General features: G+C 42.1%; 3 protein-coding genes across 4 annotated transcripts; 1 reads left to right on the top strand and 2 right to left on the bottom strand.

The window, feature by feature from the left end:
• Positions 1 to 33168: 33168 nt before the first annotated feature.
• Positions 33169 to 34434, bottom strand: CEBPA (CCAAT enhancer binding protein alpha). The gene has a single exon (XM_080638828.1). It carries the CDS (start codon positions 34318 to 34320, stop codon positions 33343 to 33345), a length of 978 nt encoding a protein of 325 aa, XP_080494954.1. The 5' UTR covers positions 34321 to 34434; the 3' UTR covers positions 33169 to 33342.
• A 17348-nt stretch (positions 34435 to 51782) lies between these two features.
• On the top strand, positions 51783 to 57805 carry CEBPG (CCAAT enhancer binding protein gamma). Of its 2 annotated transcripts, XR_013958754.1 has the most exons (3): positions 51783 to 51912; positions 55563 to 56197; positions 57368 to 57805. XR_013958754.1 is itself a non-coding variant. In XM_080637765.1 (2 exons), the coding sequence occupies exon 2, from the start codon at positions 55672 to 55674 to the stop codon at positions 56122 to 56124; it is 453 nt and encodes a 150-aa protein (XP_080493891.1). In that variant the 5' UTR covers positions 51783 to 51912; positions 55563 to 55671; the 3' UTR covers positions 56125 to 57258. The 2 variants fall into 2 exon arrangements, 1 of the variants encoding a protein (XP_080493891.1); XM_080637765.1 differs by lacking the exon at positions 57368 to 57805 and having other exon boundaries at positions 55563 to 57258.
• A 3344-nt stretch (positions 57806 to 61149) lies between these two features.
• Positions 61150 to 232247, bottom strand: PEPD (peptidase D; the record flags this gene model as incomplete). Its single annotated transcript, XM_080638384.1, has 16 exons — positions 61150 to 61299; positions 69809 to 70000; positions 84267 to 84451; positions 102327 to 102475; positions 119756 to 119833; positions 133847 to 133915; positions 171301 to 171347; positions 172927 to 173002; positions 184312 to 184356; positions 191490 to 191551; positions 193125 to 193172; positions 195174 to 195237; positions 209144 to 209271; positions 210551 to 210734; positions 222298 to 222354; positions 232075 to 232247. 16 exons carry the CDS (start codon positions 232245 to 232247, stop codon positions 61150 to 61152), a joined length of 1707 nt encoding a protein of 568 aa, XP_080494510.1.
• Between the last annotated feature and the right edge of the window lie 56111 nt (positions 232248 to 288358).

Here is a 288358-nt window from a genome sequence, read left to right on the forward strand (position 1 = left end):
TTCCAGTGCCTCACCACCCTAACAGTAAAGAACTTCCTCCTTATATCCAATCTAAACTTCCCCTGTTTAAGATTTAACCCATTACCCCTTGTCCTATCACTACAGTCCCTGATGAATAGTCCCTCTCCAGCATCCTTGTAGGCCCCCTTCAGATACTGGAAGGCTGCTATGAGGTCTCCACACAGCCTTCTCTTCTCCAGGCTGAACAGCCCCAACTTTCTCAGCCTGTCTCCATACAGGAGGTGCTCCAATCTCCTTATCATGTGTCCAGCTAAAATTTTACATGGCAAAACCCCCATTAAGATCTAATACAACAGCTAGAATGGGACTCTCTCAATATGTCAGTGTGTTGACTTTTTAATTCAGAAAAGAGGATTTTTGAGAAAAATTTCTTAAAAATATTCTGAAAGGATGCAAATTTTGGTGCAGTTCATTTGTATTCACTGGATGGGCACCATGTAGAGCTTAGAAATAAGGTAAGTTAAAAACCTAGTCCTGGTTTCCTTCCAAATTATGAAAATACTCACTGAGCAATTGAACTGAGTAATTGTGATCTTTCTGCAAGTAGTACTCTGGAAAAGCCAACTAAAGGCGGTAAGCAAGGTTGCAATTAGTAGTTCTAATTATAAAGTGTATACATAAAACAATGAAGCATCATAAATAAAGGCCGAAATCAAATGATGCAATAGAAACAGTAGAACATCATATGAAGATGGACAAATGATCCTGCAGGAGAAATACTTCTAAATTATCCACCTTGTTCCAGTAATAGAAACAAAAAACAGGTAAAATAATAGCAGTGCTTTGTTTTATTGTGTGTAACTTTTACAGGAACCCTGCCTCAGTGCCACCTGATGCTCATGCTGTTGTCGACCAGCATCTGCCCAGTGTCAGTGTCACACTTAGGTAATGAGATGGTCTAAACCCAAACTGGTGTGGGAGCCTGTGGATCCAACAGTGGGCTCAGATCATCTTTGTTATCCATCTTTATCAGGGGACCGCTTCACAACTCACTTCTATGTCCATCACTGAAAGTAGCTACCAAATGTCACGGCTGGGTTTGGCTTTTTGAGCTCAGCCTGTATGCTTTCTAGGTAAGCCAGATTTGTGTCAAATGCTGGCTACAGAGCTTGAACAAAGCACTAATTTAAGTACAAGGCAGGGGACAGTGCTCAATAGTCTGTGGTATATTTAGGTATGTGCACACCCCAAGCTCCACCAAACTAAGACAATGCTTTATGTACTACTTACACAGGATTTGAAACTCCGACCTTACAGAGCAGCATCACTGCAGTTCTGCTCTGACTGATGCGTGTGCAGGTTTGCACCCTGTGCTCCTTACAGAGCTGCTCAAAATAAAGTCCGGGATGCAACCAACGAAGGTGAAGAGACATAATACCTCAGGGAAATGTTTTTATTTATTCTCCTTGGGTGCATATATGGCAATCACCCATGCAGCGTGTTCCAGGATGTTGAAAACCATTTCATTATGTTCTATAAATAAAGGACTGATGTGGTTCAATTGTATCAATTATGCAACTCTTCTAAGTGGTGTAGTCAAGGGTAAGTGCAGGCAAAGGGCACTCCCTTTGTACCCACTGCTACTCTGGGCACTTCTAGTATTTACCTGCTCTTTCTATACCACAGACAGATGAATCTGCCCACTTGTATTTACCGCTGTACCACTGACTCCTCTTTGGTCAAGAGCTTTTCTTATACCCAGATGACACAACGAAATAGAATATGGAAGTGAAGACACTGCTATATGTTAGTCTGTTGTGCAAGATATAAGTGTGGCTGTACAGTAATTTCGAGCAAAGCATGGGTTTTAAACAATGCTTAAACTGACACCATTATTATGCAATATAGTTAATTATGGCTAGAAGGGCATTTGAGGTTAGTTGGCGCTACCTTTGTCCATTTTATAATTATACCAAGAAAAGGATGACTAAGTTGTGCCTAAGCTAATTGTATCCATTTGGTTTTATCCCTCTTCTTCACCATTGTAAGTCATTTGCATTCTGAACTCTTAAGTTTTTTTTGAGGGGTTTGGCTGCATTTGTGCTGAATACAATGGAGCTCAGCGCTGACTGGGCAGCCTCAGGTAATATTGCAATAGTAACATTAACAATAGTAATAACAATTACAGCTGGTCAAAGTGATAAGTACAAAAAAGAAGTCACTATTTTACTGCTACAGTTACCTGCAAGAGATTTATCCTGATCTGCTCCTGCTTGCTGTGTTCTAGGATGTGTTCATGCAGCTGGAAGATAAAGCTTCACAGTGTGATGTTCCATCCTCTAGATGTGCTGTGAACACCTCCAGAGAGGTGCTGAGGACTAGCCACAGGCTGAAGCTGCACCAGCTCCTGCTGAAGTGCTGGTGGGTCTCAGTATTTGTGGGATGCACAACCCAGCTCAACTACCTAGCCTGATGCAGCTGAGTACCCCAAATAGCACCAGCAGTGGCACCTGAAAGGGCCAGGATAAAAAATAAACCAACCAAACCAACAAAAAGCACCATCAAACTCCCCATCAAAATCCCAAATACAATGGATTTACCTTGGAAAAGAATTTGGTAATGTGGTCTTGTTTGGCTATGACAAAAGGCTACAGCCTCCAGTTGATGGCTAGAAAGTGGATTGAACTTATGTAAAACAGAACTGCCTGCGAGGGATGGGTGCTGTAATTAACAGGCAGTTTTAGATATTATTGGCTAATGCCATTTAATAGAAATACTACCAACTACTGTTGTAAAAACTTGGTTTGTTAAAATGACTCAACATGGCTTCACTGGGAAGAGATACCTGTGTCTCTACCTATTCTACTCCATATCACTACCTACATCTTTAGAGTGGTTTAATACAACAATATAGGCCTTGAAATTAAAATGTGTTTCCCAAAACTAACCAGAGAGCCAACTGCCTCCTGAGCAGTCACGACATTGGTGATACAACCTAACCTGTTCATCGTCGAATGGCATTGCTGACCCGATCCACAGCAGCTTTTGCCACTGCTGGTAGTTAAGGAGTAGGAAGTTTAAAGGTTTCTGTAACAGGCAAATATGTTTATGTGAGTCTGAACATTTCTCTTGCAGATGTACAGTGTCACTCAGCGAATTAATCCACATTTTTGGTAAAAAACTCTCTGAACCATACAGAAGCACACAGTTAGCTTACAGCTAATGAGCTCCATGCTTTGGTCACAATGCTGCAATGGTGATCAAAAGGTTATTTCTCAAACCTTGTCCCCCAGAAGGTACTGGCTGAAGAGTTTCTGTTTGATTGCTAAAGAGTAGAAAGCAATAAATGACTATTGGCAAATCTTGGCTGAGGTGTGATGTGGATGTTGTACACCTCATCCTAATACCCACCTTCACTTCAGGGAAAGGAGAAACCAGACCTGCAGACATGCTGATCGCCACCTGGTTTGAGCATTCTCATTCACTTGTTTGGAAATGAACTCCAGAACCTCACTGCTTTCTATTTACTGCACCCAGAGCACGTAGTGCTTCCAAAGAGTCATTAATTGCACCCTTATTACAGTATTTTATGATGCTTTTAATGTACAGATTAAAATGAAAAGGCAGTCCTTGCAGGGATTGACCTTCCTGGTTCAAGAAGGGGAGGTGGATCCTCTCTCTGTTCAGCTGGAAGTAGCACAAAGGTGAGGCACTGCTTGTGTCTGGGATGGCTCACCAGCCACCCCAGTCACCTCAGCTTAGCTCCAGGGCCTGAGGTGACCTCAAGCACTCAGTGCCAGACACCTTAGAGAACTGGTGGGCAATACCTTCCAGACATGCCTGAAGTGAGAGAGACAGGGATGCTGACAGCACCAAAGGGACTTGGGAACCCCAGCCCAGTGGCTTTCCGCAGAGCTGACCACGACAAGCTCTTGGAGAACCCTGTGAAACCCAGCGCACTGTCTGACACAGTTTACAGCCTCTCCTAAGCTGAAATGCTGGTAAGCATGTACGTAACCTGCCCCACAAAGACAATTATTTCCCTACCCAGACCGGTATCCTTGTATCTGGAGAATTCTTGTTCACTGGCTAGAAACTGTGAAGGCACCTTCTCTTTTGAAATGTTACTGCATCCTCCCACACCTCTGTTGCCTTGGCTAAATCCAGTCAACCATCCCCTGGACCTACAACACCCACTCTGATCCCAACTCACTGATGAACATACATGAAACCAGGCCTTGCTAAATAGACCAGAGTGCCTGTGCCATTGCTGTTTCCATAAGGTCATTTGGATACTACATCCAATCCACAAATGAGAGCCCACTGGTTGGGTAAGGACTTTAGGGTTTAGCACTCACTCCCTGGAACAGATTGCCTGTCCCAGCACTCGGCCTCTGAGGTGCTCCAGAACCTCAGGACCAAGCCAAGTGGAGGCTACAGCTGGTCCTAATGAGGTGCTTGTGAACATCCCCCTGTGGGGATGGGCTCTGCACAACATAAACAGGGAGCTGGCCCCAGAAAGTCTCTCGTGAGCCTCTTTGCAGACTGTTATGGTTGGAGCTAAAGCCCCTCACTGTGCTCCTCCTGCATGCCCTCCCCAGGAAAGCCCTGCACACTGTGGACTGGGGTCCTACACCCTTGGCCTTGCTTCCGTTAAACATCTTCCACTTCATACCAACAACCTCCTGCAAACAGAAAGCTCGGTGTGGGACACTGGCGCAAGAGAGGTTTCAAAAGGTGAAGGGAGGAAAAGTTCCCTAGCACAGTACCATAATGGCTCAGCACTGATGCCATAAATAAAAGGAATTATGTTGGATGTTTTATTTTTCCTGTGTGATAAACAGTACAGTTAGTCTGACAAACTCGTTTGTCAATTTTATTAGCTTTCTGATATAAAAATAAATAACCTTAAACAAAGAAAGGGTGGAGACCTGCCAAGCCAGCCTGGTTCAATAAGCATTGCAATGACAAGGCAATAATTTAATCCTACAGCTGAGGGAATGAAATGATAAGCTTTTCAGGAGGGCAAAGCCCCTCCAGAAGGAGCTGTGTTTTACACAGGAAGATTTAGAACCTAAAAATTAAAAGTAGACTCTTCCAAAAGGAAACGAAAAACCAAAAATGCCATAAAATTTTTGTTACCAGAACTGCTTTTTAGTTTGACATGATGGGTGCATGCAAATAACTGCTGAGAAATAGGAGTGTGGCAGGGTAATAGCAAGTAGGAGCATTTCGTCATTAAAAAAACCCCTTTTACTAGGCTGAATATAAAGCAGACATCAAGAAATCATGCTTTTACTTTGCAATTAGCCTCATCAGTGAATTCTAAGCTTATCACTGAGATGCCACCATGGGAACTTCCAGTAGGGAGCAACTGATAATTACCACTGGGATGAGGTGAATCAACCACTTTTCGTCATGAAGCCAAGAGGAGACCCTCAGACCATCTGTCAGAGATGGGTGGGTGAGTAAGAGTGTTACTTTCTTGCTAGACTCCAATCAGGGCACCACACCTTGTGATAGTATCTCTATAATAAGCAAACAACTTTAAATGATCTTGTGTCACTGCAGAAGAGCGACCTAGCAAGTCAGGTTTCCTCAGTGCACAAGGGACTGCAGCGTGCAGGTACTCATCCTTCCCATGGAACCCTGGAAACCTCCTCAGCCTGTCATGAAGATGAATCGAAACTTTGAGACAGTGCCTTCATTACAGATGCATGTGGCTCCACAGCAGTGGAGTCATTACATGAATGTCCTATTTGCTTTTCTGTGCATTGCTGTTAGACATCTTTGAATGTGCTAGTGAGAACATTACAAATATAAGTCCATTATAGAAATAAAATCATGTTAGTATGGGTACAATAGAAGATAATAGGATTATGTATGGTTCTTCTAATTAGCAAGACATGCCCGATGCTGCATACCCAAGTGTTCTTACTGACTCATTATCCCCCACTGCTGCGCCTGCTTCTCTCCACAATCACAATTACATGGTTGGGTCCAGTCACAAGGATGTGTCCTCATGGCCAAGCCTCTCTGCCGTGAAGGCCGTGGTGACTCCCACAAGGCCCTGGGCAAGGCTGGCCCACAGGTGCGTTGACCACCACTTACAGGAATGCTGTTTTACGCAGAAATGGAGTGGTTCTCCTCAGCAGGGAGCAAGTGCCGCAGCAGAAGGGAGCCCCAAGCCACACAAGGGCATGCCAGCTCGGCAAGGCAGCACTTGTCCTGCTCTAGCTCCACAGTGACTTGGTGGCTTTCCAGCCGTTTTGTTTCTTACTTTCTGTGGTAGTACTTACCATTGTACTGCAGACCCTTCCGAACCAAAGTTACACCTAGTGAAACTCAACCGTCTCCTGTGAATTCAACCTCCTCTAGGCCATTGTGCAAATGTGTATTTTGGCAAGTGCCTGGCCCTTCCTGTTGGCTGAACTACACGTGCTCTCTAGAAACGACCATACCTGTCCCTAGTAGGTGGCCATTACCCCTTCTTCTTGGTGGCAAGGCTGGGAAGATAGTGATTCCCAAGAGAGGAGAAATAGGTGTGTCCTGGCTATATTGCTTCTGAGTTTGACCAGCTCAGCTACTCTGTACCAAAAATTTCCTTAATCAACACTGCAGGCTCATGCTAAAGGTCTCACAAACTCAACACATGTAATCAACAGGCTTCTTCTGAAAGGCAGTCGCCAAAGCATTAACAAAGATGAAGATATCTTATGTAAAATACATTTTTCTGGGCACAATACAGAGCAAGTCCACCCAGAAGCCATGTCCAGATACAAGAAGGCTCCTCGCAGCAGCCAGCATGGATCTACTTCAGACAAATTGTACCTGGTCATCATGCCTGCCATCTTCACTGGAATAACAGGCTGTCTGGACAAGGTAGGGGTAGTAGAAGTAGATGTCACTTACTTTGGTTTTAGCATGGCCTTTGACATTCTGTGCCATATACACCAAACTGTGATGGTATTGCCTGACTGAATGGGCTACAACCTGGCAGAAGAAAGCTCATAGCTGGGCCATGAAGCTCAGAAGATAATAATGGTCAACAACTAGACATTTTATAGACATGTCAAGTAACAAATGGCATTCCTCAAGTGACAACGCTAGGGCCAGTCTTCACCAGCAACCTGGGTGACAAAGCAGAATGGTTCCTCAGCAAGTCTGTGCATGAGATTGAACTGAGGCTGCAGGTCATTATGCTGGATGACAAGGCAGCCATTCAGGTGGTCCTCAGCAACCGGGAAGACAAGCCTGAAAGCAATATTCTGAAATTCAGCAAGAACAAATGTGAAGTCTACACCTGACATGGAATATACCTGTGTGACAGCACAGGCTGGGAACTGAGTGATCAGAAAGCAGCTTTGCTAAAAGAAGGAACTGGGGTCCTGGTGGGCAAAAACCTGATGACGGGTCAACAGCATGCCTTTGCAGCAATGACAGGTAATCACACTGGGGCTGTGTGGGCATGAACAGACCAGGCTCTCTGCAGAGGTGCACAGCACAAGAGCAATGACCACAAGTTGTGTCCAGAGAAATTCCACTGGACATCACAGAAGAAATTTTTTGAGATAAGAGCAGGTAAACTGGAACAGGAGCCCAGAGAGGTCTGTGAAATCCCCAGCCTTGGAGACTGCAAAAAGTTAATGGACAAAGCCCTGAGCAACCTAAGCTAATGCTGATGTTAGCCCTGCTTTGAGGATACTGGACTGTAGCCCTCCAGATGTCCCTTCCAAATGATATTGTTTCGTGGGTTGTTGTGTTGTTGGAGTTTTCTTCATAGCTGTTGAGGAGGGATACCTGGCTGGAGTTAATGATTCCTTGAAAAGAGTGGAAGCTGTTATTTCTGTAGCATCACCTGCCAATTATTTATTTATAGCATGAATGAATTCTGAGTATGCATCACAAGGCTAGATCATCAAGAGACTTCACAGGTTTTACGTTTAAGGACCAAAGAACTGAACTTACTCAGATCTTCAAATTAAGCAGAAAAAAAGGTCCTGCTGTTAACATACAGGAGTCGAACTGGTAAAAAACCTCCTCATTCAGGGTTAGCATGAGAAAGACTATTTCCCAGCTTTGTGCAGTTCTCACATTCTAGTGGTGGCAACTTCACATTTTGAGAGGCTTTCTGATGAGACCACTGTTTTCGTTTGAAATGTAAAAGCAACTCCTGAGATCGACCTCAAACCCCAACCCCTGCTTCAGTATCTGCCTTCCACTATAATCTCTGGTTCATATGGAAAACCATGGCCCATCTCTATTCCCAGATCTACCCTGGCATAGGGGTATGAAGCAGCCTGTGTGTACTCAGGTATGCAGGAAACAGCCTCCCAGATCTGACACAGTGCTGGGGGAGCACTCTACAGACCAGGACTGATGAAGAGTGTTTATGTGCACAGGGCAACCCTACAGCACAACCCTACAGTACATGTGCCCAAGTCCTGTCCAACACATTGTGCTGTGCAATATTTATGTGCAGCCATTTGTCCAGCAGCACAGGCTGCCAAAAGTTCAGAGAAACAGCTAACTGCCATGAAAGAAAAAGAAGCTGAATTTGAAAGCTGAGTCCCAGCAGGACTGCACTGCAGGTGTGGGGCACAGGTCCATGAGACCATGCCTCCAAAGAGCACTGGCTGCAATGGCAGCTGTGTCAGCACAGCAGGAGAAGCAAAGGACACATCACTCCCTGAGACAGGCTGGGCCATTATTACCTGCTCACCAGAGTCACAGGTCATGGCCCCAAATGCACCCCTACCACCCCCAAAGCCCCAGACAACCCAGCCCTTCTGCAAGCTTCTTGTTGTCAGAACAAAAGAGAACACTCAGAAAAGGCACCAGATCTGTCCCCTGTCTCTACATCAGTTACGTCCTGTGGTATCAACACAAAACCTGGGCCAAGAAGATGAAAATAAATAAATAAAAGTAAAAAACCAAACATATTTGAAAGTGTGTTCAGAAACAAACAAGGAAAACCTCTAATCCAAACAAATCATAGTTGGATCTTGGGTGAGACCGTGTTTATGAAGGTTTAGCCAAAAAGCTTCCTTGGAGATAATTCTCCAGTCTTAACATAACACTACCAAGTCTGGACAAGTGCAACCAGAAAACACCTCATTAAAATGCTGTTGTGGTATTTATTTATGGATAGTAATTTATATCACACCCACCACACACACCAATCTGGCATCTATAAAGGGCAAATTGGACTCTTTTCCCACAGCACTCCCTGCCCCAGCCCCACTCCCCAATGCCCCCTGCTTCCCTACCAACACAACTGCTTCACACTTAGGATGGCATGTGCTCAGCATGGCAGCCATGTTGCTTCAATAAGCCTCTCTTTGCCCACATTTATCCAGCCCTGCAGCACTCTCCAAACATGCATGTGGGGCATCAAAGATGCAACAGCCCTATCAAGAGCCAGACCCATATCTGTGGTGCTCTGCAGTTAAATGTTCTTAGGTACAACCATCAGCCACTGCAAAGCTCATCCCTGGAGTGGACAGGCAGTTGGAGTCTGCATTTGCTGTAAGATTCAGAAGCCTAAGTGGCTTTGGAACGCACCAAGGATAACAGCAAAGAAGCTCATGTGTAGGTCACAGACACCAGTGAAACAGCCAGAGTGATAAAACACCTTATAAGAAAGCATTGGGTGCTCCTTCAGTGGTGGAGAAAAGATTAAAAAAAAAAAAGAGAGAAAATAAAAAGAAAAACAGACTGGAAAAAAAAATATAAGAGAAGAGGTTAGATGAGGTAGCTGGCACTGCCGGGGGTGAAATCAGTTTACATTAGAGCAGGTTGCTCTCGATTTTGCTACAGCAGTTGTCACACTTGGTAAGAATAACAAGCTATTCATGCAGCAGCCACCACTGTGCAGATCAGCACATGCAGCCTGTGGAAACAAACCCAAGGAAATGCAGTTCCTGGGATGGGACTTCTTTTTCAAAAAAGCACATAAAATGGTTATGTAAATAAGTTTCCACTTCAGGAATCTGTGAGAACAATCGTTTCCCTGTAAAAGGCCTCTCTTAGTGGAGCACCTGATGTTCTACCCTAACTCTGCTGGCATCCCACTGCAGCTCCTAGGTCCTTCCCACTATCTGGCCCCTTCAATCTTCAACTTTTTTAATACTTTCAGGCTCATCACCTATGTAGAGTTCCAGCTTCATGCATGCCCAGAACTGCCCCAGCCCTGACAGGGCCAAGAAGCTCAGCCCAATTCACACCTAAGTCTGATCAGGATCAAGAAACTGGGTGTTGCTTTGCCTAAATCCCCTGAGGGCTTTGATCAGGGATTATATGCTACCTGGTGACTGTTTCATGTAAAATGCATAAACAGCCCTGGGAGCAGAGTCCAGAATCTCAAAATCCCATGTGAATTCCCAAACCAAAACGTAGGACAGCCATGTTCCCCCACACGCACTTGCTTTCTAGCCCAATGACTCAACAGCACATCGCTGTAGAGCAGCAGATCCTCAGCAAAGAGTAGGCTAGGAGTGTCCAGCTCCCTGCCTTGGGGTTTGGATGCTCTGCTAGAGATGGCAGATGAGAACAAACAGCCTGAGAACAGTGACCTTGCTTGTAACTTCTTGGCTGCTGGTAATCTATGTTTCAGATTAGACATCTTTGCTGTGACAGAAAGGCTGTCTGTACTCACCTTCCAGAGCAGCTGCTGGGCTGGGTTACTGCAGCAGTAGCATTTAAGACCAAAAATTTCCCTATTAGTCTCTCTGGCTACCATGCTCAATGATTTTAACTTTGTGTGGAAGTGTCAGGCTTGCCTCAGGCACACTGCAGGGATTGCTGGCTTTAAAGTCAGAAGCAGGGCACTAGAAATCAAGAAACACAGTGTTTAATACTGAGACATCAAAGTACTCTTCGGTATAACGTCAAAAGTTTGTAATTGCATTTGCAAATGCCACACCACCTAGTCGCTCAGGCTGGGCACTCAAGTCTCGGTGTGTAACATGAGGAGTCTCATGAATTAGCGTGTGTTAAGTGAGAATGTGTACTGCTGCTATAGCTACAGAGAACCAAAGTTTTTCCCTACCCAGCAGCATACCAACTCCCTCCCTGAGAATGCTCTCTCCCTAGCACACATTAGTGCATTTGTCTCACCCATGACCATCCGGTCTTTCTTTCTTTCTTCTTTGTTTCTTCTCAAAAAGAAGGAAAATCGTACTTACATCATTAAATAGCAAAATATTTTCTTGTACCTGTTTGCATTATTCATAGATATTAGAAAAATCTTTTCATGAGCAGAAGAATAATTTTACCATAAAAACCACACGAATCATAGAATAGAATAGTTATGGTTGGAAAGGACCTTAAGATCATCTAGTTGATGACATCTGTCTGAGAAAACATCCAACTGGACAAGCTTCCCTTTGGACCAAACTTGTGACAGCTTGGTCTGGCTGTTTTGCATTTTTACTAAACAAATTATATTTGCAATGGTACAAATTGATAATTCTGCCCTGGACCAAATGCACAAAATGCTTTGGAAAATATCATACTTTGCTCACAAATGCAAAACATAAATGTTTTCTAAGTTTCACTTGCAGCAGCAATATTTCTATTGTGTCGCACATGTGTAGGCATTGGTCAAATTCTAAGGGCCGAAGGGGGCAACAGACAAGGAACACTCCTAGCACTTGACCCCTAAAATAGCAAAGCCTTTGTGTGGTGATCTTAGGCTACTCCTGAAGCATAGCTAGACACCGTCTATGTCTAAATGTCTGCAGATATGGCAGTTTATGAGCAAGATCTTTCTTTATGGGAAGGCCTATGGGCTATACAAACTATACAGAAAGCAGGCAGCAGGTAAACAAGAGGGGCTCACCTCTACCAGAGGCCAAGGTGCAGCCAAATACGGTGTTTGGGAAAACAGAAGAACTTTCTCTGAGGCTGATGAGCATCAGGTGCATGAAGCTCCAAGCTGCAAGCTGAGGAAGCAAGTTACCATGCTATTTCCCATCAGTGAAGCTTGCTTGGTCCAGCAACAGCAGTGCAGAGCTCTGATTCACAGCACTGTTTGCAAGGCATTAGTATCCCACCCCGTGCAAGTCAATAATGGTTTCAAGGGAAAATTAACAGATGGTCATGGGGGAAAGCTCCAGGGGGGTTTTTCCCCCATCTCCTCTGTGATAATAGGCTACTTACGATTTCTGAAACCACCTGCATATTTTCCCAGGCATCTTGGCTCCCACTTAGAACAGATTATATGTCTCTACAGTGGTGTCTGCAGCACTGGGCTTGCTTTTCTGTAATTGTCTCTCATTTGGGTGCAAAAAACTATACAGTTCATGTCATGGTGCAACTGAGAGGTGACATGGTGGTGATGACTACTGCTTAGGCTTGGATTCAGGGAACACTCAACATCTTTCTACCTTACCCCACTGCTTCAGGAGAGCCACCTGACATCCCGGTACCCCAGTTTTCACGCAGCTGTAAGGGGAAGATGTAAATCCTCACTGATCTTTAGAGGAAGAGTGCAATGTATCAGTGCTGATGAAGACTCTTGCAACTCACTAGGTAGCTCAAACAACAGATGTTACCCAGAACAAAGCACAAGAGGAAACAGCATAACATCCAGGGACAGGAGCAGAAAGCTCCACCACCCTGGGTGTATACTACTGTATACCCAGCAGAAAGGTGGGGATGGGCAGGAAATGTGTATCTTATGAGTAACGAACACGTGCATTTTCATGTGGCATCACCATTCTGCAAAGGCTGCCAGCTAGTAATGCTTACTGCCATGAAGTGTGAGGTATGGAGTGGCCACATGCTCCTTCAGAGCAGCACGGAGGCATGGGATCTAGAACTTTATGCTACCACTTTCTTAACTTTAAGCTACAAGATACTTGTCCAGATCCCCAGCTCAAACAGACTTGATAAAAGTGAGCATCAATTCCACTGTACTCCCTGCTGCCCACACCAGGTATTCCAGAACGAACATCAGGCACACACCAGAGCAGTTCAGAGATCAATGTGAACCCTTCTGCTTGCCAATCACCCAGCTGCAGCCTGTCATGCAGGTACAGACACACAGGGCAGCACCAGCTATGCCTGCTCCTCCAGGACACTGTGTGTCCTCCACTCTGTAGAAAGCAATTTCTCACCTTCCCTGCTTGTGTGGCCCTGCCTTGGATGGAAGCAGGACCTGGTGCCCTCTAGAACTACAGAGCTCAAGAATACTCTTTGCTAAGGTTATAGCACTTGAAAGATACTCTGAGCTCACACTAAATGTGACGTGCTTTACTGGGAAAATCTTTCCTCACCAACCTCTTTCCCTCCCCCTCGGTTAACAGGCAGTTGAGACTGCCAGAGCAGGGGTTGTTGATTTCTTAAAGGATCACTGCCTTTCAAAACTTCATTTCAGGAAGCTAGGAACTGTAGTTTGCAATCTGCATGGGTTTTATTTCCAAAGGTGACCTCGTGCATAATGTGTGTGTGTGTGCGCCCCTGCTACCTTCCTTCAAGCAATAAGTATACATAAGGTGAAACACCTCCACAAACCAACTTTGCAGATGCATGCCAATGGTGCCATGCTGTCTGTGCTTTGGCCGTGCCTGCTCCAGCACTGCGTACATCACATTTCCTATTTTGAGGACTAGACGTGTGCCTCAGGCCAGTACAGTTGAAGGACATGAACACTAAGGGTTATGAATGAGAAGCTGTGGTTAGCTGGCAGCTGGCACAAGTATTGCTTTTTTGATAAGCACTTTAAGTGGCTCATTAACGGCAAAATCTTTCCTAGCAAATCCTACCCACAGCCAGCAGGTGAACCTCAATGGACAGACTCCAGCCCTTTTCCAGAGCACTGCTTGGCAGCTGAAGACAAGTGTTGCTAGAAAATTACTTAGTTTGTTTTCAAAAACGAAGACAGGGCAGGGGTCGCAATGCACATCTGCTCAGTCACTTGGAAGAAGGATGTTCTCCAGTACCCATGTTTGAATTTTAACTGTTGACTGTGAGCCAGATTTGGAGATGACGTAGGTGGTTTTGCGAGTTACATCAGTAACTTAGTGGGGTGACTGTAAGAGGGCCAGCTACAGCACAGCTGCTTACCTGGCAAAATTCCACAGGGAAGATGCACAGGTCTGAGCTTAAAGGAGAATTTCCCAGGAGATAAATAATGTCCTATCTGATATTTCAACCTTGGCAACCTATGGTGTCCCAAGACAAACACTGGCAGAAATATGGAATGGGGTTTTTTTTGTTGTTGCTGTTCCTCTGATACCAATCCTCTCCACAGGTTTGGAAATGCTGAAAATAATCTATGAGAATGTGAGTAATTTTTGAATTGGCATTTTAGTCCAGAACGGTACTGGAAATAATGGTGATGAAAGGAAAAACTAAGCCAGGCTGATCTGCTACAGTAAAGCAGTGTTGTGCTTTAGATTACTTATTAACAAACAGCAAATGGGCCCCTGCCTTGACCTTTTTTCATTTGAGCAAATATACTCTTCCTGCCCCTTGTAAACAGCAGTTACTGGTAACTGAGTCACGTAACCCCTCACATCACTAGAGTTAAGTTTTTTTCATCTGTGGCAAGGATTTTAGTCAAATTGAATTTTGCCAGGCTCACTAAGGTTATTAGCAGTATTATTAGTCTTAATAATACCAACGGTAATAATACTACTTTGGATCACCATAAACCTGAAAACATCTAAGTACTTCACAAATATTAATTAACAAAACTCAATAGGAGGTCTGAGAAACCATCAGAAATTGTCAGCCTCACTTCAGAGCTGAAGAGCTGAAAACAGAGCCAGAGCTGAAAACAGAGCCACAGCAAGCAGAAGTGGCTGTTTGCCTGATGAGTTTAAATTAATGGCTGTTCCTCTGGTGTCATGAAATGCCAGGAGCCCAGTGCCTCTGGCAACAATGCCAGGTTAAAAGCAGCAGCCCACAGCACATATCTGGAGCAGGTCAGTAGTAGGTTTGGAAACTGGAGTCAAAAGAATAGGTTATTCCACTGAAAGATGGGCTTTCAATAGCTATGCTGCTTAGAATGGGACTATTGGATGTGCCCCATATGTCCTGTGCCTTGGGATCCAGGATCAATGGCTCCTTGGGCACTCTGGAAAACCCCACTGTTGCTGATCTTCAATGAAGCTGAAGAACAAGAATATGCCTAAAGCCTGCATATGTCCCAACAAACTATGGATACCCACTCCTTCGTCAGCCTTTATATTAAACCTTTATGAGTGGAGGAGGCAGACTCTGGAGGAGGCAAACACAAGGAACTCTCTGTAATAGCTGATGACTACTTTTCCTACCTATTTATTTCCCTGATTTCTCTTTACTAGTATTAAAGCTCCAGCAATGGCCAGAACATGACAACGGCACCAAGGAGTTCGCAGTATTCATCTTGGTTGTAAGTTAATTTATCCTGCAGGTATCACCTAAATCCATCAGGCATTCAGTAAACAAGGTAAAAGTTTCATCTAAGTTCTCAGCCAGTGATGTCTAAGAGTCTTTGCAGCAACGGATAATTACTTATATTAATTGCAGACTCCTCTAAGGTCCATTATGCCACAGTGTAAAAATGATTGAACATATTAAATTGCAGGACTGACTTTAATTTTTTTTTGTTTGATTTGTTCAAAATACTTACCGTTTGTAGGCATAGGAAGGACACAGAGAAAGTCAATCTGGATGTGTGGATTGCAGTCAAGATGATGCAGTGCCAAGAGCAACAGCCTCATAATTGAGAGATTCAGGTGCAGTTTCTCACTCTGACACAGGCAGCTCATGTGATCTTCAGCATGTCATGAAACCTGTCTGTCTGTCCCCATCTGTAAAATAAGGATAACAGTAGTAAGCTCACATTAAAGCCTGAAAGATGTCAAAACAGGAAGAAAAAGTGAATCTGTCTACACTGACTTTTCATCCATCAGTGTCTTCTAAGAGCTACAGAAAGCACTGTGACCAGACGGAATCCATTTCCCTGTCTATGATACACTCATTGACTGGTCTTTGCTTGGTGGGAAACTTTTCACTGTGACTGTGCTCTGTGCCTAATGATGACATTCTCTCAGAATGTCTTCTCTTCTCTGGAAAGGTGGATGAAAACCAGATGCTCTAAATTCACAGCCAGATTCACCCAATTTACTCCACTTAACTCCATCAAGTTCGTCACAAAGTTTGATTAGACATTCTCCAATTTTGCTATGAATTTGAAGCACCTAATTTGTTAACAACAAATCCTAATGTCTCACATGCTCCTTTACGTCTCCTGTGATACACACTATAATTGCTCTTTACAAAAAGGACAAAAGCCCTATTGCTGAACTTTTGTGAGGTATTGCTTTTGTGGGCATGGTAGAGTTCATTTTCCTCTGCTTTCCTTTGTCTCGGCAGCACAAGCAGCAGCTACTACTCTGCAGAAACACATTAGTGTCGTACAAGTTTTCAGTCATGTGATGCCTACTAAGTTTAATGGGAGTCCCATAGCTGCCATCCCACACAGTGCTTTGAAGATTCGGGCTCTGTGTTTTATCCCAGATAAACAGTCTATAAAAGTCTCACAAACAATTCAGGCACAGTCGCTGACTCGGCCAGCTTTCACCACTGAAATGTTATCCTACAGCAGAACCAGCCCCAGGCTTACATTTGGGCAGGAATAGAAGTGATGCCGCGTCTCTTTGGGAGCCCTCTTAGCCAGCAGACCCTAGAATATATACAACACAAGCGAAACAAGGCAGGGGTCTTCTGCATGGCCCTCTGGTGTTGCACTCTCCAGGCGTAACATTTGGCCAACATCAAAGAGGGAAGGAAGAATAAGAAACCCCCACATCAGCTCGGTGGGAGTTTTGGGGGTTTCTGTGGAGTAGGGCACATTCTGTCCAGGCACACACCCTTGGCCTGCATTTGTTCAGAGCACCACGGAATTATACAGTGCTTTCTGAAGAGCTTTAGTGACTGTGATACAAAAAAACTAAAAACCAAACAAACATCAAGGGCAGGGTGAAGGGAAGGCTGCAGGAGGTCTGCTGAGAGCCTGAGAGTACAGCTGTCCATAGGAGAACTTCCCATTCACAGGCTGGGGACAGCTGTGTGTAACCTCTGCATGGCTTGGGCACAGCCACCTTGAATCTGTGCAGATCCCCTGTCTCACCCAGCTATAAGCTCTGTGCTCTACAGATACAGCAGCCTCTGCTGCTGGTCCTACTTCACTCACACAGCAGGGAGAGACAGACAATCTTACAAGCAGGGAACAGGACCACAGTGTGCGATTACAGCGAGGAATTCAGTATCCTGATGGGTTGCTGAGGTCCCAGACTCATAGGCACATGGATCCAATGCAGGTATCAAACAGCAGGATCATGTTACCACAGCTTGCTGCATCCCTTTTCCTCAGCACCATGCACCCATCAGCTGCCAAGAGCAGCTGCCTGGTGGGGCAAGCCCGCTCCATGCAACCCAAATGTATAGGAGCTGTTCCGCACCTGCAGTGGTGCAATGGTGCAACAGCTCATGTCCTTGCCTAACCCTTCTTTCCTTACCTTTATCTCAGATACCAGGCTTGTCAGTAGCTGTCTCCTTTATTGAAGAGCACACCCAGGTGTGCTGTCAGGTGAACAGGGACACAGGGAGCTATGTCTCACCATCACCCTGTTCCCTGGCTCTTGCACAGCTGCAGCAGAGTGCAAGATGACCACCTGCGGGATTAACTCGGTGCCCAGTACCTCAGCCCTCTCCTTCTTTGTGCCTTCTCTGTGGAGGTCCGCCCCAGCAGTGCAGAGGGAATAGAAAGAATCTGGAAAGCTCTGTGGCTCTTTGCTGTTTTCATGTCTCTTTACACATATTACTCTCTGAATGGACAGAGGTCTGCAGAACTGATGATTCATGAACATCTTTGCCATCTGTGGCCTCTTCAAATGAGAGTTCACCCTGACCCAAGGATGATTTAGTTGTCTTGGCTGTTTGTCTCAAACTGATTCTGTCTCCAGACCCTTAGACTTCGAGGGATTTGGGAAAAAAAAAAAAATAAATTATTGAATCTCTTGTGAAGCTGTTAACTCTGAGCTGTGAAGCATTCAAGTCTGACAGAGAAGGGAGACATGTAAAGAGTTAGTGCTGAGGGAGGATGTCATACACAGCCATCTTCTTCAAACCTACAAGTATCAGAATATTTGCAAAATCACCATTTGGAGACCACTGAAGAAAAAGCAAGAACCTCTGACCCCTGGGCTGTGTCTGAGCATGGACTGAAACCAGAGTTTCCAAATACTGCACACATCCATCCCAGACAGCCTACAGCCACCTCCTGTCCCATCTCCAGGAAAGCTTAATTTCCTCCTTCCTCACCCAGAATTCATCACCACTTGTTTTTTGTAGATGTTATCAACTTTACCTCTACTGTCTTTCCCTCCTTTCTTTTCTCACCATGCTCTAACAATCTGTTGCTGCAGATCTACTTTCCCATGAATGGTCATAACCCCACCAAGCAGGGCAAAGCTGTGGTCAGTAAGATCTCCTGCCAGGGCATGTTATATGACACTATAGTGGCCAAGCAGCTGCCCCCACTCTCCCCCCCGCAGCTACATCTTCCTACTTGTGAAACCATCCCCTCAGAACCAGAAGAACTCGCTCCAGGGTAAGATGCCTGAATAGGGATAGCTGGAATTGCCCCTAAAACTTATGAAAGCTGACACCAGAATCTGAAGAGGTGCTGCTGTGCTGCACCTCCCACTAACGTCACCAGCATGGAAGGTGCTTTGCATACCTCAATATTAGCCCCAGTGTTATCACAGGACAAATCATAACCATCATAATAAAATTTTGCAATAACCTCAGTTTAATTAATAGTAAAAAGAAAAAAGTCTCACCACGCCAGATGGCGAACTCTTAGCTTCTCACATGGCGGATGGCAAATTACCATCTCCACAGAACGTCACAGAGCACATACAAGAAACTCTGGAAATGTTTATTAAAGCAGCAGTAAATATCCTGGCTGATCCACCAGGATCCATCCACATAAAGGAGATAAATGGAGAGTTGAGTTTTAAGGAGTTACCGCCAATAAAGGACTTAAGAGAATAATAATACTGCACTCTAACTGAACTCAGACACTGAAATCCAGAGTCACAGAGATCACTGTCCCTCAGCCACCTGCACCCTGTGGTCTGTCCTTGGTTTTACATCAGTTTTCTGCTTTTGTGGCTGCTCAGAACAGCATCTCCAAGGAGATGCACTTCACACTGTCCTTCACAGGCATCCAGAGACAAGGTGCCTTCTGTCTGAACACCCTAAGGCGTGGGGTCTTGCAGCTCTGACAACATCAAATGCAGCGTGAGGCTCCTCACACCATGAAGCTCTGATCACTTCACTCTAAAACAGAAGCTGCCCATCAACAGCAGGACACGGAAAGCAAATTAGTGGAGGGTATAGTTTCTCTCTGAAGAGCTTCACCTGGAATAGCTGATGGTCGGCAGTTGGACAGTCTTGTGGGAAGTGAGAGAGGAGCACTCTCAGATTGAGGAACGCATTGAACCCAGGTCTCCCACTTCCTCAGTGAATGCTCTAAAATAAAAGACAGTGACTTAGAAGGCAGACACCAGAAGGAAGGAGCCAGAAGGAAGGAGCACTAGTCTCTTACTTCCAAGGTATTGCTGGCACTGTTCTTGGGGAGAAGCATGCCATCAGAGCCCTTAAAGGACTCAAGCATGAAGCCCTAAGTGCAGTTTCTGTACTCTAATGGGATGACATGGATGTGAGAGCAAGATGATTTCAGAAACACCTGTATTTTCACTCTGTCCTTTAGACATCAAACATGCTCTCTGTTTGGCAGAGAGATGTCTCAAATGTCTGGGTTAGGTCTGAATGTAGCCCTCATGAATAGGGAGAATGAGGGGAAACAAAGGGCAGTGCCACTGTACAGCATTGCTGCTCTGGTCCCTGGGAACACCCACACATCTGGGCTACAATCTCTCCAGCCTGTCCCAGCAGCCTAGCTTAGTGCCTCCTTCCTGTCCACAGGCTAGGAAAAGCCTTGGCACAACAGCACAGCTTTTGCTTCTAGGGTCTGACTCTTGAGGCTATAGACAGAGGCATCTCTTTTTGGGATAGCTGTGCCCTCAGTTGAACCTCACACACCCCAAACCACAGTCAGTCAGCTAGGGGACTGAGGTGCCTGGGGGTCTTTCACTTCATCTGCACTCTTTGGATGAAAGGATATGGTTCACTGAAGTTTTATAGGTCTTTCATAGACAAGCAAATGGACATGTTCTATGGGGATTTGTTTCAACTCTCCTGTGTTTTTATCTTCTGATGGGACAGGACACTTTGCTTTCCCCCCTTTTGTAGAAAATAGGAGAAAAGATGACTTGACACTTCATGGCTTTATGGGTTATCTTGCAATAGTAGTAACAACAACAAAACAAACCAAGAAAAGTGCACAAGTTTCAAGCGTTGGCTGGTAATTCCACATACAGTCTTGTTAGGCCTGTCATAAGAAAAGGCAACATGACACAATTTTTGCAAGCTGTTTCTCTTGGCAGATGGCATTTCCATTTTCAGTGTAACTCAAAAGGCTGAAGTGACTGACACCACTCTTAACTTTAGTTAAACCCTACCATAGCTGCTGCAGCCACTTCAGAGTTCTGCTTTCATGTTGGTGCTAGCACAGGGAGTTTCAGAAGAATTTTGGATTGGCTTGGATACAAGTCTAGCAGTGTGCTACAAATAGAAATAGCAGAAGAAGGTAGCAGAGTAAAAATATTTAGTGTTAGATCACGGGTAGAGAAGTAGCACAGACAGGAAGTCAAAGAAAGGGATAGGCATGCTGTTGCCCTCTGCCACTTGCTACAATTCTGAATGCACCCCATTTCCAAACCCCTGACAAAATTCCCACTTGCATTAACCTTGTCTCCCTCCCTCCCACCAACACTTGTAGCCATTTGGATAAAAAGGCAGCCACACCAGGAAGGAAAACAGCTTCTTTTAAATCTGTCCTTCAAAGCTGCCCCGTGCATTGCATAATAGTTCACATGGTCACCACATCATAAAGTTTCATCTCACAACAGGTACAGTGTGACTGAATCCTGCACTTGAACCTTTCTGACCTTTGGGGACACATGTTTGTAGGCTGGGCTCAAACCATTCATATGGTGGCCCATACCTGAAAATCTGGGTGCTTGCAGCCAGCCTTTAGTGATGCACCTAATGGCCCGGCTTGTTTTCCAAGGTGCAGACCATGTCCAGTTTCTAGTCCTGTGGGATTTGTCAGTCACATTAAGGAATATGAATATGAATTTAGGAGCCTAACTTTTGGCACTTGGGGTGGAAAATTTTAGCCAATAAGACTGCACAATCCTATTACCATGACAGCTCGGGAATGTGAGAACTCAGCAGTTTGGAATAAGGCGCCACATTAAAAATAGATTAAACTGAAAACAGCCCTTATGGCCTACGGCACCCAGGACAAGTGTCTGCCAGCTGAAATGCCTCGTAGGTAACTGTTTGCTAGTGAATCAGGTGCTGGCTGAAGGTGCCCACAGTTGCCTCCAGACACAGACAGATTTTTTTTCCAGAGACACTGTATTATTTTTTTTAGCACTGTATGAAACTCGGCAGCTCCAGCCCTAGGGGGATCCATGCAAACCTCCTGCTTGCTCTGGTTCCCATGGCACTCATATCCACTAGTTTCACTTTGAATTTCAGCCTCACAGATCTCCAAACTCAGCCTAGAGTGATAAACCGTGCCAAGCCTGAGCAATAGCTATGGAGGAGGACTGTTCCCCTTTCTTTTAACACTACTGTGTAAAACAATGGAGGAACCAACTTGCCCTACTGTGACACAGGAAAATATGATCTGCATCCAGTGCAAGGTGTTGGGAGGACTTACTTCCTGGTCCGTTTGCAGCCTGAGGGCAAAACAAAGGGTGAGCTTGTTTCCCTAGCTGGCGTCTTCCTGCTAGCCAGGGACAAAAGTCACTTATCCCTTTGGTTCTCTTAGATCTGTCCAGCAATGACCACAGAGATTTGCTGACCTGCTGGTGGGCACTTCTGACAGTTGATGGGGTTGCATTTCAGTGGTTCTGCATTTTCTTCTCCGACAGCTCTCAGAGGACAGCAATGCTTTTATGCTTAACATATGCTGTCATTTTGTATTATATCTTTTCTTTGGAAGTAACTTTATAAATGACCAAAACAAAACATAATCCCAAACCCCAAAATCCAAACACCAAAGAAAGCTGAGGGATGCTGCAGACATCACAAATGGATTACTGCTCCTTCAGCTGCTGACACAGAGTCAAAAGAAGCCATAGCCCCCCCTGCTTTGTAAGAGTGATCTGCCATAGGGTGGTGGTTACTGGTCACTAACATTACTTCCCTGGATTTCTGCTCTTTTTCTTCTCCAGTCCCATGATGTGGTGAGGCCCTTGATAGAGGCTTTTGCTGCTGTATCAGCATTTGTGGCATTAGAAAAAATTGTGACAATAGAGCAAAACTTTGGATTCCACAACCGGGTTGCTTAAAGACATAAATGACGAAGAACAACCCCAGTGCATAACTGTCCTCTTCCTCCTCAATCAGTCCTCCTATGCCTGATTCATGCAGCAGTCACAGAGTGACAGCAAGTGTTAGTCTTGCATAAAGAACTGACAAATTACTTGCTCAAAGCAGACTGAATGCATTCACACGTAATGGCTCAATGTGCTGGAATAATATTACAAGCACGTTCTGTCCAATTTCATCTTCAGCTGAGTATAGTAACTCATTGAATATTGCAATACACTTGTCAGATTCAGAAACCTTTTTATTTTATTAGGTTTAATTCTCTGAATAACTCTATTTTCCCCACAGGATTGTTTGGGAATGCGATACACTAACAGAATCAAGAAAAAAAAATAGTATATACCACGTATGTGAACGACTAATTCTGCCCTGTGATAAAAACAATGCCAAGACTTTGGAGGATTTCAGAGTAATTCTACTTCTGTTGATACAGATTGTCTGAAGACATCATTGACTAGATTCTAGTGGAATAACTAAAACCAGGTAAATTATAGATAGGGATATACCTCTCCCAAGCCCTGGGTTTTTCAAAGACATCTGCTCTGCATACACAGTCGATATATTTTGAGATGCAGAAGGCACCTTTTTTCATACATGACTTTTAACATTTACACTAGGTTTATGATCCTGCAGTACCTCTGTGGCACAAGGCCATGAGTGCAAACGTGGGTGGAAAAGCTGTCAGCATAGCGGAAAAAATATTCTGCTGAAACTCAAAACTTGCAGAAACAGCTGAGTCACTCTTTTGCAGTTAAGGTAGTCTGGGCTTGTTACCCTCTTCTGTGCCTCTGGATGGTGCCTGGCACACACCCCTATCCTCTGACTGCCAGTGACTTCAGCACACCTCTAAGTAAGAACTGCCTGGGAAGTATCCGGCTGACTTTCTTCACACAGGTGCGTTCTGTCATCCGTGCACAGGAACTGAATGGATGCTGACTGTCCTGGACACTCAAAGCCCCTGGGTACATCCAGCAATGCAGGTAGATTTGCACTGGCCAAATCGTGCACATCAGCTCTACTCTGGTGTGCAAGACAACACTCATCAATACTGCCAACTTGGAATCACAGAATCATAGAATAGTTAGAGTTGGAAAGGACCTTAAGATCAGCTAGTTCCAACCCAGGGACACATCACACTAGACCATGCCACCCAAAGCTCTCTCTCACCAGGCCTTGAACACTGCTAGGGATGGAAAATTTGCCACATCTTTGGACAACCTGTTCTAATTTGGTCACAGCTCTCAAGGCAAACCTCCTGAGGACTAATGTTTTTTTCAGACTTTCATGACGTGAATGCTTTTTAATAAAACATCTCAGCTCAAGTGAGCTAAGCTAAAGGAAACTAAAAACTGAAAAAACATCTTGTCGTTTATTGTTTTCTTTTTCCTTCCCCCCCCTTTTCTTTTTTCTTTTCTTTTTAAGTCTCCTGATTCTCCAGTCAGCATTACTATTTTGGCTGGGAAGAGGGAGCTGCCTAGGAGCCATTTATTAGCACATAAAATTACTAAAATTGCAAAGGTCCAGAAGTCATAACTACCAACAGATTATAGACTCTACTGGTGCAGTCACATGTGAAATCTATAAAGCTCATTTTAAAAGGAACTCTAGTATAGCCTATATATTTTGATCCCCAGAAAATATAATCTGGCTTGAAAATCTTGATCCTGTGACCTGCATTTTAACCAGAATGCAAGATTTTCCTGAAAACCTGTATTTGTATTTGTGTATCCAAATCAAAAAAGTCTGCATAAACAACCACTTAATTTGCATGTACAACAATATGCCAGATTTTCAGCATGTAAGAATAATTTTCATAAGAACTGCAGCAACAATATATATTAATTAGCTACATCATACATACACAACAAAACAAATACTGTCACTGGGATTCGCCTACTTGTGAGGCAAGTTTGCCACTGTAAAATGGCAATATCAGAAGGTAACTTTTGCATTTTAAGCCCCTTAACAACAAGCAAACTCTGACAAATCTTCCATAAAAGCTTATTTCCCAGTTTCGTATTACATGCTAATGTGACAGTCGCTTGCTTGCACCCCTGTATTTCCTCCTCCAGTGGGAAGATATATTCCATAATGTACATCATAAAGCGTGCCCAAGATGTACACATCCCCCAAGATTGACTTGTTCCCTTACCCTACTCTCCCATCACATTGAAATTATGGGTGGGACACTTGTGATGGAAGAAATGCAGGGAAGAATTCCCCTATGTTTCAGAATTTTCCTGAAACTTTTCTTGTTGTTCTCATATTTCACAAACCAAAGCAGTTCTTCAGCAAGAGCACTTCGCTTTTCATGGGAAATTACTCTGACTGTGGCAAAATACACTTTTCTAAATAAATAGTTTGTGTTATATAGCATGAAGGCTAAAAAAAATAAAGTAGCCTCAGCTACTTTCACTTTACCTGGTTACTTTACTCAGGCCTACATCCTGCCTGCCATCACCGTGCATACACACATATCCAAGCTTTGGCTGGATACCATCTCAAGTGCTAGGCCCTCTAAGAGTCAGACAACTTGTTCTCTCTTGGGCACTCTTTTCCTGGATTCCTCTCCTTGAACATTTGCTCTCGATCCAGTTACATTTGATGCAAATTTTGCTACTGACAGAATCAAACTGTGAATATCCTCACTTCTACGTCCTAACTGCAGACTTTTTTATTCTCCCTTCTCTAACTTTCCCTCAGTATCACAGTTTCTTCCAAATACATTCCTTCTACTCTCCAACAGCCTTGTTTATGCTTCTGCTCACTGATGGCTGCCCATAGCTGGCCTGTAACGACCTGTACTGTAGCACCATGCGGACAAAGGGAAGCCTGCTTTCTTCACATGTTTTACATGCACCACAGCACTGGAAATGGCATTGCCAGACTCATGGTGGAGTCTTGCTGTGCTCGTTTACTCAGTCCTGTTTCTTCAGTTAGCAAAGTGCCTGAACAGTGAGCAAGCTGAGCTTGGACACCAACTAAGCTTCTATCACCACTGACTGCATGATCTGCACAAGGAAGAGCAGCCACATCAATACATCAACTTTATCTCTACTAGCAGCATACCCAAGAAAGAGCACAACTAGGTGTCCTTCCAGTCAACCAGTCCCTCTGACTCAATCAGTAATGCTCGGTGAAACCAATGAAAAGACACCTATACCCTGTGCTGGGCATGGAGCAGCCATCTTGACGGAAGTACGTAAGCCTTCAAAAAACATTGCTCAGCTATAAGCACAAAATACAGGTACCAAACTATGTACTGTTCAGCTGAGCACTAAAATGTTTTCATTACTTGAAATCTCCTCTACTGAAAGGGGAAGCACAAATTTCACTTGATCAAATGAATAAATTAGAATTCTCCCCCTCTCTTGCACAGATAATCTAGGTCACTGTAATGCTGAGGAATATATCCAGCTACTGAACAACAAACACCAGTCAAGTTGAGAAACATCTGTCACTGTTTAAAATTCTAAGGAAATATTCCATGTTCAGGTTAGCAAATTAAAGTTACAGTTATACTACTGATAGTTAAAAAACCAGATTTCCTACACTACTTGGTAATCAAATTATGAAGTAAATTACATGAACTAAATGAAAAATATGAATTACATTCTTCACGTATTACCTAATGATATATATAGCGTTATGGGTCTTATGAAATTTCCACTTGGAATTTGCCTTAGCAAAGGCCGCCCTTTAAATTGGTTTTATCAACTCAGAATTCTTGATGTATATTTGCAAATGTTATTGCTCACAATACAAACATAAAGCAGCATACCTAGAGCTTTATTTATTTACATTACTGACATTTTCACTTGATGCTTTCATGTGGTAATCATATACTGACTTTTTCAAATAAATGTTGCCAATAGAGTTATTATATACATTCCTTACTTAGCAAGCCGAATAATAAAGTGCTATTCTTAAAACTGCAGTCTAGGGAATTGAATCTTAGTTTTATTGCAGTCAATAGCAGCCCCCCTAGCCTCCAGAAACAACTGTAATAAGCTAATTCTGCAACCAATAATAAGATAGGTCAAGAAATTTTTGGTATGAAAGCTCTGGCAATCCCATTCTTTTGGTATTTAACATGAGTTCCAGTAAACACAGGAGGGTTGCTGACTGGAATGAAGCAAGCAGCACTGGCACATAGCCTTCCAAATTTTATATTATTTTATGAGAAGTCTAAATGCTAATTTGCACAATTATGAATCAACAACAGACACTCATTTCAGCCTGACTCTGTCGTCAGGGTTTTAACTGAACTGGCATGTCAATAAAAATGTGAAAATAACTTAAAAAGTTAGATAATATACATTCCCAATCCACCAAACTGAACTTGGTTCCACCAAAGCAAATTAAATCCCAATGTATAAATGACAACACTATGAAAGTAAAGCGTATATGTTACAGAGATGACTATAAGCTTGTATATATTATCTAGAATACGTGATACTTACTGACCAACAGCAGGTCTGGCGTTCAGCCCTGATCTCACAGTTGCTGGTTTGGGTGTACTTAACGGTATTTGTTCACAGCATCTCCTCTCCCAGAGGGACTTCAACACAAATCACATGGTGGATCCAATACATATCAGCAGCCCTAGATTTATTTGGTTCTTGAGGCAAGTCTACAGCCAGATGCATTAGAAGCTGTGGAGAGAATACCCAGAGTGAGACAACTGAGGTACAAAAGTTCCCTAGTATTCAAGAAAGTTCTCAAACATTCTGAAGCATTACTCAGCCATGACTTTGCTGACTCCAATGGGATCTTGCCATACAAAGTCATGCAAATGCCTGCAGTGGGGTTAATTCCTAAATGTGGCTCTTTATTTTAAATGTAAAGAATTAGCAATCATAAAACCCTGCTCAGAAAAGGTGCTGTGCTAACCCCTCTCTACAGTCACATGCTACTGACTCTCAGTGAAGCTGCACTCAGAAAAGCGCTCATTGCTGCCTGATACCAAGCATCCTCACTTTTCGAAGGAGAAGTTCTCAATATAACAAAGGAAGGAGTAATGCCTAAAACTAGGGGAGGTCTTGATTTTGTCAACTAGGAACCTTTGCTGAAATACAAGCTGCCCTGAGCTGCACAGTAAATACAGTCAGTGCAGGCCAGAGCCAGCTTCCACTGCATGGGCCCAATCCTGTTCCCACTAAAGTCAGTGGCAGAACTCCAAGCTGTTTAATGGGAACTGCAACAAGCTTTCTATCTACTTAATATAAATGAAGATACGTATCTCCTCTTTGACATATTTTGGGCTCAAAGCCATTGGCTGACACTTGTTTGGTTCTCTGCACATATGTGACTCATGGGATAATATAATGCCTGATTCCCATTCTGCCAGACCTGTCTTTCTCCGTGGTTAACTATTAATTTCAGAGGCAAGATGCATACTGCAGTAAAATAGGATGGTGTTAAACTAAGAAAATTGCACTTTAATATTCAGAGTAAATGAATTGGATCCCCTTTTGTGAAGATTCCCTTCCAATTAAAGAGCTATACCCACAGAGTCCTTAAGACATCAGCCCATTGCTCCTCCATAGAGATGAAGTTTGTGCAAGTCTCTAGCAAAGTACTTGGCAGGCAAGGTAATGTAAACACGCTGGCTTTACCCTGCCAGGATGGCTTGAGGAGAAACATGATAATGGAAATGACATAAAACAGTCTGTGTTCCAAACAGTTGATTGTTTCAGACTGCCTACACAGAACTGGGTAACTCTGGATATACAAGTGTTAAATAAAGTATAAGCATACACTGATTTTCCAGCAAAGCTGTATTCAGGATAAGAGCAAACTTTCTCTATTTGAATGCATAGCCTAAATTTGAGATACTAAGTAGTACCATTAAAACAAGCAAACAAAATCAAACAAAACAAAAACCAAAACTAATAATATAATATGGGCTGAAAGGAATGATCTGAGCAGACTAATTCTTCTGAAGTTTCTTGTGGTATGCTTATTATTACTAAGTGCTGTCTCGGCTTTAAAATGCAGTTACCTCAGAGGTAATGCAACATTTTCAGATCAGTTTCATATCACCCTTTCAATCACATATCACATTTTCAATCAGCTTCATATCACACTGAAACACAGATATTTCCATGCAAGGTGTGTGTTTGTATGTGATTTCACTTGTAGAAACACAGATTTCATTACAGGGAAACAAAGAGACGCCCAGAATCAGAGATGTCAATGTATAAAACATTATTTTTTACTTAATCTGTTATACCAAGAGAGGGCAGTGAGCCTGCCTTTACCCAGTTAGACATCTGCCATTCTTTTTACCATTGACTTGGGTCTGACCCAATTCAACCAAAAAATTCCAACCAGTAAGCACAAAGCACTATGAAGCATCTGCTTTCACCTAAGAAGAAAAATATCTTCCACTGCCCCCTTTCAGTGTAGAAATTCATGTGAAGCACTCTGAGACCTGTGCTGATCCTCCAAACCCTTGCAGCAGGTGGATGAGGCACAAAAGCTCCTTAGAGGCAAACAGCCTGTTGCAGTGGACAAAGAAAATTAAATCACAGAGAAATCTTGACATTCCTCCACCACCCCCAACCTGTTGCAGGACTGTGTCGTGAGCAATCCCTCAACTCTGTACACAGTGCTGGCAGACAACTACTCCCTTCCTCCCCAACATGTGATTACTCGCTTGGCCTCTCAGTCACTGCCCACCCGCATGTCTCACCCCTCTGTGTCCCCAACCTCACGTCTGGGGCTGGTGAGGGGTGGAGAAGGAAGGACTGCAGAGGCACACTTGTGCGGCAGGGCGGGCAGTGGCTGGCAGCATCGCAGCACTGCTGCGTGTAAAAGGAACAGGCTCGGTGGGAAACTCAAAAAGCCACCCCGCAGTCGTGCAGACAAATGCTGCTGAGTGTACACACACCCACAGCACCCCGCCCAGCACTGGAGCTGCTCAAGCTTTTGCCTAAGCCAGAACAGCTTAGGTGCAGGCTGTGTGCGGGTGGATAGATGAGTGGCAATGCCACATGCAAGGCCAGTCCCTGCCCACAGTGCTGCCGCACTTACCTGCTGCATCCATGGCATGCTGCAGCAGTGTACACTGCCTGCCATCCACTTCTGCAGCAGAGTGAACTGGCAGCTGTTTTCACATGAACATGCTGGACAAGATGATTGATTCCCAGAGGTCCCTTCCAGCTCCATCTGTCCTCCAGTATTTGGAGTAGACAGTGCATAAAACTCCTTTCCATTTAATGCATGTCTGAAACAGGCACAGCATGGGGTCACACATGAGACTGGAGCACTGCAGTGCTGCTCACACTGACCCTGGTGTTAAAGCAAACATCCCTGAACATGCTGCAGTGAGAACTGGGCAGCGGGACTTGTTGAATAGCCATGTGCTTGGGTTAGGCTTCAGGTTGAGAGGAAGAGACCGTGCAAATGTGCAGCTGTGGAAGGGTGTGAGGGGGCTGCCAAAGCAAAACGCAGGCTGCAAAGAGCACAAAGGGGCTGCAAAGAGCACAAAGAGGCTGCAAAGAGCACTGTGCTCTGAGAAATGTTCTGTCTAGGCCCTGGCTGTGGGCCTTGCTGAAGGCTCAGCCTACAGTTAGGGTTAGGATTAGGGAATGCTGCTCATTTTGGCACTGTGTTTAAGGCAAGTGTTTCTAAACACTCTTCTGCTATCAATAATTTACCCTTTGTAGTATTCCTGGGTATGCTGTGTTTATACAACTATTGAAACACCTATGTGGCAGACAGGTGATCCTAATTTTGAATCACAGAATAGTCGATTCTTCTGCCACCAAAGACCTATTTAATCCACAGTTCATTTAAATTAATGGAAAAATCTGCTTTGTCCAAGGCCATAAATGATTTGCTGAAACCACACACACACGGTGAGTCATAGTTCAGAACATAACTCAAAACGACCAGGACTGTATTCCCATGCTCTAACCACTAGATTACAGTCCCTCCCACATATACCCTGCAATAATCTTTGCTCAAATGATAACAGCATTTCCCCACTTTACACATTGGACAGCATTACTCATTAAGGCACATCATACCCGAAGGGAGTAGAGCTCTGCAGGGCCGGGGGAGGAAGGAAGCACAAGTAAAAGTCATTATTTTTGCCCAATACCACTGGAACTTAACTATTCCTATGGAAAATTGCCAGAAATTTACACCTAAATGAAAAATAAAGACTTTCATCCTGCCCCGAACGTATCTTTTGACACCTCGACCAGCGAGTGCTCGCAGACCATCATGATGGACTGTGGAGGGGCAGCCTTACCTTTCCTGCACTTGGCAGACCGGCATGAACCCCGCGTCCAGAGGAGGCAGAGCCCCTCCGCACCCTCAGAGCCACCCTATCGATGTAGTGGCGGTGCGGCTGCCAGCACTGCGCAAGCCCGGCTGCGCCTGGGGCGCTTCGGGAGCCCCTGTGAGGACACGGCCCCATGGCCGGGCATCACCGGGCGGGCTGCGGTGGGGTCAGGCCTGTCCCTTCGGGGTGCTCCACAGGCCATGGCGGCTGCGGGGCTGGGGAGCTCAGCTCTCCCGGGAACAAGGAGAGCACAGCCGCGGCTGGAGCTGAGGGGATCCGAGCGGCTTCTCTTCACACACCTGTGGTGCAGCCGCGGTCCAGGTGCCCACCCGCCCCACAGGTAGCGCCCAGGCCCGCAGCCCGCGGAGCGGAGGCCGAGGGGTGACCGCGGTGTCCCCGTCACCTCAGGGATCCTCGCCCGCCGCCGGGCCCGCGCAGGACGGGGCCGGAACCCGCAGAGCCCCCGGGCCCCGTAGAGCCCCGGGCGGTGCCTCAGGACCCGACCCGGCAGCGGCGAAACTCCTCAGGGGAGGGGAGGGGAGCGCCCGGGCCGCGTCTCGCCGGGAAGGGCCGGGCAGCGGCAGCGCTGCCGAGCGAGTGGAGCGGGGTCTCCCCGCGCCGTGCCCCGCGGCACTGCGTGACCCTCGCGGCCAAGACCCGGGCCCCCTGGAGCGTGTCCCCTCCGCCGCAGGCTGGAGAAGCCTCCGGCCCAGCGCGGGGCGGTATGAGGACGAGAGGAGGTGGCTCTGTGCTGCCGTGCATCTGACACCGCAATCACCGGGGAAGCTGCCGCTCCGTTAGAGGCAACCGTGTGTTTATTGCTCTGAGAGGGAAGAGAGTGAGATGCGCTCCAAAAAGGTCACCGGTGCTGGGCAGGCAGAAGGGGGTCTGGAGGAAGAGAAGGGCATTACGCTCCTGCTGCAGAGGAAGAACTGGAAACACACTGAGAGGCAGGTGGTTATGGTAGAATATATGCTGTTTATTTATGAACGTAACCAGGACTTCTGACACACTTTATATGCAGCTTCCCCCCCCCCCAAATTAAAAAAACAACAGAACACCAATGTGTGTGCATATACATACATGTATACATACCCATACACACACCACACACACCCCCCCAGCACTGCGCTTCTGCTGTCACACTTAGGAACAGCTTCACATCCCCATCGTGGTCTCTTCTCCCATCACAACTACTTCAACTGGGCAAACTTCTGTGCAGCGATGACAGGAAGAATCACTCTGCATTGCTGCCAGCGCTCCCTCGAAGAGGGCCTGTTGGTTTGTTTGTCTTTCTCTCACACTGGGAGAAACTCCAGAGTCCAAAGGTGCTGCAGCACCAGCGACAAGCCTCCTGGCCCCATTGTAGCCTCACGGCCTGCATCCCCCTAGGCACCCTGCCTTGGGGCCAGGAGGCAGCCGCCAGCCCAGGAAGGCGACACACACTCACACTCACCCTCCCACACAAATAATAAAATAACATTGCAGCACAAGGGCATAGTCTCTGTCACCAGATAAGAAAGTCGTGTGATGGCAAAGATCTAAGTAATGCAATAAAAATAAAGTGTAGCTAGTATACACGGAAAGGCTTTCACATTACATGAGGCACAGCTTGGACAGACAGAGACTCAGAAAGGAGCTAAATGTCATGGAATAAAGCAAAATACACTTAAAAGTCCATAGTAAATACCCGCATCGATAGGTATTTATTCATTTGTGCTTCGCCACGTCGTGACATACAGTACAAGACACTCCTGCTCTTCCTTTTGATGGCGGGAGCCCAGCACATTCCCTGCAGGCTGCTGCTGCATCAGTCCCAGGCCATCCATCGGTCTGCAGTGGTGGTGGCCCCTGTTCCGCTCCCAGACAAGGCAGGGGACAGGGCTCAGTTGAGGCAGCCCAGCCAGGCTGGAGCAGTCCTGGCAGCGCTCCTGCAGCTGCCCCACACCTCAGTGCTCTGAATGGGCATCCAGCGCTGAAGGTCTCTCAGCCCTCTGCTCGCTGGCCTCCCTGCAGCCACCCCTTCCTGCTGCACTGCAGGCTAGCTCAGGGCACTCCACAAGCATCCCCAGGTGCCCTGTTCCTCAAGCCTGCATGTCCCTCACCCTTTTAACTCGCACGCCGCCAGGCCGGGGGGAACAGAAAGCCCCAAAGCTCCTGCAGCTAGCTTTTAAGGCACATCTGGATTCCTATGCGTGCTTTATTACTATTATTATGATTTACCCTGTGTAGACACGTGGGCTTTTTAATTCCTTCCTTCCCCTCCTCATTCTCCTTAGAAAACCCACCATGTTTTCAGCTTATTCATGTGTCATCCTTAAGGCACAAACCTTTTAATACTACAGCTGCCTGGCTTCTCGTTTTAGTTGTTAATTGTTAAAAAAAAAAAAAAAAAAAAAAAAAACAACAAAACAAAACCCAAACACCAAACAAAACAAACCCAAAACAAAACAAAAAGAAAATCAGCCCTCCCCTCCCCACCCCGAAATAATCTGAGATCGCTGCGCTCTGCTATGTATAGTAATAGGTGAGTGAGGGCAGCGAGGGTCCCGGCGCTAGGCGCAGCTGCCCATGGCCTTCACCAGCGAGCTCTCGGGCAGCTGCCTGAAGATGCCCCGCAGAGTCTCCAGCTCCCGGGTGAGCTGCTCCACCCGCTTGCGCAGCCGTTCGTTGTCGGTGGTGAGCTCCAGCACCTTCTGCTGCGTCTCCACGTTGCGCTGCTTGGCCTTGTCGCGGCTCTTACGCACCGCGATGTTATTGCGCTCCCGGCGCACCCGGTACTCGTTGCTGTTCTTGTCCACTGTCTTTTTCGATTTGCTCCGGTGGTCCGCGGGCATAATCTTGAGGGCGCCGGCGGCGGGCAGGCCACCAGGGGGGTGCGGGTGGTGCGGATGGTGCGGACTCGGCACGGGCGTGGGGGGCGGCGTGGGGTGCCCGGGCTGGAGGTGCATGGTGGTCTGAGCGCAGTGAGCGATCTGGTACTGCAGGTGGGACGGGTGCTGCTGCGGAGCGTGGTGGGGGTACAGGGCCGACAGGGCCGCCGACTTGACCTCCTCCTCCTCGCGGGGCTCCTGCTTAATCACCAGCGGCCGCAAGCCGGGCGCGGCGATGCGCTCGTACAGAGGGTCGAGCTTGCCGTCCATGTAGCCGGCCACGCAGCCGAAGAGCGGCTGCTGGTGGTGCTGCTGCTGGTGCCCCGGCGCCGAGGCGGCGGCGCCGGCCCCATGCATGCTGTGGAAGTCGAAATCCCCGGCCAGGATGGCCTTGGCTTTCTCCTGCTGCTTGCTGTGCTGGAAGAGGTCGGCCAGGAACTCGTCGTTGAAGGCGGCGGGGTCGATGTAGGCGCTGATGTCGATGGAGTTCTCGTTCTCGCAGATGTCGCTCAGCTCCGCGCCGCCCGCAGCAGGTGCCGCCGCCGAGGGAGCCTCTCTGTAGCTGTAGGCGCTGCCGGGAAGGGGAGTCTGGAGCTGGTGGTGCTGGCCGCTGCTCATCGGGGGCCGGGAATCGACCTCGTAGAAGTTGGCTTGCTCCATGAAGCACCTACAGTCTGCTGGGCATGGTGAAGGGCTCCTGCAATCCAGGTTTCGGACGGGGCGGCGACAACGGCGGCGGTTCTACCAATTCCGCGGCACTCGGGCGGCGAAAGGCACCGCGCTGAGCGGCGCGTTCGTGCGGGGAACGGCACCACTCTCGCCCAGCTCGGCACTGCTCGGTACGGAGAGCCTGGAGCCCGTTTCACGCCCCAGCTCGCCAGAGCACTGCTCGCTTGCCTGCCCGCCTGCCCTGTTGCTAGTGGGTTGCCGCGGTCCTGCGTGCGGTATATATACACGCCCGCAGCAGGACAAGGGATCGCCCTCTAGTGTCCTGCTGTGAACCTCCCGCTGGGAACCTTTGACCATCACGCTGCCGGGTCTTAGCGCCGCGGCCGGGCAGAGCCGCCCTCTAAGGAGAGCGGAGAGAGCCGCCCGCAACCGCGCTCCCCCCCGTCCGCCCCCCCCTTCCCCGCCGCCCCGAGCTTGGCGGACGCTGCGCGCTGGGCTCCGCCCGCCGTGGAGGCTCTGCGCTGATAAGAGGCCCCGGGAAACGTTGCGGGGACTTTGCGCCCTCCCTGCCCGGGTCCGCTCGGCGGGGCAGAGGGGCCGAAGGCGGCGGGTACATTTCCACCGCCCGCCCCAGCGGCTCCCCCGCCGCGCCGCGGAGGAAGTCTCGAAGTTCACCATCACCCGCGCGGTCTTGCAAATATTTGGCCAGGCGGGAATTCTCTCCCCGCCGTGCTCCTCTGCGGGACCCCAGGCACCGCTCACCGGCGGCAGGCACCGCCGGCCCGGCTTCACCGGCGGGACCCGCGGGGCTCGCCCGGTGACGACCCCGGGCAGCGCTAGGACTCGTCCACGGATGGCGCCCAGCGGGACGGGGCGGAGGCCTCGGGGGAAAGCGGGGGCTCCCCAACGCCGCTCCGGCCGGGGGGAACGTTCTCTCTGCGCCTGCTGTCGGCCCGTCGAGCCCGCAGGAGCTGCTATCCCCTGCCACCTGCGGGCCAGCGGCCCCGGTGCCTCCGGCAGCCCCGCGTCTCTGGCCGCACGCAGGAGGGGTCGGGTGAAGGCGCGGAGCTCCCGTTCCTCCCGCCGCACGAGCCCCGCAGGTAACCGTAACTACAGACGTCCCCAAAGGCACAGGCAGCGGTCTCGCGTGGTGCGCGGCGCCCACAGACCCCCGCCCGCGTTTACCCGAGATAAAGCTGGCCCAGCCGCTCCCGCTCCCTCGGCGCGGCAGCAGCCCCCACCTAGACGCCGTTCGCCTTCCCGGGCTCCTTTTCCTGGTTGCTTCGGAGGAGGCGATCGGTTCACTCCTCTCCGGGGGCAGCCTCGGTGTAAAGCCGCGGCCTTGCTCGGAGCCCCCGTGTCAGCTTCAGCTCGGAGGGGTGAGGATGCACCTGATGTCCCCCAGCTGCGGTCCCTCGCAGTGTGCAGAGCAGATGTAGCTGTCCCCCCTTCGCACATCCCCTCCCCGGGCATTCAGCTCTGCTACTCCAGAAGGTCCCTTTGAAAAAGGCATAGAAAAAGGACAAGTCGAGGCCGTTGGAGCAGGTGCAGGTGTTAAATTGCTACAGGAAGATTTGCAGAGAAAGTGACTCAAACATAGTAATGGCTGGAGAAAAAGATAATGAAAATTGCTGCAATTCTCATTTATAGATGTTGTAGTAAAACAGAAACTTGGAACAGTAAATTCCTTGCTCAGAAAGGGTTTGACAGATTCCTTGCAATTAAAAATAATTGACAAACTCTAAAACAGGAAACAAAATTACAACATACCAGGAGCCCACGTTTTTGTATCACACAATGCACACAGGAACCTGTTTCATGAGCAAAAGCGAGACCAGGGGGGTCAGTTGGCTTTTGCATTCTCAGTGTTCTCTCACGAGAATCGATTCTGTGATTACAGCAGGAAAACACTAATTGACAGGGTATTTTTGTACATTAATTGACAGGTACTGATAGAATATACTTTTCAGCATTTGATACCAACAGAAAAATAAAAATCAATCCTAAATTCTTTCTATACACAGTCAGTATCTACAAAAAGATATGTGTTGGCTTCACTGCAGCAACAGTGCTGCACAAGGTACTTCAGCCATCCCAGGAGCTGCAGCACTGTCTGGGCAACCCAAACACTAGGAAGAAGAACTCTGAACAAAGTCATGATATGGAGGAAAAAGCCTCAAGTCTGTGACAGGAGCAAGTTTGAGGTGTTTCAGAGTGGATAGTAAAGTGTCACTGACTACACCTGACTGTCCAAATTCTGCTTGTTCTACTCAAGTGAACCCAGAAAAGGGACAAACCCAGAGCTGGACTTTTCGCCTACTGGGAGGAATATCACCTGGAGTAGCACCTGGTAAGCAGTTTATACTGGGAGCTTCCAAAAGGCCTTACCCACCTCTCAAGTCAGCAGAAACAGAAACAGGCTGCGGACATTTAAAATAAAAGGTCAGTGCTCCATGAAACAGCAGAAGCGTATAACTAAGTTTGTCATTTAATAACGATACCTACGCCTCTGTAGTCTTAAAACGCTCTCCCATTTTACAATCATTCTGAAATTAAGGCCTAACCACATATTAAAAGAAATTCAAAGTAAATCAAAAAGTTTAGGATCAGATTCCATTCCTAATTACTGTAATTAAAGAACAAGTCCCCACAATTTAAGGACTAGTTTGCTTGGTATCTTTTTCTTTTTACATAGACCCCTTTAATCTAAGTTAAGAACTTTTAAATAATCTCTTTTTACATGAAAACATAAATTCCTGTTCAAATTGTATAAAATGGGCTCCCAGACTTAGACAAATAAGACAACTCCTCATGTTTTTATTGTCCCTCCTTCTTTAAAGGCAAGTAAAACATTTAGAACCTGATCATATCCCGGACAAGCACAAATGCGTATTTCACATTCACTAACTGGCTCCAAATATTTCAACTCTTATATCAAGAGAAAACTTCTGTTCTCATTGCTTCAGTTCCTTGTGTCAGGGAGTTAATATAACTAAAAGAGGAAGGATGTGTGTTGCATACTATGGATCCCTGAAGCAGCAATGTCAACTCTTGAGGGTGCTATTCTTCCATCTCAAAGCAGATCTCGCTGCCTGGATGCTAGGGGAGGACAAAAGAAGTGCTCCACCATTCAAAACAGCACCAGAAGTCATTTATACAAAGTCGGCAGCCGTGGTTTCTGCTAGTAGGGAAGGAAACTGAACAGAAAAACATAATAATGGAGGAATGCGAATATCCATCTGCTTTATGTAAGTGAATTTTGTGACTGCTGAGAGTTTTTAATTGCACCAAAGTCTCTTCATTTCAGCTGAACTTGGCTCCTGTGCTGTTCTCAGGCCTCTGACTCCCCTGGGCTGCAAAACAAGTTACCTGGCTACAGGATCCAGGCTGGTTTTATAGGCTGCGTGGGCAGTACAGTGCTCTGCTTTCTGATCCAACAGCTCGGAAGTATGTGCAGAACATGGCATGTGGCAGCCCCGTTAAGAATCACAGTGCTATTACACATTTATTTTACTACCTTGTTAAATGAGAATATTTCATTGCTACTGACAAAACTCCAGAATTCCCCATCCGCACGCAAAACTTCTCAGGGCGAGTGCCAGCATGGCGCAGCCTCTCCTCTCTCCCACCTGCAGAACGGGTGGGAGGAAAGGAGGCAGGGCAGGGATGGGCGCTGTGGAGCTGGAAGGATAGTGCTGCTGGCCTGGGAGTGATAAGGGGATGCTATCTTCAGCTGGGCGTAGTGCTGTGCCGCCAGTGCACCTGAGGAGTAGGCAGGGATGGAGCAGCTGTAGTTTCCTATGTGCATAAAGAGCTGGCAATCTACCATCTTCCTTGTTGTGGTGTAATGAAACACAAACTTCTCCCCTCTCCTCTGTTTTCTGCCCCAGGGAGGGGAAACGTGATACTGCACATAAAAGCTGCCACACATTACAGTTTTCAAAGGAAAAAGCTTTACGTGCAAACCTTGGAGGCCAGCAGATCAGTATGCAGCATGGCGTGGCAAGCCAGCCAAGACCTTCCCTTCAGCTGGGAAAGGCAGCTCTCAACTGATTACCATTTTTGATGTGCAGTTTGGTCCAACAACAGATGATTTAATTACTTATCTTTACAGCTTTTTCCTTTGGAGAACCACTGTTACATCTCCAATGTGAACTAACTCAGATCCATGATATTTTCCTCTTCCTTCTTAACATCATTCTTCTCGTCTTCAGGATCTCTATGACCATGTTCTCAAACCCTGCTGTCCTTGTGTTCTATTGGCTCCTCTCCTGAGAGCTCAGTCCTTTGCCATTACCAAACTAGCTGACTGGGACAGCTTGCTTACTGCCCACTTCCATTCAAATGGTGCTCATAACCCAATCTATTTCCACCTGTAATCATATGCAATCAGTCTGTGAAGTTGTAGGTGGTTTATCTGTTCACAGTTTTTGCATTGTTTATGAGCCATTACATACATAGTTCCTATATTATAGTTAGCACCATATTTCACTGACCATGTTCATGGTGCCCAGAATTTTCTAAATGCTTTTCAGATACAGGATTAAGTTCTTTTCCAAAGAACATACAGTTGAAATACCACAAAACCCCCAAAAGAATGTGATAGTATTGCACCTATATCACCTCTCACTGTACAGTTTTTTTCTCCAGTATTAAGCCATCATCTTTGCCTCAAGACTTCCCCAAATAATGTTTACAGTCCTCCTACTGGTATGCAACAGTTATCCCTTTGCTCACTATTTGGCCTATCCTTGAATCATCCATTCACTCTCTAGTATTTTACTTCAGACTGAACAATAACCTCCCTTCTTTTACACCTATATTTCCTTTCCAATATTCTGTCTACCTTACAAACTTCAGTGGTTTCTCTCATCATGAATAGCTCACGATCTTTAATTCATTCATGGTTACATCTCCCTGGGAGGTGGAACAATGTTGTTATTCTCTATTTCACAGCAAGAGGGTAACAGATGGAATGACTTGCCAAGGCCACATAAGAAATAGGCAGCAAAGCTGAGAATTTAATCTCTCCTATGTCTTGACCTAATATCACAACCAATGAGCATGCAAAAGTTTGATACTGCTTCCCTACAAGTGGAACACTTAATTTTTCATACACTTCCTTGTTATTTTTCTTAAATGAAAAGTTAAATTAATTTTTATCTTGAAATAAATTTATTTTTGAAATGAACTGACACAAAATTGTCATTATTTTGTTTTTTATTTCTGCCATTGTATCTTTGAGGGAATATATAGGAAATACAACTTATTTTTTAATAGGCCCTAGCCCTAGTCTATTGAATTGAAGACTCGCATTGACCTGAGTAGGAACTGATGCAGACCCTCAGCTGGCATACAAATTATGCAGCAGAATAGCAATAGGGTAGCTATCATACTCCAGACTCAGTTCCCAACTCTGTTTTTACGGTCAGTGTTCTCAAAATGCTCTCTGAAGACTTTAACTCTTAGAATGTGGCTGGCTACTTTTCACGGGATCATCCAAGATGTAATAAAAAAAAAAGAAATTAAATCTCCTTGTAAATCCAGGAAACTGGAACAAAGCTGGCACCTGTGTTTGCACACAGGTGACACCAACTGCAGGCCTTTAATTTAGATGCTGTCAAAGTGCCTACATGAGCTATGCAGGGAACTTAGGCTCAATCCCAATGTCCTAAACTGCATTTAAGCCTAGATACTAACTAAAGGAGCAGCTATGACTGAACACATATACTGGTAACTGTTCCAGAGCACACCTATGTGAACACTGCAGTGGAACACTGAATCACACAAGAGTACCCTTGTTTGTCTATTATACAGGTGTTCTGATTTTGCGTTAATCCTTTGAAAATAATCATGTAGTCATCCTGAAAGATTATTCACACCTGTTCTTTCAATGAAAAAGGTAGTTTATTGGGATAAGCATAAATTTGGTGGTGTTTAAGAAGACCACGTATAGTCAATCCCAAATCATCCATTTTCAGTAGTTACATTTATAAAGATGGGCTCATACATTTTGAGATGGCTACTTAAGTAATGGGGAGCCTTGTCACTGACTTAAAAGTTACTCTTTGCTGACCTCACAAGAGTTTCAAAAAGAACATGGTACTGCATGGCTCAGGCTTCATCACTCTAAGTAGTTCTTGTTTGCACTGTGGACATTATTCTGGGAGCATCTGCAAAAATAAAGTGAAAAGATTTATATTATGGAAATACCAAATATGTTAGGCACTTCCCTGAGGTACAGAAAAAGACCCTTTGCTACACAAAGAATTTACTATCAGAACAAGCTATGAAAAGTGAGAGTGATGGGAATGGAAAGGAAGAGGAAGACCAGCTTATAAAAGAGTTGTGCCATTTCTTAATTATGTATTTTAGTACATGGCACATCCTGTCACAAAATTTAGTCCATGGCATGGACTGAGTTCTATGTTCTCATACTCTCTAACTTTACTTTCCCTTATGAGAGATTGTTACAAGGATCAAAATTAACTAAGTGTAAAAATGTGGTAAAAAGGTTAGATTCTGTAGTATGGATACGAAAGCCTCATACTCTCATTCCACAAATGAACACATTGCTGAATCCATGGCAGACTTCACTGGGATGAGAAGTGCACGAGGTCCCTCAAAGAGCTCAAGGATCTGGTGGGCTTTTTACACTTCTCTTACATTGAAGCTATTGTGTGATTCACAAGACAGACAATGGAATAGCCTCACTACCCAGTGGTTCATAGTTTTTGATTCCCAGCCTGCAAATATTCGATGCTCAAAGCATCTATGGAATTAAGGACTAAGACCTGGAAATATGAAGATAATATACCTTTGGTGCAACCCTTCTTTTATTAATGTCATAAACCATTCGACTTCAGTAGCAGAAAGGTTTGGGGCCACACTTGAGTCATGTTGTAAAATGTCAGGTTTTATAAGTATTGACTCTATACTAATAGAAAGCACTTTTACTGCTCAGTGTGGATGCCGTCTTGTGTCTGAAAATCTGACCTCCCTGCTGAGCTAAACTCAGCTTTCTCTAATTATTCCACTGCCAGCCCAGGGATTACTGGTGTGAGTAATCTAAGCAGGAGTTGGCCTACTAAATGAAAAATGTCAAAGGCGGCAAGAGGGAAGGGAGTCACAAGGAAGCTCTGCAAAGTTCTTAGAGTCACTCAGTGACATCACCAATGAATCCAAACCGTGATCAAAGCAATCACCAGCATCGGGAAACAAGAGGCACACAGAGGAAGGAAGCAAGTCAGAGGCAACCTCATCTTGAAATGGTCGCAGTTTCGTTATCAATTTCAAGCTAACAGTGATACTTCTGGCACCAGAATTTCTCTGACTCCCCTAAGAATAACCACTGCACAAAGATGAAACTTAAGAGGCAGTTTACCCTTACAAGTTGGTGTACAGTGCTCAAGTCACCGTCTGCAGCATGTTGACCCTGGCACAGAGTGGTTTCACCTCAAAGACTGATCATGCAGCAGGCTGATGGGGCAGCACCAGCTTTCCTGCACCCACTGGCAGGTGATGTGAGATACAGCCCTCCATTCTCTGCAGAAATCCCGAAGGCCACTTGAAAACATGCAGAGAAAAGGACCTGGCACACAGGTATTCTGCCTTCTAAGCCTCTGTAGAAAGAGAAGTTGCACACAGACATTCAGCATGCTAATCGTGATCATACAAGTAAGAAGACACTACTTAAATGTAAAATAAAACATAAAAATAAAGAGACATAAAAATGGGACATTACAGCACTGCAGGAGTCCCACAAGACTTTCATAGTTATTTAAACTGGAATATTATGCTCTAGGTAAAACAAGTCTTAATCTTAAGCGCAGTAAGAGTTGATCACAAACTAGGCGAGTTTAATAATCAATAGGTTTTTCCTGAAAGGATCACAATCCCATAAAAAAATCTAGAAACTAAGGCTGCAAGGTTACAAGGACATTTCAAAGTTTTAGAGGAAAACAGCACTGGCTACCTACAAACCATTCCTTCTGCTTAGTTTTTAAAGGCAGTTGACAGCTGAGCTACAGAGTGCTTTAAATAAAAATAATAGGATTCTTATGAATAAAAGCAGAAGACTTCTTTTAATGGAAGCCATCATCTTCTTCATTCATTTTATGGAAGCATAAAAATATTTCATTTGTAATAGTATTTCAGAAAGTAAAAAGCCAGTGAATGCTAGGCTGTTTGCAAGATGTTTTGGTACCTAAACCCTCATAAAGCAATGCTGAAAAGGCACGGCCCTTCAGTTAAGAGGTGGCAACAACATCATGTGACTTACATGGCCATACAGTTAATACTGGAGTTAAGTATAAACAAAGCTAATCATTTAGCAAGAGCCCAGGGCTCAGAGGTTTCCAATTCCTGCAAAGTACTTGTATTTCTAAGTAAAAAATGAACCAGTTAGGAATTGGGCTCCCACACTGCAAAAATGTCTATTTTCTTTTCCTTTTGCTGCTATAATTAAAGATAGGAAATGGGAATAAGTTTTTGAAGTCTCATTTATTCACTTTGAAGCATTCTTTCAGGCCTAAACAATCAAACTAGATGCTAAATGTATGCAAATTATATGTAATATTAATATGAGCATAAATCCCACATTCCTTAACAAACCCCAACATTCTGTTAATAGGGAATAGGAACAGTACAAACTGCTCACATTTATGACATAAATGTGGTAAGTGTATCATGAAATTTAACATGACAAAGTAAAATCTAATTTTTTTAAAAAGAAATTCCTGTATTCTTTACAAGCTGGCAAAAATTCTGGAGTTTTGATTATATGAGTTGCACTGTTCCAAAAAGAATTCATGTGACATGCTATAGTGTGGGGTACTACAGTTCTGGGGTTCATTTTAGTAAAATACATTATTTTAAAAGGAAGATAATGATCTATATCCTGCATGCCACAGAACCCATAGCATGGGGAGGATGAATCTGTGCTGGTTGTCTGCAGTCTGGCACTCAGCTGCCAAAAGAGAAAGACAGAAAAGTGTAACCCAGCACAGAACCCTGTTGCTCCGTATCAGAGAAGTAATTGCTGACAGTAACAGCAGCCAACACAGTTAGGTCAGACAGCCAACACAGGTCTGGAAAAACAGTACAGCTGATAGTAGGTCACTATCTTCCATTTAAAAAGGGGCTATTTCATACCAGCATGAATGTTCAGGGGCCTTATAGAAAGGCTTAGTAGATGTAGTATTTCTACAACTAAGTGCAGAGCTTATGGATCCTTTACACTTAAGTCATCAAGAAATAATTTGCATCAATGGTAGGCGTTTAGACCACATGGAAATTACTTTTCTGCTTTATTAATAAACTGAAATAAACATCACTTACCCAGCTCAGGATATCACTGATAAAGCTTGCGGCTCCCATTTCCTTCTCTGTTATGGAAGTGCAAGACACTGTGAGTGTCCAAACTATAGTTGTCCCTTGTACATAGCTGTGCAAGCTCCGCAGCCGATTCCATTGGATGTGCAACAGTTGGTGCTTGTATGTTATGGAACATAATCAAACCCTAAATATCTGTGTCCCTATTATGATAAAAAGCTAAATGTTCAAACTGTGGGAAATGCTGCAGGTAGAACTCAGATCTTCTGACACATCAACTGCAAACTCTGCTTTCAGGAAGCCAGACTGCCTCAGTGCCAATGACCATTTGTGTGAGTGGACTCCGAGCTATTCAGTCAAATCTCCCTTGCAGCACTGAAATACTTTTGAGTCCTTGGATCTACATATTTTGGCCAGGGCTAAAAAAAGTCCATCTGGTGGTAGAGTATAAGAACATGTGACATGTATCAACTTTTAAGGCCACTAAAAACCCAGAAGTCTATTTAAAAACACTCAGAAAGAAAGTTAAAGCATACGCACTCTTTAGTTTCCCCATAGCTCAGCTACGAGTGCTGCTATAGCATCAAGGATCTGAGAGCTGTCTGTGAACTCTCACCAAACCTATGGCCACAGGTAGTGTGCCTTTGCAGGATGAAAGCCAACAACACACAGACTGCTTCAGAATAATGTTGCAGAATGAATAAATGCCCCTACATTAACACAGTGGTCATACAAATGAAATATTTTGTTATAAACTCCTTTGTGTTTAAGGCATTTGTGCCCAAGGTTTTCCAGCACATGCATTACACCCCTCAGTTTTGTCCCACCTGCTCAGTCCCTGAATGTCAAAGGGCTCTACACAAGAGGAGAAAGAGAACCTAAGGTGAAAGTACACACAAACAATGTACCTCGAAGAAATTCATTTCCTGGTAAGCAAAGTCCTTTTCTCCAACTGCCAAACTGCATTTCCACTGGGACTGTGGGTGACTTCAAAGCAATGCCTGCACTCCCTGGAGGAGGGCCTCAAAAACCTGGACAAAGAACTGTGACTTTCACCACATCCACTGTGCTTTGAAGGCTCCTACGATTGTGTACACCTTGGTAAAGTCCTGTTTGGAATGTGTATGTTCAGCAAACACTGGGTATGCAGAGAAAGAGTCTTCTGGGAAGCCACCATGTCTCAGTCTCTGCCAGGTGGCTGCTGCACTATGTTGATTGCTAGTGCACATACAGCACTGGGAGTCTATGAGAGCACGTTCAATGTCTTTTGAAGTGTTCTGTGTTCCCGTTGCCTTTTCCTTTGCATGTTACTCTTTTTTTGTCCCATATTTTGGCAGACAGGCTGTTCCCCTCTACGTTACCAACATCCACTTTATTGTAACATTGCTGGATTCTCTCCTCAGGCAAAATTCCTGATAATTCCAGTTGGTGTCTTAATTGTGCAAGAACTTCTGACCAAGTAAGTCATGCCTGATGCAGGAAACCCCCTCACGATGGTTAAACAACTCAGAACGAGAAGTTTCCTCTGTATAGACATCTGCTGAGTTGTTTTTTAAGGCCAGTGAGGTGCAGAAACATGACCTCAAAGAATATGCTAGCAATGGAGGAAGCGTAACACTTCTGACTATCAGAGGGAAGCTGATCTAGTTACTGCTGAGAGGAAAGAAAATCAGATGAGCTCTTCTCCAGTGACACTGTTGTCTGAGGCATGCTATGAAAGTGGCTTTTTCTACAGATTTGGCTGTAGTGTTTATATTCAATAGAAACCTAACACTAGATTGTGTCCGGTAAGTTCAGCATGACAGAAATATTCAGGTGCCTGCAAGTGTAATAGCTTATTTCTTCTGTGAGTCTGTAGTATATTGGAAGGTATGCAGAGCCAAAGAGCAGAGAGCTGTGCCCCACTGCATCTTTGGAATTTGCTTCCATTTCAGGAGGCAGAGAAAGTAACAACAGTTAACTCACCAAATGCCGACGATCAGCTTTTTGGAAGGAGGGTGGCTCTGTTGAGGTAAGTACTTCTTTTGTTTTGGGGACAAGAGAGAGATTCTACTTGCCTTATGAAAGTATCACTGTCACTGACTACCGAGCACAAAATTCCTCCAGATGCCAGCAGCAGGAGGTCAATGACAGACACGCTGTAATTGTCAATACACCTTCTCAAATTGTCCTCCCATTTATTTTGTGCCATCCAGGCATAAATAACTCGTTTTCATTCTGTGAATAGAAATGAGGCAGAGGAAATAATCAGGTGGACTATGCCCTGCCAGGTGACAAGCTCTCCGTTTCTTTTTTCTTTTCAAGTAGCTGTTCACTGAGCTTTTTATGGTATTTCACAGGCCATTTGGTTGCAGGGAATAATCAAGCCATGGATAAGGAAGAAATTTGTGTTCTCATTCTCCCACCACTATGAAACTGAAGAAGAAACAGGGCTATGCCTCTCTAATTTCACTGCTTTTCTGGAAGGGTATTTATTTTAGGCTTCTGTTCTGAAGAAGCAGTTTAAACTCCGGATAAAATTCATGCCTGAAACTATTTACTCTTCTTGATATCATATGAGTAAGGTACAGTTCTTCACTAGAGTATACCCCGTGACAAATAATGCCCTAGTAATTATGGGTGGGGATTTTCATGTGGTGACTGATGATGCCTTGGAAACGAGCCATGGCACTGTGCATTCAGAAGCTAAGCTATCTAAATCCTTGCAGACCTCATTTATGCTTTTGGGAATATAGGACAGGTGTGGCAGTTACTAAACCTGGATACTTGAGAATTCACCTCTTATTCCCAGGTGTGGGCCATTAATTCTCGCTCAGACTTGTTCAGTTCTAACAAGTCTCTTTTGAACCAGATTTTATATGTGCACATACACACACATGATACATACCACTTTCCTTTCAGTCCATTTATCTACTTTGGTTTTACTCATCTGTAGCTGTGCAGCCTCACCTTACCTAACATTTCACACACACGTGGCAGCAAACCCCAGTATTGATCAGTGGCAGCCTACAAAACCCTGTCACACTCTGTAGATACCAGAAGACCCGCAGTTTGCATTGTTTAGTACCATTACTGAAGAAGTCCAAGTAAAACTCAAGCCAAGTCCCATTGAAATTCACAGCAATGGCTATACCAGTTTTCACTGGATCACCAGACGTCAGAGCAAAGCCTGAGAACACTCAAATACAAACATAGGTTGATAAAACTCCTGTAAAATTCTGTAAAAAACCTGCAAAGGAACGTGGCACTCCTTCATTTTGTTAGATGCTCTTCCAGAACTCTGAACACTTTGGGGCAAAGTGACACACCTACAGCCTCCTCCCAGACCAGGCATTCTTCAAGGACACGCATGATACTTTCAAACTCAAATACTTACAAGAAAGCTTCTAATTCCATATTCTGATATTTCTGTAGAGGGTCACATATAGTAACCCCAGCTGCTCTGCTCACTTTGAAAGGACTTGTGCCTGCTGAACACTAATGTATATCCAGCCATCACTATTTACTTAAAATACTTTAGTCATCTTCTAAGCAGGTCTCTGGAATACATGAAGTGAGAGGATGATACATGTTAAATCTTGAAAAAGTACACATTGTTGTGACAGTAATTTTGTGTGCAGAGAATTGTCACAAGACAACCAAGGATTACTCAGGGTAATGAGATGACCTTTTACCTTCAGATCCTTCAGAGGCTACTGCTGTAGTGGTACACTTTTCAGAGTAAAGTACCATCTCTGAAATAAAACAGCAGCATTGAAGAACGTAAGCTGGTTTGGCGTGAAGCACAAATACCTGACAGCATGAGGGATATGCATAAGCTGGGTAAGGGTTTCACAAAAAAAGAGAATTTATCATTAACAAGTATTTTGTAGCTATGAAAGAGAAGCCTCTGATACGTGACGGTTGAGGAATCCAGCCTACTAACCAGAATAACGCATGAAAAGTATGACTTGCAAAAATTGGCACATCTTTTCTTATCCAGCTGGCTAGTTCCAAAAGTGCTAGCTAAAAGTTCCTGATTAAAAACTTGAGCTTCCTGACAATGGCATGAAACGAAAGTAAGGAAATGAAGGGATTAAATCTCAGGAAAAAACCCCTAATGCAGATTCTATTTATATGAAAACATGATGTACCAATCCCCCACTTAAAACTGCAGAGGAGATTCAATCCCCTACTTAAAACTGTAGCTGGAGAGAAGTGTGGCATGGAACACCTAGAAAGATATAGCTTGGGTTTCTAGCAAAAGTGATCACTGATACATTAGTTTTCTCAGACACTGTAAGGTTCTTGTGTAGCCTGATCCATTTTGCTATCACCCAATAATCCGGCAAAGATGTGTGGGAGGGAACTGCTGTCTTTTTTTGTGTCCTCCTCCATTCCCTTTATTCTGCTCATGTAATTGAGTTAATCTCTTTCCAGAAACCAGTATAAGTAACTAGATATCTGGATAACTCTAACTGATAGCTAAAAATAAGGTAAGTAGCTCTAGAAGATACAGAATGAGAAACTGGAAATACTTAGTTGTGAGACTTAATAGCTGCATAGAGAGAAAGAACAAAGACATTGGATTTTTCCTGTAAATGAACTCCAGGCAGTGCTACAATAAAATGGATGTTTGCTATTAGAGCAGAATGGCTTCTTTCTTTACTTTGGATTTTCTAGAACAAAAGCAGCGTAACTTTCCAGGGCTATAGTGAGTCAGTGCTAGAATTAGAAGTACGATCCTGAAATAGTAGTCACCACTAAGCAATGTTTCCTCTCCTTTCTCTTCACCTATTCAAAAAGGCTACCTCTGACAAATCACCTATTAATAGACAAGTTTCTATCATTTAAATTATTAAATTGGATTGACGAAAACCTCAGAAATTTTGTTCTTAACAAGTGCAAGCTTTTTCAAACAGGTAGACAGAGGTATTCATAATGCTGCTTCTTTCTGAATATTTTTTTTTTTTAAATATAGCCAGATTCCTGATAAATCAGCAGTCCTGCTTTCTGAAGCTCTTATAACCTCAGCTCTGCAAAATTCAGATTTCTAACAATAGGATTTCGGTCTTGGTGCAGGTCAGTCCTGAATGCAAAAAGTAATTCTTGCAATACCAAATGAAAGGGCTACTTAAAAAATGGAGGTTTGCAGAAATAAGATTAGGGAAAACCTCTGTTACAGACTTTGTACTTCTGGGATATTCCTGAATGAATGTCACCTCTTTGGTAATCATAAGGAATGCAATCATATCCAGTGAGTTTTTTCTATCCAGTTTTGAACAAATCTGGGTTGAAAGAAGAGTGGTAGCAGTTACCAAGAAAAGCATTTATTTTGTTATAATTCAGTGCATTTGCTCTCAAATACATTACATATTACAGCCTGGAATGGTGCATTTTTACCTAAGGGGCCTATTTATTTCCACTTGTAAAATACATATACAAATACATTTATTTTCTTCTCTGCTAAATCACTGGAAAGGAAATGACCAACTTCTAATCTAGAAGAATTCAAAGGCACGGATGGAGACCAGAAGGAAAAACTACACAGTGGCATCGTAAGTGAAAAGTAAACTTCTAAGAGGAATGCGCAAGTCTGAAGTAAAAAAATCCAGTGAAGGGGTATCCATGAGGGAAATAGAGGCAAATAGCTGAATACTCAGAGAAAAAGTATTTTTTTTTTAAAGTGTAGGTTGTAGTCCAGGGTGTATGGTTTTTATTCTAGGACAAATAAATAATTGCCTATGAAGACAGAACTAAGACGCATGAAGAATGAAATCATACTCAACAGAGGGGATTCAAACAGCAACAAAATAGTTCTCACATTAAGTGGAAGGCTGCAGAGAACTTTTTAGTTCTAGTTTAGTTTTAGTAAGTGTTAAGGGAACCTATTGAGTGTGAAATAAACAGAGGCATTTACCCTACAGGCTCCTTTCCCCTTTACACCTTCTGCCTCCAATTCCCACAGTTTCCACGTCTTCAATAGCATTTGTGCCTCTAACAGTGATTCGCTATAGGTTACTTGAAGATGCTGAATACCCATGCAAGCTTTTTCAAGGGCTAAATTCTTTAAAGAATCATGAGACTGGATTATGCACATAAAAATATGATACATTATTATCTACAGTCGTACAGGTAGACTGCTGCTCTAGCAATACATCCAGAATCACAGCAAAAAGGACTCCAAACCAGCCTGTGACACCTGGCTCCAGAGCTCCCGCACAGCTCAGTAACTCCCGAACAAGCAGGTAAAGGATGTGTTTCAGTGCCACCTCTTGAGCAGTTTCCATATATTTATGTGACTACTTCTTAGATGGCTTCCATCATATCCTGTTTTTACTGTAATGCTGTGGGGAAAAAAATAAATCCTGCAAACACTAAAGCACACTGTGTGATAGTTTTCCTGTAACAGGACACAATGCCAACCAAGCGCAGAAGTGCCTTACCTGCACGGAATTATGTGTGAGCATTAACATTTAGAATAATCAGACTCTGAGAATAAGTTGGTCTACATTTTATTTTCTTCAGCCTTCTTTGATGAGGATTAATGAATGAATGGTCATAAAGTGCTCTGAAATCCTAGGAAAGCACTCTAAGAGCACACACTTACTTAACTATTGTGAGCAAAGGATAATGGTTAATGCTTACCTGGAATTTTGCTCTACCTATAGATGGATGAGTCATTGTCACAGAAAATGTAACAGTTTCAACTGAGAAACAGAAAAACAGTAGAGATTCTAAAGCAAATACTTGATGACTGACAAGGAAAAGTATCTTCATGGTAAGCTGAGTAAAACTCTTTGGCCACGCTAATCCTCAGAATACTTCTGCAAATGTGGTTTGTTTTCCACAAGGCTTTACAGAAACAACCACCATCCCCTCCGCCCAACATCATCCACGCATAAAAATGGCAAATACAAGCAACTGTATCTGCATCACTGAGCTCTGTGTTTACAAATCTTGAGTTTTCCCACTTCTTCTGTGGACATGAAGTATTTCCCAGGCAGGTCTATATGCTAAACTGGTGTAAGGCACAGACTGCAACTTTGTCTCTGCTTTTAAACAAAACCTGCTTTTTTTCCCCTCCACACTACTGTTTTCACTGTCCGCACACCTGAACTTGTTCAAAACTTACCTTATAAACTGGTGATTTTTGGAGCTGCAGATGCACACACCTGTGTACTGAAAGTGCCTGTTTCCCATTTGAAGAGCTATAACCTCATCCTGCACACACAGAGCTTGAGATATTTATATATATATATGTACTCACTGTGATTTTTTAGGCACAATTAAAGTGTTGTAAGCCAAAGTGTCAAAAAACAATAGGGGTCAAAACCCAATTCTTCCCTATAAAAAGGGAAGTATTTTACAATAACAAACATATACCAGTGAATTGGTGCATAATTTAATGACATTTAGCTCCGTGACCTAGATGTTCCCTAGGGTTTAGCCTTTTTTTTTAATGTTTGAAAAAGCAAATTGACTAATAGTTTATAAAATTTAGGAATTTGCCACAATTTCTGCAGTGAACAGTTACAAGTCTCATTTGGAGTCTTTAGAATGCCTTCCACCGTATCTCACATCCTCCCGCAGAGGCAAACCACACGGCAGCTACGCTGAGATGGAAATACACAGCCCGGTGCTAATTAACAGCACAGGCCCAATTAACAGGTGCCAATCAGTACAGAAACGCAACTCTGTTCTAGCCAATTCCGTGCCAGCTGCCGCCACGCAACACTCAGCTGGGGCCTGGCCTGGGGCAATCGCACGTAGGACGAGTAGCCAGTGCTGCCCTCGAGGGTGAGGTATCGGAAAACACGGGCTCCAGGCGGAGGGCAGCGGGGAGCCGTGCGGCCCGTCGGGAGGTACCACCAGCCTCCTCTGCCAAACCCCCCTCGACACGTCCTCCAGCGCTCTCCCTATGTCAGAGGAGGGAAGATGGCGCCCACAGCGCCGCGGACGCCCGTGGCCGTGCAGCACCCTCCCCTCCACCCAACTGCGACGGGATGCGGCTCCCGACGGGGCGGGCCGGGGGGGAAGCCCTCTCCGTGACGGGATGCCTGTGGCCTGATTGGCCGCGCCGGCTGCCAATCGGTGCGGCTATTGCATCACCTCGGCGGCCGGCGCGGTGGCCATTGGCGAGGGGGCGGGCGGAGCGGGAGGTGTCGCAATCGCCGCTCGCCCGCACGCCACACGTTAAGGAAAGAGGCTCGGGCCCGGCCCCGGCCCGGCCCCTCCCGCCGCCGCCGCCGCCTGCTCGTGCCGCCATAGGTAAGCGCGGCCGTGCGGGGGGCGGCGGGCCGGGGCGCTGCGGTTGCGGGGGCCTGGGGGCCGCGGCGGGCCGGGCTGGCCCTCGGCCGCCTCCCTCCCTCCTCCCGCCGGGTCGCAGCGGGCGCCGCGCAGGGGTGCGCATGATGCAATCGGCGAGCGGCCCCGGCTCCCCTCCCCTTCCCTTTCCTCCCCCGGTGAAGTCACGGCTTGGCAGCGCCGGGCACCCCCGCGCCCCTCGCGGCGGGGGAGGAGGAGCAGGAGCAGCGCGGCCGGGGACGGGCGGCCCCCGGGGAGGGCGGCGGCGCCGCCGCCACAGGCTCGCGGGAGCGGGGAGGAGCGGGCCCGGTGCCCGCGGTGGGGCCGGCCCGGGGGAGTGGGGCCGGGCCGGCGCGCCCCCAGGTGCGTTTGACAGCGGGGCCGCGCCATCGTCGCGGCTGTTACCGACTGTGCCCGGCCTGGGGAAAGGTCAGCGAGCGGCCGCCGGTGCCGGCAGAACGCCGCGCTGTAAGGACTGGGACGTTGTAAGGGCTCTCAGTGGAGTTCTGGATGTCTTGACAAATCTTTGTGGTTCCCAACAGATTTTTACAGGTCGAGGCACAACTTTCAAAGCCGATCTAGCACAACGCCTGGTGTCGGTTTTAGTTCTGACGTGTGGTGGGAAAGAGCAGGCATTAAAGCAACGCGGTACTGCCCTCAGCAATAGTGGTTATAATGCCTCTTCAGAAAGTATACAAATCTGTAATTTGAAAACTTTTGGATTTAAGACATTAGTTCATCTTTAGGAATAGCTGCCTTCATTACAACTCAGGATCACATCAATGCCTCCTTGCCTCCTTGTACCTGGGATTGTTTGTGGTTCTGTCATCGATGCTGCCAACCTGCAATTAAAATACATAGTTCAGATGTTCTGAGCGCATTTTTTTAAGGATGTTGGAGTGTATTTTTCTTTTAAGTTGTATGGAAAACACTCTGAGAAAGATACGGGAAGGCGGCTTTGTCAGTTATGGCAGCAGATAGTAGCTTTTAACTACCCAGTCTCAAAGTTGTGTAGCCTTCAGTGCAAGAGTTACCATCAACTCTTACTAACTTGCCCATGAGAGTGGGCAGAAAACCACACAGGAGTGGGTCCATCCAGTATTGAGCCAGTACGGCTGGAGCTTTGTGCTGTTCTTTGTACAGGGTCATCTAGATTTAAAGTCAGAAAGTCAGATCCTGCTGAAGTGGGAGACAAAGGAGGCCATCTATTGCTGTGCAGATTGGGACTGATTTTGCATTAGACAAGTCACCTAAGTGACTGTGCAATAAATAAATCTGACTAAAGATCAGAATCAGCACAGTCACATCTCAAAAAAGAAGCTTTGTGTGTTTTTTTTTCCTTTTTCTGCCAAGTAAAAAAAAAAAAAACCTGATTTAATTAACAAATTAAACCACATCTTTTGTTTTTAGCCAAAACAAACAGAAGTTTTCTTTTCTTTTCTTTTTTTTTTTTTTTTTTTTTGTGTGTGTGTGTGTGTGTGTGAAAGCAAAATAAAGGCCTTGATTTGCTTGGGAGATTCTGTGGTCCCTGAGGAGTGCTGTCAGACAGTAAGAAACACTTACCTGCCTGAGAAGACACCTCTGAGTTACCAGCTATTATGTATGCTGCAGTGGGTGGCCAGTTGGTGTCCTGGGTGGCCAGTTGGTGGCCCAAGGAGAAAATAAGGCAGTTCTAACTGGCCACTGGAAAACACTACCATGTGCTGGGTGGAACCAGCCTGGGGCTGTTGCTGAGCTTTAGCTGATGAGCAGCTTTATGGGAACAAGATGCTGTGAAACTCAGTGGCTTTCCAAGCAGCTGCCTCCTGCTGTGCTGGGGCTGTCATCCATTTACAGGAAACCAACCTGTGTGCGGGAGAGGAGCAGAGCAGCTGTGCTTGTGTGACAGTGTCTGAGAAATGAACTCTTAAGACCCATCTGCCTCCCTGCCCTCATGACACCTGTGTCCTTTACCCAACCCTTCGTGAGAGCTCCCTCCATATGTCTTATACCTGCTGTCTTTAAACCTCCTTGCAGTATTCCTTGAAGCACCTGCTGCTATCTAGGACATCTTTCCTTCTTGTCATTCTATTGAAGAACTGACAGTTCATAATAAGGATCCAGCCTCCAAATAACCAGAGGAAAAACAGTTCCAAGCCTCAGCTGTTACCACTCCTGGGTTATCTGTGATACAGTGCAGTTAGTGCTGCTTGCTTTGCATAAATGTTAGTTGGAACAGGACAGGTATCCAGGTGTCATCTCTCCCAGGTAAGAGTTCTGATCATCAAGCTAGATAAGAGTGTGTCTCACTTATTAAATGGTTACTTGATACAATATGGATCAGTTCCAGTGAGAAAGAATCAAGGGACATGGGTTCTAGCAGGGCTCGAATGCTTGCTTGAGAGATGTGACATTGGTTCATCTTCTCTGCTCGTACCTGTGTACTGGCCAACTGAAATACTCCATTAAAATTTGATTTAATGGAACAAATAATTTCCCCTTTGAATTACAGGGGAATATGATAGAGATCTGAAGGGAATGTTAAAGCAATATTATAGGTTTCAATAGTGTAGAGAGAAATAGCACATGGAACCTGGTGATGCGAAGAAACTTGTTGCACATGGGGTAAGGTGCCTTTGGGGGCAGGATCCTCCCCTTCCCCTGTAGTATCTCATGAAGCACGTGAAACAGATCATGAAAATGGTATGAGTTCCTTAGCTGGGCTGTCCAGATGAAGTGAGCAAGCCATGTAATCTGTTGAAATGGAGAGGACAGGAGAGCACACTGTCACTTTCAGAATCAGATGCTAAAAAGCAGTTGAAAAATTCAGCTGTCATAGGCAGTCTAACAGAGCTATCTATGTACTCTTTGAGGACTACAGAAATCCTGTATTTAAACCTGAGATAAAGCCAGTATATGCTTCAAGAAGAACATACACTTGCATTTTGACTAACACATGCACAGCTATTACAACTGGCTATTACTGCCAGTCTGGTATTTGTGCAGTGACATCTTGTTAGCTGTATATTCATTGTAATTGTGGAACCAAATTCAATCAGAATCTGAGACTTAATGTAGTTTTCTAAAGTTGCTTTTGAAAAACTTTGCTTTTCTCTTACTCCAGAGAAAAGAGACCAGGGAAGAATCTGTCTGTGCATACACCCAGAGGGATGGTCTGAAGAGGACAAGGATCAAGTAGTCCTGTTGGTCAAGAGTCAGGCTGTTAATAGGTTTAAACTGCAGAAGGAAAACTGCAGTCTGAAAATTAAGAAAAATTATATAACTGGAGGAAAAGTTAGACAGTGGAACCTGTTGCCAAGACGGAGGTTGTGAAACTGGAGATATTCAAGGCTAGGCTAGACACCCATCCATCAGGGATGGCTTTGGAATAACTGAGTAAAGCCAGTGAACAATACAAACAGCTTGACTAGATGACCCAGTAACAGTCCCTTCCAATCCAAATACATTCGAGAGGTTTCTGAAATGCAGTTGGCAGCTTGTCCACTTCCAGCACAGTTGTGATGTGTTATTGCCAGATGTACCATCAGTCCCTTATGCTAAGCCAGTGATGTATAAGGTTGTAGCTGAAGCCAGCACCTTTAATAGCTTTTTTTTGTTGTTGTTGTTCCTACTAGGTTCACCTTGCCTGTAATCCATGTGAAGACCTGTTGGAAACACCTTCTAGAAACATAATCATTTTCAGTCTCCTAATAATTCTGTTGTGTCCAAGAACAGCCCGTCCAAATGAGCAAGACATCCCAACAGAACACCACTACAGATGCAAATGGAGTAAGCGTGATTCACACCCAAGCACACACCAGTGGTTTGCAGCAGGTTCCCCAGCTGGTGTCTGTTAGTCCTGGTGGTGGAGGCAAAGCTGTGCCTCCGAGCAAACAGGGAAAGAAAAATTCTTTTGTGGATAGGAACAGTGATGAGTATCGTAAGCGCAGAGAGCGAAACAACATGGCAGTGAAAAAGAGCCGGTTAAAAAGCAAGCAGAAAGCACAAGACACGCTGCAGAGGGTCAACCAGCTCAAAGAAGAAAATGAACGTTTAGAGGCAAAAATAAAGCTCCTGACCAAGGAGCTGAGTGTACTGAAAGACTTGTTCCTTGAGCACGCACACAGCCTTGCAGACAATGTGCAACCTGTTGGCACTGAAACCACCACAACAAATCCAGAAAACGATGGACAGTAGACAATGTTGCAGCATTATGAGTCCTATAAAGCACCACTTGGTCTTTCCTGCCCTCTTACAGTTAATGGAAAGGGTGTGTAAGTAATAGTGAGCTGGGATGATGATGTTTTCTAGAAAAATAGCAATATATTATGATGATATATACAGGCAGTTGGCTTCCAAATGGCAAGTGGGTCTGAAGTATCATGTATAAGAGGTAAAGCAGCAGAGTAACAAAGCCTAATTCTAAGCCTGCGTTCACATTGCTCACACACTGTCTGAGGCCTTATGAGAACAAGATTCTGGTTTTCACAAAATGTCAAAATGCTACCAGAAAACTCTGCTCTGCAAAATTGCATTCTTGCTGGGGTGCAGGTATTGGGAAGAACAAAATGTGTGGCTTGGCTAAGGAATGAAAGGGGTAAGACAGCATCTGTTCAGCCAGAATGTATGGATCACTGCTTGTTGACATTCATCTCCACTTTCATAGCTGCTCAGATTTACAACCAAAATCTTGTATTTGCAGTGGTTTTAAAACTAAACGGCCCTAGTTTGAAGAACTGATTCAGTGGAATTCCTATAGCCATCATACAGTTGTGTGAAGGAGTATCTTCAGTCTTGTTTTATTTTCATAAAAGTTTTTCTATAGCAACTTTTTTAATGCTAGTGCTAAGTCTTTGCCATGATCCATAATGCAGTGGTATGTTCTATATTGAAGATTTGAAGAATACAAGTAAAGGAGGAACTTTGACGTAACCTTAATTTATTTTCATTTTAAAGTATTTCATTGATGGTATAGTTGTGTTACATTTAACCTGTGTGTCTGCCTAGGGGATTATTACACTGTCTTAATTTCCCTCCTACACTACCTTTTTCTAGAGATTATTTTGTAGGATGCTTGTTTGCCTTGTATCTGTACTTAGGAAGAGAACTTGGATATTATCTCCATAAAGATGCTGTTAGAAAATGAAACCTTGACAGTTTTATTTTGAATTTAAACTTTTAATATATGTGGAAAACTTTTATGGATTGTTTGGTAGTCTTTTTACAAAGATATTTTTGTTTGTTTGTTTTTTTGTTGTTTCTAGCTGCAGCTTAAGTAGGTAGGGTTGAAATACCAGAAGCTAATAAAACCCTTTTGCTTCAGGTGCTGGCCTCATTTTTCCTGTCCCTTTTGTATTTTCCTCAAATGCGGAAGTGCCTACCTCAGGCAGCTATCATTGAGAAATCAGTGCAACAGTCTCCATTTCTGTCTTCCACACAGGTTTTTACTGAATGGAAAGAATCAAAACCTTACTACACTTTTGGCTGAATTCCTGATTTAAGAACAGTGACAACACCACACAAAAAAAACAAAACCAAGAGAAATTTAAGACTGAAAATGTACTACAATTAAAAGAGGGAGGAACAGAACACCAAAAACTACAAGGAAAAAGATGACGTGAAAGCACCTTATTTGTTAACTGTCTACCTACTCTGATGCAAAGGGCAGGAGCTTGTCAGTTGTCAGCTCTGTGAATTGGGATTACGTGGCCTTGTTGACTGGCTGGTGTTGGATCTTCCCGTAAAAACCACAACAGGGACTCCAAATGATTTCTTAAATATCTTTGAGTAGGAGTAATAATCTTTCTGATGCTCTGGAGGGTGTCTTCTCCACCTGTTACTCCTGACAGCTCTGATTCCACTTCCTTCTTGTCTAAAATAAAACCACTGAGTTAGTTATGAAAAGTCATTTGTTTGCACAGTGGCATTTCTGGCTTGGCAGTCTCCATGCTTGCTTTGATTGCCTAGGGAAGCATGTAGGCTGTGTGCCGCATATCACTTTAATATGTGAAGTCATGAACCCAAGATTATAACAAATTATTATATTAAATCTATCCTCAGTGAGAGTTTGGTTGGAAGGAAAATGTCACTCTATTATTCTAAGATCCCTCCTGCCAAAAAGGGGAGATTTAGATTAGCTATTAGGAAGAAATTCTTTGCTATGAAGGTGGTAAAACACTGGCACAGGTTGCCCAGAGAAGCTGTGTCTGCCCCTTCCCTGGCAGTGTTCAAGGCCACGTTGGACAGGGCTTGGAGTAACCTGGTCTAGTGGAAGGTGTCCCTGACTGTGACAGGGGGTTGAAACTAGATGAGCTGTAAGGTCCTTTCCAACCCAAACCAGTCTACGAGACCAGTCTGTCTCAGACCTCTGAGAGGCAAAGGCAGAGGTGAGGCTTTCCAGTTGTGCCCCAGGGTGGAGCAGCCCAGGCTGTGTGACAGCAAAATGCCACTGCAAAGCACAGAACACCCACGGCAGGTACCTTGGATGACTCTCCTTCCTAAAAACAAGAAAATTTCATCTACACAAGAAATTTCAGCATAGGCCTATAAAAGTTCAGGTTTTCCTTTCTGACACATTTTTCTTAACAGCTACAGTCTGTGATACTGTGATACAATGCTTGTCACTAGAAGAAGGAGCACCATACGTTTTATCAGGCAACATTCCCATTTTTTCACTACTCTAGACTCCACAAGCACTAGGAGGCTCTACCACTTTAATTATACCCTGCAGATAAATCCCAAGTGCATCCAACCCCAGGGATGAACAGATGGGTTCAGGAGCACTCAGCCCTTTCTAAACACAGCAACTTGCTAAACATAACACACTGTTATTCTGGTGCCACTTTATCTGAGTCTGTTTGCACCAAGGGGAAAAGCATTTGGGAGGACATAGCTAACAAACAGCCTAAAACACCCTAATGTAGTCAAAAAGAAAGTTTGCCATAACCTATATTTACCCCCTCACTAATACGTTTAAAGTGTATTAAATACCACTTTGCCATTATTAAAAGGTTTAATTCCCTGCATCACACACACAATTCAGAAAAAAGTTCTAATTCACTTTTTTCTTAAGTGGATAAAAATTATCATAATTACAGAACAGACTTCTGGAAGGAAGGATGAAATTCATATTCATCAAGTTCATGGGCCTGATAATGAAGGAAAATGTCAGACAGTGCACCATCCCAGCCTGAAATGCACCCATGTCTCGGGCAAGCAAACAACAGAGCAGCTGGTTGCGTGAGCAAGTGCTCTCCCCTAGAACTCATGGCAGGGTTTGTTCGCTGGTACATGTCGAAGCAGAACCAGTTCTGCCTCCTGCAGCATGCCAGATTGCTGGACCTGTTCTGCAGCGGCAGAGGCCAATATTTGCCAAGATTAATCACAGGCAGGGAAAGGCCTATTAACTAGACTGGGGTTACAGCTTAGTTGAAACAATTCCAAAACTCCTTTTTTTTTCTTTTAAATCTCTGAGGTGTTACTTGGAAATTGAACCCAAGCAACAGCAGGTTTCAGAGTGCCCAAAGCAGTGAGTGATCCCACGGGTGTGTTTAGAGCAGGAAAACACTTGGACACGGAGGGAAGAGGGCTGAGGTCATGAGCACTGTCTTGCACTGGAAAAACCTCCCCAGTTTTAGGGGCAGACAACTCTGAAGCAGTGCTAGTGTAGTTTCTTTGTTCTTGAATCTGCAAAGCTATCAAAGCAAAGCCTGATGTCCTCTGCACAAGTACTACATTTCAGAGGCATGACACTTGATCACAGAAGGAAGCATTAGTGCAGTTGCAGTACAAGCTACAAATCCCACACCCTCCCCTTCTTGCCCCTTCCCCTTCACAATCAAGACATCCTGCACTTACCTTTTATAAACCAGTGCCCAGCAACCTTTAAAAAAATGTAAATGGGCTCATTGGTAATAAAATGACAAGATGTGAGCAAGAGAACTGCTACACCAAGGTAATCAAGTCAACCTTCACAATGGGAAAACTCTCACCTGGCAAGTGTTATGACCCAGAAAGCCCCCGACGTCCTGCTGTGATTTCAGTCCCCCCTTGCATGGCAGAGGAAGGTTCTGAAGCAGCTTTGCACTCAAACTGGGCAACAGAGCTTGAAGACTGAACAGCAGTTTGATGTGTTCATAAAGTGACCAAGATTATTTTTATGTAGTTACAGCAACTAGTGCTATTTTATGATGCAAGAAATATACTTATTCTCCTGCAGGCTGATGAACACCTACAGTAAAGAAAAGTCTCTTTGGGTAATTTAAACCTTGCATGAATGGAAAATCAAGTTATGATCTTTATTACTATGTTTGTGGTGTATCCAAATAAAGCTGACATGATTTCATTGTGAGCCGGCTGACACTGGATAGTTAAAAATACTCTATCATTCTGCACAGCATATGCTGCTGAATGACCCTGAGCCCTGCAGCAAAGATTCTCCCTTCTTGTTATTTCTAAGGCTTGTCAATACCACAGCAATCAACATTTTTGAGGAACAAATAGATGGACAAATCTACTAAGCATTGGGCTGTGTGTTAAGGATCAGTACGCCCACTACCCAGAGCAGATATATCTGGCTAACGACGGGTCAAAGTTTCCAGAGAACAAAGTGGTAGAAAGGTCAGATAAAGAAGCAGGAACTGGAGCAGAAGAGCATAATGATCACGAAGTTGTGAGCATAGATGATGCCAAGGGTAATTTTAATAAAAATTTGATTCTGTGTACTCCATTGACACTGAAACAAGATCTGTAAGAAAAATGTGTCATATTCACCAAGAACAGCTGCTTTTTCTTCTATGATTTTCACAGTACTTGTGATGAAGTTCAAAAAAGGACTTAGATTGTTACAACTGCTGACAGCATTCAGATAATTAAAGAGTCCCAATCACCAAAATTCAGATTTAATTGCAAGATATGTCTGAGCTGAGATCTGACAGAAATATAAGTCCCACTGTTAATGCAGTAGGTTAATGCACTGTTAATGCAGCGTTATTCAGGTGGTACTTGGCAATGTAAACTGCTGATGGGATGCAGCAGTATTTGAGTTACTTGGATATCAAGTGCTGAAGCCTTCTACCTTAATTTTGAATGAATGGATCATTCCAGCTAACAGCCTGCCTACCTCTCTTGCTATTAAGAATTTGGTGTGTTTTACTGTATATGCTGTAGCATTAAATCAGAATGATGAGTGATTAGCTTAGACAGTAAGTATCATCTTGAAGTTTACTGCTTTTGGCTGGAGAGGCACTCAAATGACTTGGCACTGCTTTGGCCTTCTGCCATGAAAGCCTCTATTTCTTCAACAGTACGTGGGACACAGGTTAGCAGCTCCATTCCAGTGGCTGTCACTGCAATGTCGTCCTCGATCCGGACCTGTTACAGAGAACACGCAGTTACCAAGGTGTTCCAGCTGGGGATGAGAAGCAGATCAGGCACCAGTGAGAGCCCAAGGGAAGTTTCAGGCTGTGGACGCAACAGCAGGCAGAGCAATACTGGAATTGTCCATCACCACCAGCACCCCTGGCACGGAGTATCCAATCCCCCCTGGGCATCGACTCCTGCCATCCTCCTGGATCACACAAGCTCCACGGTGACCCCCAGCAGAGCAGCCACACCAGAGATGATGGCCCTGCAGGTGACTCAGGTGATGCCTCTGCTATGTTGGGTGCACCAGGAACAGGCTGAGTGAGATGCTGCACCAGTGAGCTCATGGTGCCTAATTACATAGGGCCAGTAATTCCCCCCTGACATTGGGAGCAGCAAAAGGAACATTCTCCCGTAAATTTGCCTCCAACCTTGCTAGTGCATGGCTTGCAAGGGACAGGCTCAACAGCAGCACCTCCTGATGCCAAAGTGCTGGTTCTCGAAGCAGTCCTGCTGCTGAGCTGCAGTTACCTGCTCTTTGCACTTTAACATCACATTCTCTTTTCTCTAAACACAATAAACTTTCAAAGGAGGAACTGCAACATGAAATATCTTGCAGTTGATATTCAAAACATTGAATTCTGAGCTGACATAAAAGTCCTAAGCGTGTCAGACATTCCTTTTAAAATACAATCAGTACATTTGAAATCATGCAAGGAAAAAGCAGGTCCTCTCAGCTTTCCAGCTCTTGTTCTGTTAAATGAAAAGTATGCTCCATTTCTGTTTGGAGCATAATCTCTTCTTACCAGTAAATATGCCTACGCAGTCATTTCCCATTATCTTATCAGAAAAATGTTAGTAAGTCACTAGGCTGCAATAAAAGCAATTTTAGTAAGGTGTAAATCCAAGAGAACACAAACTCTGGGTACTCCCACCTTACAGTTGTTTTAATTGTTTCTGACCTCTTGACATTTTCGACTAAAAATAAAGCTGGTTAACATTTGTACTTCTGATTGCAAAATAATCCATTTGTTCAAACAAAATGAGTCATCCAGTCCTTATTAATCTGTTTAATGATGTCTTTGCCAGATTGTTTCTTTTACTTGGTATCAAGTTAAGGGTATTATAAAGCAGAATTAAATAAACAAACTCCACTGAGTTTGCACATTTGATTTGGACAGCTGTAAATTTGAAAGCTGCAAGGCTCTTTACACTTGGTGTGCCTGAAAGGCTGGTGCCTTGCTGCAGAAGAGGAAATCAGCAACACATTGAATGATTCTATGCACTTGAGCAAATTTTACCAGGGTGGATTTTTTGAGTCATTGCTTCAAATTTGGCCAGCTGAGCAAAAAATAACCGAAGGATTCAGCAAGATGGTCACATTGCATCTAAAAGTGAACCATGCCCTCTGCCTCACAACAGCCCCAGCATCTGGCCTGCCAGGTCTTGAGCCTAGGCACAGCCTGCCAAAAAACAGATGGTACCAGGTGAGCCCTGCAAAAGTGCCAGAATCCAGGGGACAGATCTGGTAACATGGTAAAAGCCAAAGCATCATGTTGGGAAGCATACCAATGTAAATGGAGCTGCGCACAGCATTGATGTTAGTGCAAACGTAAGTCTGAAAGCAGAGGGGAGGCCAGCCAAACCTAGAGCTGACTGCCTAAGGAGAGAGCCTCTTCCAAAGAACTGGCTTCACAAACCTTCACCTGCTTGAGCTCTACCTCTTCAGTGTATTTGCTACAGAATAATATCACCCACAGTTCATCTGCTTACCCAGTAAGATTAGCAAAAGAAGAAAAAAAATGTTGGTGTTTTCCAGTTCAGTGTTTCATGCCTTCACCGATACCTCAGCACTCTTTGAAAAGACTTGAAAGCATAGCAGATGAAAGCCAGACTAAAGGGGAGGAGGAAAAACAAGTGGGATGAGGTGTCTGTCACTGCTGCATGCGATTCAAACCACAAGAGAAAATTAGTAGGGAAAAGAAGGTGAAAAATGGAGCTAGAATGATGAAAGAAGCCAGAGGAATGAAGATACAGTTGAGGCGAGACAGGACTGACACATAAAGGATAAAGAGACATGGGGCTGGCTGAAGAGTCCACGAAGGGAGATCCTGGTGGGGGTGAGAAGCGAGACACCCTAATGAGGAGAGTGCAGGGGTACTTGAGCCACCTAAGCCAGGGAACTGAGAATTATCAAATGGGAGATGATGGGGAAACCCATCAGTCTGGAGTGTCACACACAGCAACCCACTGTTTAGGAGAAATACTTTAACTAGGTTTTATAATCATAGAGTCATAGAATTATAGAATGGTTAGGGTTGGAAAGGACCTTAGAATCACCTAGTTCCAACCCCCCTGCCATGGGCAGGGATGCTTCACCCTAGACTATGCTGCCCAAGGCTCTGTCCAGCCTGGCCTTGAACACTGACAGGGATGGAGCATTTATCACTTCCTTAGGCACGCTGTTCCAGTGCCTCACCACCCTCACAGTAAAGAACTTCTTCCTTATATCTAATCTAAACTTCTCCTGCTTAAGTTTAAACCCATTTCCCCTTGTCCTATCGCTACAGTCCGTAATGAAGAGTCCCTCTCTGGTATCCTTGTAGGTCCACTGCAGGTCTCCCAGGAGGTCTCCATGCAGTTTTCTCCAAATCAGTGTACAGATGTGGATTGCTGTGAAAAGCGGGAGAGCCAGCACTGTTGCATCAGCCTGCTCACCATCAGCAACTCCAAATGGTCTCGAGGACACAGCCCCACTGCTCCCTTGGGGCCTCACTCATCATCATTCCTAGGAAAGCTCCAGCTCCTTCTCCATGATCTAACCATTTCTCTGCCTGGATGAATTTCACTTGAAATAGGTGCTTGCTGTTACGGAGAAGACACACTCACCATGCTCAGTGGTATTTTTCCTGTGCCTAAAATCAAAACAAGTGCAAGAGGAACATGGGTTCTCAAGAGGAAGGAAATTTTTGCATTTGCTCTTTTCCTTCACACCCTCCATATTTAGCTCTGAGCTTAAACTCAGCAGCAGCAAGAAGCAGCTTCAAGAGGACCTGCAAAACCTTCCCTACAGGAGAGCCCGGCATTTGGTCTTGTCTTCTGTCCAAATGGACAAAAGATGCTGGATCTGCCTGGCAAGGCTCACTGGATTGGGACTGCTTTTCCCAGTGAAGGACAGTGGTTATGAAACTTGCTCTCAGAGCTGTCCCCGTTTGCAGGCTCTTTATTCAATAGTGCTGCTTGTTTCAGGGCTACAGAGCAATTTGGAATTGGACATGGCTTAAACGAACAGAAAACCAAGGTGGGAGGCTTGCTGAACCAGCAGCTTTCAGGGTGCTCTGCAAATACCCCAAGGGAGGCTTTGCATTTTCGGTGTGAAATGGCATGCTTCAAAAAGCACTCCTGCAAAGGTGAAGTGGCCAGGACTGACAGGACTGTCTCTAAAATGCCTTTTCTTATCAAGGGTAATGGCATGATCTGTCTAGATAGACCTGACTGCACAACTGCCTAACTCCAGGCACAAACCATCATGTGGCTCAACATGATGGACCCAATTCTGTCCTAAAGCAGGGCTGTGTGGACATAGCCAAGCACAGCACAGGAGTTAAAACGCCAGGGCTGTTGTCAGCTATATATACAGCCTCGCACTTTGTCCTGACTTACTAATACAGTCATGCTCTCCAGAGCCTCCTGTGTTATCTTCCAAGAGAAGGGGGTTGTAGCACTCATTCATTTCTTCTGGATGATGATTTATATATAAAAAGCTTTTGAGAATCAAGAAACAATTTTGGCCAATTAAACAGTCCAGATTTGCAGATGACAGATCCCAGATGTGATTAAAAAAAGACCACTGGTGGCATGTCTCCTTTTTTATGAATCTATTGAGCATTTGTTTGATTATGGCTGTGGAAAGCAGAAATACTATTGCTGCAAGATCTCAGACCACGAGAATCGCCTGGGAAAGGATGATAGGACATGGGCCACACATGGTACCCCACGAAGTAAATTAGTACACATGCTCCTTTCATCTGAAGGATCCACATGTCTGTTTTTAAAGCTGGTACCCTACAGAGGCAGATGCATGGAACCAAGAGGGCTTATTTTGTCTCAGCCACTAAACAATAATTTTTATAAGAGCAAACTTTGCATAAACAGAACTTGACTTCTGTATTTCAGGGGAACAGTTAGCTAACAGAGCTGCCTTTATGTCACACACCGGGTATCTGCAGGTACCTTGCAGGGTTGGAGAAGGTACTGCTACCATGTTACACAAAGCGGCAACACCAAGATGTTTTCTATAGAGTCTAATAGGCTCTGTGCTACACAGTGACACTTTCTCATCCAGTGCTGCCAGTTTTCCTCCTCTTACTCGCAAACAAGTCCACATATCATGCACATTTTATTTTAAAGGTCCACATATAAACATTACTAGGGTGAGGCCATGCATTTTATTAGATCAACTGATACGTCTGCAAAAAGAAGCTTCAGGCACACAATCCCTTCATCCAGGCTCAAAAAGAAGCAATAAACTACAAGCTAAATACAGGTTAGAAACAACTGCTCTTACTTTAACCTAATTATGTTAACTAGAAAACTTAAGAGAAAAGGGTTAAAGAAGGTTTATAAACAACTAGTCGCTGGTTTTGGGTTGCCTGCAACTATCACTACTCTTCCAAGGACTTTAAAGAAAGATACATATTTTATTATGACAACTGCTTTTCTATGAAAATTTCTCCAAAAAATGCTGTGTAGCATTATTACTGCTGCGTAATATGAAATTTTTAAAAAGATGAGCATAATGTTTATTGTGTAGTAAACTATTTAATTCCACAACACACATGCACAATAAACCCAGAAGCAGAGCTCAGACTTCCGAAAAATGAAAATCAGGACAGACACAACTGCAAGCCTCTCTTGTGAACCGAAGGTAGAAGCAATTAAATACCCTGCTTTTTATTTGGTTTAACATTTGTTCCTGAGTAAATGAAGTACTATTGTTTTGAAAAATATCATAATATTAGCAGATCTTCAAGGTCCTGTGCTTTGCAAATCTATTTAACTTCTAAAGGAGAAAAATCTGCAAATTAAAGAAAGTAATGTATTTTAACATTTAGCTGTCTTTCAGCATTTTCTCTAAGTTACATAGAGTTTTCACATGTTAAGTTTAGTGCCAGTTCTAACAAATCCTAGGGAAAAATAAAGCCTAAACAGAGACTGAATATTTAAGGCCAAAAAGAGATTGAATGGTTTTACTGGGTCTTTGAGAAAACATCCCATGAATCAGTAATCAGCTTATGAAGAATGGAAACGTCAAACCCTAAAGGGCAACATTTGGAGTTGGTCTTTCCCCTTCCCTGAGGAATCGGCTGCTTTTCCTGGGTAGTATGTGCAACTGTCTACACATACCTCTATTTGCACATCTATGTTTATTTATGAGAGCAGCACGGGCAGAGTCCAGGCAGAGCAGAGATGCTCCGAGACAGGCGCTGCGCCAGCATCCGATGGCAGCCCTTGCCCCACAGAATTTGTGACCTCAGTAAACTGGACCTTAGTTTTGCAGCTAGAGAGCTGAAGCACATGTGACTGTGGCTTCCAAAAATTGGCCAAGGAAGCTTGTGCAGGACTGAACTCAATGGCTGTCAAGCAAAGAGCTTAGGGCTTCAGACAGGGCAGCCCGTGCTCTCAGAAGCAGATTCCCTAGCAAAATGTTTTCCCTCCCTCCTAAGGGAGGGTATTTGGCTCTTGTTTGCTAAAAGCCCAAATCACAAGGTCCCTCAGCAGCAGTTACAGGGATCTGTGTCACAGGGATAATGGAAGGACAGGCTGCTGATGGACATGTTCTGAGCATGCACAGGAGGCCAGCACACACCTCACATGCCAGCAGCAATACGGGACAGGTGAAAGAAAACCTTGCCTTGTCTCTCATGTTTTCTTGCTCTTGCAGTTTTTACAATCTCTTTATGGTTAACAGCAGGCAGCATGTCTTATAACAAATGGCCACAGTCTTGCCTTTTTTGGCACAGCAAAAGACCTTCTCAATGCAGAGACTTGTCATAGTCAAGAAAATTATCCAAAGCTCCAAAAAGACATGAATTTGAGGTGAATTCATTAAAATCCACAAATCCCCTGTGTGGACAGTCTTGCTAAGAATTACAGTGGTATTACTCTGGTTAATGTAAGTTCATTTTTGAAGTGAATTAAACTAAACCAAATTAAGAACATTTTAATTAGTGCTGAGCTCTGCTGAGGGAAATGGACTACTTATTTCCTTTCTCAGAACGCATTTTTCTTTTAAACTTCAAGGAAGACTGGACTGGCTGTAGTGAGCTCTTTAACTACAACTAACACCAAGAGTAACCCCTGTAGTATTTGTATTTGTCAGTGAAAATACTGAGCTTCACATGATCTTTTTTGATCATGTAGAAAGTTTCCTGACATGCTTTTGAGAAAATACTTATTCTGCATAAACTAGAATGAACCAGCATGTAGATAACTGAGCATGCTACACAGCATGAATTGCACCTTTTATTTATGCAGAATCAAGTCAGAATTGTAAAGATGGAAAAAATAATTTTGATTGCATTATAATTCAGCTTCCATGTAGAATCCAGAAATATTCAGATGTATTTCAGTCTCAGATTTTATTTCCATTCTTTTGCTGCACAAAAAAAAAGTGACACCATCTGGCTCAGGGTATGTGTTTATTATTATTTTTTTCTCTCTAAATAAAATGTATTGTTCACAGGGGGATCAGAGATTTAGAATTTTGCTCAATCGTTTCTGGGCAGCTCCCCCTTTTAGCAAAGTTTGTTGGCTAGCTCTCCTTAGAAGTCATCATTACAGGAAGTTAAGCAAAAAAAAAAAACAGGGAAGAAAGTTAGATTTGCTTGAAATCTCTGGAACAAAAGTGCAATTATTACCAAGGTAGAGATCCTATGCTGTCACTCCTGTTTCACGCAAACACATGTGCATGTATGAAGCTCCAGAGCTGAAGTGGGCAATCATGGCAAGTCATGGAAAAATGTGGGCTTTGCTGAGCATTTCCAGAGAAAGCTCACCAGGAACGAATTCAACTGCTCAAAAACTCCCACAGAGTGTTCTCAAGGAAAGCAAAGATAACCTGTTCTTGTTGTGGTGTCAAGCTACACAAGTACATCACAGTGCTCCTTTAAAGTATGATTCAAGTTTGCGGTGCCATATATGACATGCTTACAGTCAGAAAATGCAGTTAGCTGACTTTCATGCACCAGTCTTTCTGCTGGCTGATTGGCAAGTCTTGATAAAGAAACAACACAGAGACAGATAACGTCCCAAACCTCAGCAGTGAATTACCTACCAGGGAGGGTAAAGTCCCATGTCTCTCGATAAGGCTGTGCACACATCGGATGGGGAGCCTCCACAGATGGCTGCCCAGGAGCCCAGCTGGCTTACACCACTGATGATGGCACACACAACTTTTCTGTCGGACTTGGTGATTCAAAGCCAGCTCAGACCAAAAGCATTACAGTAATTACCCTCTCATGGCTGGTGTACAGTTATAAATTAGTCAATGGCAGCAGCAGACAATTACTAATGAATGATTTTTCATACCAGAGAATCACTGCCGTTGCCAGTGATTGTTAGCTTTGTTGAAACTTGGCAGAAAAGCCATGAGGAGGACAGGGCACTGCAGCTGTCTGCTCTATCTTCTCTGTTCATGAATATGGAAGCCCGGAGAACAATGCAGTACCCTTCAAATGCTTGCCCCACTAAAACAAAAACCCACTGGAAGCCACTGCAACTGCTAAACTCTCTGCGAGGGCAGTGGCTTTGAACGGGACATGTGCCCTGAAGAGCATGGAGAAACAAGGCCCCTTTACTTGCACGGCAACTGCCGGTGTGGGAATGATCACCTACATCACAGCTACCTCCCAGGGCAGTCAACCCTCACGCTGCTAACCGAGCCTGCAACGCCACACACCTGGAGCATGGGTGCTCAATGAAGACCACCAACCATTCCTTTGAAAAACAGGGTAGGCTTTACATGCATCAGGTTCTGGCATTAACCCAGTAAGAGCAATTACTGCTGTTTTTCTGTACTGCCTCCTTGACTTAAACAGCACCAGGGTGTTCTGCCCTCAGAGGGAGCACTGGACTGCACTGCTGCTAAGGAAGCTAACTCTGGACCTCAGATCTCAGTCTTGTATTTCATAACATGTACATATTTCACACATTTGACAAAACACCCACCTGGCAAATCAGTGTATAGTGCTGACAGAGGGTATTTCGATCAATGGAAAAAATATGGGTCTATTCCGTGTTTTTTATTAATTGGGTATCACAACTACAAATACGCATTTAAAAATAACACCCCCCTCCCATAGTTTGTCTGCAGGGTCAAATGGCCCAAGGTGCTTCTTCAGGAACAGCCCTATGTAAAATACATTACAACCTCCAAAAGATTTCTTCTCAAGTACATAGTAAGGGTGAACAAACAGAAAACCAATTGCAGAAAAACATCCAGTTAACAATTACTCACCCCACCAAATCCTCTAAAACGCTGCAGGACATCGTTGTTGATGAAACAGGACTGCGCAGGATCACAGAGGGCTTGGTCTAAGAGGTGGTCTATGAAGTAGATGCCTGGCTCGATGGTCAGCACCATGCCCTGCTCCAGGCTGCGGGCGGTGCGCAGGCTCCTGAGCCCTGGCAGGTCAATGCGCTCCACTCCCTGCGGAACAAACAGTGGTTCCAACAGACAGAAGGGCAATCTGTGGCTGACCTCCTATGCTGACTGCTCCATCAGACTCCCAAAATACAAAAAATAATAGGGAAGTAGAGGACTGAAACTGTGCTATGTAATTACCTCTCATCGGTCCCTCACTCAGCGTTCACACAGAGCAATGACCAGCTTTCAGTTCAACACCTAAACTCTTTTCTGCACCACAGAAATCCTGGCTTTGGGTATGCTTGGTACTGTTACTCTCTGCCTTGGGAGAAGTACTTCACCATGGAAAAAAATAATTACTTGCACTATTTCTTTCTATACCCTACCCTATATACGCACAATACTCTAAGCAACATGCAAATCTTGAAATTCAGCCCCCTCCACATCATGGCTGAAATAGCTGAACTATGCAGCAGAGAACAGTTTCTCCAAGGATATGCAAATACTTATTCTCACTGAATGTTATTAAAATCACACATTTATGATCTTGATTCAGGAGCAATGAGTCTGCACATGACCTCATAAAAGTAGCCCATTTAAAACTAAACTTTTGTCATATTCAGACTTTCAGGCAACATGGTGCTGACTGATATTATTAAAAACTAAGTCAAAACAAGTCCTGACTAGCAAAACATGCTCTTCTTCCCAAAAGCTGGTAAAGTAAAATGATATATGAGGACGTGCTTAGTCAAGGAATTAAGAACACTGCAAAGACTAGTTCAGGATACTAATTTTCTTCCCCCAAATGTGCCAAGTATTGCAACATCGGAATAAATATATCTCAATCCCATTAGCTTTTTGAAAATTCTTTGCAACTGTAGCAAAATTTCATCAATAAAATATCATGATGACCAGTTGCTGTGGTTTAAGCCAGTCGGCAAGTCAGCCACACAGTTTCTACTTGCACGACCACCCCCCGCCCCGCCCCGGAAGGGATGAAGAGGAGAATTGAAAGAATGTAACTGCCATGGGTTGAGATAAGAACAGTCCAGTAACTAAGGTATAACACAAATCACTACTGCTGCCACCAATAATAATAATGATAAGGGAAATAACAAGGGAAGAGAATATGATACCACCCGCCAAAAAACAAGCCTGACCGAGCAGAGACTGCCCTTCCGGGTAACTCCCAGTTACATCCCCGGGCATGACGTGCTGTGGTATGGAACACCTCTTTGGCTAGTTTGGGTCAGGTGTCCTGTCCCTGCTTCCTCCCAGCTTTCCCTCCTCCCTGGCAGAGCATGAGACTCACAAAGTCCTTGGTCAGGGTAAACATTCTGACCAGCAACTGAAAACATCGGTTTTATCAGTACTGTCCCCCGGCCGAAAGTCAAAAACACAGCACTGCACCAGCTACTAAGAAGGAGAAAAAGTGACTGCTACTGCTGAACCCAGGATACTAAAAAAAAAACCAGCTCACAGGCTCACTAGCTTGCAAATATGCACACACGCTTTGCTCATGACAACTTTTCCACTTCAGCTAGTAAGTCAGAGGTTAACAAGTCTGCAAGACCAAGGCATTATTCATCTGGTCTCCATGTAGCTTTCCCAAATCTTGCTTCTGGCCAAAGTCATGGTAATTCTCCTTGCTGGTTGAAGCTTTCAGCATCACTTGCAGCATATCTGGTATCATGAGAATGAAACATCCCCTTCTTCAAGACAAGGCGCACTGCCCAGCGCTACCCTGTGTGCTGGGGCAGCATGTTCTGACACAGCTGTGCACCCAGGTTCCTGCCACAGCAATGCAGGGGGCAGAGGGAGGCAGAAGCATACCCTACAGCTAGCCACATTTTCATCTTACTGGATCATTCCCTCTTCAAAGCAGATACAGGCCCACAGAACTGTCTGCTCCTGAGCTCCACTTTCAGTTCAGAGAAAGCCTATTTCACAGAAATCCTGCTTGCAACACTCAACAGTGTTAGTTTTTTTCTCACTGGTCACCCTAGCAATACTGGGGTTGCTTTTCTTTCTTCCTTTGCAGAGGTTATTCTGTTCCAATGCACAGCATCTTAGAGTAGCCAAAATTTTTGGAGCTAACCAGCCAGGACATCAGCAGGTAGTTTTGCCCATTTTTCAGAGATGCAGAGCATTTGTATTTCTCAGTGCCCTCACAACCCTGCAAGTGTATCCTGTCCATTTTCACTGTGTATTCGATACAGTTTATTTCATATGTTTAATTTTGCAGAGCATTATACAAGCACTAAAATAAAGCACAATTTTGTTTCACTAAGGCTAGGAAATAAAGAGTGCTCTGATATTAAGCAAGGCACTTTGTATTTATATTCTTATCAAAACCCAAAGAGAATCAATATCTTTCTAAACTTGAAACAATAACTGCACTGAAATTGAGCCATTTTTCTTTCTGCTGCTGCCCCATGGGGTTTGGCATCTCACACATTCATTGTAATGTGTAAAGGAAATAAGGGCATCCAATCTTGTGGCTTAATCTCTCCATGAGCTGTAAACAATTAGATTAGTGTCTGGACCTTTTGGTGTCCTGCCAACTATCTATCGGCTGCTTTACAACAAACAACCCATATTTGGCTTTTAAGTACACTTCTCTTCAATTCTACTTCTAAATGCCTTTTCTGAGGCACTCAATCCAAGACAGATGCTAGAAAGATGAATGCACAGTGAGGAAAACAATGGCAAACATCCTCTGAAGGCAGCCCTGGCATGGCATCTGCATTTTTTTGCTTTTTCTTGAATAAAATGATGTTTAACATCAGGTGTCACCATTGAGCCCCAGTGCCCACTTTATTTACTTCTGTACAGCCATTAAAGCAATAATAGGCATTTTGTCTGGATAGCTTAGATACTGATTCTGCTTTTAGTACTTCCTCCAAAGAAGTTAACAGAAGTTCACAGCTTTGGACCAAGACCTGGAGATTCATGTTTGGGAACCTCCTACAGTAGTGCAGGCTCCCCGGGATGTCAGCATTCAGGGAGGGTCCCTGAGTCACCTGAATTCTACTGCTCACCCAAAGTAAAACTCCTAACTTCTCTAGAAGAAATTTACAAACTGTTTGATATTCCCCCTGCTTTATCTCAACTTTAGGTTCTGTTGGCTCCCGGTTTTATCTCCAGCTATTTGGATTTTGCAGGCACTGAAGTCACTGTGTAACTGGAAGCAGCGACATCTCTTCCACAAAAGCGTCTCTAACAGGCCTTCGGTGAAAAGGTAATACTGCTTAGCTTTTCAAAGACAGTAAGCAGGATACTCATGGGTGGGCTTGCAGTGAGGAAGACCTACAGTCCCTTTTAACAGAGGCTAGCAAGATGTTCACCGAGAGATGTGTGAAATGGATGGAGAGACAGGTTCTGGGCATTGCATGTACATGGCCATGCATACCCTGAGTGGAGGACAGCCCCAGTCCAACTTACTGCAAGGCTGCAAGACAAAATAAGCTGGGACAGGGAATGAGCAGAACAGGAAAGTGAGAAGGTGACCAAGCTAGGGAGATGAAAAAACGCCTTCTTTTGAGAGCAGCACTGGATTAAAACGAACATCAGACAATGGCTTCAGTACCTCAAGTGACATGTGATCTCTGGGCACTCATGACCATCTCAGTACGCAGATGGTCAGGCACTCATGACCATCTCAGTACGCAGATGGTCAGGCACTCATGACCATCTCAGTACGCAGATGGTCAGGCACTCATGATCATCTACCACGGCCATCAGGTCCATGAGCTGACAGTTCTCAGCTCTTAGTCCACTTTGATTGTTTAGGAAAACTAGGGCAAACTTCAGGATTTTATATGACTGAAGCACCACAACCCCCAAACAGAAGATGACAGGTCTGAAACAAAGGCACTGCCATTTGCTGTCAAGTCAAACCCGGCAAAAGCCTGATGAGGAAACCTTGCACTTTCATTCATCAGTATGAATCTTCTGCTATTAATAAATTTTCTTCTTTATAAGGAGGAAACTTTCCCACATATTGCACTTAAACAATGAAAGCCTTGTTTTCAACAAAACCCATGATATTGCTCTGTAGTCAGATGAAATCAAGAGTAAAAAGGTGAATGCTGGTGCAGCATCTGTGTGGATATCTATTTCTATTACTGTTATATCCTGAAGGCTGGGCCACAGAGCAGGACCCTGTTGCACTCAGTGCTATTCAACTCTACAGCATAAGCCAGTCATTTGCCTCAAAAAAGTGTAGAGAATAATCTAGAAAATATTAACTCCTAGGCATCTGAAAAGAGATTCCCAGTGATATTCTCAAAAAACTACTTTTCGAAGAACTATTTTCCTGTATATTGCAACAATAGACTCTATTTGAAATTGTTTTCTAAGACTGATTTTATTCAGAGGTTCTGCTCACATTTTAAAATGGAGACACTCCCCCGACAGTAAGCACAGATGCATGACACTGTCATTTGTGACTATACTCCTGCCAAGAACATCAGATTCCAATTAATGGTTCATGTAAGGTAACAAAAAACAGCATGTCTAGGCAATAAGGACTGTCAAGGGAACAAGAGAATTATTATGTAAACTGATTTCATTACTATGTAAGCAAAATAAAAGTTCAAATTAAGTGTGCAGTAATACAAAATATAGATCTATTTTTGGAATAAGCAGGGAATTAGGAAGTATGCAAATCTGACTAATCCACAGAAAAGTGGCTGTAGAAGACCAGAAGTTGCAATATCCCCAGAATACCTCAGTATAAGGACGAATTACTGTCTGCTCCTAAGCAGCTCAATGGTTAATGGGGTATATGTTGCTTTTTTCATGGAAGAACTGCAACATGTATCATGCTGGATCTTGTCCCACAGATGCTGGCTACCAGGCAAAGTTAGAAGCAGTAGCTCCAGGCCCACCCAGGTGAGCCTGATCTTGAGTTTGCCTTTGGATCAGGACAGAAGAAGACCACAGGTGATGTCCCTGTATTAGCTGGTTATCACCCACAGGGTCATTACACTAGCTAGGGATGCACAAGCACAGAGGTGCAAGGACACCCTCCTCTTGAAACCAGGGCTGCAGCATTCAGTTGGCATCACCCAGAAGCTTCCTGCAGCCAGCAATGGCAGCAAGACATGGCCACAGCAGAGAACACCAAAGCTACTCTTAACTGCAATACTGAACCACAGTAAAAGACTCATATAGACACAAACTAATTTCTGGTACTTTTTTTTTTCCACCTAAATCATCACAGAACTTTTCTGAGCCCGACAAACAAACTGTCCCAGTTAGACCACATCCTATACAGCAGTCCTAACCATTTTACCAAGCTAAGTGCAATCAAGTATTTAAATAGTCAGAATACTAACATTATATTTAGATTATATGAACTGAACACCAAAGTGAAGTCTCAGCTCTTTCACTCTTCCCTATTCTCCCACTGTGTATACTCAATTTCTAATTAGCTCATTTATTGTAAAAAGGACGGAGCCCTATGCAGCTAATAAAGTAAGTCTTGAATTCCATTTCATTTGTCTCCTGGTCCCTTCTCTATAAGCCCTTGCTTCTCCTTCTGACTGTTACTAATGAAGATTAGTTTATTCAATCTATCCCACTTTTTCCCAGCTGCCTGAGCTTCCTATAGTCACCTGAAAGAACTGCTGTCAGTCCTGCCTTTAAAATCAGCAGCAGGTTACAGGAGAACACGCCCCAAGCATCACATACCACTTGTGGCATTTGCAAGTCAAAGCTTCCACTTCTGCAAGAGAATCTAATTACTAGCTGGAGGTTTTGGGACACAGCTCAAAGTTAATATTGGTGGAATGGAGGGCACATGATGCTTAACTGGCTATTCTATTTGAAAAAAATTTCTCTTTTCCTTCGTATTAGCTATGGTATCAGGTTTAAGCTACCTTGTAAGTTTTCTGTTATTACAGGGGATGAGGAAAACCCACCTGCCACTTACTCGAGGCACTGCTGCCTGCTGAATCAGATAGAACTGAATTTCAGTGCATTGCTACAGTGTGGTTTTGAGCATAACTTCCCATGTAATTTTTGCTTCCTGATCCTCAAACGTCACCAAGCTCCACTGCTATCATAATGGAAATAATAGAACATACGGATTCTGTATTTTTTTCTTAAAACCTAAGCATGAGAAAAAAAAAAAGAGATAGCAAATAGTAAAACTGACCCAGTTGACAACTACACATAAACCTGGAAGATGATGAGACTAGATTTCAATAGAGGATTCGTAAGAAATTAGATAAAGAATTACGAACACCACCAGCAACATTATTTTAAAATTAGACCAATGCCAAAGCGCCATCTAAAATCTACTGGACAGGTTTTCTAGTGACACGCAGAAAGTGTACATAGCTAATGGTCTTAAAAGAAAATTCTCTTTTTTGATCTTTAGATACTAGTACTAGTAGAAATTGGGTTGCAAAACCCCTAAAGTATACCTATTATACCTTTCTAGACCTCATTTTACATGTAATTGAAAGCAGAACTATACTCTCTTGGTTTTTCTTTCCTACTGTGCCTAGAATGATCTGTTCAAAAACGCAAGAGCTCTGTTAGTCTCTCTCAAAATTTCAGAAAGACCTGGACAATAAATATTCAGATAAAAACTCTCTTAGCACACAGTCTTTTGCAACAAGCTTCAACAAGTAAAAGAATCATAAGCAAGTGTCTCCCTAACTAAAAATTAGCCAGAACTAATGAAACCCAAACTAAGCAACAAAAAAACCTAAGTCCACAACATTTGCTTTCTCAGAGTAAGAGGGAAACCTTGTGGTATGACAGGGCATGGTCTGCACCATGGCACTGCACTGACAAAGCACCTGAGCCTTCCCTCCTCTTCTGCCTCTGCTCAAGTCCTAAGTTTCCATAAACACCCAAAATCTAGCACCTATCCTTACAGGGAAAAGCTGCCAGAAACTGATTGCAACTTTGCTGAGCACACTTAAGATTCCAAAGCAGGGTAAGAATATCTATTAGCCTAACTCTGGGAAGGGTTTAAATCCCACAGAAGAATCTTACGCTGCAGGAAACTATCCTGGGTGATGTTTGACTCAACAGATAACAACAAGCAATATGGATTTCAGTGCTCCTCTGCATGGAAATGCTGTAGAATTTAAGGCCTTCAACAACTTTTTTCTTGCCTGCACTCTGCCTGTTCAGTAGCCCACACAACAGGGCTCTGCTATGCAAGAATTCAAAGAATCAAAAAGAAAGTGATTCAAGAGCACCCCACGAAGCAGAAGCAACAGCTTTTTTTCTCTTAATCTTTTCTCAAGGTGTACAGTGGCCTACAAGAACAAAACCTAGAGCTAAAACTGGTGAAAGACCCATTTACTCTTTGCTCATAGAAACACCTACCATACAGGTCGCTTCATGTTTGCAAGTTCTGGGTACGCTGAGCTAGAGCAAGGCTTTGCAAGGTTATGACCACGTGAAGCAATTTGCATCACTGGGGCTCTATGTAACAGCTCTAGGCTTCTTGGTAAATTCACCTCATCCTCTGCTTCTTTAAGGAAAAAACATTAATGCATCATTTGCAATGCTAACCACAAAAAAATGAAATCTTCTGCTTCAGCATAAAGTAGGATACATAAGGAAAATAACTTTTGCCAGAACAAGAAAGGGAACAAGATTATTCCTGTATTCTGTAGTAAGTTTGGTGACCTAAATCCCCAGACAGTCATCTGGGATCTGGAAGCAAGCTTTCTGTTAAAGCCAGATACAGCTTGTATACCTCTCTGAGCAGCAGAGATATTCACCAAACGTGCACAGTAATGGAGGGACTTGATAACTCCAGGATCAAAACAAACCTCTAACCTTAATTTGTTGATGCAGAATGGTGATGGAAGAATCAGCTTTTCACAAGAATAGAAAAATAAATTAAAACTTTAAGATAAATTGTACAATTCCAAAAGACAAAACAAAATGAAACTCTTAATTCATAAGATGTATAAATCACAGTACTTATTAACCTAACTTAAATTAACTGGCTTATTATTATAGAAAGTCATCAAATGTACTTAGTGTTCTTTAGAGCCTTACAGTCAATTAATATAACATGAAATTGAATCAACTCAAGCATCTAGAGACATAGAACCTAGATTTAAATGAAAACTTCAGCCCCATCTACCTCAGGGTTTGAAAACTCAGGATCACCTGCCACATTTTGCTCATTGCAACAGGCACAAACCTCATTTATATCCCATATCGAATTTACCCAGAAACAAATGAAAGAGTGTGGGAAAACTATTGCCATGATTAAATTTTAGAGCTGAAGCTAAGCCCAGTGGAGTTTTCACCCTTTGAAGCTAGCTCTGTCTGACTAAGGGCCAGATTTTCTGAAGTGATTAATACCACTGGGGCTGCATTTTCAGAACTGCTCAAGTTGTAGTTAGACCCTCAAAAGAAGCAGACTGGTTTTCAAAGACGTGTTTGACACTCAGTTTCCCCACGAGAAATACCATGGTACACTGCAGGGGACCCAGTTCCCCAAGGAGCTCTTCACTGCTGAGTACTTCTGAAAATTAAGACGTTTACTTATGTGCTTCAATGGGAAGCACTGGTGGTTGCAGTCTTTGAACCATCTTGTCTTAAAATGAGGGTGCTAAGATGGATTTATTGTTGGCCAAACCCAGTTATTCTTTATCATGGCAAAAAAAGGAAGAGAAATGTTATATCTTCTAACAGAGTTTTCTATCCCAGAGTTTCCTTTGCAGAAAATCCACAAGCTTTTTACAATGTTTGTCAAAGAGGAAGAAAGTGCTTGTTCAGTGTTGCATGTGAAAGCAGCTTACTGGAAAAGATGAAAACTTACTCTTGCCAATTTTGAAAAAAGAAATCTTTGGCTACTAATGAATAACTAAGCTAAGCTAACAATGTCTGGAAATAGTTTTTTTGGAACACAAAAACTTTGTGATGGATAAAAACTAGGAAATTAAATCTTATTGTATTATTCCAAATGTAACTGTTTACACTTGAGGGAAAATAATGGAATAATATCCACTTGGAAAGTTTTTATTTATAAAAAATCCTTTGTAATACTCTCAGAAATTCCCTCAGCCAAAAGCAATTAAGTTGCTTCTTAACCAGCTAGAAAAATAGAGCATGATACTACAGGCATAGACACAGTGTACAATAAACACAAAAATGGCTTTATGAAATTCCTTGTGAAAATCTTGTTAGCTGCTAAACATTTAAAATGCATCAAAACCCCCTCCACAGCATACTAGAAGTCTTCAAAATGCCTTTTTTCATAAAACAACAAGGCATAGATAAAAAGCCTTCTCCCATTGAAGAGATATGTATCGCACTCACACCAGAGGTACCCAGTTGATCATGTTTAGATTTACCTGGGGAAATCACATTCCCTAAAGCCTTACACTGTCATCATGGCCTCGCAGCCCTACAGCTCCCTCCTGTCACGGGCATGGATTGTGCCTCCCATTGCAGCTTCAAGCCTAGAGAAGCCTAATGAAGTTCACTCCCTCAATAGGCTTTTGATGTGGGTTTTCCACCATCAGGTGCTCTGGCACTCAGGTACCTCACCTTAGTCAAATGACCCAATATAAAGAGCCTCATGCTTTGTGTCAAACAGAAGTCATGGGTCTAATGGAGGTGGAATTAACGCTGCAGAGAGAGTTTAAAGGGATTCCTCTTCTGCAGAACACTATTCTTCTGTAGATATATTATTTTTCAAGCTAATCTGATTCTATACATCCATCTACGTGCAGATTTATATGCAAATACAGGACTTAATCTATTTGTGAGCTCACACACAGGCTTCCCCCATATCTAGGAAATCTGTTATTTAGGATTGGATTTTGAAAGTAAATCAGCTATGCAAACATTCTCAATGTAAGAATGCAGTTGCATGTCTACACAAACAAATAATTTTAATACTTGCAGGTGTAAAATTCTCTATATACATAGAGCTCTGGTACTTTTACACACGTTAAGCATGAAACTGAAGAGTAGAACTCATTTGACAATACAATCCCTACATCCCTACAGGAATATATATCCCTATATTTATAACAGGCTGCTTTTTCAAAACTGTAGATAGCTTGGTCTTTCAGAAAAATTACCCTTAAATTATATAATATACCAGAAAATTAACAGCTATAAATTTGCTCATATGTTAATAAAAAATAGTGTCAAAACCAGATTCTGTAGCCCTTATGCCCCACTACTGAAATCTCCTCAGAGACGGAAGGTATATAGGGTCCATTGCTCTACACTCCCCCAAAATCGGTTCCAAAATTTCCCTGGAAATTAAAGAACTTGCTCTAACCTTCAAAGCACACAATATCTAAGTAAACCCCAAGCACTGTACCTTTCACTCTTAATAATTCTTCTCACTTGTCCCTAAAATTTAGTTGTCTCTTTACTCTACCAAGTCTTGAATGCGTGCTTCAGTTTATACAAAATCACAGAATAATTAGGGATCGTAAGGACCTTAAGATCATCTAGTTCCAAGCCCCCTGCCATGGGCAGGGACACCCCACACTAAACCATGCCACCCAAGGCTCTCTCCAGCCTGGCCTTGAACACTGCCAGGGACAGAGCATTCACAACCTCCCTTGGCAACCCATTCCAGTCCCTCACCACCTTCACGGTGAAGAGCTACTTCCTTATATCCAACCTAAACTTCTCCTGTTTAAGTTTTAACCCATTACCCCTTGTCCTGTCATTACAGTTCCTAATGAATAGTCCATCCCCAGCATTGTTATAGGCCCCCTCGAGATACTGGAAGGCTGCTATGAGGTCTCCACGCAGCCTTCTCTTCTCCAGGCTGAACAGCCCCAACTTTCTCAGCCTGCTTTCATACGGGACGTGCTCCAGTCCCCTGATCATCCTCGTGGCCCTCCTCTGGACTTGTTCCAACAGTTCCATGTCCTTTTGATGTTGAGGGCACCAGAACTGCACACAATACTCCAAGTGAGGTCTCACGAGAGCAGAGTAGAGGGGCAGGATCACCTGCTTCAACGTCCTGGTCACGCTCCTCTTGATGCAGCCCAGGATACGGCTGGTTTCTGGGCTGCGAGCACACACTGCTGGCTCATGTTAAGTTTCTTATCAACCAACACCCCCAAGTCCTTCTCTGCAGGGCTGCTCTGAATCTCTTCTCTGCCCAACCTGTAGCTGTGCCTGGGATTGCTTCAACCCAGGTGTAGAACCTTGCACTTGGCATGGTTAAACTTCATAAGGTTGGCATCAGCCCACCTCACAAGTGTGTCAAGGTCCCTCTGGATGGCATCCCTTCCCTCCGGCGTATCAACCGAACCACACAGCTTGGTGTCATCGGCAAACTCGCTGAGGGCGCACTCAATCCCACTGTCCATGTCACCGATAAAGATGTTGAACAAGACCGATCCCACCACTGATCCCTGAGGGACACCACTCATTACCAGTCTCCAGCCGGACATCGAGCCATTGACCACAACTCTTTGCGTGCAGCCATCCAGCCAGTTCTTTATCGACAGAGTGGTCCACCCATCAAATTGATGTCTCTCCAATTTAGAGACAAGGATGTTGTGTGGGACAGTGTTGAATGCTTTGCACAAGTCCAGGTAGATGACATCAACTGCTCTACCCCGTCTATCAGTTCCATAACCCCATCATAGAAGGCCACCAAATTGGTCAGGCAGGATTTGCTGCACACAAAGAGTTGTGGTCAATGGCTCGATGTCCAGCTGGAGATGAGTAACGAGTGGTGTCCCTCAGGGATCCATGTTGGGACCGGTCTTGTTCAACATCTTTGTCGGTGACATGGACAGTGGGATTGAGTGTGCCCTCAGCAAGTTTGCCGATGACACCAAGCTGTGTGGTTCAGTTGATACGCCGGAGGGAAGGGATGGCATCCAGAGGGACCTCGACACGCTTGTGAAGTGGGCTGATGCCAAGCTTATGAAGTTTAACCATGCTAAGTGCAAGGTCTTACACCTGGGTCAGAGCAATCTCAGGCACAGCTACAGGTTGGGCAGAAAACAGATTCAGAGCAGCCCTGCAGAGAAGGACTTGGGGGTGTTGGTCCATGAGAAAATGAACATGAGCCGGCTTCAGTGTGCGCTCGCAGCCCAGAAAGCCAACTGTATCCTGGGCTGCGTCAAGAGGAGCGTGACCAGCAGGTCAAAGGAGGTGATCCTGCCCCTCTGCTCTCATGAAACCTCACTTGGAGTATTGTGTGCAGTTCTGGTGTCCTCAACATAAAAAGGACATGGAACTGTTGGAACAAGTCCAGAGGAGGCCACGAGGATGATCAGGGGACTGGAGCACGTCCCGTATGAAGGCAGGCTGAGAAAGTTGGGGCTGTTCAGCCTGGAGAAGAGAAGGCTGCGTGGAGACCTCATAGCAGCCTTCCAGTATCTGAAGGGGGCCTACAAGGATGCTGGGGATGGACTCTTCATCAGGGACTGTAGTGATAGGACAAGGGGTAATGGGTTAAAACTTAAACAGGGGAAGTTTAGATTGGATATGAGGAGGAAGAAATTCTTTACTGTTAGGGTGGTGAGGCACTGGAATGGGTTGTCCAGGGAGGTTGTGAGTGCTCCATCCTTGACGGTGTTCAAGGCCAGGTTGGATGAGGCCTTGGGTGGCATGGTTTAGTGTGGGGTGTCCCTGCAGGCAGGGAGGTTTGAACTAGATGATCTGAAGGTCCTTTCCAACCCTAACTCTTCTATGATTCTATGATTTCCACTTAGTGAAGCCATGCTGGCTGTCACCAAGCACCTCATTGTTTTTCATGTGCCTTAGCATGCCTTCCAGGAGAATCTGCTCCAAGACTTTGCCAGGCACAGAGGTGAGACTGACTGGTCTGTAATTCCCCAGGTCATCCATTTTCCCCTTCTTGAAAATGGGGGTTGTATTTCCCTTTTTCCAGTCATTGGGAACTTCACCTGACTGCCATGATTTTTCAAATATGATGGCCAGTGGCTTAGCAACTTCATTCATCAGCTTCAAATTCAGAAAGGTTATTCACAACAATCTAAGTGAAGGCATGCAACACATTAGGGTCCTGGATTTTTAGGTCTATGAACTCTGCAAGTAATCACATTCCTTGTGCTTTGCTAAATATCTCCATTTGTACACAAAGAGAATGCACTTGGGAGAGACAGAGGGGCAAACATCCACCCTTCCTGTATTAGCTAGTTAAGAAACTTTAAAATCAGAAAAAGGCTGCTTTTGATTTTTGTTTCATTTTTACTACGTGTAAGTTTATTAGCTGATGCTAATACATGCCATCACAGTACTGGTCACAGTAAGTACACTGTGAACACAAGTACTCACAAATACTGTGTACTGTTTGTTCCCTGCCTGCAAAATGAATTCAGCTGCAGCAGCAGTTATGTGGCCTGTTCAATATGAACAAGCTCTAAAACATGCTTAAACCACACCTAAAAAGTTCTTAGCTTCTTTTTCAGGTTCTTGTAAAGAACATCTTACATAAGAGAGAAGGCAAGTGATAAATTTTCCTACTGTATTACTAAAAAGCCTTAAACAGCGACCCTCAAGTAACCAAAACATAACACACATAAAATCCTTCTGAAACCTTTCAGAAGCTGCTGTAAGCTTCCTTTCTTTATTCAAACCTTAAGTTCAGTTCCCCTTAGAGATTTTTTTCAGCACCATTGCAAACATCTTCCCATTCAGAGGTTACAGAATTTTACCCATTCTGCTCTCAGAAGACAGCCATGAGCCATCGTGTTAGTTCAAGGAAAAAGGTAATCATTCTGCGTTTCCTGCAGAAACTCAGAATGCAAGAGCTTATATACTTTCACATTTGCAAAGACTGGAAGACTTGCTGGTTTCTCTTTCTATTCTCATTCCAGGACAACACATCTACGCTGGTGCTCATGTTGACACTGGAAATCAGATTTCAAGGAATATGAGCAAGCTTGTTTCCATATGACACAGCCAGTGAACTTTACTAGCCCAGGTGCAGCAGTGAGCTCCCACAGCTGCCTCACATCTGGAATGGAGCAAATGAGTCTTCCCACTATAGGTCTTAGGTGGACTTAGATGCTCTCTGTGATACCATAGGTTTTGCTTAAGTGATATATGTTACACAAGCTAAGCAGGAATTGAACAGGTTAAGAATGCCAGAAGAACAGCATCAGTTGCCTTCTCCAAGTAAGAGCTTTTGTTTTAATGAACTAACAGATTCTCTTGAAGAAAACTGCATGAAATACCATGTCCAGAAAAAGACACACTTATATGCATATTTGCTCTACTTCTGAGAGGCTGCAACAGGCTAATCATACATAAACTAACAAAAACACTGTTAGAATTGAGAGTGGTTAATCTGTAAGGCAGTTGAAAATGGACTAACACTAACCTCTGGGTAGCCTCCAACATCATGCACATCAATTCCAAGTAGATGTCCAAGTCCGTGTGGCATAAATATTGCACCCAGATGAACCTTCACCATGTCATCTACGTTGCCTTTCAGAATGCCAATTTTAGTCAACTCCTCCAGATGGACTCTGTCAGCCAGACGGTGCATATCAGGCCAGGCGACCCCTTAGAGAGCAGAAACAAGCAGCTGAGTTAACTATTGCTGAAAGTTTTTAAAGACGACTTCCCCAAAGCAGATGTAACACATGTACACTTTGCTTATATAAAAAACAAAGGTGGAAAGAGCAACTATATTAGCACAAAAATACTTTAAACAAGACAAAATCATCTTACCATGCATGCGAAGCACAGAAAACTACAAATGAGAGAACCAGCAGAAACTTGTAAGCCAGATACACATGAAAAAATATTAAGACACTGTATCTAATCATGCCTATGCAGATCCAAATGCATCAGTGAGTTTTCTAAAAGAATGTAAACTGGAAAATGTAGTTATTTAAAATGCAGAGCATAAAATATTACTATCCTATTATTTTCAATAATGATCATATCTATTTAGAACATTTGAGATGGACAGTACTTTTCTATGTACATAGAAGATTTAAAACCTACATCTTTTGGCAAAGACACTTTCCAGAAACTGATGATTCCCTTGTGTTAATGGGCTGTGCAAAACACAAGTCCTCTAATATATGTACTAGAACAGCATTACAAAATACTGTTGGTTGATTAGAGACAGAGTGCCAGGATACATTAGATTTCTGTTATTTTGGTATAGGATACAATTTTGTTTGACAAACTGCTTGGGGGAGGAGAGAGGAAGAAAGCAGCTCTTTTGTTAGTAACACAGTACTGTCTTAATTAGTTCACTATGGCTTTGAGTCATCATCAACAGAGCGATTGCAGAGTCAAGACAACTAGGGCTAAGGTACAGTAGAAGAATATTTTCCTTGTTCAATTTTGGCATGATTAAACAAATAAAAAATGAGCAACTTTTAAGGCCAAAACCCCATCAAGTTCCATTTGCTTTAATCCTGTTAAAGATGCAGCTCTAGGGTCTTGTGAACATGAATGTCATTTCATAATTACATTAGCACTTTCTGCTGAAAGTACTGAGGCTTCAAAGATTGGAAGAAAATCATCCTGTGGGAGTGCTTAAATAAAATTCAGTTGTCTTATATGGCTCTGATACAGAGATCAGAACCAAAGTGAAGAGCAAGGGACTGCTCCCTCTTGTCCACCATCCACAGAGAAATCAATGCACCTTGACAATCAGCTCAGCATGTAAGTTAGTTAATATACAGCCTCCTTTTCCCCATCAAATTACTCAGAGATCAAACTTTTCAGCCTGTTGCATGCATGCAGCTGAAGAAGCACCTTCCTGGCCCAAGCAAGAGCACAAGACAGAGGTGTCTAGCACCATATGCTGGACAAACTCTCAGTTGTGGTTTCCTCAGAAAAGCCAACAGTGCCCATGTGAGTGATGCTCATCCACAAAATCCAGTCTTCCTGCTCAAAATGTGCAATTCTTGCATTTTCCCTCCTTTAAAATGAATTCAGTCTTCCTTCAGTAAGAAATAATACCACTATAACAAGTTGCTCTTTGACAACCATGTTCAACATATTTATATTTTAAAGGAATTTATCTTTTTATCTTTTTGAACACTGATTGCATTGCAATTTTGACTTCTCTAGATTCATCTACGCTTTAAAGCTATTTCACAATAATCTGCAATCCATTGCATGGAAACCTGAAATCACTACAATCTATCACATCAATATTGCATATATCAAACTGGGAGTATTACTGAATCACAGCTTCTTTCCTGTTTACTTTGTGGTTGTGGGAATACAGAATTTCTGTGTGTAACTCCCAGTTCAGCTTCTGTATTTTGCAGTCAACATTAACTACTCTAAAAGCCTTCAATATTCTTTCTGGGGACACTAGATGTTCTTTTGAAATCTCTCCCATTATTTCCTTACTGAGTATTACCACAAGTCTTCTATTGTCATTGCCATGACTGAAAAGCCATATGTAATTTCTGACCCTGGTCAACTATTCGAAGCCTCATCCTCTCTTGATGTAAATGAAGGTCAGAACTCTGCTGCTAGAAGACAAAACCACAACCATATCCTGGATGCTCTGAATCAGCTTAAGATGAGGTCCCTGAGAGAGCTGAAGATGAGGTGCCTGTAGTCTGCAGCACAGCTCCCTTCTACAGCTGTGCTGGTACTATTTGTCTCAGTCCAAATCCACTGACTCCACTTTCAGAAACAGGGTGACCTTTATCAAACTAAGAGGTACAACTAACAAGAGATACAAGGATTAAACTGATCAGATATAAAAACACTAAAAAACATATAACCATTTGTCTGCAGAAGTTTAACAGAGCAAATGAATGACACTACTGCCCTAACTGAAAAGATTGCTGAGGCTGTAAATCCTAAGTATTTCTGGGCACTGAGCAAATCGATTAGAGACCCTTCTTCCATCACCTCTACTTTTTTATTTTTCTCTCATTGAGAAAAAGCATGACTGTTTCTCCGCTCCTCCTCCTGCCTGGAGTTCTGCGTTCTCCATCTGGTTTGGTTTTTGTTCGTCTATTTCATTAGACACTGAGGACAACACAAGCCTCCACTGCGAAACAAATAATGAGGCTGGATGGAAAAAAAACCCCAAACCTGAAGCTTTGAACTCTGTCTTAGAACAAGGGCAGTGCTTCAGCCAGAGCCCATCAAAATGATTTGGACCACCCTCTTACCATCTAGCCAGTGCCATCAGTTTTCCTAGAGATGGGAAGTACTTCAGCTCCTGCTCTTTCATGCATGCTGCAGAAGCTGCAGATAGCACTGGGACAGGTCTACATGGAGGGAAATTAAGCTACTGCTGGAGCAGTAAATAGTACAAATCTTGGTTTACAAGTAAATATGTGTTCAATTAATCTTAATTAAAAAATGCTTATAGATTGCATTTTCTATTCTATGGTCTGGCTTCACGTTTTACACTACTACAAACACAATGTGGTGGTATTTTCAACTATTAGCCACTCCCCTCCAAACCACCTAATCTACAAGCATTGCACAATACAGTAGTACCTACACAGACTATTACTAGTGTGCTAAGACAAAATCAAAGGATATTTTTAAGCTGACTAGAGACAGTGAACTAAGTGAAGTGATCTTACTAGTCTTCGCTTAATGGCAATATCCTTGCCTTGTTTGATATGAGCTGATTCCCACCATGCTAGGAATAAACTTCAATAATAAGGTACAAGCAGGTTTCCCCCCTTTTTTTTTCTAAACAGGGAATTTGACAAAGAAAGAAGACATAAAAGCCAATCTTCAAACATTTCCTAGTACCCTTATAATCTTAAAAACATTAACATGAAGAGAAAGAACTACTTTGCAGGGCAACTAATAGGGCAATTACTTAAAAGTGCAGAATACAATCTACTGAAGAAAGGAAGCATCATAATTCAAGAAAGATCTCCTAGTCCATGTTATATCTAAAGCATATTGATATGTTGTATAGATTTAATATGCATTAAACAGAAATACACAACTCTTCAAATTTATTTTAAACCTAAAATTGTGTTAGTTTTATCTGGCTATTGGAATCTTTATAATACAATGGCCTGTGCAAACCCAGCTCTCTGGGACTGGCTGGCACGGCAACTACCATTTAAGTTAACCAGTAAGTAACTTGAGGAGCAAAAGGCCTCGAATTCTGCTAATCTAATTTTCCTATGCACATACTGAATTCCAATAATTGCAGAAAGCAGCGAAGGGAGGACAAATTAAATATCACAGTTAACTTGTCTAGGAAAGCCATGACCAGAATATTTTGGTACTTTCACATGGTATGCAACTTAACAGTCTGGATGTGCCAGAAGGATTTACAGTGGGGGCATGCGAATCCCTGTGTTAAAACACAGAGATACCTATATTCTGTTTGGATGTGTGCGTGTACATCTCTCTGTGGACAGCTTTAGCATGTTAAAACAAAGAAAACAGTAATAAAGAAGCCTCTGTGCAGGCAGACAGGGAACAATCTGCCCAAGAGGACAGCATTTGCAGATGTGAAAAAAAAACACTAATTAAACAATGCTGAATGAACAACATTTCGTATAAAGACTCCTTAATTCACGGGTGTTACTTGATGTTCAGGCACTTCAGTTTTCTGGATTAACGGTGGTCCAGTGGAGAGCTCTGTCCCTCACCACAAGCTGAGGCAGCAGAAGTCAAACACCATATTAGCATTCTTGTTGCAAGAAAAAGCAGTTAAAAACCAACTAAAAAACCACAACAAAACAATTTCCACAAGTGGCTCTAACATCAGTTTTGTGAGTTACTGCAACGGCTGACTGTTTTGCAACACCAGCTTGCACTAATCTCCCATCACCAATCACTCACTAGGATGTTTTACTCCTGCATTATTCAGAACTACTATTTTTAAGCTTTGATGAAGTTTATCATAGTTGCAGACATGCTTTTTGTGTAAAAAGGTTAGTTCCATTATTATCTTTAAGCCAATTTATAAACCAATTATAGTCTACTGACAGATGAGGTTTAGAAAGCTAGACTGGAGGGTCCTTGGACTTTGACAGCTTGTACCAAAATGAGCCTGCACTCAGGAAAATCTGCTGATGATGTGTCTGCTCCATTCTTAATTCTTTGCCAAATGAGATACTGGGTAATAAGGTCACTGAACCAGCGACTGGCTCCTCAGGAAAGCTCAGTTACTAAGGCTCATTAGGCTGCAATTTGTTACCTGCCATGAAGCATGTGCTTGGGTGAGAGGCTGGGACAAAAAAGCACCTTTTATAGCAACCAAAGCATTTGAAATCCCTTGAGGTACAGAGTGAATGAACTACACAGCAATGACCAGACAGTGGATATGTCCAATAATGAAATGTGAGATCACAAATTAAACAACATATAACTATGGAAGTTACTAGTTTTCAGATACCCTGCAAACAGTGTAGCAGAGCTTTACAGATGTATGAGGTACTGTATCTAAAAATGGCAAACTTAATACACTAAGTTTACTAAAAGGTTTTTCTAAATTTACTCCCATCAACCTAAATGTTATCTGATATTCTTAGATACTGTGACAGAAAAGAAAAAGATAAAGTGAATATTCTTTTACTTCCTTGAAAATACTCCCTAATTATCTGTTTGCTAAACCATCAAATTTCAGATCAAACACCATGGTTTAGGGACTCAGAAACATTATATGCCCATCTTTGCAATAATCTGTGACCTTTTGGATCCCACTTTTGATAGGGAAGATTTTTGTTCCAAAAAGAGAAAAAGAAATGCTTCTAGTGAAATCAGAAATCAAAAGCATCCCTACCTTTTAATGAATATACCGTAATTTTTTAAACAGTAGAATTAAGAAGATGAGTTATTATAACACATCACACTATAAACTGTTCCTCAGTTGCTGTTAACTCACTAGTGTTTTCATTCCAGTGATTATTTTCTGATGTTTTATTAGAAGCTATTTGAGAACATAAAGTAGAAACAGAATACAAAAGTAATTTAGAATTACTGCGTGTATTTAGCCACTTTGGTAGGAAAGTGCTCTGAAAAGGCCTAACAGGATTTTTTTTGGCTGCTATTTAGGGTACTTTGTGGTTGCAATGTGACAATGATTAAACCACAAATGATTTAGCAGGGTTTTTTTGTTGCTGTAGGGTGGGATTTTTCTGCCAGTACAGATGTCACAATCTTACTAAAAAAATTGAGTATGGCAAGGTTGTAGTAACTTCTCCCCAAACTGTGCTAAGGTTAAGTTACATTTAATTTCTGAGTGTCCACAGACAAGGGCAAAAGGCCCATTTGTCCCCTGGCAGTGCCACTGAAAAGCAGACATAACATGCAATCCTTGTCCGGCCAGCAACCCACTGGAACAGATTAAAATCTGCCAACACACAGAGACCATATCAGACATAAAACAATGGGTCCTTAAAAATTCCAATCAAACCCAGTTTAAAAAATAAACCAAAACATCATTTAAATACTAAAAACATAGGGTTTTTTCCGCTCTTCAACTTGGGTGCTAGAGAACTTGTGGTATTTCTGATTACCATGCTTTTTTTTAGGCCTGCTAGATGAAACACTCAGTTGTAGTTCAGTTTTCAAGCTTTGTTTCTTGCAGCACAAGGTAAGACAACTCTACAACAGGGAGAGGAATCAGAAAGTGAGAACCAAACTGCTGTACTAAACACTGACAATGGGCAACAGTGAAGCTGTTCAAAGCTTCATATAACGTGTAGGTAACTACCTGTAAGCCTCACAGAGTCAGCATCAGATGGCTATATGGATGTTTAATTTAGGGATGTAATTTTAGGCTGTATTTTACAGCGGTGGCATAGCTGCAATTGGCTGTCGTACGATGAGGACAGACCGTAAACTTTCCTGTTCTAAAATGGTGACGGGAATTATACTGAATTTGCTGCTGTGTCACACCTGCAGATACCTGCGGTACTGACTACAGGGACTACTAAACATTAGCCTGTTCTGTGCCATGAGTGCCACTGCCACAGCTCCAAACCATGATGGACTCCTTCAAAAACTATCCTTCAGTTCCCAAAGAAGATGCACCTGCCTGACAGGAGTGAGAGTTCCCAAAGGGAAACAGAGATGACTCCCCATCACCTCTGAAATTCAGACCTCTTTTTCAAATGACTCAACAGCATTGTGGTATTCAGTTGCACACTGTAATACTTCTTTTGCATCAGTATGATGGAAGTTTTGAGTGGTAAATCCACCCTTCCCATTACAAACTCTGTACACGATCATCTATAACACATCAGAGGCAACATCAAGATAATAGTCTGTCATGCTGAAATCGTAAGAGAAGCAATTTGAATAGATGAAGGCAGGGAGCAAGAGGAGGATTTTTCCCGTGTCTGGAAAGATGCAGCACTGGGATTGAGCAGTGCTGGCAGACACCATGTATCTTACTGCAAGTTCCTTCCAAACAGGTGTACATTGAAAAGGAAGAGGATAGAGATGGGGGGAAGGAGGGAAGTGTGTAGAAGGAGTGATGGTGGCGTGGAAATTTACCAATCTCTGAAGCCTAGAAAAGACTGTTTGTATAAGATTGAGGGCAAAGAGCGTAATCTATGTCCAGCAGGTTTGCACTCTGACAGCTACAGCTGATGCAGTGTCAAGATCGAAGGACTCACGAACTTTGTACTTCAACTCAAATTACAATGTATAATGAGTGCATTTTCTGAATATTGAACTGGGAGAAAATTCGTGCACATCAGAACACATAAAAGCAACTTATTTCCCTCAAAGTCACTACTAAAATAAGAATTGTACAAAGTTAAAATATTACAACCTGTAACAGTTAAGAAAAAAGAATTTTAAAAACCAAACAGCCTTAAATTAAAACCCATTCACTACAGAATAGCTAAGACCTGCAATCAATTTAGGCTCTAAGTCTGTGAAGACTTCTAAATGTATTTGCTTTGTACAAGCAGCATCTTTGAAGAACCACTGAAAGTAGTAGAAAAATCCATGCAAGGCATTCAGCCTTGCTGAAGAGCTGCAGATTTGCCTTGAACTGCAGCAGTTCCTACAGACAGGGCTGCTCAGAGACACCCACACAGAAGGGACTTCAAGGCAGAAATGCCCAACTGTTTTAAAGTGCCTAGTTTTGTACACTTGGAAATAACTCAGCGCTATTTTAGTCTTCGTAACGTTGCAGTGGTCACTGTATGCATGGGTCAGCTCATGCACATTAGTCACCAGCAGGGAAGAGCAGCTCCCAGAAGGTTTGCAGTCAGACTCGCAGGCTGAAATCCTGCATTTCAACAGATTGCTGCTCGCACAGAGGGACTGCAGGATCTGCTGAATCTGACAGAAAAAACTGCTTTTTTTTTTTCATCTCTTAACATAGGTTACTGCTATTCTGGGCAAGGATAAGTTATATGTTCATCAATGTAATCCTCCAGTAATCAATGATCCAATCCTCCAGTAATCAATGACACTTGTCATTAAATAAAATCTTGCAAGAATATTGCAAGAATCAAGACTGCAACTTAACTGTCACTGTTGTCTGCACATTGTAAGTACTGTCTGTGCAAACTCTCTGTGCATCTTTTAATTCCTTCAGCTTTCCCTTCCTAACTGGTGGCTCATACTTTAACCATTTATACTGACACAAACAGAATTACCTTTTCTGGGTCAATCTCAGAGAGTTAGTATCCGAAGGGAACTTATTTACAAACATCAACGCTGGCAAGAAAAATACAGCCAGCTCCACTCCATAAAGAAGAGAGAGAGCAGACTATCAATAGCTTTTTAAAACATACATTGACAAGATTTATTTTCCAATCAATCTTTAACATAATAACACATTCTTAACTGCAAGGGTGGGAAAAATAATACTGCAGTGTCATTCAGCAGGATTTGTGGATATCAAGTACTGGTTACAGCATGCCATGAAAGCATTTGGTCTTCAGATGAATTGGTATAAAATCTTCAACTCCTGTCATTAATGCTTCATTTCTAAGATGAATTGTTTTGCTTTAGATATTACAGCTGATTAATAATGATCAGCAGCATTCTGCCTAAAATATGACAATCTGAATGAAATATGAAAATAATTCATACAGGCATTTTGAAATTATAAAAACTATAAAATAGACTGTGCTCCCATACCCTTTCCTGTTGTGCTATAGTCAAAAGGTCCAGTTTATAGTTAAATTTCTTTCTAAAAAGCCACCAAAATTAGCTACTGTTTTCATACAGCACAACAGACAAGCTTGACCCCATGGTATTCTACTAAGTGCAACTCTGGACTACATAAAACTTTAACAACTTGCATGCAAAAAACACCCATTGCATGTGAATGAGAACCTCGTACTTAACTTGTAAGGAATAAATATTAATAAGCTACAATTATGTTCTTTAGGTACAATAAATTTTAATCCTAGCTGAATACAGTGGCAATTAGTCTATAGCTGTATTCAAAATAGAAGCAAACAAGAATCTAAATTCTAAAGAAGTTACAGAGCTGTCATGGACAAAAAGTAGTAATCTGTGAAGCTGCAAATTTGGAATTTGCATATGTTCCCAAGCACAGGTCTGTTCAACTTAGTAACAGAAGTAACTGCTGGTAATATCACCTGCTACGTTAAATACCCTAGCTGTTAGTTTCCAATTAAAACAGTTCTTTGATTATTTGGGTTATTCTAATCCCTGGTCTTAGTACTCTCCTACCTGAGCTAAATTCTCCACTGTTCTTTTATTGTTAGAGACATCCTATTAGAACATAGAGCAGGGAATCAGACTGCCACTCTGAATTCAAATTACAGCATTTTATATTGTGTAAAATAGGTTATTTATGAAACTGGTACACTGAACCTACCTCCACCTAACAGTCTCACCGAAAGAATCATGCCTCAATATTTAGATACCAAAATGTTTTCAGGAGTATACACTATCCAAAGCTTACATTCTGCTGTACCAATATACAGACCATTCAACTGCTGAAGTCCCAGGGCTTGTATCTACCTCCATGAGCTTTACTACTTGAATCCTTTAGCAGTAGATGAACATGGGGGAGACAAAACACTGCAAAATAAAGTGTTTGTTTTGGTTTGTCCTTCTAATTGACAACATCCCTTGAAAGGATGTACATGGGGAAACCAGTTAAGCTGGGCTTTCATTCTTACATTAATGAAAGAAAACTGAAAAAATCAGAAGAAAGAACAAAAAGCAGGCACAGGCTTTCACATGGCATCTTAACACTTGTGCAGTTACAGCTGACTGGAAGACAGAGATCAAGCCCAGGTGGGATTAACTTTGTTTAGCTTCCTACATCTACAAATACACAAGGTTGTCTCTGGTCCTTTGCCATCATAGGGAAACAAGAAAGATGAGTGGCCAACTCTAGGTGTGACTACAACAGCAATTTAAATACTAACATAATGAGCCCGGTTTAAGGTTGTATATGGCAGATGACACACCACTGAGTTGTCACATTTCATCCTAGTGAACTCCGATGGTCTTCTTCTCCAGGTCCTTAAAGGAAAGCCTCAGAGTTAGACCTACAGAAGGTTCTAATGCTTTTCTCTGAATCATTCTGCACCTCACACAGTTTGGCCCTGAATCTGCTGAATGCGAGAAAGAAATGACGGAGTGGAAGTGTTATGGCTAACTTGACAGAATCAACTTCAGACACCTATTCTCAACTGCAAATCACAAGACTCACCCTAGTAAGACAGCTGGAGCAGAGACAGAGGAGGGAGACCGTCAGCTACTGAGAACACTTCTTAATCCAAGTCTGATAGCTGCTGGCCCTTGCTCACTGGCTGTTTGCTCCAAACCTCTTACCTTGGCCTCTTTACCTCAAAAGACCTTATTGTGAACTATTTGCTTCTTTGCATTTATCCACCATGGTACCCATTCCTGGCAGGCTTTAAGGATTACGTGATTTCTATGTGATTAATAAAAGGAGGTTTCATTGCTTGATATTTGCATTTACTTCTTTGACTGAAATGCTTTTGACTGTACTTGATTTTCAAATGTTTTGAAGTCTACCTGACTGTACTTTCTTGCTTAAAGATTATATGGCAATCTTGGCATCAATGAAGTTTGCAACGGCTGATCTTTGTTCCTGGAAGAAAGAACTTAAGAGCTTAAAAACCCCAAGTCTTTATGTGAAACCTGAGTTCTGGAAAGCTACAAACAGGCAGGAATCTTCCAGCCCAAATATGGAAAAACCTTCCATCTTCCATTATCAGAGATAGTCTTGGGATGGAGATTTCCTTCAAGATGTTTCTCAACAGCATGTATCTGGAAAGCAAATCCTGGAAGCCAGAGGCAACACAATGCTCACTCCCTTGGACAGTAAAATGCAGGACTTGAGGATATGCATATACCCCTGAGCATAAGCTCCAACTTGACAAATTTCAGGTACAAATCCTACAGGCAGACGCTATAATGTCAGTGTCCTGAGGAGGAAAGCTTTCACACTGCACATAAACTGACTTGGTGAACAACAACTTCTGTGCATATTTGGAACCATTTTTTATTTTTCATTTTTATTGAAACAAACAAACATCAATCAGCAAATATTCCCAGCTGCATAGCTAATGTCTGAATGCAATTTTGGTTCAATGGGGACTTTGGATATACAAGCTTTTTAAATCATATAAATGTAGAGATAGGGAATTGAGTGGCTGCCAACCTTGCCTTACTCAACTGTTCCCTGGGAGCAGTTTGCTAGACAAAGAAATCTTTTTTTAAAAAAAACCTCTGGAATTTAGGACAATAGACCTCACTGATCGAGGTGTTTTAATTCTTTCTGTCTCTCCCCCTAGATACTAATGTGTATAACTTAAGAGATTGAGAAAAGTATTTTGTATTCCTTTTGTTAAACTTACACAAGTTTTGCAGTAGTAGTAGGAATGCTAAACACAACAAGTTCTCTTCCATCTCCTTCTGCTGCAACTTCCCATTACTCTATAGAGAAGACAGGGAGGAATGTTCAGAAGTTCTAGTGTGCCAATTCCGAAGGGATGAAAATGGAAACTATGTGATTGCTCCAATATTTAGCTCATTAATCTTAAAGACTGTTTATGATCTAGTGCATTAATCCAAAATAGCTTTAATTGCAAAGTTTGAAGATAAGCATACTTTTTAATTTCTTCAAAAAATAATAGCAGATTTAATATATTTGAGAAATTTCAATGTTTCTATAAATAGAAACTGTATATAGAAACTTTCTGTGTGTAGAAACCATACTGTCCTCATCAACTAGGAACTGAATTTATGGAACTCTAATTATTAGTATTCTCTAAATGCTCAACATAATAATCCAAACAGTAAATATCAGAAATCATCTGAGAGGCTGGACATGGTATAAACACAGAGTCATTTGCTTAAGACTAGAAAAGAAGCAACTCCACAGTAACTTTCAAAACATTATTCGACTTGTATGTACCAATGCTTTACTCAATAGTAAAGCATCCATATGAACAAAGTGATACTCAAAGCCAGGTTAAGTATGAATGTGCTTTAAACACAGGAAGTGAAGCACATTACTGTCTGTTGGCTTGCGAAGTACCACCTGTCCTGTTAAGAGCTAGAGGCACGCACTCAGGCATTGACTGCCATCAACATCTCTTCTTACATCACTGATACTTTAATTTGCATGTTTCAGAACATATTAAGAATCATGGAGTGATTTGGGTTACGAGGGGCACCAGGAGGGTATCTGGTCCACACCCTGTCTCCGAGTAGGGTTACCTTCACAGCTAGATCATCCTTCAACAAGTTATTTTCCAGAAGTTTCAGAGACAGACTTTCCACAAAATCAATTATTTTACATATTTCTTCAAACAGATTTATATTGATGACAAAGAGAAAACAACCCTGGTCTCCCATTTGTAATTTACAACAAACAATGGTTAATAAAGCTATTACATTGACATTGGATCTAACTTACATGACCAGTATAAAGAATGGAGTGAGACAGGATTTGTGAACAATGCCCATGTGCCTTTTCAAGTTCTTCAGATCTTTCCACTATCAACAGACATGCCAAACTTGCTCACAGAAGTGTCTAATCTACCCCTGCAGTTCAGACTTTCAACTGCTGTCATGACAGCTGTCCGTTGGAGGTACTACATGCATTAGAGTTGAGCCCTCACACCTGCCATTAACCATTACACTATACAGCCTTATACCTACTCATGCTGTGCTACACAATGGTTTTTTTTCCACCACAGTTTACTTTTTTAAGCCTGGGCAATTACATGGGTGGGGGAGAACTACACTAAAAGCAGGATTTTTATGGTTACAGCATCAAGGACTACAGAGTTAGGCAATATCAACTGACACTGTCTGTGCAAACTTTGCTTGGACCCTGGTGCTGACATGTTATCGTCCAGTCCTCTAGTTACACGACCATCTACTCCTTTGGATGGGTGTCAGTAGTAGGACAGCCTTTCTGATGATGCTGCCTTTTTCAGTCCTTTACTTTTTTCACACTTTGTTGAGATTTTCTATGAAACTTACCAGAGAAGAAGACCCAGTGCTATGTTTTGTAATGTAGGCAGCTGGCTAAAAGACAGAAAACCTGATGCAAGCAAAACTGCAACACCCATGCATGCATTACTACAGAAAGCAGGAGAACCTCTGAAGTACCTTAGCCCAGTGGAAAAGCTTCCATCAGATCAAGTAAAGCTTCCTATCAAACACAAGATGCAAATTCACAGGAAGCCTCAAGTGTATTTAGTTCTAGGGCTACTTATTTCCAGAAGACTAACTCCAAGGCAAGCACAACTCCTGCTAGGCCACTGAAGATATCTGGTCCTCATGTAACTTGTCTTCCAAGAGGAAGAAAAACAAGAGACTTCACAAAAAAGCAAGCATGGCAAATGCATCTGAATGTTGTGGCTGAAATTAGAAAGCATTCTTGCCTCAAACTCCGACTCCCAGCAGAATGACAGGCAACTTGCTTCAAACAATTTTTAATTTTTATATATTTTACATTTGTTTCTTAATAATTTTCTTTCATTTTACTGATGTCTGGCTTGACAATCTGGAACCTAATTTGCAGAAAAGCTGGGCACTCACAGCTGTAACAGAGGTTAAACCAGCTGGGGTCTCAGCAAGAGCAATGCTCAACTCCCTTAAAAAAAAACCAAAACGAACTTCCAGACTGATGAAATTCAATCTTGGAACACAAAATGAGTCAATAGCTTTTATACTAGCTTCTCCAGCCCATCCGCCACTGCCTGCAGAAGGGGAACTGCTGCAGACTTCCACATTTCTAAGAGGAAGTACAAGCCAACTTACTGCTGCCAGGTACCTGCATACTGTTATGATGAGCACCCAGAAAAATTGGTGAGGATGTTAGTAATTCTGGATTCAGAGCAGGTTTTGACAAGTAGGCAATAAACAGCACTTGGCCACACATGGAACAAAAGGTTAAACTAAACTACTGAATAGCTGCTCATTAGCTCAGCTCTTTCTGCCATATGCATTGCATGAAGATAGCAGAGAAAGAAACAATGGATGTATCTATAAGAAGATTTTAATTCCAGTCATTCTTGGAGGTGAAACCTCTTGGCTGTCCCCACTTACTGTGTTTTGGTTTACACAATGCAGTTTTGAAGTGCATGAGCTGAATTCTTCAGATGAAAGTAAACTAGGAGATATGCTCCAGGATTGCACCTAATTGTCTTCCACCAATTTAGTAAATCTAATGAGATCATAAAACAATGCATAAGTCAGACAAATTAGGACCTAACTTCTGAAATACCCTAAGTCTGGTATACTTGGCTTTGCAATTTCACTCTTTTTTCAGTTCTTTTTATGTAGAATATCTAAGTAAAGACAAATTGTGTCTCGTATCACTATTCTGAGTCAGAAACAGATGCCTCAGCCACCAAAGTGAATGGAAGTGTCACTATTCTGCACATTTGCCCCTGTATTTAGTTTCGTGAAAGAGTAAATTTAACGCAAGTGGACTTGATGCATTAAGAATATTCCCTAAATAGAAATGAAGCATTCCTCTCTGACATCTTGGATCACAAGCCTGACTTTGTAGGAGAGAGACAATTATCCCACTGCCACACAAGCATGCCTTTTTGACTCTTTCACTTCAGTGACAAGCTTCAGTGATGAGATCCATTTTCAGCAGTTTCAAAACTGCTGCTTATGCAAGACTGAGTATGTCTTTCTCCGCTTTAATTTTAAACAGATTTGGTTTGTGGCAGCAGTTGTGACAACTGCATTGAATTTGGGCTACAATCAAATAGATAGTGTTTCTTAGCTTTCAGAATACATTATTTGGCTTGCAGAAAGCATTCTGTTCTTTCAGTTGGAAGGTAGGGAGACCCATGTATGTGATTTGAGCTGTTTGCATGTTTGGACCATGCACAGGATGTAGTCAAATGAATGCTTTGCTACAATAAAATACAATGTTTTGTTGTATTTTTTAAATTATGACAACTGTTTGCATATAGAAGTATAAACAAAATGTATTAGGCAGAGGTCTATTATCTCTCCAAAAGCAACTTGACTTGGGAGTCAATTAGGTTCATATGAGAGCCAAACTGAAAAAATAAATGCAAATCTCTGAACTATACAAAACTATAAATAATGTTTAAGGTTGCTAGCAAATGTGTGTCCTTCCATAAGCACAATTATGTAACCCAGAATCTGGCTATTAACTCCCCCTAAAATACTGGCTCCCTATCTTGTCATAAGAAAGACTCCGGGAATTATTAACCTCCTGAAGACAACAACTACATGTCCCCTGTGACCCTGTGCCACAAGGCCTAATTACAGCCCCAGTTCTGCAGCTGGGGAGAAATACCATTTCCTACACTTGTTGACACTGCTGCATACACTCCTTCTGTGCAGCCTGCACCATGAATGGATACTGTCATGTGAGTCAGTCACTTGACTGCCTTTGATCTTAAGAACCCAGGGAAATGGAGACAAACAAAAACCAGCAAAATGAGCAAGGGTTCTGTAATTCACAAAATCTGACTAAAACATGATGGAGCTGAGGTTTACATTTACTGCCTATAAACCCACTAGCTTTTCTGCCTCCTTCTTCAGAGACCTAAAGTATTAACTTTCTGCCAGTCAGGGGAGAAGAGACACTTGAGAGCTGAATTCACATCATCCCTTCCTGCTCTCCTCTGTGACTGTCCCCAGCTCGCCCAGGAGCAGATCCTTTTGCTCTAGTCAATGAGTTAACAAATTGGGTTTGTTCAATGAGAAGAAGGCGGCTGCTGCCTCTCCCAGAGAAAGAGCTTTCTCTGGCAGCAGTAACAATACATTCAGCTTGCATCCACCCCTTTGAGGGTCTCTGGGGTTTCTCAGTGGCCTAAGAAGTATGTGACACAAACCATGCTACAAAGGTCAGTGTTTCTATTTCTTCTTTTCTACAGCGGAGCATTAGCCTTCCAGGAGATCCAATGCCCCTTTCAACCAGTACATGACATGGCAGTTTCTCTGTCTGTCTCAGTGTTCAATTAGAATACCTAGCCAAAATATTTTAAAGGAATTAAGTGGAAGGTACAAAGCAGATATATTTCTTTAAAAGGATTTATGAAAGCATTTACCAGAAATGTCTTACCTCCTATGTCCCCTTTAGTAAGAAAAGGTGTGTGACTGGAAACTCAATAACTATTTAATATCCAATTTTTAAAATTATTTAAAGTTGTATGTAAAAGAGGAACTTTCTATAATTCAACTTATTATTTCAGTTGAATTGTCTTTAGAACATTTTAAATTAATTTGAGACAGTCAATGTTTTTCTGACAACTACCTATTTTAAGTGTTACATACCAATTTCAGTACTGGAGTCTTTGGCCTTTGGTGTTTTTTTGAGAGATCATCAGAGGAAAATATAGTAATATTGTCAGATTTTTTGCATTAGTGGCAGATGGACTGCTGCAGAAGAACTAGTGTACCAGCCACACACACCTAAAGAGCAGACTTTTCCATGTGATGAAAAATTTTGCACATTGAAGGTGTCTACCCAGATTTGTAATTCAACAGGGTGAGAAAGGTCTAGGATGCATTTCAGTACACAGAAATACCAAGTGAACCAAACCAATGAACCAACCCACAGAACGTGTGTTTAACCTGTTTTCTGTAGCCAGAAAATTCATGGTTACTAGTCTTATAAACAGCATAAATACATTTGCACCGTTTTTCTAAACAGGCAAGACAACTAAAGCACAGTGGGAACAAAAGTTCAGTCCCATCTTCTGCCGGACATTCAGAATGAATTCTCTGCGAATCTCAAATTCCCAAGGCCAGAAAAGGATCCTTACAACTGCTTTTCAGAAACACTTAGCTCAGTATGTCCTCATTTTCTGACACTGTAAATAAAGTGTTAAGTAAACTGAGGAATTCTCAGCACCATCCTCAGTACGGCATCATATTAGCTCTCAAGTTCTGAAGACAGTCTGCAACTTATTAGCATGAAATACTGCCAAAAAAGTTACACAGAATTAAAGGTGGCATTGAAACGTAAAGAAAACTATGAAGAAGAAAGGAACAAGATTCTTCAGGGGAGAAACAGCAGATGATGGAGAATGCACACTGTTACTAAAATGGCAAGATACCTAGTCTCATTTTGCAGATAAGCCTCAATTGTTATTGCTCCCTTCGAAACTGTTCAAACAAACAGTGCTTCTGCCAGCTTCTGTAACAGGAAAATTACGCATGTTGTGACTGGCAATCCAGAAAACCTATGCTAATGTGGTAAATTTAAAGGATAAGTGTGCTTTGTGCATTAAGTGCATTTTTCTCAAAGCTGTTCTGTTAGTAATGCTGAGAAATGCTGAAGTACCTTCACCAGTGAAATACTCAAAATCACAGCAGCAGTTAGCTCAATAAGCATTTGTTGGCTGCCCTAAAAGCAGAATTGGAGAGAAGTGATTTTCAACAAGCCAGGCAGTTGTTTCAACTATGAAAATGTACACTTGATGAATTAGGTTGCCTGCAATTTAACAGCCTACAGTGAAGTACCCAATAGTCAGTGCTTTCCAAAGCTTTTTAAGGCTAATTGAGTATCCTCCTCAAAGGAAACACATTCCATCCTCTTTTTCAACAGATTTCTGTTGAGCTTACATGTAAAACACAGAAAATGCCTGAAACAAACTGAAGCATGACACACATGTTCACTCAAACTCTGACTTCAGTCTTTGGCAAAAGCTTCCTGCAAACACACACCTGCGTAACTGTCACCACTAGTTTAAAGGAATTAAAAAAAAAACAAAAAAAAAACCAAAACAAAACAAAGCAGAATATTAAGATACCGTTTTAATCTTAATAATTGTTTATGGGATTTTTTTTAAAGTGTTTTATGGAAAATGTTGGGTATTCTATTTCTATCCTCCATTAGGAGCTGTTTAAACATGTAAATTAATTTTGTCATCTTGTTCCTTTTCAGCACTTTCTAAAATCCAAACATAATTGTCTCAACAGCCTGAATGCTTCCGTCAAACTTGTCAATTCCTGCTGACATGTACTGATCTTTTACCTGGCTTGACTGCTTTCATTACAGCCCGTGATGACTTCAGCACAGCCTCATAGATAGCCCTCTGGTCAGGAGTGAACTTTCCATTTGCAGGGAAGGTGCAGGTGATGTCAGAGCCGTAGCAGTAATACTCTCCTCCCATATCAAACAGGCTGAAAAGGAAACAGAGGGGAGGAAGAAATGAAAATTTAATGCCAGAGTAGAACATAAGATATTTCTCTTGCTGTGTACTTAAAAGCCACCTGCATTTTGGGAGTTGGCCACCACTTGAATGCTGTTCCTAAGTAAAATATGACAACAGTCCCTTGGAATCTGCCAGCAGAAGAGTATCTGCATTACATATGGCTTAAGTGGACACCCTTATGAGATGTGCTGGTCCTGGATGAAAACACTGAGAGAATGCATGAAGGAAGGTAAGAAGTACATGAGGAATCCATGCTCTTCAGTTCCAGTTTCTAGGGCCTCTTCTCAGAAGAAAACACACATTCTTTTTTTCTTTCCCGAGAAATGCTAGCACCACATAGAGGGTCTAACCTCAAAACTTAACAGAGAAATGTTAATTAAATTATGGCCTTTTGTATCTAAGTGTCAAAATGCATCTGATGGTTTAAATTAAAACATCCCCAATAAAGGTTGACTGCCACTCCTCACAGTATAAACTTCCCTTTAAGACAAACTTGCCTAAACCAGAAAAGAACATTTAATACAGTTTCCTGCATCAGAATTAGAAGAAAAAAAAAATTAACTGTTTTCTTTTATGGGGACCAAAAAACCTGGTTTACCCCTTGAGAAGTGTATTTATTCTATACATGAATCAATGATTCACCACTGATTGCTCAGCTGCCAAAAATCAATCTACAAGAACACCAAATGGGTCTCTACACCCTTGTGAGAATCCAGCTAGGCATCTGCAGTACTATGCTTCTTGAGACTACCTGATAAGGCACGGCACTGGTTTCAGCAGGATCAAAAATCAGCAAATAACCAAGTAGCCATTTGGATCAAACAACAGTCCCCCTAAGTTCGTCATATATTTGATTACATGTAGGCATGTGTTGTAAGACTTTGGTCTTGACACACAGTATTTGTGTGACCTCCTGATTTCTTAGGTAACGAATGAGAGTTGAAATCTGCTAATTCAAGTCTTCTTCCAGTCACCTCAAACAACTGTAGGAGATTCTTGTAATCACAAGAAATATAATTTTCCTTTACTGTGTTTGAAAACCTTGGAGTCTTCTTCCTCTTGCTTCTGCTTCACAACAAGGCTCAGACAACACCAGCAGAAGGAAGGACACTCCACGGGGGCACCCTCTCTGCCACTGAGTCTTAATTATAGCAATAATTAGGAAAACCATGCAGCATAGCTCTGTTACCAACCAGCACACATGACTAAGTAAAGATAAGCATAAGCTACCATAAAAACTGCTACAGCACTCGGCTGTAAATGTTCACCACTTCCAAAATAACTGCCACTGCAAGCAATGGACAATAAGTAAACAAAGGCAATCATGATAAAGCCAAGTAATATTCCAGCAGGGCTGGGGCTTTTCTTGCTGTGCAGCATATCCAGACACATACCGATGAAATTTACTCCGAGAAATTTTAAAATCCACCCTACAATTTCCTCCAAGAATAAATCTTCACACTGAGTGCAAGCCCTGCTGAAGTCATCACCAGCCTACCCAAACTGGGCAAGGTTCACCTATGGAGAGACTTGCAGGACTGGAACTTCAGGAACAAACCCCATAGTTTACAGATGCAGAACTACACAAGGCGTAAAGCTACAGGAGCAAACTCCTCAGGAGAATGCCACAGAGAGAACTGCAAAGCTATGCATGGACACACAGAGCTAAACTGAACAGTATATACATTCACGTAAATATGAAATTTGGTATGTTAAAACCAGGCAATTGCTAATTGAAAAAAGGTAAACAATAGACAACAATGTCAGGCCCAGAGGGTAAGAAACCCCCCAGGATTTGACACCAACACAGCAACTGTAAGCCAGCCTAACGAAACCTCAAAATCAGAAACCCCATCAACACTGCTTAAGTTTTGATTTTATGGTTAGATTCACTGCTAAAAATAACTAATGATACACAAAGAAAATCTAAGGATCCAGGAAACTAGCTGCAGCAACTAAGAATCACATAAGAAGCTGCTACATTCTCTAATGTGCCAAGAAGATACAGATTTCAGACTAGTTATAAATCCTTCAACCTATCCCAGACTGAATCCCTTCAAAATCACAAATCAAAATTCATGATGCTTTGTGGGATTCGCAGCACCTTTGTGGCCTAACTCTGTTGCATTTACAAGTCTTAAGTGTCAGCTCAGTATGGTGACAGTAAAGCTGTGACCAAGAACTTCCAAACTCCCTGTCCATGTCTACTGGAAGTTGCTACATTTTCTGTATTTTACCTGAAGAATAGTTATTCTGAATTTACCACAGGCAAAGCTATGTCTTTAATCTTACAATTATCAGCATTTTCTCAAACTCATTCATCACTTGGTGGTTGTTAAATAGTTTTTTGAGTTACTGGAACACTGAGTAATGGAAAAAGAATATCACAAAGCTGATGGTGCACCAAAACAAGGCTCACAAACTAGGAAGCACTATTTGTTCAGGTTTCTTGGCTTTCAGACAAGAGAAGACATGAGGGAAGATGATCAAATTCCACCTTGGAGCACAATGCATCATCCAGCCTGTGTGCTTCAGTGAATAAGCATCCAAACCAAACTGTACATATGGGAGATATTTTGGCTTGTATTGGGAATTCTCTTCCATTTAACTTCAGTTGGGAACATATCTATCAATTAAAATGTTGCCCAAGACATGGACATAGTCCAAATATTGTGGTTATCCTGAGGAAATAATGGGAGGCTGAGAAGATCCTAGGTTCATATCTTTGCTCGCCAGGCAAAATAAGTGTTGAAGCACATTTAAGTCAAATAAAATTCATGTTAGCTACTATCTTCTCCAGCTGACAAACTGGAAAAAGTTTCCAAAAACAGGTTATTTAAATCCTGGTTCCTTGGAAAAAATACATTTATTTTACCCAGAAATTATACAGTGACTGGTAGTGAACTGCTAGTAAAAGAGATATTATAAATGTATTTTAGTATGTTCTCAATTGCGTGGACTAAATTACCTCCCTGATAATGAAGTCTTACAAAGGGCCTTGCACAGAAACAACTACTTAATGTTATTTGTATTGTTATCAAATGTAGCAGCAATCTAAACAAATAAAATACACAAATGAAAATAGGCCTTATAGGCATCTTGATTTATGGCTTACCTTTTTAGAACTGTTTGATCTAGAGCAGTATATGCAATAATATAACAAAGTATCTCCAAACTCCATTGTATTTACCTTTTAAAGTGCTACACATCTAGCAGACTGTATATGTTGGCTATTACAAAGCTTGTGAACTCAGTTTTCTGTTGAATGAAGAAAAATTTCATCCCAGAACGTCCCTTTTCCCACTCCGTTTTCAGCAAGGATGCAACTGTTAATTGCTGATTTCAATGAATGCAGGGATGATATGTCTGAGGTTTTCAGGTTTCTGAGGCACCTTGAATGGGAACGTGGCTGGAGAAGGAGTATTGCTGACAAGCAAGAGGTGTGTGGTTGTGTGTCAAAGTTCTCACTGATTTACGGTGAAGCTGATGAAGTCTTTTATTGCACAGCTCAATCTCTTCTAAAACTTTCAGAGAGAAGCTAATCCTGCTTTGCATTACTTTGTTGGGAGCAAAAGCAGCAAACACATACCTGGCTCCTTTTCAGGGTGAAAAGTACATGTATAAAGCAGATTTAACAGTCAGAAGACCTGAGCACTCTCTAAAAAGTCCATATTACTGTTTCAATTTGTTTTCTAGAATAAGTAAGAAGCATACCACAAGTAAAAGATGCATAGCAAAAATATTCCAAAATCCTTCTTGGAAGCATGGGCATAGCTCTCCTAAGGAAGGTCTCAGGTCTGTGCATATATATAATCTTCCTCCTGAACATATTGCAAAATACTGTAAACATTATTAACTAAAACTGAACAATGTGAAGTATGAGAAAAATCAGATAACCTGTCAGTTGCTCTGCTGAGAGGATGACTCACTTGTGTACCATTAATACATTAGCCAACAGAATCAGAAAAAGTTGCATTCTGCATCTGTTTTAGAAGTCACCTTCAAAAATTACTAAAAGCATTTCCTTCCTTTCCTGTGGAAAAAGTCTGACACAACAAAATAATTTTGTACATAAACTGGCATCAAGTTGAGAAGAAGCAGAAACACATGTCGCATGCCACAGCCTTGCAGAAAGCATCAGCTGGACGCGCCCTTATTGCAGGAGCTTCTAGACCTTTCTACATCCAGCCAAAGAGGGCTTCTGCTCCCTGTGCAGGAATTGAGGAGGAGAGTCTAGAGAAAATATTTCAAGTCCTGTTGATTTTCACAGAATCACAGAATCACAGACTGGTTAAGGTTGGAAGGGACCTTAAAGCTCATCCAGTTTCAACCTCCCTGCCATGGGCAAGGGCATTAGACCAGGTTGCTCCAAGCCCCATCCAACCTGGCCTTGAACACTGCCAGTGATGGAGCAGCCACAGCTTCTTTTGGCAGCCTGTGCCAGGGCCTCACAAACCTCACAGGGAAGAACTTCTTCCTAATATCTAATCTAAACCTCCACTCTACCAGCTTAGATCCATTACCCTTGTCCTAGAATTTTAAAGTGAATTCAGGCTTCTAAGTTGGTACTGTAACTGATCCGCTACATGACATGACGTGCAAAAGCTCTTTTCCCTTTCTGAGCCTCTGAAAGAATACAGATGAGTAAGATGTCACCATGTTACTTTCACAGAACATTGGTACCACAAAATACAAATTTATAGTCACATTTTTGGCTTTCAAGCCAAAATAATATGCATTTTTATATTGAGTTTAGCTTTCTTAACCTCTGACTGTGAAGCATCACAACACACTTGGTATAACACTGTAGATTTGAAAATTGTGGACTATAAAAAGCCATGTTCTTTTCTTCATAAATTCACTGTATACCATTTTTAAAAATAAAGCATCATCTTCCTCTAAGCATGTTTTACTTTTATAGGCTTGCTGACACTTTTATTGTCAAATTATTTGAAACTGCCAGGCAATGAAGCAAATTATGGCCAATATCACAATGGGAAGCAATACTTTATTTGGGATATCTGAGCAATGTGTATGAATGCTTATGATCCAATCATGAACCCAACACACAGACAAGCTCTTGCAGGCATTTCTCGGGAAGCCTACAGCTACTCCCACAAGCTAACACGTAAAGCTGTCACCCTCCTGCTCTATGTATCTGCTCAGACTGTACACTCAGAACTGGATCGCCTCACAATAAAACACAGTTATTCTTCTGCAGTTGTTGACGCCACAAAGCGACAACTGAGATGAAAGCCAGCTGGATTTCTTCCTGGTGTAGCACACTGTGGTACAGGGTTGTACTGAGTGTCACCCACCTGTCACCCATGTCCTCCCCGGCTCCTGTTCTCAGGACAAAACCTTTCCTTCCCCAGAGTGGGTCTGCAAGACTAGCATTTAGAAAACTGACATCACTGTATCTTATCGTGCCCTCCTTGTATCTCAGGTTAAAGGTGAACAGGTATGAATACTGATGCACTTAGAAATGTTTATTGAGGTTTTAGGGTTTTGAACCAAGCAGCCACACAGATGAACTGGTGTCAGTCCAGTCCTGGGACAGCAGGAATAAAGGTACACACAACCTCTTACAGCAATCAAGTAATCTCCAGCTTGAGATTTTTTCTGTATGATCTCACCATTCTCTGCTCTGAGTTCACAGAGAGTGCTCTGAGCTTTATACTTCATGCAGCAATTAAATCTTTAATTATTCACACTCTAACAAAATCTGACCATTTGTTTGGATAAACACATCTAAGGCAATTTCAAGGTTAAGGGAACTAGGTGTCAGCATTTCTATGAGATACATAGTTGGAAATATGCCAAATGATTTGGAAATAGGGTGGTTTAATAGCAGACCACAAGAATGAATTATAGTAAAGGATATCACACGTAAGAAAATGCAGAGTTAAATGACACACACTTTTTCATCCACTTGCATCCTGACTAGCCAAGAGCTATCAATTACAAAAGCAACACTAAGCAAGATAACACTGCAAACCCCAACAGAGAAGTGGAATATTTTAGCATAAAGTCCTTCTATCCTCAGGAAGGTTTTTTTAAGAGGTATCCTGCTGTAACCAGCTTCCATCTGATATGGTACAGACAGAGCTTGTGCTGGCTCTGTCTTGAAGACAGTTTTGGCTTGCTGATTTAAGGCCAGCTTTTTGTTGTCAGCACCCCTGTTGTCAAAGAGTAAACTTCGGAAAACAGTAGAGAATATTTTTTGTATAGGAAATGGAGCCCTGGGTATTCACAAAAAAACAGTCAGTTTTTGTTTAAGCCTTCTGTTCAAAAGAAGATCCTGTATCCCACACAGGTAATGCAATCACAGACACACAAAACAGATGTATGATTATTCTTCATCCAGCTGCAATTCACAAAACTGTGTGGCCCCATCTTTTTTGTGCTTGTCCTCATCCGTGTTTTTTCATTGTGTCTAAACTTCTCCATGCTTTCCCATCCTTGCTCCTCCGTACCCCTGTCTCACTGAAGGCTTTCCCAGACTATTACAGATAATGGGAGGCTTGTCTCAACCTTCTCTCACAGAAGATGACAAGATATGCCATCATGCTTTGCTCAGATAGGAAGAGGGTGGGAAAAAAAAAAGATCAAATATCTGTCTTTATATAATTCTGACGGAGAGAGGATTGCATGCCTGTACCCCTACAATGCCAACTACAGGGATTTAAGTGGCTGTAAGAAGAATATACAAAAGTTTGAGCTGGCTGGATGAAAAAAAAAAAAAAAAAAAAAGAGAGAAAGCAAATGAACAAAAAAACCCCAAAACTCCTGTTCTCCAGGTGTTGGTGTCCTGCACTGCTCTGGGTTTTTCTCGCTGCAACAGACACAGAGGCACTGGCTCCCAGCAGCAGTGGGATGCAGAGGTGAGCAGCAGCAGGAGGTATGCCCAGCCGTCCCCACAGAGACATCCCTCTGCTCTGCTGCTCCATCCGCACTGCCCAGAAAAAATGCTTTCCTCAACCAACAACAGCGTGTGGGAGTGTCCTCTCTCACAGTGATTTGAGCCCAGCAGAAGACCTTTCGATGCACTACTCTCACAGGATATGAAATCTCAATCTCACTCAGTTCACCAAATGAGCTGCACATAAGAGCTGGTTCAGTAAACATCCATGTATTCTAGTAAGATTTTATGCGCTATTTTCACACACAGGTTAAGGAGTCCCTTGCTTATAGTATTTACCTCTTGAAGAAATCTAAGACAACAGCCTGAAGCTTCTGCACCAAGTAAACCAATTTCCATGATCAAGCATAACCCCTCTTCCCCCCTCATGCAGTTTGTATTAATGCCTTATTAAAAATGTTAGGTTTGCCTGAGCAAAGAGCCAAAAAAACTTTTGATTGGCTTGTTCACAGCCAAATTTACCCCCAAGCGCCATCTCCCAGTGTTTCTGCTAAGCAGAAGGACGTCTCTAATACAGAAGTGCTGCATACAAATAAAGCATTGGGAACACCAAGCCAGTATTGCTGGGTTAGGAGAAGGAGACAGCAGCATGGATGCTTCATAACATGCAGAAGGTAAAGTGCCAGCACTGGCTATGTAACACCTCTGCTAGTCCCATGCAGGCAATATGCCAGAGATCAGGAGTAGTCTCAGGTAAAGCTCTGACAAAAGGGGTTACCTGTTTGACTTGTCTTTTTGCTGAACGGGTGATTTTTTTTCCTGGCTTTATTATCCTAATTATTATCCATTTTTAATAAGCAACAGTAGTCTCTTTAGCAGAGACAATTCTTGGCTGAAAAGTCAATCTAAGAGAGATGGTGGCAAACCCCAAGTTTTGGCGAGTTTCCACTCATTAGGAACCTCCCCATTGGAAAGGAGGTATCTGGGGCATTCACAGCTCCAGCTGACTTGCTCAAACAAGGAGCAAGGATGTCAGAGCTGCAGGGAAGAGAAGGGAGTGTGCTAAGAAAAACCTGTATTGGCAGCTGAGGACTTCCCAATCAAACTGAGGGCAGAAAACCTCCTTAGCTTCTCACCAGCATGGGAGATAGCAGAGCACGGTAACAGCAACACAGCTACATTTTTAAGTTACTAAAATTTTGCAGTTACTCAAACTACTCAATTTCTAGATGTCTATTGAGAAGTGAATTGTAGGAGTTTGATACTTCTAATGTGGGCCACCATTGCTAGGTGCTAACATTTGGACTTAAAAGCCTTAGCTTTCAGCAGCTGTTTTTGGATACTCTGCCTTGTGTTTCCCAGCCTGGACAAACAACCAGATATCACAGGAGTAGGTTAAGTGTCAGACCTTACTTACTGATTTTTACTGTAAATACTGTCAAGTTTTATTATGTGTGTATGTGTGCAGACACACACACGCATCTATGTAAAATAACCCACAATTTTTTCCACGATAAAATCTGGGCTAGTGTCCAATGGTACAGGTTCACTCAGGTTTTTTAAATATCCTATAGTTCTTGGGGTTGTTCAAGCAACCTCCAAATTATCAGTTCTCAAATGGAATCCACCAGACAGGTTTCAGAGTACTCTACAGAAGATGAAAACTGAATGCAAAAAAAACAGACAAGAGAACTGCTAGCTTTTCCATGGACAGGTCCAAATGTTCAAGCCAAGTGCAAAGTAATGAAGGCAGTGACCAGTATTTCAGAAAAGAAGGCTGGCCATTCCCTTGTCAAGCATGCTATTTTGCCAATAAGAACATCTTTTTTTTCTATTCAGAAGAAACACCTACTCTTCACGGCAGCACCTCAGGTTGAAATTATAGTGCTGTAATGTACAATTGAAATCAGAAATATTCTTGCCTGAAAGACCTAAATTGGCTCAGCCTAGATGTGGAGCAGCATTACAGTAGAAGGACTCCTCCTGAGGCCCCCACTTTGCAAGACTGTGCCATTAACAAGTGGTTTTCTGAAGAGACACAAGAGAAGACCCAACAGGAACTGGGAATTACATCTGGTTCAGGGGGGATACACAAAGAGTGTGTTGTAAACTCACTGTACCTTCCCTATGCACCATACAGTGGTTTAAAAGCCAAGCAGACTCCCTCTGACATTTTATTTTGATCTATGCAGTTGGGTTCCTCACACTAAGAGCAAGGAGAAAGATTTTGCTACCGAAATCCAAGATGAACAACATACATCAAGAGTATTTCTATCATACTTCATGTGTATCTGTGTTAACAAAGACTACCATAAAAAGTGGATTACACTGAATGGCATAAATTAGTGGTATTAAACCAACAGCCATTAAAAAAGTACTAGGTTTTTACCCTGCTTGTTTTCTTTAGAGATGAACCACCCTAGTCAAATCAGTCCAACAGCAGCTAAAGCAACTTCACGTTATTTTTTAGACTACACTGGGAATGTTAGGCTGAAACTAAGGCAGATAAAACTAATTTACCAGTGACAATTAAGAAATTATTTACTGAGAGGGTGGTGAGGCACTGGAATGGGTTGCCCAGGGAGGTTGTGAATGCTTCATCCTTGGCGGTGTTCAAGGCCAGGTTGGATGAGGCCTTGGGTGGCATGGTTTAGTGTGGGGTGTCCCTGCCCATGGCAGGGGGTTTGGAACTAGATGATCTCAAGGTCCTTTCCAACCCTAACTATTCTATGATTCTATGATATGCTATAGAAAGTATAAAATCAGGAGGCAGACCATAACACAGCACTTAAAGGAACGCTAAAATTTGTTACAGCAAACAAACTATTAATACTTAGCAATCTCTGCACTGGTTAAAAGTCTTATACATTTCTGATGGTAGGCAACCTCATAGTCTGAATTAACCAGTGCCAACAACAAACATTCAATTAGAGAAAAATTACTGTTAATTCCAGCAAATATATTTTTCTATTTTTAATCAAATTCAATTTTTCTAGATTAGCATAAAATTAATATAGTCTATTAACTACAACAAAAGAAAAAATATCTACACTTGATGAAAATAGTAAATATTAATCAAACCAGAGGAATCAAGCCAAAGGAATTATTTCAGAAATGGATAGCTGGTTGATTTTGCAATCAACCAGTAAGTAGTAGCAATGTACTTCGTATTATTATTAGAAACAAAACCATAACCAACAACAAGTTGTTTCAAAACTGCAGACTGAAAGGTTAAAGTTAACCATAATTTTTACATATTATTACTGCACTGAACTTCAAAATGCATAAAAAAAATGTACGAGGCCAAATGAAAATACTAGTCTCAGCCACATAAATAGTTGAGCATTTACATCTGACACATTAATATCCTGGGATCTTAAAAGCAGTGCTTTCAAAAAGTAATAAATACAATATTTTGTTCCGTAGGATAAATTGTTTTAATAGCAGACAATGAAGTACTTGGGGTGGAAAAGGGAGGATTTCTATTATCTGATGCAAAAAGATTGGTCAGTTCCTGCTTTTTAATGCAACATTGCCCCCACCTGGACAAATGAATTTTGATTTAGAGGTTGGCATTCATATCATAAAACTTGATAAAACACAGTGTAAATGCCAACAAAGTTCGGAAAAGTCACAGCAACCTTTTATTACCTTTTGTAGTATACTTTTTTCAAGCTCACCTAAGTCTTTTAGTTTTATTGAAAGTCTCTCAATATTTTCCTGAAATAAATGACAGCCACTCAGTAGTCATAAAAAGTCCTTTTACATTATACACTTATTCATTCCTTAAAAAAAATACAATAGTGCATTTTCTACAAAGAATACTATATAATTAGATAAATATGCTGATGTAGTTTCAATGCAATATATATACTGCATTTGCATATTGTGTGTACATATAAAAGGTAAATGCACATTGCTTATACAGAAAACAACAGATCTTTGGATTACAGAAAACCATACATTACACTTTTAGATCAAAGAAGTAAACTTAGCAAGGTAACTTCTCTTTCATCTAATAGAAGAATTAACCTTCATGAATAACCATGAAATCTGATCAGTTCTTGCAATAAGCAACTTAGTTTTGCAATATTCTTCACCTTGAAATGAACAACTCCAGGAAGCCTGAAAACTGTCTTTTGTCTCTTCTGAGTAATTAAAAAATAAAATGCCCCAAACACGTAGCATTTTCCTTGTTTCATCCAGAACAACTTCTCACAACAACCTGTACTTGCAGTCAAAAAACCTCCCTATGATGAACAAAGCTTCTGAAACTACGAGCACTTAGAAATTAAACAGGATCTTTTGACAGCACCAGAAGTTATAATAATAAATCAGAAAATTATTAAAAGCTACATACAAGTGCCAAATGGAAGGAAACAAACCCAAGTTTAGCACAGCTTGAGTGGAATGCACATTATACACATAAAGGCAGTGCTCCTGGAAGGCTGCTAGGCCTTTGCTCTGGGAAGTACAATCAAAACATGGGATAACGATAACCTCCTTCCAGAGAGTAGAAGAGGTTTTTTTAGTGCCCCCTGGTGTCAATCCAATTCTGATACCTTAAATTTGCATTAGGATATTAAGGAAAGGAATAAAAACTCAGAGATAAGTAATTCTGATGAAGTCTTTTTGCAACACTAAACTGCTTTCCATATCTCCAACTCTATTATTTGACTAAGCAAATAACAATACCTGTTAATATAGCCAAAGCATATTTAAAAAGTTTAACATAGATGCATTATGCTAACACACTTTATGACAGATGTGTTTGACTTTGTGATACTAACAAAATCTTCCCTAGTGCTTATGTTCTGGTACCTGGATGCAATAAAACTATCCGCAGGTAAAACTTGTTTTATTGTCATCATCAGAAGGTCACAGGAATAGCAGTGAGCTTTTGCAGCAGGAAACATCCCGCTTCACTAAGGATACTGAACTCTTCCCAATGCCTTCATTGAAATCAGTAAGCTTAAATCTGAGAGTGCTGAAAGAAACAGTCATACAAAATAAAAGACAGCACCTGACGATCTAGCGTACTTCCATTTGAACTTCTAAAGTAAGTTTTAGTTTATAAATAACAGTCCCACTGTGAATACAAGGGTCATGGTCTCTCTCTCTCTCTGAGGTCTGCTGCACTTCACAAGCAGTTGACGCTGTACTTCCCTTATTTATGCTTTCACCCAGTCCTCTTAATAAATTACACTCTGGCCATCATTCTAGGGAGGATTAGTATCCCCTGCTAATTGCTCGAGCAGCACTGGGCCCCGGACCAGCAGGTAGAAGTATCAAAGTGCACATTTTTGTGGAGGTGTGCAGACCCGACACAGCACAGCCTCGGGGCCCCACTGGCAAGTATGCTCCTATCAGGGACCTGCCTATGTGTGGGGAAAGGCGACCAGGACGGCCATGCATCGGCAGACCTTTCTTAACATTGTGACACAAGAGAACATCTCAAATTGCCAAAAATACTCAGTGCTTCAGCAGAATAGGCAATTATTTTCAGTATTTTGCAAAACCAGAATGAACCAACGAACCCTCCAAAATGTCATCAAGTGCTTGAAGGTCAGTGAACTTGCCAATAGAAGTTGCTTACTAAGTGATGAATTTTCACTGAGACACATTTGCCAGGTACCACAAAAAGACCAAGACCTGTAACTCAAGACATCTGCAGAAAACCATCTCAGGTAATAGGTGTATCTATTTCAGTGACATCTGGGGCCAGGCTTATTTTCTCACACTTCTATTATTTAAGCGTAAGCCTTATCATGAAGAATCAATCTTTATTTTAAGATCGCAGAAGTATTTTCTATTTGTCAGACATTGCAGGAGCCCTGCTGGTCAACTGCAATAAAGCAATCAGCTCCAGATGTGCCTTCAGCATGCGGCAATGCCAAGAATCCACAAAGGCAGGCTGCATGAATCACTAGGCTGCAAATTGAATGCAGTAAACTATCATTTTCCCAAATACCTTTCCAAAATCAAAATGTAAAGTACACACTTCAGGTTCAGCACCTCTGATGGCTCCTACAACAACCACCAAACCACAAAGGTGAGAAGGGACATGCCTTGCCCCTGGCTTCCTCTGTTGCACCCTAGCTATCTTGATGGCCAGTATTCTCCTTCCCTGTGACAACCATGGTGTGGCTCCACACTGCAGCACTGGGAGGGCAGGGGCAGAAGACAGAAGGAAGGATTCAAGGCAACTTGCTTCCTTCATTTTTAAGAAAGTAGATGCCTTCATTTCTCAGGAGGCAGACGCTGATTTGTTGAGACCAATGCTTTTTGAACAAACACATTGGCTTTGACTGAACTTTTCACAGATGCTGTTTTCCAGGGTCAAGTCATGACTTCCAGCCAAAGTCAGAGGTCGGTTTGAGGAGAGCTGAAACCAGAGGTTTCTGTCTCCCACGAGGGCACTCTAACCACTGAACCGATCTCCCTCCCTAGTATAGACAAAGGCAAAATAACTGCAAAAGGAGAGATGAGTCCCAGGTGCTCATTTGCTCATTTATGCATAGTGGGGAGTAGGATCGTTGCTTCTTGAATTTATCTGCTTTGGGGTTTTTTTTGTTTTGTTGGGTTTTTTTTTTCTTCTTGAGTAGCAACTTTGAATTTCATTCTACTCCCCACCAAACTTTGAAAGACCTTTGGCTATCCAAACTGGACTGGGGAGTGGGGTGGGGTGGGGTGGAAGGATGGCTCAGAAAAAGCATGGAAAATTTAATGTGATTATTTTCTGATGAAGAGACTCTTGTGCACATGGCAGGAGACTACAAACTACAACAAGCACTTTTGCTTATGACTCCACTTTTCATATTACAAAACGTAGTTACAGCCTCACTACAGAAACAGCAGATGTCTTGGCCTACAATGAGCAATGCAATACCTTAAGAAACCTCAGTCTAGGGCTCAGTTTCAATCCAAGCTGTCACAGGTTTAAGATGACAGAAGAAAATCAGTATTTGTACACCAGCCTGGCCATACATCATCACTGCAGGCTGCGATTTGCAACATTTGGAGTAGAACATTTTATTTAAAGTTAATACCAAGTGAAAGGGTCGAGTGCCTAGAATTGTGATTCATAAGGGTGGTCAGCCTATCCATTTATCTGCATGACCTTTTTGACCATGGAGACAAAAGACACTTGCTAAGGGAAAGGATTTGGTTTAGACCATATTGATCATACAATTTAAATGTTCACCACATAGATGTTACAGTACATGAATTATTTATATAAAAAACTGACTTACTGCAACTTTACCTTTAATATCAGTATCAGTTAAGTGCATGTATCTCCTGAATACCCACACTTGCCTAAAAATACTCATTTATTTCTATGTCAATAATCATGCTTTATATGAGTTAGCTATTTTGGTTTTAATATTTAATAGACTGTAAATTACAGTCCAGGTTAGCCAGACAGTCTATCTTAACAAGAAAAGTAAGAAATTTTCTTTATATTCCTTGTCTTGCACCAAGATCCTTGGCTGTACAAAATGTGTATTACACATTTTACCTGTACAAAATGTGGATTACAATGTATTAGAGATGCAGTTCCATAGCAGTTTCTTACAGAAGCCATAAACCCTTTTCATGTTGATTAATTTTCAAAAATAAACATCATAAAACCAGGCTGTTCTAAACCTGCCACAGTTTTTGAAGGAGTAGTCAGACTAACAGCCTTAAAAAAAAATTAAAAATGCAATAGCACAAGTATCTTTGTCTATCATCTCCTCTCAATATCACCGAATCCTTTGTAACTTATATTCCGAAATTGCAAACAATGCATGCACTTGAGTGTTGCAAAGAAGCAGAGCACTCGTCTTCCAAAAATATTTTTTCTAATATTCAGGTGCCTTGTTGACTTATTTACTGACACTTACTGCACTGCACTGCTTCGTACATAAAAAACCTCAGAAGCCCATTTCTGCAAAGCTCGTGATTGTTATTCATAGCCACCAAATAATGTTAAAAAATAAGACATGAAATTCCACCGAATAATTTAATAAATACCAAATACCCACTCTTCCAATTCTATTCCATACAGGTATGGGAATCATTAAATTAGATTTATACCAAAATACTGTCAGAAGCAGAAATAACCCTTAAAACACTTCTATCTTTTTTTTCACCAAAGTAAAGCCATTTTTTCCCTATGTTCAGGGCTTCCTAAGATTATCCAACAGAGGGCTCTCAGTAGCTATTAAAAAGCTTAATTGAGAGCCAAATGCACGAACTCTAGCATATACACACAAATCAGCATACTGTCATTTTAATAACCTGTTCTGTATGCACATACATGTGGCACCTACACCCAATTTAGAAATTTGTAAAAGCATACATTAAAACCACCCAGGTAGTGCCTTGTCAGAATTTGCATGCTGCTGAATTCAGAGTTTGCACGCTAGCTCAAGGTTTTTTAATGGTGGAAAATTAGTGGGTTTTTTAAGTTTTCTTTACATAAATGAAATCACATTTTTGTATACTTTCTTTACTCTTGCTTGAGGAAAATACTAAGAAAATCGTGTGGAACAAAGTTTGCCTGCTACATGAGTATCAGTCAGTGGGAATGGAAAGGGTGTGCTTATGCACGTGGAGCATTTATTTGCAAAAGCCAGTTTACACCTGACAAACTTCATCTCATCAAGACAAAGATGCAACTGGACCATTTCAGCAGCAGGGTTAAACCTTGTTCTCTCTGTTGAGATGGTTACAAAGTGGGGTTGCAGTACAGTAGTTCTGAAATGCTTAAGTGATCAATGTACTTGGTAGATTATGCTTTTCTGACATTCAGATATCCGAGGCTAATAAAGCTCAAACATTTTTTAAAGATTTTGCCAATACAGCAGGAAATCTGAGTTTGCAAGGAGTCTTGGCATATGTTGTCAGAGTTTAAGAAGGACTTCAGCCATCCACTGAACTGTTCTCAGAGACTGTAAGTAAAAGGGTCCTGTATATACCCTTCACCCTGATGTCTCCAAGTAATACTACCACCCTCACCATTTAAAGGCCTTAATTTTACATACAGTACATGATAATGCACTGTGGCATGTCTTCTCTCAGTAACATATAATGAGATTTCCTGTGGGAACACACATTTTTTGAAAATTTAATCAAATGCTACAGCCAATATAGTATCATGTTGGTGTGCAATGCCTGATCAAAAAATTATCACAGCATATTATCTGCTGAAACACGTGATCATAAGTCAAAGCTATTGTCCTGCAATAAATTAATGTTAGTATTTGATAGGCTTAGTGAACTATTCACCACAGATTAAGATAATATATAAACTACCATACAAAAAGCTTTCAAAACATCTTTACAGTGTTAAAAAGAAATTGCCTATCTGTAGTTCTGGAGATTCACTCTGCAGCACCTGCAGATATACCCAGAACAGTAGCCAACAAGGCATATTTTTTCACTTTGCGATTCAATTTGTTTTCCATAATAGCTTTGGAGCTCATCTATAATGGTACTAATTTGCTTCCCTCCATACATTTACATTCAACTGAAAATACATACCTGCACCTTTTATGAATGTCCTAAGAAAGCACTCTAATACATATCTTGCACCAAATGTCAGTAACTAACTCCTCCAAAGCTAGTTCTGCATTTTCATAAATGCAGGTTTTTTGACCAAAGTCTTGGGAGATGAAGTACAAAATGTATATTCTGCTACGTTACACACCACACAATTAAGTTTGTTTCTGCATCAACAGCCATGTATTTGGTGCTTTCATTCACCCTGCTTTTACCTGCAGTGATAGTGCAAAGCATGTGGACAGCTAAGTAGAGAAAAATCTATGGTATTTGCAACTGCATTCTGGCAATGCTAAACTCTAAGCAAAACCTTTTTTGGCATAATACAGGACAAGAAGCACCCTGCCCGAACTTGACTGAGCTGACTTCAATCTCCATACACATTCAAGAGTCTGCTTTCAGGCTGGGGTGTCTGCATGCACATAGGCATTTGGAAGATCTTATTCATACTGCAATTTGATGCAATTCTTGAAAGACAGCCAACACTCTGTCCACCCTCTACCCCACCATGACAGTTCAGGTTCAAGAGGATACTCAGATGCCAACTTTTGCAACTCTCCTTATACTTAGAATACAGCCATTTCTCAAACTAATTTCTAAGTGCCTTTCGCACAGAGGTGTTCGGAAACAATCTCTTTTCTATTTCAACTGGAGATGCAGGTATACAGGACTTTTGGAAAAAGCCAGACAACTGTAGCATGCAAAATGCTATTTTAATTTAGACTTTCAGCATTACACAGCCATCATTCTACTAATTAACTCCAAGAGTACATACAATGCGTGCACAGGAACAGCAGTAGTGTAACAAAAGTATCAAATGAACTCTAACCTTTTACTTACCACAAGTCTCCTTCTTCAATAGTCTTATCATTTGGGGCTCCAGCATGGCCGTAGTGCAAAACAGATGAGCTCTCCCCACTGATAAGCAAAAAGAAAATTCAGGACATTTAACAGGAGAAGAAACATTAACAAACACAGCATGAGAAGAAACATCGTAAACATGTGACATTGTAAACATCACTACATTCATGTATTAAGCACGAAATTTTGCAGTGTGTGAGAACTGCCAGAGGTCCTGCCCTGGCACAGGCTGTAATAACATCCTGCAGCTCGCTCAGCAGAAATGAGTATGGAGAGCGCATTTTGCTACTCTGGCTGCAAGATATGACCTTTCTGCAGAAGGAACTTGGCACAGTCCATAGAAACATTTCCCACATCCATGAGAGTGTTAAGGAAATAATTATGCACGAGTAATTATTCAACTTACACCCATTTATTACCTTCTGGATTTTTTAGATTACTAAGCGATATGTTTCCCTAATTTGAAGTTAAATATACTGAGGCATAAAAAATTAACTTCCACTGGAGTAAATCAGACATGTCTGAATGCTCTAGGAGTCACTGGGACTGGAAAATTTCAGCTGTCCAAATGAACAGTTCCAGTCCACCTCTGGCACTGCTACACGTGATCTCTGCTCAAGTGGATACACTGCACACTGCGCAGGGAGCATTCGCAACATGTAATGCTGGCAGCAACAGGCACTCTATTCTTACCTCTTATTAAAAAACGTATTACAAAGAAAAGCTGCAACCTTTCAGGCTAAACTGCTGATTCACAGAAAAACATCTCCAGAGAAGGATGGACCCTTGTTTTGTGCTTCTGAAGTTCCATAGTCTATTCAGTGACTTGTATTTGGCCTTGACGTCCTCTCCTGTCTACTGATATTCCCCCAGGCCCATCAAACATTAAAAGACTGATAAAGACCTCAAGCTCTACCTATTTTTTTTTTCTATTCTCCTCAGAAAGATGCTCTCTTTTCTCTTCAAAAAGCTAGAAGGATTATATCATATCCAAAAATGCACGTGTTGATACAGGGCTACTGTGGCATCTCTTTGACCTCCCAGTTGACTCGTCAGTCTCTATTCTACCTTTCATGAAAACTCGACTGGTCATTCTGCTCAAATTTGATTCTTTCAAGTAGTAATAGTGGAACAGCTTCGTATCTTGTGCTTCGTACCTTGCACGAAGGGTTGAGATAACGACAGATCTGACCGGAGTGTGTCTAATCGTATTTGTGATAAGCATTCAGTGTTTTGGATTAATAGTCACTCGTCACAATGCTGATTTATTGGCTCTCAAAGTTGTTGTTTTTGATCTCACAGTCTCAATATGCCGTAGCTTACTTAGAGCCGGTATTTGCTGTGTTAGTGTTTTTCAAGTGTGGGGCTTGGGCTAAGGTTATTGTCTCATTGTACTTTATGGTAATGACTTGTAATACAATAGAAAAATTGATCATGAAACTGGTCTGGCTTATGTTCCCAGTGTGGTCACCACCTTTATACTTTGGGAGGTATATAATACAAATGCTTAGCAACTATACGTCCTTTTTCTCCTTCCTGGGTGGTCAACCTATGAAGGAGACATTCTTTTACCCTCCCAGTGCCCCTCCCAGACCGTTTACAGCATGGTTTGAGAGTTTTGAAGTTTTTGAGTGGCCTTTTAATATTGTTGAGACCTGTTTGCTGATTGTGATGGGGGTCACCATGTTGGCACGCATACAGAGTGTGTTTTGTCCACAACCATTACGTCTGATCTCAAGAGTTAAGCAGAGTCAGGTTTGGGTCTTGTCTGGGGTTAGACGATGATATAGGGGGACCGAGAGATTTTCCCCGAGGTTGGACAGCCATGGTTGGCAGGGTGTGTGGGATAGTATGGGCAAGTATCTAGGTCAGTGGGCCCCTCCAGTGTTTTGGAACTTCACCACCAAACAACTGCAAAATCCAGAAGAATTAGTAAAACACTTAAATGAGGTGTGCTGTCATCCTGGTCATACCAGAGAGGGACAAATCATGTCAACGTGCTGGGGCTTGGCCTATGCTTACCGGGCCTTGTTCAACACTATCCAGCACCTTCAAAAGGAAAGAAATGTCCCTGGATCTGAGGGCGAAGCAATAGGCAGCGCAGCTACTCCAGCTCCGAGCACAGCAGCTACACCACCCCTAGCGACAAGTACAGCCACTACTCAAACTTCGACTGCAACAGACAGTGCAGCTACCCCAGCTCCAAACACAGCAGCTACACCACCCCCAGCGACAAGTACAGCCACTACTCAAACTTCAACTGCAACAGACAGCGAAGCTACCCCAGCTCCAACCACAGCAGCTACACCACCCCCAGCGACAAGTAGAGCCACTACTCAAACTTCAACTGCAACAGACAGCGAAGCTACCCCAGCTCCAAACACAGCAGCTACACCACCCCCAGCGACAAGTACAGCCACTACTCAAACTTCAACTGCAACAGACAGCGAAGCTACCCCAGCCCCAACCACAGCAGCTACACCACCCCCCGTGACAAGTACAGTTGCTACTCAAACCACAGTGACAATGACTGCAGCTAAACCAGAGGACCAATTCGTACCAATATCGATTGCCCCCGTACGCAAGGGAAAAAGCAAAAAAGAGGCAAGAAGGGTGAAGCAAGATGAAGAAACAATGTATTCACCACCCGGGCCACCATCTGATCAGGAGTCATCATCCCATGACGAAGAAGAAGAAGAAGAAGAAGAGGTGACTTCTCGACCTCGGACCTCAACCAAGCTACGGAATATGCGAAAAGATTTTACCCGTCAACCAGGGGAGCACATCATCACCTGGTTGCTCCGATGCTGGGACAATGGAGCCGATGGTCATGTACTAGGAGGTACGGAAGCCAAACAGCTGGGATCACTTGCTAGAGAAGGGGGAATTGACAAAGCAATTGCAAGAGAGAAAAAGTCCCTCAGTCTTTGGAGGCGGCTCTTGGCAGCTGTGAAAGAAAGGTTTCCATACAAGGACGATGTTATGAGTCGTTCCGCCAAGTGGACTACTTTAGACAAAGGCATCCAGTCTCTGAGGGAATCAGCCATCGTAGAGATGATCTATCACATCAAACCGAATAATGGAGATATACCCATAGACCCAGATGAAGTCGAATGTACACGACCCATGTGGCGAAAACTTACACGGAATGCACCGTCATCATATGCCCATTCATTGGCAACAGTAACCTGGGATGACATAGTAACACCAACAGTGGATGAAATGATTCATAAACTCCGAGAGTTCGAAGACAATCTCACCCCTTCCATCATCTCAGCTGTGGAAAAACTGTCCCAGGATGTCAAACAATTGAGGGACGATCTATCTGATTTATCCAGCTCCTCACGTGTACCAACATACGTCTCAGCTGTTAACAAAAGACGTCCTATTGTTCAAGACAGAAGATAGAGAAGGCAAACACCACGGGCCACCCTATGGTTTTGCCTGCGGGATCATGGAGAAGACATGACGAAGTGGGATGGAAAACCTACTTCAGCTTTGGAGGAACGGGTGCATGAATTGAAAATAGGAACAAGGGTCAAGACTAATCATCCCATGAGAGCTGCGGCTTCAGTCTCTGTTGAGCAGGTTCCCAGATGGAGCGGAAGAGCTGATTTTACTCCAGCTCCTGTGATAATGAAGAATAATCCCTCTCAACATGACTTAGGTGTCCAACGTTGTGATGACTGTTAGAGGGACCCTGCCTCCAGCCAGGTGGAGGTAGGGGACAATCGGATTTACTGGACTGTGTGGGTCAGATGGCCTGGCACATCAGTACCGCAGAAGTATAAAGCTCTCGTAGATACCGGTGCACAGTGTACCCTGATGCCGTCAAGCTGTCAAGGGGTGGAACCCATCTATATCTCTGGAGTGACAGGAGGATCCCAAGAGTTGACTGTACTGGAGGCTGAGATCAGCCTGACTGGAAGGAAATGGCAAAAGCACCCCATTGTGACTGGTCCAGAGGCTCCATGCATCCTTGGCATAGATTACCTCAGGAGAGGGTACTTCAAAGACCCAAAAGGGTACCGATGGGCTTTTGGTGTTGCTGCTTTGGAGACTGAGGAAAATGAACAGCTGTCCACCTTGCCTGGTCTCTCAGAGGATCCCTCTGTTGTGGGGTTGCTGAAGGAGAGGGTGAATCGAGTCAGTTTGCCGAGGTGAAAGCCATCCAGCTGGCCCTGGACATTGCTGAACGAGAAAAGTGGCCAGTACTTTATCTCTATACTGACTCATGGATGGTGGCAAATGCCCTGGGGGGGTGGTTGCAGCAATGGAAGCAGAGCAACTGGCAACGCAGAGGTAAACCCATCTGGGCTGCTGCACTGGGGCAAGATATCGCTGCCCGGGTGCAGAACCTGGTGGTGAAGGTACATCATGTAGACGCCCATGTACCCAAGAGTCGGGCCACTGAGGAACACCAGAACAACCAACAAGTGGATAAAGCTGCTAAGATTGAAGTGGCTCACATGGACTTAGATTGGCAACATAAAGGTGAATTATTTTTGGCCCGGTGGGCCCATGACACTTCAGGTCATCAGGGCAGAGATGCAACATACAGATGGGCCCGTGATCGAGGGGTGGACTTAACAATGGACACTATTGCCCAGGTTATTCATGAGTGTGAAACATGTGCTGCAATTAAACAAGCCAAACGGTTAAAGCCTCTTTGGTATGGAGGACGATGGCTGAAGTACAAATATGGGGAGGCCTGGCAGATTGATTATATCACACTCCCACCAACCCGCCAAGGCAAGCGCCATGTGCTTACCATGGTGGAAGCAACCACCGGATGGCTGGAAACATACGCTGTGCCCCATGCCACTGCCAGGAACACTATCCTGGGCCTTGAGAACCAGATTTTGTGGCGACATGGCACCCCAGAAAGAATTGAATCAGACAATGGGGCTCATTGCCGGAATAACCTTATAGACACTTGGGCCAAAGAGCATGGCATTGAGTGGGTATATCACATCCCCTACCATGCACCAGCCTCTGGGAAAATCGAACGGTATAATGGGCTGTTAAAAACTACACTGAGAGCAATGGGTGGGGGAACTTTCAAGCATTGGGATACACGCTTACCAAAGGCCACCTGGTTGGTCAACACCAGAGGATCTGCCAACAGGGCTGGCCCAGCCCAGTCAGAACTTTTACATATTGTAGAGGGGGACAAAGTTCCTGTGGAGCACATGAAGAATTTGCTGGGGAAGACAGTCTGGGTTATTCCTGCTCCAGGTAAAGGCAAACCCACTTGTGGGATTGCTTTTGCTCAGGGACCTGGATATACTTGGTGGGTAATGAGGGAAGATGGGGAAGTCTGATGTGTACCTCAAGGGGATTTGATTTTAGGGGAAAACAGCCAATGAACTCAATTGTACGCTGTTGCCTGCTATAGCCCATCAACTAGAAGTCTGCAGGGCACCAGCGACTGGCTCTGACTTCCCTCCGACCATCATCCCAACAGAGAATGAACTTTGATAGAACTGGACAAGTTCTACAGTAAAGGAATGATCAGCATCAGCAGGCAACAATCCAACACTGCACACAGCTTCTTCTGCCCTGAAAGACTGTTCCAAGAGATGGAGCCCAACATCATGAATCGAATGGACTCAGTAGCTTTATAGGAATTGGTCCGTGCACTAAGCTAACAGTGCACCGAGATGAGAGTGAGGGTATATGGAAAATGTGGGATCTGAGCATGACGTGAATGGTATGGAACAAGGGGTGGATACTGTCCTGGGTTCAGCAGCAGCAGTCAGGTTTTTTTTCTCCTTCTTAGTAGCTGTTGCAGCACTGTGTTTTTGACTTTTGGCCTGGGAACAAAAACTGATAACACTGATGTTTAGACTGACCAAGGACTTTGTGAGTCTCATGCTCTGCCAGGGAGGAGGAGGGGCCGGGAGGAAGCAGGGACAGGACACCTGACCCAGACTGGCCAAGGAGGTATTCCATACCACAGCACGTCATGCCAGGGGATGGAACTGGGAGCTACCCGGAAGGGCACGTCCCCTTTTCGGTCGGGCTGTCTTTTCTGGCGGGCGGTATCGTATTCTCTTCCCTTGTTATTTCTCTTGTCGTTGTTATTGTTGGTGGCGGCAGTGGTGATTTGTGTTATACCTTAGTTACTGGACTGTCTTTATCTCAACCCGTGGGAGCTGCATTCTTTTGATTCTCGTCCCCATCCCTCCAGAAGCGGAGGGAAGAAAGGTGGGGGGGGGGGGCAGCAGACTGCGTGGTTCTGATTTACAGCTTGGGCTTAAACCACGACAAAAGGAATCTGAGGCTCAATTTCAATGAATCTTCTGTTGTATCTGCAGTAAACATTCCATCTGACACATTAGACGTAATATTCTCATATTAGACTTCTGATATATGCAATTACAAAAACAGTAAACATGCACTGTATCCAAAAAGAGATTACAGTCAAGATACATTAAGTACTTGTGACCAATTAGATATTTAACAGATCACTGGTCATTCAGACATAATAACTCCATGAGCAATGATGACGGGGCAGAAAGCAGAAGCTTTCTGATGGCTGGATCATGTTAGTATTTTGAAATCAGTGCGTTTTTATTGTTCAGTACTTTTTAGCATACAAGAATCACTATGTTACAAGGAAGTGAAGGACAATGTTTCACGGGAATGATTCTGATACAAAGTGTATTTCTTAAAATTATACTCCAAAGGGAAAAATTAAGTTGTTAAATCAAGAATTTAAAACCCCCAACAGAATTAAGGCTGCAACAAATTTGTTTTGTGATGCTGGTCCAATGGCTTATGCACAGTTTTGCAATTGGCTACTGGCTGGCTGCTTTTGACTTCCTGGATTCCTGACTTGGCAACCTAGACTCTTGTGCAGGTAACTAAAAATGGCACCATAAAGCTTGCACACAAGAAGAAGACATGATGTGAGCTTTCTTCTGAGATGTTGTGTCTCCTGGGCAGTGCTGGGATAGCTCCTTCTGGCCACAATCTCAGTTCTCCACAGTTAGGACACTTTCAAACTTATTTTGCTCTGTCTGAAAAAAGAGATGTGTAATATGGTGATGGACTGCAATCAAAAGAAAATTACCTCCTGTGCCAAGTAATATGTACAGCAGGCACCACGCTTACAGCCTCAGCTGTCTCCTTTCACATGGAGGGCACCTATCTGAGCTGGACTATCAGCATGATAAGAGGAGGCAGCATCATTTCACAGAATCGCAGAATATTAGGAATTGGAAGGGACCTCAAAAGATCATCTAGTCCAATCTCCCTGCCGGAGCAGGAACACCTAGATGAGGTTACACAGGAAGGCGTCCAGGCAGGTTTTGAATGTCTCCAGAGAAGGAGACTCCACAATCCCCCTGGGCAGCCTGTTCCAGTGTTCCGTTACCCTCACTGAGAAGAAGTTTCTTCTCAAATTTAAGTGGAACCTTTTGTGCTCCAGTTTGTATCCATTACCCCTTGTCTTACCATTGGTTGTCACCGAGAAGAGCCTGGCTTCATCCTCGTGACACTCCCCCTTTACATATTTATAAACGTTAATGAGGTCACCTCTCAGTCTCCTCTTCTCCAAACTATAGAGACCCAGCTCCCTCAGTCTTTCCTCATAAGGGAGATGCTCCACTCCCTTAATCATCTTTGTCGCCCTGTGCTGGACTCTCTCTAGCAGTTCCCTGTCCTTCTTGAACTGAGGGGACCAGAACTGGACACAATATTCCAGATGCGGTCTCACCAGGGCAGAGTAGAGGGGAAGGAGGACCTCTCTCGACCTACTGACCACCCCCCTTCTAATACACCCCAGGATTCCATTGGCCTTCCTGGCCACAAGGGCACAGTGTTGGCTCATGGTCATCCTGCCATCCACCAGGACCCCCAGGTCCCTTTCCCCTACACTGCTCTCTAATAGGTCGTTCCCCAACCTATACTGGAACCTGGGGTTGTTCCTGCCCAGATGGAACACTCTACACTTCCCCTTGTTATATTTCATCACATTTTTCACAGCCCAACTCTCCAGCCTGTCCAGGTCCAGCTGGATGGCAGCACAGCCTTCTAGCATGTCAACCACTCCTCTCAGCTTAGTGTCATCAGCGAACTTGCTGATAGTACACTCAACTCCCTCATCCAGGTCATTGACAAAGACACGGAATAATACTGGTCCCAGCACTGACCCTTGAGGCACTCCACTAGATACAGGCCTCCAACGAGACTCCGCTCCATTGACCACAACTCTCTGGCTTCTGTCCTTCAGCCAGTTCGCAGTCCACCTCACTACCTGATCATCCAGTCCACACTTCCTCAGTTTAGCTATGAGGATGCTGTGGGAGACTGTGTCAAATGCTTTGCTGAAGTCAAGGTAGACCACATCCACCGCTCTGCCAGAATCCAACCACCTTGTTATGTCTTCATAAAAGGCTATGAGGTTGGTCAACCACAACTTCCCCTTGGTGAAGCCATGTTTACTGCCTCTAATGACCCTCTTATCCTTGATATGCCTTGAGATGGCACCAAGGATAAGGTGTTCCATCACTTTCCCAGTGGAAATCCCTGGGATTTCCAAGTGGAAAACATCCCTGGGATTCCCAGGGATGGAGGTGAGGCTGACCGATCTAGAGTTACCCAGGTCTTCCTTCTTGCCCTTTTTGAAGACTGGAGTGACATTTGCTTTCCTCCAGTCCTCAGGCACCTCTCCCATTTCCCAGGACTTGGTAAAGATGATGGAGAGTGGTCCAGCAATGACTTCAGCCAGCTCCCTCAGTACCCGGGGGTGCATCCCATCTGGACCCATGGATTTATGGATGTCCAGATTGCTTAATTGCTCCCTAACCCAGTCCTCATCAACTAAGGCAAACTCCTCCAATTTCCCGACTTCCTCTGGGTCCTGAGGGGTATGGGGCTCTTCAGGACAGCCTCCGGCAGATTAGAGAGAGATAAAGAAGGCATTCAGCAGCTCTGCCTTCTCTGTATCTTCTGTCACCAGGGCACCCACCCCATTCATCAGTGGGCCTGATGTTGGTTTTATCTGGTGTTGGTTTTATCTGCCATATATTTGAAAAAGCTCTTTCTGCTGTCCTTGACTCCTCTCGCCAGGTTTAATTCTAAGGAGGCCTTAGCTCTCCTAGTTGCCTCCCTACATCCTCTGACAACAGCCTTATATTCTTCCCAAGTGGCCAGCCCCTCCTTCCATGATCTTTAAAACTCTCCTCTTCCATTTGAGCTTACCCAGCAGTTCCTTGACTAACCACGCAGGTCTTCTGGCTCCCTTCCTTGACTTCCCTCTTCTCTGTATCTATTTCCTGTCCGAAGAACTGTTTTCCAGCTGAAGGGCTACAATTTTGGGTGGACTGGCACTTCAAAGCAACTATCATGAGCCTGGTGCTATGCATGACACCGTCTGTGAACCCACACACTTGGTATTTAAGTTAAAATATAAAAATTATTAAGAAAAAAAAAAGCCAATACCTGTTATGCACACACATGCTCACACAGCAGTGTGTCAGGATTTTAGCTGCTGATACTATTCCTTATCTCCCTTTAAAAATGGGGATAAAGCAGGAGAAGCAAATAGCACATGCATATATTTATGATCAAATTTAAAAAAAAAAATCATGGAGCTTAAGGGCATAACTCCATGCTAATGTATTTGCAGATAGCTTGTTTACTTATCCTCATATGCTGGCACCCTCGGTGCCATATACCATACCAGCTGCATAAAGAAGTCATATATACAAATATGAGCACCTCACAAATGCTTTTAACAACAGACATTACAAATACAAAGATGGGGTATTTCTTTTGCACATTTTAACGTAAAGGTTTTAGTTTACAAAATATTTCTGTAAGGTTCGGCACCAACTGTTACAGAAGATGGGTGAAAAATCTGTTTTTCAGCACCGTTAGTGAAGCGTTAACAGCACACAATCTTTCTTGGCATTTGAGACTCCTTATCTGTCACGCACATCTTGGCTCTGTCAAGGAAATGGCATCGTACCACAGAGAGCACAGTTGGTGCTGAAGACCAGACAGACACACCATATGCATTTCATCTTTTCTGGCTGTTTGAAGTGACTGGGGTGAACAGGTCTGGGATTCACTTGAGACTGGCTCTGGGCAGGTCCCCTGGGCTGAACACCCATTAGCAACTGAAGCACAGCAGACCTGCTCCTGAAAACTCTCTCAGCTGTTTTTCACTCAAAAGAAATTCAGTGTGTGCACTCCAGGACTGGTCTCTGGCTCTGAGCAAAGCCCTGCAGCTGGGCATGAGTGGGAGACCTTGCTTCAGAAATGCACTCCTGACCCAAATTAAAACACTGATGTGGACACACCTCCAGCCTGTTCCTGCCAAGAGGTACAAGTCCAAACTTCCTCACAGGACACATCTGTACCACCATCCTGAGATGCAGGCAGGAAAGATGCTTTAGGAACAATGTTACAGAAGTGATGTGAACCCACAAGGCAAACGTTACATCTAGCCAGAAACTGTTCCTAATGATTCGGTTAAACTTTCAAGGTGGCTTCAAAACAATTTAAACAAAACCCCCAGCCACAGGCAAAGCAAATGAGCCTTCCTGTAGCACCTACTTCCTTTCTTCCCAAGGAGCAACAGTTGAAATGTCTGGCATCAGCACACCACAGTCAGGGTTTAAAATTATGCACTGTGGGGAGGCACAGATCACCGGCAGCTCCGCTGCCTTCCTGGAGGTCAGCACCTCTGAAAACCACCACACATTGGGTGTCCAATGTCTGCCTTCAGGCAGCCAACCTGAAAAATTCTTCAAGAGACTTCTGTGGTTTTATTCCTTTAATAATTTGCCTCTAACTGGTGCCAAAGATGTGTTTGCTACAGAAAGAATTGCGCAAAGTGGTGAAAAATCTGTAAATTAACACCACTGAGAGTGCAAACAGTAGGAAGAGATTCATATACTAGGAGAGGAAAAAAAAATCCCCAAAATACATTTCAGATCAGAAAATATCCTGAAAACAAAGTATCAGGAAAAAGACAAAGAGGAAGAATGCAGGTAATATTTTAAGAACAGGAGTAAGCTCAGCATCAATCATTACAAAGAGTGCAGCTACATTAAGAACACCTAAATAAAAAACAATAGACCATTAAACAAAACAGCAATCTATTTACATTATGATTTAAATAATAAAATCAATCCAGAGGGAAGCACTAACAGCCTTCTCTCCAATTTTCCATCTGAGATATGAAATCTTTGAAAGTTGTACTGAAAAGAAACGAAAGAAAAACAGATTAAATAAGTATCCTAATCTTATCCAAAAAGCTTTACATATGTCAATCCTCAGATAGAGGAAATCATTTTACTGCAGTACGCTATTCTTAATCATTGGAATCATCTGCTGAGAGCTGTCATCTGCCTGGAGACATCTGTCAAGATGATCTGAACCTAAGTCTAAGATTCCCCAGTATCAAATTGCAGCTGACCATGGCTTCTGCACTGGTTGCAGAGATACTGATGCTTCCATCTCCACCTGAATCCAGCTGGAAACCAGCTGTGGTCACCTGTGGTCACTGTGCCTGGTCACCAGTGGGTACCATCCATTGTAGGGTCACCAGGATGCACTGTGCATGTAACTCAACCTTTGCTTTCCCCTTTGTAAAAATGGTTAGTTGATACACCAAGACACTGCAATGAACAATTTGTTAGCATTTGAACACCACTCAGAAGTCAACACTTTGTTAACTGGTGCTATATATACCCAAGTACATTTATAAAATACTATAATTCTTGTTTAATTGCACTTATGTGGCATCTGTTTGCGCTTCAAACCGCTGACAAGTTGACAAGTGTTTGAAAGTATCACTAACTACAGGACTAACCTCACTATGTAATGACTTGTAACACTAATATAAGCGTCCTATTATTCTCAACTGATTTGAGAGTGAATGTACGCAAGTGAATCTGTAAAGCATATTTGGTCACACAAAAATATTTAATTTACCATCTCGTGAAGAGTACTCAACACTGGACAGGAACAGCTGCAAATGATGCACTCAACATGTGCAGAATGATTTATTTCTATACCGAAATATGGTATCGACTACTCCTGAGTTCCAGCTTAGTGAGCATCTTTTCTAAAATCTAAATAACAAACATGGTTTTTATTTAGAAGCATGATTCCTTTCTACAGAAATTATTATCAGGCCTGCAATCTAACAAGGAAAGATCCTGTCAAAATATCACAACTTTAAGTGTCAGGAAAACAACAAAACTCAGCATGAATAGAAGAAAACATAACTATACAAAAATCCTAATTGCAATAGCTATCTTTAATTATAACATGGGTAAGCGTAATATTTACTGTGCATGACATTTTCATGATAAAAAAATGCCTATTATTTCTGCTGTTCTTAACTGAATTCATCACATAGATCTACTTACCTTCATTTTATTAGGAACTAGCTTAAAATTGTTACTATTATTCATTCTTACTTCATTGCTCATAGTCAGACTATAGCAATTTACAGACAAAGGCCTTTGTATTCTATCTTCTTATATATTTTTTTTTTTTTTTTTAAATTAAGTTTGTCTGCACTTTTAATTGTAGTGGTAGCATACAATGCCAACTCCCAACTGCAACAGAGTCACAATATTGTTAGGCTCTTGCATTTCAAGGGCAACCCTTCTCTATGTATTAAATCCTCCAGCAGTTCTGAGGCAGCTCAAACACCATCCCCACACCCTGCTAAGCCCCTCCAGCATGGTGGGGCCAGCCACCCACGAAGCTCCTGTGCTCACCCACTTCTCAACTACCGTTGGGAACTTCCTCCTCCTGGGTTACTAAAGTCATGTAACGAAGTCCTGGATTTTTCAGTCCAGTGGAGAGTTTAGTCTGTCCCCACAGGGTCATAAGGATTCACCATACTGTTATAAGCATATAGTAGATGTTTCTATAGGTTTATCAAAACCACGGATGGCTAGCATCCAAAGCAGACCCTGCAGCACACGTTCTAATTTACGACAAGTGAATGTGAAATCTGTATGGCTGTGAAAAAACATATACAGAGACAACTTGATTTTACCATCACAGCCTGTGACAATACCACAGAGATGGAGTCTCATTTCAATGGGATGTTAATTCTCAAGTCATATGACGGTACTTAAACCAGGAAACTTTTCAGACAATTTAGATGTACAATTTGCCATAAAACTGCTCATGCTCCTACTGCAATTTTGCATACAAATTGGAAAATTGCATTTACGAATAAGCAATTGAGTAAACAGCAGAAAGAAGCGAAGATACTAATTGTCCCTATTACCTCCAAAGCAATATAACACTACTGTCATTAATGTAAAATTTATCTTTTGTAAGAGTATGTGATTTCAGTGTATGGCAAATGTTTGTGAGTAGCAGCAGATTTACAAGTGGAACCTATATACTGATATACATGCCTCATCTGTCACATCTCTGATTAGATTAATGCCACTGACTAAATAAGATTAATATCTGAACAAAGCACACAGCTGTTCTTCAACATGTACGCAACATTCTTCTGTTAAGTTCTGTAAATTAAAAATGTGTATTTCTACAACTGCAGGGAAAACTTTTATAATACCTTCCCAAATACAATACCTCCAACACTAGCTGTTCAGCAAGAAAATTAGAGAGCAAAGAATTTCCAAATTCCAAAAAGATTAATCGCATGCTCACCTATAAGGCAAAGAATTTTCAGAAAGATATTAAATACTTAACGTATATTTCAAAGGGAAAATATACATTATTTTCCATTAATATACATTATTGAGCAACAGAAAACAGCTCTAAAGCCCTTCTCCATAACACTATCTAATAAAAAAGGCAATTGCAGCACAGACATGAGCATAAACATGATCTTGGAAACAGTAGCAGTCATTGCGGAATCTCTTGAGTACACCAGAATCTGTAACCAAGTTATTTCTTTAAGACACCTTTCTTTGGCTTTTCCAGAAGAAACAGTTCAAAACTCACTGTGGTGGCACTTGCAAACACATCATGGGCCTCAAAGGAATGATATTACAAATATCCAGTGGAAAACTGACCATAACGACTACAACAATTCAGTGTAAACCATCCACTTACCTGCCACAGATGCAAGTGTAGGAAGTGTGGCGCATGCCACCTCGAGCATAGCAGTAGTGCTGGAATAGGCTGCAAAGAAAGGAAGGTGGTAATTAATAATATATTCAAAACCCCCATATGACAGGGATCAAAATTAAGTCTTTCTTGAGTACAGCTGTGTTGGTGCAAATCCCTGGCTCCCCAATGAGGCTCTCTGCCTATTTCTGCTCATCTGAAGACTCAGACTCGCCCACATCCATAGCTCAGCAGTCCTGCAGAGCATCATGCAATTTTCACAAAAACCCATTAAACAACTCTGTAGCAGAGAAGAGTGGGTCAAAAGCAGCTCAGTAACTTCAAATGGCAAATTGCTTTCCTTAACAACACAACATGGAAAGGCACAGCATTGTTGGCAAAAGGTAGTTCATCTGGCCACAGACTGAAAGGAATGGTTAACAGGTAAATGCTGAAGCTGGCCAAACTCTCTGAAATGAGGTTGAGAAAACCACTGCAGCACTTTCAGGTATAAAATCTCATCCATGATCCTTATTTTCAACCCTCCTGCCTTCAGTCTACAGTGTGCAAATTCAGCAAAAGTGAAGTCCAACCACCCCTTAATAGGGAAGGAGTGCACCAGACACGGAAAAGCTTTTCTTCAAAATTATTTCAGCAGAAGCTTTCTCATTTTTACCACCTCACTGATACCTGCTGCTGAAAGCTGAAATAAATGCACCTGAAGCCTGAACTACATCTGACTATGCTGTACGCCCTCTTCTCCAGACAAGCCAGCAGAGCTCTCTCGCTAAGTCAAGCCAGGCACCCTCCACTAGCACCATGGTCCACCCTGGAATGGATGGTCTCAGGTTTTCTTGTCCATAGCACAACAGACACAGAGAAAACATAAAACTATTCAATTTCAGATTGTGGTACCTTAATACCTCTGTGATCTCCCCTGCCAAAACATGGTGTTGTGGTTTAAGCCCAGCTCGTAACTCAGAACCACGCAGCTGCTCGCTCACTCACCGCCTTCTTCTTCCCCTGCTCCTGGAGGGATGGGGAAGAGAACTGAAAGAATGTAACTCCCACGGGCTGAGATAAGAACAGTCCAGTAACTAAGGTATAACAAAACCACTACTGCTACCACCAATAATAATAATGGTAAGGGAAATAACAAGGGAAGAGAATACAACCGCTCACCACCTGCTGACCGATACCCAGCCCGACCTGAGCAGTGATCTAGCCCTTCTGGGTAACTGCCCCCAGTTGCTATACTGGGCATGACGTGCTGTGGTATGCATAACCCCTTTGGTCAGTCTTGGTCAGGTGTCCTGTCTCTGCTTCCTCCCGACTTCCCCTCTTTTCTGGCAGAGCATGAGACTCAGAAAGTCCTTGGTCAGACTAAATATTACTTAGCAACAACTAAAAACATCGGTGTTATCAGCGCTGTTCCCAGGCTGAAAGTCAAAACCACAGCACTGCACCAGCTACTAAGAAGGAGAAAAATGACTGCTACTGCTGAACCTAGGACACATGGGGAAAAAAATTACTGCACACTCAATCCCAACAGCAATAAGATAATGTGATAACATTAGACTGAGCTCCATGCACTCCAACAGTACTCCTCTTGCAGTGCCATCCTGCTGGAGGAGCTGTTTGGCTTTAAAAGCATTAAAACATTTTTATCTTCATTGTCAAAAGTCCCCTTCATATGAGGGCAGATGTGCCCAAAGAACAATTAATACAGGATTAGGTGCTTTAAGAGCTGAGCACATATCGTGGATCCCTTTATTCTTTTTGAAATATGCTCTAATTACAATCCAATTCCCTTTAATACTGAATGAATTTCAAAAACTCATTACTTGTAATACTGAAATCATTTCATTAACACAGTGATAATGGTGCTATTCAGAAGAATAGAGATGTTGTGATTTTGTCCTTCTACAGCAGCTATCCACAGAACACAATTCAAATACTTTGAAGGATATTAAAGACATTACATGCTTGTAAATCCAAACCAGATTTTAAAATTATACAAAATGATAGTATTTAAAAAGAGACAAAACAAAACATGCAAATTAATCACAAAAGGAAAAAAAAGAGAATATAAATTTAGAGGCTTACTGGGGAGACCCAGTTTTCAAGATCTCTTTTCTGCTCAAAATGCTGTGGCTTTACGAGGTAATTCTGTATTTCCCCAAAAGCAAGTAATGGCAAAAAGCATATCAAACGGCAGAAGAGCCAAAGAGTTTGCTTCTTTGATCCTGTGACCTATGAAACCTTTGACGCCCTTGACATTAGACCTATGACAAAAAATGTGATCTTTGATCCCATGACCTTTGACCTATCTGACTTCACAACCTCACGACCTTTGACCTCTGCCCCATGGCACTGGTGTACCTGCAAGTCAGGTGTTAACTTTTAAACGCATACAACTCTGTTGGAGCTGACATGGGTTCTGCATTGCTTTTGAAACTAACTTGTTTTTTAACACAGATGTAAATCCTGGGTTTGGTACTTTTTCTTTTTGCAAAAAATCATCAGCTTCTTTAACTGATTGAAAACATGGAGATCGTGGGTAATTTTAAAAACCTCACTGCTTTTTTCCATTATTTTAAAAAAAGTATCAGCCACCAACAATCCAAGTTATCCTCATCACTCTACTGAGTCTTGACTATCTGAAGTACAGACTTGAGAAGAAAACTCTGATTTCTACATCATTAGAAGCAAGTATATACTTGCTATTTTTGGAATCTTGTGGAGTATTGCGTACATCCAAACAAAACTCCAGAATGCTTAAAAAAAGCTCAATTTCAAAACACCCTGAAAAGCCATTAAAGTAAAACCTGCTATGGATAAACTTTCTGACAAATTATAAGAACCACTCTGGCAATGTTTGTGTGTTTCATGACCATCTTTGGTCTTCCCATTGTTATCTTATGCACACTGCAATTACAATCAGATCTGTGCTACAAATGTAATTGAATTAAATGAACTAGTCTAATGTCAACAGTTTTCCTAACTTAAGTGGATTTAAGGAATAAGGGCACTCAAAAGCAGGAGGGACAGAAACTATCTGTAATGATTTCCATTACACTTTTTGCTTATTTTCATCTTCCTCAGGACTAGACTACAACACAGAATCATAGAATCATAGAATAGTTAGGGTTGGAAAGGACCTTAAGATCATCTAGTTCCAAATTCCCTGCCATGGGCAGGGACACCTCACACCAAACCATGTCACCCAAGACCTCATCCAACCTGGCCTTGAACACCGCCAAGGATGGAGCATTCACAACCTCCCTGGGCAACCCATTCCAGTCCCTCACCACCCTAACAGTAAAGAATTTCTTCCTCCTCATATCCAATCTAAACTTCCCATGTTTAAGTTTGAACCCGTTACCCCTTGTCCTATCACTACAGTCCCTGATGAACAGTCCCTCCCCAGCATCCTTGTAGGCCCTCTTCAGATACTGGAAGGCTGCTATGAGGTCTCCACGCAGCCTTCTCTTCTCCAGGCTGAACAGCCCCAACTTTCTCAGCCTGTCTCCATATGGGAGGTGCTCCAGTCCCCTGATCATCCTCGTGGCCCTCCTCTGGACTTGTTCCAACAGTTCCATGTCCTTTTTATGTTGAGAACACCAGAACTGCACACAATACTCCAAGTGAGGTCTCACGAGAGGAGAGTAGAGGGGCAGGATCACCTCCTTTGACCTGCTGGTCACGCTCCTCTTGATGCAGCCCAGGATATGGTTGGCTTTCTGGGCTGCGAGCACACACTGCCAGCTCATGTTCATTTTTTCATCGACCAACACCCCCAAGTCCTTCTCCGCAGGGCTGCTCTGAATCTTTTCTCTGCCCAACCTGTAGCTGTGCCTTGGATTGCTCTGACCCAGGTGTAGAACCTTGCACTTGGCATGGCTAAACTTCATAAGCTTGGCATCAGCCCACCTCACAAGAGTGTCAAGGTCCCTCTGGATGCCATCCCTTCCCTCCGGCATATCAACTGAACAACACAGCTTAGTGTCATCCGCAAACTTGCTGAGGGCGCACTCAGTCCCACTGTCCATGTCACCGATAAAGATGTTGAACAAGACTGGTCCCAACACCTATCCCTGAGGGACACCACTCGTTACCGGTCTCCAGCTGGACATTGAGCCATTGACCACAACTCTTTGTGTGCAGCCATCCAGCCAGTTCTTTATCCACCGAGTGGTCCACCATCAAATTGATGTCTCTCCAATTTAGAGACAAGGATGTCATGTGGGACAGTGTCAAAGGCTTTGCACAAGTCCAGATAGATGACATCAACTGCTCTGCCCCGTCCATCAGTTTTGTAGCCCCATCATAGGAGGCCACCAAATTGGTCAGGCAGGATTTCCCCTTAGTGAAGCCATGCTGGCTGTCACCAACCACCTCCTTGTTTTTCATGTGCCTTAGCATGCCTTCCAGGAGAATCTGCTCCAAGATTTTGCCAGCACAGAGGTGAGACTGACTGGTCTATAATTCCCCGGGTCATCCATTTTCCCCTTCTTGAAAATGGGGGTTATATTTCCCTTTTTCCAGTCATCGGGAACTTCACCTGACTGCCATGATTTTTCAAATATGATGGATACATATTCATACATGCTTACCAGAGTGTGATTTTTATTTCCCAAAAGAGGTGAACAGGCAACTTCTTATTTGAATTCCTGTCATCAGTTGTTCTTGAGTTGTAACAAATATTTCTGAGAAAAACACATTTTGTATTTCTCAGCTATTCACTTCCGAAACTGAGACACTTTTAGATCAAAAAGGTTTACTGTCTATATAAAAATCCAATTCAGTATTTTGGCTCGCATCTTACAAAACAGGTAAAAACTGTAATTACAGAAAATACAGCAAGTACAGAGAAAAGAAAGAGAAGAAACAGAAAGTGGCAAGAACATCTGACAGAAATTAAAAACTTATGCCAAGTTCCTCTAACACTGACATTCCTCAGTGGCAACTTCTACCTCTAACCAAGTCCCACATCCATAGTAACTGAAGCAAAGTGCTGCAGAACAAGGTGTGCACATTGCTTTGGGAAAGAGGGAGAATTACTCATTCCAAGATTTCCAATGGAGGAGGACCAAAACCACCGAATAACCCTGTTTGTTTTTCAGATATTAGAGCCAAGTCAAGAATACCTGCTGGATACTGGTAGTTCAGGAACTAGATTTTTAGATTGTGTATCAGAGGTCTGCAGTCAGAAGTGCAGCTTGCCTGTACATAAGAGTCAGGGACACTCATGGGTCAGTATCTCATTAAGGTGATTATATTTAAATAATGATAACTTAAGATACATTTATATTAAAAAAATCACACCGGATAACTAACTGTTTTGAGGATGTTTCAGATCCACAATAATATCCTCAGTGTACCTTTGAGAAAGTTGCCTCCTAAAAAAAAGAAACCTTTACACACTTCAAAAATAGTATTCTTTGAACACAGCCCTTGAGACTTGCCTTGAAATGCAAGCAGGTGTTTTGAAGTATAAACTGGAAGCCACAGCAGCATAGGGTAGTTCTGTATAGAACTTGGAGAATTTTCTGTAGGTTTGGTGTTTTTGGGGTTTTTTTTGCTGAGTTGTTTTTTTTGTTTTGTTTTCAATGAGTACAGTTGGAAGATGTAGGGGAATATCTATTAATTATCTGTGCAATTAATTACTTTTGAATTACAACTAGAATGTACCCTTATGTTTTTGTACAGTGTAAGTATCAAGCATAACCATGAGACAGGCTAAAACCCAGAACTTTTATAAAGAATTCACAAAAGGCTAAATTTTCCGAAGCTGATCTCTCTATACCAGGAAGGAAAGCCACTGTTTTGATCATTTAGTCACATAAATATCCTCACATGAGAAAGCTATAAAGCCCAAATAAAGCAAAATTTTTAAGCCACAATAAATATAATTTGTACGTGATATCTGAAGTATTTATACTTAGCATCAAACTATGCTGGAAGAACTGCGCACATAGGAAAGAAGAGGTGTCAGTAACAGCCTACCAGTGGAAATATGAGCAGTGTTCCGTTTAATTCCGCACTAGACACTGTGAGGTTTTTAAATACAGAGCATTTTTCTTTGTTAACCAATTTACTTTGGTAATGTAATCTATTTTCCATGGACAACTTGATGCTTTAAGGCTTAGTTTATCTAATCCTATTTTCATTTAGTTCACAACCAACACCGCAGTATTGCAAAACATGTCTGAGGTTGTTTTAACACAAAAAAAAAAGTCAGTACTTCATTGCAAAAGATTAAAGAAGGGGAGTGGAGAAGAGCAGGAGAAATAATCCAGTTTACTATTAATGAACAAATGGTGCATTACAAACTTGCATCACAAGAAAATTAGAACTATGAACAAATGAGCAAAGGATTCTTCTACACCTTGGAGACAATGTAATTAGAGATTTATGAAAGCAATGTTATTATTTAAGTGGTTTACATGACCAGAAATTGTTTAGAACAGAATTTATTGCTCCAAGACCAACGGGAAACAAAAGCACTTCTGCACAATGAGTTCTTAAACCCATTTACACTACTTGTAATGAAAATGTTGCAATTCAAACCATCAGCTGGGTTATTTTGCACAATCATGGAGTAGATCTGTTGAAGCTTACTATCAACCAGAGACACTGAAAGCAGCTATACTTTGAAGCACCTCTATTTAAAATTCTCCTAATTTGTATCATGCACAAGCAGAAAAATGTGTTCTTTTTCTAAAAAATGTTGATCCTTCTGAATTCCAACATTGAAATTCTGTTCTCTTTTGTGTGTGTGTGTGTTTTCTTAGTAACTAAGTTATTTTTCTTTATATGCAGCAAACTCTAGATAATAATAGGTCCATAGAAGATAAAAATGTTATTTTGAGTACAGCAGGTATAGAAGAACTGTAACTTTAGCAAGCAGGTATGACACATGAAACTGGCAGTACATTAATGTAGTTACATGTAGAACATCTATTAGGAAATAAAGAAAAGCTGTGTAGAAGCAGCATAGAAGTGAGCGGTCTCACTTTTGTTACCGATAATTCATGTTGGTGTTTCTAAATGTGCTAGTTCTCTGTACTAAAATGTATGTATCCAGAGCTCTGGGCAGGAACAGATGACAAGATTACCTCAAAATGCAGACACATCTTAAGAATGCAAAATGACACAGATCAGAAGGAATGCCATTCCTTCAGGAAACAGTACACCAAAGCAAACCACTTCACCAGCCACTAATGCTACCTGGAAACCAGTCAACCATTAAACAGAAAGCCCATAAATAATACAGAACTCAGCACTGTCACATATGTCATATATGATTTGCAATGATTGAAGGTAACATAATCTTAGTTCAAGAAGAGAGTTTAGGTGAGGGGTAATTAGCATTTTAATTGCATAATTGGGAATTATAAATTATGTGTCTTATATAAAGAATAACTGAAGAGATTATATGACATTAGCTGATACTTCATCTTTTTTGCTGAACTACATGGACTGGTCAACTTAGAGAACCTGGAGTTGCTTTTTTCTCTTACACACACACACATATATTTTATTTTTGTTGACTAATTTGTCCTTTTATTGCCCCAGTTAACCATTCCATGTGAAACAAGCTTTCCACCATCATTTTTCAAACCACAAATTTTTGAATAATTTTTTGGTCGGGGAACAACGTGATTCTACAGCACCGCAGCAGTTTAAGAATGCCTGTGGAATTACCTCCTTTTCTCCCTCCCAGACAGATTGATGTTAAGTTTTTTCTAACAGCTCTGTTTGAGTTTAAATCTATTTTTTTCCCCAGTATGCAGAAAGGGCAAGAATTTTAGCAGATGCAGTTTAAAGAACTGTATATACCCACTCTCACTTGATATGCCCTTCATCTAATTCTAGGCTGGTGTGACATCTCTCTACCTCACTCTGAGAATTCATTTCACAGAAGTTCAGCTAACCCATTTCATTACCAACATTCAAGTGCAAACAACGATTCTGTAAGTCTATAATCTCATACTTTGCTGCTGATGATTTTCCAGAAGCTTGGCAAGACAACTGAACAGGTATCCTAGATACAGGACAGCTGCCAGAGTGCTCTCTAAATACACCTTACCAATAACCCAATCTTTAAATTAACACTCCAGAAGCCTTCTAAGAAAGTCCTCAAGTATGGATGTCAAATCATTATTTTCCTGAAACACTTTTAACACTATTCACCTATCATTTGTCAGAATTGACTCATTTGCGTAAAAACCAGTCAATTTATGGATTCAAATATTATGACTATGGAACTATTGAAATCCTTTACTGTTTCATAGCAATTAAGCTCATTAAGATATTCATAGTACAAACCTGCAAGTTAAAGTCTACCTCTCTCCATTTGTTTCCATATGCAGAAGCTCAACCTGCTCGGTCAGCAGAGGAATATGCCTCTTTCAGATCTGCTAAGTTTGCCAAGGGGCTGTTATGAAGAATACAAACAAGGGCTACCCATAGGACTGCATCAGAGCTCCAGGGAGTCAAAGAACCATCATCAAGTAACTGACAGAAAAAGCATAAACAGTACAAGAGATTGCCATCACTGAGACTGCAGCCATGATTAGATCATTAATCATTGCAATTAGGTCATTGCAATGGTCTATGATCAGACCATTGCAAGCAATGAAATTGAATTGATTTGCATAACCATCCCTGCACCTGAAAGAGGCAGCAGACCCTGAGCGCAGTTCTGGAGTCTGTAGCAACAGCAAGTCCAGCAGTCAGTCTCCAGCAGGGTGGTTCAGTACTGAACACAGCTGTAAAACAATGTGGTTTAAGGTGGGAACTTGTTCTTCTCCTACACCATGGTACCATTACCTTCTTCATGCTCCTGGCCTGCCTGTCAGCCTGTAACCCCCCATCTGTACTTAGGTAGTTAACACAGCAGCACGATCTCCTTGCGTACTGTTCCCATACAACCAAGTGGTAGCTGTAAAACCTTGAATCCAGGATTTATTTTCATCTACTTTCTACAGCAGAAGGATTTTTAAATGACTTTTCAATCTTCACCAAACATGTGAATGCAAAAACATTCCCACTGCCGCACTAGAAAGCAATGACCATTAAGAAAGGTCTCAATTTTATTTCTTCACCAATTCTGAAGTCCATTTGAGTCACGTCCGTTACTAACAAGGCAGAACTAAGTTCTGTGCTGGTCAAAATTTCATACTTAATCTAATACTACAGAGAGAACTGGCATGAGTTTTTCTTAGATTCATTGCTCCATTTCCAACTCTAATAATTCTAGATCTCAACTGGCATATTTTAAATTAATTTTTTTGTAGTTTAAACCTATTTATCAACAGCTAATTAACGAGGTCTAAATCCTTTGATGACAGAATGATTAAACTGCATTTTAACTAATCCATCTTTAATTAAAATGCTGTCAGCAAACCATTTCTAGATGTGGAAAAAGGACACATTTATAGATGCTCACTCTTTAAGTATTATGTAAAGCCAATAATTAGAAGAACTCATGATTTCAATTATATTTTAATTACTGTTACATATAAAACATGCTTTAATAGATGTAATGCAATACATTTTCTTTCTTTACAACCCACTAATCATTCCTATTGGGGTGACAACCAAATAAAAGGAAGTTTAATATATGCACTAGTACTGGAATCTTCTTTTAGCTTTGAGCCAACTCTCTCTCGATTTCTTCTTTGCAGCAGAAAGGTACTTAATTATCTCCAAACCTAAACCATAAATGAATCCCTATAAATCCCTGTTAAAACTCTAAAGGGAGATTAGCAGTAACTGACCGTAATAAAGAGAAATGCTTTATCCTTATTATTATACTTGCATGTCTTCAAATTTCTCCAACTGAAAATACAAGGCTAATAAAAAACCTGACAGAGTTAAGAAAAAAATACAAGCTGACATCTGTACCAGTTTTCCCACTTCTGTCCTTTACAATCTTAGGAAACAACATGAACCAAGAGATGCTTTAGTTATTACAGTAGCCATCAATTTTCATTATGAAAATGATGGAAGTTTAACTGTTCTTTACTATGGCTAAGTCAGTTTTCAATGCAAGTATGGAACAAATCATTTCTTTCTGAATCACAGAAAATACAGATAGCTGGTTGTGAACACTCAATATCCTGCGGAAATGCAGCCTTTAAAATTGCATGTTACTACTTTTCTGGGACAACCTAAAATGTGATAAATTAGGTATTAAACATATTTCTAAACTCTGCATATTTCAAGCAGTTGAACAATACGATAAGCTCAGTCTTAGGGTTTCGCTGCTTTCAGTGATCTGAATTTGATATGAAGAAACTAATAAACTTATAGGAGAAACCTGATTAATTTACCCATTAAATTGTACTTTACAAATATTCAAAAAGGTGTATTATGTTATTTCCACTGACTCATATACATGAAATACGATTTTACTAAGCTGGTATCTCTTATTTGGATATATTAGTGAAATTGCTGATATTCTGGCTTATTTCAAGTTTTCTCTAAAAATATTTAGCATTTAACACACACTAATAGTTAAGAGGCTTTCACATCACAGGTGACTGTGATGAAGTCACTGAACATACAGATACTGAAATGACGGTGTTCAAGGCTGGGCTGGACAGAGCCTTGGGTGACATGGTTTAGTGTGAGGTGTCCCTGCCCTCGGCAGGCAGGTTGGAACTTGATGATCTTAATGTCCTTTCCAACCCTAACTGTTCTGTGATTCTATGATTCTATAAAATATCCGCACAAGACTTAAGTTGCTGCACAGTTCGATTTACATAAATCCTCTCCTCTAATCTATCTTTTTGTCCATTCCCGCATATAGGCAAGCTCTTGGGGGCAGGAAATTTATCTTCCCACCTTATAAAGTGCACATTACCCATTTATATTTCGATTAAGTAACAACAGCTTATTATAAGAAACAGAAGAACTGCATCTCCTTGAGAGAGCATGTATAGAAAGGTCATTTTGAATATTTAAGTATTCATACCTAACAGATGTTGAGAACAAATGCTGATGCTGCAATGTGCTTTATCAAAGCTTATTGAGAACACTCCTTACTTTTTAAAAGATTACCCGGAATAATAATAAAATATAATAATAATAAAAAAAAACCCCAATCTCTTAAATTCATTATACATAGCACCCAATTGCTGTTCCACCATGTCAAGAGTCTCGTAGTGCCAACATAAGCAACAAGCAGACAAACGAGACTATGTCCTCACATCACCTGTCCTTCCTACCAGGTTACTGTTTTTACTATCTTGGTGCCTCTAACTGTGAGGCCAAGGACAAACACATTTAAGGACTGCATGCACAGTAATATTAAGTGAGAAAACATATTTGAGAAGACAAAACATGTTAGCTGTTAGAGGTGCTGTGGAAGGACAGTAATAAGGCGAATATAAGAAATAACATTATGATAGAAGCTAAACAGATATATATTGACAGCTTGTCTTACTTTCAGTTTAATTTACTTATTTATTTAAATGCTAACTATAGTAACCGCCTTTGTTTTGCAATGGCACTTTGACCAGTAAGTGCTGTGATTTCTTTCTCTGTTTACAAAGATTTTCTACTAAAGCAAGGACACAGCACAGAAATGCCAGCTGTCTACCTGCTTTCATGCTGAGAGAATATAGTGCCACCGGAGCAATATGGAAATGAAGAGCTGACTAACATTTTCTCAGGGGCGTTAGTTTTTTGAAGGAGTTCATACTTTACTTCCCAGGAGGCAGAGCCCTGCAACCCTGCCTGTATCTCCCACATGCTTTCTGGAATAATGCAATGCATTACTGCTTCCACAGCAAAGAAATGCAGCTAAGTATAGAAAGCCTAGTTAAGCATTTCGGAGTCATTTAGTTAACTTCAGAACACTATCTAAACTTTTCTCAAAATTGCATTTTCCCTGCCACAGAAGCCCTGAGTGTGATGGTATGTTTGGCTGGGTCTGCTTCCAGATACTGTATTGTCAAAAGAAGGGAAGTTTTCCTGGCTTGTGAAGATAAATGACAGAGAAGAGATGGCCTTCTCCAATCTTTCTGACCATGTTTCAAGGGTCCTGGTCATATAAAATGAGTGAATGGCTGCCCAGAGGACTACACCGTTTACCACAAATTACTTCTTTACGGAAGAATCAATTTTATAGTCTCCTGAATTTCAAACACTTGCCTCTTCAATCCAGTGGAATTACTCTTTTGAGAGCCAACCGTGAGACAGATGAGCCCAAGGATCTAGTCTTGGGGCTATGAACTATCTGTTATAAAAATCTAGAGAGGGCTTGTAAGTCTTTGAAAAAGACTCTGAGCAAAGAAAACATGTATCAACACTTTAACACTATATGGCTAAAAGTGTCCACAGATTAATTTGTTGAGTCTCCAACAATCTTCAGTCCCAACAGACCAGAAAGCTAAATTCAAGTCAATCCAATACAACAGAACCAGAAAGCATTTTCAAGAGACAGAAGAAGCTACATTCCTCTGCACGCTGCCCTGGAAACTCCAACGTGTGTGGATTTCTGCTCATGCAGGTCAAATTTTGCAAACTGAACTCACCAGAGCAAAGCTTTATAAACATATTAACTAACTTCAACTCCTAAGAAGCCAATATGCAACTTTCAAAACAAATACCATTGCAAGACATGGGAAACAAAATGAAATGTGTTCAGCAGAGATGATTACAACAGCTCTGGAGCTCTTGCAGTCTCAAGAAGAAATCCATAACACTGATCGTAGTTCCCTTAGTCCATGCCGCAGAGTACATACAGGTGAAAGTGAAGGGAAAGTACACCCTCAACAGAACATTCAACAATCCAAGCTGTCATGCAAGGCCTGACAAATACACATTCCTGCTCATAAGTGACACATAGAAAATTGCCCAGCTCAGTGCTCATCAGTTTCTCCAGATCTACTGCTCTTGTTAGAAAGAATTAAAACCATAAGGATTAGGAAGATGACATCAAACAACTATAAATGAGCCTAACATTTCACTGCATGCCCAAAACTCTGAGGATGTTTTGGTTACTCCACTCCTGGCATTGCTGAGTCTCCACTAGCAGCAAATAAACCAAGAATTCCAGTAGTGGACCAACAGTATATAATCTTTAGATCTGTCAAAATATTAAAGAAAAAGTTTTGTCATGATGCTGCATGTATACGTAGTGACTGAAACTGCTCATGTCAATATGTACAACTACGTAACAAAGCCACATCTGTCAGGAGGCACAGTCACGCTCTTATACAACAATCACATCATCTGTTCTCTCTATATGGAAGATTTGTTACCCACCAAACACAGCTCCTTCTCCCTACAGGAAGATGAAAGGAACCAGGAAAACATACAGAGGCAGGACTTGCAGGGCAACAGCTCTCAGACTAACTCCACAAGGTGTTCTGCACTTCCTCCTGATGTAGATGAACAAGCAATCACATCCCCAAAGACAGTGGGAAAAGATGTACATAGTCCCACTGTCTTAAAGCATGTCCCAAAGTCTAATGCCACATCCAAGCAGCAGTGGATTAATTCATAGAAATTCTCAACACTTATTTCTTGCCTTGAAAATCTGGGAATGTGAGCAGCTCCAACAGACAGTCCAGGATGCATGCTGAGAGAATCTAGTGAGAATGAGAGAATCTAAATGCATGCAAGCCATAAGCACTAGTTCTGCTGGGAATATAAAAAGTGTTTTAAATACTTCTTGATTTAGCTGGCAATTATCTTTTCAGTAGCCTGTTAGACCTTCCATCTCCCTCTGGAGGTGACTACACACAGAACAGGTAAACCTCTTTTGCTAGATTCAGTAAACTTACAAGATACACACAGAAATACTGACAAAGCAAGTATCAGATGAGATCAGTGCTGAAACCCCATATAACAGGCTACAGGAGCAGTCACTCCCACCACGGATTTGTCAGGTCTCGGCAAACAGAAGGCAAAAAGATCGGGCTCATGCCCCAAGCACCAGACAGAGGACCAAGGCCAGGACACGCTCTTGAACACCATGGCACATCACGGAGCAGTTGAGGGCCACTGACTTCTATGAATTTAGGGTAAAGTTTAGGAAACATCAAAAACTGGTTTGCTCAGACACACATGTTTTTACACTTAACTTTCCTGAGTCCTTACTTAGAAAAGTCTTGTCCTGGGTTCAGCAGTGGCAGTCAGTTTTTTTGTTTTTTTTCTTTCCTTCTTAGTAGCTGTTGCAGCACTGTGTTTTTGACTTTTGGCTTGGGAACAAAAAACTGATAACACTGATGTTTAGACTGACCAAGGACTTTGTGAGTCTCATGCTCTGCCAGGGAGGAGGAGTGGCCGGGAGGAAGCAGGGACAGGACACCTGACCCAGACTGGCCAAGGAGGTGTTCCATACCACAGCACGTCATGCCAGGGGATGGAACTGGGAGCTACCCGGAAGGGCACGTCCCCTGGTCGGTCGGGCTGTCTTTTCCGGCGGGTGGTATCGTATTCTCTTCTCTTGTTATTTCTCTTGTCGTTGTTATTGTTGGTGGCGGCAGTGGTGATTTGTGTTATACCTTAGTTATTAAACTGTTCTTATCTCAACCCGTGGGAGCTGCATTCCTTTGATTCTCCTCCCCGTCCCTCCAGAAGCGGAGGGAAGAAAGGTGGGGGGGGCAGTAGACTGCGTGGTTCTGATTTACAGCTTGGGCTTAAACCACGACAGTTTCTACCAAAATACGCTGGTTTTCCATTTAAGAAGTGGTGATTTTGTAAACAGGTAAAATTCACCATTTCCCTTGTTTATGTTTTATATTTTACCTATATATTTCAGTTTCTATTCAAGTTTGTCAGCCTTCACCACACAGCTACTGAACAGGTGGGGGCTTTTTGTTTAAGTGTCCAAGTAGCCTCCATGTACCTGTACATGCTTTAAAAGATTGCCTGTATTTCCCAAAATTACTATTCTTGGGTAATTGAATACGTAGACACTCATTTCTCAAGGAGAAAGTATTCCCTGCTATCACTCTCAAAATGGAGCTGACATTAGAAGACATTAATTATGACTTTCTACTCAGACATCAGACACAGAGTTACGATAGGTATTTTAAAAACATTACTTTGGGCTATATTCATTCCTCCTGAGGTATTTAAACCTTTGTTCTGATGCATATATAAGTATCTCATTAGCTGGTTTTGAGTTTCCCTACACAGAAGGTATGTTCAGTTGTTTGCAAATTCTCAAGTCTAAATTATTTCCAGATCACAAGTCCAGTATTCTCCTGCTTTCATCTCAATTCTTTCGTCTTACAATTATGATCTCTCTCTTGGCTATATCAAAAAAACCTTACATTAACAAGTTCAGCTGATCAAACGATCCAGATCTTACTGCTCAACCTTCCCACCATCTTGCTGACCTACCAGCTCCCAAAGGTCTACATCTATATGATTTATTGGGATCTAAAAATTACTTATGAGAAACCAAACACCAGCAGGTTTAATATCAACTCTTTTGTAACCCACTTGTGAAAAAAAAGAACAAGCGCTAGAAGATAACTCATTCCTGACACCTACTTCTGCCAGTTAGCGAAGTTTTAATCCATTTAATGTGCACCTTATTAATACTGTATATAACTAATCAGAATGTTGTGTGATAATAAGTCACATATAATACTGAAGGCTAAGTATATTACAGCCACAGAGATAACTTTATCAACTAACTGCAATCTAAAGTAAGAAATTAAATCCAGGTTTCTTTAATAAGATGTCCTTCACAATACATTAACTCTTATTAATTAAATACTTGTCCTCCGCTACTGGAACCTCATATCAACACTGTCACAGTTTACAGATAAGCTTTCCTCAGTAGGAATTCAGCTTGGCATGCCCCATAACCCCACTCTTCACCTACTGGTGGTTTTCTTTCCTCCTGCCCCAAGTCTAAACCAGAGCCAGATGATTTGCTAAAATGTAAGCCACATTTTAGATCTTCAATATTACATACATATATTGATATTAAAATAGTTAGGAAACAGTAACAGCAAACAAAGATCATCCACTTTCTTGTGAAACAAAGATAATTTTCTCATGAAACATTGCACAGTTTCTCACTTTTAATGCTAATCCACTGAAAACCAAATGGAAGTGTTAAATGAGATGTCTACATCATGGATTAATTTAATGAAGTTAATAATTAAATGATTTTTATATTTAAGAACATAAATGCGATATACTAAAGCAATTGATAGCTTTAAGGCTAATTTTAATTCTTCATTTTTCAAGTGTATTTTAAACTATTTTTTAGAGGACTTCTTACTTAAATACATACATCAGCTGGCATACAATTCCACCAAACAAATTATTTTTTCCCCTCATTTCTGAGTTCAGTTACTTTTATTTATTCCCAAGTATTCAGAAGCAACCAGTTACATCAATAAAAAAATGTCAATTTTGATCTGCCTCATGAGATGCAACAGCTCCAGATAGATTTTCAGTCAGAAGACAGGGTGACTAGCACAGCTATTATTAACACCCATTAGACAGAGTGGCAGGACCAGAAGACAGCTCCCTAGATTAAGGCTGGATTAAGTGGATACTGTACGCAGACAAACCTCCAAGCGCTGTAAATAACTTTAAAACTCGACATTGTGGTTGAACTCTCTCTGCTGTCAGAAGTGGTTAGGTCACATCACATGAGATGGTTTACAGCAAAGTGACAAGCACTTTGCTAAACAGCAAAATGTATATGGCTTATAATAAATTAAAATTACTTAAAACAGGTACTTGAGCAGAGGCCTACAAGAACGAATGAGGTAAAGGAGATTGTTTGACATAGAACTAATCAGAAAATCACTATAGAAAAAGAGAAAATACAGTGGGGCTTTGCCAGAGATATCACTGGTGTTTAAATAACATTTTCTGCTTCTCCCCTCTGCTATCAAATCATTCTTTGGTTTTATGCTATCTGTACTTAAAAAGGACTAATCAAATAGAAATCATTTTTAATTGGTCAGATTCCCAAGTTTTATGACAGATAAAACAAAATGGGTAAATACCCAGTTTTCATAAGCCAAAGGTAGGACATCAGTATTATTCATACTAAGAAAGGAACCTAAGCAAACCTTTGTAGCTAAAGCAGTTCCTGATTTTTGTTTAACAATGTGCGCACTGATCTTGATAGCATTTAACTTTTTCTTTCATACTTGTTCCATTTTGTTTGACAAGTTTGCCACCTTCAATGTCAAAAAAAAACCCACCACAACCCAAAACCAAACTAACTGTCATAATTACCTCTACGAAAAGCAAGAGAAACCACTTCATGCAGCATTCTCTTAGCACCAGAATCCTGCTCAGGACAAGGGGCAGGACTGGTTCTTCCTCAGGACCTGCCTTTGCTTCTGAGCTGCCACATGTTCATTCCACCAAGTCACTGACTTGCGTGGTGAACCTACCAGTTGCTGCTCACCGATTGCTTCAATGTGGTACTAGAGAAGAGGATAACAAGGCGATTGCACAAACTTCTGCCATTCCTTTTCAACAGGAGCATTTTTTTATGCCCCACCTGGATTATTAGTAAGGTTTTTTCCATCAAGGCTATCTGAGAAGACAGAAGGTCATCTCAGAAAGCACCTAAATATCTTGGAAATTCAAGCCCACTTCCTCAAAGTACTAAAGCACTGATTCATACTTATCTGAAAAGATACAGTTGTCTTTAAAATTCCAGACTTTAAAATCTTAAATTCTACTGAAAAGGCACTATGGAAGTGGGACTACAGCAGTTTTCAAAACTGAAATCAAGGTCTTTCCTTATGTTAGCAGCAGCTCCATTGATAATCTAAGCTGAAAGGAATCCAATGCATTTTTCACACTCTAGCCTTACTTTCAATTCCCTGTTAGCTTGGATAACAAAAACAGATGAACCCATTTAACTTGCACCTTCTTGTACACCAGGTGAGCTTGTGAGCACTCAGCATAGCCCAAGTCTGCCTTTGGGGGAGGACAGATCCTCCAGGCTTCTTTAGGCAAGTGAATGTAATTATTACTACCAGTCTTCATTAGAAAAAATGGAAAGGAGAGTTTTAAGGATACAATTAACAACTGTGGGAAGAGTTGACTGTGGGAAGAGCACAGATTTTTTTATTTCTCTTTTTGAATTTATGGTAATTGCAACTGAAAACAGACATCTTTGTTAAAGCACACACATTATGGAAATAAACTTCAGTTCTCCAAACTATTTCCTTCACTTTCCTACAAAATAATAATGCTATACAAGCTCTTAAATTGCTACAAGTCATCTTTTCCGAATGTACTATCATTCAAATTTTTATCCTCTTGATCACAAGATGTACAAAGTTCACCCACAGCTAAAAAAAAAAGAGTAATTTTTTAATTTATACTGCTATTTTTAGAATGCATTTTATCATGTTTCTCTTGAGTGATTTTTCTGCATACTCTTGTAAAACTCCTTTACAAATGCTCCAAGCTTCTGGGGGAGAATAAAGAAAGTTTCACCTATTTATTCCAGCTGCTTTCAGTAATCGCAACAATTACCACACTAGGGTGATCTGCAATTTACAGGCTACTCAGGCTCATGTTCCTGCTCCGTCACTTACCAGCAGTTTCATTTTGTTCTCCTTACATTCACTAACTGTGTTAAGAATCTTTAAAAACAAGTCTACTGCTCCTTTAATTAGTAATTTCCTGAGTTGTTTCGGTTGGTTTTATTTCACCTCTTAATGACTAACAACAAAACACTTGCAATAAAAGCAAATCTGATTAGCTTAACAGAAAACTGGAATTCAACTTTCATATACCAAAAGAGCATGACTGCAGGAGCTGTATCCTGTGTCCGAAAGGGAAGTGGGCCTTACAGGTGGCTTTTGGGGCATATTTGAGTATGATCACAGAGGAGCAAGAGATCCAGCTGGCCGTTTGCTGTTGTAGGTATCATACAAGGAATCAGAGCCTCAGCTCTGTCTCCACAGAGAAGAGAAATAATGAAAGGAAAGACATAAGGTGGACAAAGAGACTTGTATAGCATCTCCTGGCAGAGGTCAATACAGAAACATGTTTTTAACTTCTGGTCCAAACTTTAGCCCCTGGATACACCGATTCTTGTCCCAGCTGGTTGAGTTGGCAGTGTCTCAGCTGACAATCTTCTTGACTTCTGTTATTAAACAACCATTTATTATCATTCTAGCTTTCTATTCTGTTCTCATAGGAAAACTGTTGTGCAAAGCAAATTCCTCAAACCAGATTAATGAATTACCTCTATTAACAGTACTAAAAAGCAAGTATTTTCACACCAGAGGATGTATAGGCTATGCACTGTCACACTGACATGCTTAGCGATGCTTTGTTGCCCTTGTAACCTTACAACAGCAAACTTTAGCCTCAGAGAAAATCATACATTTAGGCAAATATATAATTTGTTTACTAAGGATGCTCATGTGCAGTAATTTTTTTTCAGCTTCTCTACTTCACAGATCATTCTTTTGCCAAACACCTTTCCCCATTATTTTTCATAGGTAATATATTTATCAAACTCCTTTCACCCTTATTTTCTGAACTATCCTCTCTTTGCTCCACTACTGCCTATTATACTCTGTCTACAACATTTCTGTGAAATACGTCCCAATGAGTGGGACCAATACTGTGAGACACCTCTCCTTATTTTAGTATATTGCATGTGCCTGAAGAGAGGATGAAGAAGACTGAAAAGATACAAATGTAGAGGAAGGGAAGAAGAAGGAAATAAAGAAGGAGAAGGAAAGAAGAGTAAAAACTAAAATTAAAAATAATAAATACCAGTTATCAGGCTGGTTACTCTGAAATAGCATGTTTCCACAGATATTTCAGAAATGGCTGCCAGACAAGTATTCTTAAACAATTTCAAAGAAATAACATATGAAAACAGAGATGTTAAAAATGAAGCTGGAAATTTGAACTGATGCTGTTATGTCTGGAAAGCAAGAGAAGCCATAGTTTCAAGCTGTGATTCTTCATGGATCCATGTGTACGGGAGCCACATCAAGGTTCCATTCTCTGCTTCAAACTCTGGGTCAATTGGAAAAACAGTTGTGATTGGTACAGAATTTCCTGGTTACCTCTTCTCATCAGAAAAGAAGCAGCAAGTAGCATGCACATGAAAAGTCGCATTTTGAATTCTGAGCAACATACGTTAGTGTGCAATAGGATTTAACATGTATTTTTAGAGGAATATCTTGCAAGACATTTTGAAGTATTTGTTCAATGAAATGCCATTCCTATCAACAATCCGATTCTTCAGATAATCATATCAAACCATTCTTTCATAGCAAGAGATAGCATGTGAGGTACAAGACCAACTGTTTTTGCTGATTTTTTTTCATTAAAAAAATACCTTTTTTTTAAATATGCCCCTCCCCAGTTCTTAACAGCTTTTTATTATTATCATTACTATTCTTTAAAAATGTTCTTCAGCACAGATTGAAAGCTTTTGTTGTTCTTTTTCCCCTTCTTAGTAGCTGGCGCAATGCTGTGTTTTCAACTTTAGTCTGAGAACAACACTGATAACACACTGATGTTTTTAGTTATTGCTAAGTAATGTTTACTCCAACCAAGGACTTTTTGAGTATCATGCTCTGCCAGGGAGGAGGGGCACAAGAAGCCGGGAGGAAGCAGAGACAGGACACCTGACTCAAACTAGCCAAAGAGGTATTCTATACCTCAGCACATCATGCCCAGTATATAAACTAGGAGGAGTTACCCAGAAGGGCCAGATGGCAGCTAGGGTTGGGCTGGGTATCGCTAGGCGGGTGGTTATCAATTGTATTGTGCGTCCTTTGTATTTACTGAGCTGGCGTTTTTTTCTTTGTTTGTGGGGTTTTGTTTGGTTGGTTTTGGTTTGGTTTTGTTTGGGGTCTTGGGTTTTTTTTTTTTCCCCTTTAATTTTGTATTCCCTCCCCTTATTATTCCCCTTATCATTATTATTATTGGTGGTAGCAGTAGTGGTTTGTGTTATACCTCAGTTTCTGGACTGTTCTTATCTCAGCTCATGGGATTTACATTCTTTTGATTCTCCTCCCCATCCCTTTGGTAATGGGAAGGAGGGAAGAAAAAAGGGCAGTGAGCAAGTGGTTGCGTGGTTCTGAGTTACTGGCTAGGCTTAAACCATGGCAACACTCCAACCAGCGCTACCATACAGGGTTTATAAGTATATCTCAGAGAGGAATACTTCTAGGGAGTTTAACAGATACTTCATTACAACAGTACAAATCAGCAAGACTAGTGGCTTTAAAAGAGTATTTTTGGTAGCAGTATGCTGTGTGAACATTACTTTTATCAGAGCCACGTTACAACTCACTCTACAAATAAATTGCAACCTCATAAAATTGTCAAAATTGTGTCCCTTAGGAACAACAAAAGTTTGATTCACATGCACTTTCTGTATTGTAAAATATTTCGTATTTTGTTTCTCCTATGTAAAGCGTAATAGGCTACATAATATGATTTATACTTTGGGGATCCAAAGTATAACAGTACATCTATTAACTATGTAAAAGACAGCACACCAAATATTTCACAGTTTACACTCCAAGTTCCAAATATTCCTGATACTGAAATAACAAATGGGTGCAGACAAGAAAGCATTGGGGGGGGCAGAGAGGGAAAGAAAACCAAAACCACCACAACAACACAATTGTCTGCTGACTATTGGCAGCCTAAATCATTACAGAGTGAAGCAGGAGCCAGACTGGGGAAACATTAAGAGCTGAGAGACCAGAAAATATTAGCTTCCTATTGAGGTAGCAGCTTTCTAGTATTGGGGTGGGGGAAACATTTTCATTCATTCCTATCCCATCATTTACATTGAAATTAATATTCCTACGTGAACTCAGAAAAAAACTATTTTACTATGCCTAAACCACATTTGATTAATTGAAAATATGAAGATTAAATAATGCTAGATAGATTGTTGCTATGAATGAAAACCTTACCTTAGTTCGCAAATTACTAGTTTTGGAAATTAAGATCACTTATACAAGTTAGCAGTCACTTTTCAAAAAAATCCCTCAAATCCATGTTAAAAGAAGTCACATCAGAAGAGTCTGTGACATGCATTAGAAACCCTTGACATTACATGTGTGTTAATATAGGGACAATGACATTAACAGCACTCTGTGCACACAACACAGAGTTAAACTTGCACTTCTGAACAATTCATTTTTCAGATGATGAAGACAGTTTTCTAGATTTTAATAGCAGATAAATCGTTCTGAGTAGTGGAAACAACTGCTATAATAAACACATTAAAACTTTAAGATAAGAAAGATCAGCTCTTCATTATGTCCAAGATTTACTAATGTACCAGAAAAATCCTGTGCATGTGAACAGTAAACCCCTAGGTCCCCAAACATTTCCCCCCTGGCTATAAAAATGACAAGCTACATCCACAGTTGCAGTACACCCAAATTCTGAAACAGATTAGATTTAAAATTGAGCAATGTACCGAGGCAGCTATTAGTCTTTCAACTCAAGTGTCAACTTCAAACAAATTAACAATCGAGCAGTCTCAACCAAATAGTACCTTGACAATTAAAACTGCATTTCTAAATCCAAATTTCAGAGCAATATTCCTGAGTAAATTTTCTGAACTGTAGTGATTTACGTGAATAAAAAAATATTGCCGCATGCGGTTCTCAAAGATTCTGCAAGATATCACATCCACTTCACCATCCAATTCTTTAATGAAAGACACATACTGAAGATGAAAGAAAAAGAGATCAGAGCAGGAATTTGATATACAAGGGCTGGAAGTTACATCACAGATGCACCTCTTGTCAAATTCCTCCAACTACACCTCTCTACACATAACCTATAGCTAAGATGAAACTGAATATACTCCAAGAAGCAGCATGATGTGAACCATATTTCAGCTTGAAGCTACAAAGGAATTGGCCAATAGTTGAGATTTTTACACACTATCATCCATTTTCAGCACACACTTCTGGAATTAGAGAAGACAACTAAGCAGACAGTAACAACTAATGGTATGGCCCTTCCCGTTGCCTTAGAGGCTTCTTTTTTTTTTTTTTCTCTTCAAAGCTTTATGGATTGATTGTACAGCCATGCCGTAAATCAAAAGAAAGCCACTACTCATTACCTAATTAGCATTTCCTGGGCTCTTACCGTGAAGCTGTTTCTCTGCTGTTTGATCTCAAGGCCACCGGCAATGTCTACAAGCAAACTACCCATCATGGCAGCTGATACACATGTTTTCCCAGATCCCTTTTCAGCACTCAAATGAATTTCCACCTGCTTCCAGTTCTAAAAAAAATTACGAGGATAAATGATTCATAGATTCAAAACACAGGTTGGAAAAGAGAAAAGCATTTGTAAAACCAGCAAGCAGAGTTGAAGAAAATGGAGCTCATGGTCTATTGTTGTAGACCAAAATGCCCAGGTGTAATTGCCTACGCAATGAAATATAAAGTAAGCAATGCTTGCTTCCCCCCCTCAAAAAAAAAAAGAAAAAAAAAAAAAAAAAAAATTTAAAACTACTGTTGCTACTCTAACAGCTATCTTCCAGCTGGGAAACAGTACAGAACAGAACAGAACAGAACAGAATAGAATAGAATAGAATAGGGTTGGAAAGGACCTTGAGATCATCTAGTTCCAAACCCCCTGCCATGGGCAGGGACATCTCACACTAAACCATGTCACCCAAGGCCTCATCCAACCTGGCCTTGAACATCGCCAAGGATGGAGCATTCACAATCTCCCTGGGCAACCCATTCCAGTGCCTCACCACCCTAACAGTAAAGAATTTCTTCCTTATATCCAAAGATACATGCTTCTTGGTCATCCCTATCAGCTTCTGAATTTCTCCTGATTTATGAAAGATGGTATGGAAAGTTTTATTTTATGGGGGTTTTAACCTATGAAATACCAGGAAAGATCAAGCCACCTCTTTCCAGTGTTGCTGGAGGGCACTGCTCAAACAATCCACTACCTTTTTTCCAGTCCTTCAGCAGGCAACAGCACTCAATCCTTCACTCAGGTTTTTCTAGATAAAAGCAAATACTTTAAGCCAAGTTTTCATCTCTGTCAGCTTTGAGAGGCCCTGTGCGTCTTGTTCCAGTACCAACAGTGCATATAACTACAACTAGCATGTCTCCACCAGTAATCTAGCTTCACACTCCATTCAGATGTTGAGGATCAATGTGAGGCCACCATCAGACTGTCAAGATGAAGATGGTGCAGAGAGCTTCAGAGCAGAAGAGCAGGACCCCATACATGAACTTGGTCTCATTGGTCCCTACATGCTCCCCAGCCAGCCCCACCAACCATGGCCAAGCAACCTGGTGTGATACTGTAACAGGCAACCTTTGTCTCACATTCAAAAGTAAAATATTAAAACAGTCTCTACCTACACATACTTACACCCATTGATTTTTTCCAAGCTGTCTTGAAAGAATGAAAGCAGCAGTTAAGGAGTTAAGGGAATAACCCTACTCTTTCTCTCTGCATCACCTCACCAAACAGGAGGGGAAAGTGAAGCAAGATAAAATGCATAGACTGGACCTTGAAGAAGAAATGAATACACCTGGCAAACAGCAAGTTTAGGTAAAAATTACACAGAAGGATCATGCCCTCAGATGTAGATACAGACAGGGTGCCTGTAGAGGTGAAAGTGAGATAATGTGCAGGAGGTTACAGAGCTCCATGTAAGATCTGCCCATCTCACCTGAGCTCTGTAACATGGTACATAATTTCAGGGCAGTGCATTTTCCCATAATATTTTGTAATAAACTTTTAATGTTTATCACCGTATTCTGGAATAAAGTTCTGAACTGCTGAAAGGCCTCACAAAATCTTTTATAATTATTTCTTCATACAGTCATTCTAACTGAAGCATAAGTGAACCAAAACTTAACATAACTTTCCTCAAAAAAAATTATCAAAGTTCACTGGAATTCTACACAACAGCTAAAATATATTACTTGTGTCTACCCATACAAATGGACCTGCATCACTTAGCATGAGCCCAACAGAAAAAACTCATTTTCACTTGCAAGGTCCTCTTTCACTTTCTCAAAACCAGAAACTCTTCTCTTAATGTTGACTGAGACTATTTTGAGTATCATCAATATTTTAAATATAGAAAAGTACTGAACAATGTGATAAATACAAATCACTAGATGAAAAAAAAAAAATTAAGTAGAAACGAAGGTGACTCTTCCTGTCCTGGGGTTGGTAGATTTGGGACCAATTTGTCTTTATGCCTCTCTGCAGTGTTTGGGTGAGAGAAAGGTGATTCTGCTCATCTCAGACTTCAACTTCAGAGACAGGTAGCATAACATCCCTCTTTGCATGTCACAACTACTTTCACTTTGCAAAAGCGTTTGGATATGTAATGCAAGTTCTATCCATTTTCTCAGAGTTTTATCACAGTTAGTGAGCAATCTGTACTGAGCACCAAAAAAGATACATGAGAAAACAGAGAAGGATGGGGGCAGGGAATCTGCTGGATTTGAATCTCTTATTTTAAGTAACAGAAAAATATTAATTTCTGCTAGGAATGATGCACATGCTTTGATTGCTAAGACTTAAACAAACACACACCGGAATTAAGGAAGTGAAAATGAACACGTTGCACCTCTTCAAAAGGCAGCTGATTCCCCTGAAGGCAAGCATCAGCTCCTGCTACCCACTACTTTCCACAGACCCATGGCTGGAAGATGAACATACTGCTCTTGTTCACCAAAACACTTCACTCATGTGCACACTGAATATCAGATGCTAACCCATGTTCCTAAGCAACCCACACTTACTCAACATTCTCCTCCCTCTGCCACCAGTAGACAAGAGGTTTTAATCATCAATTCGCACTGCACCCAATGTGCAAGAATCCAGACATGAGCAGCTTGGGCATGGCACTGCGTTAAGCAGCATCAGGCGGTTTCAGCCCTAGTTTCGTCTTCACCAATGCATACAGACTATAACTGAAAGATAGCACTGTTACCTTTGAGTTGCTTATGAAGACAAGTTTTTATAAAAATCCTGGCTTAAACATAAATGCTTGCAAATACAAGCTAAACATTTATATTCTTGCCAGCAGGTATGGAAACATTCTTTTAGAGGTACTGAGGGTTAAACTTTTTTCTGATATTTATGATTTTCCATACGGTGAAAAAGAAACTCTGCAAAGAATAATTGCTCCCACAGGGACCAATCCATGGGTCACAGTTTTTTGCACTTGATGACAACAGAGCCTTGAATGAGATTTTCTATAAAACCTCGACTTCAGCTTGCAGCATAATCACAATGTTTGCCCTAGCTCTAGAAGCTGAACTAAAGCACTACTTCTACAGTGTAATTATTCTACATATGTTCCAAAAACCCATGGGGAAATTTTATTATTCAGAAGAATAAATAGGGTAAAAATAAATGGTTTTTAATTTTAGCCGATTTTTACACTCCATATGAATTTTCATTTTTCTTGTGCAAGTTAAAGTCTACGGGAGAGAGGATTTGCCTTGAAGAAATAATTAAACTTTCATCTTCGGTTATGCTTCTTAGCAAATACACAGCCACCCACATAGCACATAAAAAACAAGCACTATTCAAGTGACACAGAATGCCAACATAATCACCAGTGCTTCATAATCTTTCTTTCAGTTTCAAATTAGGTATTTGAAGTCTGAACTTATGTTCAACACCACAAAGTAAGCAGAACTGCAGAAAAGGTGTAGGTTAGAAGGAGGGTGGGGTCCCAATATGGAGCTTAATTTGCCCTCAGTACTTTTCTGAATACTTGAACTATTCTTGGAGCATAATGTAGTAATTTGTCATACAGGATACTACCTTAAGGGTAAAGTTTGTAACACTCAATTTATGATGACAATGTCTGAACCAGATTCAGACAGCTGCAGAAGACAGAGTGTTTTGGGAAGGGAAGCTGAGGAAGCAAGACCCCATCTGCCTCAGGAAGATGTAGGCACATTTTTTGACCAAGCTTACCTATCACACCTTCTCTAATTCCTGGGAAGTTTTCATCACTCCTTTCTTAATGCAGGGCCCAAACAAATGACCACAACAGGTGCTCTGTAGGCAGGTCACAAAATCTGCAAGTCTCCAAACTCAATCGCAAACAAGCTGCATTTTGTTCAGAGGGTCCTGCTGACACAGCACATACCAATTCTGCAACTCCTACTTCCTTTTCCCAGAGCTGAGGCTGTTGTCCAGCACCTGACCTGGCCAAAGAGCAGGGCAGAAAGACCAAACACCCACAGTGCAAATTAGAGGCTAATGCAGACTGATGGGCTGAAACACAAGAATGGATGCATTTTCAATGCTTATTCTAAACTGCACTAGGGACCTAGAGAGCAGCAGTTTAGCAGTCTTCCTAAAGATGCCAAATCTAGCTTCAAGGGCATATCACAGGTGGTAAAATCACTACACTTACCACAAGTGCTAGAATCAATATGAAAATTAAGCACAACACAATACAGAGAACTACCAGGAAGAACTTACAACATCCATTCAGGAACTCTTTCAAATAACAGGGATCTCCTTGCCCCACCAGCTCCAAATAACTAACAAGCTCACCTGACCCAAACTAGTTCTAGGCCTTCTAGTAAGGTCTTATGGACACAAGCCTCTCTGATTTGCAACTGCAATAGAAACAGCACTGGCTTAGGACCCTCCTCAATTAAATGGTTTCTTGTTACATGATACCAACTGCCTTCACACAAAGACATGATTTCTGATGGAAATCAGATGACTCCTCCCTCAACACAAACATCTTTGAAATCTCCCCAAATCTTGCAGGACTGGGAAGACAACTCCTGAATGGTGTTGACATTTCCAAGCCAAATAACACAGTAGTCACAGACATGCTGTTGTTTTTCTTCAAACACACAATAAAGAAAAAAAGTAACTTGGGAGAGTTGACCCAAACCTAATGTATTACATCCAGTGTCAAACCTTCCATTACAGAGCAAATCCAGAGATTTGACAGGCATGATGCTATTAATAAATCATATCTAACATCTAAACTTCACCCAATCCTAATATTTGCAATGTTTAGCTACACTTTGCACCCAAACAACTTCACCCAATTTTTACAAATCAGCTGCTCACCAGAGATATTAGAATGCCTGCCCATCTCTGGCATTCAATAGTGGGCAAGGGGACATAGTCGGTCCATTTGGAAATAAGGAGCAAAACTCCAGTCCAATACACCTGAAAGATATGACAATTTACAAGAGGATTGTACCAAGTGGTAAGTGATGGCAGCTGATAGGTGATGGCAACTGTAGCTTACGCTACCAGATTAACTTGCAGAGCCTTTAAATGTCATATATCTTACTGGTTCTTTAAAATATGCAGGTTTCAGTAAGTGAATCAGGAGACACAGTCAGTTGTCAGGAAAGGTCTTTGTATCCCTCACTTCCTTAGACTGCCTCAAGGCTCAACTTTATTTTAGCAGAAACATCACCTTTACCGTCTTAATATGATTCAGGTTCCTCCCAGAGCAATTCAGCTCTATTCTGCCCTGTTATACAGGTTAGTTACACAGGCCACCTTCAGCACTGCTCAGACAGTAGAAATCCAGTAGTTAGGCATGAAGTCTTCAGTGCTAAGCAAACATCACTACGCTTGCATCTCTCACTACAGACAACCACCTGCTGCTTTGTCCTTTCTTACCTTCATTGACTCCCCATACATTTATTTTTTTCAATTGTTTGTGATCTCAGACCTTAGTAAGTATTAAGTGACTTAAGCCTACCATCTCTGAACAACACTTAAAACCCCACAACCACACCTAGGTCAAAAAAATTACAACACTTGAGAGCAACACAATATTCTGCAAATAAGACCAAGCTCACGTGCATAGAGAATAGAAGTAGAAGAGACTGTCACATACCATCCCGTAACTGTAATCCTGACCTTGTGTTTTGCAATGCTGCTAATAATGGGTGCACTAGAAAAACCCTAACACCTGCCAAAATAGCACACTTTTTTGCACAATTCTCCCCCTAGAGAGATGATGCAACAACAGAAAGCCAAACAAAAATTAAACAAACTGAAAGAGAACCATCAAGATAGATGCTAGAAATGCTGCGTAATAAGCTGGGAGGCAGTGCTTGCACACTGCAGTGATAAGGATGCCCTAAGAACCAATTTGGAAAAAAAATTATGCAGGGGGCATGCTGACAGCAAGGAACAGAATCTGCACATTTTCTTTTCATCTGTGTAAAATACTTCTGATTTGCAGACGGCCGCTTTGCAACACCATATTATTAATGGATAGTCTTGGTATCCTACCCATTTCCTTCAAGTTGGGCTTCCAGTCTCCGAGCACAACCACATAGCAACTGTGGTTATCCAAAGACGAGGGCCAAAGAACACAAAATTGTGATCTCTCTCTGCTTCAATAGTAATGAGCAAGAATTATTGAACTAAAGCTCACAATGCAGATAAAGCCTTGCATATGGTAAAATCTTTACATTTGACTTGTCTGAACAAGCATGAACAAAATCCACAGCAAATAATAATCAGTTCTGCCTGCTGTGTTTTACAATGAGTTCCATTTCACATATCTTCCATCTTGGCTTGTCATTAGTAATGCTAATTAGTTCACTATTGCAATGCCACACTAGATTCAGTAAAACCTGACATCATTGCTAATTTGCGAAGAACGCTTGTTCTTTCCTTAATACAAATAATAGTAATAGCCACCCTATGAAACACCCACAGAAATTAACATCGCTTGTAATTTTCCATCAGATTCAAAATTCAAACGAAAATTGTGACTACCTTTTGATTTCCAAAATGATAATAAAATGGTAATTACGAATTATCATAGCACTAACTAGATTAATAACCCTGTAAGGACATACAATGACACAGTATCTGAAATTAGGTTACATCTTGCTACACAAGCAAGCCAAGTTTTGTACGTACGCATGTTGCATACATCCTTCCACAGCTCCCTTTCTGAAGGGAACCATTTTCTAATACCAACATGGTAATTGTTCTTCAGTATCTGTGGGCTGATAGAGGGTTTTATTTTAAAGCTCTCACACAGTCCGATTCCACTATTTTTTAGAGGAAGATAAAACCCAATTATGTGGAACGTCAATCACAAGTCACAGAAGAGACCTGTGCAATTAAACAGCACTCTTCTACACAAAGAGCTAATTAAAGTGACATTAAGGAGACGAACCAAGCTGTTCTCTACTGAAAGAGAGAACGTACAAGCTCGTCTCAGGACTTCCTGCAAGGAGGGAACGCTGCTAAGGTTAAGGTTACTGTGAAAATGTTGTTTCAGATCTGCTCCCTCCCAGCAGCTAATAGAGTCCACCAGCAACCACCATGACTGCTGAGACCAGCAGTTCAGGGTCCTGGAGGTTCCGGTCCCCCAACACTCCCCTCCCCAGGAGACTTCTGCACCCATGTTTCTCCTCTCAGCTGTGGAGAGCAGCTGGAAACGGGTGACTGGAAACGGGTATGTGTTTGCCAGGGCTGGGGCTGCTGGAACCTCATTTACCACAGAGGAGCTCTTCCCCTAAAGCAGATGAGGTGCTGAGACAGGAGGCTCCATGTGCAGGACGCAATCTTCATCTCCACTTCTGCTGAGTCGAGTGCATGTACGTATGCATTTATGCCTCTGTGTGCCACAGAAGAGGAACAATGCTCAGGGGTTTTCTAAACCAATTCTTAAATTCAGATTTATTTTAAGACTATTTACAACCTTAATTCAGCTGGATGAGGAAACCAGCAGCGACAGGCTAATTTAAAACACCAAAGGACCAGCTGTACCTGAGGGAAGGTAGGCAGGAGGGTAAGGCTGCAGGAACCGTCCCTCTGAATCCAATTGCTCTTCCCAGCAAAAATACTGTGTCTGACTTCCCTCTGAGCACTGCACACCTCAGATACAGTGGCTCGCTCAGCCTAAGCAATTAGCAGCTACCTGATGTGTGCTGTTAGAGCTGCACTGAGCTGCCCATCTGCCCTGGGCTGCTGCAGGTCATTTCATGCTACTGTTTTTAGGAGGTTCTGTGTGACTGCCACGGAACCAATAAATTGAGGCTAAACGAAATTTATTGTTCAAACTCAATTAGAGCTCCACCAACATTAACTACAGACTCAGGATGACACATGAAATCGTCACTACACTGCTGATTCTTAAACTTTATAGCAAATGATCTCAAATGTGCAATCCCTCACCTAAAAAGGGAGTGCTGTCAACCTTGAGGAGTTTCCCTGGTCAGTGTCCTGACTGGAGGGCACAGTTCCCAACACAGACCACTGCAGTGAGGGGGAATGGCTCAAAATGGCTGCCCACAGGGCTCCATTATACCGCATTTAGGTCTGAGCTGTGTCCAAATATGGTTCCATTGGCTCGGGACCCCACATCAGTGACCCCCACACCCTCCAAGCGCCACCAGGAGGACGGCACAAGAGCTGCACGTGCGGGAGCTCGCCCAGGCTGTGTCAGGGTGTACCTGTGGCAGGGACCCCGAGCTGCTGCCTCCCACCGCGTGCTTCCCGGGCTCAGGTATGAAATCACCGGCTCGGCTACTCAGCGTTAGAGCAAGTCCACAGGTGGGGCACAAAGGTGATCAGGAGCAGCTCTGCTCTGGAGCCAGGCTGAGAGAGCTGGATTTGTTCAGCCTGGAGAACAGAAGGCTCCAGGAAGAACTTAGAGCAGCTTCCAGGGCCTAAAGGGGCCTGCAAAAAAGCTGGAGTGGGACTTTTGACAAGGGCCTGTGGTGACAGGACAAGGTGGAATGGCATTAGAATGAAAAAGGGGAGATTTACATTAGATATTAGAAATAAGTTCTTCCCTGTGAGGGTGCTGAGGTGCTAGCACAGGTTGCCCAGAGAAGCTGCGGCTGCCCCATCCCTGGCAGTATTCAAGGCCAGGCTGGACGGGGCTTGGAGCAACCTGCTCTAGTGGAAGGTGTCCCTGCCCGTGGCAGGGGGTTGGAACTGGATGGGCTTTAAGGTTCCTTCCAACCCAAATCAGTCTGTGATCCTGTGATTTCGCACTGGCCCCAGTACAAGCCCTGTTGAACAGAAGCTCCTGGGCTGCTGTGCAGTGCAGACATTTTGCTAAAAAACAGATATTGCTGCTGATCTATTTCTTCCTTTGACCCTTCTACCAGAACTAGATATAAAGGCAAATAAATAATACTGGATACAGGGTCATCTTAGTACCAAAACACTGCCCAAACAGCAGTCAGAGGCATACACTAGTCTTAACACACAGGCATGAAGAAACAAAAGAAGAATTAGTGGATTTTTGTTTTAAACACACAGGGAAAGGCCTCCTTCCTCCTCTCTTTCAGATGTTTTTCATGTATTTCAAAGTTTTAAATCCAGCCTATTGATGGCTGTATCATACAGTTAAAAACCCATCACCTCTACTTTGGGCGGCTTTGGGAAACAAAGCAGTCAAGCTGTTTTCAGGCTACACAACGCTACCAACCACCTGAAAAATAAAATTAAAGGAAAATCTCATTTCAGTAACTGAGCATCCTGACATGATTCATGGAGTGCTCATGTCTTGTTTAATAAAAATAAATCCTATACAGAAATACCAGTGAGGGTCATGGCACAATTCAATACCATTCCCATGTCAAAAAGCAACTGTGAAGAATTCGCCCATCCATTTTTTTCAGCTGCAATGGGCATTCTTGTTTACTATCCACACACACACTTATGCAAAGGACTTAAAAAGGCTACACTTACGCTGAAATGCTAAATGCCAAAACTGAATCACAAAAAGAAATAAAAGTAGAGATTATTTGCTGCAAAAGTCAGTGTCTTTCTCAAGAACATGCAAAGAGCAAAATCTACCAGGAGATAGTAAGTGGCAAATCCTGATCAGCTAAAATAATTAACATTTCACTAAAGGGAAATAAAAAAAAAAAAAAAAAAAAAAAAGAAGAATCTGGCTATTTTCTCTTTCCTAGTGAAATAACGTGTGCTTTATTTTCAGTTTGTGCCAGTGGAGCTGAGGAGAGACAGATAAACGAAAGATGAGAGCCATAATCCATGAGAGCACTCTCAGACTTCCACAGAGAGTGAAATTTAACATTGACAGATATGACAGGAACTCATCTCAGAGTCTAAGCTCTGCTTTATAATCAGGGACAGCACTAAAAAGAATAGGGATAAAGAACTCGTATCAGCCTCAGCTGGTAAGAGAGGCAAGGTGTAAAAATAGCCTGCAAGCATTGTAAACCAAGAAGGAAAAACTTCTGTAGCTGCCTTCTTCCCATTTCATCCTTCATTTTGTTGCTGTTACAGCAGGGTGGAGTTTAAGTTTAGTATTAACTACTACAAAATCCCCACAATTATTTTATGGTTGTAAAGACCTAAAATATCCACTACACTATATAGAGATGGGGCAAAAGTTCTTGACCTGGCTGGCATGTGCTCTGAATAAACTCCAACTCGCCCCTCTACAACCACATCTGGAGAACAAGACAGCACAGAACACATATTGCCCTCCACCACTTGCACCAACCTTAGCACTGAAACATTTAAAGTCACAAGAAGGAAATGCAGGTAAACCTCAGACAGAGGAAAGCAGACATGCAAGCCAATAATAAAACCAACAGTACTTGAGCAGTTCCCAAAAGTCTCAGAGCTCCTTTGTGCAGATATGGCCAGATCCTTCTTACTTTGATGCTTTACTGATGGAAACAACATGCAAAGTTCTGTTACCCACCTCTGACACCTTTACACCAGCTAATTGCTCCTTTGTTTTAAAAAAGCCACTCTACAGGATCCAAGTTTTTGGATCCTAGATACTGCAATCAGTTAGGTGCATGGTAACACTGTGGTGCTCTTGTGTTAGTAGTCACAAAGTGTTCAGAGATAGTCAAATAATGAGGGAGATCTTGGACAAGAGAAGGAGTGTTTAGGCTTGGCTTAGTGCTGCTCAGCTTCTTCAAGGCAATGATGACTATGTTATCATATAATGAATTCAGGACTGTGCACACACTTTATCACTGAGCCTTCAGTGCTATAAAGAACAGGGTAAAACCTCACAAAAAAGGGCAATGCATGTAACAGCTACATGTCCAATACTCTTAATGTAGGAAGTTGCTCTTCTGTTGCCACAGCATACACTTTCATGTTATTCCCCAAGTAAATCAACAATTCCAAATAGCCATCCCAATCTTAAAATTGTTTTCTTCAATAAAAAATGGAACAAATGAGAGAATGCACAGAAGATTCAAAACTTCATTTTATAAATACTAAGAAGCAGTCTATAAACTGATAACACTGATCTAGAAATGGTATTTCCAGCACTTTAGAGCATCCTGAAACAGATGACTGTAGGTCCTAATTAGTACTTTCAGTGTGTACATATATATATGTAGCTATATATACACACAAAATATTTTTGTTTATATATATACACACTTAAAACAACTTAGCTGAAATCAGATTTTTTTCACATACTTGTGATGAAGAGATTTCCTTTATAATTTTGTTGCATTCCAACAATATATTCACTACAGAGCAGTTTCATAATTAAATGCATTTAATTAAAGAAGATTAATTAAACATGAGATAAGCACAAATACCAAACAAACTGCTTCAGAGAAAATCCAGAATTTGACCTACCAAAATAACTTCATATGCAATTACACATGCTGTGAATTACTGTTTGTAGATAATTGCCTTCGCTGTCTCCTTAAAGTCAACCAACCACGTATTAAAGTTAAGTAACATCGGACCAAAAAAAGAACTCAGGGCTGATTGGACTTGCAGTTAAATGTGTTCATTTTTTATATATCTTAGTATTAACACATTACTGGTTCAAAATAACTTACCAGTGGACCTTAATCTTAAAGAACACTCCTAGCACATTTCTGAAGCTAGCTTTCAACCCTCAAAATAAAAGATACTATCTTATCTAGAGATATCTCCATAATTTACTTAATTTCTTTCAAATTACTTCTCAGAGAATAATCTCAATCTGAGAAATATAACTAGTTTTACACATTGCTGACTCTTAGATACATTTCCTGGAGTACTTTTAATATATTCTTGCTGTATGTTACAGAAGTAAAATGACTCATTTTTTTGTAGGAATGCTGCTTAACCAAATGAACAAAGAAAAGGCAACACTTAGGTCCTACATGTAGTAATGGAAAACTTTAATTGCTTTGGAGATCTCTGGCATTACTCTTCCTAGAGGACAGGGTCAGACTAGCTTTGTACCCAACTACATGTGATATACTCCACAATGTCAAAGAATGAAGTGAAGCAATATGAAAGGGGGTTTTATTGGCACATTTCAAGAGGTATCTGTACTCATTTAAAAAATTCATAGTTTCACAGCCATAAGTGGGAACTGCAAATGCACCTGGGGAAAGAACCACACAATTCAGAAAGCTTCCACAAAGGGAGCAGAAGCCCTAGAAACATCAGAAAATTAAAAACTTCATTAAATTTTAATTGACCTTTTAAATACAAATGTGAATACCTTAGATAAATCTATACAGGCTAGTAATTCTGGTTCTCTGCACCCTTAGATTTCAGCTGTACCAAAGCTGTCACACAGTTGACCAAAAAAAACCATCACAAACCAAACCAAACAGCTCAACCAAGCCTCCCAGTTCCCCCAAACAACAAAAAAACAACAGACCAAACTCTTACTATTTCAAAGAAAATTGATTATTTTTGGATGCTACCTATTTTCAGGTCTTTGAGAGTTCCCTTCTTAGACAAGGTTGACCCACATACAGAGTAGAGATTTCCTAGATTGTTTTCTAACTTCATTTATAACCATTTCAATTACACATTTCTTGCCAGAAAGGTGTGGAAATGACAGGTTTACATTTTTAGGACCCATTTCCCCTTACCAACAAGGGAACAGAAAGCAGAGCTGGGATGGTTCCACTAGCAACAGAAAGTAAAGTTCTAATTATAGTCTCCAAGGCAGAAGCTACAGAAGTAGTCTGCCAAGACCTCTTTCATTAATAAAATAACCTCAAATTCTTTCAGGAAGTGTAATCTATCAGGACATATGGAAGAACAGAAGGCAATTTTAAATAGGTCTAATAGACAGTTGCCTAATTTTATTTTTTTTTAATTGAAAGACACAAATAAATCTTTTCAAAAGCTTGCTGATGAAGTTAGCCAGAGAAGAATTAAAGTCCTGAAGAGAAAATAGAGTTACAAAGACTTCCAAAAGAGCATATATACATATACATATATATATGTATTTGCTGTGTGACATTAAACCAAACTGCCAGGATCGTGACATTTAAAAGCACCTGAGAACAAACTCTGCTATATGGAAATTTTTGATTACTATCACCTTCCAGAACCAAAATTTCACTATCAGCACATACAGCATGGGCAGTGTGTAAAATGAACAAAAACACACAGTTCACTAATAAAGGTAACAGGGGAATTCATACCACATTTTTTTCCCCATTACCTGGCAGTATATGAAGCTGCAATTTGAAGCACATTCAAAGTATGGGCATGAGCCTATAGAGTCTGTAGAAATTGAAACTGCTTAAATGCAACACTGTTTTTTCCATATTGCATATGCTGTAAGGGCATTATTTCTTTTTTCGAGCTACCTTGAAATACTGATGACAAATACTGAGACCACTTTATTTTCCCCCCACTGGGTGCTGAACTAGCCTGCTTACTAATGTTTGAAAAATTACTATCACAAAACAACAGTAACTGAGAAATAGCTGCTGTTTTCCATTTCTTCATTAGGCAAATACTTTGAAAATTGAAAATACAGTATGCAAGCTAAAAATAAATGGACTTGGTGATCAAAACTGTGCTTTATATGATAAGCTGCTGCTGATCTAGTGTAAATATTGATTTAAAAGAGAAGGCAATGTTTTCCTTGTATCTAGACACATCACTGCTATATCAGTTAAAAGCAGCCAATCCTTCCTACATATGCCTGTACAGCATGTGTTCTTCAACACAAGAGATACAAGCTGCATTCTTACTGACTTCTTAACAGTTCTAGTAACATCCATTGCACTTGTGAGATGAGCTCCTTGTACAGGCTAAGTACAGGTAATGCTGACTTGTAATCGCAGGCAAAATGTAATTGAACACAGCCTTTTATAAGGTTCTTAAACACTCATATATGCAGTCTTCTAAGCAATGGGGCACTGTTTATCCATAAGGGCAATGTTTATCCATAAACACTATTTTATTGGATGGCTTCGAACAATAACATTTATTTTGTAAAGCTTCTGTCAATTGCTAAAACTCAGAGAGAGAAATTTGCTACAATAAGCCACCACCAGAAAATAATCAACCATCATCAAATACAAGTTTGAAACTGATGAAGTATCACCTCCAAATAATAAAATGATTGCAACTGTCTTCAAACAGTAATGAGCTCTCAGTCTCAACTGAATCAATGCTACTACTTTGCCTCAGCTATTGCTTCTACCCCTACCACAGAGAGATTTTCTTCTTTTTATTACAATTATTGAAAGAACTCTTACCTCTCCATCTCGTATTCTTTCATACCTGCTTTTACTGCCTTCATTACCTGTAAGATACATATTAACATGGGACATTCATAGCAGGAGGGAATATCATATTTATAATTTTATGACTTATGACTGAGTTATCTCCAGAGGAACCTATATTACAAAAATATAATCTGTACTTAATTTAAATTTACATCAGTAGACACATTTTAAAACTACATTAGAAATCAAACTAATTTTAATTTTTATAAATGCCTGCAGTCTCCAGCAAAAAAGTAAGTTCAATTACCAAACTACTATATCCTAACGAAGTGCAGCTCCTCAGAATACCAATGCTTAATTCTTAAAGCCCTGGTGAACTTGCCAGCAAGTTCTTTTGTTTCACTTTTATGGAACACCAGCAAAACGGAACTGTGAACTGGAATAAACTACAATAGGAGATACTCTTTCATACTTTGCAATCTGAATCAATAGAAAACTACTAGAGTTAACACCATTTCACAACCCGTAAGTCTGATTTTTGTTCTTGGATTTGCTGAAAATGTGCACCAGTTTTATCCTTTGCCTGTTTCTGTATTATAAAAGTTCTAGGCAGCTGCTCTATGAAGAAATTCTCTCAGACATGACAGGATTATTCCAGGATGATGAAGGACAAACCAGAAAGAATGCAAATAACTATTCTTAGACTTCACAATTTTAACTTTATATTCCCTTTAAAATATTTTTAGACTTCACAGCCCAGAAATCTGAGGAGCAGGAGCAAAGACAACGGTTGAGTCAGTAACCTCATCAGTTACTTTTTCTTAAGGTCCCTCTGGTCAGTCAGAACTCATGGCATCTCTGTATCACAATATGGAGTACAGGATTAACACCCAAGTTAATTTTGTCATCCATACCAGTAGAGCAATATGACTCCACTGGCACAGTGCTAGGTCCAGCCTGGGTAGCCTTGCTGAGAGCATGGATTTGTCTTTGACACTCTGCTATGTCAACACAATAGCATCGTGAAGCACTGCACTGTTGGACGTACCTACTTCTGAGGAACAACCTATGGAGCACTATCAAACACTGAGCATGGGAACAATTATTACAGACTGAACTGTAAGGATCTGGAGAGAGTAACCTGTGAAGTTAAACTCTTCAGAGTTGCACAAGCTGACATGGGCCAGAAGAATAATCTTCTTGATCTCTTGGTTGGACAGATCTATTGGTTGGACAGAGCTTCAGGTAACATGGTCTAGTGTGAGCCATCTCTGCCCATGGCAGGGGGTTGGAACTAGACATTTTTAAGGTCCTTTCCAAACCTAACCATACTATGATTCTATGATTCTTCTTTCTCCATCACTGTATTCATATTTGTCCATACAGCAGAGATACATTGCAAGCAGGTCACCTTCTGCTGAGGCTCCAGCTTTTATCCAAAACCACACTCCATTTCTCACATATCACAAATGTACTAGTGAGTTCAAGGACAATGTAAGGTATATTACTGGGCTGTAATAGGAGGGATATTATCCTCTTATTTCTATCCAGCTTTTCCATTATTTTATTACTAAGTAATTCAGGGTTGCTGGGAACATTTCTGAGTATCACTGCTACATGAAGAGCAAAAATTATTATCAGTAAAAGATCCATTACCTCTTTATGAGCTTCACTGGAGATTTTATTGGTGTAGCGCAAAACTTCCAACTCCATGTCTGTCTTAATCACACGACTTAAAGAAAAGTAGAACAGATATCAGGTTAGGTTGCAACTTCACAGCTTAAGGATTATGAAATAAAACCCCCTGAAAATAAAATGCATCACCTATGGTAAAATTAGATCAAGCACACTTCAAGAGCGAAGAGCTTTTACAGTATTCATGGCAGCAAAGTTTTGTTGTCATTGATTCAGCATTAGCAAAACAATCTTACAAAGGGAAGTCACAAGCATTTCAAACATCAGCAGGCATTATTTTAATGCTAATAAACAAGTGGTCCAATCAACATTTTTCAACTCATTCTACAATACATTAGGAACAAAAGCAATGTATTTCTGCTTTTGCCATGGCTCTAACACCACTTCAAAAGGAACATTTCTACAAGCATACTTGACTTATTTTTTAAACAAAACTTGAGAACAGTTTACATAATGAAATTCCTAGAGCTCCAGAATTTCTATTAAGCACAACCTTAACTCCCACCTAGTTGCAATACCTCAAAAAGGGGAGAGGAGAGAGGGGGAAGAAGGGTGGTGGTTATGAAAAAATGCTATTTCTGTTTGGTATTAAAAAAAACCAAAACAAGAAATTCAGAAACCGCAGCAGCAGTAATTACAGACACGGTGTCCATTCTTTTTCATATGCTTTTGGCGGAAAAAAACAACTCAACCCCCTAAAAATTCCATCCTGTTCTTCATGCCTTATGAGATACTGAATATGTGTCTATTTATGAGCCTTGATACTCTGTTCTGAACTCATCTCAAAAAATTTAACATCTCTTATCTACTTGTATCGCTTTCTACCATGTATTTCAAATAAAAGCAGCTATTCAGTGTGGCATGAACAGGGAAGCACTGATAGTTCCATACCATCTATTAAAAATCAGCTACTCTCTCCACTGCTACACATACTGATTTCCTAGTATTTCTCATGCTCATCTCAAAGGCAGCCGTGAAGTACATACTTAGCTGTTTACAGAGAACAAAACTACATCTATTGAATTGCATGAAAATATTTAAATTGTATTTCCAGCTCCACTCCAGAGCTTGCAGTAGTTACAAAGTACCATAACTGTTATACTTTGAAACTCCCACCAAGACACCCCTTTGTCATTGTAACACGCTCCTACTCACACTGCTGCAGAAAACTATTTGCTGTATTTCTGCTCCTGCAGTTTGTCTTACTGAATCCAGAAACAGGCTTCTCAGCCATCAGTGTCTCTGATGTGTGATAAGAGCTTTTCCCATAGACAGGGATCACATCACTATGCGGCACAGCCACTCCCCTGCAAACACAACTTCTCTGGCAAGAGTAAAGGTACCTTTGTAAAAATGCCAGTATCAATCAAAATGCTCTTACAAACAGAAATACAGTAGAGGGGAATGGATTGACATTCTTAGTCAACTGGAGAATGACACAAAATAATCATTATGCATATTGACAAGTATAAGGTTTTAAAATGAACACCAAGATGAAAAAATTGCACTGGGATGGTATAATCTGCTCATCCAGGGTGAGCAAACAGACTTTTGCTTCTGCCTTTCAGCCAAGACATAAAAAATAGCACCTCAAATCTATTCATGTTAGAATGAGGTAGCAAAGGCTTATATATATTTACTTAATCCTGTTCTTCAGAAGATTGCATGTTCAGGCAGGATAATTTAATACTTGTTTGATGTGCCTTTATATTACTTTCAATATATAGTACATATCCCTGATCTGCAAGTGCCTCAAAAATAGATTGTTTCAAAATTCAATTGTCTGATCTCTTACCTGGGATCTGCTAGTAATACACAACAGCAAGTGCAAACAGAATTTATTTTACTGGGCTAGGTCATAAGGCTTCAGGGTCAAGGTATTTTAGATCATCCTTTTTCGGTATCTTTTTGCATTTACGAATTCATGCTCAGGCTCAGACTTTTTATGCAATGCATCACCTTCATTTATACAAGGTCAAGCACTGAAACATTTTACAGAAAATGTTTACTCATTTTGAGACCAATAAAACCCACTACCCAACCACTAACATGGAAGAGAGGGAGGATATACAATCAAGCAGGGAACATGATCAACTTCACACTCCACTGGATACCAAAAGGAAAACGTCGCTGGACTCTCATGTTGCCTGCCCTGGTGCTGTTCACAGTATCACAGTATGTTAGAGATTGGAAGGGACCTCAAAAGATCATCTAGTCCAATCCCCCTGCCGGAGCAGGAATACCTAGATGAGGTTACAGAGGAATGTGTCCAGGCGGGTTTTGAATGTCTCCAGAGAAGGAGACTCCACAACCCCCCTGGGCAGCCTGTTCCAGTGTTCCGTCACCCTCACTGAGAAGAAGTTTCTTCTCAAGTTTAAGTGGAACCTCTTGCGTTCCAGTTTGTACCCATTACCCCTTGTCCTATCATTGTTTGCCACTGAGAAGAGCCTGGCTCCATCCTCGTGACACTCACCCTTTATATATTTATATACACTAATAAGGTCACCCCTCAGTCTCCTCTTCTCCAAACTATAGAGACCCAGCTCCCTCAGCCTTTCCTCATAAGGGAGATGCTCCACTCCCTTAATCATCTTAGCTGCCCTGCACTGGACTCTCTCCAGCAGGTCCCTGTCCTTCTTGAACTGAGGGGACCAGAACTGGACACAATATTCCAGATGCGGTCTCACCAGGGCAGAGTAGAGGGGAAGGAGGACCTCTCTCGACCTACTGACCACCCCCCTTCTAATACACCCCAGGATGCCATTGGCCTTCTTGGCCACAAGGGCACAGTGTTGGCTCATGGTTATCCTGACGTCCACTAGGACCCCCAGGTCCCTCCCCTAACTACTCTCTAACAGGTCGTTCCCCAACCTATACTGGAACCTGGGGTTGTTCCTGCCCAGATGGAACACTCTACACTTCCCCTTGTTATATTTCATCAAGTTATTCCCTGCCCAACTCTCCAGCCTGTCCAGGTCCCGCTGGATGGCAGCACAGCCTTCTGGCGTGTCAGCCACTCCTCCCAGCTTAGTGTCAGCAGCAAACTTGCTGACAGTACACTCAATTCCCTCATCTAAATCATTGATGAATATATTAAATAATACTGGTCCCAATACCGACCCTTGAGGCACTCCACTAGATACAGGCCTCCAACTAGACTCTGCCCCATAGACTACAACTCTCTGGCTTCTCTCCTTCAGCCAGTTCGCAGTCCATCTCACTACCTGATCGTCCAGACCACACTTCCTCAGTTTAGCTATGAGGATGCTGTGGGAGACTGTGTCAAATGCTTTGCTGAAGTCAAGGTAGACCACATCCACCGCTCTGCCATCATCCAGCCACCGTGTTATTTCCTCATAAAAGGCTATGAGGTTGGTCAAGCATGACTTCCCCTTGGTAAAGCCATGCTGACTGCCCCTCATAACCCTCTTATCCTTCACATGCCTTAAGATGACATCAAGGATAAGGTGTTCCATCACTTTCCCAGGGATGGAGGTGAGGCTGACCGGTCTAGAGCTACCCGGGTCCTCCTTCTTGCCCTTTTAGAAGACTGGAGTGACATCTGCTTTCCTCCAGTCCTCAGGCACCTCTCCCGTTTCCTAAGACTTGGTAAAGATGATGGAGAGTGGTCTAGCAATGACTTCCGCCAGTTCCCTCAGTACCCGCTGGTGCATCCCATCTGGACCCATGGATTTATGGATGTCCAGATTGCTCAGCTGGTCCCTAACCCATTCCTCATCGACTAAGGCAAACTGCTCCATTGACCTGACTTCATCTGAGATCTCAGGAGTACAGGGGTTTTCAGGACTGCCTCTGGCAGAGTAGACAGAGACAAAGAAGGCATTCAATAACTCTGCCATCTCTGTATCTTCTGTCACCAGGGCACCCATCCCATTCACCAGTGGGCCTACCTTGCCTCTGGTCTTAGTTTTATCAGCTATGTATTTGAAAAAGCTCTTTCTGCTGTCCTTGACCCCTCTGGCCAGATTTAATTCTAAGGAGGCCTTAGCCATCCTAGCTGCCTTCCTACATCCTCTAGCAGCAGCCTTATATTCCTCCCAAGTGGCCAGCCCCTCCTTCCATGACCTGTAAACTCTCCTCTTCCACTTGAGCATACCCAGCAGTTCCTTATTTACCCATGCAGGTCTCCTGGCCCTCTTCCTTGACTTCCTACGTGTCAGGATCCTCTGCTCTTGAGCTCGGAATAAGCAATCCTTGAATGTCAACCAACTATCTTGGCCCCTTTACCTTCAAGCAGCCTTGCCCAAGGGATTTCCCCTAGCAATTGCTTGAAAAGGCCAAAGTTTGCCCCGCTGAAGTCCAGGGTTGCAATTCTACTTGCTATTGTACTGGTCCTACCACGCAAGATCCTGAATTCCACCATCTCGTGGTCGCTGCAACCAAGGCAGCCCTCAACCTTTACTGCTTCGACCAGACCCTCCTTGTTAGTGAGGATGAGATCCAGCAGCGCTCCTCTCCTGGTTGGCTCATCCACCATTTGCATGAGGAAGTTATCATCCATACACTGGAGGAACCTCCTGGACTGTGGCTGGGTTGCTGAGTAGTCCTTCCAGCAAACATCTGGGAAGTTAAAATCCCCCACGATGACCACGGCCTGTGACTGAGAGGCCGCTCTCAGCTGCCTGTAGAAGGCCTCGTCAACTTCCTCACCCTGATCTGGTGGCCTGTAACAGACACCCACAACAGTATCGCCCCTGCCAGCCTGCCCCTTAATTCTCACCCACAGACTCTCAACTCGCTCGTCCCCTGTCCCTGGACAGAACTCAGTACATTGCAGCTGCTCTCGCACATAAAGAGCAACCCCACCACCCCGCCTGGCTGGCCTGTCTTTCCTGAAAAGGACATAGCCCTCCATGACTATATTCCAGTCATGTGAGCTGCCCCACCACGTCTCTGTAATTGCCACCAGATCATAATCTCCTGACTTAACACAGGTCTCTAACTCCTCCTGCTTATTTCCCATGCTGCACGCATTGGTGTACAGGCATTTCAAGGAGGGAGCTGAGCTCACCAATTTCACCCTAGGATTATAGGAGGCCTCCCAGTCTTCATCAATTCTAGAGTGCTGCCCCACTGGGGCAAGCCCAGTTACAATCCCATCCCCCTTCGAATCTAGTTTAAAGCTCTCCAAATGAGCCCTGCTAATTCATGCCCCAGCATCCTTCTGCCTCTGTGAGATAAACCTTTTCCACGTGCCATCATCCGGACTGGAGCCTTATAAAACCAGCTGTTATCAAAGAATCCAAAGCCCTGCCTGCAGCACCAGTCTTGTAGCCAATTGTTTACAGACTGAATTTTCCCATTCAGTCCCACATCATCACCTCATGGAAGAAGTGAGGAGAAGATCACTTGAGCCCCAGACTCTTTCACCATCCGCCCCAAGGCCCTGTAGTCTTTCTTCATCCCCCTCAGACTGCGGGAAGCAGCTTCCCCCCCACCTGTCTGGAAGACCAGCAGCGGGTAGTAGTCTGTCGGGTGCACCAGGCTGGGGAGCGCCTTGGTGATGTCCCTGATCCGGGCTCCAGGCAGACTACACACTTCCCTATGATGAGGGTCAACTCTGCATATCGGGCCCTCTGTTCCTCTCAGAAGGGAATCGCCTACGACAATGACCTTTCTTTCTTTCTTTCTTATCAGAGGCAGTCTTGAGGTGCGAAGTCGACCGCCTTTTCCTATGTGACCTTGTAGTCTGGCCTTGCATCACATCCTCACCTACCTCTCCATCAAGATCCAGGGCCTCAAACCTATTACTGAGGGACACCTGGGGAAGCAGGGCAGGAAGGGAGGAGGGTTGCCCACGGTTCCGAACTGGAACTCGCTTCCAACCCTCATCATCTTTTTGGTCCCTTACCTCTGCGCGACAGCTACAGGGCAGGGGCTGTCTCGGGCCATCCCCCTCTGTCTGAGAGGGCAGGGGGTCCATCCCCTTATGGGGGGTATCTCCCTGGAACTGTTCCAGCTGGCACGCCAGGGAGTTACTCCACCAGTCGATCTCCCTTTCACACTCCCTGATGGTCCTCAGCATCTCGACCTCCTCCTTAAGTTCTGCCACCAAGCTAAGCAGATCTTCTACCTGCTCACACCTCACGCAGGTGGAATGCTGGCCTCCCTCCCTCGGCAGCAGCAGGCTCTGGCACTCCCTGTTGATGGAATTAGCAACAGCAGACTTGAGTAGCAAAACGGCATGTATTTCACCACCATCTCACTGCATAAAACACAACATTCTCCCAAGCCAGGTTCAAAGCATTGCTAGTCAAAGCACTCTGGTTAGCACTACAGAACAATCTTGAGGGTGACGAGTGACCCACAGTTCTCATGATGTTTCTCACCCACTTCCGAGATGAGGCTAGGAAGAAAGTCCCACCCTTGCTCATGAGTGACCTTTAATGTTCTATTAAAAATGGCTCTTGGAGCAGTTACTCTGAATGCATTCATCAGTATTTTGATGGGAACACACCATCTAGAGGCTCCAGCTACTGCAACTGCAAAAATGTACAGATTCAGCATGTAACGTGGTTCTTGGATTAACAGGCAAGCCACACAGTACAATCAAGTTAAATTAGAAGCACAAGCCTCCTACTGTCAGGACTGACTGTAACTTTCAACTTCCCTCCCCCTGCATTTTACTAGTGTAAAATTATTCCTTCTTCCTCATTCTGTTCTTTTGTATACCTTTGTGCTTTTATTTGCACTTGTCCATATGAGCAGGTAGGTGGTCTTATCATGCATATCACTCATCCACTAAAAGAGAGAAATTTCAATACAAAGTATGATTTCAGTCCTGAAAATAAGTTTGGGCATTTTAAGTGGCTGGATACCAAATTTCATGCACAACCTATTTTCCACTGATCAAGTGGTCAAAAGCATACAGAATTCAGGACAATTATGAGGTTGAAACTTGAGCAACTCAACTCTATTTCCATAAACCAGTGCTTTCCTTAAAGATACACAACTGTTTGCTCCCCTATATGCATTCAGTCTTGATCATACTGCCAGAAGTATCTGTTCCCAGTTACCAGCTCAGTGTTTATCAGGTGTCTTCTTTTGTTGTTTTTAGTACATGTGTGCAACCTTAATGGCTGCTTTTTGTGCCATGCATGGAAAACATCTGGGTACATCCATTTTTCCTTATCCTTCTGGAAATATTATGTTTACAGACCACCTAGTAAATACAGATGCTACCCACGCAGACAGACTCCACAGTCCTGCCTTGTCTTCACCCTTTTTCATCCCTTCTGTTACCTTTCCACATTTTATTTATAGACATTTCTCTACCATAGTTGATATATTTATGCTCTTCAGCAAGTTTTAACTTGCTAACTGAATTAGCACTGAAGCCAGTAAACGTAGTAATGCACACATGCAAAGGAGAAGCATTGCAGTACAATTCTGAAAGCCAGCTGCATGAACACCAAACATGGAAGTTCATCTTGAAACAGTTCAAAAAGATATTAGAGTTTACAACATAGATAAGAAAATCCTCTAAAACCACAAAGAGCATATACCCAACCTTAAGACACTAAGATACAGATTACTTTCCCAGAAGAAACAATATAGCTTTCCATCAAAGTAATGCAAAATACAGAATACATGAAATCTTCCACACAGAACTATCAAATACCACTTTCATTGGAGTTATAGCAAAATAAAGTATATGCAAGCAGAAAACAAGCTGTACATTATCTTCTAGCACCACCACAAGTAGGCAAACAGACATTGGTATCCTAAAGTAATAAAAGGCCATTTTTCTAAGTGCTAGTGTAAACATAATTCCTTCTGACTACTAGGGAGATAATAAGGGTACGTTTTGACTTCGTCTTCTGTTAGATAACATTTTCTTTCCAAAATGCTGAAATCAATACTTACAGTACACATTCAGTATCAGATCTGAAACAGGGACCCTGAAATTTACAATTTAAGTGTTTAAATGTGTTTGTAGACACATTCACCCAATTGAAAAAAAAAAAAAAAAGAAAACGCCCTACGCAAACTGCTGCAGTCTTGTCTAAGGTCAGATCCTTTTGGTTTATATTTAAGTTTCACAGCAAGTGAGAAAATGTTGAGATCTTGAAAAAGGATGAGTAAGCCAGGGAGGCAACAGATCCTTAATCACAAACACTTTGCCCCTTGTCAGTACTGAACCATTTTCCCTGTATTTTATGAGAAGACTGTACAATACTAGAATTGCCTTCTGTAGCTCACAGTTCTCCCTGGCTGGTTCAGAAAGCTCAGCCATTTCACTTCTTGCTGGCAGCTTTGACAGCATGGTATAGATCGGAGTTTTACTGACAAGCATCATGGTAAACCAGAGTAGTTCAGAGCTTGTTGAATTTGAAATTATATGCATTCATGCAAGCACATGATTTAAATGAAGAAATTTTCTACTCTAGAATATAACCCAAAAAAATTTAATCTCCCTAAAAGTAAAATATTCTTAATTCTAAAAATATTATTACTTTCTAAAGAAAGTTTCCTGATGAATAACTTTACACTGCAAGGAAATTTTCTACTTTAGGAAGTTTTAATATGCATAGCCTGTCATTCACATAGTGATTTCACCAGACACTTAAATCCTAACAACCATCCACAACATACCTCTGACTTAAAATGAAATCCACCAAACTCAATAAAACCTTTTAAAACACTTCTGAATGCACATATGAACTTTGGCTCCACTTAGAATTCCCTTTCCTTGAAAGCAAGGTGGAGAGAAGGTACACACCGACCATCGCTCCCCTGTTGAGATCACAGGGAGAACAAAATCAGAATTCCAGGATGGCACTTGCAATTCACAGAAAAGATTCTCTTTGCACCAAGATGAACAGCTCCAAGTGATGCCTTTCTACTGCCTCAATGCTCCATCTATCTCAGGACAGATTCATGGACCTCATGTTTCTCAAACTCTGAGATTCCTGAATAAGATTTAACACCCCCATTAACGCAAAACACAGAGCAGAAAAGCTTATCAGGTGACATCTTGGTAATGTAGATGGAACTAGAATGAAAGCCGACTTGGGAACCAGCTTGTGGCCCTAGTACAAAGCCTTCTGCAGCTAAAACTGTCACCTCTCTCCCTGCAGTGCTGCTGTATCTACAGATCAAAGTTTGCAAGTTAGACCAGGCCCTCTTGAGGTCACCTTTCTTGCCTCTTGTCGTTCCCTGCTAACAAGAGAACAAGAGTACAAAAAGGAAAACAAACAAGAGGAGCAGGAAAACGACACTGTCAGGTTAAAGATGAAGATGTAGCTCTCTCCTCTGCTTCTCAAACAGCTTCTCAGGTCACTAGGAGAATCCTCCTCTGGCTGATGGGCACATGATAATGAAGAGAACTGAAAGTTCCCAATGTCTTAAAAAACAAAAAAGCCCACACCATGCCCTACATCAAACCAATCAACTAGAGCTCAAGAGCAGCCACTTCTGCAAGAAAATAAGACTTTATGAAGAGCTTCTAACTTGACTTATCCTCTCCGTTAGTTTTGTATGCCACTGCAGCATGGCATCAGGGGTCTCGGAGTCTATGTGAAAATTTCTAGATCTTCCCTATCAATATCTGTAATGACAGGAACTTGACTAATTAAACCCTAATGATATTAAAAAAATCAACAAACCAAACCAAACCAAACCTGGTTTTGCCATGCTCGTCCTTTACCTAATTGTGTTTAATCTGTGCATCTGAAAAGCACATCCCTACACATCAATTTCCAATCTTGTATTCTGTCTACATTACTCAGCACTTTGCACCTCAAAGGCTCCTGACTCTTAAATTCGGAAATCACAATAAATTCAGAAATCAATTCTGTATGGTAACTTCTTTGTTTTGGAAAAGGAAGGTAAAAACTCTACACGGACAGAATAGGCGTGATTTAAAAATTGGCATCCTGAGAGTTCTGTGTTACAAAGCAGCACTGACTTTCCCCCTTCCACTCATCAGCAGGATCTGCAAGCTATGAGTCCCACTACTACACATCTCCAGGCCCACCCATGACTCTATAATGCAACAATGTCTAAGCAAAGTTTCCCCTCTTCCCGCCTTCCTTTTACAACATTTTTGTACCATGCCAAGCAATGACAAATGGCTGTAATAACAGAAATGTGACCTACTAAAAATTCTACATATTCTGAAATCACATTGATGTTCAAAACAACATCTCCACAGTTTTCCAGCTGGCAAATAGACATAAAGGAAGACAGCAGATTGTTCTCAGCATCTGTGCTAATAATAAACGTTAAAAAGAATAATATGTAGTAACATATAAGTAACATAACATAACAATAAACTACAACAGTGGTAGCCAGAGTGTATACTCTCCTGTTTGTATTTTCAGATTTTATCTGTCTTAACTAAGGATTTGCTTCCTCATTTCTAGATTAATATACTGAAAAAGCTTAGATAAAAACCTAATTCATTAACAAAAATCCACTGTGTTGTTTCTTCAGTTAATTTCCTAAATGGAAAACTAAAAAGCCCTAGTTACGGAGCAATCCCAAGGACAAAGTCAGCAATGCTGACCAGAATAGGAAAACTAGTGAAATGCAGTAGCTTTGTAAGCTACTACTACACTTTGCCACTCTCTAATTTTGTCTATTCTAGATAGGCTACAGCAGAATTCTCCTAGAATTATAGACACATTAATAATAATTCAACAAAATTAATGCTTTTATAATAAACCCTAGAGAAGTAATAACACCTTATTAAATATTACCTGTTCAGTTTTGATCTACCTTTGATTTTTGGTTCTAGAATATGAATTATGAATTATCCTCATTCTTTTCTTATTCATACAAATTCACATTTACACGAATGTGACTTAACTCCTAACACATCCTATAAAAATATATATCCAGACACAATGCTTAAGGAATGATACATAAATTCTTCACTTTTCAGTGCTTTTACCTGTTTTTACTGCTGTACATTATTTCCACCCTACAAGGAGAAATCAACTTAAATTAAAACCTAGTAAAGTAGGATGCTTCAGTTGAGGAACTGCTCTCTGAAGCAAGAGGATCATAGAATTACAGAATAGTCAGGGCCGGAAAGAACCTTAAGATCATCTAGTTCCAACCCCCCTGCCATGGGCAGGGACACCTCACACTAAACCATGTCACCCAAGGCTCTGTCCATCCTGGCCTTGAGCACTGTCAGGGATGGAGCATTCACCACTTCTTTGGGCAACCTGTTCCAGTGCCTCATCACCCTTCAGTAAAGAACTTCTTCCTTATGTCTAACCTGAACTTCCCCTGTTTCAGTCTGAAACTGTTATCCCTTGTCCTAATATAAGCACGTTCAACGATATTCAAAGAGAAAGATTTTATGCTACTCACCATTCTGCAATTTCAGGATGAAGGATTTTGTTGTTCACATTAAATCTATATGAAAAAAAGCAACACACAAATGTTAAAAAAAAGCCACACAACAGCAGAGACTACATTCTTTTTTAACTGTGTCTTCTCTGGGGACACGAAAACTTGTGAAAGCAAATAATGTATTGCAATTAATTATAGATCAGCTCAGATCCCAGTAAGCAGAGTGCACACATTTGTCTTCACAGTGCAAGTGTTTAATCTTGAAATACATGAGACTAAACCACATACGTAATTTTAAGAATGTGGAGAAACCAGAGGAACAGTATGTTCAGGACACATTCCTTAAACTTCTTTTGATAAAGATAAAATGTTGTCACTTCACTGCTATGAGTGTGGGTTGAACCAGATCAACCTCCAGAGGACCCTTGCGAAGTGTTCTGTGATTTTAACTTTGCTCCTTAAAAAACCTTCAGTGAAATTAAACACAGTGAACTGCTAATTTTATCCTTCGTTTTAGGCTTTCCCACTTTTCTGTGCACAGAATGTGGCATGTGATACACAAGCTTGCTTAGAGGACTATGAAAACAATCTCTCCTTGTCTTTTTTGACCTAGAGAAGAGGCAAAGCAAAAGTTTCCATTTCATCTTGGCCTCAAACACATAACTATTTTTCTGTTTATTTTCTGCATTAGCAATTCATGTATTCTTGGAACTACTTTGAGGATGTCTAAACAATAACATTACAGTGGCCAATAGAGTAAGAAGCTGAGTAATTGAGTGGAAAACAAATAGATCTCCAAGCATTGTTCAAGGGTTTTTTTCTGCTTACAATTTAAATGCCCAAGGAGTGTTCTGCACCAAAGATATTTTTGTCTGACTGTTGGCTCCTCAGTTATGGCATTTAAGAGAACTAAAATGCTCCAAGGCTCCTAAAAGATCTTTAGAAGAATGTTATAAGGCAACAATTCATTTTCCCAAATTTTTGAAGGAAAAATTAATCTATTCCAGTTATTAACCATTCTTTACACCTCAGAAGGGACCAACTAAAGCACAAATCCAATTAAAAAAAATTATTTAGAAGTCACTCCTAATTGTGCCAGGATCTTCCTGCATACTCAGATATCAGGAAAAAAAAAAAACCTTATGTTTCTCTTCTTCAAAAACACATGCTCATAAACTCATGAAATCCTAACAAGGTAAAGGTTAATAGCTTTGTGTCACTACTCCAGGGTAGAAAACAACAACTTATCTCAACATTCAACAAGGACAAGCTGTGTGGTATTCAGTATTATGGGTATTAATTAGAAACCACTGGAAAAGCAACACAATACAAAAAGCTACAAGTCACAGAACAATGCATCATTATAGAATAACGTGAGTCCCTTGGAAACAAGAAAGTCTCATAAAACCAGAGAAAAAAGGCATTTTTTCAATTTAATCACCACAATCCCAACAACTATTACCTACATACAGTAATGCAGAAATAATTCTGGGAGGGAAGAGCCCATTAAACACAAATTTATACAGAAGAAAATAAAACAATGATAGACTGTAATCAATCTATACAAAGTCTAAAAAAACCAAAAGCCCGAGCTCCTTGTTTGGCCGGAAAGTATATCAACTGACACCACCATAGAAAAACAAGAAACAGAAGAATTAAGCTGGAGTTGCAACGACGCAAGGACATTCAATAATTGTCATCAGTATGTCAGACAGAAAACAGATCAATGAAGGCAAGTGTAAGGAGACACTGCAGCACAGCAGAAAGCTCCAACAGCAGCTCTATGCAAATATGACAAGTATAAACTATGGCTATTATGAAGTAACAAAAGAAAATAAAGGGCAGGGAAGGGCAAGTAAAGAAGGCAGCTGACTTGAGACTCTGAAAATTCACATCTCTCAAGAACCTGACACACTCATTTTAACCACAAGCACAAATGGATAAAACCAAAAGGAAATCAAATGAACAAACACGAACCTCACAACAGAAGACTGTCTCTCATCTGAGCATTAAATAAATACAAACAAAAAGGAAAACCCTGTACACCAGTGCAGACTTGTAATAGGTCAAATAATGCTCTTATACAAAGGAAATTTCAGTCAAGAGATGCACCATCTCTGCTGCAGTCCCTGGATTTTTCCTCTCCTGGCCTTAAATGCTCTTCTTGAGCTGTCTTTGTGCTGCCAGAAATGCAAGTTTAAGTTGCTGGGTGGAACCCTCTACTATGTGGCAGCTTCTTAAAATTACAGTTGCTGTCAATTATGGAAGTGAATTAAACACACAGAAAATGGGCAGGATTGGAACAAGAGGGTGTAGGGTAGGGGTAAAGAAGCAGGAGGTCATCAGTCACATGGTACTTTTATTTCTCACCTGAAAGACAAGACTTTCTGATATGACGGCAAGTAGAAAACAAGATTTTAGATCTCTGGGACACAGCATCAATTCAGACTTAGAAGAGAACCTGATCTACTGTATGTGGCTTTTTCAGATAAGCCAACGATTAAGGATTGAGTTGTCTCAACTTTGCTTAGCTTGTGATAGTTGTGCGTCCTGTCCGAGTGGCCACGGGGCAACCTGTTTATTACTGCCAGACTTCTAAAACCAAAGACTCCAATTATGCTTCATTTCAGTTACCAACAAGGCAGCTAAGCAAAATACATCCTTAAAGTTACTGGTTAAATATCAAGCTCAAGGGGAAGAGCTTGTATCACCAACACAAGTACACAACGGTGTCTAATTCACACAATTTGTGCACGAAGTCCTGTATAAAATCACCTTACCATGTCCTTCTCGCAAAGTTTTGATCCTGCTAGACAATAATCAACTTACTTTTAAAAAACATGTACTGCCCTAGGGTTAAGGGGATCATATAGAGCAATCCAATTCTACATTTTTCTGCAATGTGCAAATAGACAACACTTAGATGATGAGACATGTGGTCTTGGGGAAGAAAACAAATTGACATTTTATTACAGCTGCAACCTGTAACGTATTAATGCTCCCATTTAATCAGCACAGAACTAAGAAATGCTACACTGAAAAGCATGTCCAAATTGATTTCATACTCAGTTGCCCTTTTAGCTGCAAGACAATTTCTTTAGTTTAAAAAAGAAGTTACAAATCTACACCTTCTGTATAATAAAAGTGTACAAAGAGACCCTATTTTGTCAGTTTAATAAATATACTTTGTGTGTATATGGTGAGAAAATTCTAAAACATACTCATACACAATATTTGAATTTTCTACTCTTCTCAACATGAGAGTCTTTCTCCTAACAATGGACCTCACTACACAATAGGGAAGAGGCCTTTCAGATGGTTTTCACTGTCACATTCAAGAAGTACAATTCTGAGGGAAAGGAATTCACTGAAAAATTGCAAACATTTAGGTACAATTGCTTACACTATCCATCATTTCCATCAATTGATTCTCAGGATGAAAAACAAACAAACAAAACCAGAACAAAATCAAAAAACACAGCAAGCAAAGACTTATTCAACAGTGCTTTAAAGTATATGGCACATTTATAAGTGCTACATAACTGGCACATGACTGGATTTTGAAAATTCCTGCTCATTTTCCAGTCTGAAAAATGGGTCCATGAATTAGAAGAATCAAAAACCCACCACCCACAGAACTAGCCTTTATTAGCAAACAGAAGTACTTGTCTAGAAAACATGCATTGGCACTACTTTAGAAATCTGCCTTCTACACTTTAAGCCACCTGAAGCAAATGGCAGCAAGTCACTTCTGTGGGATTTGTAACAGCTGCAAACAAAGCTGACCTGAGGGGAGCTACCAGGAACAGCATTAGCAATGGTCCAGCTCTCCTGTCTGAAGTCCCTGTCGCAGGCTGCTCCCTCCCTGGGACAACGGGACTACCCACTGCTGAGCAGGACAACTTCCCAAGCACGACCATTCTCCATTTTTACAGACTGCAGCAACATACAAGCTTTTTTCAGTACAAGATACTTTGCTGACAGAGGGTAGATTTAGATTAAACATTAGGGATAAGTTCTTCCCAGTGAGGGTGCTGAGGAGCTGGCACAGGTTGCCCAGAGAAGCTGTGGCTGCCCCATCCCTGGCAGTGTTCAGGGTCAGGTTGGATGGGGCTTGGAGCAACTTGGTTTACTGGAAGGTGTCCTTGACCATGGCAGGGCTTTGGAACTGGATGAGCTTTAAGGTCTCTTTCAACCCAAAACAGTCTGGGACTCTATATGAAAGAACTATACATAAACTGATGGAAAATATGATGAATTTCACCATTATGGGCTCTATAATCAGCATAAAATCAAGTTTGATCGCTGCTACCAGCGCAAAAATAACTCAGGGTTGATCTTCAGGATGATCAAAGAAATAACCCATTACCACAGTAGTCATTTTGTCTCAAATGGCTACTTATTACAGTGGAAAAATTAATCAAATAGTTTAGGTAATTATGTTCCAGAAGAAGTTCAAAAGGTTCAAAAAGTAAGGCAAGAAAGCAATATCATTAGAGGAAGAAAAAGGCAACTTGTGACAGGAGCAGATGAACAGCCTGCAAAGGGAGCAAGATCCAGCTTTTTCCAGAAATGATGCATTATTTCTCTTATTATCCATCACAAACAAAAAAACCCAAACAGAAGAACACACCACGGCAAACAGAAAAACACACCAGGGCAAGTCAGTCCAGGAGAAAAAAGACAAATGGGAGCAGGAGAAACACAAAAGGGCCGTAGCAAGGAAATGCATCTTGGCCAGGTAGCCAGAAAATGGAAGCAAACAAAAAATCCAGGAATAAGATACAGCACCATAGCCAGGGCAGAGGACAGAGAGAGCTGACAACTCACAGGCACAGACAGATGGGACAGAGCGCAGTCTCAAGGAGTCCATTGCTTGATACAAACTCCATGGGTTTAGTCCTCTCAGAAGAAACAAGTACATCCAAAATACACAGAAACAGGCCAGGCTGGATGGGGCTTTGAACAACTTGGCCTAGTGGAAGGTGGGGGGTGGAACTGGCTTTAAGGCCCCTTCCAACCCAAACCATTATGTGATTCTATGAAATATAAAGGAAATATTTGACATGGAAGAGGTAGAGAAGCAGGAAAGCAGGAATGCTGAAATTGATTTGAATCTGCATCGAAAACATATAAAATGAACTGGTTTATATATGCAGTTACAAAATTCTGAGGAGAGCAGAGTTTAAAGGGAGCTCTCCCCCTTCTTCATGCCCTCAGTGAGCGGCGTTCACTCTCCGCATGCTGCCACTGGCATGCAGGCCAAGCACGCTTTCACCAGACATGACATCCGCGGAGAAGACAGAAACAGGAGTCAGGGAGATCACAGGAAGGCTGGAGTGACAAGTGGTTTAAGAGCATGGTATCTGTCAGAAGGGGGGATTGGATCTTCAGCACATTCAACAACAAAATCAATGCCTGCTCTTCCACACCGCCAGCGCGGGAAGGGAACACACCAACCAGATCTGTCAAAGGCAGCAAGATGAACAACTTGGTGCCGAGGGGTGGAGAGGGATAAGCATTAACCCAGGTCTCAAAAGAGACTAACTAAACTACTAAACAGCTGGAAATCGCCTGTAAAGACTGGAGAAACCCTTCTCCTGGAGCACAGCGACAGCATGTTTACCACAAACTGTGAACCCACAATAAAATATCATTAATCTCTTTAAGAGTAGCAGCAGACATGCTATTAAAATCTCAGATCAAGTGCTAAATGGAGTGGCTTCCTAACTTAATGTTGACTTATAATAGAATGTGTTACTAATTAAACTCTAGTATTTAGTGAAATTCGGGTGAAAAGGGGGCTTTTTGGTACTTCAAACAGATCTTTGTACATCATTCCCATAAAGAATTAGTGCTGGAGATTATAACTGTTTATATTTCATGTGGAGATGTTTCAGATAAAACCGGTGGTATTGCTCCACACAGTCTTTGGAGTTCACCTGTACCTGGAGAGTGTAAGATAAATGAGTACATACTTGGTCAAAGCAACAGAACATCATACTGCTGTAACAGGTGAAAGGAGACCAAATGTTCATTTAAAACTGCTTGCTTTATTCTGGAATAGTTTATATTTAACTCACTGAGCAGCAAAAGACGCCTAAAAATCTGAAACCTTGGTCCCCAGTATCGCTGACAGACTCATTAAGTTTCCATTTAGGTTGTAGAGAACAGTAGGGGAGAACAAAGTAATTATGGAATCAGAGTCCAGCTTTCAGTTCACGTGACAGGGAGAAAAGATGATTCCAGCAGAAAGCACGCTCTTGGACTATACAAACCAGTGCCCAGACTAGCATCAAATACTGTGCATTACAATCTTCACTGCAGAATTAATATGCTCTCAACAGAGGCAAATGGAGAAAAATGCAGCAGGGTGACTGGAAATCAAGTATCATTAAAAAAAAGGACCACCTACTCAACATCTTAGAGTAAGTGAGGGTTTTTAACAGGCTTTTTAATGGGGGAGTGCTTCTTTTTGCCATACACTTGAGCAAAAAATGGAAAATTATCTCATTTGGGGATCTTAGAATAGATAGTTGTATTTCATTCAAAATTGAGGCCATCATCTTCACATCCCAGAGCAGGCTGTGATGCACTGTTATTTACTGCCTTTTCAAAACACTGCAAGCAGAAAAACATTTTTACTCCACTAGCAGCCAAACTTCGTATAAAGACAATATCAAGGGACACTAAAGGATCACATCTAGGCAGAAAAGTGATCTTAATTTTCCACCTGTAATGCGACATCTTTTCAGAAGATTGTGCTTACCAGAATCACTAATATCTACCTCAATAACATACAAAGAAGTCAGTAAGAGAGGGAAGCTACTCTTAAAGACTAATTTTCCTGAAATCTGAAACCCAAATATTATAATCCCAGTTGTGGAAATAGAGGCAAAGGGATGGGTCTTTTTTGGTTTTAGATACTTAAAGCAAAAACAAATGAAGAGAAACACTGGATGAAGTCAGATATAAAAAACATTTAAGAAAAAAAAAAAACCACAAAACCAAGCCAAAATCCACTGTATTTCAAGTCATTAGAAACCTGTCAAACATTTTATTCCCAAAGAAGTATTAATATATTTCATCTGCCATTCAACATCCTGTCACTAGGCAAAATATCATTTAACATGAAGTATAAAATGAATTAACGTAACCGTGCAACAATTAATGGATAAAAAAGCCTTGTAACTTACTGGCTGATTCCTTCAAAAGAAGCTTCTTTGGTGACATTTCCACTATCAGTATTAACACCATGCTGGGAGGGAAAAGATGAAAAGGACTATGATTCTGAGCTGAACACAAGCATTTAAAACATACATCATGGGGAGAACCTGACTGCACTGATTCTTTAGGAAAACTTACATGTAAGTTTACTTTAATGACTGTAATTGAAACCTCAGACTTTCATAGGATACCAACACAGAACTTAAGTTAGGATGTGCTGCATTTCTACTTTTTGATTTCTACTCTTTGATTTCTAATTCCCTTTTGTCTTGAGAGGGAGTTAGGAGACCTATATAGTAACAAAGGGCAAGAGAGTAACAAATGGACAAATTTTTTTCTAAAGTAATTACATTTTAAAATAAATTATTACGCCCTGCCTTGACAATGCTTATTATTTAAATTTGCATGCCGTCCCCCTACAGCTTTCCATTCAAGCAAGTAGCATAAGCAGGAGTACTTTGGCTGCTACACAGCAGACGAACACAGTGCCTGGGAAACCCTGTGGAACAGCATTACAGCTCCGTATCTGGAACAAGACCACAGGAGAAGAGGACCAAGTGTCCATTCAGGCAGAAAAAAGAGAAGAGCTCTTCCCTTCTCTGTACACTTTTTCAGTGGGAGGAATTTGGAAGAATCACAGTTCCTTCCTCTCAGCCAAAAATCAGGTTAAAATTCTTCACACAACAGGATGCTCATGAAGAGACAGCTACTAAAGAACTCGATGTGCAAAAATGCACGAGGAAGTACAAGGTGATCAAATATTCCCTTTCCCACTCATTTCTCTTGAATAACACAAACGAAAATGATAGGGTCATTTTTTATATGTGTATGTACGCAAATGTAAGTGGAAGAAAGACTGAAAACTTCTTAGGGCCTCTGCTCTTAATGGATAAAGAAATCAGATCTCATGCTATGTGACTGCTTTAAGGAGGGACTTTTTGTCTGGTCATTGGTAAATCCAGCAGCTGCCTCTGCATTTGCTGCAAGGGAAAGCTCAGTCGGCAAATTATTTCATACAGTTTACAGAACATCTGTCAAGGAAAACAGCTGGGAGAGAGGTGATGGGGAAGAAGCAACTTGCAGGCTTTAAATCCACTCATTCGTCCTCCTACCAGAGAAATAAGCAAGCATCACTCAAAATACTTGGCAGGCATTTGGTATTACTCCTTCCTTCCAGCAGTTGTTCTTATCAACTTTATGCAGGAAAAGTATATCCTGAATCCTTATGGGAATCCCACAGAAAGGTCCTAACATGCTCATGACATGACCAGAACAGCGTAAAACATAAAAGGAGTTTGTACAGGTTGGAATTGTACACAGGCATTGTACACAGGCTGGAAGAGAGCATAGGCGATGATAGATAGGCTTGTCATGTTTTACCAGAAAACAAGTAAAGCTTTTGGCAGCAAGAATATAGACTGGAAGGCCCGAGGTTACAAATCTTGAGATCATGGAGGAGCCAGAAGTCTAGATGACTTTGAGGTGGCCTCAAATTTGGCAAAGATGGGGAGGAAAACACTTTGAATAACAGTTCAAAGAAATGCTGAATAAACTGATCTCCTCATTGAAAAACATTAATAGTTATTATTCAGAATATGACTCACCAAAGTAAGAAGCACAGAAGGGTTCTTCAAAGCCAAAACACTGGATATCTAAAAAGAAATTTTATATTGTTATTAATTTTCTTTTTTTCTTCCTCAGAATCACACTGATAACACTTTCATAAGCATGTGCTGTATACAAAGTAAACAAGCTACAAAGACAAAAACACTCCTCTGGTATCTTTCAGATATTGAAGTATTACCTGTGACATGCAACAAGTCAGTAGATCACAAAACATTTAGACAGAAATGCAGTGCCTAAATTGATGGTGTCCTTCCAAAACATAAATACTAACTAGAACTTAAAATCACATCTACTGTCATCATTTGGACGACAGAGGAAATATGAGCTAAAAAGGTGTAATATCACACAGAAATAGTAAAGAACAACAAGGTACTATATCTTCAATGTAGTACTACATATAAAACACACACGCATTAATATTATTATGCTACAATGTGCTAAATACTTAGTAATGAGTATTTATCGTTACTTTCACTGGCCATCTTTTACTAATACTTATATCAGGCTCCTTCAGTATCTTTCAAACATTTACAAACTAAGAACAAGATCACTGGGCTTGTAGAGAAGTAGGCTCTCAGAGCAGCTACAGAAAGGTGAGCACCAAATTACACATTTCTTGAGGCAATGAACAGATTACATCATTCTATGGTGCATTTAAATTCTGTGGAATTTTAAAACAGCTTAATAGCATACTAATAATGTTAACAAAAGAAAACATATGGCAGTGAGGTTCAAAAATGCTAATTCCAGTTTTTTCTTTTCCTCCCCATGAAGTACCAGGATTACACACTTACACAAGTTGGTCATTTGTTGACATAAAACTATCCTGTAAATAATGCTCCCAGTGTCCTAACAGTGGAAACCAAACTCCTTGGCAAACCGGGCAAAAGTTATAGGAAGCTGAACAGCTTCTGAATTCAATACATGCAATTCAGGTGGAAAGCAGCCTTTATGCTGGGACAGCTTACTGGTCCCCATAGAGGTTTTTAAGCAGTAAGCAAGTAGATAACAGAACTGCAGTATAGGCGTTAAGTTGACAGAAAGTAATCCAAGACAACTAAGGTGACCCAAAATAAAAGTGATTTTTAAAAGTAAACCATGTATTTTCCACTTGCAATTTTCAGGGTCTGACAGATAAGCATAGGAGCGCCTGCGTTCTACATGACATACACGTCAAAAAGCAACGTCTCCACAGCTTCCTTCACCCCAGGCTACTGAAATACAGGATCAAACTTCACTTCATAGCTGGACTCATTATGAAAATGAAATGAAACATCCTGGCAGCTGACGAGAGCAGAATTTTTGGTCTAGTGTGTCAGAGTCAGTGCTCTGCAGGGACAGAAGTATCAGAGTCCTCCTTTTCAAGCTGTTCTCAACAAAAATAACCCACAGAGCTTGCAGGAAAACTGTCCTCACCCTGCTGTGCTTTCCTACCAAAGAAAAGACAACTGGACAGGTGTGTAAGTATATAAACATCTGCTCAGAAATGAAATGAGAAACCTACCTGAGCAAGTCACACTTGTATTTAAAAATAGGAACATATTCAATTATTCAAATATTAGAATGATTCAACATAAACTAAAAGTAAAGCAGACAGCCTTTCTTCACAGCTCTTTGGAGTCGTAAAATAAATGTCAGATCCCAAGTCAGAGAGCTAGGACATGCAATGTCGCTGATAGCAAACTTGTCAAATCTCCAAGGCATTGCAAAAAATGTATTTAGCAACATGTTTCTGTTGGGTAAATTTGCAGACTGACAGGTCTCACAATGCAAAAAACATGTCTGTGAAACCATTTTTTGATTAAGACTTTAGTGTTCAGCTCAAAACGGCAGTCTTTAAAGAAAAGGAAAAATAATAAGTGACAAGTGCTTTACTAGAATGAAGGACCATTTCCAGTAACTCAGAGGGGTGAAGTCCTACCAAGTCAGGAGATATCCAGTAAGCAGAGGACTAAAATTAAGCAACATCATTACCACGTACTGATTTTCTATTCACAGAAAAATATTCAGACACACAGACAACTCACCTCATTCACATAGCGGACTTCATCCACAGCGTATTTTTTCTTGAAGAATCCAGGGGGATGAATCCTTTGGAAAACAACAAAAGGAAATGTTTGGGATTAGCTTTACTGTTTGTTGTAGTTTAACTGTTACATTTAATAAGGCCACAGACAAAGCAATAATATCCTCTACTATCACAACAGAATCAGATATGAGGAATGTTTTAATAATCTTATCCTTGACCCTATTTCTCAAAATAGGAGATTACACAGGAAGTTGCCACAGCTACAAAAATCAGTGTGCTTTAATCCAGTCCATGGGTACTTAGATTTCATGGTCTCCTCTGGAATTAAAGGGTTTTTTTTTTCCCCATTCACTCTACACAAGCCAGTTTTGTTAAAGATTTTTGCTATTTATATACAACTTTCCAACTCACTAGATGCTGGAAGGATACGGGATAGTAAAAGAGTGGTGTTATATTCAAAGAATGAATGAAACACTAATTTTGTACCTGATTTTCTCCGGTTACTATCCCTAGCCCCCCGCCCCCCCCGCAACTGAAACAAGCACGTTCAACATAAATGTGAAATTGTAATCTCAAAAGAAAAAAATTTTAAAAATCACTCAGCTTACATCATTCCACAGAGTAATGAAAACAGAAGAAAAATGTGGCTGGAAGAGCTGGAGTTTGGATGATCCCCTGCATTTTGCTTCCTGAGTCACACCAGGAGAGTAAAAGACGTGTGTGCAGGACCAAACCTTCAGCTTTTTAAACTACAAGAACCCAAGACCAACTGGAGAAAGAATAAACTAAGCTGGAGAGCAAAGAAAATTTCTAACTCTTGCAGTGAGGAGAAGCAGAAGTGATGAGACAACAAGCTCAGCATCTTTAGGAGGCTCCACAACAAAGACCCATGCCATTGCTGCCTGCAGCACCTGGTGGCCAGAGCTCTGATTTTACATTATTTTTTCAATCTTGTGCACCTATTTTTTATTTTACATTCCCTCATATTCTAAACAGCACTGGGCTGAGGCATGAACAACAACATGAAAGCACTTACGGTGTTCTCAAGCAGTAAATCACAGATTATTTTTTTTAGAATTTATTTATCTGTGAAACTACTACTCAGAAGTAACATAAGAATACCTCATAGTATGTTCCCTTTTGCAACACTCCTTTTTGGACTCTTCCCATCAGTGTTGGAGATTTCAAAGCAATTATCATTTATCTTCTCTCCCTGGCTGATTTCACATATAATTAAAAAAATATCACTATATCCTCTTATCTTTCTATACCTTGTATTTTATAGGTCCCTTATGTCCAACTTTTGCATAATCTGTTTCTCCTACAGGCATCGTTTCCTCTCCTTCATTCCTCATACATTGAAGTACTTCAATATTCCAGAAACATTACGAACAGATTTAGCACTTTCCATTTTTGTTCTCTTTTACAGTTTCAGCTAATTCATCTGGTATCAGAAGAATCCCCACTGTAAAACCAGCTAATTTATGGGCAAGAGTAATTTATGGTAACATATGCTCTTTAGAGCAATACCTCCAAAACACCATTTACAATTAACTTCATTGTTTGAATTGAGGAACTGCTTCTTGTAAATATTTCTTAGAAGTATGCACAAAAATGTGCTGGATTTTATTCACTTCATTTAATGCAATTGAAGTAGGAGTAGTTCTCATTTTCCAAAAGGCCAATAAGAAAACTTTTGTTTTTTCACAAGCTATTTTTCAACTTTTTGTTTTGTTTTGGTTAGTTGCTTCCTATCATTGTGTGGTCTACAGCACACTGTTGATGATTTAATTCTTTGGTTAGGGTTTAATATTAATCCATTATTGATTCCACTCTGGCTGCAATCCCTCCAACATCTCTTATGTATACAATCACTCTTTTGAGGAACAAAAGTAACTCATCATCCTTTCAAGGCTGCGGATTTTTTCTCTACTTTGAGAGAAAGAAAATAGCAGTTTCCCAGAATCATCCATCCTCTCTCTGTTGTTAAACTAGGTCATCTTCCAGGTACTTTTGACTCTGCTAGACCTAGTGACAAGCCATCACATTTTCCAGACGTACACCTCCTTGCTGGTCTTGTTCTTCCTAACTTGTTCAGAAGTCAGCAAGACTTTTAGTATGAAGTAGAGCACGAGACTTCTCAGCTCCTCTCTGAAGCACTGAGAGCTCTGCCTCGCTTCTTCAGGCACTTTGCACCTCTGACTAGACAGTAAAATCGGTTCACATACACTTCCAACAAACTACCATCCCCTACCCATCCCACAGGAGCCACGATGCTGCAGCGCTGAAGATACCCCTCCCACTGGGAAGATTTCTGCACAGACCTACTCTATTGCAGAACAATATAGGTAAACAGAAAAAATGCACATAGAAGCCTACGCTAGATTGGAAAAATTCTGTGCTGCACAGACCGAAAAGTAATGTAGAGGCAAAACAGCAGCTCAGGGAGAAACAGGAGAAAAGATGATTCTCATTGACACTTTTCCATGTTCTCTCCAGTCTCTTAATTTTTTTTTAACTCAGTTTAGCAGGGATCTATGAGAGGTTATTATGTGCCAACACCATAAGTACTGTAAAAAAAGTACCAGAGCAGAGTTCCTTAGCAGATACGGGGCTCAGTATTCATTTTTACGTAATTTAAATGTAGAACAGGCTGAGGTTTAAGCACTGACCATCACTGCCACAAGAATGGCACCTTTCACACTCACTGGCATCATGAAAATTATATTCAGTTATACTAATTTCAAGTACATCTGATACTTCACAGAGATAAGGAGTGCTTCTCCCTACAAATGACTCTCAGGCAGGTAGGATAAGTTAATTGGTTACAATTTTTTGTAATTTTGGCTTTGTCTTTTGTAATGCTGCTATGGGTTGCCAGTTTCAAAATTCTGATTAATCACTGCAGAGACTATACACAAAAAACCCCAGTGCAAGTCATAAATTAATTAGAAGGATTACCCAAGTGGAAGATATGATCCCAGATATTACTGCATCATGTCTCTCCTTACCTATCAAAAAAACCCAAAAAATCCTTTTGTAAACAGATGTGAACAAAACAATGACATCATTTTTGCAAGTTTTGGGGCGAATGTGCAAAAACTTTAGATTCCCTGGCAATATATATTACCAAAAACCTAAAGAGAATAATTCACTGCTGTCCTAAAAAGCTCAATATCCTTCCCCTATAATTTTATATTCCAGTCAAGCAAATATCAAAGGTTTGTTAGAAATGTCAACAGCATCATGCCCAAGTATATATGCTCAAGAGGCTAGGCAAAAACCTGGCACCTCGTAGTTTATGGCCTTTAGAAAGAAGACAGGAGAGTCCAGAACTTCTATTTATTTACAATACAGTCCTCATTTTTTGAACCAAAGGATCCCTTAAACAAGAGAGTGTCCCTAGTTCACCACTTAGAACACATCACAATTTCCAGTCCACTGAAAAAGCTTGAGTTATTTTGGGTTAAACATTAAAGCTGTTAACATTCTGCTGATGCTTCCTACATAACTCTTTCCTCTTCCATTTTCTTTTAAGCGATCTAGTTCACCTACTTCGTTTCTTACTCTCAAGATCTTCATAGCAACTGGGAAACACTGAAGACAGTGCAAAGATGTGAAGCTACATTTTAAAGAGAAGATCTGAATTCTGATGTGCTGTCTCATTTTAACAGCTAAGGTTTTATTAAAGCACCAAATATTGAAGATCCAGCTTTCAATCACAGCAAGTGACAACTTTATTATAAACAAAATTCTACTGAGATAGCAATGGGAAAAAAAGGAGGAGGAGCTGCAGCAGTACTTTTACTACAAAAATACAGTATGAAACATTAAGACAGTAAAATAAGACACCAAGTTAGCTGTACCTCATTTCTCTTACATATCAATCAAACAGGAAAACCACCAGCAAAAGAATAAGGGAGTGTAGTATTAAAAACTAGTAACCAGGAATCCCAGTCAGTCGATCAGCTTACTGAAATCTTTCAAGTTTATTCTGAAATCTTCCATTTGGTTTAACTGGCATTTTTAAATGTTTTTTAAATGGCATTTTTAAAAAACAAGATGCTTCACCAAAACATAACCTCATCACATCAGTGACAATTTTGACAGACCACAGTATTACGACTGGCTCCACTTAAGGGTCAATCCTTCTAACATGAATCTAATACTGACTCCTCTGTTTATCCATCAGTAAGATGAACAGCTCTGATAGCCTACCTGTAAGTACACAAAAAACCCCTATTTTTAAGCTTTTACATAGTTGGACAATCTCAGTTTCTTTCCAATATTTTATTAACCATGCTGTGTTTCCACTTGAAACCCAATAAAAACTTGGTCTCGTTGTCTAAAACCATTTTAAACCTGTTGTTCATTACATTGCACAAGAATTCCTACCAGCAAACCTTAAGAGATTTGTACAAATTTGACATTACCGTAAGAATTCCATTAAGCAACATTTCTTTGTATTCTAAAGGACTCTGGAGCAATAGCCTCATAATACCAACACAATAAAAGAGTGTTCTAGTTTTCAGAACTGCATTCAGAAGAGAGGTACAAATGAGATGGATCTAAATCACAAGTGCCAAAGAAAAACTGTGAACAGAATTTATAAGAGTTGATAGTTATTTCTGAAAGAAACACCAACTGCTAATATATTTGCAACCTAATTGCTGATATACATTCACAGGTATGTTTTCAGTTCCATCTAAACGTTCTTCCAGGCAATCTTTAATATATGTAACAACTTATTCCTACCAGTCACTTTGTACTTGCATTTCTTAATGCTTCTAGGACAGATATTCAGTTTTTAGCTTTTACAGTAGATGAGCTTTAAAATGAAATTCAGTTTTCCTGAAGTAGTCCAACTTAGCTTTTCTTCAGCACTTCAGTTGGAGTTTGTCATTCAAGATTACTTATTTTACTGCATAGCCTAGAATTTAAAACTATTCATGTTGGAAGAAAATATCCTTAATGGTATGTTCATTACAAAAATTTGAAAATTCTAGTTAGGACTAATTTCAAAACATATAAAAGAAAGCAATTGGTGTATCCTAACATAAGCTCCGATGTGAGGTAACCATTCCCCAGCAAAAGGAAATACTAAGTTAGTAACACAGCACAGATACTAAAACAGGCACTCTGATCACAAACGCAATCAGTGAATAGACATTAGGGACAAATAATGAGAATCACCTCCAATTCCTAAGCACTGAATCTGACCTTAGTCAAAAAACAACAGCATTAACGTACTTTTTTAAAGTATTAGTAGGAACCTCTAAATGAAAGTCAACAACCATTTTGATGATCTCTTACTTGGATGTCAGGGAGGAAGACAGCAAGTACTGACACAAAGCAAGACATGCCATACTAAAAAGTATATCCTGCAACTAAAATACAGATGCACAAGTCTTGTCGACTACTTACTTATCTTTCAGATCCACAGCTCCTGACAGTTACCAGAAAGTGATGTTCTTAGAAGCAGTAATTAAAGGCAAGAATTAACAAAGTTGGAACAAATAGGCAAACATCAAAGACACAAACAATGACAAAATCTAAAGCAAAAGGTTTCTACACAATAATGTTCAGGGTACAGTGCTCTCTTGAAAGGTCCTAACAGTATTATTGCCTAAAGTGCATGAGAAACTGTCCAAACTCATAGCACAAAATCAGAAGAGGAAGATTCTTCGTGCAGCAAGACAGAACACCAAAACCTAGCAAACTACACATTGAAACTTCTTGCTTTCATGGATGTAGCAGTATTGCTTCCTTCATTCCACCCTTTCACATTCAGACGAACAGACATAAAACACCACTTTATGGCAAATTCACTTTGTCTTGAGCAAGCAGTCTCTACTAAGCAAAGTAAATGCCTACATTAGCCTGCACGCACATAGTGCCTGAACTTGGCACGGCAGCATGCCCGTATTTCCTGCCAGCAAATCGCTGCATGAATTACATCACATTTATCCTCACTTATATGAGGGGAAACACACGTACAAGGATTAAATTGAACAAACATAGTCTTCAGCAATTGAAGTTCTACACAGTTAACAAGTCATTTCTCAGGACTTGCTTAAAGCAGAGTAAAAGTTTCAGTAAGACTGCATACAAAGAATAAGAACCTTGGCAAAAATTAAAGCAGAAGAACAGAAATACACCAGCAAAGCACACATTGCTGAAGGAGGAAAAGGGGATACTAAAGCTGTGCTTTAACGGTGTCAGAGATTCACCAATAAACTCCCTCCTCATTACAATATCAAGTTAACAGATGGCAAAGCATTAACCAAACAAGAAGGTGTCAAGAACTGGTAGGAAGAACAACACAGGAGGCTTTACGAGATACTCGCAGATGTTCCTGACTTTGTCCAAAAAAAAAAATGCAATCCCCTATATACCCAAAAGGAATTTCACTATCTCAATAAGAAGATTAAAAGGAATCAAGCTAGAGTTAAAACAAAACAATTCTAATGGTCTCACAGGCAGCCTCCAGCAATGTTTTGACTACCTTAACACCACCCTCTTTCCACATTTGCATAGATTCCTGGTTTATCCTTTGAAGGACAGAAATACCTGCATACACAGAAATTCAGACTCCCTGCTCCTTTTATCAGTCCAGAGCAAGACGGATTTTGAGAAAATAACAGAACTGAAAAGAAACTGAACTGAAGTTTAAGACTCAAGGTGGTATGACTTGAAAAGGTAACCAGGGCCGTAACTGAAGCTATATTTAGCAGAGGGTGGAACAGCAGAGTCCACATGCATGATGCTGGACACAGGATGCTGGGTATATGATACCAGACTTCCCAGTCTATATATATATACACTACTATACACAGGCTATACAGAAGCAGAATAACTATGAACAACATACAGACTACTGGACTTATGAAATCAGAAATAATGTACTGAGGAGACTCTCATGGTTCTTCCTAATAAAAGCCAAGCTCTGAACTACCATTTCAACTACTTCAAATATACAGTCTCACTGCTCCTGCTCAGCTATTTCCACCACAGGCATTCCCAAAAGATGAAAAGTTCTTTAGGCTTTCTATAAATTCTACCTCAAGAGGCAGTGCCTCAATTAGACATTTAAGAGATACTACCAAGAGCTACCCAAAATCACAGAACACTTGCTATTGGTAACCTTTGCTTTATTTCTCTTTGCAAATAACACTTTTCCTTGGAGAGAAGGACTCTGTAAAACTACAGAAAAAAAACTGTTAACAAAGGAAATGTTTATACACTGAAATCCCTGAAAGATTTCTTGTAGTGTAAGACTGCTGACAAATGCTCATTAGAAAGCTCTCTTCCCAAAAAAAGGGCACAAGATGAATTACAACGATTAAAAGGGTAAGTATAATTTCTAGGTCACTATATAACACTCAAACACTGGTCTCAATTCATGCTTCCTAACTGAAAAAGTTACATACTGAATCTGTCAATAGCAGATGTTCTGCTTTTACTTTGAAAAAATGCTTATACTGGGGGAAAACAAGCAATATTTTATGTCCCACACATAAAAGTACCACAGCAAGCTCTGGAATGTGTGCAGCACGCACCACACCTTCCATATTAATTGGTAATAGCATCAAAGAAAGCTATACTGTTGTTTACAGCAGCATTAAGATGACCTGTACAGCTTTAGGAAGGGGATGATAATAGTCACGTCTTACAACTTGTAAAGAAAACTAAACAATAAAGAAATTAACTTGCCACAACAACACATTAGGCAGAAAGAAAAGGCATAACCTACCCATGCAAACAGTGCTGGATCCACCATGGCACTTTGCTCTGTAACACAAGAAGCATCTGGCATGCCCCAGTACTTGGGTTGAGACCACACTGACACCCAGAGCTCCAGCAGGTACACAGGCAAAGGGGTGCACAGCAAGTAAAACGCAATCTGCCCAGTTTTCACTCACATTTAGCTTTCAAGAAGCATTAATATTGATTGTACTTTTCCCTATCCTACTTTAACGAAACAACTGGAGTTGTTTTTCCCTCTTTGTATGTTTCTCAACAGAAAAAACACCCACAGAGTCCTTCCCGAGCAGACAGACACAGCACAGGCCGCAGGGAATAAAAAACCTAAAGAAAATGGTTAACATCAAGAGCTGAAAACATGGAATTCCAGAAGTGCAAGGAGAGAGGCACCACTGTAGGTATTTCACTTGGGAGTTTTCTCACTGAAGTGCCTTCTCAGATCCAGGCTGACAAGAAGCTGAGAGCTCTGCACTCAAGCCGGGCAGCTGCACAGCAGAAGGCAGAGTGGAGGTGCAGAACCTTGTCAGAGCACTGCTGGAAAATCCCTGTGGGCATTTCTTTTGCTGCAGCCTACCTTCCTACCAACAGCAGCTGAGTCCTTGGACGAAAAGCATGTGGCACACCTGATCAAAAGAAAATTTGGATTCTCTGGTAAATCAAAATGTTATTGGGAGTTTATAGCACTGAACTTGATGTCCCTGCCAGCACATTAAACAAAGTATAAAATAAGAAATGCCTGGTGGGGGTTATCACCATTCCCTGTCATACCACAGGAATCAGACGTGCAGGCAAGACTTAAACTTTCTCATGCTGTGGTTTGAAGCCACATCAAGATGTTAAAAAACCTCTAACGCAGCACTGTCAAGCAGATTTACTTAGTGCTGGTTCCATGTCTCAGTACACCCAAATCAAAAAGGAGAGGAAACAGAAGCACTTTCACACTTAGCAAATCACCAACTTATGCATCCAGTTAAAGGTATATGCTGGCAGAGACTGCAAATCAATGGACTGGTATAAATTACTATTATCGTTTAGAACGTTCTCAACAAGAAATACAAGGAAACCTAAGCAGCTGGAAAGCAAAGATTTATAAAAATAATTACTGAAGTAAAACTCATAGAAACAATACACATTCATCCTAGAGCAGCAGAGCTGATGCACAGTTAGAATACAGAGACAATAACTAAACTAACACAAATGACTGATCATTTGAGAAGTCGGAGCATTCAAGCAGCACTGTTTAGAGAAAACCAACCATGTGTAAAGTGGCAAGACCAACCCAGACACTAATTATTCTGTAAAAGTAATTTTTATCCATAGAGAAATTAGATAATAAATGAATGGGAGACGCAAATCACTGTACTACAGAGAACTCGAATCATGGAAAATAAGCAGCACGAATCACTAGACAAGTAAATCTAGTCAATCAAAAGCAACCAGCTTTATTGTACAGTTTCAAAAGGACTGGATGAAGGGTGAAGTAACCGATGTACTATCTGAATAACAGTAAGACATTTGATAAAAATCTCTCTCAAGACTGTCCCTCTCCAAAATCAACTGAAATTTGCCTGGACAGGAACACTACAATGTGACCTGAAACTCAATTACTAGTCATAATAAAAAAGTGAAAAGCCTGAAGCAGAAACTAAAAATAAATAAAGAGATAAAAAGATGAGCTTTTCAAGGGCTGGGAAACCCTCCAATCACCACACTGAAAAGTGTTAAAAAGCTAAAGAAGTTAAAGTGATAAACAGCAACGGCCTGAAGTCTTGATTAGTAGGGTACTGCAAAGACTGAAATTAGTTTTGATGCTATTCACAACCAGAAACAGGACATGAATATGTTCATGAGATCCACAGATGGCATTTGCAGGTAGTAATAAACTTTGCAGATAAACTGCAATTGCTAGTTGGTACATGTTGTGGTTTAACTCCAGCCAGCAACTAGGCACCAGGCTGCCACTCACTCACACCCCTCTACCCTCAACCCCAGTGAGATGGGGAGGAGAATCAGAACAAAGGCAAAACCCATGTGTTGAGATAAGAACAGATTAATAATTGAAATAACATAAAAAATAACAATGATAATGATAATAATAATAATAATAGGAAATAAAAAGAGAGGGATAAAACTCAAGAGAGACAAGTGATGCACAATAAAACTGCTCACCACTCACCCAGCTGATCCCAGATCAGAGATCAGTGGCTTTTGGGCAACTCCCCCCACTTTCTATACTAGGCATGACATTCTGTGATATGGAATATCCCTTTGGCTAGTTCAGGTCAGGTGTCCTGGTCATGCCTCTCAACACTGCAAAGCATGGGACACAGAAAAGTCCTTAATTTAGGTTAAACACTACTGAGCAACAACTAAAACATCAGTGCGTTATCAACATCATTCTCAGACTAAAGCCAAAATGCAGCACTGCACCAGCTACTAGAAATGATGGACATGGAAAAAGAAAACACTAAATGTGTTTCATTTTAGAGAAAAAATGACAAGAAAAAAATACAAGGGGATGGCATGACATATCAGTTCAGAAGGTAAAACCAAAGACTATCTGAATACACAGCTCCAGAGTATGATATGGAGAAGAGGAACTGTATGCACCACATCAATAAAACTCATTTAGAAATATCACATACTTCCGCAACTTTTCCAAAGGCAGTAAAACTTCTCAGCTTTGCTGAAGTCAGTCAAATTTAATCACCAAAAACCAAAGGTTAATTTTAGTTGTAACCTACTTAGAAAATTATGACAATGCTTAACAAGTTCCCTCATCAGGTCACTGAGAAAACATTAACATTTGCAAAGGATTTCACTGCGCTTTATTACAGCTCCAAAGTGCCACACCAGGGTTCAACTTCATAAATACAGATAGCTTCCAATCAAATAAATGGAAAAAAAAACGTTACTTACAGTGGATGCAATGCTAGATTAATGTTGTTATACTTACTAATCAGCCATCAGGGCTTCAAAGAAAACACAGGAAATTGCACATAAATATTGCTCTGTCCCATTTAATATGTATTTCTAAAGTTAAAGCATGAAAGCGTTAAATATTTTTGTTTTCCATCAAAACCACTCTTTATGTGGCAAGGCAATTAAGTTATTTTGGCATCCGCTCCATACAAAGCAGCTGCTGTACAGTATGTTTTACTTTATAAAATATCTTTAATCAGCACACTGACTAGTTCTGCCATTTATAATTACGGAGGTAAATGGCAGGTGCAGCATTAATTAGTGAAATTGAAGTCTCTGTGCAAGACATGTACTCATACCAACTTAATGCTTCTGAGGAATAGAAATGATTGCTAACAGCTTTGCACCACAAAATTGACTAGGTAAGACCATGCCAAAAAAAGAGAGGCACTTACAACACAGTTACGTTTCTGAAGCTTTACAATCTTGTATTACCAGATTCATTTCTCAAACTCTTCCTCCAGAAGTAGGAATAGAAAAATACTGCAGGAGGCCAAGAGTAAGCCATCCTGTGAGAGTCTTTGTTTCTGCCTTACAATCAAGAGAAGGAGCAGGGACCAGAGGTACAGATCAAGAGACAGGCAAAGTTAGTTGAAAAGATTTTCCCAACCAGCAAGTAAGAAATGGGCTAGACCAACATCTGCAGAAATGCCCACACTCACAATTGAAAAACAGAGTGACTGTTGTTGCAATCCTCTCCCAACACTTCGGTAGGACCACCAGTCCTACAATTACTTTACTAACAATTCTGCGATTGCCATCATAAAAGGTTGTGGAGGTTTTTGAGAATGTCCACAGTCTTTGACTAAAATTAAATCTCTCCTTCCTTTTAAAATTGCAGAGGGTATTTTGGCTTTAAGGACTTCTGAAAGGTAGCCTTACAGCTATTTACAAATCTTTAGAGGACCCACATTCAGCAAGAAGTCATACAAGAAAAATAATACTTCTGAAGATGTGATAGTCATCCTCAACACCAATAGTACATAGTGCTGGGTCCCTGCAGGCTCTTTGCAGACCACAGCCAAGGGTGGTGAGTACATCTGGTTCAGCAGAACCTCAGTTCATAAAAACAAGTGCAGTTACTGAAACTAAAATAATTACAGTGTACATGGTGTGTGTTATTTGTAAACTAATAGTCTACTCATCTCCAAGCAAGCACTGTCAGACACTTCACTGCTTTTGGCCAAACTAAAACTACAATTTGAATGAAGCCAAGAAGCCCCACTTAATGTTACTTAAAGGCAAAAAAATTAACTCTTCTAACTGCCACATTCCTAAGCTGCTTTCTGAAAACAAATAAGTGTCCTTCAAAAGTGGAAACACATCAAACAATACATTTAGTAATACAGTAGCAGTAACATAGTAGCAAAAAGCCTTCTGCATTAATTTTAAGAAAATTTATGCATTTCTGCCTATAGTCACATAGCAGATTCCACCTCTGTCTTGAATAGAGAGCAATATAAACACTAGGCAAAGCAACTGCACCCTGTGCTATGAACTAGAAGACCAGCTGTAGACTTCTGCAAAATACCAACCTCACAAATACTGTACAATGAATTGAACTGATTTGTGCTTCATTGATGCTAAATGAATGTTTCTTCAGTCAGCGGGTAGTGCCCTCCACACGCACAGAAACAAGCACTTCCAATGCAAAATATAGTAGATGAACAGCAGCTGATGGAAGCAAACTTATTTGTGTTTTTCTTTCAGTGCTAATTTTGACTTAAAACTGAGTCTTCTGGGAAGGAACACAATCCCTAGCTGTGCACAGTACCCCCTGCCAACCAACTTATGAAGCAGAACTGCTACTGACACACAAATGAGTTGTTCATCCATCCTCCTTCTGACAAGCAGAAAAAGTACATGACCACAGCTGACAAAAGAGAAAACAAAGATTCAAACAGAGAAACTCAGGAAGGATAAGGAGGAGAATTTAGAAAACAAGGATGCTGTGATAAAGACAATTTGTTATACTCTGTAAGAAGACACAATAACAATAAACTCTTAGCCAGACTTCCAAGTCTTTAAATGGACCACTAACGAGTGCTGCACAAACAAATCAAAAAGGCTACCATTTATAAACACCATAACGTTTTGTTTGAAAATGCAAATAAGATGGTGGAATTTCAGTAATATGTTTAAGCTTTTTCAGATTAGGCACAATCAGTGTAGGTATGAAGGAACTAGTTTAAACTAACAGAAGAGAACTTAGGGGGAGGAAAAAGCTTTGCCTATAAATGGGAACAAGCACCACTAGGGAACAAACTTTAGAGAGTACATGTTGGGGTTAAACAAAACCTACCCTCCCAGACAGGTGCAGCTCTCAGCTGAAATATTTCAGACAGCAGTATTCACATTTTTATGCTATCACAAACAATTTCAGTTCCCAGGCACGTCTAAGACAGTGATAGTCATATAAACTCTCTGAGAAGACAGCAGCCATGCCCTACCATATGGTTTGGCACAGTTCAACATACAGGATTGGTTGTGATTATTTTCTTTTTCTCAAAATTAGCATTAAAATATAAGTGATAGCTTCAATTAGAAGCGAGACAACCTGAGCTCAAAATATTAAATTAGAAGTAATCCAATGTTCTGAGACAATGTAGACAATAAAAAAAAAAAAAATTACAATTTGTTACAGGGCATAAATACAATTAAGACCCAGAAAAGAAATGAACACATAAATAAACCAATTCTTCCACTTTTATGGCACTGAGCAACATTTACTGCCAATGTGGATAGAGAGACAGTTATGGCATACTCACAAAAAAGTATTAAAATCACATTCACTAGTCTGTCAGTTCATATCTAAAAAAGTATTGAAGATGCTAAACTACCTTCTGCCATTCAAAAAGCTTCATTAGCTAAAGTAACTGCAAACTGGTAAAGCAACTTGAAAAAGCCTGCTTTTCTATTTAATTTGTTTGGTCTTCACACAAGACTTGCACTTTTCTTTAAGGTTCAGCTTCCTTTCATGGATAGCATGAGATCCATGGGTTCCAGTTCTAAAGGAATTATCTACCAAATGATGGTGGATCATTTGACACCATATGATCAATACTAATTGATCACGTTTTGTACCACTGCATTATGTATCACTACAATTCACACAAAATTATTTGGTGGAATCTGATTAAAATGAGATAGCATTCCAGCTCTACACTTACATTATATGAAGTATTCAGATATATTGGAACACAGTTAAAAGGTATGTCTTACTTTCCCATCCAAATGGCATAGCTTTCAGGGAGTTGTGGAATAAAAAGCATGGATCTTCCAGTATCAACATCTATTGTTCCAAAGCAGCCTGCTTCGGTTACTCCGAAAGTCCAGTGAAAGTAAGATTCCTAAGTTAACACAAAATATATTCTTAGAAGAAAACCCCCACTTCTACCAGCTCTAAAAATACACTACAGTACATACTAATTCGTACTTCCACATATCTGAGAGATCTCTCTTGCTTTTGAAGAGGGGAAAGTGGTTTAGGTCTAAAGCTTTTCAGAGTGAAATAACAATCACAATATTACAATAATACAAATCCTTTGGTTGGCAACTAGATAGGATCTGAGATTAGTAAGCTACTATAAGAAATGAAAAGGCCAACTCAGTGCAATAAACATACAGCACATCATAAAATACATTATTTTGAGGTAGAATTAGGGAATGTAGGATCAGGAAGAAACACCACATGCGACAAAGCAAAAACAGAGTACACAGTCATTGGGTTGTGATGTCAAGTGCTGAAGCAAAGACCCTACCTCCCCAGAGAACAGGAACCTGCACTAGGAACAAAAGTTATTTTAAGAGCAAGCAAGCAAACAATAAAACACTAACAATACAGAGATTAATTTTGGTAATATAAAAATATTAAATATAAATATATAAATATAAAAATACATGCTATGATACCCTGAAAGGCGCATCTCCTATAAAAACAGACCAGTAACTACACTAAGATATATGCTATCTAGATTAAAATTTGTTGGGTTTGTTTCTTCATAACATACAACAGCTCACTGAAATTCACAAAACAAAGTACTGTAGCAGCTATGCAAAGTATGTGGTATGCATAATTAGGGTTCTGCTACACCAGCTTCCCCGAAGACTATGAATGCATTTGGCATGACATTAACAAGTTATTGAGTCTTATTTGTGACAGAACACATGGGTACTTAAGGAAGAGTCTAATTTGAGAAGACACAAGTTGTAAATTCTAAGATACATCCAGTTTTGTGGACTATACTATTTATAAAAACTTGAAATATGCTTTTCTATGAATTAACTCAGTTTAGCTCCACTGTAACATGTTTCACTACAGAAAGAAGGTTATTTTTTTGGCTCACAGACAAGACTAAAAAACCTAAGAAATACACCATTGCAGTCTTTAACATGACATTAAACAGCGATAGGCAGTAGGGCCTTGAACAGGTTGGAGCCTACATATTAAAGCACTGAAAGATAGAGTAACTGGAAGTTGAAGAGGCAATGTAATAAAGACACCAATTTCTTTAAGCAAAGCAAGGCAAAGTGCATGAGAGATAAAAGGAAAATAATTAAAAATTATTTAAAAATTTATGCAGTTGAAGAAAGTTTTAATATTATTTGAAGTTCTGATTCAGCTCTTACCTGGCGAAACACAATACCAGTATCAGTACAGTATCTCTGGGTTTCTTCTCCACCCTGTAGCAGAACAATTGAATTCTTCTCGACATCCTTATTCTGTCTCAGGCGATCACACAGTCGTCTTCTATTCAAGGCAAAGAGCGCGACAGGCACTTTCAATGTCTCATTCCCCAGCCAAAAAGACGGTCTAGAAAAGATTTAACAGACAAATAATGGAAGACAAAGTCAGTGGTTAGCACAATTCAGACGCAGTGTCTGCTACTTCAGACTAGAACAGAAACGAAGTTCAGTTCAACTTTAAAAACATGATCCTAATCGCTCAAGGGGAAGAGAGGCTGCATAGGAGCATCACTCAAGTGACAATCAAACATTGCTCATACCAGTACCAAAGGAAAATGAGTGCAACAGAAGATAGGGCTGGCTGCAGCTATGGCTCACAGCATGTCACTCGTTACATTCCTATAGGTAAAGCAACACAAAAAGCAGATGCAGAAAGCAACAGCCTAGGTCAGCTGAGTGAAGGCTGAACAGGAGAGAAGAAAATGAGTATTGAGTTACTGAAAACAGAAGGGAATGATTACCATTAAGCTGGGCAAACTTCAGCAAGTCCTTCTGAGAAATGTTCAGTAGCGGAAAGAGGGACTGGAGAGAAAAGATGATGCATAGCAGATGCAGGACAACAGCATTTCCAATATTCGCACAGTGTCTGCAAACTTCTTGTCTATATACGTATGTTCATTCTTGCATGCATACAAGCAGCTTCAGCAAGTGACTAAACTCACACAAGCATGGCGCAAGGAGCATGTCCTGCGTACCAATGACTTCCTACATCACCACCTGCCCCTAAGGCAGCCTGGCAAGTACTCAACAGAGCTGCAACTGTTTAAAAGTAGAGAGCTCTCTTTTAAACTAAACTGGCTATTAAGTAATTTAAGGTGTTTATGGTACTACAAGAGTATATTGCTGATTCATTCATATTTCTTATAGGTCCATACCTGCACTTTTTGAAGCTTTACCGGTAGAAGCATAATAGCTTGTTGTAGGATTTTTCTTTTTCTTTTTTTTTTTTTTAATCAGATGGGGAGAGAACATTCCCTTTTTTTAATGTTCAATATAGTAAAGCCATGCTATACCATCGACGAAGAGTGTTTTATCAATAAAATCCTATGATTTAAGTTCAGTTTGTCCCTCCACCTCAGCTTCTCTCAGCTTACTGAACACTAACTGAGTGGATGGTTATTTTCTATCCGATATGCTTCTAGAGATGACAGAAAGGTGCAGTTAAATTGTTACTATGTTAAGATGACAAGAAATCAACTACCAAGAGACTAAACCTCAGAGAAGCAAAGTTCCATATCTTAATTATTATATAGTTTACATAGGCAATCTGAAAAGTAACCTTTGATTTACAGCTGCATTAAAGCAACCTCTTGAAAGACTTTATCAGCATCAGAAATTAAAACCGTATCATTTCTTGCTGCAGAGACAGCACAAAAAGCTAATAAAATATTTTATTTTACTTGTTTATATCTACTTGATATACCAGCATAAGTAAGTTTAGAAGCTGGAAGATTGCTCTTGCTAATCCAATTTTCAAACTATCTGCCTAGGAGTTCAGCTGATGGTGCACAAAACCCCTATGTGTTTATTTTTATTACTTCCCCCACACACCTGATAACCCAACACCATGGTAGGTGATCATTACAAGGGCTGCAGACTACCTATTGCAGCACATCAGCATAGTGTGGAAGCACAGCAAAAGCTTTTGTTTTGGGGTACCTGTGCCTATATGAAGAATGAAGCAAGTTCTTACTATCCTAGCAAAAGCTGCTGGATGTTTGTCCTGGGTTCAGCAGTCGCAGTCATTTTTTTCCTTCTTAGCAGCTGGTGCAGTGCTGTGGTTTTGACTTTCAGCCTGGGAACAGCACTGATAACACCGATGTTTTTAGTTGTTGCTAAGTAATGTTTAGTCTGACCAAGGACTTTGCAAGTCTTATGCTCTGTCAGGGAGGAGGGGAAGCGGAGAGGAAGCAGAGACAAAGAGGTATTCCATACCACAGCACATCAGACCCAGGATGTAAAACTAGGGGGCAGTTACCCAGAAGGGTTAGATCACTGCTCGGATCGGGCTGGGTATTGATCGGCAGGTGGTGAGCAGTTGTATTCTCTTCCCTTGTTATTTCCCTTATCATTATCATTATTGGTGGTAGCAGCAGTGGTTTGTGTTATACCTTAGTTACTGGACTGTTCTTATCTCAACCCATGGGAGTTACATTCTTTCGATTCTCCTCCTCATCCCTCCAGGAGCGGGGGGGATGGGGGGGAGTGAGACTGAGACTGCGTGGTTCTGATTTACGGCTGGGCTTAAACCACGACAGTACTTTTTGGCGCCCAATGTGGGGCACAAAGGGTTGAGATAATGACAGATCTGACCAGAGTGTGTCTAATCGTATTTGTGATAAGCATTCATTGTTTTGGATTAATAGTCACGGGTCACAATGCTGATTTATTGGCTCTCAAAGTTGTTGCTCTTGACCTCACAGTTTCAGCATGTCATACCTTACATCCGGCATTTGCTCTGTTAGTGTTTATTGGCTGGGGACCTTGGGCTAAGGTTCTTGCTTCATTGCACTTTATGGTAATGACTTGTAATACAATAGAATCATTGATCATGAAACTGATCTGGCTTGCACTCCCAGTGTGGCCACCACCCCTATACTTTGGGAGGTATACAATAGGAGTGTATAGCAATTACACATCTTTTTTCCCCTCCTCAGGTGGTCAGCCTATGAGGGAGACATTCCCACACACCCTGGTGACAAGTACAGCAGCTATTCAAACTCTGACCGCAGCTGACAGCACAGCTACTCCAGCTTCAAGCACAGCAGCTGCACCAGCCCCAGTGACAAGTATAGCATCGTCATTTGAGAGTTCTGAAGGTTTTGAATGGCCTTTGGGTACCCTTGAGACCTGCCTGCTCATTGTGATGGGGATCATCATGTTGGCACACATACAGAAGGTGTTTTACTCACGACCATTTTGTCTGATCTTGAAAGTTAAGCAGAGTCGTGTTTGGGTCTTGTCTACGGTTAGACGATGATATAGGAGGACCAAGAGATTTTCCCCGAGGCTGGACAGTCATGAGCGCCAGGGTGTGTGGGACAGTATGGGGGAGTATCTAGTCCACGGGGCCCCTCCAGTGCTTTGGAAGCGTCGGAGACGGAAGGCAGCTGTATGGCGTCCCCAGCGACAAGTTACAGAATCACAGAATCATAGAATAGTTAGGGTTGGAAAGCACCTTAAGATCATCAAGTTCCAACCCCCCTGCCACTGGCAGGGACACCTCACACTAAACCATGCCACCCAAGGCCTCATCCAACCTGGCCTTGAACACCGCCAAGGATGGAGCACTCACAACCTCCCTGGGCAACCCATTCCAGTGCCTCACCACTCTCAGAGCAAAGAATTTCCTCCTTATATCCAATCTAAACTTCCCCTGTTTAAGTTTTAACCCATTACCCCTTGTCCTGTCACTACAGTCCCTAATGAAGAGTCCATCCCCAGCATCCTTATAGGCCCCCTTCAGATACTGGAAGGCTGCTCTGAGGTCTCCAAGCAGCCTTCTCTTCTCCAGGCCGAACAGCCCCAACTTTCTCAGCCTCTCTTCATACGGGAGGTGCTCCAGTCACCTGATCATCCTCGTGGCCTCCTCTGGACTTGCTCCAACAGTTCCATGTCCTTCTCATGTTGAGGACACCAGAACTGCACACAATACTCCAAGTGAGGTCTCACGAGAGCAGAGTAGAGGGGCAGGATCACCTCCTTTGACCTGCTGGTCACGCTCCTCTTGATGCAGCCCAGGATATGGTTGGCTTTCTGGGCTGCGAGTGCACACTGAAGCCGGCTCATGTAAAGTTTCTCATCAACCAACACCCCCAAGTCCTTCTCCACAGGGCTGCTCTGAATCTCTTCTCTGCCCAACCTGTAGCTGTGCCTGGGATTGCTTTGACCCAGGTGTAGGACCTTGCACTTGGCATGGTTAAACTTCATAAGGTTGGCATCAGCCCACCTCACAAGCGTGTCGAGGTCCCTCTGGATGGCATCTCTTCCCTCCAGCGTATCAACTGAACCACACAGCTTGGTGTCATCGGCAAACCTGCTGAGGGCGCACTCAATCCCACTGTCCATGTCACCAACAAAGATGTTGAACAAGACCGGTCCCAACACCGATCCCTGAGGGACACCACTCATTACAGGTCTCCAGCTGGACATTGAGCCATTGACCACAACTCTTTGTGTGTGGCCATCCAGCCAGTTCTTTATCCACCGAGTGGTCCACCCATCAAATTGATGTCTCTCCAATTTAGAGACAAGGATGTCATGTGGGACAGTGTTGAACGCTTTGCACAAGTCCAGGTAGATGACGTCAACTGCTCTGCCCCGTCCATCAGCTCCGTAGCCCCATCATAGAAGGCCACCAAATTGGTCAGGCAGGATTTGCCCATAGTGAAGCCATGCTGGCTGTCACCAACCACCTCATTGTTTTTCATGTGCCTTAGCATGCCTTCCAGGAGAATCTGCTCCAAGATTTTGCCAGCACAGAGGTGAGACTGACTGGTCTGTAATTCCCCAGGTCATCCATTTTCCCCTTCTTGAAAATGGGGGTTATATTTCCCTTTTTCCAGTCATTGGGAACTTCACCTGACTGCCACGATTTTTCAAATATGATGGCCAGTGGCTTAGCAACTTCATTCGCCAGCTCCTTCAGGACCCACAGATGGATTTCATCAGGTCCCATGGACTTGTGTACGTTTAGGTTTTTAAGATGATCTCGAACCAGATCCTCTCCTACAGTGGGACCAAAGTCTTCATTCTCACAGTCCCTGCGTCTGCCTTCGAAGACTTGGGTGGTGCAGTCAGAGCCTTTACCAGTGAAGACCAAGGCAAAGAAGTCATTAAGAACCTCAGCCTTCTCCAAATCCAGGGTAGCCAGTTCTCCTGATAGCTTCCAGAGGGGGCCTACGTTGTCCCTAGTCTGTCTTTTATTCGCTACATACCTATAGAATCCCTTCCTGTTATCCTTAACATCCCTAGCCAAGTTTAATTCTAACTGGGCCTTAGCTTTCCTCACCTGGTCCCTAGCTTCCCGGACAACATCCCTGTATTCTTCCCAGGCCGCCTGTCCTTGCTTCTACCTTCTATAAGCCTCTTTTTTCCTTTGAATTTTCCTGAGCAGCTCCTTATCCATCCAAGGAGGTCTCCTGGCTCCCCTGCTGCACTTCCTTCTAGTTGGGATGCAACACTCCTGAGCTTGCAGCAGGTGCTCCTTGAATATCAACCAACAGTGTTGGGCCCCCCTGCCCTCTAGGGCTGTATCCCATGGAACCTTACTAAGCAGGTTCCTGAGGAGGCCAAAGTCTGCTCTCTTGAAGTCCAGGGCAGTGAGCTTGCTGCACGCTCTTCTCATTGTCCTGAGGATCTTGAATTCGACCATCTCATGATCGCTGCAACCAAGGCTGCCCTGGAGCATCACATTTCCAACCAGCCCTTCCCTGTTGGTGAGCATGAGGTCAAGCATGGCACCTCTCCTTGTCGGCTCCTCTATTGCTTGCAGAAGGGAGTTGTCTTCCACACAATTGAGGAACCTCCTGGATTGCTTGTGCCAGGCCGTACCATCCCTCCAACAGATGTCAGGGTGGTTGAAGTCCCCCATGAGAACAAGGGCCTGCGAGCATGAGGCTTTTCCTATCTGTCTGTAGAGTACTTCATCCACAGAGTCCTCTTGGTCAGGCAGTCTGTAACAGATCCCCACAGTAATGTCCCCCATCCCTGTTCTGCCTTTAACCCTGACCCACAAACTCTCTGTCGACTGCTCACACATCCCCAGACACAGTTCCATACTCTCCAGCCCATCCCTAACATAAATAGCAACTCCCCCTCTCCGCCTGCCAGGCCTGTCTTTTCTAAAGAGCCTGTAACCTTCCATTCCAACACTCCAGTCATAGGAGCCATCCCACCATGTTTCTGTGATGCCTACTATATCATACCCCTGTAGACGTGCACACATCTCTAATTCCCCTTGTTTGTTCCCAAATTTGAGCTCCAAATGAAGCCGGCTCATTGGCTGGAGCGGCTGGAATATCTCTGCATCGCTCCCAGCATTTATTATAGGTGCTGGCAACTGACTGGGCGTGTTGGGATGGAACGATGGTCCCCTCCCCCAACACATCTAGTTTAAAGCATCCTTGACCAGCCTGGCAAGCCTCCTACCAAAACTGCTCTTCCCCTTCGTTGTCAGACCAGCTCCAACAGCCTCCAGTAGACCTGGCTCACTAACTTGGGTCCCATGTTCAAGACACCCAAACCCCTGACTATGACAGCACCCTTTTAACCATTTATTATCCTGGTCAATCCTCCTGGCTTTTTTAAGGTCCTCCCCTGTATCCTGGAGAATTGATGAAAAGACAATCTGAGCTCCAGAGCCTCTAACCACCTCTCCCAGGGCTCTGTAGTCCTTCTTTATGTTCTCTAGGCTACTGCTATCAACATCACCAGCACCCACATGGATCACTAGAAGTAGGTAATAGTCAGTGGGACTTACTAGAGCGGGCAGCCTCTGCAACATCCCTGATCCGTGTCCCTGGTAGGCAACACACCTCCCTCAAGACCAGGTCAGGCTGACAGATGAGTGCTTCTGTCCCTTTCAAAGTAGAGTCCCCTACCACTATGACTCATCTTTTTCCTCGCAGCACCGACAGAGATCTTCTTTATCGGTGCATCAGCCAAACTGCTGAAGGGGAGGGTGAATTATTTTGAGCCTGGTGGACCCATGAAACTTCAGGCAATCAGGGCAGAGATGCAACATATAGACGGACTCATGATCAAGGGGTGGACATAGCAATGGACACTATTGCCGAGGTTATTCACGAGTGTGAACACTGTACACAGTCTCTCCTGCTCTGAAAGACTGTTACAAGAGATGGACCAGATGGACTCAGCAGCTTTATAGGGATTGGTCCATGCACTAAGGAATGATCCCTCTCTCTCTCTCTCTCTCTCTCTCTGTGGATGTATATATATGTATATATATAAGAGTAATGGTATATTGAATATGTGGGATCTGAGCACGATGTGAATAGTATGGAATAAGGGGTGGATACTGTCCTGGGTTCAGCAGTAGCAGTCATTTTTCTCCTTCTTAGTAGCTGGTGCAGTGCTGTGGCTTTGACTTTGAGCCTGGGAACAGCACTGATAACACCGATGTTTTTAGTTGTTGCTAAGTAATGTTTAGTCTGACCAAGGACTTTGCAAGTCTTATGCTCTGCCAGGGAGGAGGGGAAGCGGAGAGGAAGCAGAGACAGGACACCTGACCCAAACTAGCCAAAGAGGTATTCCATACCACAGCACGTCATGCCCAGTATAGCAACTGGGGGCAGTTACCCAGAAGGGTCAGATCACTGCTCGCGTTGGGCTGGGTATCGGTCGGTAGGTGGTGAGCCATTGTATTCTCTTTCCTTCTTACTTCCCTTATCAATATTATTATTGGTGGTAGCAGTAGTGATTTGTGTTATACCTTAGTTACTGGACTGTTCTTATCTCAACCCGTGGGAGTTACATTCTTCCGATTCTCCTCCCCATCCCTCCAGGAGCGGGGGAATGGGGGGGAGTGAGACTGAGACTGCGTGGTTCTGATTTATGGCTGAGCTTAAACCACAACAATGTTTTAAATCAGGCAGCAAACCTTAAAATAAATATGGGCAAGGCTTTTTGGGTGCAAAACTTTGGGTGGTTCAGCAACCCAGCAATGCACAAGAGGTTGAAAACACAAGCAAGTTCCCCTCCGTGAAGTAACTCTATGCAGGGGCCTAGAAATCACATGCTCACCTTATTACAAGTATAAAAGGGAAGAGAGAACATCTTCAGATACCCTTATGTCATAGGTTGCTCTCAGATCTTTGTATCTGCTGATAAAAAAAACCCAAATCCAAAAAAGGCAGAGGGCGTAGCACAACTGTCTCATGTTTTGCTTCAAAGGAAGGAAAAAAAAAAGGTAATTTTCGTTGTAATTTTACCTGCTTCACAAATTTGGGGTTTTTTTTGCTGTTACTCTGATCTCCCTTCTTCTCCAGGCCTATTCCTACACCCTGGAGCTCATAGGAAGCTGCTACAAAGGCACATTCTTATCCCCGTTATGTTTACTATTAATGTTTTCATTGCACTTAAAACCTTTGACAACCAAAATGAGACTCAAGGAGAAATAACAATGTCAGGCAGCAATTCCTGCTAATAGTCCCACTGCACCACTTTCAGACTGCCTTTTACTGGATCTCAACACTGGATCTGAAATGCATCCCAGTGCAAAATGACAGTTCTGCACATTTTATCTAAACCCATGGCAAAACTGTGCTCTTCCTTAGATATAAAAGATACTACTTTCCCTGCCTGCATTTGATGCCACAGTCTCATCAACCGCAGAATTTGGGCCTGCATAGCTGGTTTAGACTTGCAGGTTTTTCACAGGTGTGGCCTTGGTCTGTATTTTAAGGCTACTGCAACAGTCAGAGAAGCTGAGCATGCTGGATCCCACAGCGAGGGCTGCAGGAGACAACGAGGGCTGAGTGTTGCTGCAAATACCACTCAGTTCTTCAGGTTCTCCACTGAGCACTCGTATATTAATTCATGCCTTGCACAGTACAAGCTTGCCACACAACAGACCTACTTTCACAACTGCAATTCTACAAAGAAAACCAGCTAGGTTTCAGAAAGGATTCAACTCAGAGCTGTTTGTTTTTCCCACAGCCTTTGTTCACTCTTTCCTCTTGCAAGCCACTGAGATACCAAACTAACAGCACTCTCACAGATGGACTAGCAGCACAGCAAGACACCCACAGTGCTGCATTGCCTGCAGAGACTGGGTCACTCCACATACATGAACCCAGCACAAGCTTTCCACAACTTATGCTCTTTTCAGAGACTAGCACTGACAGGGATTTTAAGTCTTACAAAAAAAAAAAAAAAAAGAAAAAATACAGCTTTCTACTGCAAATAATGATTAAGGAAGAAAAAACTCTCACTACTCAAGATTACAAGAAACGTCTTCAGACACAGCACTGTCTGTGTAACCATCACTCTGTGTCATGGTTTAAGTTCAGGCCGTAAATCAGAACCACACAGTCTACTTCCCCCCCCACCCTTTCTTCCCCCTTCTAGAGGGACGGGGAGGAGAATCGAAAGAATGCAACTCCCATGGGTTGAGATAAGAACAGTTTAATAACTGAGGTATAACACAAATCACTACTGCTACCACCAATAATAATGATAAAGGAAGTAACAAGGGAAGAGAATACAACCGCTCACCGACCGGTAACTCGCCCCCACCCGGCAGTGATCTGACCCTTCTGGGGACTCTCCGTTCTACATCCTGGGCATGATGTGCTGTGGTATGGAATACCTCTTTGGCTAGTTTGGGTCAGGTGTCCTGTCCCTGCTTCCTCCCGGCTTCTCCTCCTCCCTGGCAGAGCATGAGACTCACAAAGTCCTTGGTCAGGGTAAACATTCTGATCCACAACTGAAAACATCGGATTTATCAGTATTATTCCCAGGCCGAAAGTCAAAACACAGCACTGCACCAGCTACTAAGAAGGAGAAAAAATAACTGCTACTTCTAAACCAGGACACTCTGTCACAACCATTGCTCTGTTACTAAGAAATACATGGCAGGTCAGTAGGTTATGACTGGCCTGGTCTTTTTTCCACATTCCTTCCAGCTCTGTTACAAATCCCTGTGGCTATGCAATACTGTCTATGCCACGACTATTATTTAGCACTTTTTCAGTTTCAAATATAAGAAGTCATTGCTATGCCACTTGTAGTAAATTGAGTGGGTACATGTATGTAAGTGCGTCACGTGTATATCACCCCTGCAAATACGCATGCAATTACAGCATAATCAGCATAAAACTGTTATTTGCCACCTAGTAATGCCACCACAAAGTTCCCTCTAGGGAGGGAATGATGAACTTTCAATGCTGGTCCGTGATCTCTAATCACTCGGTTTATACCACACAAGACACACAAATACCAGAATTTGATTAGTACAATACACTGGCTGGTCCTTCAAGGTCTGTTTCTTCTGTTAAGTGAAAGGTCTCTGATGTCTCCAGCCACAAACTCAAATCAAAATTCTCATGTGGAATTTGATAACGACGCATATTTAATGCAAGCACTGCTTTGTGGTGCATGTCTCTTCAAAGCTATGCAAGCTTCTGCAAATAAGCATTAGTCAGTGTCAGAAATGGCTACTCGCAAGAGGACAGGACAACTAAAGTTCAGCTTTCTCATTTTCTCTAGTCTGGTATGAGAATTGAGCCATTGCTCAGCCTGGTAAAGGCCTCGTAGATTAGCTGAGAGTTTCCCTGCTGTCTGTCATACACAATCTTTATGATCACTTAGAGCCAAGCCCACACAAGAGAACTTTCATTATACTGGAAGTGAATTGTAGTGAGGAACATTAAACTAGATCTGCTTCTTTAAAGGCTATTTTTTCTGTTATTTTTTCTGTTGCCTGGATCTGTTAATTTTCAATGCTTAGTTCAGAAGTTTTATATTTTCAGAGAGCTTATACTTTGCTACTGTATGATCCATCTAACATTTTGGATTTGCTTTGATAAGCCACCAGAACACACCAATAACCAAAAATCCTATTTTTTTTCCCACCATTTTTCAGTTAACCTTTTGCAGTCATAGGGGTTTTTTTCAGAAGAAAATTCATGGACTACCACTGCTGTTCCACTGAGGTCATGCAGACAAGAACCATATTTCAATGAGGATGAGAAACCACTGAAACTAGTTTCCAAGAGGTTATAATTTGTTTTGTTGACTGGGTCTTATTTATCTGTTTTGAACAACTGAGTTGTCAACATCAGCCTGAAGATTAGCCAATATTTAATGCTACTTCCACATCAAATATGTGAAGCACAGAAGGCCTATGCTAATATTAGCACAAGCAAATAAATGACACAAGGGAAACAACTACGGCTTTTTAAAGCACAAACTGGATGCCTTCTTCATGTCAAACTCAGGGCTTCTTGTAAATAAGTTAACTTGAAGTCCCACCTCCCCAGCCTAGCCCAACCTCACTCTCAGCAGGGCCAGAGGATGCAGCAGCATCTCTGCACAGGGGCTCAGCACTGGGAAGTCCAGGGCAGGAGAGGACCTCACAGAGGAGCAACCTCCATCCACAGACTAGAGTCGGAACCAAGTCACAGCATGACCTGTTGGGCTCAACTATGAAAAGTCCCCCCTCATTCCGATTTATTTTTAATAGTACCTTCTTGAACCAATGAAAAAATAGCTGAATTTAGCTATAAATGTGATAAAGACCCCGCGTTAAGTAATACACACCCACTTTTCTGCATGACTTCCACAACCTAACCCAACTTAGAGGACACCCCGCGGTTCGGGGTAGGCCTTGCCAAACCGCCCCGGAGAGCAGGGCGCTCGCGGGATCCTGAACCGCCCGCTCGCCGCCCCGCTCAAAAGCTGGGTCCGTTTCAGGAGCCCCTCCTTCAGCGCAGACACCCGGCCTACTCCGAAGGCTGCACCGGCACCCCCGACCCACCTGGGCCCCTCAGAGAGACCCGCCGCCCTCGCACAGCCAGGCCGCCGAGCAGCGCTCGCAGCGAGAAGCCGGGGGCCGGGGCGCAGAGCCCGTGAGGAGCAGGGGGCACTGGCCCACGAGCGATGCTTACCCCGCCGCCGCCATATTGCCTCGCCGGACTTCGCCTATCACGTGATGGCGGGGCCGCCTCAGCGGGAGCCGGGGGTGGGGCAAGGGCAATGGGGGGTGTCCTTCGCCTCAGGGTGGCTGACACGGTGCGTGCCTGGTCGGGTTGTGGATGCTTGTCTGCTGAGGAGTGGTGTTCATCGGCACGCTCTGCAGCTGCCTGCGCCACCGCAGAGGTGTGTTTGTGACCACCACCTCAGGTATTGGCTTCTGGTACGAGACACAGTCCTGAAGGCCAAAGTCTGTGTAACAGACTTAAACAGGGATTGCTGCGTTCTACAACGAAGCTCCCTGGAATAGTTGGTTAAAACATCCATTTATCATGCCGTGCTGCAATAATCCCTGTAAGAAGTGCTTTCCTTGCTTTCCTCTTTGAAATGGAGAAGGTGTTTAACAGCAGCCTCCATTCATGGTGCGCTGCAGCACCAGCCCTTGCACTCACCCACTGTTGAATTCTACTCTTACTCATACAGATCTGTTCAGAACTTGAGTTGTTCTTGCCTAAAAATTATAAGCTACCCGAATAAACCAGCAATTCCTAGGCCAGGGTTCATGTGGCCAGTAACCACCATGCAGCAGCAAGAGGAAATAGCCAGGAAAAAGAAGCATGAAATAGTGGATAAAGAATCACAGACTGGTTTGGGTTGGAAGGGACCTTAAAGCTCATCCAGTTCCAGCCCTTTGCCATAGGCAGGGACACCTTCCACTACAGCAGGCTGCTCCAAGCCCCCCGTCCAGCCTTGCCTTGAACACTGCCAGGGATGGGGCAGCCACAGCTTCTCTGGGCAACCTGTGCCAGTGCCTCAGCACCCTCACAGGGAAGATTTTTTCCCAAATATCTAATGTCAATTACTCTGTAAATTAAAATAAAAAAATAAATAATAAAAAAAAAAAAAAAAAAAAAAAACCAACAAAAAACCAACAACAACAAACCCTAATATAAAGCCATTCCCACTTGTCCTGTCATTACATGTCCTTGTAAAAAGTCCCTCTCCAGATTGCTTGCAGGCCCCCATACAAGGGAATAAGATAAGGGAGTTCTGAGCTGTGACCTGAAACACACTGTTTTGCTGCTCAATGCCTCAATAAAACAGTAATAACTACTGCTGAGCTGGCAGCTAATTGCAGATACCTAAGTGCTTCCTTCTTGGAACAAAAGCGCCAGTCTTTGCTCTACTGCTGGTGAGCAATGCCGCTTCTTTATTGTTCCGGCACTGTTCTCAAAAGAAAGTACTGTGATACCACGGAATATTTGCTAATGCACCTGGAGGGTCTACTTCTACTACAAGTGCTTGGGATAAAGAGAGGAATGCAGGGCAGGGAGAAGAGGTGGCAGAAGGAGGATCATAAAATAGATGGAGCTTCAAGTTTGTCGTAACAAACTAGTGCACTGGTGTCAAGAAACAAGCATGATTAAAACCTTTTCTTAATTGGCCAAATCATCCACTAGAAGTTGGGAGAAAACTGCAGCTACTCGTGCACAGCTGGCTCTGAAGTGATGTGTGAAGGCTGCAATCACAGGGAAAGTCTGACTTCAGGAAGTCTACAGAGGAGTGTGTAAATTAGGAAAACTAGAACAGGCAAGTAGTCATCCTCTAGCTCTTTGTTTTTATGCCCAAGGGTCACAGACCTTTACTACAAAATATATAATGAAAGAATCAGAAGCTTCTTTCATGGACTGCCCATTTGATAAGAAACGATTATAGAATCATAGAATAGTTAAGGTTCAAAAAGCCTTAAGATCATCAAGTTCCAACCCCCCTGCCGTGGGCAGAGACGCCACACACTAAGTATGGTCACCCAAGACTCCGTCCAACCTGGCCTTGATACAATACTTAATTTTGGCTCCAGATTAATGGAAAAAGCCCCATTTTAGACATTGTCACCTATAAGCTGTTGAATTTCAAGGAAATTTCTTTAGTTTATGCAGAATGAAAAAGTCTTTTAATGTAAACTGGAGCAAAATACTTTACCACTTTCAATACCTTAGGGGTGCTCTGTTCTGCTTAGACTTCTGCAGAATTAGTAGGAGGAGGCAGGGAAGTTAATTTTGCCTTTCCTTCTGTCAGGAGTAGAGAAAAGACTAGATCCTTGAACGCACTCTTCCAAATACTGCATTAGTGACTTCAGGCATTCATTTTTCCCAGCTCCTCTTTGCCTACCCATACACTTGCTCTTCTTAGAGAAAAGGTCTCCTGCATTGTCGTATCTGCTCTTTAAAATGGTGGTTCTGGGTTTCTTTGTCCTGTTTCATTTCATTTCCTTATTTCTTTCCCTTGGTGATTTTACTCACCTTTTAAAACCAGTTGCTGAGATTTAGAAGAGTTACCTGCATTGTATTAAATCTCAGCAGAAAATAAGACTCTGTTCCTTAGGAAAAAAACAAAACAGAAAACCAGAACAAACATGTTTGGTTTTCTGTAGGGGTTTTTTTGTGTGTGTGTGGTTTTTGTGGTTTTTTGTTGTTGTTGTTGTTGTTTATTTGTTTGTTAGCTAAAATACTCTCTTCTCCTGTCTTAGGATCTGAAAGAATGAAACTTCTGCACTGTGCACAAATTAAACTCATTTGCAAGGTGGCTATACTGGCAGACAGTTGAAATGCAAGCCACAAAAAGGACACTGGCAACCAGACTGGGAGCAAGACCAGCTTTATTGCACACATAAATAATTCTGATTCTCTCTGCACTGCATTTGGCTCTGCAACCGAGATAATGCAGGGGTAGACCTTAATATCTGAGAGGCTACTTTAAAGCATTTCCCTCTAAACCAAGGTTTGTCTGACCACAGACTTCTGTCCATGCTCAAGAGCATCCTCTCTCATGTTGAAGGCTTGGTTTTGCACTTTTGCATTTTCAAAATCCGCACTGTAGCAGTCTGGGGGTACAAGAGATACAATACTGCAACGTGTGACTGGAGAATATGGTACCACAATAAAAAATCCTGAGCTGCTAGCATTATGGCATGAAGTGGGGAACAGGGTCTAATGCTGAGTGACTAAGATCACTATCAGCCCTACTTAGTAAATCCTGAGCTGGATATATGATTTCACCATAAGTTTCAGGAGATTTCCTAAATATCTAGAAAGCCTCTATATTATATGTGCCATCACAAAACCAGAAATAACAGGAAATGCTGATTTATCAGCACAGAAATGTTTCTAAGTTCAGCTTGATCTGGTTTTCTGCTGATTATTCCCCCAGGTTTTTGGAAGATGAAGCATTGCTGGCTTGAGATGCTCTGTGACCCTCTTCACTTGGATGGAATAGCATTGGCTAGGCAAAGAACAACAGGGTTCGTAGGTATATGAGTGAAAGTATTTTATACATTGCAGAATCACCTGTTAGTTCAAAATAATTATTCAGTTTCCTTTGTTAAAATGTGTTAATATTGGGGTTTTTCCCCATCAAATTACTATACATGGATCCCTAGCATTTCATCACTGAAAGATACATATGCTGCCTTTGTCTGATTAATAGCTACGAGTCTTTAAATTGAAATTAGGATTACAATGTGCCTTCAAAGTACTGGATTGAACAGAAGCATCTGCCTTTGGCATTTTCATCATGAAACAATTCTGAGTAAATTTTCCCTCAAGCACTAAATGTATACTGCTGTATTGATCTTTGGGATCTTGAAATACAAGTGTGATTTTCCCAAAGCCTCCATGAACTAAGTTATTATAAAAGACAAGAAAGGTAAAGCATTACATAGCCTCATTACTCTCCCCATTGACATTCACTTTAGACTAACAAAACCTCTTATATGCACAGTGTCCAAATCAAGGATCAGACAGTCTAAGGTAGCTACTCACTGATCTTTACAAAACTTTGTAATTTTATTTTTGAGAGGTTTGGGTTTTGGAGGGCTTTTGGTTGTTTTGTTGGGTTTTTTGGGGGTTTGGTTTAGGTTTGGGGTTTTTTTTCCAATTCCTTAGTATAGACTGACATTGGTTCATTTGAAGCAATCTGCCCATCTGTATTTATAAGTTGCTGCCACAGGAACTATTATCTCATAAAGGTATATTAAAACAGCACTATAAAACTGCTTGTAAGACTCCGTTCTAGTGGGGGTTTTGGCTTGTTAGTTTTTTTAAGATTAGTGGTCGATGTTATGATCTCAGTAACGTTTCTCTAATATCTCTGGCAGCTTGAAAGAATCAATTTTTTGTATTGCAACATATTGTTTTGTTTCAGTAACAGGCAACATCTCAATGACTTTCAGTCTGTTTGCTCATATATTGGTTTTTTGCTAACCCACGGCCATGAAGGCACAGTTTACACCTGTCTGCATGTCTTTTGCATAGTGCCCAGCACCATGACTCCTTTTTGTTTCTCTAAGAGGTGTGTGCCCTTGTACTGTGTAATACCTGCACATATGAACATACAACCAGTTGTACAGTGGGAAAGCATCACTTCTCATGCAAGTTCCCCATGCTACCACAAATTTACCTGAACCCTTGTAATACATTGTACAGTTATAATATAGAACATGTTTACAAATCTTAATTTTTCATTCATTACTGTCTACGTAATATATTCTCCACCCCATGCATAACAAATCCCCAAACAAGCTTATAATATGTTTATGTAAATATTTTTTCAAAAGATTGATGCCTTCAGGGTTTTGAAGATTATGATTTGTATCTTCACACTGATTTAAAGTCAGATTTCCCACTTATTTTTTCTAAGAAAATCCTCTTTTATTATTTACTGTTTATATGGAAAGTATTTTCCACTTTGAGATCTTGCACTAAAATTTTAAGCCACTGGTTTATCAAGATCTGCATTTCATTGATAATGAAGAAATTGCTTTCTCTTACACAGACAGATTATCTGAAATGAGTTCTTACAGGCTTTGCATGGGCAAAATTTCCTTTTTTCTGCTTGAAACAGCCCTACCCTGCTTGCAAGGAAAGAAAGACCAGCTTCTTCCTATGGTGCCTTCTAATGATAGAAACCACCACTTCTTCAGCTTTTCCTTTCTTATACTGTTTCATTGTGTGGCTACAGTTGGTCTAAGAGGGTCGAGTGACAGCGAGGTTGCCATGGAGCCGTGTCTGCCACTGCGGTGAACTTGATGGTGTGACTGTTCCTGGCCAAAAGTCATCAGAAGGGGCTCCCAGGGCCAGCCCTAAGTGCCAACCACAGAAGATGAAATACATAACTTCCTGTCCGTGCACAGCACTCATCTAATCTCCATTGCATCCGACTGGAAATTTAACCCAGCTGGCTCCTAGCTTCAATTTAAAGCCAAAATAATAAACAACTGCCATCAGGTTATCTAATCACAACTTATGTCCTGTGACTGCAGCACTGTTTCAGTTGGTCAGACCACTTAAGCTACCCAGTGTCCAAAACCACTCTCATGAGCAAGCTCTAACCTGGGAGCTTAGGAAGTAACAGAAGGCTTTGTGCATCAACCTGCAAGAGGACAGAGACAATAAATACCAAGAGCTCATGAATCAGGGAATTCAGTTGTCTTCTGAACTGTAAAGAAATGGCTGGTTTACACAAATGCTCTCCCCTCAAAAGACAAAATACAGCCTTTCTCCCAGGCAGCGGAAACTGTGCAAACAGTACAAAGTGCACTAAGGATATAATATGCCTCTTCACCTTTTAATGAATCAACTGACTAACATTTATTTTAAAAATGGGTCATATTTATAGGCATTTTTCAAAGACTACCAGTTCGATAAGAGTGAGACTCTTTATTGCAGACACTCAGCCCTTGTTTCCAGAGCATGTACCTGTCCATCCTTTGCCCAGCTGCCTCGCGCTAGCAGCGTCCCTGCAGCAGTTACACTGAGCACAGGTATCTACAAAGTGACTTGGATGCATGCATAAAAATTGGGCTCAATGACATTCAACTTGGGCAACACAAATAATATCCACAATCACCATCCTCTACTGCCTATTCAAATACCAACATCTGGTTTTAACTTCACAGTCACAAATGTAGACGTGGTTTCTAAGAAGTGGTTATTTTATGTCTCAAATACTCTGTTTTGCTAATCTACCCTTTGGTTCTGTAAAAGTTGAAACTATTGTGAGGACAGCTTCACTTGGTTTTTATCAGCATTAGCAGTGTTAATGCAATTTGTGCAAAGGAGATTCAGAAAGGAAGCTCAAATAATGTGTGGTTTAGAAGCTCAAATAATGTGTGTGGTTTAATTGTGTGTGCATGTGTGGTATTTCCAAGCATCCTGTGTTTCAGGTGGCATCTGTCTGCATCCTAGAAAATAAAAAGGCTCATACAATTTCACTAACGCAGTGCTACAGCTGTGCCATTTTTTCCGCCTTAAGCCCTGACAGTCATCTTTGTTTGCTTGCATGCAGGGGCTCTGTTTGAACTGCTGCCTGGTGTCCTTGCTTTGTATGCAGGCAGGAGAGGTGACTTTTTTGGTTTGTTTTCATTTTTACAAGATGTGGTAACTTTATTGCTGCTACTGCTGCTGACAGCGACAACTCTTCTAATCCAGGGTGGTATCGTATGATGGCCAGAGATGAAGAATTCAGCTTCATAAAATAACATGGGTTCTTACTGAGTTCCGGAACTGGGAAGATGCTGAGCAGAAGCCAAGAAGGTGCAGGCATCACCCCAGGATGCTGTCAACTTGTAGCAGTCAGCCTGCTCTCCTCCAGCCCCAGCTTCCTTCTCAATGAAAATACTTAGGGGTTTATACTAAATATGAGGAGGCATAAAGCAGGTATAGACCAGAACAATTCCAGGATTAAACATGACACAACAGTGCCCTTTTTCAGGGGTCGGTGCTGGGACCAGTGCTGTTTAATATTTTCATCAACGACCTGGATGAGGGAACTGAATGTACCCTCAGCAAGTTTGCTGATGACACTAAGCTGGGAGGAGTGGCTGACACGCCAGAAGGCTGTGTTGCCATTCAGCGAGACCTGGACAGGCTGGAGAGCTGGGCAGGGAGAAACTTGATGAAATTCAACAAGGGCAAGTGTAGAGTCTTGCATCTGGGGAGGAACAACCCCATGTACCAGTACAGGTTGGGGGTTGACCTGCTGGAAAGTAGTGAAGGGGAAAGGGACCTGGGGGTCCTGGTGGATAGGAGGATGACCATGAGCCAGCAATGTGCCCTTGTGGCTAAGAAGGCCAATGAAATCCTAGGGTGCATTAGAAAGGGTATGGTTAGTAGGTCAAGAGAGGTTCTCCTTCCCCTCTACTGTGCCTTGGTGAGGCCGCATCTGGAATATTGTGTCCAGTTCTGGGCGCCTCAGTTCAAGAAGGACAGGGACCTGCTGGAGAGAGTCCAGCGCAGGGCAACTAAGATGATTAAGGAAGTGGAACATCTCCCTTATGAGGAGAGGCTGAGGGAGCTGGGTCTCTTTAGCTTGGAGAAGAGGAGACTGAGGGGTGACCTCATCAATGTTTACAAATATGTAAAGGGTGAGTGTCAGGATGATGGAGCTAGGTTTTTCTCAGTGATGTCCGGCAACAGGACAAGGGGGAATGGGTGTAAACTGGAGCATAAGAGGTTCCATGTGAACATCAGGAGAAACTTCTTTACTGTGAGAGTGACAGAGCACTGGAACAGGTTGCCCAGGGGCGTTGTGGAGTCTCCTACGTTGGAGATATTCAAGGCCCGGCTGGACAAGTTCCTGTGTGATGTACTCTAGGTTACCCTGCTCTTGCAGGGGGGTTGGACTAGATGATCTTTTGAGGTCCCTTCCAACCCTTGGGATTCTGTGATTCGGTGATTCTGTGACTGTATGGTGATTTACTTCCTACTAAGTGCATATTTTAACTTTGCAGCACCTCTTTTGTGATACCACCTTTTTCACTGTATGGAGTAGTAGGCAGACAATCAATAACATTCGCTGCTTTCCCAAGATTGACAGGAGGCAATTTTCATTTATTTTCAGAGATACAAATAAAAGAGAAGGAGAAACCTCTTCAGCCTCAGCCTTCTTTCCAAAATCATGTTTTAGGGCATTTTGGTACCATACCAACTCATCAGCATTTCAGGGCTGTGCACAGCTCCCTCACTGAGTGAGGTTTTCCCAGTTTCACTTTTCTGCAGTAAGTATGGAAAAGCAAATCTCTGAGTCACACCACAAAGCAGGCCCGATGACAGGCTGACTAATGGTGCTTTGACAGCATCCAATAGATTTTACAGAGATTAAGGTCTCGTCAGAAATTTGTCAGCAGTAGTTTAGGAAATACTTACTGAAGATTTGCAGAGTTAACAACTCTGTGGGTGTTTGCTGTTTGGCTATCTACAAAAACAAACAGCTGGTGCAGCTGGAATAAAATCAGCAAAGTTGTTCCTAATTTAGACTCTTTGGGCATGCCTGTGCTCCAGGCACAGCAACGACTGTGCTGGAACATACTGGAACCCCAGTTATTTTTAAAGTGCCTAGCTTGGTACTGGAGGAAGCCATCTACAGCAGCACAGAGCTCATCATGGATTCATTTACCCATCTTTCTGACTCCAGTACTAGGGCCAACAGGATTAGCTAAGCCCTTTTAAAATCAGAAAAAAGGAGACATTAAGGACTTTTAGCAACGGTCTGATTCAAAGAGAAAACTCTCAGTTGCTCACACTAGGAGCAGTGAAAGTCTTCACAGATGGGGACAAGAAGCTTAAATTAGCTGTAGTGGACAACAAGGAGGCAGGAAGCCAGTAAATGCAGCGGCCGCTGTGGCGAAGGGTCTGGCTTTCACTGAGAATCCTTTATGTCATTGCAAACGGAAAATGTCACATGGAAAAGAAGAAGACTCCTATTAATAAAGAGTCACTGGAATAATGTGTAGTAGAAAAGGAGAAGGGATTGTGTCTGGACTTGTTTATCTGCGAAGAGCTTTATGTGCTGCAACAGCTCTGACTTACTGCTTCTGGAAGGCTTTTTTGACTTCAGTGTCAAAGTTCAAGGACCCTTTCTACATCTCCAGTGCTAGCTGGCAGAACTATCCCTTTGTTTGTAATAATTCCTTGTCAACAGTGACTTGTTTTATGCATGTCACTATTGCTCCTTAGGGACTGGTCAGACAAGCAGGACAGGCAATTGCCCGAGGCAGTCAAATGCTTGCTGGGTCATAACTTCTGGCTAAGAGGAAGGACATAGTCCCACTTACCTAATAACCTATTGACCTATCCTTAATCTTGGATTTCTTCTTTTCACTAGCTTGAGAGTCAGTAAGATTAAAAAATGTAATAAACAAAAATGTAAAGTATAAAATTAAAACATGCAGTAAACTTCAGACTTCCACCAAGAGCCTCACTGCTTGCTGAAGTTGCAGTCTGTGACAGTAGGACTTGCTGAGAAAAGCAGTTCCTTGCAAAAGACTGCTGCCTTGTTCAGAATATTTAGGGCCATGGGTAAGGCACAGATCAGGGCTACGAACACAGAAAACCAAAATGAAGACTAAAGAGCTGTACGTTAAGAAGCTTCCTAAAGCTATGCCAGCTGAGCCCAAAGGGGACTACAGTACAAAATGTATCCAACTATTAACTGAAGAGAAGCACAGTCCCTACAGTACACTGAAGAAAGAGTGAGGAATGTCATTGCTATGGCACAGTATAAGCCTGCCAGACTCTAATGAGACAGGCTGACTAACAGGGGAATGATACAGGAGATGTTCAGCAGGAGCAGGCCTCAACCTTGGAACTGAGCCCAAATTCTGTAGTGGAGGGTAATAATGAGAAAGGCAAGATCACAGGAGACAGCTCTAACAAAGAGGCAAAAGAGATGGGTAAAGAGATGCAAGCACTTACCAAGTACATGGTTTCTCAGTCCTTTTCTTTGGGCTTGACTTCATATTCTCACGAGTCTCTTTCTTATTGTCTCTGTGAGCCTGAGCCCGGTGAGCAGGGACATCCTGTAGCTGAGCTGGTGTGGCACACTGTATACAGTACACTTGCTTGATACATTCACAGCCATTATGCATGGGTAATTTTTATTACCCAGGGGCATTTCTCTTTTACATATCCCTAGCTGCAATTTTACTGAAATCATTTTCTTTTTTATTGGTCTCTTACATTGTTAGAGTGCCCGTGATTTCCCCAAGGTTAGATGATGAATGACAGCACATCATACAAAGACAAAATACAGGCATTTGCCAACTATAAGAACAGATTTCTTTCATTTGATATATTTCCTTTTCTTGTGCAACAATGATAAGCAACCTTGATGAGATGAACAGGACCAATAGAAGTTTAACAAGCTCTCTTCTGAATCCAGGATCACACAAAACCAGGTTCAGTAAAGATACTAGATTTCTGCTAACATGATGGATCTTCAGAAAATGGATTAACCATTTTAAAGACAATTTCAAACATAATCAGCTGTGTTTAATCCTGCAATTAGTTGTGTCTGAGCAGCCATCTGAGTCCTTGGGAGGTTCCAGTGACTTCAGCAAAACCAGTGGGAATGTAGAGAGACATAACCTTTAATCTCTATACTATCAAATGCAGGCTCAACTCCTCAGCAGCTTAGGGATCTCCTTTTCCCCAGGCCTCTCCCTCAAACCAGGCAGCACAGAGGCCCTACCAATCACCCACGAGCAGGCAGTGTGCCTCTTTCCCTCACACTGTTTCCTCCCACCCTTCCCTCTCCATACGAGTGTTTGGTAGCAGCAGTAGCTCCTGGCCAACCCCATGCAGGAGGCAGCTTTTGTACAGACAGTATTTTCTGTTCAAACAGTCATTCCCAGCTGCTCCCAGGGAACAGAACATGAATATCATTGCTTTTCTGGCTGAAGTTCTGTGATCTTAGCCAAGCTTCCATCTGACCAACAGATCTTTCTTTAAAAAGCCAGTAAAGAATCAGCAAGCAATGTGTGGGTGTCCACAGGCACGTACCTGGTGTGACAGTGTTGCCATACCTGCAGATGAAAGGAGCTCAGGGACATTCCAAGGAAAGGCAGAACTTATCTAAATGTGTGAACAGATGTTTCCTCTAAAACACATGCAGACTGTATGGGCAGCAGTGATTTGGACCCCAAAAAAAAGAAACTTAAATTCAGATTAGAAAAATAATGTAAAAGATAGATGATCAACACTTTTAATATGTTAAATACTTGAAAAAAATCCAAGTATCAGAATCTCAAGGTGAACTTGTAAGGTTCACCAGCCTGAAGATGATCATTTTGGTGGCAGAATGGAAAGATATAGGAATCCAAGTGCCCAAACACTACAGAAATACTTCAAATCAAATACTATACATCTGCCTACCCACACAACTCTGGAAGGAGTGCAGGTAGCCAATTTTATCTTCGTAGAATGACAGAATGGTTTGGGTTGGAAGGGACCTTAAAGCTCATCCAGTTCCAACGCCCCCTGCCATGGGCAGGGACACCTTCCACTAGACCAGGTTGCTCCGAGCCCAGTCCAATCTTGCCTTGAACACTTCCAGAGATGGGCATGGGATGGCGATCTTGCTTTCTTCACTCCTGGCTTGTTGCCCAAACAAGCATGCTGAGAGTGATGAGCTGCCACCGCAGTTACTTCTATCTCCCTTTTTCAGTATGTTATCCAAAACTAAGTGAAGTTCACCGAACGACTCCAACTGATCCAAGGCTTTTGGTTGACCCTTGTAACCTAATTTCTTCTATTAACAGGATGTAAAGAAAGTGAGTCTGTTAAAACCAAAACCAACCAGACAAAAAAACCCTCAACAGAATAGATTTTCAAAACATCAAATGTAACAAACAGGGTTTTAAAAAGAAGGTCTAACCAGAAAGCATAAATAACATGTAACCCAGAAAGAGCTTAGCAAGAAGTACGTGCCTGAATGTTTGAACTCAGTCTTTCCCCTGTGCTGTCATAGAAATGACATGACTGATGGACTTGAAAGCTGCATTTCAAATTTTGCAGATGAGATTAAATTAGAGAAAATATCCAAACCATTTCTAATACAATGGAGGTGTTAGATTGATTACAGTCTTGGATTAACAGATGGTAATTGCAGATATGCAAAGACTTTTAAGTCTTCAAGCAAAAATCCTGCAGAAGAAAGAGCTATTATTTGGAAAGGCACTGGAGCAATCTACCTCATAAAACAGATAAAACTTACAGTGTAATATTGTTAAGGTTTTCAGCCAATGTACATATGAAATGAAAAATAGAGAATCAGATTGCTTAAGGAATAATGGAGAGATAAAAGGAGCGACAGTTTTATTGTGTGAGGCATTGGTTAGATATCACAGAGACTTCAATCACCTAAATGAAAAAATATTTTCACTATACCAGTAGCGAGCAGAGAAAGAATAATGTAATTAAGGGTGTACTCAGACATGCAGTGTCAAACCTCTGCTATCACTTGGAAAAGCCAACACTAAATAAGGCTGTTCCACAGAGAGAGTCAAGGCTAAGGTGTATGACTCCCCAGGTACAGCCAGCTCAGCACAGCTCACTCACCGAGGAACAGTAACTCAGGTGCTTGTGCCCGTCTTGCAAGTACAGGATTCATGGCTTTGCATCTTGCAGTATTTGTACTCTTCACCAAGACCAGACATGGTATCAGGTTAGCACAAAGTATCCAGATAGTGTGTAACCCTTTTGCTAAGTAAGTTTTTTTAGACAATAGGGAAAAGGGAATCCCCAGCATTTCAGCATTAGGTGGCAAGTGAAAAGGATCCAAATGTAGTAGCTATAAAATCTCATGAATGATCTAATGTTTCTGTGCTTGAAGTAGGCTTTTATATCCAAGGTTCTGCCAATCATACAAATTGCTGACAAAACCATGAAAATCAAAACTAAGGGTTTAAAAATGCAGTTTTTCTGGAGTGATCATAATATTGATAAACAGACAGGCTGGGTGATACAAATGCACAAGCCTCCCCATACCAGGTGCAAGATTTCTGTTCTCGCCTACACGTACATAACCATGGCTGATTCTCTCATCCGTGTTTCTTTGATTAAAACTATTTGGGATTTTCTAAACTCTTCATAAAAGCAGTGCTTATGCTGTGGAGAAGGGAAGTGGTCAAAGAATTTGCAACAGCTACTACCTTGTGTAGTCCTGGAACAATCAATATGGTAGTAGTATGATCCAGCATTACTGTGACAGACCTATGTTGTGGAAGCTTAAAGAGACGCAGTGTTGGATCAGTTCTCAGAGCCAACAAGAAACAGATGCCACTCACCAGATTTTTTTAAATCTAAAAACTGGTGTCCCTTTTTTCACATGCAACGATGATTATGAAGTTTAAATCTTGGCCTTGAGCATCCTGGTCTAGTGGAAGGTGCCCTTGTCAGTGGCAGGGAGCTTGGACCTGGGTGATCTTTAGGGTCCTTTCCAACCCAAACCGTTCTGTGATTGTATGATCTGTTTATCACAAAAATGCTATGTGATTTCCAAAACCTTCCCTACCCCTGGTATTTGCAAAAACTGAAACTTTCCTGCTATTCATCATTGGTGCTGGAATGTATACCAAGAGTTTGTGTAAAAGTAGGAGCATGCAAGCTTCAGGAGTTTGAATTCAAGCATGGCCTTTATTTGTTCTCATGTGGACAAATATGAAACCTGCTGAGAGAAAGCTAACTGGAAAATACCAGCTTAAAATACGATCCTAATCTTACATGCCTCAGGCAAACATCTGGAATGTAGGAGATGCGAGTTCATACCCTTTTGAGAGTGAAGAAATCCCTTGTCTCCAGGCCAGTACCATGTCATAAGAAGAAAATTGAAGTGGGTGGCATTCTCCTGGGGACATTCTGTGTTAGCAAGGGTGACCCATGCAGACCTCGCCTCCTGCTCTGTGTCTTGCCTATCTCTGCATTAAGAAATACCTGGGTTGAGACAATGCCTGAAAATCCTGCCTAAATCCTCCTCTCTCCTGAAATCACTCCAGTCTGCTAAAAATATTTTAGCAGTATCTCAGTGGGAAATGATTTCTTGTGCAGTTTTCTAAGCACCAGGATGACACACCTGCGCTAAGTACTTGGGCTGTAGATGTTAATCAGGAAAACCTCCTGCCGATGTAACTGTGTCAAGACCATCAGATCATACTCTAACACCATGGATTTCTTCACAGCAGCTAATGGAGGGGTGTGCACATGTGTAGATGCAGCATTGCTTTATTATTTCCAAGGTTCAGTTGGGAAAAAAAACAAACAAAACCCACCAAAGTCTTAGATGATTGAAACCGATGTTTATTTTTTGTTTTCTGTTTAAATGTAGGTTTAATACAATTTTCTCCTGTAAAACAAACTCACAGTCTGGAAAATAGGAATCTTCTTATCCTCCTTTATTGCTTAAACCAGACCTTCTGGAGACAGTTCTTACTTTGCAAGAAAAACCATGTTAACGCTGACAATAAGACTGAGATCAATGTTTTATTAAGAATAGACTCCTGTTACAACCTGCACAGATTATTTTAAATCATGCCTTTGTATCTAAATTACAATTTTCATTTGAATAGTATTTTTGGATAGAGAAAGGGATTTGTTCTCAGTGTCTTAAGTCCCTGTTGGAGTACCAGAAATATAGCAGGAGCTGTCAAGAAAGTCTGCATTCTTATATTAAAGCTATTATTCTGACCAGAGCTTGCATATATACAAACTACTTATATTTGTAGCTATCTTTATTTCCATTTAGATATGGTCTATAGCAAAAGCACCTTTGTCCTTCTAGCCACTGCAGTAGCACTGAAGAAGTTTTGAAACAGGAGCAGACATAAAGGGTTTAATTATTCCTACCTCAGCTGCATGTTCACACATTTCTCTCTTGAGAAAACAAGAATTCTGCACATACAGTTGTTTGCAAACTAATGTTTTAAATACATTTCTGAGTGGAAGTTAATTTGCTTGCACATTTGCAGTAAATTATAGCCAAACCTAAGCTTGGATTTTCTGAATGAAGCAGTGTGTTTGAGACGTCTACGTATGACACAATAGCAAATATTGAGTTATGTGCACTCATGGCATATCAGAGGGCAGGTCATTATGGGAGTCTGCTCAGTAGGAAGCCATTTCAGATAACACTGTACTTGAAAAGCTGCGTAGATTTCACAGTGTAAAACCAATAGGTATTTACATTTTTACTTATTTATAAAAAGCATCTAGATCACACCTAATATATTAAGCATGGCTAACTGCTCATACAGTTACCAGTATCAAGCCTCTGGTCTCCTACCACAACTGCATGGCTGGAATGGAATAGCTGAAGGAAACCTGCCCATGGATTAGCTCCTGGTTTATTTTGGGAGATGGACAAAAAACTGACCTCTGCAAAAAAATCACTGTCCTTGCAGGGGGATCCCTTCATGTTATGTGCTGTACTGCTGCACAGATACCAAAGCAATTGGTGACAGCCAGCAAGGTCCTACACCTGGATCAGAGCAATCCCAAGCACAGCTAAAGGTTGGGCAGAGAAGAGATTCAGAGCAGCCCTGCCGAGAAGGACTTGGGGGTGTTGGTCGATTTGAAAATGAACATGAGCCAGCTGCAGTGTGTGCTTGCAAACCAGAAACCAACCGTATCCTGGGCTGCATCAAGAGGAGCGTGACCAGCAGGTCGAAGGAGGTGATCCTGCCCCTCTACTCTGCTCTCGTGAGACCTCACTTGGAGCATTGTGTGCAGTTCTGGTGTCCTCAACATAAAAAGGACATGAAACTGTTGGAACAAGTCCAGAGGAGGGCCACGAGGATGATCAGGGGGCTGGAGCACCTCCCATAAGGAGACAGGCTGAGAAAGTTGGGGCTGTTCAGCCTGGAGAAGAGAAGCTGCTTGGAGACCTCAGAGCAGCCTTCCAGTATCTGAAGGGGGCCTATTAGGATGCTGGGGTGGGACTCTTTTATTAGGAACTGTAGTAACAGGACAAGGGGTAATGGGTTAAAACTTAAGCAGGGGAAGTTTAGATTGGATATAAGGAGGAAATTCTTTGCTCTGAGAGTGGTGAGGCACTGGAATGGTTTGCCCAAGGAAGTCGCGAATGCTCCATTTCTAGTGGTGTTCAAGGCCAGGTTGGACAGAGCCTTGGGTGGCATGGTTTAGTGTGAGGTGTCCCTGCCAGTGGCAGGGGGCTTGGAACTTGATGATCTTAAGGTATTTTCCAACCTAACTATTCTATGATTCTGTAATTGGAAGGGTGCAACCTGAGCAGGCAAAAGGATCTGTGGGGTTTGGGAATGACTGCTTAAAGGGAAACTGGGGCAGTCGCATGGAGGGGTGTAAGGCACCATGAATCCATCCTCAACTGCATCAGGATAGTGTTGTTGCTGACAACCAGCTAGAGCATCTCCTATTTCCACCAGTGACACAATACTTCAGTTCAAAACACATGAAATCTGTGGAACAAGGCTGAGGGGGCTGTTTTCTCTGTGTGCAGATGATAGAGCCACACCACCCTGCTAAATAGCTTAGTGAATGCACAAAACTTGATTTGAACGTAAAAGTGCCAAAACATCACTTCAGATTTTAGGACTATAATTTTAAAAGCCTGGTTGAGAATTATATCAGAATATGGAAATTACATGCATAAACTTAGTTGCTTTGCAAAAGTGACACATGCTTCAAAAGCCTGCTATTGACATGTTTTCTGTGAATTCTCTCTTGAAGTTGGAAAAAAGAGAGCTCCCAAATACAAGTTTCTGACTTCCATTCTGCTATATGTGCTATATTCGTGCAGATTATCATAAATGCAAACTAATATTTTCATAAGCGAGAAAGATTGTATTAAGGTCATGGAATGGGTATTTATAGTTTTATTACTCATCAGTTCCCAGTAAATAACTATGGTATAACAACCACCAAAAATAATCACATTATGTGACCTTATCACACTTCTACTAGTTACCGCATGGAAAGTGATAACAACGTGCTCAAAATTTTATCCGTGGGAGCTCTGAAGAGAGGCCAGAAGAAGGACAGAGGAGGACGATAAAGTACAGATGTGAAGGCACAGCACATTCCACTGTCTCTCTGCGTGAAGATTAGTGGCCCACCATGCCCCAGTGGAATTGCTTCACAGTTGTGCTGTTCTGAGAGAAGAAAGCAAAGAAAATTAGGAAAGTGCCATTTGGATTTGTATAGTGGCAAATAATCTATCTCAAAAACTTTCAGGCTATGATTCTGACTTAGATTATGATCATGTGAACAAACAGTTCTTTGTGGTCTCTCATGGATTTAAGATACCTCCAAACAGACTCTCTGAGGGATGAAATGCTCACTGTGGGCAGTGAGGAGGTGTTTCCAGCTCTGCTAGTTATATTCTTCATGAGATGCTTTTCCTCCCTTCCACAGCACCCTCCACCCCCATTTTCTCTCCTTCTTTGCACATACGCATACAAGACGACAAACTTTCTTCATCCTCCCATTACGATACCACATTGTTTTGCTACTTATGTAGAAAGATGGAGCCAAGAGGCCAAAAGTTTAGCTTCACTCCACAGCAGAGAGATGGGGAAAACAATAAATCTATGGCAAATCACGAAGTGTTATCCTGCAAACTGAAGAAGGTGCAAAGAAGAGCCATCTGGCAGTAACTCCTTCCTCCCTCTGAATCGCTGTCACATTTCAAGATCAGCCTGTGTTTTCCATCAAAAATTATGAACCCATAGGCCACAGGCTGGGAAATATCTATAGAGTAGGTGGAATTGGGGGGGCGGGGAGTGCAGGAAGCTTGAATCCTTACTTGGTACTTTATTTTGTATTGAATTACTTCCAATTACTTCCAAATCTGCAGCTTCCACTTCTCCTAGTAGAGGAGCTGGCAGCCAGCAGGTAGGCAGGCATGCAGTCCATCCTTTGGCCACAACTTGAGTTCTGGAGTTGGGAGGCAGGACCAAACCCTAAAATTCCCTGAGGGTCATTTATTTCTCTAAGGTCATGAGACCAATGCAGTCAGTCTAGTGCAGGAGACCTCTCCTCTAGGGGAAAAGCTTCCCCACCCTCCAAGCAGCAGCTATGCTGACATTTGGCTCTGTATTACTGCATTTGAGTAAACAAGCTTCTGCAGAGAGATGGGGAGGAGAGTGCGCACAAATTCAGCTCTTTTGATGAAAAGAGAATTTCTCTGTGTGTAGGTATGTGACTGTTTAGGCTCCATTTGAACACAGCGCATTGATAAGCATGTGTACCCATGACAACGCGGCACTTAGACCTGGTTATTCTATGTGGGGATGATGGGTTAGGACATCCACAATGAAAAGAATCTTATAATGAGGGATGATGGCAAATCACTTCCATCTGTGATTTGAAAGAAAACCTTGCCATTTCATTCTACATGCTTGATCTCCTTTAAGTACCTTCCCATTTGTCCTATAAATGAATAATTGTTTTGAGTATGCTGTTCTCGCAGGTAAGTGGAAAAGGCCTGTTCCCTTACCAAGAAGGAAAAACATATTTGCTGCAGTAATGTCAACAAGGCAACATTTGTAACCAGCAAACCCTGGGAAAGAAAAGAAAACAGAAAAATGATAGGTAGAGTAGCTCCACATTTACTTTGCTATTCTTATTCTTTCTGTTAACAATCCAAAATTCTTGAATCTTTAGGGTTAAAATACTGGCTTAACTAGCAAAACAAACCTACACTGTAATCACAGTCATGACCCAATTATTTCACTCTGCTTGGCAATCATTCACTTCACATAGGTGAGGATTGCAATGTAGAGCAGTAGTCTGGAGTGAAAAAAAAATGCACAAGAACAGGATTATGCCCTTAATTTTTATTTTTATTTTGTTTTCCTATACATGCAGTCTTCATAAGAACTGTCTTGATACAGGTCCTTGGAAGGATGCAGTAAATGGAGGCATGTACTTCCATGCATTTGCTAATGAGTCACAGAGGACTTACTTCATATCTTAGTTCCATATCTCTTCCATAGAACCACCATTATTTCACTATTTTCTTTTTTATTTTCTTTTTTTAAGCACAAGCCCTAAAGTCTTCATCCAATTACTGTGCTTAAACGGACTTGCTGTCATGTCAGAAGCTACATCACAACATAAAAAGACAGAACATGTCCTTTAAATGCTATGGAAATACTGCCCTAACAAAGATACACAAAATGCCACAGAAAGTAGAGTGCACTTACATCTCTCTTATTTGTGCTGAGATCTTTGAATAGTTTTCCTATTGCCATTTATTTTATTGTGGCAGCATTTGCTGCAAAATATTCATGCTAATTTTCAGGCCATTGCCTCAGTCCGATTTATAATGCATGTTCTTTCTTTTTTTAAGCCATTCATGCAGGCTTTTCATTAAAATAGAAGAGAATCTATAATGGATTCAATATGTAATGCAAAGATTAGCTTTGAAAATAGACTTATTTCTGCCTAAGTCATCAAATATTACATGTACATGAGTCTAAGTTTGAGAAAGCCAAGTGAAATGAGAAGCTCTGAAGATGATACTGTGGGTGCTGGGTATTAGAGAGATTTTTCCATTTGTTCAAGGTCTCCTTTCTACTTCTGTACTTGGATCTTCCTTCCCAAATCTGTATATCCTCCTTTTCCATTTCTTGCAGTCTCTTTGCCACCTCTGTTCCCTGAGACTCCCTGACACCTCTCTTTGGTGATCTTGTGGGAGATACGGTTATATGGCCTTCCAGTATTACTGCAGCATCAAAACTGGTAACTAGCCAAAACCTTCCATCTTCATTCGGCAAAGCTTCCACTGAAATTAGCAGAGTCAATGAGTGATTTTGCCTGATTTGGCCTTAAATGCTGCTTATGTTAAAATGGAAAGGAAAGCAAGGAGATGCTGTCAGTTCGCATCCCCGTATTTGGGTACAAAATTAAGAATCAAAGTCTTTTCTCAAATTAGAGCAGACATGCATTCTTTAGAATAGGGCAAAACCTACCAGCAAAACAAACAAATGAGTTCTGAAAAGCTATTTCTAGTAATAATGAGCCATCAGTCCATCTGGACAAGATTTTTAAGTTCTCAGGGACATTTACAGGCTAATAACTAAATCAACATGGGTAACAAGAAGACCAAGGAACAGAAATCTTCAAGGCACCAGCTACAGTAAATGTAAGCAAATGGGAAGATATTCACAGAAATTATTTTTCAGCAAACAGTTTGCTATAAAGGATCTGCCAAGGGCATAAGGTAAAATTGAACACTTCAGGAGTAAACCCACCAATGACACATCTATTTGGATGTCTAGCAATATATAGCCAAAATGAGCAAACAAATTCATGAAGAATCTGAGCAGTTAAGAATAACTGGCCTACAGAATTTCAAGGCTGACACTACATGCACTAGTGAGCCAGGCTAATGCCAATTAAGTGTGTAGTTCTCTGACACAGAGGACCAAACCATTGCTCAATTCATATTTGACAAATAATTGATCTGGCAACTTTATTTATTTGGAATAAGGTGTATAATGATTCACTTTCCTCCTTCCCATCTTTATTTTAACTCATAGAGCTGCATAAATGACTAGTGGGTATATTCATGGAACATTTTATTGGATTGATTTTTCAAAAAGGCTTATAGACATCCAATGTTTTTTCCTTTTCATTTTATTGCTCATGTCATCCCACTACACTGAGAGTTATGGATGGCCAGGAGCACAGGAATCAGAGCCTTTGGGAGCCCCCAGCCTTCTTGGCTACAAACAACAGCAGCAAGCGCTTCTTCATTAGCACCTAGGAGAGGACTTAAGACACACTGGAACCCTGACTCCATCCATCAGGGCCATCCCCCTTTTACCTTAGGAGCACCCAAACCTCTGCAATAGCCTTGCAAACAAGAGAATGTATATTCGCATACTGCCAAGGCCTCAAGTATTCCAGTGACCGAAATTTTAATGCTTAACACTCTGCATTTATCTTTAATGCTACTCTGTGTAAAATCAGAACCATTCAAAATCTTTCTGTAAAGGTGTTTCAGTAAAAGCTTTGCTGGTAAGATGAGAAGATTCCTGTTGTTTAATCCCCCACATCTCCACTGTATTTTTCATGCTGTTCTTGTTGCTTTCAGTTCTTTCGCTACTGGCTCAGTAAAGCAAAGCATGATGTTAGTAGTTGTTTAAATATATTTTGGGGAAAAATGTAAACCCCCTACAAAACCCTAACTAACAGGATTGCTGTAAGCCCTGAGGAGCTGCAGCATTGTTTCTGTGTGTAGGTGGCCTGAGCAAACAGCAGACACAGCAAAGCACCAGAAACCTAAATAGTACTGCAGAGTTGAGGATCAAACTCTGTTCGAGTGCAGCTACGTCCAAATCTACATCAGTAGCTGTGCCTACTTTTCCCGGAATGGTTTTCTGCCAACTGCATGTACCAACAGCATGTCTCTGCAGTCAAGGCGGGCCAACCCTCCAGAAGGCCCTGCTGACCAAGAAGGAGAGACTGCGCTGGGAAGCTCTGTTAGCCAAACCCTGCCATTTTACAAACATTATCATTTAGCAGTACTGTTAATCCTCCTGTTCATTATGAACTAGGAGGTCTGTACTGCTTGGGAAAGGCTCAAAATGATTCATTCCTACACAACCAACATCTTTGCATGACATGCTTACATGTCACCTTTCCTCTGCAGGGAGCGAGGTGAGGACCAGATCAGAAGCTGGAACTTCAGTAATGGGCAAGTTCCCCCGAGATTCTCCTCTGAAGCCCTAGCACAGCAGGTACTACATGAAGAAGCTTGCAGGATGCAAAAAAGAAACAGCAGTACAAACCTTATCAAAGCCTAGCTCAAAATTGGTGAAGATTGTGCCATGCTCTTTTTTAAAGCCTTCTGTTCTGCATGGTGGAGATTACAGTGACGTTGGGTCAAACCCTGAAGCAGATCAAAGCTCGGAGCAACTGTTCTCACACATAGACCCTACTTCAAACAGAGAAATCAGAGAAGGGGAACAAGTGATACAACATACTCCAAATGCCAAAATTCATCCCCTTGCTACTGCTGAGCCAGAGGTGCAGATTAACTTGCCATGACACACAGGGAGCCTCAGCATCACCAGAAAAAGCAATCCAACTTCAGTGTCTGATATTGCTTAATCAGAATGAAAGATGTTTGGCCTGTCTACCATGTGTCTCACAATCAAAGATTCTTCACAGTTTTACAGCAGACCTACTCATCTTTCTTCCTAAAACAAATAATCTCTCAGTCTCACTGTAAACCACCAGTGACACTTAGTATTCTGATCACTCCATGCAAGTCCACCTGGTATATAGCATTTTAAATCCAAACACTGTTATGGCTATGCATTTTTGCTAGCTCTATCATACAACACAGTAGCTCTATTCACTAAGAAGTAAATCTAAATTCCAGTCCTCAACTCATGAGCTTTATATAGGTATTTTTATTTTTTTCTAGACTTTTATGCATCTTGAAGCTACATCTGTCAAAACATGTTAACTAAACAATGGGATACTTAAACACCCGCTGCAATATCAAGAAGCTTTTTCTTCCTCCCATTTCACTGGTTACAAACCTTTTTGATCTTAAACAGTGACAAAGGATCATTGAAAAAGGCCCCACTGTCTAGTAATGCCTGGAAAACACTATTTATCCTAGACAGGTTATCAATGCGTCATTTAGTTCAAGAAGATTATAAAAAGGGATGAAACAACCAGCTCCAGAGAGATCTTCAGAAATCCTAACACACACACACACACACGCACCTCCTTGGCTCATTGCTTGTGTGCCCCCACATTCCTGCAAAAAATGATCCTACCAAGATTTCTATTCTGATGCTATATGGATGGAGCTATGCAATGCACCCTTTTTGCTTGGCAATGGATGAAATCTCCAGCTCCTCTTCCCCAAATATGAGAAGTGTGATCCCAGACCAAGAGGGACCAAGAAGCATACAACACTTCAACAGCAAATGAAAGCAAAATACAGGGTCTACTCCACAGACCACTAACATCACCTGGAGTTTCTATCGAGTCCTTTGTGGTTTTGCTGTTCTTTAACCTGATAAAAGCAGAAGGATAGATGTGAGCCTGGGTGTGCCTAACCTGCCATGTCTAAATGGTTTCATGATAAAACGATAATAGTTTCCTGTAATCCTGGAGGCTCTCCTTACACCTACCTTATCTCATTTACTACTGTCCAGATCTCCTAGTTGTAGGTACTGCCCATAATTCCCCATTAGCCTCTCTAGCAAAGAGCAAACTTTTATGTCACATAACTCCTTGCTGTGATTTATAAAGCTATCTAACCTGTTTTCTTCCTCTCGTATCTCATGTAACCTATTTGTCTTTTGATCACAGCATCTTATCTGCCTCTTATTTGCTGTAGCCATTTATCAAGGGATTACAATACCTATTCCTCTAACCTCATTGATGCAGGTGCCACCACAGTCAAAAGCTAGGTTTCATCACAGGCTGGCCATACCACCACGATGCTGACAGAAGACAGGCACCCCTGTGGAGCACTGGCATCCCTGACCAACAATCCCGTAGAGTACCTTCACATACCTCCCACCTTCACCTTATCAGCTTGTACACATACACCTTGGGTGAAACATCTCCAGTTTGCTCTGTAGGACACCAAGCACTGGGAGATGCCTGTTCCCACAGACATTAGCAAGGCAACAAGCATACACCCACTAGCAGCCATTTTCTGCAGCCGATGAGAGTTTGCTTTGATGTTTGGAGACTGACTCAGACTCTCTCCCTTAGCTTGTCTATTGTAAAGTGAATTATACTGGTATTTTGCTGCATGACAGAACATTTCCAGGGTTAGATCATTCAGTATGTAGAGCCCTCTGGAGATGCGCTTAGTTTTATTACTGTATTGGCAATACTATTGCTGCAATAGTTGCAGTTATTTCCAATCAAATAACTGTTCTGCATCAGTCAGCAACGGCTTTTTGAGGTTAGTTTTGAGTCTAATTTGCTAGTTAACATCAGCTTTAAAGATGTAATGAAAAGCAAAACAGTGACAAAAACGTTGTTTAACATTTAAAAAAGGTAACAGAGAAAATGCTTCTTAGAACACATATATATTTATATACATGTGCACATACCAGGGGACATAGAGATGTTTCAAGGTGTGTGGTCAGTAAAGCATCTTCCGGGAATTAGCTCTCCCAGACAGATGGACTTTGTGGTGTGTGCTGAGAATGCAAAGCACAAGCTCTTTCAGAGGCTTATTCTGTGTATATGATACTGGAAGTTGTCTAAAACTAAAATCCATCTAGCTATGTGTTCATATTATGAGATCTCTTGAAGCTTCTCCATAGTATGGAGATGTTAGTTTTACCATCCTGAAAAAAGCCAACAGGCACTGCAGTCAGGCTGCCTAAGATACCCTGCACTTTGACTAGCCAGGAAATGGTCCCGTGAGTGCCTCAGGCACCAGGAACAAATCTGGCAGTTTTGGGATATAAAAGGACCAACCTATGTGGGAATTTGCTGCCATGCCAATGGCTCAAATATCCTCCAGGCTGAACTTCCCTGAGCATCCGCAGCCAGCCAGAGAAGCTGGGGACAGGGCCATCGTTAGCACACATGACCTCTGGGGAATACAGCATCCCCACACAGGGTGAGGTGGCTCCTAGGGCATTTTTACTGGAAGAAAGATGAATCAGACTGAAGTGGGACACTGGAGGATGTATCCCACTGCAGTTGTGGGAGGTCAAGGGCTGAAAGGAGAAGGGGGATGCCAAAACCTGTGAGATTGTCTCCCTTAAATTCTCCAAAAAGGTTTCCTCATGCACTGGCTGAGCCCACAAAAATTGCAGTGTCAGAGAGATGTGGATGGCAGGGCAAAAGGAGAGGTCAGGCCTGAACAAGGAGAAACAAAAGGCAGTGTTTTTTCTGCAGCAGAAAAGCAGTGGGATGTTTCAGGTACCGAGTGACCTGACAGGAGAATACAATAAGCATTATTAAGTATGCGGTAAAGAGGGAGAATAATTTCTTCTTTTCAAAATCAAATTCAAGTAGAAGCAACCTTAGCCAAAGCCACTTTATATAAATTGACACAATTCTTCCATATATCACAATGACCAGTTAGGCCAGAGGACTTTCATTGTCTTCAATTTCCTCCCAGCTGCGGTCTTTCGGCTGCACCGTGCACAACCACAAATGCAATATAGTGGCTCAGCATGAAGACAAGGGCTGTCTGTGATATTTACCAGTTGCTTTCTGCCTCCTAAATGGCAAAATGAGGGTCACATTATGTAATTAGTCTACACTGACTTAGCATAGACCTAGAACAAGGGATGGAAGAGACTTTAAGACATGCTTATTTCTGTCTGATCACTGAGCGACTCTGGACTAGCAGGAAGGAAGCTGGCAGCAAACCCCTGGTGCACCCCATCATGGGTTCTTTACAAAGTGCCTGACCCTACTAGGGCAGGCATTGAAAAGTTGCAAAGTAGGCTGGAACAAGGTCAGGAAAATCACAAAACAGTACAATTACAAAATTTGGTAAGTAACGGACTAATCAGAGGAAAATCAGGAGTGTCATACTGCTGTACAGCAGAGGTGAACCTAATGATTTTGAGGCTTTCTTTTGAGCAATGATCTCCATCAAAGGGTCAACACCATGGAGACAGTTAACAATTAAGACCTCTGATGGAAGTAACTATGTTCATCTACGTTAAGGGAAAGGAAAAAAGCAATCCAACCCAATCTCAAAGTTACTTGAGTAAGTTAGATCTTTTTGATTGCTTCAGCCCATTAGTTCTGGAGGTAAATGGCCTCTAGGTCATTATTCAGAACCAGTCAGGGGCATTATTAGGAGTTCACCTTCAAGAAGTCATGAAAGAAGCACAGGACAATTGGAAAATGACATTGCTCAGTAATGGCAAAGGATGGTAGTGTGAGGAATGAAAAGGCAGTCAAGAATGCTGGAACAAATAAACAAGTGATTTGTAAGGCCATGGAAGCCATGAAGGAGATGAACAGCACTGTGCACGAATCTGTCACATAAAAATAATGTCAAAACAATATCATTTAATTTTGCAACAAGGTAGCAGACCTTGTGCAAAGAGAGAAGGATAAATATACTTCATCTAGTAAGTCTCTGACACTGTTTCACATGATATTTTTATATAAGCTATGGATACACAATGTATATTACACTACTGCAGGTGGACGCAAGAAAGACAGGGTGACTTAAGCCAGGGAGGAGTTATTGATTGTTTACTGTCAAAGTAGAAGGATGCACAAACAAAGGTAATTCCTTGGGGATTTGTCCTGAGCCAGCTCTGTTCAATGCCGTATTATAGTGACCTGGAAGGTAGGATATAGAGTATTCTCAGTACATTTGCAAATGAACCCCAGGCAGAAGGGACTGCAAATGTGCAGGAGGATAGGATCAGAATTGCAAATGGTCCAAACAAGCTGGGAAACTAGCACACACAATAGGGTGCATTGCAATTTGAGCATGCAAAAATACTCCACTGCAGAAATACAGGATGGAGGAAAATTGATAAGCTGGATACTTTTTAGAAAAGAATCTAGCAATTATAGTAAATTGCATCGAGTGGGAACCAAGAATGCCACAACTTTGAAAGAGACAAACATACATGAATATATAAGGAGACAGTCTGCACTTTGTGCAGGGTAACAAGGCTTTTGTTGGGAAAGTTTAGCCAAAGTGCGAGGCATTGGCCTGCAGGAGAAACCTGGACCACTTGATATAAGAGTCTGAAGGAGTGCAGCAGGAAAGGTCAAAGTCCAGGAAATGGGCCTACATAGAAACTGTGAATGAGTATTTTTGTTTAGCCTAATGTTCTGGTGCAAAGACACATGGAGTTAAATGCTTTCTTTGTCCACAGCTGACAGAATAGGAAGCAGTGGGAACCCAGTGTCGCTGGCCCTGCACAAAGGAGGCAGCAGCAGAGCTGGTTAATACAGACACTGCAGAGAGGACCTTTTCTTAGAAGAAAAAAGGAATCAAACCCTCTCAGGTAATCTGAAACCAGCTTAGCACATGCTCAAACAACTACTTCAGACTTCAAACAATCAATCCTATGATGAAAAAGGTATAGCCAAGATCAGCATACGATGATCAGGGAGTGTTAACCACTGAATACTTGAGTTCAAGGTGTGCCAGTCAATCAAGGGGGAAAAAATAATGAAAACCATATCCTACCTCAAGGATAAAAAAAGCTCCATGATTTGTATGTTCAGGTGATTGCAATATTATCAGAGGTCATAACATTGGATATTCATAGATTGCCCTAGGCAAGGGCTTAGAGTGGTCAGAGAAGTCTCTGACTGGCCAGCAATATAATTTTATTTGTTCTTAATCGAATTTTAGGATCAGACAAGCTTGTGTAATTGCACCTAAAATGCTCCCTTGCTGGACATCTATTCCTTTCAGCCTCACCTCTTATTGTCTAACCTTGTTTCTTAGGGATTGCTTTTGCGTTAGCTGCACAGAGCCTACTCCAAATCCTACAGAAAACAGCTTCTGAAAATTCAGGCAGTGGCAAGGAGCCACCTCAAACTCCTGCAAACCATCAAAAAGGTCAAGCTCCCACCAACCCAGCCATTGCTGTTCTGGAGCTGTATTAAACCATCTAGACACAACTGCAACATGTCAAACTCAAGGCAAACCTTGATTCCCAATCACCTTGCCTTTTGATGCTTGTAGCTTTAATGATAATATTCACTCTGAGAAACTCCCACATCTTATTCTCACAGTAGTACATAGTACTGTAACATTAATGAATTAGCAGTAGAAGAAAACTACTCATCTGGAAGAAGGCTTCTGGAGCAACATAAAGCTTCAGGAAACCTGCCTGATTTGTCTTTCGGCAGGTTCTGCTCCTAGCTTTAATTTAACATCGCAAGTTTTAGCAACTGATTCTCAGTTGAGTGAACCTGAGCACACCTGTAATTGCATGTTGAAGTTACACAGACCTCAGTTTTCTGTCTTAGAACAAATTAGGTTTATTTTTAGGGTTTGCCTCCACCTGAATCCAAAGCTCCAGCCACAGCATTTTAATGTTAAACCCACAAAGGTCAAAAATCAGAGGAAAATTATTGCAGCAGCCCTTATAAAGTGAAACATGCATTTTACAGAGCTCTGTTAGTAATGGTTTGTTCCGCTTCTTTGTTCTTTCACAATTCTGTGTGCAAAGAGCATTTTGATATTGTCATTGTATTCTGTGAGTGCTGACTAGGAACAGCTTCTCTAAGCTTACACGAGCTTTTTAAAACTAGGATGGTTTTTTAGTATGATCTTCACTCCCCCTATGTCAGCTTAGCAGTGATTGGCAAGGACTAATTGGGTTCTTTGGGTTTTCCTTACCTCTTGAGTACAGTAGTGGGGAACTATTTGTTTTACCAGATTAGGGTGGTTTAAGACATGTCCTAAGAGCTAAGGAAATTTTTAAATTATTAAGGCTTCTATATTCTTAGTCATATATGATAAGCAGAAGGAAACATAAACACAGGGTAAAAACTTTGTGAAAATCTAAGAAATTTTAGAAGTAAAATTAATAACTCATCCAATATGCTTGCTACCATTGCCAACAATAATCTGGAAGTCAGAGTTAACAAAACTCTCACCCCAACTTATACATGCCTCAGTCATTGTCAGAACCTCTCAAGTATATCAGATTTTCCAGTCAGCTCTAATTAAGAGTATTTTGGAGACAGAAACAGAATTTTATTCCTCCTAGTCTTGATGGCACAGAACATGCATTTTCTCTCATCTTCTCTTTACGTGTCAATGCTCTTTCACCTACCAGCTTCACAGAATCACGGAATCACAGAATCCCAAGGGTTGGAAGGGACCTCAAAAGCTCATCTAGTCCAATCCCCCTGCAAGAGCAGGGTAACCTAGAGTACATCACACAGGAACTTGTCCAGCCGGGCCTTGAATATCTCCAACATAAGAGACTCCACAACCCCCCTGGGCAACCTGTTCCAGTGCTCTGTCACTCTCACAGTAAAGAAGTTTCTTCTGATGTTCACATGGAACCTCTTATGCTCCAGTTTACACCTATTACCCCTTGTCCTATCGCTGGACATCACTGAGAAAAGCCTAGCTCCATCATCCTGACACTCACCCTTTACATATTTGTAAACATTGATGAGGTCACCCCTCAGTCTCCTCTTCTCCAAACTATAGAGACCCACCTTGCTCAGCCTCTCCTCATAAGGGAGATGCTCCACTCCCTTAATCATCTTTGTCGCCCTGCGCTGGACTCTTTCAAGCAATTCCCTTCATGGTCACCACTGCCTGCTATCCTTAGTGGTACTCTTCCAGAGGGTAGCATTCACCGTAAACATTCAGAACAACCTTCAAACTGTTTTTAATCCCACCAAGCAACCTACCTGATGCTAAAGAAGCAGAAAATTGGGCAGTCTTTGACAAGCAGTTTGGTTTAGCTGGAGTGGGTTCAGGAGACCAAAGCAGCAGGTGCTGAGACCCCACATATTTCCAGCATGTAGCTTGATCACCTAGAACAAATCTTCCCCTTTCTTAGGGAATCAAAGCTTTCTGAAGAGAAAAAGCATTAGGTATGCTTTTAAATAATCTTATGGTCCATGAAGCAGCTCAGATCGCAATATGCCGTTAAACACGAGACCATCGAACGGCTTACCTCAAAGCACACCAATGCCACTACCTGAAACACCATGTTAAAGGTCTGTTGTCCTCACTTCTCTGTCCCAAATCATTGGAAAGTTTCTTACAGTATTTGGGCTCATTTTGGGAAGAATATTGCAGATGCCTTGCAAAATGGTATCATGCAAATCTAGCAATCTCTGTTATGAAGCGCCTTAACTATGCACCACTGCTCTGCACCACTGCTCTGCATTACATAGGTCTAATTCCCATTTGAAATGCATTCAGCTTCCAGCACAAACATTAGATTCGATTACCATATGATTTTTAAGAAATGGTAACACTACCAACTGGCAGAAGTCTACTTGAGCTATTTCAACTGGTTTTGCTTAAAGCAACAGTGCGTGTCTCCCTTCTCTATGCATTACAAACTTCATCCACTTCCTGTAAGTTACAAAGTTGAGATCTAAAAAGGCAACCCCCCTTAAGTTTATATAGAAAACCACCTTGCCTTATAATCCAAAGATAAGAAGCAAATTTCCAGTGCAGCAAGTTACCCACCCATCTGCAGTTATTGCGTGTTAAAACTGACTGTGCACCAGGCAAAAAATTTGTCCCTAAGCAATTTTTTTTTTTTTTTAAATCCTGCAAACTGCCAGAATACTAAGCAGATTTTTAGGAGATTGCTCTCAGTGGTAAAAATGCACCATCTGATCTCCAAACAGAACTATAAGCCTGAAACACAGAGGCCAGATACAGCTCTCTAATTAGGAGTAGGTAGGGATTTTCTGGCAAAACGTACAGCCCAGCAGTTCTGCTCCACTCTTTGAGGAGCAGCAAATTAGAAGGTTGTCTCCTCTACTGCCCTAAAGCCATTGGGACTGGGTGCTTAATACTGGTGTACTGGTGCATGGCTCAGTCCCAGTCTTCTCAGTGTGAATTGCTAAGTGAAATCATTTTAAGTCACCACGAGGTCTGTCTAAAACAGAGGGTAGCTTTGGACTATGGCAAGTTATTTAAGAATAATAAATCATACAGATTTGCCATTTCTTCTGCAAAATGCAAGAAAGGGTATCTGCCAATCTCTCCGCTGCTCGCAGCACTATCAATATCCTACTCTCTTGACTAGACTTTGGCCAATACATCACAAACTGATGTTCGTAGTTGAAATTCATTAAAAGAGACATGTCTGGGTTGCTTCTTTGGCAGGAATGAGATTTTCTTCTGCAAACTGAGAGCTGATAAAAATTCCCTTTGTAAATATCAAGGTTGCTTGAAATTTTTCCTTCTATTTTTCTTTTATGAATGTGTCAGGGAATTTTTGTGGGGGATGTCTGAGGGGATGGTTATAGAATAGATAACAGCAGAAATGTTGGGGTGTTTTTCCTCCTGAAGCAGTCTGCTCTTTATGGGAAAGCTGAAAACATTTTCATTTTATCTGGTTCTGAACTAAAAATATTTTTTTTTCAGCTTCTTAAGGCTTCCACGAGAAATCAGATTTTTTTTTTTTCCAAAAGATAATCATTTTACCAAAGCAGGCCAGTGTCTCCCAAAGGAATGAATAGCAGCCTGTTACTCACAGCTGCGTCTCTCAGCCATGCTCAGCACATTCTGCACATCAGAAAGAGAAGGAAATGTGAAGAACTATTGATCGCCACTGCTTAAATGCACTGAAATTCAGAATTTAACAAAAGCACAGTTCTCACACTAGAAAATTCTGTATGTTCCCAAGAAAAGTGCTTGATATAAGCACGGCTTGTAGAGACTTGCTCATGGTGCCCCAAGTTTAGTTATTTTCCTCAGAAACAAACCTGCCTTGGTCCTGTTGCAGGTCACAATCAGGACCATCCAAATAGGCTGTCAGTTTATGTTCAGCTTGGGAGATTTATATCATGTCAATAAAGAATTAGATGGTGGCACTAGCATGCTGAAACAAATGGGAATGATATACAAGCAGAGTAAGCCTGAAATAATGCCTTGCTAGTAACCTAGCCATATTCTTTTAATTCTTTCTAAATCTCTGTGCTCATGGAAATCCCAAAAGAGAAAATCTAAATAGATGAATCATAAATATAAATATTCTTTATGTAATTGGTAAATGATGCAGCAATAAGTTAGCACTGCTTATTCCTACACAAACACAAATTAAATATGGACACTGCACCAAAGACATGCACTTTGGTACTCCAAATTTAACACAGTTCAAAGATTAAGTCTTGTCTAGTGGAAGGTGTCCCTGCCCATGTCTGGGAACTACATGAACTTCAAGATCCCTTCAAACCCAAACCATTCTGATTAGATTCTGTGATTAGAATCACAGCCCACTCCTACAATTTGCATCTCTTTCTGTCATAGCAACCCTTCCCATCTAGGCAGACCCACATACCAAGGGTCCCAAACTGGAATTGTGGATTAGGTATTTTCAAGAAAGCAGAAGAAGTACATTTTTCACATTCCAAGTAAAAAAGGGCAAGATAATCCATCAGCAAACTGATATCTTATTGGGATCATAGGCAGTCCCATTACTGCTGTGACAACTAGCTCAGCTGTGAGCCAAATGCCTGGAAAAGGCCAGCCAAAAATCCATCAGCAAAAACTCATTTATCACTGCTGAAGCTCAAACCGGCGCTGCCATCCAAGGCCGGCATCCGCAGAGCCAGCCAGCCCCTTTCCACAAAGGCCAGGCTCCAGAGCACAGGTCCGTGCCGCAGAGCGAGCCTTCAGGGCTCATCACGGAGCTGCTCCGGGCTGGAAACAGCCGTGTTTCTATTCGAAGCAAAATCTATTAAACCAGAAATAATAGTGCAGGCCATAGTAATTTGCAAAGCTCAGAGGTTAGTGTGCTGTCACTGAGTCACTCTGAGCCTGCTACACAGCAAGGACCCGCAATGCATTGATTTTAATATTCTACCAAATGAACTTCAGAAATTCATTCAGACGGATTATTTGGTGGAAGCCTATAAATAGTAGCAAGTGGGGTTTTTGAGCACATCTTAGCCTTTTTTTCAACTCTGTACTCTGAGGAAGCACAATGCAACCATACTTTTCTTTTAAAACATCTTTCTTAGAGACCTCAGTGCTGGTGGAGGTGCTGGATTGACAGCTCCACAGATTCATTCTGCTGTTTACCCACTGAACAGGCATAACGCAGGCAGCACAGACTTCACTGAGCCTGCCCTATCCATGTGCCTTTGGCACTTATTAAAAAATTTAACACCCTCAAATACAAAGTATGTGTTGCAAAGGGGAGCAGGCCAGAGCACCCAGTGTCTCAGCTGGAAGCAGTGACCCACTTTATTGCAGTGTTAATCCCACACGGATTGACATCCTATGGGCATTCTGCACCACAGTGTTTTCACCTGAGATCACAGGCAGTGGGAGAGATGCAGATATACTATTTCTCAGTATTGCTGGTGTGCTAATGTTAGTGTTGATGCACTGCCGAGCCCCAGAGAGGGTTTGGGATTGGTTCTTTGTTTGCGTCAGACTCAGAGCACAGAGAGTCCCTCTCCACAGACAAAGCTGCAGCAATGTTCCTGAGAGGCAATAGCATTTCTTCCCTATTTGCTCAGACACACAGCACCAAGGGTGCGGTGGAGAAGCAGTGGGACATGGCCTGTCAGGGCCAGGGATGTGGGTGCACAGCCACATCCCTGCTCCTTGTCCTCTTCAGAAGAGCACTGCTGCACCACTGCCCTCCTGCCTCATCACACTGCTCAGGCCACTTCCAGAGTGTACCCCAAGTCTGAGCAGGACAGAAGGGCACAAAAGCCACAAAAATTCAGAAGTTGGCATTCTCAGCAAGAACCCACGTCTGCTCCCTTAAAACTGTGTCAGGCAATTTGCCTGAGGGACCTCGTACGCAGCAAATTCTCAGATTCATAGGGTTTTATTTCAGCAGAAGAGTCGCAGGCATTACAAAAGCAAGACAGTGATGCAGGAGTTGGCAGACGAGAGCAGGAGATGGAAGTCTCCTGTTTAAATACCTTCTGTACACTGTGTGTAAGCAGATACAAGCTCAGCTTCCTCAAATTGCTTTGCTAACCACATTAACCTCCGGGACTCCCCTTTGTTTCCTGAGATGAGTGAGTAATAACTCAGGGATACAACAGTAATGGCTGAGCTCACTTTCCAGTGAGTATTGTATGCTATGACTGCTATAGCATGCCCTACATCTAAAGCTGTGGTTTCAGAAATGATATATTATTAGCCCTGCATCTGAAATAACCCAGTAATTACTTAATGTTTTATATTTACATGGGCTGTACATTATGTTTGCTCTGAGAGAGGGAAGGAGAACTAAGCAGAAAAGGAGTTTGCAATAAACCTACAGTAAGCAATAAAGAGCTATAAATGGTAATCTGTCAATAGCGTCAGCTTCACTGAGGGCTTGATTCAGGAAAAGAGGAGCATTCTCAGCTCCCAACAGATCTAAACCAGCCCAAATTGGATGTAGTACCTAGCAGGATTGAGCCCTTCCTGAAGGATGAGCTATTAAATTTAAACATATATAAAATCTTATTTGAAAGATCATATTCATTATTAACAACAGGAAAGATGATTCTTCAAATAAAGCACTGCTGTGCTGCGACTCTGCAGTGAGCTCTAGCTCTTCCACAGATTCCGTGCTTCATCTTGAATGACTTTCTCAGGGTCCCTGTTCACATCTTTACCCTCGCAATGGGGATAATTCCTCTTCCATACTGGGATGTGCTGTCATTCTATGAGTGGGTACAGTTCTCGAGGAAAAACAGGCCCTCCAGTTCAGCTGTAAAGTAAAAAAATGATTGGTAGTAATAATTTCTGAGCATTTCTTCTTTGTTTCCATCTCAGTAATTGCTTCCTACAATACCATACATCACAGTAATATTCTATTACAGTGGATTGGATTTATACAGTGAGAGAAAGGGCCAAGAACCCATTTTATTTCATTTGTGTAGTAAATGAATAATTCTGCAGAGTTCACTATATTCCCTAAGAAGCTAAGACTAAACCAGCTACTTGCTAGGTCGTCATTTTAATATTTGGTCTCTTCTGAGTTTGCTCACTGGGAAAAAGGGAACAAAGTCACATAAACCAACTTGTGGGTGCTCATCTGTTTTATAAAACAAACAAATCTGCAGATTTTAATAGCAAAACTGTCTGCCCTGAGAAATAAACAACCAAACCCTAGTAAGTAAGCAAGTACATGCACATGTGTGTGCAGCATAATGTGAATGCAAACTCAAAGAGGCAGTGGGTAACCAAAGTTTGCAACCTACTTGTTTTCCAGGTCTTCAATTTATGTCACATCAAGTGCAAAATGAAACAGCTCTCAGTTGTGCAGGCTGAAGAATGCCTCTGAACTTAGCTGTAATAGCTAAAAGCTATTAAGTCAGGAATTTTTTATGCATGTGCAATGGTGGAAAAACCCATTGAAGAGAGTATTCTGCATGAGCCAGCAGCTGTGATAGAGGGTGGAAGAGTAGGTAAGACAAGGAGCACTACCCAACCTCCAACCAACCACGCACTGACATATGGTATACAGTACTGCATAGAGAAACTTGTATAAGGATATAGGAAAACTGGGAGCTATAAAACTGTGAGAATATTATACAAGGATTACCATGTTACACATATCACAGGCTACTTTTGACAAAAAGGAAAAAAAGAAGAGAGAAAGAAAGAAGAAAACCTAGCCAAAGCTAATTCCCTCAATTTACATACGGTTGTGTCTTGCAAGTGAAATACAAGATTCAGCTACTCCCAGCTTCTTGTGATTCCAAGAGAAAAGCTGCTTGAGTGGTAAAAAGGTCACACAGGGGTGAGCAGCAACCAGAGCAGAAGGAGAAGCCGTGATAAAAATAAGAGTCTGGGGTAGGAGGAAGAGAAGGGCACACAGATCCAAGATTATAAAACCCAGGCAGGTCTTTCATTAACATGACAATTGCCTCCTCGAGGGCCTGCTGCCTGTACAAATGGTGCTGGGACAAGGGGGGCTGGTAGCTCACAGCTTACCTATGCCCATGGGGCCAGGATGGGCAGCACCCAAAATACACAAGTGATCAGCACGGTGCCAGGGCACAGTCAATAGCCCAAGACTGATTCCTTAGCACTGCCTCACTTATTCAGGGGTTATCTCAAGGTACAAACTTCCATGCAAAATAAGTTACAAAACAAAATCACTTTGGTCCTGGTCTTTGCACTGTCCCACTGGTGCCCAATGCTCCCCATGGGGATGAGTCACCAGTCAGCCCATCCTGATATTATTCAGGACTTTGGTAGTACAGCATAGGAGTCACAGCCCTGGCTCCCCTGAGATCAGAGATCAGGATAGGAGTGACAGCTTAACTGTGAAGCAGAGCTCTCCTTTCCCAGTGCCACCTCTTCTTCACACCTTTTTAGTAAGTCACACATATGACGATGACTACAGAATAGACAGGACTGGACTCCTTTCTATGGGATCATGCAAAGGACTTCCACAGCAACAGCACTGTAGGAAACCCTGTGGGAGATGCCAGCATACTGAGTTACTGAAAGAGATTTATCAAAATTACAGGAAGAAGGAACTAATTAGCAGTGAGTGGTAGGAGCAGAGGAACTTTTTTAAAGGGAAGACCTTTTAAAAGGAAGACCTAGTTTTATACCTATGGCACCTCTGTAGCAAGCAGAAGGGAAGAGAAATATAGGAAGTATGTGGGACTGATGAGAAATTATTTGAGAATTCATAGAGCAGGGCTAAGCATTTAGTTACAACCAATAAACAAGAAATGTGTTAGCTGCTCCGTATCAAGAGTCACTGCACAGAAAGAAGCCTCTCTGGCTCCAGCATGTCTTTGCTGGGGCAGGGATTTTCTGCAGGCGTAGAGGCAAGAAAAGGGATGTTTCTAGGTGTAGCACCCTAGAGGAGGGTGCCTGTATCTTTCCTCACCAAGGAGAGGCAATAGCTGCAAATACCATCCAATGCTCAGGGAATGAAAGAAGGATCATATTGACTTGACCAATCAGCCAAAATGAATCTGGGCCCTAATAAAATGTGTTATGGATTAACCCAATGCAAAGCAAACACAAAGCAAAGAACTTGCTGACATCAGTGGGAAATGGCCTAGTTGCAGGTGGCATTTGCCAGAGGCAAATGGAGGAATATCTGCTCTAAACACCTATTAGCAGTACAGTCAGCAGGAGTCTGCACACAGTTAAAGGGGAAGCAAACGGGGGCCTTTGTGGTAAGATAGCAATGGCGATACTGAAAAGCTGCCTTCCCAGTGTGCTCTGGACTCAAGGCAAGGCTTCCTGACAGTCGTTTTTCCATGGACAGCACTACAAAGAATTGAAGAATCTGGCTTAACAAAGAGAAAAATATTTCTTGGAAAAAAAACCTCGAGCCCACTCCACACTAAAAGCTGTGCAAAAAGATACCATTAAAATAGCTTGTGGGAAAATCTTCAAGTTGGTCAGCCCGAGCTGGGGATCTGAGTAGCCTGAAAAGTCTGTATATATTTAATTTATTATTTTCACCATGGAAACGCTCAACAAAACTGACCTTTTCAGTTTCAATAAAACTGGATTTTCCTGTAGGTCCCTGTAAGCTGCTGCAATAATAAGTGGAAGTGCTAAAACCCAGGGTTATTAAAAACAGAAGAAGGGTACAATGGCGTTCAAGCCCTGCCACCCTGGATCCAACTGAAATTGGTCTGCTGGGAGATGCATACTCTCCTTCAAGCATTTCAGAAGCATCACCCCATTCCATCTGTGATTTTGCTGATGCAAATCTGGAGCATCTGCTAACTTCCAAGAAGTTAATCTGGGCTTGCTGGGTCCCACTCGGAGCAGGATATGACCAATGATTTACTGCTGACACACTGCAGCTAAGTTCATCTAGGGCATGCCATTTATGGGGTATCTTTGGTACTGCTGACTTTCTGGATTATTTATCCTTCCCCATCATGCTTTTCATTTAGCTGGTCCTACACAGAGCACTAACGCACAGTCTGCAGGCACCAACAAGGATGTGTCTTTCTTCTCTCTCTGCGATGCTGTTTCCCTCTGGCTGACCAGGGCAATAATAGATAGGGGTGCAGGTGGGGGAACAGAGCAGGATGGGGGAGATGGAAAAAAGCATGGGCTATAATAATTCATGGAATTATTTTTTTATTATTATTACCATTAGTAGTATTTCAAACCCCGAAGTTTCTTGTTTTGTTTTTTTTTTTTTTACCAGGGAATTTTGGCATTTGAGACTATGACCAGTCTCAAGAGCAATAGCTATAAAACATGGCTAGAAAAATATTGAGGATGTTTGTTTAGTTGTGTGCTTTGTTAAGTATCCATCATTTGGCAGCAGTTGTACAAAGAAATTATTTCTCCCTTGTGTTTAACTTCCTCCAGGGGCTGGGCAGCCTATCTTTGTTCAGGAAGGTATCCTCAAGCCTGATGAAATTCAGGCATTCACATCTGAGTCAATGCTCCTGGAACCAGGTGGTTTTGAAGTATTCTAATCTACATTTCACATGTCACATTTTTAGTAAAATATAGATATGGGTAGACAAAATGTAAACGCAGCTTTTAATAACCCTCTTAGATCCCAGGCAAACCACATTGTTAACAACAGCTACAACCACCTTCCAGTGTGTCACTCTCTTCCCCCCGCTGCGTGCTGTATTAGCTCAAAAGGCTGTATTTTCTCTGGAGACTGGAAATGAGTTGTTAACACGCCAGGTGTATTTGATTCAGTTATTTCACATGTCAGACAGACAACAATATCTGACTCCAAACAGGAGCCATCGCACACAAGCAGGGTGAGGAGTCGCTGGGTGGCTGCAGGTGGCATGGAAAGCCCCGGGGACACAGCCCCACTTCAGCAGGCTCACACACCGCTGCTCTCTGTGCCTCCCTTCCCGTTCCATAAGACACGTGAGACTGCATTAAATCAGGACTGCGCTTTGCTATGCTTTCAGTAAAACACTGCCTGGCTATGAATGCAGTATATTACAAGGACAAGATATGGCAATTATTGGGTATTAGCGATGACATTTCCATTTGAAGTGTGCTTCGAAGCAGGCTTCCATGCACACTGCCTGCTTGCCTAGAAGAAAGGTGCAGAATCAGAATGAACCTTTTTTCTCAGCAGCTTTACTGTCCCTTTGGACTTCCCAAAATACAGATCATGAAGTATCTGATCTCACGTGATTTTCTTTCTTTTTCCTTTGTGACAGAACTTTTGGCTCTCTCCATTCCCACAGTGAGATTAATCCCTGACGGCACAAGGCACAACCTCAGCTGAACCTTATTCAATATTTGTTGGCTGGGGCAGCAACAGCAGAACATGCTGCTCATTAGCGAGGCCGCATCTTTCAGTGGTGCAACACTGCGTTTCCATGTACAGTGACATGAAAAGAGAAGTACCTTCTGCTCTCAGGCACCATGGACTAGACTGTGATGGAACACCACTTTGTCTAGATTCTTCTTGTCTCTACGCACTGCCTCCTGATATCCAGGTCTCCCAGCCAACAAAACCAAAACCCCTTTTCCTGTTTCCCACTCTAATTTCTGGAAGCATTTTACAGCAAAATGGCTAAGACAGTTGGCATGGGAATAGCTCTCAGTTATACGATTGCCTGAACTTCGCTATCATGTCATTTACTGCAGTTACATAGGTGCATATGCTGCAGCAGCTCCTACAGCGCAGCAGGCAGGACACATCACATCTCCATGGCATGAGATGGTCCATGCCCTGGAGAACTTAACAGTGCAATGGTGTCATGGCACCCTTGTGGCTGCTGGGATGTCTTCAAGAAGGTCTGGGTTCAGAGAGGACCAAATAAAAGCAACTTTTAGAAGAGTTAATCCAAAATCTTAAATTTGCCAGAACGAGTAGCTTTATGTGGCCAGCCAAGAGCCCCATCTCTGCCCTCCCTGTCTGCACTGGAGAGCTGGCAACGCCTTCAGCAGTTAAGCTATCAGGCTTTGCTAATGCAGAGCAAATTACAGAGATAAGGATTTAAATGATTTCATATCCCCAAAACTTAAAGACTGTTCCTGCAAACCTGGAGCTAAGCCAGCTAAGAACAAATAAAGGGAGCAAGTGAAAAGCTAACCCTGAAGTAGGCATGAGGATGAGCCTATCCAGGAGCTCTGAGTTAGGACATTTTATTTTAGACCTTTTATCTGTTGTTTTGTTCTGTTTATTAGAGCTTTAGACCTTTCACCCTACCATTGCATTTGCTAAAGGCAGTATGGATGATTGCATGTAATACATTTCCTCTACTGGTGACATTCAGACACCTCTCGGCCATACAACCAGCAGATCTGTGAGCAGGATGCTGGATGGGAATGCATTAAGAGATTGCTCATCCTCTCGGAAAGTCCACCTGAGACAGTGGTGTGTCATTAAACCCCACATCAGATGGAGAGACCAGCACACTGTGCACAAATCAGGAATGTGGTTTAACTGTCATAGTTCACAGTTTAGACAGACAACCCCAAGGCATGAGGCTGGAGGTTCATGCTCTGATAAGAAACATAAGAAAACAACCCAGGGGTCTTTAAAATAGGCATGACACCCAAGGCAAAGATCATGGCAGAGAGAGGGAAGATTCCAGAGCATCTACGTCCCAGGCTGTGTGCACTCAGAGAAAGGTTTTTTCGAACAACGCCAGCCTCTTTCCATAGCAGAGACGTTAGCACTGAACTACCTACCAGCAATCTGGCAAGTGAGTCAGAGCTAATTTTAAGCCAAGTGCTTGTGGGATGGGGGTGGGGTAGAGGAGAAACCTCTTCACAGTTTATTCTGCAGAAATGAAAGGTCTGACACGGTTCTTCCTTCCAGCCCCGCTTGGCAAACACAGCATCTGCAGAAATAGGTTTCTTTACATACAGAGCCACAGTGCTGGAGCCACCCCCTTGCCCCTGAGGTACACAATAGTGGGCTGGGCCCCTCTGTCCCTTAGGAAATGTGATGACTCTTGACTTCCCAAGACAACTTTATATGAAGCTGGGCTCAAAGAAACTGTGCAAAATCAAAGTCTGCCTGGGGGAAATTAAGCAAGCCCCTTTCTGCACGTCATTAAAGCCCAAATTTAAAGGGAACAACCTTGTGCATTTCAGTTTGTTTCACATCGCTCGTTCTTCAAATGACTTTTAATTACATATGCTCAAATAGAAAAAGAATGGCAGTAAATAGGATGCTGTAACTAAACATTTCTCCCTAACAGTTAGCAGATGAGATGCCAGCTATACCATGAAATGGCATAAAATCTAAACAGATTTCCCTCATATTTCTCTTTCACTTTGATTCAAGAAAAAGAGGGCTCCTATTTGCAGCCTATCGTGGATTGCTCTGAACACTGCTGGGTTTTTTCCTTTGGGTTCCTTATTATTTATCTAATTTTCTAAGCACATTTCTCAAGAATCATCCATGGACATGTTAAATTTTTATATATTTGCTCCAGTTTTAACTCAATCCCAGTATTCCCATAGGAATTAAAGCAACAGAACACAGAATCCTCACCCTTGCCGGTCTTTGATGGTTTTGGAGTGACACAGCTCTTTGGGTGCACAAAGAGAAGACTTTTGCTCGACACTGCAACCCATCCTTCTCATCCCTCTGTGTAGTCATTAGCTCTGCTCATCTGTTACAAGCTCCCTGGGTAAGTTTACCATGCTGGATGACAGGGCAGATACAAAGAGAGAAGGTGAGGGTTTATGTGATAACATATTGTTAGCGTAGACAAGGCAGTAAGGATGACCTGGGCTGAGAGGAGGCCTAGGTGAGAAAGTCTGAGTCCTTGATAAACGCAATTACAGCCACTAACATCTGCTGGTGAAAAGGCCCACACAAGGAGGGCCACCACTAGGATTACACTTGGAGAACCTCTAGCAGTGTTTTGGCATCTTAATGCCAGCTGCCACTGGAAGCCCGAGCAGCACCTGCTTCCACAGGCACGTTCCCTGAAACAGAGATTTCAAAAGTGCCTCAAAATAAATGCTAATAGCTGCTGGGTCTATTTGCTGGCCCAATGGCCACTGCTATCCTGTCCCGGACAGCGGGGCTGCGTTCTGCTGCCTTCTCTACTTTAGCACGACTACTTCATTAAGCATGCTGAGGAAAAGACACTTCCCTTTATAAATTAGGCTATTAGCTCAGATTCACTTTCTCTCTTCACTTAATGAAAAGCAAGTTTCTACAGCATGTCAAATAAATAGCTCATAAGTACAACATAGTCAAGTTCTTTTAATGTATTTCTTGGAAAATGGAGAGTTCTCATGGTAGGCTCTGTCTCTCATTTCTATCCATCACAACCCACAGCAAAAGGATGACCTGTATCTTTGCACCCTGGTAGAAGGTAACGCCACCTCCTTCTTGTTACCAGCTGCACCTCCTTTCAAAACTGGATGAGGGTGAATGGCTTTAAACTGACAGAGGGGAGATTTAGATTAGATCTTAGGGAGAAATTCTTCTCTGTGAGGGTGCTGAGGCGCTGGCACAGGTTGCCCAGAGGAGCTGTGGCTGCCCCATCCCTTGCAGTGTTCAGGACCAGGCTGATGAGCTTTAAGGTCCCTTCCAACCCAAGCCAGTCTATGATTCTGCAGTTCTTGCTCACTGCTCATATCCCCTTTACATTTTTTTCAGTTTTTTCCTATTGATCCATTTTTCTCTTCTCTCTCTTCCCTTCAACTCCTTGTTACTCTTTTTTTCTCCTCACCCCATCCCACTGAAGCTTTCTGGCTAGATATATTGCCTACTGTGGTGAGAGGAAGCAGAGGATGAGAATTCAGGTTGCACTATAAAGCAAAAGCAATACTATGTATTCTAGATACCTACAGAAACAGCAATACATAATCTTAGTGTTCTCCCCTCCCTGTGCTAAATTCGCAAGTCCAGAAGCCTCCCATTACCAACATGATTTTAAATAAAGCTAAGGAGAGAATTAAATGGAAAATAAATTGGTCGTTAATGTTCTGATTCCAGAACACTCGGCTCCTTTCACTTCAACCGCCATACCACAAACCTTTCATCAGGCTCTGGCTCTGCAGATGTTTTGCTATTTGCCTGCATGTTCCCCATTCTTCCAAAGATGATACAGACACCCTGTATTGCCAGATAAGCAATACGTGTCATTCTTCCTTGCCTAAGATCAAAATGAGTATGTTAATTTATTTTCTATTGCAGGCTGCAGCATAAATAAGAGAGGGAGAGGGAGAGTGTTCTGCTCTCAGCATTCTGCTCAGAACCACATGTCACCCCATGGGCAGGCTCTGCCTTCCTCCACACACTTGGTTGACCAGTCTCTTGCTTTCATGGTAAACCCTCAGATACTTCTGCATAAGGTGAGTGTCAATAAATTACTACTTCGAGATTATGCAATTTTGTGTTTTTTACACCTAAAGCAAGTGACCCCGAAACTACCTTCTACCCACAGCCTTGTGAGATATACCCTCATCAGCTGGAGTGTGGGCAGAGCACATCAGGTGACATGATTCCCAACATAACCAATACAATATCGTCTGTGAAATTAAAGTGTTTTAATTGAAAGCCATGCCAGAAAAATCAAAGTGATACTGTGTCGTGGTTTAAGCGCAGGCCGTAAATTAGAACCACGCAGTCTACTCCCACCCCCCCAGAGGGATGGGGAGGAGAATCGAAAGAATGTAACTCCCACGGGTTGAGATAAAAACAGTCCAGTAACTCAGGTATAACACAAATCACTACTGCTGCCACCAATAATAATAATGATAAGGGAAATAACAAGGGAAGAGAATACGATACCACCCGCAGAAAATGAGCCCGACAGAAAAGAGAGCGTGCTCTTCCGGGTAACTCCCAGTTACATCCCTGGGCATGACGTGCTGTGGTATGGAATACCTCTTTGGCTAGTTTGGGTCAGGTGTCCTGACCCTGCTTCCTCCCAGCTTCTCCTCCTCCCTGGCAGAGCATGAGACTCACAAAGTCCTTGGTCAGGGTAAACATTCTGACCAGCAACTGAAAACATCGGTTTTATCAGTATTATTCCCAGGCCGAAAGTCAAAACCACAGTGCTGCACCAGCTACTAAGAAGGAGAAAAACTGACTGCTGCTGCTGAACCCAGGACAGTATCCACCCCTTATTCCATACCATTCACGTCATGCTCAGATCCCACATTTTCCATATACCCTCACTCTCATCTCGGTGCACTGTTATCTTAGTGCACGGACCAATTCCTATAAAGCTACTGAGTCCATTCGGTCCATGATGTTGGGCTCCATCTCTTATAACAGTCTTTCAGGGCAGGAGAGGCTGTGTGCAGTGTTGGATCGTTGCCTGCTGATGCTGATCGTTCCTTTACTGTAGAATTCATCCGGTTCTATCAAAGTTCATTCTCTGTTGGGATGAGGGTCGGAGGGAAGTCAGAGCCAGTCGTTGGTGCCCTGCAGACTTCTAGTTGATGGGCTATAGCAGGCAACAGCATACAATTGAGTTCATTGGCTGTTTTCCTCTAAAATCAAATCCCCTTGAGGTACGCATCGGACTTCCCCATCTTCCCTCATTACCCACCAAGTATATCCAGGTCCCTGAGCAAAAGCAATCCCACAAGTGGGTTTGCCTTTACCTGAAGCAGGAATAACCCAGACTGTCTTCCCCAGCAAATTCTTCATGTGCACCACAGGAACTTTGTCCCCCTCTACAATATGTAAAAGTTCTGACTGGGCTGGGCCAGCCCTGTTGGCAGATCCTCTGGTGTTGACCAACCAGGTGGCCTTTGGTAAGCGTGTATCCCAATGCTTGAAAGTTCCCCCACCCATTGCTCTCAGTCTAGTTTTTAACAGCCCATTATACCGTTCGATTTTCCCAGAGGCTGGTGCATGGTAGGGGATGTGATATACCCGCTCAATGCCATGCTCTTTGGCCCAAGTGTCGATAAGGTTATTCCGGAAATGAGTCCCATTGTCTGATTCAATTCTTTCTGGGGTGCCATGTTGCCACAAAATCTGGTTCTCAAGGCCCAGGATAGTGTTCCTGGCAGTGGCATGGGGCACAGCGTATGTTTCCAGCCATCCGGTGGTTGTTTCCACCATGGTAAGCACATGGCGCTTGCCGTGGCGGGTTGGTGGGAGTGTGATATAATCAATCTGCCAGGCCTCCCCATATTTATACTTCAGCCATCGTCCTCCATACCAAAGAGGCTTTAACCGTTTGGCTTGTTTAATTGCAACACATATTTCACACTCATGAATAACCTGGGCAACAGTGTCCATTGTTAAGTCCACCCCTCGATCACGGGCCCATCTATATGTTGCATCTCTGCCCTGATGGCCTGAAGTGTCATGGGCCCATCAGGCCAAAAATAATTCACCTTTATGTTGCCAATCTAAGTCCATCTGAGCCACTTCAATCTTAGCAGCTTTATCCACTTGGTGGTTGTTCTGGTGTTCCTCAGTGGCGCAACTCTTGGGTACATGGGCGTCTACATGGCGTACCTTCACCACCAGGTTCTGCACCCGGGCAGCGATATCTTGCCACAGTGCAGCAGCCCAGATGGATTTACTTCTGCATTGCCAGTTGCTCTGCTTCCATTGCTGCAACCACCCCCACAGGGCATTTGCCACCATCCATGAGTCAGTATAGAGATAAAGTACTGGCCACTTTTCTCGTTCAGCAATGTCCAGGGCCAGCTGGATGGCTTTCACCTCGGCAAACTGACTCGATTCACCCTCTCCTTCAGCAGTTTCTGCAACTTGTCATCAAGGACTCCATACGGCTGCCTTCCATCTCCGATGCTTTCCCACAATACGGCAGGACCCATCAGTAAACAAGGCATGCTGCTTTTCACTTTCTGACAGTTTATTATATGGTGGGGCCTCTTCAGCACGCATCACCTCCTCCTCTGGTGACATTCCAAAATCTTTGCCCTCTGGCCAGTCCATGATGACTTCTAGAATTCCTGGACGACTGGGATTTCCTATTCGAGCTCATTGTGTAATTAGTGCAGCCCATTTACACCATGTGGCATCAGTTGCATGATGTGTAGAGGAGACCCTGCCTTTGAACATCCAGCCCAGCACGGGCAACCGGGGTGCCAGGAGGAGCTGTGCTTCAGTGCCAATCACCCCCGAAGCAGCTCGAACCCCTTCATAGGCTGCCAGTATCTCTTTCTCAGTTGGGGTATAGCTGGCCTCAGATCCTTTGTATCCCCGACTCCAAAAGCCGAGGGGTCGACCTCGAGTCTCCCCTGGAGCTTTCTGCCAGAGGCTCCAGGTAGGACCATTCTCCCCAGCTGCGGTGTACGGTGCATTTTTTACATCTGGCCCAGTTCGGACTGGTCCAAGGGCTACTGCATGAACTATCTCACGTTTAATTTGCTCAAAGGCTTCTTGTTGCTCAGGGCCCCATTTAAAATCATTCTTCTTCCGGATCACATGATAGAGAGGGCTTACAATTGAACTGTAATTTGGGATGTGCATTCTCCAGAACCCCACAGCACCCAAGAAAGCTTGTGTTTCTTTCTTATTAGTTGATGGAGAAATTGCTGTTATTTTGTTGATCACATCTGTGGGGATCTGGCAATGTCCATCTTGCCATTTTAATCCCAAAAATTGAATCTCCTGGGCAGGTACCTTGACCTTACTCTGTTTTATGGCAAAACCAGCTTTCAGCAGGATTTGGATTGTTTTCCTCCCTTTCTCAAAGACTTTTTCCGCTGTATCACCCCACACAATAATGTCATCAATGTATTGCAGGTGTTCTGGAGCTTGCCCCTGTCCCAGTGCAGTCTGGATCAGTCCATGGCAGATGGTAGGGCTGTGTTTCCACCCCTGGGGCAGTCGGTTCCAAGTGTACTGGACGCCCCTCCAAGTAAAAGCGAACTGTGGCCTGCACTCTGCTGCCAAAGGAATTGAGAAGAATGCATTGGCAATATCAATCGTGGCATACCACTTGGCTGCCTTTGACTCCAGCTCACACTGAAGTTCTAGCATGTCCGGTACAGCAGCACTCAATGGTGGTGTGACTTCATTCAGGCCACGATAGTCTACTGTTAGTCTCCACTCTCCGTTAGACTTTCGCACTGGCCATATGGGGCTATTAAAGGGTGAGTGGGTCCTGCTGATCACTCCCTGGCTCTCCAGGCTATGGGTCAGCTTATGGATGGGAATCAGGGAGTCCCGGTTGGTGCGACACTGCTGCCGGTGCAATGTTGTGATCGCGATTGGCACTTGTTGTTCTTCGACCTTCAGCAACCCCACAACAGAAGGATCCTCTGAGAGACCAGGCAAGGTGGACAGCTGTTCATTTTCCTCAGTCTCCAAAGCAGCAACACCAAAAGCCCATCGGTACCCTTTTGAGTCTTTGAAGTACCCTCTCCTGAGGTAATCTATGCCAAGGATGCATGGAGCCTCTGGACCAGTCACAATGGGGTGCTTTTGCCATTTCCTCCCAGTCAGGCTGATCTCAGCATCCAGTACAGTCAACTCTTGGGATCCTCCTGTCACTCCAGAAATATAGATGGGTTCCACCCTTTGACAGCTTGACAGCATCAGGGTACACTGTGCACCGGTATCTACTAGAGCTTTATACTCCTGTGGGACTGATGTGCCAGGCCATCTGACCCACACAGTCCAGTAAATCCGATTGTCCCCTACCTCCACCTGGCTGGAGGCAGGGTCCCTCTAACAGTCATCACAACATTGGACACCTAAGTCGTGTTGAAAGGGATTATTCTTCGTTATCACAGGAGCTGGAGTAAAATCAGCTCTTCCGCTCTATCTGGGAACCTGCTCACCAGAGACTGAAGCCGCAGCTCTCATGGGATGATTAGTCTTGACCCTTGTTCCTATTTTCAATTCATGCACCCGTTCCTCCAAAGCTGAAGTAGGTTTTCCATCCCACTTCGTCATGTCTTCTCCATGATCCCGCAGGCAAAACCATAGGGTGGCCCGTGGTGTATGCCTTCTCTATCTTCTGTCTTGAACAATAGGACGTCTTTTGTTAACAGCTGAGACGTGTGTTGGTACACGTGAGGAGCTGGATAAATCAGATAGATCGTCTCTCAATTGTTTGACATCCTGGGACAGTTTTTCCACAGCTGAGATGATGGAAGGGGTGAGATTGTCTTTGAACTCTCGGAGTTTATGAATCATTTCATCCACTGTTAGTGGTACTACGTCATTCCAGGTTACTTTGCCAATGAATGGGCATATGATGACGGTGCATTCCGTGTAAGTTTTCACCACGTGAGTCGTGTACGTTCAACTTCATCTGGGTCTATGGGTATATCTCCGTTATTCGATTTGATGTGATAGATCATCTCTACGATGGCTGATTCCCTCAGAGACTGGATGCCTTTGTCTAAAGTAGTCCACTTGGCGGAACGACTCATAACATCGTCCTTGTATGGAAACCTTTCTTTCACAGCTGCCAAGAGCCGCCTCCAAAGACTGAGGGACTTTTTCTCTCTTGCAATTGCTTTGTCAATTCCCCCTTCTCTAGCAAGTGATCCCAGCTGTTCGGCTTCCGTACCTCCTAGTACATGACCATCGGCCCCATTGTCCCAGCATCGGAGCAACCAGGTGATGATGTGCTCCCCCGGTTGACGGGTAAAATCTTTTCGCATATTCCGTAGCTCGGTTGAGGTCCGAGGTCGAGAAGTCACCTCTTCTTCTTCTTCGTCATGTGATGATGACTCCTGATCAGATGGTGGCCCGGGTGGTGAATACATTGTTTCTTCATCTTGCTTCACCCTTCTTGCCTCTTTTTTGCTTTTTCTCTTGCGTACGGGGGCAATCGATATTGGTACGAATTGGTCCTCTGGTTTAGCTGCAGTCATTGTCACTGTGGTTTGAGTAGCAACAGTACTTGTTGCTGGGGGTGGTGTAGCTGCTGTGCTCGGAACTGGGGTAGCTTCGCTGTCTGTTGCTTCGCCCTCAGATCCAGGGACATTTCTTTCCTTTTGAAGGTGCTGGATAGTGTTGAACAAGGCCCGGTAAGCATAGGCCAAGCCCCAGCACGTTGACATGATTTGTCCCTCTCTGGTATGACCAGGATGACAGCACACCTCATTTAAGTGTTTTACTAATTCTTCTGGATTTTGCACTTGTTCGGTGGTGAAGTTCCAAAACACTGGAGGGGCCCACTGACCTAGATACTTGCCCATACTATCCCACACACCCTGCCACTCATGGCTGTCCAACCTCGGGGAAAATCTCTCGGTCCCCCTATATCATCGTCTAACCCCAGACAAGACCCAAACCTGACTCTGCTTAACTCTTGCGATCAGACGTAATGGTTGTGGACAAAACACACTCTGTATGCGTGCCAACATGGTGACCCCCATCACAATCAGCAAACAGGTCTCAACAATATTAAAAGGCCATTAAAAAACTTCAAAACTCTCAAACCATGCTGTAAACGGTCTGGGAGGGGCACTGGGAGGGTAAGAGAATGTCTCCTTCATAGGTTGACCACCCAGGAAGGAGAAAAAAGATGTGTAATTGCTAAGCACTTGTATTATATACTTCCCAAAGTACAAAGGTGGTGACCATATTAGGAACATAAGCCAGATCAGTTTCATGATCAATTTTTCTATTGTATTACAAGTCATTACCATAAAATACAATGAGACAATAACCTTAGCCCAAGCCCCACACTTGAAAAACACTAACACAGCAAATACCGGCTCTAAGTAAGCTACGGCATATTGAAACTGTGAGGTCAAAACCAACAACTTTGAGAGCCAATAAATCAGCATTGTGACGAGTGACTATTAATCCAAAACACTGAATGCTTATCACAAATACGATTAGACACACTCTGGTCAGATCTGTCGTTATCTCAACCCTTCGAGCCCCACGTTGGGCGCCAAAAAGAACTGTCGTGGTTTAAGCGCAGGCCGTAAATTAGAACCACGCAGTCTACTCTCCCCCCACCCCCCCAGAGGGATGGGGAGGAGAATCGAAAGAATGTAACTCCCACGGGTTGAGATAAAAACAGTCCAGTAACTAAGGTATAACACAAATCACTACTGCTGCCACCAATAATAATAATAATGATAAGACAAATAACAAGGGAAGAGAATACGATACCACCCGCCGGAAATGAGCCCGACAGAAAAGAGAGCGTGCTGTTCCGGGTAACTCCCAGTTACATGCCCTGGCATGACGTGCTGTGGTATGGAATACCTCTTTGGCTAGTTTGGGTCAGGTGTCCTGTCCCTGCTTCCTCCCGCTTCTCCTCCTCCCTGGCAGAGCATGAGACTCACAAAGTCCTTGGTCAGGGTAAACATTCTGACCAGCAACTGAAAACATCGGATTTATCAGTACTATTCCCAGGCCGAAAGTCAAAACCACAGCGCTGCACCAGCTACTAAGAAGGAGAAAAACTGACTGCTGCTGCTGAACCCAGGACATACTGAGAGAACAATTTTTCAGCCCTAAAGACTATGAGAATAAAAATGTAGAAAATAGTTGTTCAGAGGGTGAAGGAGAACTAGCTAGGAGATAATACTGCAAGTTTATACCTTCTGTTTATTTCCTTTCTGGTTTATAGAGAATCATTTCTAAACTGGCTGTCACCCATGTGTGAATTATTGCATCAAGCTCAGGAGGCTGTAGATACAGACAAACTAAACACACGTATGCTGCACCCATACATGCTGACACATAACTCTTACTTGCACCGCTAAATGGATGCAGAGAAAGTTAACAAAGAAACACGCCTCTCACATTTAAATTAAATGTCAGAGAAGGAAACTCTTCCTCCCAATGAAAAACTATAGAATATTCATTTGTGTGTTCATATACATGCGTACACACAGGAACACATGTACCTCTACATGCACTGTGGGAGGGAAAGAGGGAGAATGAGACATGGAAGAAAACACTAAGATATTCCTGCTGCCACTAAATCACGATAGTTCTATTAATAGGAAAAGATCCAATATTGTACACAAGCAAATCTCTCTAGATGCGGTCTAACACGTATCTTGTGCTTTCTATTTAGATGTACTCCTGGACTACTGAATTACAGATTTAAAACACACAGAATCAGCATAGGAAACTGGGAGAAAATGCAGAAATAGGTTCCTCCTGAATACTCAACTGAATTACTCTGAAAAGATTAATTAAAATTGAATTCCCTTTTGACACAAAATCACCTGTTTTCTGGTTCTTGGTATGTCTATTACGTGGTTTCCATTAGGGGATATTATACTCTGTAATGAAATAAACTTCAAGGATACTGTGGAAACAAACAGAAAGTTTACTGTATTCTGACAGCAGCAGCAGTGAGGCTACAATGCAAGTTGGCATGCTTAATGAAAAAGGGTTGACATATTATCACTGACCCCCTATCAGTGATCTCTGTCATTGCTTTTTAAGGTACGGAATGGCAAATACTTGAATGTCTTGTTGATTAGGAAGCCACTTGATTTCCAAAGTGACAACCTAGAATCAGGTCTTCATTCAGTCTCGCCAAAAATCTGGGGAGAGGGGAGGGAAAAGAGGGGAGGTCCTTCAACCCTAAGAACGGCTTTATAACCAGAGTAGGAATTATTAAAAATGAAAGGCCATTCATTAGCCTTTCCAGCATATGGCTGTGTTTTTGCCATCAGTACTTGAGGAAACCATCCAGGGGATTACCTCTATTAGGGACCAGTGTGAATGAGTTACATACAAGAGTAAGAGCATTTACATTGCAATTGATGCCTCAGGTCTGCCACTGTATAAAATACTGCTTCGTGCTTTACCATATCACACTTGGAGCCTAACAAGACATTTGACATGCTAAGAAACCAGCCAAAATGCATGTGAAGGCAGAATCTGGCCCTAGGGGATATAAAGGAGAATTTCAATGCAGTGGGAATTAATAGCAGCACAGTCACTGACCACTTTCACTGTACAAGGAAAATCAGCTTGAGAGAGCCAGAGCAAACATTTTTTGAGTCTCCTCTATTTCTTCATATTCTCCTTCTCTGGTACTTACAAAAAACAAATTAAAATCCCCAGAGCCATAAGCTTTTGCCCCAGAAGCTGGCACTCACATCAGAAGGATAAATGTTTGTGTGTTGGCTGTTCAGGGCACTGAAACAGGGTCCACAGAACAGGTACTTGCCACATCCTTTATCTGTGCTTCCAGCTATGGAGCCAGCAGCCTTGCAGTGGAAAGTTAACATGTAAACACAGGCTGCTATTTTAGTGCAATCACACAAATGCAGCAGCTTGTATTTGCTCTTCCTTTATTTCCAGAACAGAGAGAATGCTTAAATCATTTTTCTTTTTCCTCCTTTTTTCTTCTTGTTCCTAAGTGCCTGGTCAATTAAATCTTGCTCAAACAAGTAACTCTTATTTGCCTTATTCCTATAGTGACAGTTGACAGTTTAGTTCAGACTAAAGGATGTCAAAATCTGTTTTTCCCTACATAGTAAAATCAAAACCAAGCAGACTAATAAAGGATTATAAGAGCTGATAATGCTTTGTGAATTTGAAGGGTTACATTGCTTGATTCAAAATAGAACTGAAATCCTGATTCTACCCTGAGCTTTTGTCTCCCCTTTTCACAATGCTTAAAGGGCATTCTTCCCTTTGTCATATGGATAGTTGTTCACAGAGGAGTTCACTGATATCACCTTGGTCATCTAGTCCAGATGGCCCAAAGTGATGAAAATCCAAAGGTGTTCCAGGAAGTGACCTTGGAGATGCTTTTGTGATTCACAATCTGGGGAAGACTGGAAGCCTCATGCTGGAAGCATCACTGCTTTAGCTCTAAAGAACACCAGTGCACCTAGGCAGCAGCTAATTTCTAAAGGACAACAGCGGACTTTCCCCAGTTGACAAAACATCTGCTACAGTATTCCACAGTCCCCAATTTACAAAGGAAATAGCAGCTAGTTTGCATCATGTATGTCAATAGCCAGGATTTTTGTCTTTTTATCCTTCAGATTCTATTACCTCTAATGAGACACAATGACAATGCCTGTTCAGAAATGAAAAGTGAGAGGGAATAATCAGGGAAAAATCTACAGAACAGTTTACATTTTTTTTTTTAATTCTTTTTTTTTTTCCTAAATTTATCTGCCACCTTTCCTTGGAGAAGTTGGCCAAACTAAAAATCACAGGTCTGTGCTGCTCTCATCTGTGTGTTAAAATATATAGTACCTCTGTCCAAACCACACCCAGCTTTGAGAAATAAAAATTAAATCAACAGGGTTTTGCAACACAAACCTCTCACTTTTGCTGAGTACTATTTGAAATAAAGATGGATCATAATGTGAGTCATTTATCTCTCCTCTCTGATGCATTCACACACACGCCTACCACTGCAGGGGGATTGAGAGAAGTGACCTGAATCTCAAGCACCCTTGGGTTTGCAAGCAGAACCCAACCAACAAGGTTATGCAAAAGCCAGACCTAAATCTACAGCTTCCCCATTACCCCGTTTGTCTCCCCTCAGTATTTCAGCCAGTGAAAATGCAGGAGAAACAAGGAACGGTATCTTATAATGAAACTGTGTACCAAAAAGTGGTTCCAGACATTCCCGTTTCATAGGAGGGATATTCAAGCAAGCACACTAAGTAAAATCCCAATTGCCCACACTACTTGTACTTATTTTAGTTGTTTATTGAAAACAGCATGACAGATGTAAAAGAAAGATAGAAGGAAAACTCAGAAACATTGGCTTTATTCACAGGCTCAGCCCACCTCCACGTGAACTATGCACAAAATCAATTCTTCATATTGTATGGTAAATAAATAAATAAATAAATAAATAGAACTCATAATAGTAACATGGAAAAGAAAAGACAGCAGCACCAAAGGAAAAGAGAAGAGGTGGAAGGGAGATTTGGTCAAAGATGGTTTTGTTTCTGCAATAGGATGTGGGATGGATGGCGCAGAGGTACACTCCCTGGTGTAAAAGAACAGAAGGCAAGAGAGGTTGCAGAGAGAGAAGGTCCATGATAAGGGAGCAGAAGCCAGGCCTAATGTGAGGCTAGCAAGAATATTATATGTTACACTTTGTAGTTATTTTGGTTTGGTTGGTCCTCAGAATAGTTCTTCAGAAACAGCCTTACATGCCTGCACTGTGTTCCCTCTCTGCTGAGTCACACCACCAACTTACAAAACATATAAAATCAAGAAGAACGAATGCAAGTGCCAGGAAATCTGCCCCTGCTCCTGGCAGCCTGAAAAGAACCTTGTTTATGTTACCTATGAAAGCGCTGTGACACATTTCCTCAGTGATGGAGTGATCCCTTTCGGATCCCTTTTGCTGGCCAGCATTAAGCCTATTTCTCTCCAATTAATCTTTCCAGTATGATTCATTCCACTCACCCCCTTGGAAAAACATGCTCAGGGTCATCCCAACCACTGCACTGCAAAGTCCATCACTATACTGATAGATCAGAGTTCCATTTCTCACCCAAACATGAACAATAAAGAGCTGCATATGAGATGCATACAAATTCGCTCCCTGAGGTTTACTATCTGTGGAAATGACAAAGTTAATCCATCCAGGAGACCCAAGTCGTTTTTAAAGAGTGCCAAGCCCCAAATGCCAAAACTGGATAGAGTGGAGACCCAAAGTTAGAACACTGCATGGTTTCACTCACCATAAATCACATCTTAGCGAGTGACATTATCCAGCAGAACCAAGCCCTTCAGGTTCAGTCCTTCAGAGTGCCATCAGCAATTGCTCCATCTCAACCCCCATTCTTCCAGGAAGGAAAAAATAGAAGCAGTAAAATACTCCAAACTGCTGTGATCTTATGTGCTGTTATGGGGGGGGTACCTCAATATGCATCTTTGTATGTCCTGCGGAAAGAATCTCTTTCAGCACCTTCACAGTGTAACGAGGACAAAAGCCACAGCTCCCGGTTACTCCAGGTTATCGATGGAGTTTCCAAAGAGTAAAAAGGCAGTTTTTGGATTCTGAGTCTGGTAGGTTTGGCTGTTCTCACTTAGACTAAATCACATGCTTCTCAGGCTTCCCTGTCAAAATCATATTGCTCCTTCTGGGCCTTTTGGCTATATTTTATGAAATAACTGATGTCCTCTGTCTCTAGGGGACAATTTGCTGCTGCTACCAAAGGATGAACTGTATGATCTAATACAGCTCTTCCAATTCTGTCTTTTGAGGTTTCTATAATTTTTCCAGAGATTTTCATTTTGTTCCAAAAGAATGGTTTGTGTTCCCAACAAATTGTCCCATTGATATTCTTCAGTCTGATAGATACTTCCTCTCTGTAGAAACCTTGCCACTCCTACCTTCCAGATAGTACCCATGCAGAAGCATTGCTCCAGGAGCAGTGTATGGAATTATTTCATATTTTCTTATTTTTTGCAAACTCCCACAAGATTCACTTTTATTCTGCTCTTTTTTATCCCTAGCATTACTTACCATTGCTCTTTTCCCTGTTCCATGACCTTAGCTGACACGGTTCCATTTCCCAACCTGCCAAGCTCACCCTTACTGGCTGTCTGCAGCATAAGCAATTCTCAAGAAATGATCTTTAGAGGAAAGCCTGGTTTCCAGTCAGGCATAGGTACCCCAAAGCAGCATCAGTAAAATAGTATCAGATCCTGGGACTGCTCATAGAAGAAATTTAACTCTAGTCCAAGTGTCTATGTAGTTCCACATAGCTGCTTACCATAGTTTCACTGATCATCTGGGATGCACCTATTTCAGCTGGGCATCAAAATGAAAGGATCTTGCAAATGAGCTTGCTTCCCAATGAGTTTACATATGGGGCTCAATTCCAGGTGCATTAGCATCCCACTATGAACTGCTTTTCCAGGGAAGGATCCAAAGGGAATGAAGGATTACAGATACGGGAGGCAATCTGGCCTACATTTGCTTTAGACTTTCCTATCAGGCTCTTAATTTGCTGCTTTGTTGCACTATTCTGGATGTACCACTCAGGGAGCTTTATTCACAGGGTCTGCCTTTGGGTCTCTGTGGTGTTTCAGCAACACTGGGGGGAAGGGGAGGAAGGTGGAAGGAAAAAAAAATGAACACTTAGGTTTTCTGGCCTGAGGATTTGTCTGATCTGAGGAAATCTGCGAGGTTGCAGATAGATACATATATACACACATATATATACATTTCCCTTCCCCAAAGCCCTCCACTGCTTTTGCTGCTTCTGTAGGAGGTTGATTTTGAAATATCCCTTCCAAAGCTGGGATAGATGTTTCCAGTGTTGAGGTTTATTAAGTTCCTATGGCAGCTATTTCCAAGGCTGCTTTGTCATATATTTCTTTGCAAGAGACTTTAAGAATGGCAGAGAGGCTTTGCAGATAAGGATTTGAATTGCAACCTTTAGACTAGAAGTGTAATAGGAACATCAGGGAATTAGATAAAATTATATTTTTCCTAGATGTCTGCTTAAAAAGGAAATTCAGGATTTTATGGATGCCCCAGAGACAAACTATTACATTACATTCCCTGCAGTTCTTATTTGAGTACTGTCTGTTTGAGCACCTCAAACAGCACAGAATCATTCATAAAGAATGGGCAAAAGAGACTGTGTCCCATCAATATTTCAAGCTTGGCTATCAAATCAAGAGAAATTCACGAGTTCTGCTCCAGCTCAACATTTGCAGGTTTGATACTACTGTTTGACAGTTTAGGGGGGTTTCCCTCTTCATTCTCATTGTCTTAAATATTTTATATGTTCTCCCAGTTGATGCTATTTTAATATTTATTAATTTTCTTTCTTTCTTTTTTTTTTTTCTTACTTGGCTGCACTAACCAGTTTCCTCTTTTCTCTTTCAGCAGGGAGAAATTCACACTCATTTGCTATTTGTGGGGTGATGACATAGTGTGAAGAAGCAGTAATGATGACTGACTGATAGAAGACACCATATGTTCTCTTCATTTTTTTCTGTGATATTTTCTGAGAGATGAATAAAGACTCAATATAAGATGAACTTTCCTGTAATACTTAATAATAAAAAGAATTACTTTTTTTTTTTTTAATTTTAACATAATTGTCAGAATGGGGGAAATAATCTTTTTTAAAAGTATTCAGATAGTACTGCTATAAGTACCAGGCTCTAAATCACCAAGATAAATAATTTTCAGTCTTTTCCACCAGAAATATGCTACATATGTCTAAGCACCAAAACCAAATTTATAATTAATATCACCCCCCAAATGTTTTCCAGCCTTCCACAATGCATTTTTTAAATTGCATTTACTTATGACAAAACAAAGGTAAACAATTCCTTTCCATTTTAAAAGAAGTGAGATTATAAACAACATTCTAAGTGACAATTCATAACATATAATAACCAGCAATCCTGATTATAAGCACAGTGCTAGTATCACTAGATCACAATAACAATACTAGATTCTATGCTGGGAGGTTTCCTTGCACCCTTAGTGTACGAGTCTGTACAACTAATGCAAAAGATCCCCTTCAGTAAATATTACATTCACTTTAATATGTTTTAATCTCAGAATAATAAGAAATCTCATTTCAAATGAACACCTGTATGAAAATCTTTTAGTTATAGCATAGATACTTACCAGGTATATTTTCTTATATAATTATTATTTTTTCCCCATTCTGTCCTTTTATTTCATTTTACTATCTCAAAACCAAGGCTTTTTGATTGTTGCTCCCTCCTAACTTCATAATAGCCACTAACAAGCACCAGCCTACAGCCAGAGCCATACATATAACTGCTCAATTTATTAGGCAGTCAGGAGCAGAAACAAAGAAGTAAACAAAAGGGATTCACGTTGCCTTCTGTTCCATTGGAGACAGAGTGGGGAAAAGATAAAAATCAATCCTCTCAAATACAAAAATAAACCCCAGAAATCCTTGTTTTGAATACTTTATTTACCAAATTTCCAAGAATGCTTTGCAAGTGATGGAGACAAAAATTGAAGAAAAACATGACGGTGAGTCCTGCCAGGGCTCTTCTTTGGGTTTTGTTTTCAAGGTCATTCATTTAAAGCAATTTTCATAAACCAACCTGAATAAAAGATACAGAGCCAGCTCTGCTCACTCTGTTCACAAAAGAGAGCACCACGCACGTAGCAGGTGCAAGTTTCCTTATGCCACACGAACAGGAGCCAGCCCTCGGAGGACAGTATTATCCTTGGTCACCTGCCATAGCAACAGACATCTAGGAATGTTTGACATTTATAATCTGTAACTCGATGCACTTTCCCCAGTTAGACTATTTATTTGTGCTGTTAAAGCATATGCACGCTGCATCACAAAGAATATGACAGAAGATGCTCAAGTCAAGCAATGATTGCAGTTTTTGTGTAAGGAGCATGTGTTATTCTTCCTCTGAACTCCAAGTGGCATGAATGCATCTCCCCCTGGAAAGCTGTATCGTGTGCACTTTTCCTTCTTACGACAACAGAATTACATAAAGTCTGATCTCAAAACTCCCAATCAAACATTCCATTCATCAGCAATGACCTGGCTTGCTTAAAGACTACAGAATTGGGTCCCTAATCAATACTTTAATAAATAACACCTACTTAGTGGGAACAATTGATTGCTAGGGAGCAGACTAAGTATAATGTATTTCTGTTAATCTAGTCAAAGGATAAATGTCACATCTTATTTATAAGACACACCTGGAACTATTCAGAGGCTTGTAGGTAGGATCCATCTTGACACGCATTTAACACTGTATGGGCACAACAGCCTGTTAAGGATGGATGTCAGGGACATCAGTTTAACACACTGGCTTTTTCTGCTGGTGAGTCCTGCTGCTACAGCTCAGCTCCATGATCCCCTGGCACAAAGGGCAGCCTCTGGGACCCGCTGCTCCAGGAGCTGAGGAGTGTGAGCAGAGCACTGTGCCTCCTTGATGCACAGGCTGTGGGAATACTATTTCATTTCATCTAACTCTAGTGTTTCTTGATTTCATCCAGTGGCCACTTCATTACACCAAGCAACAACCAGGTGTGCCGGAGAGGCCGTTCTGGGAATTATAGCCATACCCTGGTTTTACTCTTACTAGACTGCTCATTGTGCTGTGGGAGAAAAGCCCCTAGGTATTTTAGAGTGGAAAATAGCCAACAGAGAGTGCAAGAGGTACCTTATATGCAGTTAACCCACAGTTCACATCCCAGCTGTAGCCAAAGAACCTCAGTCTCCACCGTAGCCTGACCACAGCACACTATTGTTCGGGAGCATCATCACTTCAGTTCTCTTCCTATTACTTATTCCATTTCTCCCTATGGGGTTTGTGTTCACAACAACCTTCTTTTTTGGGAGTGTGGGCCACCGATCTTCCCAACTAGGCTCAAAACACACATATTTCCCACAGTATTGTTAAATTGCAGACCAGAGAAGGACATGCCCAGAAGGATGCTTGTATCCACACTGGGGATAGGGGAAGTGCCTCCCTGCCCCTTTCCGCCCAGGAAACGCCCGTTCAAGGACGCAGAAGCTTCCTCTGCGCCTTGCCGGGACCTTTCCTCCTTCCCCCGCAACTTCGCGTTCGGGGCTCGCAATATTTGGGTCAGAGACGCCCCGGCACCCGCTCCTGATGCAGCTTCCCGGCAAGGAGCCGTCTGCGTGCCTGTGCGCACACACAGGCTCCACTCGCAGTCCCCTGCTCCGCACGGCGGTAATTTGCCCTTCAGACAATGCATAATTCAGCAGCCTTCAAGGCGGCCGGCGCAGCCAAAACGTGTCAAACTTGAGAAGCGACCGGCATCGCGGAAAGGCGGCGGCACCGGCGGCACCGGCACCGCCCGCGCTGTCCCCGGGCCGCGGCTAGGGACGATGTGCCGAGGGCGCAGCAGGGCCGGGCCGCTCTGCGCTCGCCGCCGGAGGCCGCCGCACCGCTCCTGGAGGTGCGCAGCGGGGCGCGGCTGGCGGGGACCGCGCTGAGCCGAGCGGAGCGGAGCCGGGGCGAGGCGGCGGCGGCGGCGGCGGCGGGGGGGGCGGGAGGCGGGGAGGGGGGCGGCGGCCTCCTGTCTCCGGGCGGGCTGTCCCGCTTCTCTCTCTCCTCCCCACCGAGGATCGTCGGCGCGGAGCCGTGGTTGCGTCGCGCAGAGCGGCGGCAGGCGGGCGCGGCGCGCGCGGCGCGGAGGATGCGCTGAGTGCGGGGAGACAGCACGGCCGCGGCACAGGTCAGTGGCGAGATCCCCCTCCCCGAGCACGGCTGTGCGGCCCCAGCACCCCCGTTCCTCCGCATTCCCCGGCTGCTCCCCAACTTTTCCCCGCTCCACTTCGGGAAAGTGCCCAAACTTGCGGCGGGGCATCCCTTGTCCCGCGTTCCCCCCTTCCCCCGGCGGCGCGACCCCCTCACCTCGGGGCTGCCCTCCCAGCCCGCAATGTCGTAGCTAGCGGGCGGCGCCGCAATTAACAGCGCCGGTAATTGCTGGGGTTGCGGGGCAGGTGCCTCGCCCGGGACTGGGCTCGGTGCGGATTGCTTCGGGGCTGCAGCGCGTCCTCCCTCCCTCTCTCCCCCTCTCTCCCTCTCCCCCTCTCCCCCTCTCCCCCTCTCCCCGGTCCGATTCCCTCGGTCGGGCACGGGGCTCCGAGAGTCGTCGGTACCGGGAACTCAACTTCAGGTGAGGGATGGAACCGGCGGTACGGGGCTGGCTTGAGTGCCTGTAAGGAAAAGAATGGGATCCAAAGCAAACTAGTTAGTGAATGCCGGCATCTCCCTAGGCTGGAAATCCAGTTGACCCGAGTTCAATCTGTGTGCAAGCAGGGGCGGGTGTTAAGGCACTTTCTTATTTCACCTCCAGTAACGGGGAAACAGGGTTTCTTTTAGGTGCTGTTCTGCCACATTCCCCTATAAATGCACCTCTCAGCAAGTCACACGTTCCCCTGCCCAGTGACACTGACAACTCAGACTTTGCAAAATGCCACCTTACCCTTAAGAGCATACACATTCAAAACACGGCAAGCATACAGCAAAGAATAATTTTGCATAAGTGTGTTAGTACCAGTATGATACTGCTGGGCAACCAGACAGCCCAGGCACCACGCTGGCATCTGGGGTTCCCGGAGTTGGCTGGGAACAAGGTGATGCCCCATTGTAGCTGTGTGGTTGTTTTTTTTTAAGCCTTTTGGGGGGTTAGGAAAACCCTTTATTGTAACTGTATTCTAATGTTGCTTTCTGGCTGCAGCTGACTTGTGTCGTGGGCAGATTAACACGCTTAAAAAACCCAGAGATGCTCATTTTTTTATGTTACCCCGCTTACCCTGAAATGCTCATATTTTATTGCAAGATTTAAAAGTTGCAGCTCTTCAGAGAATAGGCTGTATATACAGTACCAGTGAGGGGGGGTAAATGGTAAACCCAGATGGCCTCAGAAGTGAAAATCAGAAATACAGTTGCTAAATCCATTTTGTTTATTAAAGGTGGTCACCATCTGATGAGAAAGCTACCCCCAGCTTATCCTGGGAAGATTTCCTTTTGTTAGATGCCTGGCGTCTCATCAATTCCTTTCATGTCCTCAGGATTTTCTCTTTTCCAGGAGCAGGCCACAGCAGCTCTCTGTGTTGGGGATAACCGTTAAGCTCTTCTTTTGAATTCATGAGCTTCCAAATTAAACTTTTGCTGACACCTGCTACTACCCTGGTTGAGCAGAATGACAGTGTCACCCAGGCTCTGCCACCAAGCGAAGTAAATCACAAAGAGAAAGAGAGGCAAAGTGCCCTGGTTAGATCACACAGTGAATTGGGGGAGCTCTGGGAAACCGGGGCTACTGGAAATCTAATCAAAGTCTGCTTCTAATGGAGCAAACTTCCCAACAGCAATTACAGGCAGGAATTAAATCCATAGAGAAGACAGCAGCGGAGATTAATAATCATCATCATCAATTAGCTGATGGAATCAAACAGAACCAAATGAGGGTAAACAAAAACCTGGCTCCCCCTCAGATCTAGCCCCGCCTTTATTTATCCAGTGTCAAGGATCCCTCCTGGGCGCTGCTTTCAAGTGCCAAAAAATTTAGCAGGTGTCATAACATAAGGTCAAGACTTAATTATTTATATGGAGACATCAATCATCATGTGGGGATGATTTATTTATAAATCACCAGAGCTGTAAAATGAGAGAGTGAATTCTGATTTTCTCCTGCTCATCCTGAAAGGGGACCAGGAAGGTCCACGCTGTGGCTGAGTGACCTTTGGAGCCTGCAGTAGTTTCTGCTTGGCCCTACATGGAGGCGGGTTTTCTGTGCTTTTTAAATTGTGTAACCAAAATGTCACCAGGGAAATCTTATGCATATTTGCTACATCTCAGTAATGAACATTTACTGATTATGGATTATCTGGAGAATTTAGCTTTTTAAACATTATTCAAATTTTTATGTTTATGCAAGCTAATAAGACTGAGGAGATTCAGTAAGTACTCTTTGCCTTATGGTATTTGACAAGTACGTCCGTTGGGCTTAGCTCAGCGTCTTCCAGGATCGCTTTTAAAATACTAAAATAGAATTTTTCTGCCTGAAAAAAACCCCACCACCCTATCTGTGCTCAATATAATGCTCTTTCCTCACAATTAATGCCGAAAATCAATTTTCTAACATGCTTTTTATGTTTCTGCTGATCACAAACAGAATAGCACAGTAAAAGCTTTTACTGCCATCTGATTAGTCCACAGTGGTGGTAAGTAAATAGCTTGGGCTAGTCTGGCTGCAAGGTTCCCGAGCTGAATGCAGCAAATACAGAGAAAAGCATGGGGTGCAAAGCACCAGGAATAATCCTGCTCCGAGTCATTCAAGGAAATCTTTATCAACCATATCAGCAGAAGCAGGATCAGACCCATAGGTTTTCCAATAGCTGGACAAAGTAATGAATATGTGCTTGGGACGTTCCTGAACCTCCTTCTCCTCCAGGTTTCTAAGGAAAGGTTAATGTCAGACAGAGTTTCTCAGAGATTTGTCATTTATTTTTCTGTTAATAGAAATGGTGCTGCTGATCTTATTTACATGATTGCATTTCAGACAGGGAGGTGATGATTAAGTTAGACTGAGTCAACCCTGTCAACCAGATAAGGTCCTTTCCAACCCTAATTTTCTATGATACTATGATCTCAAGTTCACTCCCAACCCAAACCATTCTGTGAAACTGGTTTAAAAAAAAAACACAACCAAAACCCCAAAAAAACCTTAGAATACAGGAAGAGAGAGATGGAAAAGGAAGCTACAGTGAAGATGAGTTCAGGTAGGACGGAAGGTTCCCTTTGATCTCCTCTCATTATCTCAATAAAACTCTGTGTAGCACAAACCCATAAGCTTTACCATTCAAAAGGACTCTTCGAAGCATGAGGAGTATCCAGGGCAGCCTGTGATCCTTCTGAACTTCATGGCAGGACTCCATCTTGGCAAGAGCAAGTCAATAAGCAGTCCTGCACATCCATTATACTGTTCCCAGGGATCTTAAAAGACGACCATTTATCACTGTATTTCAGTGACAGAAATACTAAATTAATATCTTTCTGGGTTTGCAAGACAGTGCAGATTATGGGTGAAAGGATGGATAAGCTGACATCTTCAAGGAACAATTAAGACATTAAGAGTGTGAGAAAATATTTTTAGACATTAACCAATCAGTGAGAAGATTGGAATTTAGGACAGGATTCAGTTATGAAATGTTCCTCAAGCACCCGCTGGATCTTACCCAGAGCATATGAAAAATGAAAGATTAATAGTATTTCTTGTAGGCAAGACCAGTCAGCTGCTTGTGTATTTTTATGGTATACTGGGTACATTTATAGCAGTTAGTAATGCCAGCAAACGTTCAATATAAAGAGTAACAGATGTATCGTGAAACAAGGCACTGGCAAGGCAGGTGGGAAACGATTTCCAAAATATTGAAGCAACCAGGCTGCAAGGAATGTAGTAAGATGGTAAACATAATATAATAGACCTAAGCAGCTTTAACCAAAGCCAGGGTTAAAGCCTCAGGTTGAGTCCCACTTATGCAAGACTGAGCCTAACTCACACGTTACACAGAGGAGGAAAGCCAGGACTTGCTGCATGCAAACACCAGCAAAAGTGTCTTCCACACCACACCATCCCTGGTGCTTCAAAAGGCGAAAGTGACAATGAAATCACAGTTGAGCGCAAAGAGGAGAAAGGAGAGGAATGAAATTGCATTGGCTCAACAGCAAGAAACAAATCACAGACTTCCTTCATCAGACAGATGATGCCTAACTAGGGCACAAAGTGAACCGTGAAGGAAGGTGGCAGATTTCACAAACTAGTCATGGCAAAAATGGTGAATTTCACAGCTTGAAGTGAATTCATGTTATAGGGTGAAACAGCATAAAGTGATTAAGAGTTCTGACTGATAGAAGCAATAAGCATGTGAACCTTAGTCATCACACAGCAGCTGACATTTCTCCCTGGCTTCAGCTGAGCCATAGGAGCAACACCTTCAGCTGTCTGTTTCTGATGTTGAGTGGGGGCTAGTGGGGGACATCCACAAATGAGATGTTTCCAGGAGTTTTCCATCTCCAGGAGGCACAACCACAGTAGTCTAATGGGAGTTGGAGCCACTGTTCTGAAGGGACAGTCTCCTCTCCCACTGCCACAACTGAAACCTGGAGCTGTGGCCTCAGGGGTAGAAAGCATACTGCAAAAAGAGGTCAGGAGACAGCATGGCCCTGTATTTACAGCATCACCCCACTGGTGGAAGAGCGAAGTGGGAGGACAGCTGAGAGAGGTTGGAACAAGGGGGAACTTGCAGCACACTCCCTGCCATGCTGGGGACAACCTTCCAGGTCTGGCAACGCCACTCCTGGAACCATTCGGTGCTGGCATGTGCTTACCTCATGGTAAACACACCACAGTATGCATCCCTAGTAGTCAGCAACCATTAAACAGCCCATTCACTGGCTTTCTTCTGAAAGCCACCCAATTTCCATTCTTTCAGGGGATAAAAACCAAAGTCACAAGCCTCTCCCACGGGTGCTGTTAGCTGACTTTTTCTGGCAAAACATTTCAGTATCTATAACATTGCATTTTCAAGGAAAGATCTTAATAGGTACTAGAACACCACCCTAACATTTGTATTCCTGCTTAGACAAGGATAAAAATTCTTGGGAAATATGTCACCATTATATCTTAATTCTTTTGTTTCAATGCATGCCCTTCTATCATAGTTCTTGAAAATCTGGAGAGCAAAATGGAAGCAAAGTGAGCTAATATCGACCAGGATGAGGCCACCCCAGAGGATTCCTCCTCCGGCAGCATAAGCCTCCTTCTAACTCCCCTGGTTCAAGACACACCATTGGGCAGGCTCTGCCAGGCCCCAGCAGCACACCCCAGAGCAGAATGGCTCTGCAAGCTGCCAGGAAGGTTAACAAACCCCAGCACTGGCAGACGGAGCTGAAACTGCAGCAGAGTCATGAACACTTCAGAGAGCAGAGCGTGCCAGCTTCCCTCTGTTTATTGAGGGTGTTCCAGCATAGTCGGGTCCACTGAGCGCAGCTGTATTAACATCACACAGGGAGAAGGGAAGCTGAGGAACTTGCCAGGACTGAAGCCATAGAGGAATGTAACGAGGCAGTGCCAGTTCCTTCAAATCCCACCTGGAAGTTATTAGCCATGTGCTGGAGGCAGTGGAGCACCTGCATCCCAGAATACTGAATGCGCATCATCTGCACAGAGCCCAGCTGAACCCCGGCTGGGCACCGTGTGGCCATAGCTCCACTATTCCTGACCCAGAGCAGGACAGGATTTTAAATTGTACACCAAAGAAACACTCTAAGAAGAATTGATAACTCTTGAGCAAGGATAGGAAAACAAAGCTTGAAAAGATTCCTGAAGGAATGCCTTTGGACTCCTGGTAGGGAACTAGACTTTAAAAAGGCAGGATGGAGGGAGAGGCCCTCTTCTCCCAAATTGATTTCAAAACTTGGCAGATTTAAGAAACCTTTCAGTAACATTTTGCGGATCAATGCTAATTTGATGCATTGGAGCTCAGCGCTGTGCCAATTCACTGTCAAACTGATATTAACTAGGCATGTTTATAGCTCAAGGTCCATTAAATATGCAGATGTGACAATTATTGCACCTCCTTTAAAATGCTTAATTTGATATGTGTATCACAGCATCCATAAATGGTCTTTCAGTCTTCATCAGAAAGATGCCTGCCTCACTTGGAGGTGCGAGCCCTTGCTGCGGAGGAGGGCTGAGGTTGTGCCTGTAACGAAGACAGAAAGCAGGCAATGGGGCTGACTACTGCCTGCAGTGCTGCCAAAGAGCAGCACGACCACAATAAACTAGGGCCTGATCTGCCAACCCCTATTCATACAGTAACCAACCTCGTGAAAGTCAGTTAATGTAAGTAAATGAGTAATTACTCACGCTGTGAAAGGTGGCAGGATCAGTTACATAAACTTTCAGAGTGGTTTTTGAACTTGAATGCCTGCAATCTGACATCTACTTATAGCTAGGAGCTAAATAAAAGTTGCTTTGGTTTTTAACAGTTGCTCGTATGAGCCAAAGCCACAGGAGATCCTGGGTTTTAAATCTGGGTCCCTTTAATACCTGCACAGAAACAGTTTAAGAAATGTTGGTTTCTCATTCTATAAAGTGTGACCCTCAGATGCAAAAATGATTCCCTTCTGAGTTGTGAGAATCAAAGCAGTAGTTAGCTGGTGACATGTATTACTTAGATGATTGACTTTAGGCACCTATGTTTGAATATTTGATTTAATATGCCTTCATTTTTACA

Source organism: Psittacula echo, assembly GCF_963264785.1.
Source record: "Psittacula echo genome assembly, chromosome: Z".
Lineage (NCBI taxonomy): Eukaryota > Metazoa > Chordata > Aves > Psittaciformes > Psittacidae > Psittacula > Psittacula echo.

What these genes read in the sequence shown, in the direction of transcription:
- CEBPA (XM_080638828.1), bottom strand. Translation starts at nt 34,320, where the DNA reads ATGGAGCAAGCCAACTTCTACGAGGTCGATTCCCGGCCCCCGATGAGC.
- CEBPG (XM_080637765.1), top strand. Translation starts at nt 55,672, where the DNA reads ATGAGCAAGACATCCCAACAGAACACCACTACAGATGCAAATGGAGTA.